The 288,358-nt window shown below is 43.3% G+C and overlaps 1 protein-coding gene and 1 long non-coding RNA gene across 5 annotated transcripts; one reads left to right on the forward strand and one right to left on the reverse strand.

The window, feature by feature from the left end:
• Positions 1-1,246: 1,246 nt before the first annotated feature.
• On the reverse strand, positions 1,247-163,736 carry ADAMTS9 (ADAM metallopeptidase with thrombospondin type 1 motif 9). 4 transcript variants are annotated; one of them, XM_047850812.1, is made up of 41 exons: positions 163,619-163,736; positions 162,596-163,008; positions 157,514-157,676; positions 135,785-136,074; positions 133,214-133,297; positions 133,000-133,112; positions 132,243-132,283; positions 132,006-132,111; positions 127,349-127,495; positions 126,100-126,110; positions 125,969-125,991; positions 124,420-124,524; positions 118,688-118,833; positions 109,538-109,719; positions 109,300-109,436; positions 107,634-107,751; positions 107,288-107,383; positions 98,605-98,771; positions 98,383-98,512; positions 97,604-97,730; positions 91,603-91,813; positions 90,940-91,104; positions 88,502-88,666; positions 85,346-85,465; positions 82,359-82,463; positions 82,054-82,221; positions 79,980-80,249; positions 74,557-74,718; positions 72,277-72,453; positions 46,359-46,526; positions 39,245-39,418; positions 27,325-27,498; positions 23,244-23,438; positions 22,049-22,181; positions 21,414-21,508; positions 21,204-21,298; positions 20,977-21,110; positions 19,119-19,210; positions 14,177-14,281; positions 4,614-4,708; positions 1,247-2,757 (listed from the first exon to the last, which is right to left on the reverse strand). In XM_047850812.1, the coding sequence occupies exons 1-40, from the start codon at positions 163,731-163,733 to the stop codon at positions 4,619-4,621; spliced, it is 5,712 nt and encodes a 1,903-aa protein (XP_047706768.1). In that variant the 5' UTR covers positions 163,734-163,736; the 3' UTR covers positions 1,247-2,757; positions 4,614-4,618. The 4 variants fall into 4 exon arrangements, with proteins under 4 accessions (XP_047706768.1, XP_047706766.1, XP_047706767.1 ...); XM_047850810.1 differs by having other exon boundaries at positions 125,969-126,110; XM_047850811.1 differs by lacking the exon at positions 133,214-133,297 and having other exon boundaries at positions 125,969-126,110.
• A 55,119-nt stretch (positions 163,737-218,855) lies between these two features.
• LOC125161161 (uncharacterized) lies at positions 218,856-229,138 on the forward strand. Its single transcript, XR_007150490.1, has 3 exons — positions 218,856-218,969; positions 224,226-224,313; positions 226,811-229,138. It is a non-coding gene; the product is annotated as an uncharacterized LOC125161161 (long non-coding RNA).
• Positions 229,139-288,358: the final 59,220 nt, after the last annotated feature.

Below are 288,358 nucleotides of genomic sequence, written 5' to 3' on the forward strand. Positions count from 1 at the left end.
GACAGAGCATGAACGGGGGAGGGTCAGAGAGAGAGGGAGACACAGAATCTGAAACAGGCTCCAGGCTCTGAGCTGTCAGCACAGAGCCTGACATGGGGCTCGAACTCATGCACTGCGAGATTATGACCTGAGCTGAAGTCGGACGCTTAACCGACAGAGCCACCCCGGCGCCCCTGAAATACACTCTGTAATGTTGTAAGCCATTGCTGTCAGGGCTCTGAAATTAGCAGCGGAACGCAGTTCCTAACTGAAACAGCTCGTGTCTCACTGTTGTAAATCAGTTTAAGCTTGCTGATGCAGAGTCTGAGGGCAGCTAGTTTGCCACCACTGATGCAGGGCTGACAGGGTCTTCAGAAAACCATCTCACAAGTAAGTGGTAGGACTAACAATAGCCTCATTGTACAAATGAAGAAACTAAGGCTCAGGATCAGACAGTTAATACATGTCAGAGAAAGGCCTAGAACCCAAGTCTTAGATGATGCTTAGGGATGATAAGGGGTGGGACTGTGGCTGGTATGAGCTATGGGATTTGAGTTTGCCCGTGCACGCAAATACACACACACACACACACACACACACACAGGGACTCTGGAGTGGATTCCTTTGGCTTTTGTCTGTCTTAATTCTACCTACCTTTTTCTGAAAACAAACCTTTCCCTACAGGAACCATCCTTTCCAGCTGAAGCTGTCAATCACCCGGCCCTAGGTGGTACAGGATGTCAGCTCCCTCAACAATATGACTGGTCCAGAAGTGGACGTGTAACCCCATCAGAGCCAAACAGGGTTCTTTTGGGGACGGCTACTTACTTGCTGTACGTGAACATCTACTTGGTGGTTGTGAGGATGAGCTCAACCAATTACGTAGAGGGGCTGGCGAGCTACTATTTGCTGTTTATTAGACTTCTTTGGAAAGCTCTCATATCCCTGGACACCATTAAGTCCATAGAGTAGAAACTACTGCTATATAAAACCAACAATCAAGCCCCTAAACCCACTGAAATCTCCTGTTTTGTTTGTTCATCTGTTCCCCATCACACAGACTCTTTCAGAAGAGACGAGTGATTTGAAGGGTGAAAACGCAGACCTGAGGGACAGACCCTGTCCCTTATCGACCTCTGGAAAGGCAACTGTAATGGATGGGATTAAGAAAATGTGCATTTCTTCTCAATCCGGCAACCTTAAAAAAAAAAAAACAGATATATTTTCATTCCTAGTTGAATCAAGAGTCCAGAAACGAACACAAATGTTTGGATGTGGTCATGTTATTTATTCATAGTATATTTTCACAATGTATTAATAAAGGAGAATAACACTTATTCATACACTGAGTATAACTTCTTATGGAGCACTCTGGAGTTTGGGGTTGGAGGATACTCCCAGGTTCTTTCTAATCTCTTTGGGTTTTGGGGGTTTTGGACGCGGGCAGGATTTCAAACACTGAAGGTCTGCCACGGGTCATTGGCAATGACTCCCCTTCAATCAGGTTGGAAGGGCTGAGAGACACTGACTTCAGGACTTCCATTTTGGACATAAGTAACAAAGAGTGGGTTAATGGAAGATTGGAAAGACTCAGGTGTCTTCCACTCCACGGTTTACGTCTTCTCACAAATGCTAATTACTGCAGCAGCCATGAACTGGCAGGGTCTCAGGCTCATGGCCTGAAGAAAAGTCAGGTCACCAGTCAATGCGTTTAGGCAGAAGGCAGTCCTGATGATGAGGGACTGGTTTTGAACTTCTCCGGGTGTGCTGGGGGTGCTGAAGGTCACCCCATCCTGAGCATCCTCTGTCTTGCAGCTGATAAACGGGGACACCATTTTAGAACGTCTCGGCAAAATGTCGAGTATCACTCTGTAATGCAGTGGCTTTGGGGTCTCCTCCATTTGACTTCAGAGAGATCTAGGCACCATGAACTGAAGCAAAGTATTAATAACAGTAACAAAAAGAACAGAGTCCAATCCTCTTCCAAAACAAGCGTGTCCAAAAATAAGAACAAGTGGTCTTGCTTTTCCAAGTGATTCTGTCCGTCGCATTCTGTCCTTCTATGCCTCCCTTTTATTAAACGTGTTTACATTTCTGAGTCTGGTGATCACTTAAATATATACATTATATAGCACCAAGGCAGCAATTTTTTTTTTTCCCAGAGATCACATGAAACTGAATAGTTAACATAACTAATGGCTGGTACAATCTGTGACATCGCTAAATTACTTGTTGGCGGATACTTTCCTAGAAATGCCAAAATACACTCACACGACTCTGTAGCACCTTGATGGCAGCTAGGTTGTTTTAAAAAGACAAATTACAATTTCATAAAGGTCACAATAAAATATTTACAGATAGGAAGTAAACAATAGTGTACCGTGATAATGAAGGATCACTTTTGTCATAGTACTACATATAATGTAGAGTACGTAAAATGCAGTGATTTGACTGCAGGGGACAACATAATGCAAAAAGCAGTCATAATAGAATCATTTTACGTACAAAAATATTACATCACAATAAATAATTTCAAACATAAATATTAAACTTTACATCATTAGGATATTCCACATATATATACACACACACACATATATACAGATATATATGTGTGTGTGTATATATATATGTATATATGTGCATATGTACACACACACACACACACACACACACACTCATACAAGTCCTCACACGCCCACACGCACACAAATTTAAGGTGGAGGTATTGCATTACTATCCTTCATCCATCCCATAATGGCTTCCTTTTCAGAGCACCTGGAAATAAACAAACCAAATAAGAAAAGTAAATCTCCTGTATCAACTGCGGTAAGTCAAGAGTAGATAAGCCAAAGATTTTTACGTACAGAATTTAAAAAATGACACTTGTTAACTTCTCTGGATTTTAAAAGTGATGTATGTCTGCTATAGGAACATGGACGTTTCAGGGGAGTATATAGAATAAAATAAACTCCTAGCCTGAAATCCCCCACGTGAGATAATGCTTTTCAAATACTGGCACCGTTCCTTCTAGTCTTTTTCCGAGACATACATGTAAATATTATAATATACACTCACTCAAATTTTACTACACATAAACACACACAATACTATTTTACTAGATATCAAATATGTAAAATACATTTAAAATGGGAATCTCTAGTGGCACCTGCTGACTTTGCCTGTCTCCATCCCATCTCATCTTTCCTGATAACAAACGCCTCTTTCCTCTTCTAAAGGAAGCTGTCAATCACCCAACTCCAGGTAGGTACATGAGTTCAGGACATTGTCTCCTGGACGTGGCGACTGGTTCAGAAGTGCCCATGTGGCAAACAAGAGCCTGAGTTCTTGTGCAGAATGAATGCTGGATGTGAGCGTTTTTGGGGGGGCAGCTCATGGTGTTGGGGAAATGGTCTGCCTGAGAATGAAGCAAGCCTTGTTGGCTGATGGGAGAACAAATGAGTCCTGATGACTCCGTTTGAGCCTCTGGATCCAGCTATGCCTGCAGCTAGCCCACTGCTTGGATTTCTCAGTTCTTTAAGATGATAAGTTCCTTTTTTTCCTGTTGCCTCTTGCAATAAAAACAATCCTAACTGAAGATCATAGTTTTGACTACGGATTTCAATTAAACTGAAACACTGATACACAAATGTCAAGTAGGTACTCCTGTGTCAGGATCTTGAAGAGCCCTCCAGGAGAGTGGACTGCTGAAAGCTTGAAATAAGTTGCAGAAGGGTCACATGAGTTGGCTGAACTCATACCTTGTAGCTGAAGGCGCGGGGACCAGAAAATGAGTGACCGATTCATTCCTCTGCCCAGCAGAGGGAGCACTTGCCAGCATAATGTAGTGAGACCAGGAATTCTCAAACCTTCACGCGCATGACTCTCTTGTGGATTTGTCAAAATACAGATTCTGGCTTTGTAAGTCCAGGGGAAGGCCTGAGATTTTGCATTCCAGCAAGTTCCCAGGTGATGCTGATCATGCCAGTCCTTGGATGACACGCTGAGTCACAAGCGTGTGGAACAGAGCATTAATTGAGAGCACTGGCTTTGGGGTAGGACACTGATGGGTTCCGCCGAAGGAATCTATTGTGATCGTAAGCAAGCTACTTAATTATGTGGGCCTGAGCTTCTATCTGTGTAATGAGGGTAAGTGGCCCCTCTCGTGGCTTTACTATGAGGTTCAATGAAATAATGCCAGCAAAGTGTTCAGCCTGGTGCCTGGCACAGTCACAGCTCAATGAATGTCACGAATATTATTAATGCAGTACTCTCGGGCAGTATCTCAAAAGTTAATCCGTAAGTCACTTGAATCAGAATTCCCTGTATCAAAAATACAGATTCTTAGATGCGCCAGAGACCTCAGGACCTCTAGAGATGGAGCCCGGCTAAGTTTTTAAAGAAAAACTGCAGAGGAATCTGACGCAGAAAGCCTAGGGACCTCCTATCCAAGGGCGGAGAACAGATGAACAGGGCAGATGAACAGGAAAGAAAAAGTTAGAACAGCCAGTCAATTTCAAGATGCTTAACAGTCACCTTTCCGGGGGCAAATGACTTGGCTACATTTGCTAATCGTGAGTTTACAAAATAAGAGAGAGAGAGAGAGAGAGAGAGAGAAACGGGGACCTACTTACCTTAACTATAAAATTCGAACCTCCAGGCCAGTGCCAGAGGACGGAGTACATTTCCCACAGTAGCCACCGCATTTTCCCATGACTCGGGTACCGTCCTGCAAGAAAACGCATGCTCTCAGACTCCCTGCCCGACTAGTGTTTCCAAGGCTTGCGCTGGCTTTTTGGACATCTTTCTTGCATGCACGGGAGGTAGGCCTTCTGAATAGAAGCAGACCCCAACGTCCCCACACGGTCTAAAGCGGAGGCTGACAAACTATGGTCTGTGGGTCCAATCCAGCTTGCCACCTGTTTCTGTGTGGCTCATCAATCATCGATCAAGAATAGCGCTGACATTTTTTCAATGGCGAGAAGAAGCAAACCAAGAACCGAATCTCCTGACATTTGAAAATTATACGAAATTCAAGGCTCCGTATCCATAATAAAGTTTTATTGGAACACAGCCATGTTCATTCATTCACTTAATGTCTGTGCCTGCTTCTGGGCTGTAAGAGCAGGATGGACGGTGGTGACAGTTCTCATTGCTTTGCACCGCGACTCAGCACACTGCAAACCACAGGGACACAGGGGTGACTTAACAGCGTTTGCAGTGCTGTGCGTGTTGCCATATCCTAACGTTGTATTTTGTTTCATTACCGGCGCATACCATCGTGTCAGAACAAGAAACGTAAAGGGACTGTGTATGTTGCTCTTTTAAGGCTCTGTTGTATGTGAGCTCTTCTGTTATCAAACTTAGATGGCAAAGCATTGTGTTTCTCGTGCAATGACACCACAGCTGTGCCAGGAGTATACAATATACACCATCGTCACCAACCTCAGCCTTAGCACACGTTTCCAACTCACAAGGAAAGCCATGGTCATAAATTTAGAAAATTCAAAACCGAAGATCTCACCGTAGCATTGTTTCTTCCCAACGATAAAAAAGTGAAACCGAGTAGGGGCACCTGGGTTAAGCAACTGACTTCAGCTCAGGTCACGATCTCACGGTTCGTGGGTTTGAGCCCCGCATTGGGCTCAGTGCTGACAGCTCAGAGCCTGGAGCCTGCTTTGGGCTCTGTGTCTCCCTCTCTCTGCCCTCCCCTGCTCATGGTCTGTCTCTCTCTGTCTCTCAAAAAATAAATAGACATTAAGAAATTCGAAAAAAATGAAACTGAGTAAAAATAATGACACCAAGTAAGTTTCCAAGTGGCTGATGTATTATTAGCTAAGCCGGGAAAACAGTTTGCCCCATGGTGAGTTAAAGACATCCTTGTTTCATTGTTAACAGCTGAACAAACGGGTCCAGAGAAAATAAATTGTTCAAGACTACAATCGTTTTCGGGAGGAAAACAGTTGCTTGAAAAATCGATGACACTGACAGTAACATCAACAATCAATTAAAACACGAGGCAAATAATTTGGGGGGGGGTGTTGTTTTTTGTTTTTGGCTCCTGATGAGCTGATAGGTAGGTATTATGGATATCATTCAGTTGTTTATTTGAGATGATGCTGAGCGTGAAGTGACTGCAGACTTGGCTTCCGGGAATAGTCTGTGGGAAATGAATTCAGGCAAGACAATTTCAAAGAGGCTGAGAAAACACTAGCACAGAACAGCTGAAGTGGAATCTACCAAGATGTGTTGGCAACTGACAGTGGTAAAAAAAAGTATGTGAACGCAGAGAAAGCTTTAGTTGGTCAAATTTACAAAGCTCATAAAAACGTAAGGTGCCTGAAGCCTATAATCACTTAACATATTATCCATCAGTAGGTGCCTGGTGGAAAATAGAAGAACCCATCAGGTGTTACAGAGCCAGGATGAACAGCTTTTGCTACCACGACCTTATCCATCATGAGTTTTATAGACTTTCCTTGTCAGAACTAGAAACGGAACACCCTGACCCATGTTGCCATCTAGCAGTTTGATAACTTAGCAGTCGACAGGTTGGACCGTGAACTTTCGAGCTCAGAGCTGGGATTAACATTTTTTTTCTGAACGAGAACCGCTCTCAGTCGCTGTAATTGGACACCCCCCTGGCTGTGCGCATTAGCTTTTGCTATGGATCTGACAATATTTCTTAGGGAATGGAACCTGAATTTCAAGGCAAAAGTACATTTACAGGCACAGCTTACCCTGGGGTAAAGTCATTTCAACGTCAATTAACATTGTTCCAATCGTAAGTAGAGTGAAGCCATTTACGTGCTCTCCATTCTGCTGAGAATGAAGACAAGAAGCCGTATCTCAGGCCACATACATTTTTGGTGAATGTACTTTCTGAGCTTGAGTGGCAGCACCCGCACCATGTTCTGGACTTTGGGCTAAGTGCCGAGCAAATTTCATATCTCAAAATCCATTTAACAAGGCATTTGAGAAGCTTCTATCTCGCCTTCAATGGCAAGGGCTTAATCTGTGATGTAATGACGTACGAAAGGGCGAATACCAAGAGAAAAATCGAATAGGATTCTAGAAATGCTTGCCAAGGTGTGAATATGCTCAACTGAAAGGACATGGTTGTGGACTATATCAGTGTTTGACAATACCTATTTGTGTAAAAGAAAGTTTATAAAGATGAAATGCAGAAAATCTCATCGCTGACCCGCATTAACAAATACTTATCATCAACTTTGATAACAGAGAATTAAGCAAAATATGCAGCTAATTTAAGCAAAATATGATCATTTCTGAATATTCCATGGTTCTCACTGCTAAGTATGTTTACAGAAAAATGTACTCAATTATTATTTTTAAAACTGAATCAATAAAAATGTTGTGCAAATTTGTTTTCACTCTTGTCAGATAAATACATATACGATAGCACTGATTTTTGCCCCCTGGCTGGCAAAGTCTAAAATATTTATAAGTAAGTATTCATGATTCAGTTTTTCACAGAAAAAGTTTGCTGGCCTGCGGTCGATCCCTTCCTGACTCTCCAGATGCTCTCATTTCCCTCCACCCCACCCCTGACCTCTGCCTTTCGTTGGGTTGTTCTTCTGACGTGCCCCTTATATAACTTTGCACATGCAACACCATGGCCTATGCCTGGAACTCTCTTCCGTGTCCCTTGCCCATCTGTGTACACTGGACCACCCCAGTTTTTGACTGTTAAATTCTTTAGAACCCAGCCTAGCAGCCACTTTCTCTTAAAAATCTTCCTTACCCAGTCACCTACCACATAGCATCCTATAAAACTGGGTAATACTTTCTTTACATCTGTCTTCCTGCTAGAATGTAAGCCCCACGATGGCAAGGTCAATGTCTTCTTTTGCTTTTAAAGTTTATTTATTTTAAGAGAAAGAGAGAGAGTGAGAGAGAAAGAGACAGCCAGTGAGCATCCTCATGGGAGGGGCAGAGAGAGAGGGAAAAAGAATCCCAAGCAGTCTCTGCACTGTCAGTGCAGAGCCCAATGTGGGGCTCAAACCCCAAGAATCATGAGATCATTACCTGAGCCGAAATCAAGAGTCGAACGCTTAACCGACTGAGCCACCCAGGTGCTCAAGGCCAATGTCTTTTTAAATTTCAAGGTCTCTAGAACCCAACAGTGTGTGGCTCAGGCTGGGACTAAATACAGATTTCTTGAATGAATGAATGAATGAATGAATGAGAGGCTGAAGCTGATACACACTCTTCTTTTTGACCCGCAATTCAGATCGCTTGCTGAATTAATTCCCCTAACACTTTACCATGCTGTGAAGAACTCCTTGTCTAATTGTGACATCATATCTCACTGTGTAAATTTCCCATGTTGTGTTAGCCACCCCCCACCCTTTCATTCCTGCACAATGTTTGGCATCTTGGATGGTTCACACTTTTCACTGTCGAGAGAAACACTGTGATGAACCATATTTGTGCCTGCATTTCAGGATATCTTTGGGCTACATTCCCAGAACTGGGTCAAGGTCATGAAGGTTTGGTTCATATTGCCAAACTGTGAAAGTCTCTTGCAAATAACGGATAATCTTGTTTAAAAACAAAGGGAAGAAAAGCTTTGTCAATTTAACAAAGAGAACAAAATAGTTCTTCTCCCTTTTAAAAATTTGTTTGCCTTTGATTATGAGTGATGTTGAGTTGGAAGAGTTATCTATTTCTAAAACTCAAATTGGTTCTGCCTTTTAAACTTTTTTTTTTTTAACATTTTTTAAATTTATTTTTTAATGTTTATTCATTTTTGAGGGGGGGAGGAGCCAAGAGAGAGGGAGACACAGAATCGGAAGCAGGCTCCAGGCTCTGAGCTGTCAGCACAGAGCCAGACGTGGGGCTTGAACCCACGAACTGTGAGATCACGACCTGAGCAGAAGTCGGAGGCTTAACTGACTGAGCCACCCAGGCGCCCCTGACTGGTCCTGCTTTTAGGGGCCCGTATTAATTCTGGAGCCAATCTGATACCATCAACTGGATGTGATGCCAGACCAGCCAGCCTTCCAACTAGGAACCTTCTCTGGAGGCTAAATCGCTGGCCTGTGGGTCTTCAGAATTGCTGATGTGCTGTGAATGTCTTCTGTCTCACACAAGCTCATGCTTTCTTCACACGCTCTCCGGACCCAGCAGTAGAGAGAACCACAGTCAGACTGCCTGGGGCTCGTATTGCATGTTTAAGCAACTCTCTAAGCCTCAGTTTCCTAGAACATCTGTAGAATGGGGATAATATTTGTCTGCCCTCAGAGATCTGCTATAAAAGCAAGAATGTATTCAAAGTGCTTAGCAGAGTTCTTGGCCTGATGTGCGTGCTCAAAAAATATTAGCTATTATTATCATAAAGGCAGTTTTTCATGTGTGGATCTCCATCATAGCCTTTTCTCACGAAGAAGAAGAAAAGTCTGGGCAATTATAAAGGTGCCGATAATGGCTTTGCAATGTTCACGCTATTTCACTAATCGGGACTCTGTTAATGTGATTTAGATCAAGTCTGAGCTAAAACTTACCATTTTTGCTACAGAACACAAAGAAAAAAACATACCAAGAGAATGATTAGCATAAATATGATTGTCATGGAAACAGTGCCTATTTCAGAGAGAAAGGTACGCTTTCCAGCATCTTAGAAGTACCTACTCACATACAATGAAACACTAATTATAAATCATTTTTATTTTCTTCATTAAAGCAAGTACTCTAAAAATCTCTTTTCAGTGAGTATTTTGTTAGCTTAGTTTGCGCTATTACATATAATTAAAACGAGAGATTCTCTGCTCAATTATGAATAGTTTGTATTTCATACTTTTCGTAAATTTTTCTGGTTTCCTCCATCAACATGAGGTAGGCTTTGTGATTTTACTTGTGATTTTCTTGAAGCGTATTGATTTACATTTCTTTCTTTCTTTCTTTCTTTTTTTTTTTTAGTTTACTTATTTATTTTGAGAGAGAGAGAGAACATATAAGCAGGGTAAGGGTAAGGACAGAGAAAGAGGGAGGGAAAGAATCCCAAGCAGGGTCCACACTCTCAGCGCAGAGCCTGACGCGGGGCTCGAACTCACAAACTGTGAGATCATGACCTGAGCCCAGATCAAGAGTCAGATGCTTAACTGACTGAGCCATCCAGGCGCCCCTGATGTACGTTTCTTTGGCGTGTGCTGGTGGTGAACTGCCCATAAAACATGGGAGGTATATGTATTTCCCAATATAACCCTACACAGTCACATATATGTGAATATACCCATTGTTTAATATTTAGAATATATTTAAATCTCTAACTTCTACAGGAACGTATGGAAGAAAAAGTACACATGTCTAAAATGTCATTTTTCTCTCCTGGCCTGCAGTATGATTTCTATGTTTGCGGACAGTTGGATTTTCACAAGTGAACTACGAGGTAGGAGGCAGTACATGGAAGATGAATGAGCATTCACTCCGGACCACATATACACTTGCACCCCGCCCCAACATGTTCATCTCGTGTTCCCTTAACTCCACTGGTTGTAAATGAGCTACAAGATATGGGAAGCAAAGACAATATAAAAACAGGGAGGGGGACACAACGGAAGAGACTCTTAAATATGGAGAACACACAGAGGGTTCGGGAGGGGTAGTTGGGGGGGGGGGGCGGATGGGCTAAATGGGTAAGGGGCCTGAAGGAACGTACTCCTGAAATCACAGTTGCACTACATGCTAACTAACTTGGATGTAAATGAAAAAAATAAATTGAAAACAGATATGAATTGAGGCCATCTCCTCTATGACAATGCAAAATTCATTAATTTTGGATTTCAAAGCAATTCTTCAATCTACAACCCTCCCTCAGCGTAAGGAATGTCTGTTAGGCCCCAGGGCCAGGCAGCCAGGCCTCAGAAACACAGGCCCCGCCCCTCGCCCCTTGCTGACCCCACAAATTCCCCAGGCCTGCAAAGAAGCAAGAAGACTGGTGGGCACCTCTCCCATGTGGCCTGAAGTGAACCTCCCTTCACTCTGCTCAGCTCTCAAGGCTGTTCCAGAACCTCCTCCTGGACGTTCAGATAGCAGCTCTGAGGATGGGCGTGGGGAGCCCCGGGAGACCTCTGGATGGGGCTGAGGGCCTTTTCGTATCCTGAGCACATCTGTGAGCTGAGGGGGGCACAGAATGTCACTGGCAGAGGAGCTCCGAATTCCAACATCTCCTTTCCGATCTCACATCCGGGCCATGCTCCCCTTTCTGTGGGTCTTCCCCTCACACACAAGCGGGGTAGAAACTCAAGTTCCTGTGCACAGCAGGTGCACCTAAAGCACCGCTGGGAAATAGGGTTGTCCCTCGCTCCCAGGTGGGGTGGGGACCCACCTGGTGCTCTGGGGTGCCAGCCACCAGAAGTGATTCTGCTGATTCAGTTTCACCCTGGACAACTGGCGTCTTCCTGTAGTTTTGCTGGGGAAAAACATTTTATTGCCAACCAGGTTTGGAGAATTGAGGTTTTCACCATGGCTTTTTCTTCGTAGCTCTCAGCAGAAGACGGTAGGAAAGTAAGGGAGGATGATCGGAGGCTGAATCAAAGCAGGGCCTCAGTCCCTCGGGGCAACCAGCGAGTATGTAATGGGGGGAGCAGGACATTGCAGGGTTTTGCAAAGTGTATTCTAAGGAACACCAGATTATTCGGGGGCAACCAAAAAGTGTAACTTTGAAAAGAAGGTTCTGGGGTTGGTCTAACTCAGGCCAACCGTTCTGGAAACGTGGGCTGAGACCAGGGCCATCAGCACCACCCAGGAAACTGCTAGAAATGTCCATTTGGGGCCCTTCCTGAGGCTGGCTGTGTTTTTAACTAGCACAGTAGGTGATGCACGCTCCAGTTTGAGAACCACTGATTTAGGGCAACACTGGCTTCGATAAAGTCACATAGGCTTCCTTCCTGTATAGTTCATTCCAACCTTTAGTAAGCTCAGGCTTATTGTGCCTCTTCAAGAAGCAAATAAAATATACAATTTTCTTCCAAATGTCATTGGCCAGGGAGGCCTGTGTTCGGGGCACGTAGTCGGGGGATGCTGCTCTGAGAGCCCCCCAAGCAGGTGAGGCACACAGGGCAGCACGTGGCACGGCAACCAGGCGCCACAGATGGCTCCGGCCGGGCTCCCAGGGATTCACAAGGAGTGCTCAGCAGACCCTGGAGATTAATTTTGAGCTCCGGCTCTCCGGGCTGTCACGGAACACCAAGAGTTTTTTGTTTTTTTTTTTTCTTTTTTTGCTTTTTCTTTTCTTTTCTTTTTTTTTTTTTTTTTTCCGGAACACCAAGATTTAAAAAAAGAAAAAAAAAAATGCTGGCAGGCAAATGTCAAACCAACCCCCTCCAGGAAAGGCGGAACTTCTCCCAAACGCTTGGGAAAGAGCCAACCCGTCTTTGCAGGGCAGTGATCATTCTCTCCAGAAGGTGGCGCTCTCCGCCGTAATTATTTTTAGGTTCTGGATGCAAACAACAATACTGATAAGGGCTGACGGGATTGAAACTTAGCTAACGGAGTCTACATAGACGGTTTCCTACGGAATCCTGCTTCGTGTCTGACCACATTTTGGGCAGTTAATGTTGTTGTCCCTCGGAGTGACTGAAACATAATATATGGCCCCTGGGGGGTAGTGGTGTGGAAGAACATAATCATTTGGTGGCATATTCTAAAGCAGGCGGGCCGTCTATCAGCTATCTTTATTCCTTTCAGTGCAAAGGAAAACGGTGAATGATTTACGAGCAATCAATGGGGACTGGCTTAGAGCAAGACAGGAGTCAGATTTTTCTTTTTTCTTTTTTTTTCCCCATAGACAAATTTAACCCTGGAAGCTGAAAATTGGGGCTCTAGAAACTCAGGGATTTCCCTGGGAAGTCACAATTGGATGTTTCGTCCCTTCCTGGGGGGGGGGGGGGGGGGGAGCAGCTTCAATTTCTTCTTTATATTCATTTTGATAAGTTTTAGCAGATAAAAATACAGGGCACTAAGATGTAAGTTTCAAATAAACAACAAGTAATCTTTTTAGAATAAGTATGTCTCACACAGTGTTTAAGACATGCATGTAGTAAAAAGAAAAAATGTTCCTTGCTTATTTGAAATTCAAATTTAACTGGGCATCCTCTACTTCATCCGGCAACCCTACTCTGGAATGATAACCCCTTTCCCTGTTCTCTTCCTCTTTGTCCTCCCCCAGCCACATTTCTGAGAAGACCCCGTGTGAGGGTCACGGCTGAAGCAGGACCTGGGACCACAGGCCATACTCTGGTAAATTTCCCCTTTGTCTTTGGGGTCAGGTTCCTGTCGCAGGTTCTCAGAACTGAGGGAAGGCTGGAACACGCAGCAGTTTCTGTCCTGGGTATATACAAGGGGAGTTAAAAATTCTACCCCTGCCTGGGAGGTTCCCATTCAGTCAGTCTGGCTGGGGTCTGGGCACATGCATTTGAAACTTTTCCAGGGGATTCTGAGAAACACTGCCGAGACCAGGGTTTCTCAAGCTGTGCCTTGCTTATGATCCACCTGGATCATAAGACCTTGTTCATGGAGACCTTGTTCTGCGGCAGATCCGGACTTAGAAGCCACGGGCCCCCAGAAACTGCATTTGCAACAAGCCTCAGGTGATGTTGATGCTCTATGTGGACCACACCTTGAGTGGCAGGATTTTTGAGCATGAAAACCTGGTAACTGTGAAACCCCTGAGTGTTTCTCGAACGCTCTGCGAACATCACCTGATAACATCCCTACCTTCCAGCCTCTGTTGTATTTCCATTTTTTCTTGGAAAACAGCAGCAACTGGAAAACTTGGAAAACAACAGCAACAAACAAACATCCTGTGCCCTACGTTCACAAAAGGAATCTAATGTTGGCTAATTGCAAGGTGTTGGAGCTGCACCCTCTCTCAGAGGCTTCTTAACTGCTTTCAGCTTCCCCGTTAGGCATCGTCCAATTACTCGGATGGTTCACAGGTTGAGGACTCAGGGAAGGATTCACCGGAAGCGAAGCAAGGCTCTTTCGGATAAACTCAACTTACACTTGCTTCACCTTCAATTTATGTCCTAAATTTCCTTCCTGACACTTTGCAAAATAGTTTCAGCAAGTGGGAAAGCGCGTTCGTCCCTTTAGCACCACCACAACAGACCCGGCAAGGAAGGAAGGAAAGAGAAAAAACCAAAACCCAACGGAAGCCACTAGGTCACCTTACCGGGGACTTCTTAATGTCGGAGACCGCGTAGTTCCCTTGTGATATCCATCTGGCTGAGTCAGTTAAAGACAGGCCGGTCCCGTAAAGGTTGATGCTAAAACGACCCTGGAATAAATAGCCAATGAAAAAGACTTTTAGTCCACGTGATGTCCTAAGCAAAGGCCACACAATGAAGGGCCCTTGGAAAGGAGAAGGACATTAATTAATTACGATAGCTACTAATTAATGAGGGTGGTTTTTTTTTTTTTTTGGAAGGTGGGGGGAAGTCTGGGCCAGGCACTTTACATGCATGCTCACAAGAGCTCTCTGAAGGCGTTCTCTTTACAGATGGGGAAACTAAGGCCCGGTGGAGGTGACTAGCTTCTGCAGGAGTCAGTGCGAGGCCAACTCACATTTTCCTGACTTCAAAGTCCTCGCTCTCAACCAGCGCCATTCTGCCTCCCTAACCCAGCAATCCTGATGTTGCTCACAATTATCAGATTCCTTCAGGAACAAAATGCCACAGTGTAATTTTTCTAACAAGATCTCGCTGCCAAAGCTTCCCGGGCCTCCGCTTCCCCGTCACGCTGAGCACTGCGCGTCCTAAGCACAGCAGGGCGGGACTTCAAAGGACAGGTGCGCTCTCCGGGATGGCCAGCAGAGGGCGCGCGCGGCCCGTTCTACACAGCCTGCAGCGGGACCGCCTCTTCCAGGCCGGGGATCCCGGATCCCAACTCGCTCCAGGATTCCTTTCAAAACCGGGCCTCGGTGTTTCCACGTTTATTTCTAAGGAGACGCCGCCGCAGAGCTGCTCTCCTGCGTTGCCCATCTGTCTCTGTTTCTCCCTCGCTTGCAAAAATGACTCCACAAAGGCACCTGAAATACTTTGCTGAGGCTTCCTCCCCCACAAGGAGCGGTTTCAGATCTGAAAATGTTCTGCACCAACACGCTCACGGTGAATGTTTCCTCTCGGAACCTGACACGGTCCCGTACTTTGTCAAAGCAGTCTTTAATAAGGCGAGGCGGACTCCGCGCCGGCCAGGCCTATGTAAAAATCGGGCTCTTTCAGGGAGGGAGAGGGGGGATGAAATCTCAGAACCTCAGTTTGTCCACCTGTAAAATGGAAGATAGTAACAGTATCTGCCTCAGCCTACTGTAGGGAGGGCTAAATGAAATTAGCCATGCAGCACACGGCTGGTACCTGACTTCAGAAATCCTGGTTATTGGTTGTTTTGTGTTGGGTGTCTCGCTCCAAGAGGAACAGTAGACTTAGGGGAGGGACTTGGCATTGCTTTATATCAATAATGGTCTGTAACACATAGGTGCTTGATAGATTGTTAATAAATATTCTATCTTGGCTTGTCCACTATGACCTGGCAGGACTAGGGGTACCCTGCAGGCTCCCTCTCTGTGTCAGTGCCATCACTATTTCCTAAGCAGAGCTTATCAACCCCTTTGGAGCCTTAGATTCCACATGTATGACATGGGGACAAAATAACATTCCAATTCTCGGAAGTGATGCGAGCATCGAAGTTAGTGGCTCTCCGTAGCGGACGATTTTGCCCCTGGGGGGAAATCTGGTAATTATCTAGAGATCTTTCTGGTTGTCATAACTGGCAGGTGTGTGTGTGTGTGTGTGTGTGTGTGTGTTACTAGCATCTGGGGGGTAGAGACCAGAGGTACTGCTAAATAGCCTGCGATGCACAGCACAGTCCCTACAACAGAGAGCGATCCAGTCCAAAACACTGATTTTGCTGACGGTGAGAAACTCTGGTTGTGACCGTTTGGATTTTTCCTAGAATCCAGATTCCTCTACTTTTCGTGTAGGCTTAACTTTCCTGAGTCCATCTGTAAAATGGGTTAGTAACGCCTACGATGCAAATAGGAGGGGGTGAGGTAGAAGGTAGAGTGCATGTAACTCATTACCTGGCACAGAGTAAGTGATATTTAAAAAGTATTTTTGGAAATTATGACAGTACCCTACAGGCGTTCGTGGTTGGTAGGCGAAGTGGCCTCAGTAAGTGTCCGTGATTGTGGCTGCCCTGAGGCACGAAGCCCAGTGTTGCCCGGCCTCCTCAGATACACACCTCTCCCAGCTCTGCTTTCTCACCTGCTATTTCCTTATTTCACTCTCCTGCCTGTCCTGAGGCCGTGTTCACACCGTTCATTATGGCCAGACCCCACTGCAGCCGAGGATCCCTCTCTTTCTCCCCTTCCCATCCTGCTTCCCATGCGGATGGTCTGTTCCCCCTGCACTGCAGGAGAAGGTAGCGCGATCTGCTTTGACCTCAAGGTTCCTGCAAGGTCCAGGCCCCTGACCTGCCTTCTGGCCCAAGAACTCCCCCCGCTGATCCGAGCGTCCGGTGTCTAAGCACCTTCCATACACACGTCTGGCTAGATCTGCCCTCTCGGAGCGGGTGACAGACCCGATGGAACGGGCGGTCTTCCTCCTCGTTCTCTTTCCACCTTTTCCAGCACAGGGGACCTACGTTTTCAGCGGATAATGACCACCTTAAGTTAAGGGTCCCGTGAGGCGTGAAGACTTACTGTCCTCTGAGCTCCAGGTGAGACATCTTTGCCCCTACAGCCCTCATCTTCGAGGGGTAGAGGGTGTGAATGTTATAGCTACTACCTCCTGTGGCTGATTTAAGAGGGTAAAAGTAATTCCGGGTTATGCATGCACTAGAGGATCCAGAGGGATTTGAGAAAGATGTGCCTGAGGCTAGGAGAGGTTTTGTTCTTTGTTCAGACAAAGGAGAAGGCTGCAAAGTCCTCTCTGCAAGTGGGGTCAGGCAGACCTGTCTGCCATCGTGGATTTGCACTCAGACACATTTGGGATCAAATCCCGCCTCTACTGAGCACCAGCTGTGTGGGTTTGGGCAACCCCCCCCCACCCATGTCTCTGTGACTCCATTTTCTCATCTGAAAAGGGGGGACATTCTCGCTGGTGGCTGCTGTGGGGTGACATGCCACACCGACCTAGGAATGCTGAGCCAAGTCTAAACTCTAGTAAACACTCAGTGAATGCTACCAATACCAGCATCAGTAACAGTAACGCCGCATCCCCTGTGGTCAGAAGAGGAAAACACATTCTGGCTACATTTCCCGTTGAGGGCCCTTGGGGGACCTGCTCTTACTGCTAAGTCGCCAAAGCCACAGTGTGAACGAGGAGGAAACAGCACATTCCCTTTGGCTTCTGTGCAATCAGCAGGTCACAGGAGGGGCCGACCTCTCCAAAGCTCCTCGCACAAGGGTGCTTGTGCGGACCTTTTCCTGGAAAACCCGTCCGCAAAACTCAGGGCTTTCATCAGTATACGGAGTTGGTGCTCAATAAATGTCTAAGGGATTGAGTTCTGAAAACCCCTGATATGGCTTGAAGAACAGGCTAGGAAAAAATACAAATTAGCTTCTCACGGGCTTTGGGTTTTCTCATTTAGCAATTGCTTCAGGGTCAGGATTTAGCAAATCAATAAGTTCATTTGTCTCTGAATTATTAAAAGAAATGAATGCAGATTACCTTTCATTTACCTAAACTTCCCCAAAGATGCGCAGAGAGAAACAAGAAAATCCTCAGACTTTTGAAAAAGGCAGGACAGGGCTAATCTATTAGCTGTTAAAATGCAACCCACACCAGTGGGGTGTTTGAAGTCATCTGCTGCTCTAAAGAAACAGCACTTCAAAAGTTTTCAATTCCTGGGTAATAGAGGAGAGGCCCCCTTTTACCATTATGTCCTTTGTTTATTTTCTTTCTCCCTGAGAGCTTCCTTTTCACTTCCCTAAAATGTTTAGCATTGCTTTCTGAAGCTGGGGGCTGAGAAAACACTTTGTTAAAAGAAAATTCAGATGTGTTTGTCTTCGGATGGTCTCTGATTGGGCCTAAACCCATCCTGGGGAGATGGTGTATTCCCAGTGCAGCTCCCCGTCCTAGGATTCCCAATGCAGCTCCCCGTCCTGGTCCCCAGACTTTTGAAGGCCCAGGGGCGGGGGGGGGGGGGGCGGAGTGGGAAACTCCTGGCCCAGAGTTTAGCAACGGCCTCGTGAGGACCCCTTTCGAACCAAAGCCAGAACTGGGGCCAAGTTCTCCTGGCCGGAATCACGGAATTCGTCACGCCTTCTCAGGGCCGCAGCTTCTTGCAAAGATGATGCCGATTTTGCAAAAGTGGCGCCAGGCAGATCCTTACGACAGCGCGTTTCAAAATATCCACACCTCCAGGGCGGCAAGGGCGTGTGGCAGTGTGGCTGGGCAATGAGATGGCCGCTGAGCGGCTCTGCTGAACAGCAAATCCAGCAGACGATGATAAACTTGCCCTTCGTCTGGACACTACACGTTTTATACATCTAAGGAGGGATAGCAGTTTTTCTGTCACACAACGTTTGCAATTTGTAACGGCTGACCGTGGTGGTGGGTTAAAGCGCGCTCGTCCTGGCTTGCGAGAGCCGATCGTGTGCATTTCTGCCGGACTCCCCATTTGGGGACATAACGCTGGTGGCTTGAAATCAGTTACGGCGCGTGGGGGTGGGGCGGAGCGAGAGTATTTACACCTGGGAGGCTGGCAAAAATGCTACAAAGCAGGACTTGTGATTTTCTTAAAGAGCCAGTCATGAAGCCTATACCGGCCTGTCACTGACTGTATAACATTCACTCTGAACCAGCACGGTTTGTTTAAGCAAAGCCCCTGCCCTCTGATGCCTAATCTGCTTCCAGATGTTTACCGTTATAGCAGGTGCACTTTGCTGCATGCAGAGGTTTGCCATGTAGCTCTGAGCGGTTCCTTAGGAAACACTCCTAGGAGTGGCGTGGCTAGATGAGTAGCTCGGAGCATCTCTGAGACTTCCTGCAGGGGGCCAAACTGCCCTCCAGAGCAGCTGTTCTAACTGTATTCCCGGGAGCAGAAGCAGCCAGGGGTCCCCTGCGGGCAGGGCGGAACGTGGGTCCTTGGTGGGGGGAGCCCTTAGCACATACCTGCGGGCACTTGGCAGCACTGTAGCAGTCCCCGGCTGTGGCAAAAGGGACAGGGTGTCCTTCGCTGGTCCGGGCAAACTGCAAGTCAGTGGCTGCGGGGTTTTGCAGAAAGGGAGAGGAGAGAAGTCCAAAAAGGTACAGAAGGGATAGGACAGTCACAGGGAGGCGGGAGGGAAGAAGGATAGTGAGAGAAAGAGTAAGAGGGAGAGCGGAGAGAAAAAAAATACCCGAAGTGTCATTAGTGAGCAAATGGATCCAGATGTGCAACAGATCCAGATGTGCACTGCTTTCCCCCTTGGATCTGTGGTTCAAGAGCCTCGCTCCCTGGGTTTTATCTGCACGGTCTCTCCATGGGAGGAAAGCCAAAAGGGAGGTTTAAGATGACTTTGGAATCGATTCTCACATAAATAAATAAATACGTGAATCGTGTCCATTAAAGGTAAGCGTCACTGGATGGCTGTCAGTCTCCTGCGTACAGCCTCCCAGCTGTAAGGATGGGAAGAAATCGGCTACAAAAGTATCTCCAGCTACTTAGGAGTTACTTCCTGGGGCTTTAGCTGCCCTCCCATGGCCAATGCACTATGCCTGCCAAAATGTGGCGCAGTTAGAACCCTCATCTTGAAAGTATTAATGGCAGTTTCTCAAGTTTGGGGCTACCTTGGAGTTTAAAAAAAAAAATCCAATGAAAACAATGCTTGTGTTTTTAACCTCTTCATAGCTCCGGAGAGCAGCTCTACACAGAGCAGGAGGAGTCGAAGCAAGGATCTCACAAAAGCCATCGCTGGTGGAAGGAGAGGCCGCTTTTACCTCTCCGCCTTGCCTTTCGGGAACAGCAAGAGCCCTTCATCTTTCTACAGTTAACCGAGCTCCAGTGGGAAGGAAGTCTGAGCTCCCTGTCCCGCAAAGAGAGGGGCCCTTGTGGCCACAGCACACCGAAGCCCCGAGTCTCAGCTGGAGTGTTTTTCTAAGCGGAAAAACTGCAGACTCTCTGCCTTTAGCCCCCATCAGGCTCGCGGAAGGCGATAAAAAGTAGCTTGGTACAAATCAAGTTTCATCCACCTCGAGGGGAAAGCGATGCAATATTACGGGAGCAACGGTAATGAGCAAAAATTAATTATTCATTATTTCTGTTTTTCCTCTATTCGAGGGAACACGTTTGGATCGTTCAGCTATCTACAACCACGCCTATGATTAACGTCCCTACGAAAAGGCAGTCTTGGCTGCAGGATGAAATCAGCTCGCGAGGAGGCTGGTTACAAGAGGCAAGCCCGTGGTCCGCTTCTCTTCTGTAAATCGACAACTGGATAAAATTAGCTGTGTCCCCCTGCATGTGTGTGCACTGTGCAGGGGGGAGGCGGTTGGGGGAATGGAAGGTTCCATGAGAATCTCTTTAAGGCATGCAGCTGCTCTGTCTTCTCCCTTCAAAGCTTCTGCTACTACCCTTCCTTTCCCCACGCCGATACCCTGTGCCTGGCTAACTGCTACTTGACCTTAAGATGTCAGGTTCAGTGTCATTTTTTGGGGGGATGCCGTCCTGACTCCCCCCCACTGCAGTGGTCCCCTTTTAGTGGCCCTCGCCTACTCCACGCGTTCGTTTCTCACAAATCTGACGGGAGCTCCGCCCTGGGCAAGGCATCTTCCAGGGACTGGCTGTAGAGCAGTAAAACGGAAAGGAGCCAACCCCGCCCTCACGCAGCGTGGACCCCAGTGGTCGTCGCTGGATGGCAAGGCAACCCATCTCGTTCCCCCGCAGCATCTCAGAGCCTTGCCCCCGGCCAGTGTGCGGAGTGCAGTGCGCTGGCTGAATGGGGAGAGGAATGAGCACGTCTCCTTCTCCGTGACATTCTACCGGACTTACTTATTATCTGCATCGTGGTCAGGTCTATTCTGATTTTCTGGAAGCTGGAAAACCCAGCTGCCGTGTAGTCCTTCCGACACTGGCAGTCATCCCGTCGGCTCCCGTTGTAGGGACATTCGGTTGGGTTGTGCAGCCTACGTCACAGAGAGAATGTTCTGGTGAGGACGGCAGCTACTTCCGGGGCATCCCCAAGCTGTCTGTGCCCTTCCGAGCCCAAACACTCCTACCTGTGCCCGTATACCTCGGAGAAGTTTTCTGAGTCACCGTGGACCAGGGTTATGAACTCTTTGGGGTGGTCAGACTGCATCCCTGCACAGAATATCTGAAAGAGAGGCCAGAGATAACCTAGGAAGAGCAGCTCAGAGGTGAGACCATGGGACCCAGGGCGACTCACTCTCCAATCATTCTAGAAATAATGACTGATATCCATCGTTCACCTTCAGGAGCTTTCCCGCGATGAGCAGAAAGTATTCACCGTCTTCAGTGGCACCTTTCAGTCTCTTTACCTCCTTGCAGTTCTGGGGTAACTCACCTAGAAACCACGAAACGTACAAAAGGAGTGTGATGCTCCTGGATCCCCCCGCTGTCTGCCTGAGGAATGAATGATACTGTTCACACTAATACTTTGCAGCTTGAAAAGGTGGGGGGGGGGGATAATTTCCTTAGAATAAATTCTTTCCCTTTTTGGGGGTAAATGTTTTTTTTTCTTTGAGTTTTATGGAGAGGTAACTGACCTATAGCACTGTATAGGTTTAAGGCACAGAGCATAGTGGCTTGACTTCTACAGATTGTGAATAGTTAGACACTAAGTTTAGTTAACATCCATCATTTCCTACAGATAGATGTATAAAAATGTTTTTTTTTTCTTTTTGATGAGAACTTTTAGGATCTACTCTCTTCGCGACTTCCAAACGTAGCATACGGCAGTGTTGACTATGGTTTTCACGCTGTGCATTTCATCCCCAGCACGTATTTATCTTATAAATTCTCTATTTCCAATGAGGGTGGGCAAACGAACAAGGAAACCCTGGTCTTCGTGCTCCGGAGGAAGGGCTTCAGCTGGCCCACTTACAGTTATAGATATTGTGACAAGTTTTCCTTTCTTCTGGCTTCAGGTCGGCAGGGCATAAGTGGCTGGGCTGGTCCTCGTTGGTTAAACACTGCACAGATCTGTGTGTCACTCCCACACCACAGGACACTGAGCACTGGAAGGCAGACCAGAGTCAGTGATGCAGCCCCGGAATCCGGGAGGACTTGGGGTCTAGTGATGCGGGGCTCACAGCTCCACATCTGAGGTGTCATTTCAGACCCTAGGCTGCTGAAAAAAAGTGCTGACGTATGTGCAACACTTACAGTGGAGCAGTCTCTGTGCTAAGCATTATACATCCATGTTCATATATGCGTGTATCTTACCTGTGTATTTATATTTACATGTATAACATATATACTTCTATATATGACATATATATACGATGTATAATTTTCTCATTTAAGCCTTACAAAAATTTTCTGAGATAGTACTCCCATTATTCTATTTTTACAGAGGCGATTGGGGCCCAAATGTCAAGAACTTGTTCAAGGTCATGGTAGAGCCAGGATTCAAACCCTAACCCCTTTCGACCGATCCTGTACTTTGTCTCGTCACCTGGCCACACTGAGAACCTAGTAGGCCGGAGCCAGGGGGTGGTGGCAATACTCCAAGGACAGTCGCAATTTTAAATGTTCTCGCTTACTGTACGCCTAATGCAGTGAAATACTCCCGTTGAAGAGGGACTAGAGTCTGCTGACTTCCTAACCGCGGAAGCAACAACGAACTCTTCTGTAACTCTTACTAGGTGACAGAGTTCCGGGAGCTGGTGTGGAAAAACATCGTGGTAAAAAAAGCATAACGTGAAGTGTGCTATTATGATCTATGAGCTGTTTACATATTAACTCGTCCCTTCTTCACCACCACCCATTTTGCAGATGAGGAAACAGAGACACAGAAGTGTTGCACCTCTCACTCAACTGGCAAGTAGGAGGGCCAGGATTCACAGGGCGGGCGTCTGGCGTCGGAGCCCGTGCTCTAAGCTCTGGGTTTGGCCACCCTGCCGAACGAGAAGAGAACCTTCTCTTCCCATCAGCCCACCTCGAGGTGCTAAACGCCAGTGTCTTCCCAGCATCCCTCCCGGAAGGAGGATCCCTTGGGACGGCCGAGGCAGGACATGTCTAAGGTGAAGTCTGGGATCCCAAAGCTTTCCCATTTGATCACCCAACAGTCTACTTACGCTGCCCCAGTTGCCGACTCTCCAGCTGGCCGACACAGGGCACTCCCTCAGGTAGCACGGATGGACGCTGGGGGGCTGAGTGCCCGGGCAGTTGACGGCCGTTTGGTAGCTGTACTCATAATTCTCCTTCCCGGTGTAAATCTCGCTACAGGAGACGAGCCTTTGTCTGTAGCCCTTTCCACAGGTCACTGAGCACTGGGAAAACAGGGGGTGGGAGGAGAGGCTGGAGCAGCGCCTGGGGGCAGCCCACAATAGGCCCCTGACCCCCACATCCAACGTTGACCCCGGACGACGCTGCAGAGAGCTCTCACTTTATTAGCTTGTTTGTGCATCGCAAGCGGCAGGCCCCAAGCGCACCGCGGACAGACAACCCTAAAAGTCGCCTTCGGGGATCTAGTGTGGCCCCCGCTGCGGGACAGGGCGCTCTGAGCCCTTGCTTTGGATTTCAAGGGGAGGAGGGGAGGAGGCTCCAGCTGTCCCTGGTTCCATTTAGACGCTCCCCATAGCCCCACTGCACATGCTTCTCCAAACTGGAGATGTGGCCACGGGGGACGGGAGGAGGGCGTGTCACAGCTCACCTGAGTTACAGGTGAAACCCAAGCACTTAGCCAAAAGGGGACTTGGGCACAGTTTTCCTTTCCTGCTCCGTTCGTTTTCCTTTCCCGTCTGCCCCGCACTCAATCTCCTTCTCTCTTTGCTCTCCCTGCCCATACGTCTGCACCGATAATGTCACCCTTCTGCTCTCCTATCTCTTTGCCTATCTAACCAGATCAGGCCGTCACTTTACCTGTTGACCATCATTACACGGCATTTACAAATATGCAAACAACACGCCAAAGGAGAGAGAGAGGACGTCTTACTAGTGTCCAAGATCCTTCCTGTGATGAGACACCTAATTGGATATTGACGCCATGCTGAAGTAGGTTCAACCTCCCACGCTAAGCACTTGATACAATATATTTAGAAAATAAAAGTGCATTGTAGTGAATTTAGTTTTGATGGTGTTTTTTAGACAATGTGGTCAGATAACCGGCCATCCCCTGGGAAGGTGTCACATAAAATTAAGCGAGAGGATCAGGATTCTCTAGACCAAAGGTTGCCGGAGGCGTCCTGGATGAACCCCCGACCCAGTCCGCAGCAAGTGGTGTGGTCTGCTTTCTCCAGGGGGCGCATCCATGAGGTCTCACTAGCTATTAAAAGCCACAGTGTCATTCTTTCCTAACATCTCCTGAGCTGGTGCTTTCAGCCACGTGGCTTTCGTCTCCTATAACTACCTGTTCCAGGGAGAAGATACCTCTTGAAGAGGTCCTGGAGGCAGGAGGGTGACAGGCCCAGCCAGAGGCACACGGAGCATCCCTGGTCCTTCCTTTTCAGATGGCTCGAGACCTGGAAATGTTGTGCATGTTTCTTCCTTCTTCGGCTGCCACTGTTCAAATGCTTGAAGAGCCAGCAGAGGCCAGGCCCGGGGAGGGCGAGGCTGGTCTGGGGTGTTTCGTGTGTGGGCAGATCGCCAGCCAATGCTGGGTCTGTCTAGGCTGGGAGGGAGGAGGGGAACTGGTGGGGAGGAAGGAGGCAGGGAAGCTCTTACTCTTGACTCTCCATGCCCTGGGGGGTCATGTGCTTGCTTCATTATGAGCATATATTACTTTTCTAATGTGAAAATAACAGCAAAGCAGGATGAAATGGTAAGAATGTGCACTCCTTGCATTAATGATGCACTTCAGGCTTAAGCTGAGAAATGCATGATGAGCCAGGGGTGATGGGGTGCTCTTTTCCCATCTGGCCCAGGCCTGCTCAAATTCAAGGAGAGCTCAGAGAAAAGCACTCAACTCTCCAGGGGACAGAGGTCCTGGAGAGAAGGCATGGCTTGCTGTGGCTCTTGAACTTTTCCAGAAGCTTTTCTAGAGGGATTTCTGGTCCAGTGGGCCTTGCATCCATGTGAGGTCCTATCTCCAACCCTTCTCCACTTTGCTATAAGTTTCCAGAGTTTTTAATCCATGATACACTTGAGAATTTGCATAAATACTTAAGACTTTTTTTTTTTTTTTTGGAGAAGATTTGGATCTTCTCCAAATCTCATCTGTTGGGGGTTAAGATTAAGGTTAAAATAAAGCTATAGGAGTCACATGACTCAGTCTTAGATCGCAATTCTTTTAGCGTAATAATAACAACACACAAAAGACTGGCTAAGATGAAAAGTGAAGAGGCCAATGTTTGCAGTGTGCTAAGTGTAGAAACTCCAGAGAGATGAACGACCAAGAAGTAAGCCAGAAACTAATAAGAGGAGCCATCCAGGAGGCAGAGAGGGACAGAGGCCTGAGGAGCGAGAGAGGCTTTTCCCTGCCTGGTGGGGAACCAGGCAGTTACGGACCTGAGAACCAGAAGTTATGGACCACGCCTGACGAGGACCGGGGAGAAGTGAGTTGAAGAGAAGACAGGAGCCCTCTCCAGACGCCTTCCCCCAGACCCTCCTTGGAATCTGGATGGGTTGGAACCTATGCCTCAAACCCAAAGTCAAGGACTATTTTGAGCAAGCATCTGGACTCCCAGGTTCCTGGCTAGCCAATGGTAAATGGACTTCCTAATGATTTGGACCACGTCTCCCTTCCACTCTTTAAGAGTTGGAGAACATGCAGAGTCGGGGCAAAGGAGGGTTTCTCAACTTCAGCACCATGGCCATCTGGGCCAGATAGCTCTCTGTTGTGTGTGGGGGGGGAGGAGGGGTGGCTGGGTGGGGGAGGGCTGTCCCACATACTCCAGGAGATTTAGCAGTATCCCTGACCTCTACCCACTAGATGCCGGTAGCATCCCACTTCCTCCACTTGTGACAACCCAAAATGTCTCCAGACATTGCCAGATGTCCCCTGGGTGAGGAAGGGGAGGCAAAAGTCAATGGAGCAAAGAGAAGAAGGATGGGGAGACATAGTTAGAAAGGACTCTAAGCCAGCTACAGTGAAGGAAGCATTCACCACCCAACACACATATCATCTGCATGCAAATATTCCTCCTATTGAAAATTGAGACCGCTGCCCTGTGAAACTTTGCTATGAGCCCAGGTAATTCCGAAACCTCTAACTCCTTTTGGGCAAATGACAACAGGTTTGGATGTTAGAGGTCTTTCAGTCTTTGAAAATATTATGAGGCAGAGAAGGAAGTAAACCATAAGAGACTCTTAAATACAGAGAACAAACTGAGGGGCTGCTGGAGGGGAGGTGGGTGGGGATGGGCTAGATGGGGGACGGGCATTAGGGAGGCCACTTGTTGGGATGAGCCCTGGGGGCCATATGTAAGGGATGAATCACAAATTCTACTCCTGAAATCAAGACTACACTGTACATCAACTAACTTGAATTTAAATAAATAAATTTAAGAAGTGTTACGAGGTTTGAAAACAATGTGATCGTGTTTGGTCTATTAATAATAAAAAGTTTCTAGATTAGGCACTGTGGGCAAAAGAAGAGAAGAAAAAAATTGATTCCTTGAATACTTTGGAAAATCATTTGGTTCCTCTGGATCAGAGGTTGTCAAAGAGGCAGTCCGTATCTGGCCCACGGAAGCGTTTGCTTCACCCCACATAACGTTTTCAAATAAAAAATTGGAGTCCACGTTTTAAAGTTAGGAGACCCCACATAAAAGTTCAGATTTTTGTCCTCCTTGAAAACTCAGGTCTGGTAGCACCGGGCCCACATTTCTGCATGGCCTCTGCTGGAGAGGGAGGGAGCCTGCTCCCATCACATGGGACGTGCTCGTTTGTCACAGTCTCTGCCATTCCCTGTTGTCTCCCCGACGCGAAGGGCATCTTCTTATGCTAACTCTCTTCAGACACCAACAGGCATCACATGAACTAGCAGGCCCTGTGATAATTCCTCCTTTATCACACCAACAGGACATCAAGGGGAATCACAGGACTGAGGGGCACCGAGAGATCATCTCAGGCATCCTCCTACCTTGCACATCCTCTAGCCCCAGCAGGTGGAACTGGCAGGTGGGTCCCAGTCTCCCCCGTTCCTACCCAGCGGTCACTCTGTTGCCTTCAGGCCGTCGCTGTCCTGAAGGCGGTTACAGAATCCCCGGGACGTACCTCTGACCATTCTCCTGTGATCCAGACATACTCGCAGGGCTGCAAACTACAGCTCTCTCGGTCCGCAGGCCGCTTGCTCGTGTCACAGCGTAGGCCGTGAACCTCAGTGCCTTTGTCCACATCCATACACACCACCTTGCGGTACCTGGAGCCCTCGCCACACGTCTTGGTGCACTGTTCGTGACAGACAGAACAGGTGTTGATAAGGAAAGCTAATAAATGGCTTATTATACGCTGTTTTTGTGGTGACTTATTTTCCTGTCTTGTCTACCCTTTAGGAATGTGAGGCCTCTGAGGGGAGGCATGATCAGAGGACTCATTGTCTCATCCCACTTATTCCCAACACTGTTCCTGGCACAGCGATAAGTGTTTGATAAGTGGCTATTGGAGGGAAGGAATGGAAGCATGAATGAACGAATGTCAGGTTGGGAAAGGACCTTACGGCTTGACGGCTTTACTCACGCAAACATGGACTCTCTTTAAAACTTACAGCTAAATGATTATCGAATGGTGTCTAAATACCTCGAGAGTCAGGGAAGTTGTTATGTGTCCAGGTGGCCCATTTTATCTTATGACTACACACACCAATTTGCAGACCGCAGCCTCGTGTCCTAGTTGTCGACTCCAGGGGAGCATGAAGGACAAATTTCATTTCTCCCAAATCGTCCCCCTTCCGGGACTTGAGAGGCTTTGCTTTACTGTGACACCTTCCCCACCACCCCCCCTCCCGCCCCCAACTGACTGCGTTTTCTCTTCCAGGATGAAGGGCTCTCATCCCTCATTCACTCGGGAAATATTCACCAAGTTCCTAGCATCAGGGCCCGTGATAGGTCCGGGGTCAACAAGAACGGACACGCGCCGCACAGCCCTCAGAGAGGAGCTTATATTTTAGCAGCAAAGACAGACATTGAGGACGGAGACGGCTAAGACTTAAAGATTACTGCAATTTCCATTTTTCAGATGGAGAAACTGGGACTGAGCCGAAATGCTTTGTCCCAGATCAAACAACTCTTTGTGAGGTAGATGGGACACATCTTTTTATTCCCACCCACCAAGTGAGGAAAACAGAGCAAGCAGTACGTGCTGTTCCAGGACCCTCTCTATGCTGTCTGCAAGCTCCCTATCTTTTTCGCTTTAACCAACAGCACACCCACCTTTGAAGTTTAACCTGGTTATCTGTGTGCTAAAGGTTTCCCAAAGCCCGTCCTATCTAGAGCATCTATTGTGTCCCAGCATTTCAAGACTGTAAACCACCTTGGAGATCCACGGTGAGCTAATCTGGGGACTCGTGTTTCCTTCACACCAGGGATTACGCGTCTTATAGCCCCTGGGCCTTAGCTAACTCATTAACAACAACCGAGAGTTGTGGGTAGCATGGTATCTTTTAAACTTTCTCTTCTCAAAAGTCTATTTAGGGGGCGCCGGGGTGGCTCTGTCGGTGAAGCACCCAACTTCGGCTCAGGTCATTGCCTCGTGGTTCGTGGGTTCAAGCCCCGCGTCGGGCTCTGTGCTGACAGCTCCGAGCCTGGAGCTGCTTCCGATTATGTGTCTCCCTCTCTCTCTGCCCCTCCCCCACTTGCTCTCTTGCACTCTCTCTCTCTCTCTCTCTTTCAAAAATAAACATAAAAATTTTTTTAAGTCTATTTAGGAAGACCCATGGACCCCCACCTATCTTTTTCTCCTCTCATACCTCTTTCCCTTTGATTACCTGCCTTGTCCCACGGGCATTTCAGTTTGGACTCCAGTCTGACTCTGAACAGTCTTTGCAGATATGTCTTGTGCCTTGCTTTTTTTGACAGTAAAATACACCTAACCTAACCTAACATTGATCACTTCAGTCATTTTAAAGTGTGCAATTCAGTGGCATTTAATCATCTGCAACGTCGTAAGGTAGCCATCCCTATGTGCTTCCAGAACATTTTCATCACCCGAAAAGGAAATGCTGTACCCATGAAACAGTCAGTCACTCCTTGCTTCCCCAACTGCCCGCCCAACCCCCCTCCCCCACCCCCAGCCCGTGCAACCACCAAGCTGCTCTCTGTCTATACGGGTTTGCCTGTTCTGGCTGTTTCATATGAATGGCATCATACAATACGCAGCCTTTTGTGACTGGCTTCTTCACTCAGCCTGCTGCTTTCAAGGTCAATCCGTGTTGTAGCATGTATCTGTACTTTCTTCCTTTCTGTGGCTGAATAACCATCTGTTGGGTGGCTATACCACATTGTGGTCATTCAAATGACAAGGGACATTGGGTTGTTTCCACCTCGTGGCCATTATGAATGGTGCTATGAACACTCACATCCAAGTTTGAACATGTGATTTCAATTCTTCGGGGTGTACCCCAGGAGTAGAAATGCTGGGTCATCTGGGATACCCCATGCCTTTTGTGAGCCACTTTGTTCTTTTAGGAAGTAAAAGGGATATGCGATGTGTCCTGCTAGCCCCTTATCATTTGCAAACTTAACTCACAGCTTCTGCTGTTTGGAAGCGAACCTCCACGTCTAGAATGTGGAGTCACTTGAATTTTTCTGGGGCACAAATATGAATTGAAAGTTCTCTGAGGTGATGAGTGCAGATGAGCAAATCACTTCAAAGGGTCTGGGAGGCTGGTTGAGCCCCATTCCATAGGTCAACCCTATCTTGGGGTTTTCTGTTCCTCTGGAGTGTCCTGGGTACTAGTGTAAAGTAATAACACTTTTGTTTATTCACACACACACACACACACACACACACACACACAAAATCCCAAATGAGTTACAGAGCCACTGAATGTTCAAAAGCAAAACAAAGCCGTGGTTAATCTGTGATGTGTATACAAATGCAGAAGAAACACTTAACTGCCTGGAGAAAAAGTAATTCCTTAGAAAATCAGGACTTAGGTGACTCAGATCCTGATTACTGAGCGGCCCAAACTGGACTAAACCTTCCAGTGTCTTCTTCATTAATCCCTCGGGCTCTAATCTGTGTCAATAAGTAACAGTTTCAATAGAAATGCAAGGACTTCTAGACACATATTTGCTTTTTAAGGGCTTCTGCCTTGGTGTCCAGGAAAGGTTAACTACCATGAAAACTCTTTTGCCGACAGTGGAGAAGGGAGTTAGTTGGGAGACCTTATGAACATTGCTTTTAGAAAAAGTAAGCTAGGTAAATAAGTGACTCATCCAGGGTGTTGGAATTAGTCAACAGCAGCTCTGAAAGTCAGCTGGCAAGGCTTTTCTCCTGGGGTCCTAACTAGAGCACGGGGGCTGGGGGCACAGAAAGCAAACAGCAAACCCACCCAAGCTCCTGAATTTTATCAGCTTTTGGGAATATCACTGCCCACCAAACCCAGAATTAAGGACTCTTTCTATGTTCTATGTTCTATGTTCTATGTTCTATGTTCTAAAAACAGCCAGAAAGTTCAACTAGCCTCATTTTCACTTCCAAAAGGTTTTCTTGACTCTCGTTACAGCTCTGAGAAACAACTATAATTCATCAAGCCACGGGTCACAGGGCTGCACTAAACTGGGTAGCTTGCTCATCGCCCCACAGGCTACATATGCCTTTAAATGTGCTGAGATTAACAGGAGGAAAATAGCTGTCGACATTTGAGAGTGAGGAAGAGCTACCGTAAACTTTTAAGGTACTATTTTGTTTAACCAGGTAGGTTGGCCACAGGGTAATGGTCTAAAGAGGGTCCTTTAACGCAGGGAGTAGAAACTGCCTTTCCTTAAACATGGTAATGAAGTTGCTTTGCACTTTTTCATGAGATGCCCTAACCATGGGTAGGAAAAAAAAAATCATTTCATATTTACACGCTCTACCTTTTAAGGCTGTCGATTTTGTTCACGGACAAAGTCGTTTCCAATGCAAGACTACCATTGTCAGACAGCGTGTGGACAGATGAGTGACACAACAAGTGGGGACCTTGATGGCACAGTGTTTTGTGTATACTCTGCAGAGTTTTATGTGATAAGGCACAATAATTACGAATCAATTTCTAACGATGCTTTAAATTAAAAAAGAAAAAAAGCAGTCTTCAAATTACTAATGGGTTCTTTCTCAAAGCTCATTTTAAAGTCAGGTGTGTGGAGTTGGGACATTCTTGCCCCCAAACAGTATATTTATAAGGGAAAAAGGCAGAAATAGGACTATGGAGATATTTGATAACTTCCAAGTTATTCACTCATTCAACCAATATTTGCAGGGGGACCGATTTCTGTGCTGGGCCCTGGGATACAGCCCTGACATCTTCCTACTCATGTTCCCTCTCTGTTATGACACCCAGGTGGCTGCTACTCCCAGCTTGCTGTCCATATGCCAGGACAGCCGGCTACCTGGTGACCATCGGCATTCAACACTTAGGGCTGCCTCGTATGGCCAGAGGAGCAGGTGCGGGTTTCATAACAGAGCAGGATGGCGAAAAGAAGCCACCAAGGTGTCCCACAACTGTGACAGCAAGAGAGGAGTAAGGGCGAGGGTCTAGAATTCCCATGGTGCCGAAAGGGGTGCCCAAGCAGTGGATGAAGAGATGGGTTAGCCAGGCAAGGAGGAGAAGGGGACATTCTCAGGACAGGGCTCAGCGTGCATGGAGGCTGGAGGCGAATGTCGTGGGGAAGCCGGGCTGGGGACCGACCACCGCAGTTTGGGGCTGAGACTCGGTTCGAATCGAGATGGGAATTTCCGAAGGCGGGCAGGGGCCAGGTCACGAAGGCGCTTGCTAGCCTCCTACACTGCTTGGGGGAGAACCCAAACCCTGGCCCTGGCCTACGAATCCTAATCGGGGTGCTCCCGCAGGTCCAGTCTTGTTTCAGCCTTCTGGTCCTTCACTTGCTCTGCTCCCGCCATACTGCACTTTTGTCTGGGCTGGACCCTGTCCTCTTCCTTCCACCTGGAATCATCTTCCCCTGCCCTTCACCTCCGACCACCCTAAAGCAGGTAGGACTGGCCTGTCATTCTTTGTCTGTATCTCAGTGCCTTGCTTCTTCCCGTCATAGCACGGTTCACACTCGGCAACTTCACAGAACATGTTTGTTTGCTCACTTTCCGTCTCTCCCACCGGTCAGTCAATCCCCCACAGCGATGTCGCTGTCCCTACTGCGTCCCCGATGCCCAGACCCCAGCGTTTGGTGGGTGCCGGGTAAAGATTTCTTGAGCAAAGTAACGAGGGAAGGAATCATACAGAGTTAATATCTGGCCCTTGTCCACACACCCAATTACAAACTTCGTAAAATCTTTGCAACAGGTTGACCAGAGGCCTGCCGTTTTCTAACTCTTCTGGGCTAAGGGGGTAAACTTGGGAATCATTCTGCAGTTGATCTCAATAAAAGCCCATGGAATCCTAATATGTATGAGAGCACACGGTCCAAGTCTCTGCACTGGGCCAAAGAGCCACGGGGTGGGAAGCTCTGTGAAGGCCAGACATGTCAGAGCATAGCGTGTCCGTGGCAGTGTGGCAAGAAAATAAACTATCTGTTCTTACAGGAAAAACACAGTCTGCTTGACTCTTTTAAATGACATTTTAGGGGGCGCCTGGGTGGCGCAGTGGGTTAAGCGTCTGACTTCAGCCAGGTCACGATCTCGCGGTCCGCGAGTTCGAGCCCCGCGTCGGGCTCTGGGCTGATGGCTCAGAGCCTGGAGCCTGTTTCCGATTCTGTGTCTCCCTCTCTCTCTGCCCCTCCCCCATTCGTGCTCTGTCTCTCTCTGTCCCCAAAAAAATAAATAAACGTTGAAAAAAAAATTTAAATGACATTTTAGAATGTCATGATTCTGAGGACTTAGGAAGGTATTAATATATAAATGTCTTCCCTCCCACCTCTCTCCCTCCTGCTCCCTCCCTCCTCCTTTCCTTCCTTCCTCCCTCCTTCCTTTCTTTCCTTCCTTCCAACTTTTTTTGGTCCCGCTGTCCATGTTTATTCAACAAGTGTGTTCAGTGCTCTGGGTACTATGCTAAACGCTGAGGAAAACTCTGGCGAACAAACTCTCTGACCTCAAACGGGTGATACTGTAGACAAGGATATCAGGCAACCACAATTCAGAGTGCTAACTGCTAAAACAGAGTATTTTCGGGGTGCCAGGAGAGCTGAGAGGAGGGTAGTCTCACGCAGTTATTGGTGGGGAGGTGTGATCAGTGAGGGCTTCTGAGAAGTAGCCTGAAGAGTGGGCAGAGGTGACAGAGGTGAGGGAAGGAGCAGGGCAGCCTCCTTGTGACGCAAAGTCACTAGGGATGAAGAGAATACTCTGGGTAGAGGTGAACAAAAGAATACTTGCAAGTCCTGGAAAATTTGTTCCTTAATGCTAAGAGATGCATAACCCACACCCAATTCAAACTCGAATGAGACCTCTGCAGCTATAAGGAAATTCATATGTCAGATTATAATACTAGTAAGTAAAATCATTAGGATGCTGTTAAGTAACATCATCGTGATAATTTTCAAAACAACGAAAAAGTCATCCCCCCCACCCCCGCCCTCCACAGCCTCATGGGCATTATAATTCTAAAGTGAGTAAAACCGAGCTTGGAAAGGTCCAATACCTGGCCCCAAGTTGGCAGGTGATATTAAAAACCTGGATTCGTGTCTGGATACAGCATTTGTCTCTTCTCCAATTGTCTCGCCTTATATCTAAAAGTCCAGGCTCTACTCTTAGGGTATCCTGAAGGCACATGGGTGCTTCTTCCCTGCTGTGTAGGCACCAGGCCTCCCAACAAAGGAGGCCCAGTGAGACGCTCTATCACCATCAAGACTGACCCCACTGGCTTAGGGGCGGACTGCCAACCCAGCAGACCAAGCATTCCATGTTCTGAAGGAGGTGGGGGGGGGGGTGCTCACCCAATAAAGGGAATTGGACTTTATGCCAACTCTGGCTTCCGTGAGAGGCTAGACAAGCCATTAAGAAGGAAATAAAATAATTTGCCTCAGATGAATGCTGGCACGGGAGGGAGGAGAATATAAAGATTCAGAGCGCGTGTTCCAGAAGTCAGGCTTCCAAGCTTCAAATCCCAGCCTTATTACTTACTGAATGCATGAACTTGGATGAATTAATCTATCTGAGCCTCAAGTTTCCTCATCTTTAAGTGAGGATAAAAACTTAATTACTTCGTTAGAGAGTTATGGAAAGGTTAAGTGAGGTCTTCCATAAAAAACACTCAATATAGTGCTTGGTCCCTAGCTTAATAAACAAAAAGATGTATTATTTTTATCATCAGTATCGACCACTGAACTGTGTAAGTCTGGGGGATGCCCCTCGTACTGTAACCTATGGGAATGGTACCCCCAGAGTTGTGCAGTGTGCAACCTGTATGACTGAGAAAAGCGTACCTGATGATCCTGCTGTTGTGGTTATGCAGAACTTGTGCTCCTCAAGGTGGACACCTGGATTATTTGTCAAAACGAGGGGGCTGCCGTTCCCTACGTGCCTAGCATGACACACATCTTGCCCCCAAACAAGTGGGCTTTGACAATCCACAAGGGGGGGAGGCAAGAGGGAAAAATGCACGCTCAGCAGGCAAACAAGAGCTCCGAGGTGGGTGCCAAGGACGGCTCTGAGGTGGGTGCCAAGGGTCTCGGCTGTGAGGCTGGACCTTGGCATCCTCACTGACATCAGGTCGAGGTGTCACTCGTGGATGGGAACCAAGTCAAAGCAGGTCTGAGGGAAGATGGTGGAAGAGGGAGTAGGTGGGAAGGGAAGTAGGCATGAGAGAGGGGTGAGGGCCGTGACTGAGGGGAGTCTGAAGGGTGCTGTGCTGTCCGATCTGCTGTTTAACAAGGATAACTTTGATCATGAAACTAGGGACAATGAATGATTACAGCAGAACTTTCCTAGGCACGCACAAGGACTGCGGGCACCCAATCAGGAAGGGAGATCTGGCCTATTAAGGTGGTTGCCCACTTGCTATGAACACTCACTCTAAGTGTTGGGGCCGTGAGGACATTCTAGGCCACCAGCATGCTGTGCGTAGGAGGAACAAAGGCTTTGGACGGGTCTTCTCTCTCCTCCAGCTGCCCCAAGCCTCGCTCTGCCAATTCAGTGTCACGTGAGGGCACCCCCCCTAGGCCTCTATCCTCTCTTACCACCCAGGTCCACCTTTCTCAAACTTTCCGCTTTGGGTTCAGACGGGTGAGCAAGCACGGTTGCAGGTGGGTAACTGTAAGTGCTTTTCCCACTGCTTAAAGATTCTGTTCTCTTTGTGAGAATGGTTAATCTCTAACTTTTAAATACGGCCACAGGTCAGGCTAGCTCCTTAGGTGTTCTGTTCTTACGTGGAGCCTGACAGCAATATTTAAAGCGGGATGTTAAAAGATCCGTCTGCAGAGCGCAGGCAAAGATGTACATTTCTAGGCATACTTTGTACGATCAGAGGCAGGACTTCCTCAGTGCATATTTGGCGAGGTTTCTATTCTTTGGAATTCAGAAGGAATTGTAAATGGAGCTTGCATTTCCCTGATTGGCTGGAGCATTTCTGAAAGTTGGCTAAAGCTTGAGCAGTCAGCTTAGATTCATTTCAGCACACTCTCTTACTTTCTGTTCCTTGGAACAGTTACACAGGGTCAAGTCTGGCGCGAGATGAAGAGGGAGAAGGAGAAAGCAGGCAGGGGTGGGTCTGAAACAAGACCAAAAGAGAATCAAGAGGTAACACTGAGGGGGCGAGAGGTCAGGAAGCCCTTTCTTCCTTCCATATCTGATAGTGTCAACCCCCAAACCACTCTATTATCTCTCATTTTCTCACAACTCTGTGTAGTCGTTATTATCCCCATTCTACAGGTGGCAAACCCAAGAATCAGAGAAATCAAGCATCCTTGCTCGAAGTCACATGGCTGAACAGTAGTAGTGTTGAGATATCAACTGGACTGCAGAATTCTGTAGTCTCTGGGGATCCCAATAACCTGTGTGGCTCCAGTGCAATTAACTTGAAATTTAACTGCTTTAGCCATTCCTCCCCACCATCCTCTGGTGAAAGAAAAAAAAAAATACGGAAGGAAAACAAGCAAAAAAACCTGAGTAGAGAGAGAGAATGAGAATCCTAAAGAAAAGGCACGATAGCAGACAATGGAAGCAGTCCATCAGGAGGGTGAGGGAGAGGGAAGGACCGGGAGGAAGGCTGATCTCCACATGGGTTAAACATGCAACTGTAAGAAAACAGTCCCATTCAAGACTGCATCAAAAAGAAAAAAAAAAAAAAACACCACTCAGGGAGAAATTAAACCATGGAGGTGTAAGACCTGTACATTGAAAGCTATAAGACACTGATAAAAGAAATCAAAAATGACACAAATAAATGAAAAGATCTTCTGTGCTCACCAGCTCTAAGTATTAGTACTCTGAAAATGTCCACACTATGCAAAGCAATCTAGAGATTGTAAGGCAATCCTTATCAAAATTCCAAAAGGTGGAAGAAACAATCCTAAACTGTGTATGGATCCACAAAAGACCCTGAAAAACTAAAGCCATCTTGAGAAAGGAGAACACAGCTCAAGCATCACCCTCTTTGATTTCAAACTATATTACAAAATTACAATAATTAAAGCAACATGGTGCTGGCATTAAAAGAAACATACAGATCAATGAAACACAATAGAGGGCCCAGAAGTAAAGTCACACATACACAGTCAATTAATTTACGACAAAGGAGCCAAGAGTATGCAATGGACAAAAGACCGTCTCTTCAACAAATGGTGTTGGGGAAACTGGACAGACACGTGCAAAACAATGAAACTGAACTCCTATCTTACAGCAGACCCAAAAGTTAGGGTAAAATGGATTAAAGACTTGACCCTGAAAGCCCTAAACACATAAAATTCCTGGAAGAAGACATAGGGGGTAAGATCCCTGACACTGGTCATGGCCATACTTGTTTTGAACATGACACCAAAAGCAAAGACGTCAAAAGCAAAAATAAACAGGTGGGACTGCATCAAACTAAAAATGGGCAAAGGACCCGAACAGACATTTCTCAAAAGAAAACGTGCAGATGGCCAACAGAGAGATGAAAAGGTGCTCAACATCGCTAATCATTGGGGAAATGCAAATCAAAACCACAAGGAGGTATGGCCTCACAATGGCTATTAGCAAAAAGACAAAACACAGCAGGTGTTGGTGAGGATCTGGAGGAGAGGGAACCCCTGGGCGTTGTTGGTGGGAAAGCAGATCAGTGCAGACTCTATGGAAAACAGTATGGGGGTTCCTCAAAAAAGTAAAAGGAGAACTACCCTATGATCCTGCAATTCCACTTCTGGGTATTCACCTGAAGGAAATAAAACCGCTAACTTGAAAACCTATCTGCTCCCCCCAGCAGCATTATTTACAACAGCCAAGGCATGGAAGCAACGGAGGTGTCCATCGATGGGTGAATGAATAAAAAAAAAAAATGTGTATACATACAAAGGAACATAATAGCCATAAAAAGGAAGGAAATCCTGCCATCTGACAATATGGGATGGACCTTGAGAGCATTATGCTGAGTGCTACAAGTCAGAAAGGGAAAGAGACATATCGTACGACCTCAGTTGTGTATGGAATCTTACAAAAACCAAACTTCTAGATACAGAGAACAGATGGATGGTGCCAGAGGTGATGGGAAAGGTGTAGGTGAGTGGGGATAAACTTCCGGCTACAAAATGAGTAAGTCCTGGGGATATAATACACACCATGGTGACTGAAGTTAACAATACTGTATCATATACTTGAAAGCTAAGAGAATAGATCTTGAAAGCTCTCAACACCAGAAAACATTTTGGAACCGTGTGAGCTGACGGATGTAAAGTATAACATAGTTACTGTTAATAACAACTTATAATACATACATACATCAAATCATCATGTCTTCACCTAAAACAAATACAATGTTATATGCCAATGATAGCTCAATACAACTGGAAAAAAATGTACATCAGCATTGCCATGAGTGCTTGTGTAAAATTATTTTTAAATGCAGCTGTAGTATCAGGTAATGTTTTCAGTTTAGAATCAGGTCTTGCTCCTTCTGGGCACGTGACACTTGGACAAATGACGTTGGCTCTCTGAGCCTCAGTTTTCTTGACTGCAAAATGGGACGATAATAGTGATGCCCACTGTGCCCAGTGCTTAAAAAGATTAAGCGAGGGGAAGAATATAAAGCACGTAGCACACACCAGGCACTGTTTCTCCCTGTTCTAAAAATCATTCCTGGTGGGAAATTCCTATCTTATCATTCATATCTCTGAACCCTTTACAGCATGTGCTTTTTATTTCGTTCCAAAGTCAATGGACACAGTTTTGCTTTCTTACATTCTTTCTCCCCTTTCTACAAAGTATTCTGTTCTGGAAACAGGAGATTATCTCCTGCCCAAGTGTTACCTTCCTTAGCCAGGCTCTTCTCCAGGGATGCATAGTGTTTTCTTTAACTAAACATTAACTTGGTGAGGGAGAAAACAAGTCTATTTCTGCATCAACTGAGCTGTTTTTCAGATTCCATCATTTTTTTTTTTAATGTTGGAAATGCTTCACTAATTAACTGGTGCTTCAAGTGACCACCTGTCTTCTCCTTGACAGCCCAAGTCACGGAAAGGAGACAAACACAGAGTAGGTCCTACCTGGAGTCTGCCCTGTGGCTGTCTGAGCTGACACAGAATGACCAAGTTTGGATATACATATTTAAAATATCTCTTCCACCTCCCCCTCCTTTTGTGAAAGATAGCTGTATGCATTTGGCCCAAGGCCTGTTACAGTTTTTCTGGAGGCAGCCAGACTTGGAACATTCAAGAACACAGACGTAGGAACTGCATAAAAAGGAGGAGCTCTCCCACCCTCGTCGGAGTGAACTGCTTGCCGTCTGACAGCAAACCTTTTGGGAAACAGCCAGCCTTGTCACCGTGCTTGAAGGCTTTTCAGGGTAACGGATGTGATGGTTGCAAGGGGGTTGAGCGAAATGCCTGGCAGGTGCCCACTTCATGGCTCTACTTACTTCTTGCCATTCCTCTGCCCTCCAGGCATAGAGAGGACACGGTGCGGCTTGGCAGGCGCGTTCCGACTCCGGTTTGGTGTAGGGGTTGCACTCAGTCTCTCTGGCTGTTTTGTGTGTTCCCGTCTGACAGCTCACACTTCTCCGCCGTGTGCCTTGGCCGCAGGACACAGAGCACTAAGAAGAAAGACTGTGTAAGTGGGAGCTTTGGGTCATTTGGTGGGGAGGGTATGTGTGTGTGTGTGTGTGTATGTGTGTGTGTGGCAGGAGTGGCGAGGGTCACAGTCATGGGGAATGTACTCCTAATCCAATGACTTTCCCTGCGATTACAAAGCTTCCTAATTTCCAACGAAGGGGACCCAAGATAATGTACTTAAATCTGCAAACTCACTGCCTGTCGATGCCGGTGAGCGAGCAAAGTATCTCTACCTTTCTTGGGGAATCTCTAAAGATACCAAAAGTCTTGGAGATGGGAGAGGTTGGGAGAGATCGTTATGAAACGATACGATCGAGAAATAAATAGTGCTGCCATGTGAAATGAAAATCCCCAATGATTACTACCCCGGAGGATTGCAGTTTCTTGAAAATTGGAGATAAGTGCTGTACAAGAAGAATTTCTTGGCAGATTAAAAGCATAACCCAACGAGAGTAAATTACTGAAGCTTTTAGGGCCTTATAAGCAGAATTATTTTCTCCAGTCTTTTTCTTTCCTTGCTCTTATTCCTGGAGATAGAGGAAAGAAGAATTTTTTTTAAACTACTGAATTCACTAAAGTGTTAGTGTCTATTTACAACCTCAAATGAATACACGAAGAATAAAAACTGACAAGGAAAAACCATTTCTTCAGGCGGGCGTCATGTTTCCAGCCCCTGAAAAATACTGTGAATCAGGCTGAAGCATTTTGTTGACCAAGTTGCAAAACGCCATATTAAATCTGCAATTAACTTTCCTTTAAATTAACTTTTTAATGGTTTCCTCATTGCTGGGTTTCATAATCTCACTTATGGGCAGGCCAAGAATTATTGTCTTTATTAAGGTTTTGACAGTTAAAAACCAAAGGCAACATTTGCTTGGAAAGAACAGCATATGACTGCGTTTATTTAAAATCGTTCCTGAGTTTTTGCGATAGCTCAGCCTCCGCTAATTTGTCTGGCATTGAGAAAACAAGTTTAGCATACATTAAAGCCGTATTTCTAAGAGGAAGTCTTAAAGAATAGAATCATGATCCTTTCAATTAGAAAGGTATTCGTGCCCAATCATTTCATATTTTAAGAAAATAGTTGGTGCTCTTCAGAGGGCAGCTCGGGAAATCATATCATTTCAGATGAGTCTATGCCAGGGAGGGGCTCAAATGTTCACATCAAAGCTAGCTAAAGAGAAGGAAATATTTTGAGGCAACACAGCTGCTATTGTTTGGGTTTAATTGTATTAATTGGATTGAATGAGTCTGTGACCCAGAAGGAACCAGACTTTTAAAGTCATTGTGTCCTGGGTGGAATAGGAGGGCCCCTGAAGACAAGTAATGCTCTTGTCTACAGAGAATGACCCTTTAAGGCTCACGGGAGCTACACGTATGTTTCCCATTGATTACCCTGGAAATGAAGGAACTGTAACTTGGGAGTGTCATCCCATGAATGACAGAAATGTTCCAACGGCGTCATCATTGACAACAAACAATGACGACTACAAACCCTGCCGCCATTTGAATTTGGGGTCTTAAATATAAAAGAGTACATTTCCAGAACAGTGTATCGAAATGGAAATACAGAGAAAGACTAAGAACCATTAGGTAAACAAATTTGAACATGGCATAGGGCTGATATATATTCAAAGTCTCCTAACGTTTTAATAACCTAAAGCAAAAGGAAAAAAAAAAAAACCATGAAAGACTTTCAGAGTGTCTCCTATTCAAGCTCTAAATAAATGAAACCTCTTTTTGATGCTATTGTTATTGAGTAAATTACTTATGGTTCAACGAAGGTAAGGTATTAAGAGCCATAAGTATCCAAAACTAAAAAAAATCACTTCCTCCAGTGTTGAATACTTTTTCAAAAGGCAAAGACACAGGAAAGTTCAATTATATAACATGCCGTCGTGGCTTCCGATGTTTATAATGTCAAAGCCAGGTGTGAAATAAAAAATAAAAGTTTTGACACGACTTAAAGGCATGTGAGGGATGAGCTCTGCCTTTCCGAATCCTGCATCTAGGGTCATCTTTATTCTGAATGTAATAGGCTGCATCCGAGTGAACTCTCTGGGTTGCACTTTTCTGCCCGCACTGTGTCTCAAGGGAGGCAATGAGTTGCATACACAGCCAGTCAGGCTTGCTCGGAGAATTCGGAGCGATGTGTATGGAAACCTCGTGAATAAAACAGCAACCGAAAGACCTCTGCGTGACCCTGGAGGTGGTGAGGGTTGTGCTGTGTGCACATGTGTGTGCTTAATGCTTCTGGTTCCATTTGGAACAGGCTTTCGTTAGTTTGTAAAAGAAAAAGGTCGGGCAGTCTCTGCTAATGTGCTCCCTCTACCATCATTCCGGCACAGGATGCGCAGGTCTGAAAGGAGGTGTTTTTCGTTCCGAACTACTGAGCCGGGAGCTATGTTTCATCTGTCTGCTCTCGGTACTGTGCATTGCTAGCTGGTGTGCAGGCCTCACCAACTTGACGGGGCGCCTTGACACTTATTTCCACGGATAAAAAGAATCTCTGTGCACCCTCTGGTGTGTGGGGAATCCTATGTACTTGAAAACTGGAAAGTGTTTACATCCTTTCTTCCAGAATTACTGCTGAAATTATGGTGGTGATGTTATTTAGAGGAGGGACTAGCTTGAAAAAGAACTCTCGGAACCAACTTTAATACACAAGAACAGTCCCAATGATAATAGCCACCTTTTACCAAGCACTTGCTATGTTCCTGACTCTGTACTAGGGTTTTTCAACCTAATAATTCTTTCTTGCTGGGAGCTGTTTCATCCACTGTAGGAAGTGTGACAGCATCTGTGGACTCTAACCATTAGATGTCAGGTGTATTCCCCACCCTCCACCAAGTTGTGACAACCAACGCTGTCTCTAGAAATTGCCTAATGTCCCAAAGGACAAAATCACCCCCTACTTGAGGGCTTAGCTCCATGCCGAGCACGGCACACGACATATCTTTGTACTTGCTAATAAACCTTTTAGGGAGATCGTGCACAAATACGGCAAGGAACAGAGATAATCACTCCAACTCCAGCAAAAACAAAACCCAAAAGCAGCCAAAGTGAATTCTGCCCTAGGCAATGTACCATGGTCACTGTGGATTAGAATTTGGCTTCCAGTTTTAAAATATGGTGCTAATATGATGCAGTCTTCCGTACTACGTCAGCAAGAGTGTGGGTGAGAAGCCTGTGTTCAAGCAAATCAACATCAGCGCTCACAGTTCAAATACAAACAAAACAATGGAGAGCTCGAAGCACGAAAGCAACCCTTTCTCATCACCGACTCAGTGCACATGGTTTCCTTGATTTCTCAAAGGACACGAGCTACACGTTTGCCATGTTTCTGCATTAAATACTTGCAAAATACTTCAGAATCAAACACCAAAACCAAGCTGCTCTCACTGGAATCACAAGGAAAGTCCTCACCAAAAATGGCTGGTGGATTCACAAGGCAACTTGCCAGTTTCCATTTTGGCATGAACGGTGGAGAGCTTTTAAAAATTAGTTATTTTCCCTTAACCTAAGGCACCGCTGATTGCAAGACAAAGCATAATGTTTTGTATCGCTACAAAAAAGGTCTATTTTAATTAAGTCATGGCATTCTGTCGGCTGTTAGGCCCATTCTGAGAACAGAGAGGTTAAGGTGTGAGAGACACATGCATCTCAGGACTGATGAATGACTCCACTGTGTGGATTCATGACTGATGAGTGACGATAAAGTGTTACTTTTACTCTAATCTGCTCATTTAATCTTTTTATTTCTGACCTTCATTTTTTTTGAAAGCCTTTCTAGAAGAATAGGATAGATTAAACGATTTTTACTCAGGAATGCTTCTATTTCGTGGGATTACCGAGCCTTCACATTTCTCAAACTGAATCAAGAATTCAAGGCTGATTTTTGTCTTAAAATTTCATGTGCATCCCTTACCTCTTGATCAAAAGCATCTACACAAATTGAACATGAGCTTCTAAAAATGCTTTACAGTTTTAGTGAGGATGTTTTCCTTTTTTTTTTAAATATATAATTTATTGTCCAGTTGGTCTCCGTTCAACACCCAGCGCCCATCCCAACAGGTGCCCTCCTCAGTGCCCATCACCCCCCCTCCCCTCCCCCCCATCCCCATCAGCCCTCAGTTTGTTCTTATTGGATGTCTTCCAGTAAAAGCTCTCTTTTTACTGGAAAAATTTCCTTGACAAATTCAAGATTTTCAAAAGACGGAGAAATGAAACATTCCCCTTTAAATCTCAAAGCACCAATTTTGAGGGCGAGACTATGAAGATTAACAGAGCATACCCGTTGCCGACCCCAACATTCTACACGTCTTGTCATCATCAGACATTTCAACATGATGAGAAGTTTCACTCATTCTTCTTCCTACCTTCAACAAGAGATGACTAGGATATAGCTACCGGCAGAAAACAGAAGAACCAGATATAAAATCTTCCAACCATTGTTGCAAATGGGTAATCATTACTCTTGCTTCAGTATCCCTGCCTTAGGGACATTTCTGTTTACCGTTGGATCATTAGTAAGCCAATAGTCTTTAACCACGCAGACCGTCTTTCTCCATCAACCACTGTGTCTGATTATTTTCAGCTATACTTCGAAACTGCACAAGTCAGATTTTACTCACGCAGCACCTTGTCCTGCCCGCTTTTATAATTCATTTCCACAGACCAAATCAGGGCATGTCAAAGCTGGCCACAGACCATTACATAACTGTGTTTACTTGCATTTTTCTACAAAGGTGACTAGACTTTTCTAAGCAATCATTTTGAACAGGTGCAGTCTTTTCTGGGGAGGCAGTCTGATAATCCTATTACATTATGTTCAAAAAACCCCACAGGGTTCAAACCTAATCATCCCAGCTTTGTAAGCAATTTTGGACTTCCCCAAAAGACCACAGAATGCTGGGCTAAAACTCACTCTGTGTTTACCAGTAGAGAGTGAAAGATTCTTTTAATTGTCTCTATGTCAAATACATAGCCCTATAAAATGAGCATCATCTCCATGCTCTAAACTTAATATTCAGGGCATGATGCAAATAGATAAGTAGAGGCCAAGCAACATAAAGAAAAGCAACAGAGCATGAAAGTCTACAAGAGGACAAGCTAATTAGTGCAATATCTTAAATAATGTTAGCTGCAGGCTTTTACATGAATTGAATAGCTCCCCAAATAAAAGGGCTGGAAGTTACAGAGGACAGCAGTCACTCAGACAAACCGTTAAGGAAGACCAATATGAAACGCTGCCTTGAAATCTGATCCTGTAGGGAAGCCAGAGGGGAAACTAGCTCTGGTTGGGCACCGAGGCTTGGATTGTTGAATTAAAACACAAACACAAACACAAACACATGCGATCATTCCAATAAAGGCCTCGAGAAGGATGAGGCTACTCTTCTAGGGAATGATGCAGGTCATGTTTTACATTTCGGTGAAGTGGCTATGGTGGGGGGAGGGCGTGCGTGTGGGGCAATGATGACAGCTCAGAGCCTTTAGGAAAAATTCACATTGCTAGAGGAACTTTCCGTTAGTCACATCGAAATGGAGGGTTCCCAACTCCTCCCCATGTTAACACAACTGTCCACAGCTTCTTTGAGGCTTTAGGGAATCAAGATCAAGGCTCTGAAAGAACCAAATCTAGAGGGTGCCAACCTGGAACCTACTTTTCTACTGATTCCTAGGGGCAGCTGTGTGATTCTCCACTGCACGGGAGAACCACAAAGTCAGTAAAACCTCACTGAGGCACACCAGTGGAGGGGAAGAGCAACATTATATACAGAATATATGAAACTGCACCTTATTACTTTTTTTAAGTTTATTTATTTATTTTGAGAGAGAGAGAGACAGAGACAGAGACAGACAGAGACAGCAACAGAGAGAAAGAATCCCAAGCAGGCTCCACACTGTCAGCGAGGAGCCCAACGTGGGGCTCGAACTCATGAACCGTGAGATCATGACCTGAGCTGAAGTCGGACATTTAACCGACTGAGCCACCCAGGCTCCCCTGCACCTTATTACTATTAGGTAAGTACCTTCAACCGAGCTGAGAAAATGTACAAGTACAGAGTAAAGAGATCAGCTTCAAGGATTACGTGTCAGAGACTTTAGCTCACACAACAATTATTTATAGATAAATAGAAGCTTCTGGAGTTCTTTGTTGAATCCAACAGGGAAACTCTCTCACCCAGCTCCTGGCTAGATTATCAAATGTTTAGAATTAGCGGAGTCTGACTGCAATCAGTTTCTTGGGTACTTACCCCTTCCCCATCTGATACACGCATCACATTCATCCACACAAAATACTACTCTTGAGAGCCTCTTAGATTTAAGACCTCTGAACTAAGTACTTGGCATTCATTATTGCATTAAATCCTCATAAGAGCTAAATGTAGTAGGCTCAGGAAGGTGAAAACAGATCACCCAAGGTCACATAGCTAGCAAATGCGAGAGAACTTCTGTCTCCCACTTCTGCTGTATCTAAGAGCATTCGCTATAATACCTCACCCTGACAGCCCTTTCTTTAAGAACCTCAAAGGTAAATTCAGACCCAGTCCCTGCGAGGTGACCAGAGTCAACCTTACTGCCATCTGAGTTCGTGTTTTTTTAAGTGGTGAGTGATGATAAAAATGCCATCAGCGAAGTATTAAAGGGCTACTCCGTGCTAGATGTCTGACATCAATATCTACTACTACTTAGAATTAATTCTCACAACCATCCTACTGTAGGTGTTACCCAAGGCCCCGAGGGTGGAAACCACTTGGCCAGGTAACAACTATCCTGACGGAAAGAGTCGTCCCTCCCCGTCCCCAGGCTCCCCTCCGAAAAACCAAACCTGTGCAGACAAACACAATCAACACGCCGGTGTCAGCCACGTGGCCCAAGGTAAGGAAGCAGTCGTAGAGGAGAAGCATTGCTCACCTGACTCCAGGCGCCAGCTTTCCATTTGGGGCATCTTCCTCCTCTGCACTTTCTGTGCCCACTTGGCTTAGCAAGGTGTTTACAGTAATCACTCTCTAAATGGTTTCCATCTTTTGCCATGCAGTAAACATTTCGTTGTTTATGCCCTCGACCACAAGAGACAGAACACTGAAATATAAAGCAATGGCAAGGTTGTTGTTGTGTGTTTTTTTTTTTTTAAATCACATGGAGTTTGATAAAAACCCGTGTCGTGAGATGTTAAGATCATACCTGACAAGAGTCACCATCTCCCCCCTTTTCCAACACCATTTAAGGTAATATCTCAACGCGCTACACGGCAAGAAGATAGCATTCGGGGAAAAAAAATGTCCGTAGTATTTCAGCAGCAATCCTGCCTAGTATTTTGGGTTCTTCAAGAGTGCGGGTAAGTCCTGACAATTTTGGCCAAAACATAAAGCCAATGAACCTGAAATTACCATGACATCCTGAGTTTCTAAAAAATCTTCCTATGAATTAGAAAGGATGCCTTTCGCACAACTCACTTGATGCAGGATCAGGATACTTCTTCAACCAAATGCCTTGCGATTCACTGATTTGGATAAACGTGCATTTCCAAAATACAACTGTGTCCAATTTCCTAATGAAATGATTTAAGGAAACTCTCCTACCATTTTTCAGAGGATAAACTCTCATTTTCCCAGTCCGTTGGGAAGGAGGTGAAAAAGCCACATTAGAAACCGAAAGGTAAGCTGGCAGGTAAGTCTGTGCCAATTCTGGGAGGGGGGCATTACCTTTCAACTTTGATCTGCAAGTTCACTGAACTGTTTTAAATGTGACCTTGTCTGACCACATCTAAGGAACTTGACTTTGATTTCAGATTAGGTTTCTCAGAAAGGTCTAGGAATCAAAGCGCCCATGGAGTCAGGACAAAAATTTGATATGACAGCTTCTTGTGGAACAGGCAAGAGGCTGGCCCCAATGAGTGCACTGAGATATTCAACGTCCATTGCCTCATTAGCGATTACAGAAGTCATTACCACTTGGATCATAAGCTTGCTGGCTCAGATTTTCAAGACACATTACTTCCCAATATAACGTTCTTGACTTTTAGAGGGAAATGAGTTTAAGAATGAAGAACAAAATGTGAAACTGCAATGGGAATAGATTTCGTGTCATCGCCCCCTATTCAATAGTTCTTATTGCCCTCACTAACTTTGTGATTTTGTTAACTTAAATTACCAAAGTGCCCTTTCATGCCTAATAGATAAATAGCATCACGTAAAACACGTAGCCTAGTATTAATTCAACCGCTGTTACCAAGCATGTCCAAAGTTACATCATTCATAAATGTGACAGACCTCTTTCTCTAGTAAACACAAATCACTGTAAAGATTTCAATAGTAGCGAATAGATTATTTTGAAATATGTATATTAATAGGTTTGGTCCTGACTTTTTACTTTAGGAAAGGGAACCATTGCTGGTTTCGTTTGGGCTTCATCTTATGACAGTATTATGATTTGGAGAGGTCATTCTGGAAATCTTAACAGAGCATACAGTGAGGAAGAAAGGAGCCCAATTTGAATATTCAGATCAAAACAAAAATACCCATCTTTCAACCTATGATGCTTTGACATAAGTAAAGACTTGGGACATAATTCTGGAAGGTTTTAAAAATGAAGCTCCTAGAAATATTCCTACAAAGCACCGGCCTAATGACATGCATACGGAATAATCTCTATTGTTAGTGACTAATTTTGGTCCTTAGAAACTTTCCTTGGACGAATAAATAACAGAGGGGCACAAGTGGAATTTGGGATGAGTTCCTCTGTGTTTATTCAACAAACATGTGAGCAACTACTAAGTTTCAAAAATTATGCGAAGGGCTGGAAATATAGTGATGAACGAAGTTGACTACTCCCCGCCCTCACGGAGCTTACAGGCCAGTGTTAATCAAAACACTGCAATGTTGACAAAAAACAAATGCATGCTTATTAACAGAAATGAGTGCTCTGAAGGACACAGGCTCCTGAGGCTTCCCCCAGGGCCAGACCGTGCAGAGCTCATAGGTCGTCATAATGTATTTGGATTTGGAAAAATCACAGAAGAGTTTTAAATCAGGGCAAAACACGGTCTGATTTTTGCTTCAGAAATTCTACCCTGGCTACTGAGAGGACAATGGGTGGGAATTCGGCATGAAGGGAAATAGTAAAACTGCTCAGGAAGAGTTAGTGCACTGGTCCAGGCAAGAGGTGATGGTGATACTAAATAGGGTGCAGAGGTATTGGGGTGGGGGAAGTTGGTGGACTTATGACCTATTTTTTTTAAGGTAGAAATGACAGTTTGTGGTGGATCAGCCATGGGGTGCAGGGCAGAAGGCAGACTCAGGAGGGACTCCTAGGTTTGCAGTATGGGCAACCGGACAGTGATGACGTTTACAGGGATGGGAAAACAGCCCCGGGCGTCAAGGATGTATTTATCTGTAGGAAAAAGACTGAACTTGAAAGATACAGATTCCTGGGGGGGGGGGGGGGGAAATGTGCTTAATGAAGAAAGAGGCATAATGGTGATGAACATGGATGAACTTAAAACAAATCCACCTATAGGGATAATCATTTCAACATACAAATCATTGATAGCAAGCTGTCCTTTACTATGAAGGGGTGGGGGGAAGAGAGTTGATGAAAATGCTAATTCAGTAATCTGCATGGCATCGGAGGGACAGTCTAAAAGTAGACAGCAACCTACAGAGGCAGAATGAGAAAAGGCACAGTATTCTGGCATTCAGTTATGTGCCACCCACTGCTCTAAGACCGTGCGTGCAACATCTCATTTAATCATCCTAACAACCATTGAGATAGGTACTGTTATTGGAGATAACTAGTGTTTCCAACCTGGTGTAAGTAACCACAAAGCTTTCTAGATACCTCTCCCCACATGATTCCAACACAGATAGACAGACGTCTGTTGAGGGCAATGCCAACACAAGGGAAACAGTTAAATTATCACGAACATCACTGATACTAATTCATCTGAGGGGCACTACTGGTGTGACCCATGCCTATTGCCCTTCAAATGAAAGGGAACAAAGGAGTTCCCAAATACGATGCCTTAAACATCCTGTTAACATCTAGATTAGCTACATCCCACCCATTCCTACGTGCGTTTTTCTTATCTGGGGATTTGAATGGAACCGACTTGGAAAAAAAGAATGCAATAGTTCAGCATGACTCACATATTATTTGCCTAAAATGAAGATCTAAAAGTGATAAGGACATTCTCGAGGTAACTAATCAGAAAAAAAAAAAAACACAACACTTTTCATCTCATGCTTTCTAACTTACCAGCGAAGAAAAGAAGCTGCTTATGGAAATTTTCATATCTAACAGGTTCATGAGTGGGTCTATTATGATTTCTCTAAAGAAGCTGTCATTTTGATAATCAAATAAACAAATGTTTCAGCTCTTCTACTCTGAGGGAAATTTCCATCTGATCATTTCCAGTCCTTTTCCAGATGCTGACTTTTGAGTCGATGTGCATCACTGAGATTTAAGAGTAAAGTTCAGCGCATCACCTACTATGGGCTATCTGTGGGCTACATGTCTCAGGGTTCTTGCTCTGGGGAATGTTTAAGTCCTTAAATGGGCAGTGGATATAGCCTCCTAAATTGCCAGTTGGAGTCCCACGTTTGCTCCTCTGGAGAAACAACCGAACATGTTTACGAGCATGCTTTCTCCCCAGCTTTGCACAACACTCCCAAACAATGGTATAGTCTCTCCTTGTGACTTAGAAACGTCAAGGTCAGGTGTGCCGGGGTGGCTCAGTCAATTGAGTGACTTCGGCTCAGGTCATGATCTCGCATTTCGTGAGTTCGAGACCCTTGTGGGGCTCTGTGCTGACAGCTTGGAGCCTGGAACCTACTTCAGATTTTGTGTCTCCCTCTCTCTCTGCCCCTCCCCTGCTCACACTCTGTCTCTCTTTCTCTCAAAAATAAATCAAAACATTTAAAAAATTAAAAAAAAAAAAAGAAAGAAACATCAAGGTCAGTATCCCAAATGCCTGGGCTTTCAGGCTTTTGTTTCTGTGAGGCCATTCAAAGGGGATGTTTAACGTGAAGCTTTGTTCAGCTCTTGCCTTAACACGGTCTACTCGCCTAACGTCTTAAGAGTCTGACCTCCTTGCATTTCAACTCATCTGGCTGGAGACAATGTACTCAAGGCATGGGCAGTCTGCTCATCATCTCTCCTCTGGGCTTGTCCTCTCTCAGTGGTAGCCCTGGTTATGGTGCCGGTTAGGGTCCGGCGTGCTACCGCTGGCATTCGCGATGCCCTGCTTCTGCCCTTTCACTTTTGTAGACGTGTGTGGTCTCTCAGACATCAAGGAGCCAGCAAACAACCCCAGTGTGTCTGCCAGGATGAGAAGGGCTGAGGACCTAGAGAGAGGGAGATTCCTGCGTTGCCAAGGCAGCCATGAACCTGAACATGTGTGCAAAGACAGAGGAGAGCGCGGAATTGGTAAGGCCACCGTAAGGAACTAAGAAGGAATAAGAAGTGGAGGCGGGAGGTCAGGGGTGCTCAGAGAATCTGGCCAGATGGAGGCTTCTCGATTGGGCTGGGAGATGCCGGGGCTTAGAGAAAGCACCAGCGGGGCCGAGGTATAGACCTGGACCGCCTGGTTATAGCAGGTGCTCACTACACAGGGGTTAATGGATGGTCTAGGAGAATAGCTGGCAGAATTCTGGCACTGCTCTGTATATCTAGGTGATTTCCACCTCCAAGGGATCTAGAAAACACAAGAAACATGTTTATTACTTTCTTCATAACACCTTTAGGACCCTGGGAAGAAAGACACTCATACTGCAAATACACAGTCACATAAACAGAAACATTCTGTTTATGTGTAATGTGTGATGGAGGATACTGATCAACTAGCCCATATTTCCAACCATGGGACTGGCTGCCAGCAGGTAAGGAAGAGCTCGGAGGCCGAGAGGAAGGACAGAGACCGCAAGCCATGACCAAGTGAAGTCACGATTCTCCTGATGGAAAAAGTTTTGCCAATCAGGGAGCGAACCATCCCTCTGAGACCGACGAACAGAGCTCAGTTTGGGGGCAGGACCCTGAACTAATCATGATGTGCCTTTCCCTTGTGCGTCCCTAAAATGTGAAAGTAACATCCAAATCCCTCCACTTAAAAAAATGTTCCTTTGTGTCTTTGACGGACAGCAGGCTCTTTCTGATTCTAGTCTCCTTTGGACTTGGTTGAACAAAACACAAAGTCAAGCCTCACCTGCAGAATGTACTGTCAGAAAAGACGTGAGGCTCACACCCGAGGTTCGCATCTGCCTTTGCCAGTCACAGGGAGGAACGAAGGGCATATACAGGAGCATGGCACCAGTGGGGAAGGCAAAACCAGCCTGCGCACGCCGTTTCCAGGGAAGCCAGGACGTGAGCACAAGGATCTGGACTTAGGGATCAAAGTTTCAAACACAGCTCAGTGTGGGGCCTGGAACACCACGTGGGCTTGCCACCAAGGAAAAAGAAAGCAGCCATCACTCACATGCGCTTATAGACTGCCTTCCACGCCGTAGGCAGCCAGCAAATAATTGCGGGAACGAACGGACACGTGAAATCTGTAGGCATCACAGAAGTGTGCTCTAAACGAAACGTCATGTTTGCCTAAATGTCACAAAGAAAGAACCACTCGGAATCTGACCCACAGTGTGAGGGCTGAACTGATTTGGCACAAGTTATTGAGATGCAAAAAGGCCACCCCAGGACCCCTCTTTCAGTCAGAGCAGAGCTATTGGAAATCACACCAGCTACCTTTTATTGAACTCTTAACTGTGAATGGAAAACTGGGCTGAAGGACACTGGCTTCTGTCATTAATCCCAACAGCGACCGTGTGACTCAGATACTATGAGGATTCCTTTTATTTTTTAATTTTTTTTTAACTTTTATTTATTTTTGAGACAGAGAGAGACAGAGCATGAACAGGGGGAGGGTCAGAGAGAGAGGGAGACACAGAATCCGAAACAGGCTCCAGGCCCTGAGCTGTCAGCACAGAGCCCGACGTGGGGCTCGAACTCACAGACCGTGAGATCATGACCTTAGCTGAAGTCGGACGCTCGACCGACTGAGCCACCCAGGTGCCCCTGAGGATTCCTTTTTTACAGATAAAGAGAAACAAGGAGGTGCTATCACTTAGCCAGGGACACAAAGCCAGGAAGCAACAGAGTTGGTCTTCAAACAGGTCCTCTCCAGAATCACCACTTTTTTCCTTAAGCTATACTGAAGAAAGGGACCAGAGAGGAAAACAAGATGCTCACCCCTGCTCACTCAAGTCTACAACAGAGAGCAAGGACCTCAATGGAATGTCTCTTGAGCCTATTTTTGAAGCCTCTGATTCCTCGAGTCTCTCAGGGAGACAGTACCTATACAGAGTTAGTATGTCTGACTTTATTCCTAACATCTTTAGGACCTTGGGAAGAAAGACACTTAGTGTGCAAATAAACAGCCACATACATAAAGGGCTAGATTTCCCTTGGGCTGAAGCCACACCCTGATTTTCTCTTGGCCATTTTTCAGGGTTTATTCACCCTTTGGGGCCCGCCTGATGTCACGGGGCGAATGATTATTTCCGTTCACTGATGAATGGCTCTTTGCACGGTCATGAATGGAAATGTGGGCCTGTCCATTCACCGAGGGCTAATCTCTCAACTGTCTGAGCTGTAAGGGCATCTCGAAGATTATCCAGTCTGTCTGTTTATCTCACACATGGAACACAAGAGGAAAGGAGACACGGCATGCTGACAGTGCACACCTAGGACTAGGAGTTCCCGTGCCCCGCAGAGAACGCCGTCGCCCCGGGGATTTGTAGCCAAGTACGGGCGTTCTTCGTGTTGTTCAGCAGCCACGGCTAACCAGCCATCCTGACTCTTTCTATTCCAAAGGGATAGTCCCAACAGGGACTAGCAAGGGAGGCACAGATTCTCCCGCCTCTGGCTTTGACGGACAGCAGACACGAGCATGAACAAGAGTGAGTATAACAAGCTCCTGTTTGGGGACACCAGCTAAGAACAAATTCCAACGGGTGGAGGCGCACGAGTGCCAGCACAGGAAACAAAAGCTCACTACTTGTCTTCACCTTGTTCTAAAATGCAGCATTTCAGGGCGCAGGGCATTTGGGCATCAGGCAGTGCTAGGCTGGCATGCCACCTGCCATTTCACCTCGGGGCCATCTGGGGCAAATTACCGGACCTCTCTCAGCTCTGTAAAACGGGGACAAGAGCACAGTCTACACTCAACAGAGTTACGTTACAATTAAGCGGAACAACTGTATACATGTACGACTATAGTGCATATAGACGGAGCTCCTGGGGCTTTGGCCAAGCGGTGTAGAAATCGATGCACGTTCACTCTCATCACTACCACTATTTCTACTCAGCAGAGTCTTTTAGAATACCCCCCAGCATGTGGTTAAAAAGGTATTTTTAAAAAAAAAATGTACGTCAACTAATGGAGTCTCAGATTAACGTTCTAACACAGGCACTGCTGAGTAAGGGAGGGACTTAGGCAACATCTCACCCAAGTAAAAGGGCGAAGACTTTTCCTTTCCAAAGGTCACAGAGCAATCCACAGAACAGACATAAATGTCGAAGATCCCTCTGCTTCTGCGGTGCCCTTTTCACTTTTATCGACTCTCTTTCACTTTTATCGGTCTCTCTGACCAGAGATGACAGGAAGACGAGGAAGACAAGGACCCCACATCTGAATGCCACATCTTTCTCCTACTCCACCATTTCCTGCTCATACTTATTATCTGAGGGACTACTTACGTTTCTCATTTGTTTCTTGTTATGTTATTTCTTTAATGTCTAGAGACACAGAATCCACACCAGGGATCGCCATTACTGCACGCCCATTCACTCACTTCCTGGCTCTGTTCGGCTCTGCCGTGGCAGTGGTCACAGTTATTTGTTAACTGGTGGGTGTGCATGCAGCTAGGGCTTCTCACAACCCATGAATGGCTCTGGTCGGGGGGCATTGGGGAAGCCGAGTGACTGAGGAGCGAGAAAAAGCTTTGCCAGGAAACAAGGGCTGTGACTTCAGGGCGTAAAGCCAATGTTGACAGGCCTGCCTGATGGCTGTTTATGTCCAGGACCACCATGGCACTTATTACCATGAAAAGGAGCCGAGAAAGCAGGAGATTGGCAGGGAACACCATGGAAGAAAGCAGATGCGCGAGTCCAGCCGGATGGGGCACGAGGCCATCCTTCCATCTCCGTTGCCCCCAACACCGGCAGTCTTTGCAGTACTCCAAAGGTCTAAGACCGTGGGAGAAAAGGAACTAAGGATCACATGTCAACCCTTGGGGCACACTCGAAGGCTGCTCTCAATACTACAGCCAAGTAGGTGGCCCCACAGATGGCTCACAAGGGGGATGGGAGGGCCAAGCCAATAAGGGGAGACAGTAAGAAGGGCTCATGCCCTCCACCTCCCGTTACCCCCAAGAATTAGGAGGCACAGGGCTCTCCAGCTGTCTCCTCCTAACCTCTTAATGTGACAACATCTTATGGGGGGGGGGAACAAATATTCACATTAAACAGAACAGCATATGAAATTAGCTACATGAGTCAGGAAACCCGAATTGAGGTTCTTGTTGTTCTGCCAGAATGTAAATATGACAGTTTTCCTCCCCACCAAGACAAAGAATAACAACCAACAAAATCTGCAAAAGCTGAATTTTCTCATGGCTACGTGCAGTGGTGCCCCCAGGAATCTGAGGCATAGTACATGCCCAGGCTCTGTTGTCCCTAACATGCCCTCCGACTCCCCATTTCTAAGCACACTGACTAATTTTACACAACTTCTTTTGCCTCTCGAGGTTATAGGTGATGATTATTTGTAATCTGACATCAGCAGAATAATCTTGCAGGAAAGAGGTGGAGATGACAGAAGGACGCATGCCCTGTGCTTACCCCGGGATTATTCATGAAGGCAGTCTGGAACATAGGGGGATAGGAGGTGAGATATTTGTGCCAGGTCTCAGCTGTTGCAAAGGTAAGTGAAGAAGTGTCTGAGTGATTTCTGGCAAAGCTACAGCTGAGGGAACAGTGACCAGAATTTCTTGGCACTCTGCAGGCAGACTGTGACTGGAGGTTACCTGGAGATGTCATTCTTCTAGAAGATGACAATGCTCAGGAACACCCACTCATGATACTACAGGGCAGTCAGGAACTTCTTCCTCCTCCAAAAGAACTAGTCTATCTGCCATTCAGTCATTTAAAAGACACCAGGACCAAGTTTATTCCATTGCCTCTTCCACAGTCTTGCTTTCTCTGTGTATCTGGACCTTCCTCCGTTGGCGTGGCACGAAAGGAACATTTTTGCATGCCAACATGTCCAACATCTTATACTGGAAAACTTACAACTTTTTTGGGTTTTTTTTTTTTTTTTTTTGGCAGGGGTGGGGGAGAAGTAGTTTATGTAATTAGTTTGCTTTCCAGTGGATACCAATGCCATCCCAAAACTGAAACGTGCATACATATTTGAGTCTGCATCCAGAGAAACATATCTCAGCAGGAAGGAAAAAAGATTATCTTAACCATTGTTGAATTAGACGCTCATCCTCCAACTTTGCTTTGCTCTATTGGGAGTTCAGATCAGACCAAGGTGCTGTTAACAGGCACTATTCATTCGTGTTTCTTTTCTTAATTTTTAACGTTATTAAAATTTTTTTATTTTTTGAGAGACAAAGACAGAGTGCTAGTTGGGGAGGGGCAGAGAGAGAGGGAGACACAGAATCCAAAGCAGGCTCCAGGCTCTGAGCTGTCAGCATAGAGCCCGACATGGGGCTCGAACCCACGAACTGTGAGATCATGACCTGAGTTGAAGTGGGACGCTTAACTGACTGAGCCACCCAGGCGCCTCTCGTCCATGTTTCTTTTCTTGCTTCTCCTCCTGCTTATCACTTGGTAAAGAAATGGCTCCAAAGCACCATTATGAAAGGATCAGACAAGAAGAAATAAAAACCAGCTAAAACATAAATGGCTATTACGTGAATGACGTGGCATTTGAAGTGGCTAACATTAGGTCAATGGTTCTATGTGAATTTAAATTATTCCTACACCACTCTGAGATGTACTCAAACGGACATCCAAGGGTTGAGTCAAAGAGGGTGGTAGGTATGACTTTGGTTTTGGAATCATTCAGACCTGGTTTGACCAGGGCTGTCTCTTCCTTTGTGATATTATGCAAGAGGCTTAACCACGGCAAGCATCTCTTTCCAGTTCTGCTCAACAGAGCCATGAAACGACGGTGAATAAGCAAGCATCTCAGTCTTAACATGTCCAAAGCATAAGCCCTGGTCCGCCTCCAAAAACCACTCCTTCCTGGAGTTCTCCCCATCTCAGTCAATGGAAATTCCATCCAACCTCTGCTTATTCTCTGCCCAATATTTGGGCTCATTCCACCACCTCTCTTTCTCTCATAGCCTATATCGAAACTCTCAGCTAATCCTTAGGTACTACTTTAAAAATACATCAGAATCCCACCAATTCTCACCGCTTCCACTGTGAACATCTGAGCCACTCACTGACGGGCTTCTCCCATATGATTTACTGCAATGGTTTCCTAATATTCTCCCTGCTTCCAGAACTCTGTTCCTCGAGGAGCATCCTCTAAATTCAGAAGCCAGCATCCGTCTTTGAAAACAAATTCACGTTCCCACTCAACTCCTCTCCCCACAATGGTTTCCTAATTCACAGAGTGTAAGCAAAAGTCATTCCAATAGCCTAACCCCTCGATCCCCATCCCATGCTTTACCTGTATGTTATACTGCCTCAATCGTATCTCTAATTTCACATCCTACCACCCACCACCTCTAATCCAGCCACGGTGGCCTCCTTACTATTGCTAAGATGTGCCTGAAATACACCTGTCTCTAGGTCTTAACCCAGAATACTCTTCTTGATATCCACACAGCTTATCTCTGTTTAAATCTCACCTTCTTAATGGATACCTGCCTGACTCCTTAAATGTACAGTTCTCATCCCGCCTTCCAAGCTATTTTCCTCTTCTCTAAGAATTTTTGTCCTTTTTGTTCACTGCTATATCCCCAGTAGCTAGAGAAGTGCCTGGCTCATAAAAAAAAATTCAAATACTTATGGAATATGCAAGTGAATGCGTGAATGAGTGAATGAATAGCATCTCAAAGAACCTAGGGCCACTTATGTCTCAAGAATTTTTAAGGATTAAGTCAGTATCCTGCACAATGCTCGGTTCATTGTAAGGACCAAATAAGTAACTATTGTGCTTTCCTATCTCCTGTGTCTACTCAGTCCAACACTGGGGTACCTCGGTGGCTCAGTCAGGTAAGCATCCGATTCTCAGTTTTGGCTCAGGTCATGATCTCATGGTTCATGAGATCGAGTCCCACATCTGTCAGCATGGAGCCTGCTTGGGATTCTTTCTCTCCTCCTCTCCCCCACTTGCTCTCTCTCTCTCTGTCTCTCTAAATAAATAAACTTTTTAAAAAAGAACTAAATACTGCACAGGGGACACCTAAGAGGAAGGTTATGTGAGAATATAACACAAGACCAACGGCAAATGGCAGAAGCTAGGAACTCAGAATATTACTCTGCCCCCGCAAGGGCAAGACTGTTGTTGAAAGTCAGCTCTAAGCCTTTGAGACCGTCTTGTACCCCAAGCGTCACATAATGTTGTTTCTCACCCCCAAAGATGTCACCTCAGAATGATACTTCTCCCATGTGGAAAAAGGTAAATATACAGACTGAAAGCAACCTATAAAGAAATGTATGAACACAAAGGGGTTCTATGTAGGTTGGGTATTTTCTATCTCCATGCTGGCTGGAAAGATGTAAAAGCAAAAAACAAACCAAAACCAAAAAACCTCCGAAAACTCACACTTGCTATTCCCAATAATTAATTATGTAATTAATTTTAGAGAGAGACGGCACGCACAAGCGGTGGGGGCTGAGAAAGAATCTTAAGCAGGCGCCACATTCAGAGCAGAGTCCGGCACAGGGCTCAGTCTCACAACCATGAGATCACGACCTGAGCCAAAATCAAGACTTGGATGCTTAACCAACTGAGCCACCCCGGTGCCCACGGACTTGTTTTTTGTTTTTTTTTAAGTTCCCTTCCGTTGAAGAAAAGGCCCTCAAAATATACGATATACAGGGCTGCCAAAGCAACACGGAGTCCTGAGATTTTGTAACCGTAGGGCGAATTTGATAGAAATCAATCACTGCCACCGTCCTCTACACCTTCCATAAACCAGCCACCACAGACCGATTAAGTGGTGTAACTGACCCAAATATTAGGATCAGGTTGTGTTCAGAAAGCCCTACTTCTCTTAGTCCAGCAGAAGTTTCCTTAAAAACGTATCAATTCCCATCATCCTAGGGAAAATGTTCCTAGCCGTAAATGTTCAGGGGGAAGCCAGGCCCTTTCGGAGCACTGGCTGGGGAATTCTGGGTGACCAAGCCTAATTCCGGAGTTTTTTTTTTTTTTTTTTTGAAAACCATTCAACACCAAGTGACCTGTCAAAATTTTTCTGTTTAAAAATGCAAATATTCAGCTCCCTCCCGCTTTCGATAAGTAAGGTAAACAAAACTAGGAACCTGGCTGAAAATCCTTGGGAAACATTCCAAGACTAAGGACGCAGCTTCAATGGATTTTTTTAAAAGCAGAGGAGAGCTACACTGGTTTCCATTTGTGCAGGAGCTAGTTTCTTGCGTGTGTCACAAATCGAAAATCACTAGTTCTAGAAATTTTGAAAGCCCTACCAGAGAGGAAACAGGAAAGCGTGGGGCCTGGGAGTCAGTCAGGTGGGGCTTCAAGAATTACTGATCATATGATGTTGGGAAAATTGCTTACCTCCGGAAGCTCAGTCTTCCCACCTGCAGAATGGACCTTATTACATCCATTATTACGTAATAAGGTCCATTCTGCAAGGATTTTATGATAATTAGTAATAACGCACAAAAAAGCACCAGGCCCAGGGCTTGGCTCACTGCAAATGCTCAGTAAATGGGGGTCATTGCTATTATGTCTCCACTTCCAGTTAAATTATATAAATATAATTAGGTTTATAATTCGGGTTATAATTAGGTAAAAGGCAAAAGTCAATTTCTAATTTTAAAGTCATTTTTACATAGTCCATTGGTAATTTAAGGTTCTAGATAATTCTGGGAGGTGGCACTCACTTGTCTTATGGAGAACTCTCTTCTACATCGGGCACCAGAGTCCAGATCTTCTAATAAAATTTTCTGTGGCATTCCATCAAAAATACACTAAACGTTGTGGGTCAAAAACAATTTCTCATTAGGACTTAGATCCTACCAGAAAACTTCCGAGGTTGATAACAGTATCTTGGGGCTTGTTGTGCTTGTCTTCTCCTCTACTGACAGATTTCTTCGGTCTAAAAGTTTTGGAGTCAAAATAGTGTTTTGTGTTCAGTGTTTATGTGGCCACTGTTTTGTGACCTTTTTGAAGGAGAAGTACTGAGATTGATTTTCATTCTAGGACCAGGAGAGGCATCATCTAAAATGTTCTCTGACCCACCATGCTCAGAGTTGAGCCTGCTCTTCGGAAGGTATATTCGTATGGGTAGTGTGGAGGTTGGAGACACGGCATTTGCTTTCTGCTAGAGCACAGAAGATTTGCAAAGTGGCAAAGGGAAGAGGAGAGGTAGAGCTTCAGAAACTTTCTTCCTCAGAGGTTCATGCGCTGAAAAGCCAACTTAATGCCACACATCTGGAAAAGCTGATCACCTACGTATGGCTTCCTCTTAAGGATTTAAAAAAAACTGGTGGGAAATAATTGAAGGCATTGATGGTGAAAACCTGCTGATCTCTACAACGTAACAATTTATCTTTCCAGAAAGGAGAAAGGAATTTTATAACTTTTTATTTTTAATTTTATAACTTTAAGGACTTCTCTGACTTAAAAAAAATAGGAATTTTGTATCAGACACATTTGGGAAATGCTGCAGTCTATATATAGCCCACCTAATGCCCATGAGAATATGGAAAGAAAAGTTTTACTGTCAGAAATCCATAGAAATGCAGGGAGGAGGCAATATCACCGCCCAGGGGATGTGGCAACGTTTGAAGACATTTTTGGCTATTACAACCAAGAGGATGGTTGGCATCCAGTGGGCAGAAACAAGGATGCTGTGTGACATCTTACAATGCACAGACCAGCTCCCCAACAACAAAACTACCTGGTCCCACACGTCAACAGTGCTGAGACGGGGGTATCCTGATTCACTCCTATTTACAACCCATACAATACTTTCTGCACCTCTGCCTTAGTCTCTAATCAGAAATACAATCTGCTACTCCTCTGATCAAATGCAAATGAGGAATGAATCCTACTTTTAAAAAGTATCCAAAAGAAAACCAAAATGTTCAACTCTGACACACCAATTCCTAGATACAGCCGGACTATTACATATGTGCAAATTCTATCCTGGATGAGGGAAATACTGATGCCGGAAACACGAAGTTAAAAGCAACTTATAAGTACGAACTATCAGTGCTACCAGAACAATCCAAAGGTGTGAACATGGCAGAGTAGCCCTTTTTAGAAATGCCCATCCTCGTGTGTGCCTTTGTCTCCAAAGTTGGTCACTCCCGCCAAAATTGCCATGCAGAATGTCTACGCATTACATTGGACACATTTGTAGACATTTATAACAATTCTCCCTCCTGACTTCAAAAAAAGGAGGGACTCTACTCATTGGTTTGCAAATTCAGTCTGGTAAGACAACGTTGAGGCCTCATATTTTCAGCTCATCCTTGAAAGTTTTTGACTGACCTTGATGGCTTCCCACAATCCCACATAATATATAATGGAAAATTCAACTCTCTGGAGAGAACTGTTTTCTGATAGCTAGCCAGTGACATTCCTTGGGGCTTGCATCTGTGACCTTGAGTTTGACTTTTGCTGAGGAGTCCTCCCTCTCCTCACCAGATGTCTCTTTAGGGTTTCACAACCTTGGTACTATGTCAACATCTTGGGTGAGATAATTCTTTGCTGTTGGGGGCTATGCTGTGCCTCGTAGGATGCTTATCAACATCCCTGGCTTCTATTTATTAGATACAAGTAGCACCCCCAACCCATTTGAGACAGTCCTCAGACATTGCCCAATGTCCCCAGGGGGTAAAAATCACCCCCAGTTGAAAACCACTGACTTATCCTAAGGTTTTCAGAAAGTCCTTCAACAAAATCTCAAAACAGAATTGATTGTAACTGATTTAATAGCCATGGTGGGGCACAGAGAGCTTTTTCATGGAAGGAAGTGGTAAAGGGCCTGCTGAACATCAATCCAAGATCAAGGTCTTAGGCTAAAAGAGCTGGGAAGTCCTGGTCTCCAGAGAACGTGACATGGACAACGTGAAACCAATTCCCACACACAGCAATGACTACAATGAACAAACACGCTCTTCGGGACAGCACTTCCTCCCTGACATCATGTCCCTGGCCTGCCACCGCTAAGAGTTCCCGGATATTTCACATAATGATTAAAAAGACAACCAATGAGAAGGAAATAATGATTTCAACAAGAAAGGGCACATTGTAATGCAGAAATAGGTGAGTTGGTTGGGTGAGGACTTTTTATTAAGTGCAAGGAAAATAAACACGCGTTTTTAGAGGAAAAAAAACAAACAAAAGAACCACAATCCTTAGTTTTCAATGGAATCTGGGCTTTACTGGGGAGTAGTAGATCAAAAAAAAAAAAAAAGGTGAATCTGCATACAACCAAGTATTTTACTGGAATTTACTGGTACGACTTGCTATGAAAGTCTGGGTTTCCCTGGGAAAAAGAGGAATAAAAACCACACCATTCCCAGGGGCCTTTCATTTTAGTTGCATAGGTACGAGGGGGCCAAGGGAAGAAGGGAGATAGAGACAAGGGGAAGAGAAAGTCATGGGACATAAACCAGTGAAAAACTGAGAAAGATTTTTACTGAGCCCTGGCTACAGAACTCACTTTTGTTATGATGTGCTAGTGGAAATCTGAGAATAAAAATAGCTTTCTAATATATGTCAGAATTCTTATAAGTCCTGGAATAAATCCAGAGACCTACCCATCACTTCCTTGTGAAGTGAAATACACACTCTGAACCTATTTATGTTTAGGTAATTTTAACAATAGCTTATTTTGAAATACATCAAACTTAAAGAAAGATTGCAAGACCATCATGAAGACCTCCATTATGCCCCTTATCTAGGTTTTCCAACTGCGAACTATTACAACAACCCCCTCTATTTAATAATGGCGTGTATATATATATATATATATATACACACACATACACATGTGTATATAGGTATGTATATATATGTATGTATATATGCGTATATATGTATGTATGTGTGTATATATATATACACACACATATATATGTGTATATATATATATATATATATACACACACATGTATATATTGCTTATACACATAATGTCCCATCAATGCAAGGATACTCTCCTACATAAATGCCATACAACTCCCCAAGTCAGGAAATCACTGTTGATACACCACCAACATCCAATCCTATGTGTTTCTTTTTAATTATTCCCTCATACAGATTAGCTCTTAATTTTCATATTTCTAGGCCAATGCCGTAAGGATTTCAGCTCCTGAGTAGCGGGCTCATTCATTCATTCATCCATTTGAAAATTGCTTATGGTATGCCCACTTGGAGTAAGGCAACAAGCTTCAATGGCAGGCCTGTTCAGCCCAAAGGAAATTAAGGTTCGGGGAAAGTAAATAAATGATTTGGTTAAAAGGTTTTTCACTTGAAATGTGGTGACTGTATCTGTTCCTTTGTCTTAGCTAAGAAGAAGCAAACGAGCCCACTGGTTTTTTTTTTTTTCTGCTACATCTTCCCTCTCTTCATCCCACACAGCTCCCAAACCATAACCAAGTCTTATCCAGCAGCCACGTGGACAGAGGAATACAGTGGTTGGGACGATGGGGGGTGAAGAAAGGAACAGAATGTAAGGCCAGAACTCAGAGTTGATGACTGTCCTACCAATGGGAATAGAGGAAACTCAGCGATGCTCAAGGAAGAGCTTAGATTTAGCCCAAGAACCAGCTGGGAAGGTATCTCAGTGCATTTGATGTGTTTTATTTCAACCAGAGAGCTGTTAGTGTGAAATCACTTTTTAATACATTTTAATTTCATCATTTTTCATAATTCCCTTGTAGGGAAGCAGCAGATTACATTCGACAACGAACCACATCACCACACGCATCTGCAAATCCCCCAACTGGCTTTAACAAAACCTGATCTATTGTCCTGTTACCTATACATCCACTGAACACAGAAAACACTTAGATTGACTACCCCAAGTTATTTCATTGCTTTTTGCGTATTAAAATGTCAGAAATATCACTCAATGCATGTTTAATAAATAAATGAGGATGCTTTTTTTCCTCAAAATCTTCTAAACACAAATTTTACTTTTTACTTGGTTTAATTTTAAGAGGAACAATTTTCTCATATTCCTCCCTTCAGAACTCTGAGCAAAATTTGTTAATGGCTCAGGAATTCCAGAATGTGTCAAATCGTTACAATTTGGGGGAACAGAAAATCTTAAACTTCCTCTTTCCACAGAGGTTGCATTTTGCCACTTCACCAACTAAAGAGGAAGATGAGGGAATTATATCTTGGTTAAAACCTGGGGCTTGAAAGGCAGAACGCCCCAGGGTCAAGTCCTGACTCAGCCCCTTCTCAACAGTGAGACCTAGACCCAACATGATGCTAACTTCATCAAGTACAGAGGATTAAATTAGACTATATGGGTGAATTGCTTTGTAGAACTCCTAGCAAAAAGTAAAGACTCCAAAATACAAGTGATTGTTATCATAAAAAAAAAATCAAAGCCCTTCCTATAATTATGGCAAGAAATACATGGCACAAAATTAAGTGAAGGGAGAAACAGCTCTTTTGTGGATACCTGAAGCTATCAGTTCATCCACTTTCTGAGATCCTGAGAATTATTTTACTTATTTCCCATGTATGCCGCCAAGCTGCGAGCATAAGTTAATAAGTGCCTCTTAAAAAGATTTCACCTGAGTGGTTTATAGTTTAATTCAGATGTCACTCTAAAGGAAAAAACAAACAAACAGCTATCTGGCCACTGGGAGAGAGAATTGATGACATCATCATTCAATCTGCAGCCAACGCTGTTGCACACATTTTAATTTCAAGGCGGGGGTGTGTGTCAATATAGTGTACGAATGTGAATGAATCCATAAGGGTTTTCTTATCACTGGGGAGGCTAAGTTTTGCCAAGTTAAATGATGAGAACCACAGTGGTGGAGAAGACATTGCCTCAGCTCTGATTCTTCAGAAGTATCTTTCAAACACAGCCCCTTAAAGCTAATCTGCTCAACCTTTACCTACAGGGCTCAGTGAATATGAAAAGCTGCCTTCCGGAGACTTCCTTCAAAGAGGGAATGATCTCTTGGAATTCAAGCTTCTACAAGGTGACTACCTGGTGTTTTCCATTTTTGTCTTCTCCTAAAAAGCATCAATCAAGCCTTGCCCTTTCGGCCCACTGAACACATAAACACTCTTTTTCCCTAACTGAACTTACTGCCACGATGAACTTGAACTCTAAGACGCACAAGAGGAGAGTTGTTTTAACAGCTGCTTTTACACTGAGGCTCTGGAGTTACTACCCTCAAGACAGCTGGTTCTGAGAAGCCTCTCTTCCCACTGTCCTGTTTTTTCTAATGCCCAGCTGTCAGGGAACACCCACTGAAGTGTTCCAAAACAAAGGCACAAAACAGAAGAAAGGCAAGAGAATGGTACTCATTTGGATGCAAGGGCATCCTACATAGGGACCCTTTACGAGCCGACACAGGGTTTTTCTCTCCAACTTGCTTTTGTGAGTTTACGGATTTCTCCGCTAGTTGCGGATTAATTGCTAAAGACGTTGCCTGAGGTTGCCCTGTCCAATACGGTAGCCACCAGCAACAGGTGGCTGTTTAGATTTAGAGTAATTAAAACGAAATACAATTTAAAGTGCAGTATCCCTGTCGCACATTTCAAGTGCTCCATATAAGCCACATGCAGCTAGCAGATTCCATGCTGGAAAGCAAAAAGAGAGAACATTTCCCTCACTGTAGAGAGTTAGTGGACCGCACTGGCCAAGACATACGCTCTTTCTAAGAGGGGAAAGGGGATGCAGATCTGGGAAGAATGATGGTTTTGTCCGTTGGGCCTGTATCAATTATCTTCCATACTACTTCCTGTACACTCTTTTCTTGGCTGCCAATGTTCCATTTTCTACATTTTTGGAAGGGGAGGTTGTGGTCTTTAAAACAATCCATGAAAAGGATCCCACTTCAGAGGAAACAAAACAACAGGAAGCAAAGGTGGTGGTGTGGCAATCCCCACGTTCTAGATGTTTTTATTGGTGATCATCAAATAACAAAGGGGAAAATGTACCTCGGCCAGGGCTTCCCACATTTGGGTGGAGGCTGAGGACCCTGACAGAGAGAGAGATGGAAAGCCAGGATCTCTGCCTATCCTGGCTCTCAGACCACGGACCTCATGCCTGGGTTATAATGTAGCGGTGAATAGAAGAACACTCTCTGATAAGAGGTTTTTAAAGGTTCCGTGTCATCAGCCAGGGAGCGTTTATCACTGAAAATGATTGTGTAATTGTACATTTAAAAGGAAAGGTAGGATGGATAATTTTTATTTAATGACCAAAGATCATTAGCAGCTGTGTGCTAATGTACAATTACACAATACACACAGACACACACACACAGTAAGAGCAGTCTGTATTTTTATATTGATGGTTGTAATGAGGCTGCCAGGAAAAAAAATTGTCAGTTCTTTAATTACACGTATAATTGGTTTGATTCGTTTAACAATACATTTTTCTTTCTCCGCTAGAATAGCTCCGACTTGTTCACTGGTGTATCCTTAGCACCTAGAACAGTGCCTGGCTCACAGCAGGCACATAAAAAAGTATTCGCTGAAAAATAAATGGTGACCCGCCTCCCCCTCCCCTTTTGAAAGGAATGACCTAGAACTGTTTACTCCCTCTTCGTAAAATCAATCTACCTCAACTGCCTTTACTAATCAGGATTCCCTCCTAAACAATTAGACGTGGACTCAATCTCTCGCTCCCACTGTACATTCCAAAGTTTTCATTCCTTTCTGTTCCAGAAGGACAACTCGCTGACGTGAGTCAGTAAAAGGACCTACACTCCTCCTCATGGTCTAATAACTCTCCTACCCCCATCTCCCCCATCTTCGGACTTTTTAAAACTGTAAAAATAGAAATTTGTCAAGCTATCAGGACATATCAGCTGTCAACAATGGGGGGAGAAAAAACTAGTTAAGTTTTATCTCCAACGAGCTAGATGCAGGCCAGTGTTTTGCTTGCTTTGAACACATCTGAGATGAGTGGGTTATTGAGTCTTAATCTACGCTGAATTCGGGTATTTTGTAATTTCATATGTTACAATGTTTTGTTTAAAAAAGCCTTATTTTTCACTACTTCGTATGGATAGAGCCAAATAATGTGTTTCTTACTTATTTTTTAAAAGGCACCAGCAGTGTATTGAAGATGTGTCCTCATTAGTGAAAAATCTTTTTCTTTATAAAAAATGCATACGCATTTAATGTGACATTCCTGATGACCAAAATCTTTATACTGTCCTCCTAATCTGGCTGATGTGATAACTTTAAAATGAAAGAGAGATGTTCTGCCATTCCTGAAACATAACCAGTTGAAGTGTTTACAAGTGCTGGTTATGGGAATTTACCAATAATCGTAATAAATGTGGATTATTCTGTTGCTGGAGTCAAATGGATGATGTTGCTATTAGCTAAATAACATGGAGGTTGATGGAGTCTGACTTTTAGGCATCTCTTTTATTGAATATAAGTGGGAGTTTAAAAAACTCATTCTGGGGGCGCCTGGGTGGCTCAGTTGGTTAAGCGGCCGACTTTGGCTCAGGCCATGATCTCGCGGTCCGTGGGTTCGAGCCCCGCGTTGGGCTCTGTGCTGAAGGCTCAGAGCCTGGAGCCTGTTTCAGATCCTCTGTCTCCCTCTCTCTCTGCCCCTTCCCCACTCTCCTGTGCTCTATCTCTCTCAAATAAACATTTGAAAAATAAATAAATAAACTGGGGCGCCTGGGTGGCTCAGTCGGTTAAGCGGTCGACTTTGGCTCAGGTCATGATCTCACAGTTCGTGGGTTCGAGCCCCGCATCGGGCTCTGTGCTGACAGCTCAGAGCCTGAAGCCTGTTTCAGATTCTGTGTCACCCTCTCTCTGACCCTCCCCCATTCATGCTCTGTCTCTCTCTGTCTCAAAAATAAATAAAAAAACGTTAAAAAAAAACTCATTCTGAATACGGGCTATTTCTGTCGGACTAGGCAGGATTAGTACAGTCAGTATACTGTTAGTGAAGTCTTAACACTATAGTAGATGATCAGGTACTCAAATGGATTCATAAAAACACCACCCTCCTGGGGTAACATGGGAGATAAATATGATGTATATTTGCTTAACTTGGCTTGGTACACAGAAAATACTCAGGAAAAGTTAGCTATCATCATCTGCTTTGGAGAAGTTATCTTATTTATTTGGCACCTTATAGAAACCCCAAACTCACATACATCTGATTTTGGTCCTTTTAACTCTCAGTTACCATACTAAATTACATGTAAAAAGGAGACTCAGGGGATGTGGAACCAATAGGTATCAGGGACCATCTTTATGATGCATAATTTTTTGAAAACCGCAGGCTCTCTTAAAACTTCCAAGATTATTTTGATCATATTTTCTTTATTTAATAAGAAAGAAATTCCTTCTGAAATGTATTGCAGGTGAACCAATAACAAAATTGACAAATGCTCAAGTCTTTTATAGTTATCTGAACACAAAGAATAAAGTGTGATCAAATGTATGCACATTAGGTTAGTGTTTTCCTGTACCTAGCTCTTTTTACATGTTCAGGACCATTTCTTTTAATCACTTGTTTTGTCTTCTGGCTATATTTTATCATTACCTACAAATTCAATAAATGGAACATTCATATATCATAGCTGCGACTCAATGAATCAGGACAACAGTATTAGAAAAGAAAAAAAAAACCCAAAATATTAAGCCTCATATATTTTTGTTTATATCACTAGGCATCATTTCCAATTCAGAATTCTTTTTTAAGTATCCTTTTAAAATACACATTTTAAACTATCCAATTACATAGAGTTTGCCAGTTGGCCGCTCAGATTGGGGAGAGGGATGGGACAGGTTGGAAGGGATTTACAAAGTTAGAATGTATCTTTTTAAAACCCAAAGAAACATACACATGAATTTCTAATTCACATAGCCTATTTGCCTTTACAATCTGCTGATAAACACTGATTTTTAAACATTGTATATAAAATTAAATAACATGGAAAAAATAAATATGCTTTATTATATAAACACATAGAAATCTGTACTGCTCAAAATATTCAGACAATACTAGGCTTGGCTGCATAAAACCGTATTCAGAAAGTTTGGTAGTGATATTTACAGTCTTTATTTTTGCTAGAGATAGATGCAGCGAGGTGATAAAATACTGATGTCAGACATTTTCTCTTCCTACCTAAGGAAGCTGCAAACTTTAATATGAAAATGAGGTAGACACAAATGCATAAGTTGGCCAGGCAGAAACAAAAGCACAGTTCCTTCATGAGCTCATAAATTCTCATTATTCGGGTCGACAAGCGTTGTTCCAGAGCACCTAAAGCAAGGCTCAGAGAACACTTTTAGGTTTGTCACGAAAAAACCCAAACAAGCAGATTCTCCTAAGGAGAAGCACGGGGTCCAAGATGATGAGCAAGCAGATACACGGGGCAACGCAGAAAGGAATGCGACAAGACCAGCTGCGAGAGCTGACATCACCTGCAACCTTTGTTACTTGAATTCTCTCCATGGATCTGCTGACTGGAGAATGCTGCGGATTTTTAAACTACCTTCTGCCGTGGTGTGACAGTATAGAGCTCTCTTGCTAATTTATCCGCTAGTCATGGGACGTGTGCGTTCAACCCCTCAGCCCACTCCCACAAGCGGCAGGAGCAGACTGGAAGGCATTAGCAGGGTGCGAACCTGATTTAGAAATCAGAACGTTACCAAGTAAGAGTGGAAGGACACATTTAAAAGAGGACAGAAAAGGCTGAGCTTTTGGAGGATGTTTTTCAAAATCACGATTCCGAATCTCCAATGACAGGAGCCAGAACTAAGGGTCTAAGTCGGGTACTTAAGCCTACGTTCACCGAAGCTTCATTTTAAGAGACACTGGCAGGCCATGCTAACATGATGTGGCTTTTCTTTCCTAAATATTGTTCCTTAGTAACAACTGTTGAATGAGGCTATCTCCATTTTGACCTTGGAAAAGGCCTACTCCACACAGCCGCAGCTGATTCTGGACACTATCACCAGTGTGTGAAAATCTGGGGAGAGAAAGCAATCCTACTGAAGGACTAATTGCTACTCTTGGTCTCTAATAAATGGAGTGCGCTTTCTCTTGAAAGCAACATGTTAGCACCTCAAATATACTTTTTGCTGTTGTTAATTTCACTGTCAGTTACAATGATGAAGCACCATGGGAGTGGTTTTATGGCTATTAACACGATTCTCTGAGGTATGCTTAAATTTAGAATTGCCTAGAAATTGTACCAAAGCATCCATGAAAATTGACATAAAAGTGAAATCAAAGTCCTACAGTAAGAATCTGAAAGACTGCCCTCACACACATGTATTTAAGTAATATAAACGTATCTATTTAAATAGAATGCTTTTGATTTCACTTTTTTTTTTAAATCACAGCTAGAAGCCTTACACAACTGGCCTTGCTCCTAGATTGTAGAGGCATTTAAATATATGCTTGAACAACGATCACTTTATAAAGGAAGCACTAAAATCATAGAGGCAGCAAAAATATTTTAAAAATCCATGTATTCTTTTCTGTGAATGACACAGCACCAGGAATCTCTCTTCTTTCTTTTTCTGTGTTTCAGAAAATCGTGTGCAGGCCTAAGAAGAGTAACTACAATAAAAATCTTAAAATTTTCAGCTAAAGTAGCAAATCATAGTTTAAAATTTAAGCATTGAACTCTTAAAATATCTGTGGGGGAGGGTGGTGATCTTGTGTAAAAAAAAATTTGAGGTGTATTTAGAAAGCATTCAAGGAGAACAGCAGTGGAAACCAATATAACATATATTATATATTGTATATAATGTGTATCCATACACGTATAGTATGTATACAGTATATAATATATTATTATATTACTATATATTATATATATTACATATTAAATATCTCCTGACCTCTGAAGGTCAGGAGATTTTTTTTTTTTTTTTTTTTTTTTTGGTGAAAAAGAACTTTTTTGGAGGGCTAGAGGTTTTGAGACACAACTCTGGGGTGGTGTTGCTGTTGGCTGAGCGAACAAGGTAAAAATATAATGGGCCCGAGAGGGGAAATTTCATGAAAAATAATACGTCAAAGGTGAGTTAGGGAAGTTGGGAGTGCCAGAGGAGGTTCCTGACATTCTATAGCCATTTCTGATCTTTTTCAAAATGTTCATTTTGGGAGGGTGCCAGTATTGCAGACAAAATGCTTCGGGTGAAGATACATCTGACTCAGAGTGGCATTTCTTAAGCTCTTGAAGGAAAGCCTTGCAGCCCAGCTAAATAGTACCAGTAGAGATGATACTCTAAAGTTTTCTGGCTTTCTACTTCATACTAAGTACAGTGCTTATGTAGCTAGGTTCTACCTGCAGACATGATCTCAGACCCTGAAACCCCTGATTCTAAGAGGCATCGACAGGTATTAGACATTTCACTTCTGTTAATCTGTTCTTCATCTGGTTTCAGGAATGGTTAAGACTTTCCCTCAGAACCCTATGCAGCCAAAAAGGCTTCTGGATATGACTTCATATAATACTAAATTCCGATTCAGTGCAATCAATGTATTTACAGAAACGTTTACTCTATTTACATGAAACAGCCCTAACGGCTCCAAAGATTATGACACAACTCAGCCAAAGAATTGTTTTGACATAGCCAGCCGACCTTCTGTTTGCCAAGAGCCGCCCCAGAAGTTTGCATAGTTTTTACAGTGGAAAACCTGTCTCACAATGTCAGCGAGCCCATAGCAAGGGAAGCCTCGGACTGATGCAAAAAAGCGCCTCAAACGGGCTTTGTGTCTTGGGGAGAGGGAGGGAACATTTCAGATGCCTTGAAAGGCACCAAGTCATGGAGTCCACTGTCGCTGGTCTTTTGCGTTGTCAGAATCATTTCAGTCTTTTTTTGTGGGCACAGGCTTTACGGTGATTGCGTCGAGAGTCGTACCCGAGTCATACAGAGGCAAATTACAGTCATTGAAGAAAAAAAATTGGTTTGGCCTCAATACGCAGGTATCTTCCCCATAAAGTCAAAACTCTCATAGCTTAGGAAAGGAAAGAATGTCTGCTATTGAGTTGTCTGTTTAAATCACTTTGGAGCTTAATAACTACATGAACGTATTTCATTTCTTAAAAAAAAAAAATCTATCTATCTATCTATCTATCTATCTATCTATCCAGTCTTGCTTTTCTCAAAAAGGAAGCTACTTCTTGACATTGGCCCCAGGCCAATATGAGGTACATGTATTCTGTAAAGTCACTTCGGCAATACCACAAAAAAATTAATTCTCCTGTTTGTCAGTATGAGGACAATCACAGACCACAGCACAGTCCCGGGGATGCCCTTGGGAGCAAGACCACTGGCTGTCGCAGAGGAGTGCGACCCAGAACACCTTGGAATCAGGCATGTTAGTCAAATAGTTTCGTTAACGAACATTAAGAGTTAGGGCCGTACCGAACTCCAAGGGCCGTGATTCCAGGCAGCGTCTTGCGGACAAGCGTGTGTGTTACACTGCTCGCGATCTGGAGGCTTATCAAGGATTTCACAGCTCAGATCTGGAAACCGCTCACCGCTGGGCCGCTGGCAGACCACCAGTCTCGTGCGCAAGCCCCCACCGCATAGCTTCGTGCACTGCAAGAGGGGAAAATGATGCTGTGGTCACTCGGTCTGAACAGCCAGCGACACATTTTCCTTTCTTTCCCTTAAGAACAATTTCTTAACCAAATTCTATCACGGCACTGGGCAAGGTAAGTCTCTAGGCAGGACCGAGCTGAGTTACCAAAATTATTATATACGATAGACTGGAGTTCCCTGACTTAACGGTAGGCATCGTCTCTTGAGTGCTTCCCTTCCCCTGTACTACGCGCTGGTGTGGGCATTGTCTCATCAGGAGGAGACTATAATTATTTGCCCCATTTTACAAATGGGACAACGGAGCTTACAAGAGGTTAATTAACTTGATCATAGCCAATTCGACAGTAAGTGACTAGGATAGGATTACAGCCTTTCTTTGAGGTATACAGAGGCAAAAATCAAACCAATAAAAATCCCGAAACCACCCACTACCAAATAAAGGAAATAATGACTGAGCCAGTTTTATTTTCTGGCAGCTTGTAAGAAGCTGTTACCAACTTGTGGCTATTATGTGACTCCAACTTCCCCAGACCTTTATGACGTTAAGACATTTTACGCTATCTCCGCATCTCAGGATAATGGTGATTTTCCCCAGGATGAATAAACAATGTGGTGGGGGAGACCCGAACTTCTGAGGCAGGAACGAGCTGTGTTTCTTGGACGGCACTGCTGTGCTCACATCCAGGAACACTGACATCTGGCTTTCCTGCTGTGTCGAGGCCAGATCTCCCACAGAATTTGGAATGATCTGGTCTGCGCTGACAGCAAGCATCCCAGTGAATGCGTGTACTCTCCTGGCTTTGGTCCAATTACAGAAGCTTAATCACAAGCCCCACAGGACAGAACTCTGTGAGGAGTTTTGGGAAACCCACAACGCATGAGTCTCAAAGCCTGACTCCCCCTTCCTGCCTTTCGGCAAAGCCCTCCAGAACGGCGCACCGTCAACGAAAGTTAACAGAACGCTCCATTATGACTGCCTATTACTACTGGGTTATGTGAAACCGGGGACACGTGATTTGGGTTTGCCAGAAGCGTGGACTAACACGCCCATCCCTCTCACTTGTCTTTCTCCCCCTCTTGGCACTGGGGTCTGCAAGACGTTAACCTTCACGTTTTATTTTATAAAGTTGACAGTCAAGACAGAGCAATTCCACAAGCTTTAAGTATGCGCTCTCTCCGAGGATTCAAGAGTAGAGGGATGCATTCTTGGTCAACGAAACACAAAACAATAAGCATGTAAGCCCTCCACAAAAGAGTGGCTCAAAACCCTACTTGATACTAGTAGTCATCCTAATGATAAAGGGTAGTCGTAGTGAGGATAATGATGATGATTGTAATAGCGAACTTTGGAGACTATATATGCTAGGTATTGGTCGTGCACTATCTCATGCAATAGGTCATGAGTTGGTGCCATGATTATTCCCACTTACAGACAAGGCTACAGACATTTGGTAAAGTTATATAATTTTCCCAGGCGACAAAGCTTGGAAGGGTCAGCACCGGGAATGGAATCCAGTTTTGTCTGGTCCAAATAGTCTATTGCCCCTCATTGGTCATTACTCTTAAAAGGTAACAGCTGAAGAATTTTATTACTTGAGATTATAGAGCTAATTATTCCCGTCCACCATTAGAACGCATCACCTCCGGTAGGAATAACAGCACCTATTCATTCTGGTTTCATCAAGGATTTGGAACACCAGAATGATTATGCCATGGGAACAAGCGTAAATTATAAACAGCCCCAAACTATGAAAAGGATGGTAACGTTTCCATGGACCAATTTAACACATGTGTCCAATTACCTTAAAAGTGTCCCATTTTTAATCAGCAGAGGTTAACAAACAATCTAGCCTAGCGTTTATCTGTATTCTTTCCTAATTTTCCTCTCCTATGTGTTTAAGCTGTTTCTCATTGGTAATGACTGTACTTTTAAGATGGTCTGGAATTAAGACAGGTCTCGTGGTTAATCCCAAATCAAGAAGCTCTCACCAGAATTCATTCTTCTCCCTTAAAATAGATCACGAACAACAGCACAGTTTGGTCAGCAAAATTACTCTGTGTTCTTTCCAAAGGAGGTACAAAAGGATGGCTCACTCTCACCTCTCCCCAGTTGCCGTAAGCCCATTGAGGACAAGGGCCAGATTCACAGGCTCTTTGCTCATCGGGTTTTATCCTCTCCACGCAGTCATTTGCAGTGTATCCATTTTCGTCCTGACATACCACAACACGTCGCTGGGACCCACCAGCACAGGTACTGGAACACTGAACACATCAGACATCAGTCAACAGGTTAATCCCTACCTCGATCGACATCTCAGTGACCCAAAAAGCAGCTGGTTGGAAAGTCAGAGACAAATGTGACAGAATCCGTTCTCAAGTTTCCCACCGTGGTCAAAAAGCCGTTATGAGAACTTCCACTCTGTGGGGTTGTTTAATGGGCATGCCTTATAACAACCTAGAGGGCAGAAAAAGGGCCTCTCCCTTGCACACTTTCGGCACTCACGAAGTGTTCAAAAGATGCCCCATGCGTGATAATGTCTTTCAAAGCAATTCCATTTACTGTCTTCTTTTAACCTCTCTGCAGCTCTGAGAAGCACAGAGGTGTTAACAGATACCATAGCCTATTGAGAAACTCTTTTCTTTTCAAAATCCAAATGCTCGTTTAGAACCAACATTTGACTTCAACACAGAGGTCAAAGTGCATGCTTAACGAGATACCACTGTTGAAAGTGAACTTCCGTATTAATTCATTCGGTTACCCAAAGCGTAGCGGAACGTCACTAAGACATCATTTCTTTGCAGGGAATGTTCCCATCTCTCTCTTCAGAACAGCCTTGACTTTAGTGGCTGATGGCAGCAAGATTTGCTTTGTAATTTATTTTTTACTTCCCCAAGGACCTTAATTGGATTCCACATTGACAAGCCTCTCTTCAGGGGCACTTTCTAACGCTCCCTCTCTTGGTTGTCGCAGAATTATGTTTGCAGTTCAGCTAATTTCCCACACAAGCTTCTCAGAGTTCTCTTATTTATCTACATCTTGAGTGGTTTTGTTCTTTCCATAATGTCCTTATCTTTTGAAAACCGATGTGTTTGCTAGTATCCTTCACTGTGACCCCTAAGTTGTAAAATCAGTTTGCCTATAAAATAACAACTTGTCCTCAAAGCAATGCAATTCCCATGAATTATTAAGCTTCCAACTGCACTGGATAACTTTTTTTTGTTAGTGCTGGGTTCTTTTAAAAATTTTTTTTTTAATTTTTATTTATTTTTGAGAGAGAGAGAGAGAGAGAGAGAGAGAGCGCGCACAAGCAAGCAGGGTAAGGGCAGAGAGAGACAGAAACACAGAATCCAAAGCAGGTTCTAGGCTCCAAGCTGGAGGCAAAGAGAGGCTTGGACTCACAAATGGTGAGATCGTGGTCTGAGCCGAAGTCAGATGCTTCACCAGCTGAGCTATCCCAGTGCCCCATTTGTTCTGGGTTCTGATGGCTGATCTGTGCTTTCTGTCGAATCCTAGCTCAAACCAGGGTTATTTCAAAATACTTGCAAACAATGCATCTTGCTGGTCAGCTTGTTCCAAATAAAGCTCTGAATATATTTTTTGGCTTATGGTTGGACCGAATTTCAATTTCTCTGCCCATCTCAGACAAATTATGGGTGACTTTAAAATACATCGGGTATAATTTTAAGATGTGGAGCAGGAAAACAGATTTATGACTTCTGCCTGAGAAAAAAATTAGGCAATTTTGGGGGTGCCTGGGTGGCTCAGTCGGTTGAGCCTCCAACTTCGGCTCAGGTCATGATCTCACAAGTTCGTGAGTTCGAGCCCGGCATCGGGCTCTGTGCTGACAGCTCAGAGCCTGGAGCCTGCTTCGGATTCTGTGTCTCCCTCTCTCTCTGACACTCGCCTGTTCATGCTCTGTCTGTGTCTCAAAAATAAATAAACGTTAAAAAAAATTTAGGCAATTTTTGATTGACTAAAATGCCATTTCTATTCTCGGAGGATTCTGGTATAATGACTCTAAACTTGAAAATACTTGTTTTCTATTTCTAATTTTTTTTAATGTTTATTTTATTTATTGTGAGAGAGAGCAAGCGAGCAGAGGAAGGGCAGAGAGAGAGGAAGAATCCCAAGCAGGCTCTATCCTGTCAGCACAGAGCCTAACGTGGGGCTCAAACTCATGAAACTGTGAGATCATGACCTAAGCCTAAATCAAGAGTTGGACACTCAACTGACTCAGCCACCTAACCACCCCTGTTTTCTATTTTTAAACAGCTTAGGACGTAACAGGAAACACAAAATCATTATTTTAATTGGCTTTGTTTGGGAACCAAACTATATAATGTGAGGAAGGGACTTCCATATTGTAAGTGCATTTGTAATATATATTTTGGCCCCTGAGTTCTTCCCTTGAAAATACAATCCTGTCTCATTCTTTTGTCACCTGTGAACATTATTGCCTCAATGAAGTGTGGTAAGCTCCTTGAGAGGGTTCAGGGTCATAACTTGTGTCCCTGTTAGCTCACATAGCACCAGTCACAGGATATTCAGCCTGGTTCAATTAAAGTTACTGGAAACAACAGCTCTATAAACCACATGCTACCCTGCCTCCAATATGCTTGAATGGAGCAAGGCTGGTCACCTGACCTATGGCCAACCACTCCAGTGGCTGTCCAGTGACCAATAAGATGTTTCCTACTGAAAATCTGACCAAAGAGATAGAGACAGTGTTCAGCTGGGGCCAAGGAACTACATAGCACAGTCTTGAACCATCTGAACCCAGGGCCTGTCTGGGGCTTTATAATCCCATAGACAAGTAAAGAGCTCTACATAATTTTTCTCCAGGTTCAATATGGCCATTTAAAAAATGTTTATTTGTATTAACAGGGATTCTTAGTTCTCTTCCATGTTGCAGCATTTCACTCTGGACTTCTTTTGGTAACAATCTTCCTGTCCTTTTAAGATGACATATTTTCTTAGGTAAACATTTCTTTGAAAAAACCCTGTACCTATCATCCACACTGGCCAAAATGAGAAGGAATGGTCTCTGCAGGGGTAGGAGGTGGCGGTCATCTGTCGTTCTTACTTGCCTAGCACACTTCCCCTTATATCTGGCAACCCAATTCTCCTTTAAGGAACCTTTCTTCCCCCAAGGGATGTCATCTTGGGGGAGAATATGTATTAAGATACTCTGCCCCTCCCTGATCATTGAGTGGGCAAGTGGAACAAGCAGGGCCAGTGAGACTTGCCTGAGAATTTAGATCCTAAGCAGGGTAGATGAGCGTTCAGAGGGCTCTATTAAGACAGAAACTCCCTACAAAAATTACCCTCTAATTACTGTTCCATCTAGATAGGGGCTGGCAAGACACAGCATGAGGGCCAAATGTGACCTGCTCCCTCTTTTATAAATAAAGTTTTATTGGAACATAGGCATGCCCACTCATTTATGTATTGTCTACACCTGCTTTTGTGCTACAACGACAGAGCTGATTAGTTGTGACAAAGACTAGATGGTCCGCCTCACACAAGATATTTACTATCTGGTCCTTTGCCGAAAAAGATTTGCCAACCCCTGAGCTAGATCCCTGAAGGTGCTCTGGTCTCTGCCTCTACCGGGGCCAAACGAAAAGGTTTGTTTGTTGGTCTTGTTTTCACTTGAAAGAGTCAGTTTCTTTTGTTCACAACCAGAGACCCCTAATTGGTAACAGGGGGCAAACCTCACACAGGGTCCAGGTTTATATAGGAATGTGCTAGAAATTGAGGTATTTACTCCAGAATCCACTGAAAACATTAGATTCCCATTCTCTAGTGGTGAAAATTCTTTGCTGCCTTTCCTGCCATGGAAAGCAGGAAGAATCCCATGGTTTGTGCACTGCACCAAGCAAACATGCACCTTCTGGAAGCAGGTCAGGCTAGAGCTGCAAAAAAATCACATTGTCCATTTTCAGCCTCACTTAACTTAGGGGGGAAAAAAAGTCCTCAAACAAAAACACGATGAGGAAAAGAATGGCATTGCCCATTGCTGCAAAAAGGTTACCTAATCCTCCCTAATTTGGAACACTGCCCAAGGGCAGAATCATTCAATTTTAAAAGAATGCATCATCTCCAAATGTAGTCGTAAGTAAGAATAGCTTTAAAATTTTGTTTTAAAGAGTTCTAGTGCTATCATTAGAACGCACATGAGTTTGGAAATCTTCCAATCCGAAAAATTGCGGGACACTCAGTGATTACCTCCTGTGATCACCTGTTAACTTCTCTGAACCCAAATCTCTTCTAACCCAGGCCCAGGAAGCCTGGAAGGGGTAAGCCAGCAAGGAGAATGAGATGGCAAAGGTCCTGGGAAATATGGCAGACGTTCTGCGGACAACCAATACTTGTACTGGGTGGAAATGGCTGACGGCTCATCAGTAGTCACAGGAAAAGAAAAACTCACTTACTGAAACATAACCACAGTGGGAAGCACGCAGCTTCCTTCTAATGCGTTTTAGTTCAGAAATAATTAAACACAATTAGTGGTACGCGAAGGAAACTGAGAGTAAACAATTAGAACGAAGACCCCGGGGTGATTACTAGACATCTTCCGACTTCCCACACCTATGCGGGGTCCCTTGCTCTCTTACCCCTCCTGCAGTCCCATTAGACATGCCCAGTATTGCACAATATAATTACTTTGCGAAAAATATTTAGTGAAAAACCTAAAATTCAATATTTTTCAAGATCTTCATCACGTGAAGGGCAATGCTAAGAATACTGAGAAAATTCTCACTCTGGGGCAGGCAGCGTGCAAAGCACTTTATTTCCATCGTCACATTTGTTCCTTACAACCACCCAGGAGAGCTGGAATTGTTGTTCACTTTGTTTTACAAAGGAGGAAACTGAGGCTCCTTGAGACTAGGGGGCATGCTAAATATCTCAAAATCTGAAAGTGTAGGTCGTTGGTTCACACAGAGGCACCTTCACGCGGAGCCTGTGCCGTTCGCCGTTAGATTCTGGTACTGCTCCCCTAAGCACAGAATTATCTGGACCAGTGATTCCCCTCAGTCCAGGACAACGATCTACTACTACAGACTATGCATGGACCATGCCACTTTGAGACTGCACTCGTCTAGAAAACAGCAAGAAGGAAAACCACTTTCATTAAGAGCTCCCTATCAGAAAACTTCCTCTGTCCTTTTGATTTCCTTACAGGTAAGAGCTGCCTGCCGCCTCCGCCTCCAGGATCAATCATCCTGGCCCTCACGGTACCTCCTAGGAAGCCACCCGATGCTGTTGTCCAGCTGTGATACGCACCCCCCCTCCACCCAGTTAAGGCAGCTTCTAGGTGGCCTGCAGGCACTATCGGGGGACAACTTTTCAGGGACTGTGATGAACCCGTTAGGGTTCACCCAAAACAAATGGGAATGTACAAGGCCAAGCCCTTGTGAGAAAAAAGGGCTTCAGAGGTGTTTCTAGTTTGTCTGCCCCCAAAGCTGCAAGGGCGAAGGAGAAGAAAGCAAAGCAGAGAAGGACTTCAGGGAATACTCACTGCTCCCCAGGGGCCAGTCCTCCACTGGTTTCCACCAAGCACATGGGTGCGGCTGGGGCCCGCGCTTCTGGGGCGGAAATCCTCGCTTTGGAAGGGGTGCTGAGCGAGACCGCTGTCTGGGGTCCGCTGAGGGCATGGTGAGGTGGAACAGTCCTGGTCGGTTTCTGGGATGTAGTCTGGATCGCACTCACTCCGATCAATCACGTGGTCACTGTAGTTGACACACACCACTTCCCGGGTCGCCCTGCCTTGCCCACATGTCACGGAGCACTACGTCGAACACCCAGAAAGAGAAAGGGTCGGTCATTGGCAGGCACAAACCCATCAGTGTGCGTTTTCTGTGAGTGGCTCAGCGCCCGCTCGGTTGCCCAGACCCCAAACTCTGGCATCGTCCGTGTCTGCTCCCTTGTCTTCCCACCCTGCAGCCATCTCACTGGGACACCCTGTCAGCTCAGTCGTCACAGATACCCCAATCCATCCATTCCCCACCGTCTCTGCTGTCACCTTCCCCTGCCAGGAGCACTGCAATGGCTTTTCAGCTGGGCTCCTGTTTACAACGTCGAACCCCTCCCTGCAGCCCTAGTCTGTGGTCCACGTATCAGCAACTATGACACTTACAAATAAAAGATCATGCCATTTCCTCCAGTGACTTCCCAACTCACTTTGAAAAATGTCCAAAGTCCGTACCTTGGCCTGGGAGGCCCTCTGTGATATGGCCACTGGCGACCTCCTTGACCCATCATCTCCTAGCACATATTGCACTCCAGCCAAACTGGTCTTATGGATGTTTCTTGACCATGCCAAGAACACTCTCTACTCAGGGTCTTTGTAACTGCTGCTATCTTTCCCCGAACAACATGGATGCCCACATGGCTCACTCTCTCACTTCATTCAAGTCTTGCTCAGCGTGCTATCGGGCCTTCTCTGACCACGCTGTCTAAAAGCATACTCCATTTTTCCCTATGCTATTATGCTGCTTGACTTGTTTCTAGTACTTGTCAGTGTCTGTTGCTAAATCTCTCTCTTTATTTGTTGACTGACTGGAACCTCCATCAGAATGATCTTCATGAAGGCTAAGACTTTCTTATTTGCTGTTCATTGCTTTTTCTACACTAAGCTTTTACAAATATCTGGTGCACAGACAGGTGTATTTAATGGATGGATGGATGGACGGACGGACGGATGGATGGACTGGAAGCTCAAGGCATCAGAGTGAGATTATCTATCATTTATTGAGCACCTACTTTGTCCTAAGCAGTTAACATAGGCAATCTCAAATAATACAACATCTTTGTAAGATAGGTACTCTTTTGGGTCTTTTAAAAAGAAGAAATTGAGGTTCAAAGGCTTTAACCAGACTGCTCAAGGTTATGCAGCCAGTATGTGTCAAGATCTGGATTTTTACACGGCTCTCTTTGAATCTATTGCTCAAATTTCGTACTTATGTTATGATACTTATGGAGATATTACTTCTCTATTTTCCTGATGGCCTCTCCTCACCTATCCTAAGCTTTATATTTCCCTATCGCTGGGATTTTTGCAAGGCAGAAGGCAGGTGCCGCCTGAAAATGCAGGTTTTTCTACTTTTACACAAGCCCACAGATGGTGCCTGGTGTGCACAGGAGGCCAAGCCCATAGCATTGGATGAGGATTCCCACTTCCCACTCTTGACAGAGAAGCCAAGAACCTCTGAACTTCAAGAGTCTGGGTTCTAGGAGGCACCCAGACTCAAGGTAAGAGGCTCTTTCCTGACTCCCCCTCTTCTCCCTGGCACTTTTGGTGCTCCACAAGCTTATTACATTCCGATGTGACCCAATCAACACCGGGTTTTCCAGTCAACCCAACAGGATGGGGCATCAGTCAACTGCACGTTGACTTACACATTTTAACAACATCCATTTCTTGCACATCCGGCCAAGATTCATACCAGCCGCACACATATGAGGCAAAATAATTTAAATCATAAACTAAGTCCAATTATAAAACAGTACCCATTGACATTTGTGACCTGTCGTTAGTCATCCTCTATGGTTCCCCCAGTCATTTCCCAATTCCCAAGAATCCACTCGCTTACAGGGCTCCAGTCCAAAGCTTTCCACTGCCCACAGGGAGTCACAGAACATTCTTCCTTTGCCACTGGTCTAGGCAGAGTCACACAGGCGCTCTCGTCAGCCACAGAGCCGTCTTCGTCCCGACAGCTGACATATCTCATCCGAGTACCTTTTCCACAAGTGGCTGAGCACTGGGTGTTGAAGTAAGATAATGCAGGGATGTTATTGGACACGATGGTTCATTGGACAGCAACCCACTTCCTACAGTCAAGTCAGAGAACCTCTTCCTCCCCTTCCACCCTCTCTATGTCTGCCATCTATTTCTTACTGGTGTCCAAGACCCAAACCGCCACTGGGTTCTTGGTGCACTCTGCGTGCTTCTTCTTCCTTCCGGGGCAGCTGGGGGAGGGTGACAAGATGGTAATTCACAGTCCTAGATGGGAGAGGGGGAAGAAAGCCAAAGTTACCTTGAAGTCAATGCACACCTTAAGGGTCCAGGTGAATAAAAATATAAGAGTGAAGAATTCTAAGACCTCAGAATTCTGGGAAAATCACATGGCATCTCTCGGCCCCAGTTTTTTTCAACTGTAAAATGGGGTATAATCTGAGTCACCTCATGAATGCACTGATATAGGGCAGGGATTTACTTGGTGATTGTTAATATCATATTTATTTGCCTGTTCATGTGGAAAGAAAAAAAGCGATTGCAAAATGGCACGTAAGTTAAGAAAGAAAAGGATATCCTTTCAAAATTATCAATTGTTGGGGCGCCTGGGTGGCTCAGTCTGTTGAGCGTCCAACTCTTGATTTTGGTTCAAGTCAGATCCCTGGGTCATGGGATCGAGCCCCACGTTGGGCTCCTCGCTGAGCATGGGGCCTGCTTAAATTCTTTTTCTCTCTCCCTCTGCCCCTCTCCCCGACTTGCTCTCTCTCTGTCTCTCTCTCTCAAAACAAAAAATATATATCAGTTGTTAATTTTTAAAAATTCCAAAGACCAAATTCTGTTTTCACATTTCAATTAATTTCCTAATCAGAATTTGCTAATCATGAACTGGCTTTCTAGGTTTACCCAAAGAGAACTCCCAAGGTTCTGATGGTCAAATCTAGATAAGAGGTCTATTCAATATGCCAATGCCTGGAATGTATATAAATAACACTCTTCAGTCACTCAGAGGAAATCCCTATAATGAATTGAGGTTATTTGTGTGTAGATAATACTTTCAGGTTTACAGATGGGAAAACAGAAGTACGTACTTGCTCACAATTTAGCAAACACTCTTTGATTAAAGACATACCCATTAAATTACTGAATGTGCCAGGCATGGTGCAAAGTGTGGTGAGCTCGGGACCGAGCCTGACATTAGGGAGCTTACAAACTGAATGGGGAAATTCCGTTACTTGGCTCCAGACCCTGCCTATTCTTCTGCCGGTGGTCCAAAGAAAACCACAGGAAACTTTTCCCACAGTGAAGAAATGGTCCATATGCTTCAACTGTGGGAGCCGCCCTGTACTCCACTGAATATTACAGAATAATGTAGAGAGAAACGAGTATTCTGAATCTCTAAGGGAGTTGCTAAATCCTCAGTTCATGACTATTCAGATGGAATAGCTAACATTTCGCAGGCATTTAGCCTGTGGTGGTTTAGAGCATTTCAATAAAGTAAAAAAAAAAATAATAATAATAAAGGGGACACAAGTCACAAGTGGTATTTTATCATCGATCAGTGACAACATGAACAACACTGCCATATTCCTGTACTTTTTGACACTTTTCATCCATTCACAATACATGTGGAAGTGCAGACAGAATGAGGGCCCTCAGAATGGAATCAGCGCATTGGCCAAAGGGGGCCTTAGAGCGTGAGCTCTGGGCACGGTCAGGGTTCAAATCCTGTCTTCGGCAATTAGCAAAACTGATGTAGAAACCCAAGTCTTCTCTTTACATAGTCTCTTCCCATAAATGATGCTAAAATCATGGCCCATAAAGAGGAAGTAGTGGCAGTAATGGTCAGCTGGCTCTCTTGAGAAAAAAGGAGTGCATGTGTATGTTTGTAGAAATGCATTTACATGTATACACACACATATTACATGCCCATACACACCTATATATGTATACATATGTTTGTTTGGTTATCACAAAGTTTACTGATACAAAGGCTGTATACTACACAATTTACATATAGTAATAAAATATACAATGCTTTCTTTTAAATTCCACGTAGCCAGTTGAGTCTCACAGAATCCTGTCGCTGATTTTTGTTGAATTCTTGAATCTGTTGCCAAACTATGGTTGTAACTGCTGAATGAGTGCGTTTCAAACATGAATGAGAGCTGCTATTTTGTTTATGTTGAAGAGTAAGGAGAAAGTGGAACAAACAAGATCGATGTCAGAACTTCATCTACCAATGACGTGAATGACTTCTACGCCGAATCAGACAATAATGTCCAAATACCAGAAGAATATTTCCTTGATATTTGTATGTGTTATTTCCAATGTAACAGCTGAAGACAGAAGACTCTTTTAAACATAATGTATATTGCGTATGAGTATCATTTTCTCCATCACTTTCTTAAGTCTAAAAACAATCAACCCTCAATTATGGCACTGGCTGATTCCTGTGGTGTAAATACTCTCACCACAGCCAATTTCAAACTACCAGCTTGATGTCGATGAACACAGACTTGGGAAGAGATGTGCAATAGCTTACCATTATGTAATATTCCCACCACATGGACACACCTGTAAATGTAAATAACCTCAAGGGCACAGATAATAGTAAAATGTAGTCAAGCAATGGAAAAATGTGAGTTTTGAGTATTTATCTGCTTCGTTGAAATATCATCTACTTAATTATAGGCTTATATTTTCAATTTTTACTAGTGTCTACATTTAGCAACTAGCTCGCAACATTCCTGAACATTCACCAATCCGCTCCTGTGAGATGGTACGAGCCAGCTCTAGCACGTTGCTGCCTGAACATACAACACTATTTGCTCAGCCCTACGTTAAAATCACTAAAAAAAAAACCTCTGAGCTCAAGAAAACAAGACCAAACAATCAACATTTGCTAGCCAATAAAAAATCAGAATCAGACCTACCTACACTTCAAATAACCAGAGAAGAATGAAACTTGTATGTCCAAATATTAGATTCAAAATGTAGCCAACAGGTAAATCTGGACCATTTACTTAATCATCTGGTTACTCTACCTACACACTTACCCATTAGAGCACTTCCATTCTGACTGAACCACTGGGAAATTCTGGCATCCTACTGCCCAAAGCCAATCACTGGGCTGGACAAAGGAGACTCACCTGGGTATCAGTTGGTCTAGTGGCTGCATTGCAGTCATTGTCATCGACCACTGACATGTAAGTCCCAATGATGCACTTCACTGCCCTCAGCTGGTATCCTTGTCCACAAGTGACACTGCACTGAGGGAAAGAAATACAACAAAAGGGATGCACACGTTAGCAACTTTTCTCTTTCCCTAACTTTCCTCATAACGTCCTATAAGAAAAAAAGTAGTTCCATCATAGTGGAGCAGAAGGCTAGCACCCAAAGAACCTAGGTTAATGTGGGCAGTCCTGCTCTGCACAAATTATATTCAACGATGATCACTTTGATGGTTGGAATTATTTCCATCTCCCGTTGAAATTCTATGTGTAGGGGTTCAACCCCTTGCCTGTGACTCAATATACCCCTATTTCAACACTCACTACAAAGCTACAGTGACCAAAACAGTGTGGTACTAACATAAGGATAGTTATATACACTCATGGAATAGAATTGAGTCCAGAGATAAACCTGGACATCTATGGCCAAGTGATTTTTAACCAAGATGCCAAGACCCTTCAGTAGGGGGAAAGAATAGTCTCTTTAACAAATACCTTGGGGGCAACTGGCTATCTATATGAAAAAGCATAAAGCTGGACTCCTACCTCATGCTATTTATAAAAATCAACCCTAAATAGATCAAAGACCTAAACCTAAGAGGTAAAACTATAAAACTCTTAGAATAAAAGGTAATAGAAAAGCTCCACGACACGGAACTTTCTTGGATAATGATTTCTTGGATATTCTACCACAAGCACAGGGAACAAAAGAAAAAACAAGACAAGTTGTATTTTATCACAGTCAAAAATTTCTGTACCACTGGGCACCACCAGCGGAGTGGAAAGGCAACCACCATGGGATTAGGGAAATTATTTGTAAATCATTTGTCTGATGAGGGGTTAAAATCCACACTGTAAGGAGCAACTACAATTCAACAACAAAAAGCCAACCTCATTAAAAAATGGGAAAAGAAGAACGATTAAACTGTACATTTAAAAATGGTTAAGATGGTAAATTTGATGTTATGTGGGTTTTTTTTTTAATTTTTTTTTTAACGTTTATTTATTTTTGAGACAGAGAGAGACAGAGCATGAACGGGGGAGGGTCAGAGAGAGAGGGAGACACAGAATCTGAAACAAGCTCCAGGCTCTGAGCAGTCAGCACAGAGCCCGACGCGGGGCTTGAACTCACGGACCACGAGATGGTGACCTGGGCCGAAGTCGGACGCTTAACCGACTGAGCCACCCAGGCGCCCCTGTTATGTGGTTTTTTTAACCATAATTACAAACTTTTAAAAAATGGGCAAAGGACGTGAATAGACATTTCTCCAAAGAAGATACACAAATGTCCAAAAAGCCCACGAAAAGACTCTCAATATCATTTGTTATTAGGGAAATGCCAAATCAAAATTATAACGAGATGCTACTTTACTCCCACCAAGAGCCATAATGTCAAAGGGGGAATATAATAAGCATAATTAAAAAGGGATGGAATACAGAAAATGGAACCCTTGTGTATTACTGGTAGGAATGTAATATGGTACGGGTTTTGTGCAAAACTGGCAGTTAAAGAGAGCAAAACAGGCTTCCCATACGATCCAGCAATACCACTCCTGGGATACACCCAAAAGAACCGAAATCAGGTACTAAAACAAATACTCGTACGTGAATATTCATCTCAGCACTATTCATAATAGCCAAAAGGTACAAACAACCCAAATGTCCAGCTTGGTATGAATGGATACACAAATACGGTACATCTGCATAATGGAAAATTAAGTAGCCACAGAAAGGAAAGAAGCACAGAAACGTGGCTTGGTGTGCTGATGGTTTGGTGTAGACATGGATAAAAAAGACGCCGATCAGTTGTAAAAGATGTTATACTCAAATCTTCTCAGTGACTCTGAGCTGGCTTCTCTTTCTCCCTCTCTCTTTCTCTCGTTCCCTAAGAGCTACGCAGATGTTGACAAAAAGGAGGCTGGATTTAGGAGTGTAAGAGACTCTCCTTGTTAGTGTAATCAGATATGATCAGCCATTCCGACTAGCGATGCTGTACCACAGGAGGGTTCAGAAGAACATCAGGTTCCTAAAAATTGTAAGGGGGTAGTAATAAAGCTGCTCTCATTTATTGCATGCATCTTGGAAATGAAGACATAAACGAGAAGACTGGTTGTGGCTGGGCAGGGGGGCGGGGAGGGAGAGTTCTTCTTCAGGAGATTGCATAAGTGACAGCAGACAGCTGTTTCGCTTCTCTCAGGAACTTGGAGTGCTACTTAAATAGTACCCAGAATGCTTTTGCTTCTATATTGGGAAGGACTTCATTTCAAGAGCAGTGGCTTCTCAGATGTGAGCCCAAGGGAGACTTCCACTCTCTCCTTTAAGAATAGCTCAGGTTCAGACTGTGGAACCGACACACTAGGGGATGGGAAAGATTCTTTCACAGTGAGATGATTCTGCAACTTTTGATCACGCTCATTCTGTATGAAGTGTCTGACTAGTTTATGAGAGGTGAGCTTTGGAACCGTGACACGGGAGCCAAAACATCCCTTCCAAATCCCGGTCCAGAACCCCCTGCCAAAGGCACTGGACCCCATTCCGTAGCAACCCACAGTCGCATGCCGGACGGTAGCATCAGGGGGCACCTGGGTGGCTCAGTCACCCACCCAGCTCTTGGTTTCGGCTCAGGTCATGACCTCACAGTTCGTGGGTTCCAGCCCCGCATCGGGCTCCGTGCCGACAGCACGGAGCCTGCTTGAGATTCTCTCTTTCCCTCTCTCTCTCTCTCTGCCCCTACGCTGCCGACACGTGCTCTCTCTCTCTCAAAAGTAAATAAATAAACATTAAAAAAAAAAAAAGATTAACATCAGCCAGACAGGAGATCTGGTGGGAATCTGTGCACGAAGACTTGCACGCGTATCTACAAAGGGAATAACCAGCTCCAGCCGGGAAAGCAGCAATCCCCAGACCTGGGGCAGAATGGCTGCAGTGCGTCTTGCGCTCGATCTGGCGCCATGGAGGTCCAGTGCAAGTCACGAGACACAGCAGTTAAATCCCCACCACCGGAATGCCCCTCTGCAAGCCCTCTCCAGATAAGAAGGAAAGAATGTAGTTAAGAACTTTTATCGTTCAAAATACCTGTCCCCAGGGACCCGCCTGCCAGGACGCACATTCTGGCTGCTGACAAGTCAGTATGGAGGCTGGCTTGGTCTCAGGGTCACAGCTTCTATCGTTTAATCGATCTTCCCCAAACTGACACCAGACCTGGCGGTGCTTATGTCCTTTTCCGCAGGTGACCAGGCACTGTAATAAAAAGCACAGACAATCGGGGGTGTTTCTGAACAATGTGTTGTGGTTCCCAGGGATTATTCACGGGTAATCAGGAGGAACAGATGCGCTCTCTCCCACAGCAATTTGTAAATACGGCACGGCTCATTCTTCTCTCGTTCATGCGTTCATTCATTCACTCATTCATTCACTCCTTCTGTATTGATAAAGGCTCTGGACGGTATCAAGCACAGAATAAACTCGGCACAGCACTACGCCACGAGATATAGAACTTCCCCAACCTACGATGGGCTTACATCCAGGTAAACCCATCATAAGTTGAAAATATCCTAAGTTGAAAATGCACTTAATACATCCAACCTACAGACCATCATAGCGTAGCCCAGCCTGCCTTAAACGTACTCAGAACACTTACATGAGCCTACGGTTCCGCAAAATCGTCTAACACAAAGCCTCTTTTATAATAACGTGTTGGCTATCTCACGTAATTTGCTGAATACTGTCCTGAAAGTGAAAATAAAGCTGTTGTGTGGGGACAGAATGGTTGTGGATATATCCACTGTTGACCCTCATATGGTTTTGATTGCACGGCTGCCCAGTTTCACCAGAGAGTATGGACCACAGCCAGCCAGCCCGGGGAGAGATCCACATTCAAAATTCAAAGGACAATTTTGACGAAATGTGTATTGCTTTCACACCATTGTAAAGTTAAAAAAAAAAAAATTGCGAAGTTGAACCATCGTAAGTCGGGGACCATCTGTACTGAAAAACAACATTCCTGGTTTCCTAGCACAGGAGTTAGGTGTGGGGCTCAGCCTGGGTTTTAATTCCAACACAAACAGCTATAGGTACCAATGCAAGTGATGTCTCCGTACCTCAGTTTTCTCATTTGCACAATGGGGATAACAGTAGTGTCCAATGCAAAGAATTGTGAAAACTAACCGAAAAAATCCAAATAAAGTGCTTACCATATGTTCATTTAATAAATGTTAAATATCATCCTTATCAAATGCTCATTGTAGAACATTTGAAAAATACAGAAAAACAGAAGAGAGAAAACTATAATGATTAAAAAAAAAAATCTCCCTACCCAGGGATAATCATTATTAACATTTTGCTGTTTTCTTCCCAGTTTTTTAAGCTAAGGAATGTTGCATCATCCTGAATATATAGTTAGCATCCCCCCACCTCCATTTTACCAAGTATTCTTTCAAAGGTTGGTTACTCGATTTGAAGTGGTCCTTTAGCTATCATTAGCTATCTAAGTAAAACTTTAACCCACTACCTTCTTTCATCTTTTTAAAACCAAACACCGGAGTTTAAGCTAAGGCAGCTTGTTAACAGAACAAAAACAGTGGGTTTGTTGTTAACTTGTGCAGGAATCAGACACTGTTAATCATATGCGTTCACTCTCAGCCATTTCAGGGGCATCTATAATATCCTTTTAAGATTCGTATTTTATTTGCTGTTGAAAGGAAACAGTTAATACCGTGCTTACATGGTTGAGATAAGGAAACCGGCACAGAAGTTGTTCAGGGAAACCTCTTTCCCCACATTCCTGACTTGGCCCCCGAGTAAGGGAACTTCTGCTCTCCTTTCCCCTTGCTCCCATAAAGGAAGACGGAGGCAGTCACCTGCTTGGTGAGACTCTCACTGGTCTGGGTTAATAGTGAATGTTAATACCGCACCATAAAAGCAAGAAAAAGGCTCTTCCTTCTTTCTCTTGCTGTCCTGGGGCCACCTGTGCTAAGCAATGAGGCTTTGCCTTTTGCTTCATCAGGTAAGGGATGAGACAGGCAAAAGTCTGGAACCCTCAACTAGTCCTTTCTTTTCTAAGTTTTCCACTAGCAACTGGATAGGTGAGTCCAATAGGTTACTTACTGGGGTCGAATGATCTTATTTCACAGACGAGAACGTAGAAAACCTCTTTTGTTTCTTTTTCTTTCTAACTTCAGTTCTAAGCCAGCACAGATTTCGGATTAACAAAGCCCTTGTTTTCTTTTACAATGATTTAGCAGGGGCTCAAAGAGGAGGAAAGGTAAGACGCAGGAACTTCAAAATCACCAACAGAAGCTACCACAGTGGGTGATCCGGCCAAACCCACCATGCCTCTGAGGTCACCAGTGGACCAGTCACATCCTGTAAGGCAGCCATGGGGCAGATGGGGAACCACAGTTGCTTCCTCCAGAGTAGGGGGCAGAAAGGTGCAGCAGGTTTAGGTTGCACTGAGCTGCAGAGACTCAAAGTACCACAGATGACCTGAGGAAATAAGAGTCCTCTTATCTTACCTCTGACCAGTCTGCTGACTTCCACTGTGGACAAGAGAACTCATTGCATCTCTGAATGGTGACTTTCTCTTGATGTGCGCATTTGCGATCGTCCAGTACATCATTGCGGGTGTTGACGCAAATCGCCCTTCTTCTCTGGCTGCCACCATCACAGCTTTTGGAGCACTGAAAGGAAAATGAGCGAAATAAAACCGCGGCTAAGTTTCCTATCCAGCATGGTCAAGATCCTGGCTCTGCCGTGTGTCTCCTCCGGCCTTTAAGAAACACCCACCCACCCAACCCAATTCTAGTGGTGATTTGGGGAGCATCTGTTCATGTTATCAATTTATTTACCAAGTTCATACTGAACTCAGTATTAGTAAACGGACACAGGGAAAGAAATTTGGAAATGGTTTGTGGGGTATGGAAAAGGGGATTGGATGAGTTGTTCCACTGCCCCCGGTTTTCCACATGCCATGGTCAATGTCATATAATCAAACATTACAAATTGATCATGGTACTCTTTTCTGCAGAATAAGGTCAGGCATTATAAATCAATGTAGATAGAAAGTCTAAATGGGGGTTTCTCAATGCAGCCCTCACTAATCCATCAGTTGATCAGCCATCATTAACTACTCAGACTTAGCATCCAAGAAGACGCTCATCGAGTGAGAACCGACTTACTTCAGTCCAGGCAGAATAGCGCCAGCCACCCGTGTTACATTCTCCTGAGCACTTTTCCCGGTTGCTTGGTTTGGGGTGACTGTTGCAAAAACTGTCATCAACCTTCTCGGTCTTCCCATCTAGCCTGCTATATTTGGCACAGTAGATGTCTAGTGTGCGGTAACCCAAGCCACACTGGGCGCTACATTCACTCCTGCTGGCAATGTGCCACCTATGCATAAATAATGGGGAGAAACCAACATTTCTGTTAAATATGTATGTCCCATTTATAGTCAGCCGGCGGAAAAATTGAGTTCTTTTTTCTTCCGTAACTCAAATACCGCGAAACCCAAAGCCACAGTCAGCTACTGAAATCCAATTTTAAACCAACATATCCATGTATTTTTCATGGCTGCCAATGTACATGGAAGTCAGAGTGGAAGTCAGAGGTGCCATCTTTGTGAAGATTCTCCCTTCAGTCAATCTGAAGTTCAAGCAACCAAAAAGAGGAAAACATTGGAATTCAGCAGAGCAAAAAAAAGCAATTTTGTATTTAAAAGGCTCATGCAACTCAGCATTTCATTTCTCAAGAAGGCTGCTTCTAATAGACAACCACTGTTGGAAACTCTCCCGAGAAAGCCTCCTTCATAGGGGCCAGGCTGAAAGTGTTTAGTGAATATCCTGTGACTTAATAAAGGCACGGATAGTTGGAGGGTAACTGTGAATTTCAAGTGTGCTGAACTCTGTATACGTTACTGTGAATAAAGACTAAGCTCCTTTTAGACATGGACCATAGTCTACATAGTTTAATTATACAATTTTTTTAAAAGACTTACTTTTTTAGAGCAGCTTTAAGGTCCACGGCAAAACAGAGAGGGAGGTACAGAGGTTTCCCATATGCACCAGCCCCCACACATGCATACCCTCCCCAGTATCAACATTCTACCCACAGAGGGTGCATGTGTTATAATCAATTACACTGACATATCAGCACCACCCCAAATCCATAGTTTACACGAGTGCTTACTCTTGGTGTTACATGTTCCATAGGTTTAGGCAAATGTAAAATCACATGTATCCATCACTATCATATCATAGAATATTTTCACAAAAAACCTAAAAATTCTGTTCTTCATCTATTCATCCCTCCTGGCCCCATGATTATATACTTTTAAATTTAGAATTGAATCGACAAATCTTTATCATCTTTGTATCCCTAATACCTCTAATGAGCCTTTCTTGGGACGCAAGATGTACTCTGTGTGTGCTGAGGAATTGAGTTATTCTTAAATGCCCCCCAAACACAGTCAGTGCTTAAGTTAAAAAAAAAAAATCCTAAACTGAATAGAAGAGCATGAATAAATAAGCTTAAAAGGTAGGTTGTTGGTTCAATTTAGTAATCAAAAAAGGATAATTTCTTTACATTCTTCATTTGAATTAACTCTTGTTAACTGTCTCCTCAGAAATTGGGTGGTTTGCCAAATACAGGGAGCCTGAAGAATTCTTCCATCCACACCTGTCCAGGGGCAGGGCTGGAAAACAGTGAGTACTGGCCACACGCTTATCTTGGAGTTTCTCACAAATGCTTAAAAGTAGGTCAGAGTTGACCGACTTTACGTTTGGCATATAAAGTGGGCTACTGAGATTTTCCGTTAGAGTGACACAGTATTTTGGGATTTTGTTCTCACCGGAACATGTTAAATGAGGGATTGTAAAACAAAGCTTTATCTCATCCTGTCAAAGTTTAATCTGGGCAAACTCTCACTTCCCTGAGGAAGTGAGGCAAAAATGTGGTCCAATTCAACAGAGGCATCTGGAACTTTCATCTGCTCTTTGATTCTTGGCTACCTTCTCTCTGCCTTCATCACCATTTTCTCGTAGAAAGCTTATCCCGGGTAAGGGAGGTAGGAGTCCTGCCCCTACCCCCCAGTCCCCCACAAAAAACAATACACCCGTAGGTCAAGTGTAGTAAGTCTCACTGATATTCACACAATCCCTGGAATTTGAACAGAGAAGCTGGAAGAGACTGCGGAAATGTTACAGCATGGCCTTAGGAAAGTTCTTTTCAAAATGCGGTCATCTGCTTCATATTCTCTCCCTGGAAGGTGGTCTCAGCTTGAGTGTTTTGAATTCATTTGGGTCATTTCATGTGACAAATCATTTTATGAGTATATTTCAGAGAGGCAAAGTGTTTATTATAAGTGGAAACAAAAAAATGTATATGCCTCCGTGGGTGTGCCGGCGGCTGTGAAGTAAATAAAACTAGGAATCAATTTGGGAACTACTGATTTAAGCAGGTTTCTGTATTTCAGGGCTTTCTCAGGGCCTTCCAAGTGTTAACTGACATGACGCATTTCCACACAGGAGGAGACAGTTGATAAGGCTCCTCACGCATACTGGTTCTCCACAAATCATCTCGTGGAACTCGTGTTCCACAAACATGCTTCGGGAAAAACTATTTAGAGTTTGATCCATCAGTAACAGTCCTCTCCCCAGTCTTTCAGTGTTTTCCACAGACATTCAGCAATAATTAGTATGAACCACGATGAAATGACAGTCAGGTTCACAGAGAGAAGAAAGACAAAACACCTTTGCTGGGGCTTGGTATATATTTTTGTACATTTTTCAGCGAACAACTTTATTTTTCCGACAGTCTATAACATTCAGGAAGGAATGAGTCTGAGTGCTGACAAGGAAGCACGATCTATTTAATTTCAGATGCGAGAATGCACCTGTATAGTGGCAAGGGTAGGCAGGACTGAAGTTCCTTCACTTTCTTTTCTTTGATCAGCCAGAGGTCCTATTATCACCCAAGCCTGTTCCCAGAGCTGCTATGCCTCCTCCTCTACTTCTGTAGAATTAAGTACTTTTTTTTTTTTTTAAGTATTAAAACAAGGTGGCTTACTCCAAATGGGGAATTTACAATAGCACCTTTGACACACCTACTTTATGAAATGAAGAGACTTTAAGCTCTGGTTTGACCTGGGTATTATGAAGTTACACCTGGGTGTGAACGTGAGCTCCAACACCCAGGTGTTTCCAACACCCAGACAGGTGACTCAACCTCACCAAGCTTCAGTTTCTTCATCTGCAAAATGGGGGGAAACTGGGTCCAATTTACAGGACTACTCGAAACGATAAATAAGCTACAACATGAATAGCATTTAATACACAAGCCAGGCCTTCAAGAAGAGTAGCTGTTATCATTATAACTACCACCCTTGTTATTTTATTCTGCAGCCAAGTTCTAAGTATCATGTAGCTCCGCAGAAGCCAATAACACAAAGTTTGAGGAGAAACCCAGTTGAGATCTTTGGTATCATTCTACATAAAAGTCTCATGGACTTGTGGCTACCTGTAATCGCATTCACTTTGTAAAATTTGCTTTAATTTTTGTTTTACATCTGAAAGCTTCCAATGCAGGAGAAACTCTGGAGAACAGTGATTCGCTAGCAACACCACAAACTAAATCGTGGCTTGCTTTAAATCTATTTGAAGTTAAGAATATTCATTTCTGGAAGTAATTGCTCAAACATCTCCACCCTCGCGTTGGTCCTTAGGTAGGCTTTCAGCAGGGTTCTTAAAGAATTGTTTATTTACTTAAGGTCACATTCTAGGACTTGAAATGCTTTGTACAAACTTGCCTTCCTTGCCACAGAAGAGCGTGCTTACAGCGCTGTGGGCAGGAGTCCCACAGCATGGGCTGTCATCATCTGAGACTCTACCAGTCCCAGTGTGATTCTGCTCGTGGAGAAGTGACAGCTGGTGCCTTACTTATCCAAGTCAGTCAGGGGACAGGGATGAGGCACAGAAGTCCTGGGAGCCGTTTCTATGCGCAAAGGTAGAAAAGCTTCACAGAACGGGATCAATGAGTAACCCTTATCATTGTGACTGAATTAAAATGGCTTTCTCCTAGGGTTTAAGAGTATAGAATCCAGGTTGTGAAAGACCACGTTTGACTCCTGGCACTTCAACTAATAGTTGTATGACCTCAGGCACTTTGTTTAACTTCTCTCAGCCCGTTTCCTTATTTGTAAAGTGGAGGCTAACTGTAATTCTTAGGTCATTATGTTGTTTGGGGGAATTAATAAAATATTAATTGCATAGGACATATATTAATGTCGGGCCTATATTAATTTAATAGGATAGTAATAGAGCCTTAATTATTTTAATAGGATATGATTATATGTAGCACATAAGAATATTAATTATATTCTATTAATAGGAAAATATATCTTAGTAAATGGTTGACAATTATGTTCAGAGTAGTTACCACCCCAAATAATATTAATATCAATTACTATTAATAATTATTAGTATTATTAGTCAGTAATCAACACTAATATTCTTAATTATATTAATTAATTATTAATACTAATAATGTTAATATTATTAATTAATAGTAATTCATAATAGCAATTGATATTAATATTATTTGGGGTGGTAACTACTCTGAACATAATAATCATCAACCATTTACTAAAAACTATTTTAACAGTTATATATTTTCCTATTAGAATCTAATTAATATTCTTATATGCTACATATAATATTATGCTACATAGAATATTCTTATATGCTACATATACTATTAATTAATATTAATTAATTATTAATTATAGAACATCATTATTTTCAGTGATAATTTGATATAGGACTAATCTGAAAATGTCACCTTTCTTAATTTATTGAAGCTCTACTTCAGGGAATCTACTTACTAATTCATAGTTTTTCCCCTATGGGAAAAACTGGTGATTCAGTTCAGCAAATAGCTAACTAATTATTTTTCTGAAAAGACCTTAACTCTAATTCAACTAAATCAACTCAACTGGCTGAAGCAATGGGTTTATAAGTACATTACCTATAACAAGAATTAATATCGCAGAGTGCCAATGTCTGCCTTTTAATGTCTTGGGTTTTCTCTTTCTATAATGGCTTGTCAATGCTTTGCAACAAGCTCATTGAACAAGCAGGTAACTGTTGCTGGGTAGACGTAAGTATAGCGGGGGTGGAGAGAGTCTGGGTTTTGAAGTCAAAGCCACCAGGTCAGGCCTGGCAAAGATGTGGCACTCACGCCGTGGCACCCCCACCTACTCTCGTGACAGACATTACTAATTGATCGCAGCACTCCTCTTTTCTCTCAGAGCCTCAAGAGGGCCTTATAGTCTTCACTCCAGCACTATAGGCTGCCAATATCATTTGATCAGATTTGGCACCATGGCAAAGAAGCTGCAAAATGCTTAGATATTCACTTTGCCACTTCCAAACGGTAAGATCCTAACAATTTCCCACACCACTCCACACTGATAATCTCTGTTCTGTAAAAGGAGAATTAAAGCATCAACTTCTGTTACCTGCATTTAACTGACATGCAGATTACACAACACAATACCCAGGCTATTTTAATATTTCAAACCTGACACAGTCAACCTAGCGGGTCAATGAGAAAGCTTTAGAATTCTGTACCCATTCACTATTTCTTGCCTCAGGTTTCCTATTTTCTTAAATACAATACAGAGTATTTGCAATATCTAGATATCTTCTAGCTATAGTTCCTTCTAGTTGCTTCCATGACGTTCTTGTTAGTGCCTTGCAACTTTCATATGCATACGATTTTTTCTACTGGGTGATACACACTCTGGGTGTATAGAGAACATCATACGGGTGCTCTGAGAAATGACATTTCCTCCTTTTCTGTTGACGTTCATACCAAACTTTTACGTAAGATGTGATTCGATCATAACAATACCTACGCACTGAGTTGTGAAAGTCAAATGAGAACTTCTTTTGGCAAGTGCCATACTCTATTAGCTATTTTTAATTCTTAGGAGAAGGACAGGAAATCTGCAGGCATATGTCTTGGATAATTGGTTTCAGAGGGATGGAAAATTGGCTGAAGCTTATTTCACAGAAACACAAGGAAGGGAAGAGGAACTAAACACCACTGTCTCTTCCTTCCGTTCCTTCCCCTACAAGACCCTCACTGCTCATAGTAAAGACCAAAAGCAAACACCAGCCTCACCTCAGGTCACAGTCTGTGCCGCAAGGTTCAGTAATGGGTCCTGGCTGGGGCAGCCGGTCACATCTTTGATCAGAAACCGTAAGCTGATCAGATTCCCGGGTGCAAACGGGTTTGCGCTTCCGCTCCCCTAGGCAAGGAAGAAAACAATCAGAGAAAAGCACCCATTCTATAAACTAGTTAGTCCAGGGACTGACAAACATTTTCTGTACTGGGTTAATTAGTTAATATTTTTGGTTTTGTGGGCCTTATGACCTCTGTGACAACTACTCCACTCTGCCATGATAGGACAAAAGCAACCATTCATAAACAATATGTACCCATAGGTGTGGCTGCATTCCAATAAAACTTTATTTATAAAAGCAGGTAGCAGGCTGGATTTGGCCCACTGGCTGTAATCTGCTAACCCCCAATTTAGGCAACAGGAAACAAGATGAATGACACGTAATATGACTACTAACTCCATGTCTCTGGAAAATCAAAGTGGCAGAACTGACTTTCTTGGCTTCACAATGTATATGAATCGCTTAAAAAGAGGAAAGCCAACAAATCCCGAATCGCTTAAAAAGAGGAAAGCCAACAAATCCCGAAACCCTTAAAAAGCTCAACTTGCCAGCTAAAAATAACCAGAAAGATGCAGGGAAAGGATTTGAGATTTGAGAATGCGTGCAGATAGAGTTTTATAGATCACATGTGTTTGGCTGCCTCCAAAAAAACAAACAATAAATAAAAAGAAACAAAAACCAGCTCAAATCCCCAAAACACAACCGAAAAGTAGATACCTTGGCAGGGTTTGCTGCAGGCTTGCCAGGGCCCATGACTGTTCCAGTAAAACTGCTGGGGTTTGTCTTCAATTGGAATATTGAACGAATAGCGCACATCAGGGTTGTATAACTTTCCCACCGACAACACCTGGGACAAGTGGACAAAATGGAGACGATGTTTGCAGGTCTGGTGATTCCAAGTGGAAGGAAAGGGTGGTGGGCTCATGGCCAAGTTTTTACCTGAAGCAAAAGTTCTTGTTCGATGCGGTCTGTGGAGTTAATTCTTTCCACGACATTGTCAGACCCGCTGTACTCTATCACAGCGTTCCCAATGCGGATTTCCCTTTTAGACATTGTGACCACGAAGTCTCCATTTAGCAAGAATTCACCTTTACTGCTTGATAAAGCTGTAGATGAAAAACGAGAATTCGCTGATTTTCTGCCAATGACTCACAGTGGTCTGAATTATGAAACAACACTCTGATAGGCAGAGAGTCAGACTGCAAAGAATATAGACTTTTCGGCCAGACAGGATGAACTCAAAACTTAGTTTTGCCATTTGCCAGCTCCATGGCCTTGGGAACTCACTTTCCCTCTCTCAGGATCCATTTCCTTATCTCTAAAATGGAGATTAAAACACCTGACCCTGTAATTATATTACTGAAATATAATATATGGGTCTTATTAGCATGGCGTTTGATATACAAGCCCTAAATTATAGGATTACTGGTAGAAGCAAAAATCTCATGATTTGAAAATATGTACTAATGAACTGAACATTACAAAATCAATTCCCATGCAAATATCCCTATTTTCTGTTAGGATTAGTTGAGCCTGTTGAATCTTTGTTAGTCTTCTTTCACAGATACTGGAATCTGAAAATTCATGGCCAACATGATGCTTAAATGTCACTTTTTTCACTGAGGTCTAGTAGAGTAGCCAGCCTCCAATATGGCTCCAATGATCCCCGCCTCCTGATATTCACACCCTGTGTCGTCCTCTCCCACATGGAATAACACTGACTGTGTAATCACTGCGATTATGAGGAAATGACAGACTGTGACTTCCAAGGCCAGGTCTTAGGCACTGGGGAACTCTTCCTTGATTCTCTGGCTTTGGAGAAGCTAGCTGAACCTCCATGTTGTCAAAATATCCAAGCAGCCCCACTGAGAGAGTTCCTATAAAGAACTAGAGCCTTCTCCGTCAAAAAGAGTGAAATCTTGTCATTTGCAACAACGTGGATGGAACTGGAGGGTAATATGCTAAGTGAAATTAGTCACTCAGAGAAAGACAAATATCACATGACTTCACTCATATGAGGACTTTAAGAGACAAAACAGATGAACATAAGGGAAGGGAAACAAAAATAATATAAAAACAGGGAGGGGAACAAAACATAAGAGACTCATAAATATGGAGAACAAACAGAGGGTTAAGGGGAGGGGTTGTGGGAGGAGGGATGGGCTAAGTGGGTAAGGGGCACTAAGGAATCTACTCCTGAGATCATTGTTGCACTATATGCTAACTAATTTGGATGTAAATTGAAAAAAAAGAAAAAAAAAACAAAAAACAAAAAACAACTAGAGCCTTCTATCAGCAGCATCTGAATGAGGCATTTTGGAATGGAGCCATCAGCCCCAGTCAAGCTTTTGGATGTGATCACAGCCCTAAATGAAGTCTTAACTGCCACCTCATGAGAGACCAAGCCAGAAACACCCAGCACTGCTGCTTTCAATTTCCTGACACACAGACATCGGAATATAGTAGACCGTTGCTTTCTAAGCCACAAAGTCTTGAGATAACTTGTTATGCAATAAAAGATAAGTAATATACCTTTCTGGATCATTCTTTTTAAAACTGCAACCCCCTCCCACTACCACACAGATTCCATACTTCCCATACCTTTCCCCTGCCCTTAATTTTCTTCCATAACACTTTATTCTCTCTCTCCCCAAACAAGAATGTAAGCCCCATGAGGGCAAGGACTCCTTTATGCACTGCTATATCTAGCTTCAAAAAGAGGACATGGTACCCCATCAATAAATACTTTGTTTTTGGAAAGAATGACTGGATCTACTGCACATCTTGAAAAAGATGAAAAAATCAGAAAAGCATGAAAAGTCATATTGTCCAAAATATTGGCCAACTGAGAGCCTGATGGAGTTAGACCACTTACAAACTTAGGGAAAGTAAATAAAGTGGACAGAGAAGATAAGATGACAGCTGCTTCAGAAGAAATCATTTACCTAAGTCCAAGTGCAAGACAGACTATTGAGAAAGTGAATAAAGCCCCAGAAAGCTTTAAAAATCTTTTTTAAATGTTCATGCATTTTGAGAGAGAGAGAGAGAGAGAGGGAGGGACAGAGAGAGAGGGAGATACAGAATCCAAAGCAGGCTCTAGGCTATCAGCTATCAGCGCAGAGCCCAAAGCGGGGCTCCAACTCACAAACCGTGAGATCATGACCTGAGCCGAAGTCAGATGTGTAACTGACTGAGCCACCTAGGTTCCCCAGTTCCAGAAAGCTTTTATAAAAATAACTCCTTTTCAGATTTTTCTGTGAAATTCAAACAAATTTAAGCAAAGAATGTACTACTCTGCTAGCACATAATTTAACTGGAAAACTTAGGTAGGAATATTTATCAATTGCTTTATCTTATCATCTAAAACCCTGGGCATGATTGACATGAAAATATAATTTTATTGAATGTAAGAAAAAACATATTTATCTTCATACTACTTGATTAATTTCTCAAGAGAAAATCCCAATCATATCTTTCCCCCCTAGTATTTATTATACAACTTTGGTTTTAAGTACCACTTAATTTTTTTTTCAGTTCTACTACTCCTGGAATAATGAACCCTTCTGAGTATTGGGCTTGACATGAAACAGGCACTCAATAAATCAGAGCTATTAAATATTTTGCCCCGAACAAAATATCAGAAAAAGGCCCTCTTACCTTTTATAAGTGGTGCACAATTAGTAAATCTCAGTAGGGAGAGAATCGAAATGCACAGGCTGTGTATTTAAGTGAATAAAAGGCATGTGGAAATTTAACTCGGGCAGCAGGTAGGTTTCATCCCGGATGCCAATGTCAACCAATTTATCCCAGCTGCTCCAGAAACTATGCAGCGCACGATTCATGAGGTCATGCCTCAGCATCACGTTAGTGACGTTGATCTTGGTTGTGGGATGGAGAGCCGAGCTGTCTTAGGCATTAGCCAGTTTCTAACCTCTCTTTCACCGATGCAGGTGATATCTTGTCTTTTACCAGGCAGGCCAGAAGCAGCGTGTATGTAGGAGAGGTGTAGAGGGTTTAGGGAAAGTTGGCCTTGTGGAGACGCCCGAGGGCTGAGATGAGGCTCTGAACATTCTTGGTGGCTCAGTGGCACCAGGGTCCTTGTTTTCTTGGACATGGAAACCCCACAGAGTTCAGTCATTTGGACACTACACTGATGCAAGAACTACTCTTTCTAGGGTCACTGATCAAGTGCATTGAATTCTGTCCCTAATCTAGCACTTTACTTACCCACTCATATAAGCCCTACCTTGGTCCTGAGGGAAGAACGAGATGCCTTCATATGAAATGGTTGGGAAGAATGTGGTGACAGGGAAAAAAGCTTTTACAAACACAAACCCTCCAAAATCTTGGCTTCTTCTTGACCCCAAATCCTTTGATAATCCTCCCTACCTATACAACGCAGTTCAAACTCAGCATAACCTGCTTGGGTCTTTGCCAATCTTATCTTAACCTATCTTTCCAGCCACACTATTCACTGTGAACAATAAACCTCAATTTCCATTCATATCCCTACATCAGCCATACGTTTTTCTACACTGAGGTAGGAAAATGAAGTGGGTTAAGGGTGTAGGGTCTGAAGTCAGACCAGTAACGATTCCAACTCTTTCCTCTTTCTGAAAAGTTTATGTGACCTTGGGTAAGTTACATAACCTCTCTAAGCCTCATCTTCTTCCTCTGTTTAATGGGTTTCTTACTGGATTGTTACAAACATTAAACAAGATAGTGCACACTGGCTGCAGCTGCTGTCCGATCAGGATGCCTTCATACGCGCTGTCCTCTTACCATATCTTTACGGATGCCTAATTTAGGGATGGGAAAAGCATGATGTAAATATTATTAAAATACTTTCCCAAGGGAAGGTGATTTCTAATCATGGGAAGTCTGTCTCCAGAGCCTGTGAACCACTAAAATTTTCTAATGACGAGGTCAATGAACGTCTGTTAAATGAGTGAATGAATTCATGCATGCTTTCTCTAACATACAAGTTGAAATCAAATATGGTGAGCCACAGATTTGAAAAAATTTAAGTCATTGTTTTTGCCAGTCAAGTGACCATGGAACAATGCACTTTTATAACCCCAGGAAAGGTCCTGGCCCATAGTAGGTGCTCAATCAGTGACGTTGAAAAGAAGGAGTGATGGATCGGACCTGACATTTATGGCAAGGAGAACAGAGTGCTTCCAGGCAAATGACCGTTTCCCTGTCAGTGTAAACCTCTGACAGCCTTGTCTCCCCTGCAGCTTCTGCAACGTGACATCCACCGGCCATGCAAGACGCAGGAGTTGCAATGGGTCACTGATTGGAGGCGAGGTTGTTTCCGTGGTCCCTCAGACATCCCGAGGCTGCCTCCTAATGTGGGTCATTTACACGGTGATGGCAGGACGTGCTGCCAGCAAAATCACCCAGTCCTTTCAAGGGAAGTCACCTGCTGGCTACCCAGTTGATGTTTCACCAGAACGGGGGAAATGAGATGTCACGAGGCCTGTTCTGTAAATTAAGCGATAATCCAGTTTTGGTCGTACTCAAAGAGCAACCGTCTACCGCAGGTCCATTCTGGGGCTCCTCCCCAAAGTCTCCTGCCTTCCTCTCTGGCTTGTGCCAACTCGGGCCATGTTCCCCTTCCCTGCGCGCTCCTTCTCCCAGTAGATGGTGAGGAGGGAAAGAGACAGGAGTCGTCAGGTGAATTGAACTTCGTGCTTTATCTCCAACTGAATTGATTCCTGTCTTCCCGTTGCTATAATTAATCAAGAGCTAAGTGAACTGGAGACAACACGTATCATGGCAATGGCCCCTTTTTCTCCTAAAGAAACTCGAACATGGTGGCACTGGGTGCAGCTTGGCTCCAACCCAACAGGAGGGAGCGGGCTGTGTGAAAGGATGACCTTTGACAGGGAGACTTTCTGCTTCGGTACCTTGTGAAACAAATAGCTTCCTGCAAACAACAGTCTCCTGCCCAACCTTCCACTAATGCGATTAGGGGAGCTAATTTCCTGGGTTGGTTTCCCCCCCATTTCACCCATCAGAGCTAGGTTGCTACAAAGGCCCTCTCCCCTGGAAACCGTTCCCTCACCAACGCATGCGGAAAGAGCGTGGCTTGACTGGCCTTTAAAAAAATGTGAGGGAGAAGGATGAAGATACCTCAGCGATGGAAACAGCTGTGGGTTTTAAAACCTTCTTGGAGCATTTGCTCTACCTTCCTTCGGGCCGAGCGTAAATTTGTACACACCTCAGATTGGACGACATCATGTGCTTCCTCACTTGTTAAGAAGCCACTGCAATGTTCAAAGGCCCTGAGGTCTTGACTTTCACACTCAGTGAACTGTGACTGGCCATCTACGCCTGCATACTTCTCATTTGCTTCCAGAAAGTTCTTTGGTCAACAGGTGACTTTACCACAATATTCCACTAAAGAGCCACGAATGCCTCAGCCTGCATGTCCCAGATGACATATCTTCGTGAATTTTGCTTTCATTCTTTACAAGGAGATTAAGAAACCTCCAATGAGGAATACAAGGTTATCAGGAAGGCCTCCCCAATTCAGGCGCCTGGCCTGGTTCATGAAGTTCAATTGAACTAAGGCTACTACTTGGAAGATCTTTCCAAGAAGGGAAAGAAGAGAGAAGAATTCTTCTCCTTTTCAAGGAAAAGAAAGAAGCAGGTCAACATGGCTTTTGGCTTTCAGGAAATGAATTAATAAAGGAGGTTGCACGCGATGCTGCAGGATTTAATTAGGAAGTACCAGGGCCATAGCAGCCACATGTTCAAGTTTATAACGCAGGGCACGAAAAACAAAAACAAAAACAAAAACAAAAACAAAAACGCTTGACCTATTTTGCTCGGTGCTGAAATGAGAAATGTGGATTCCCCCCAAAAGTAAATTGAAAAGCATCCCCAAGAACTTTGTTAATTGTTTTATAAAGTCACCATTCATTTGGATATCTAGGGTAGGAAAAAGTTGACGCAGTTACTGAGTGAATGATTCCAAGTGACACTCCGTGGTCTTTAAAAGAAGGGATGGGGGGCGCCTGGGTGGCGCAGTCGGTTAAGCGTCCGACTTCAGCCAGGTCACGATCTAGCGGTCCGTGAGTTCGAGCCCCGCGTCGGGCTCTGGGCTGATGGCTCAGAGCCTGGAGCCTGTTTCCGATTCTGTGTCTCCCTCTCTCTCTGCCCCTCCCCCGTTCATGCTCTGTCTCTCTCTGTCCCCCAAAAAATAAATAAAAACGTTGAAAAAAAAAATTAAAAGAAGGGATGGTTCTGTATATTTACATGATAATCTCATCCCCCCGTTAAGCACATAGGAAACACCCAGTAAAGACAGCATGAGTTGGGGCGCCTGGGTGGCTCAGTCGGTCGGGCGGCCAACTTCGGCTCAGGTCATGATCTCACAGCTTGTGAGTTTGAGCCCCGTGTCAGGTCAGGTCTGTGCTGACAGCTCCGAGCCTGGAGCCTGCTTCAGATTCTGTGTCTCCTTCTCTCTCTGCCCCTCCCCCGCTCACGTTCTGTCTCTGTCTCTGTCTCTCTCAAAAATAAATAAGCATTTAACAAAATTTTTTTAAAAAAGCATGAGCATTGACCGTCTAACAACTGAACAATCATTTACTTAGCATGTATATGTATCGTCTTTACATCAAGGACTAAAGATATAAAGACACAGCCTCTGACCTTAAGACCCTAGTGGTCATATGGATAAATAACAAACAAATTGTCTCATCTCAGTTCATGGCAACTCTGTCTTCTCAGCTGCTCAGGTAGAAATCCTGGCGTCACCCTGACTTCTTTTTCTCTCTCATATACCATATTCAATCTACCAACAAATCATGATGATTTTGCCTTCAAAAAATATCCAGATTTCAACCAGGTACTGTCACCTGCAGTGCTCCTAATGGGGACCAAACCACTAGCATCTCTCTCTTGGACTACTGCAATAATTCCCAACCAGTCTTCTTTGCATTTACTCTGTGCCCTTCTTCCAGCCTAAGTGCTCCTCTGAAAACACAAATGTGATTATATCAAGTTATTCCTCAGCTCCCAACCTTCACTAGCTCCCCATGTCTCCCAGAGTATCAGCAAGTCCTTTCAATGGTTATATGGCCCTATATTATCTAGTCCTGGTACATGGTTAGCCTCACCTAGAACTCTCCTCTGTGCTGCAGCTACAGCCCCACGGGCCTCCCTCTATTCTCGGAGCAATCTAGACATGCTCCCATTTCAAGGATTTTGCACTGGCTGTTCCCTCTGCCTGGAATGCTCTTCCCCCAATCAACCTGTTTTCTCCCGCTACAATGCAAACATGTCAGCTCCATTGTTCCCAACTCATCCTCAGTATCCCAATTTCCCTTCTGTTGTTCTATTTTCTAATAGCACTTCCCACCTTCTAACAGTATACAGTTTGCTTATCTGTTAAGTTATTGCTTATTGTCTCTCTTCTCTCACTAAAAAGCTCCAAGGAGACAGTGATTTTTACTTACTTATTCTTTTATTTTGGCTTATTGTACCCAGAAGAGTGCCTGGCACATTTTAAATAAGGGGATGAATGAATGAATGAATGAATGAATGAATATACACTGCAGAAAATACTATGATGAAGTTGTGTATACATATCATACTGGATTAGCATGCGTGGCCAAAGGATCATTGTCTACTTATGAAGGATTTCATGTAGATATTCCAAAATACAGATAGGGATTCTAATTTGATTCAACAAATACTCACTGACTAGCTCATGATGCCCAAATGTGTGGAGAAAGCCTCTACAGAGGCTGAATTCAGATAGATTAAATAGAGTTTCTGCCTAAACATTGTAAGAGAACAAGCACATTCATTTCTTTTAAAACGTGACTGCCCAGCCAGACTGCTGGGATTTCTTCTAGATCAGAGGGCAAGCCACGCTGCCTTCCGTGGCTCGGAGGAGTCTGGTTGTGCAAGGTGACCAGCTGAATCCCTTCAGTCATGACCTCACTCCCCTTGTCCTTCTCTTAATTAAAAGTGGTTGGGAAAATTTCATAATCACAGCGGTTTACAGAAGGACAAGTTGACGTGGGATTGGGCTGAGCAAACTGTTGAAATGAACACAGGGTTGTTGGCGCGTTGTGGTTTAAACAGAAGGCACAGACATGAATTAGTCATGTGCCTGGACATGAGAGAAGGATGAAGAATCTATAAAAGAACAAGGCGGGCCATTCTAGTCATGACATGAGAAAAATGTACCACTCTAGAACCTTTTGGAATAACAGGGCGTAAGGAAATGTCGAATAGGTCCACACCAGTGGTCTATAACTGGTTAGAGTTGACACCACAAAAATTAGGGGAAGTGGTACCTTTAATTTTTTACGCTGACTTACAAGGTAAGCGCTTTCAAAATCTGATTTAGGGCCTTCCCATTTGCTGCGATCCAGAATAAAGCTCTGATATTGACTAGGGTAACTACACGACTCTTCATTCCATACTTCGAGGGTATACACATGAGGGAGAAACAAAATAAGGAATTTCAAGATCAACTTCTTGTATGAAAACACACGACATCTGAAAGCTCTCTGTGCGCAGAAGGGGGAAGGAGGGAGCACCTGCCAAGGGCTCCAGAGAACCAGAATTCCCGCCCATGGCAGGGGACAGGCCATCTTACCCAAGTAGTTATCATCCTCTGATTTCCCTGAGAAACTGTGCTGCCGCACGTCGATATTGGTAGCACCGGCTGGAATTCGGACCACAGTATTGTAACCTGAAAAGAATTTAGCCAAAACTCAGTATTCCACAGCACAAGTCACTTTCTCTAGGTATGGAATAAAAGGTGGGCCACCCAGGGGTGTAATACAATTCTCACTCTTGAGTGTCTTCTAGCCGGACAGCTAAAGTACCCTAACAAGACTGACTTTACACCTGACATGAATACTTTCACATACTACATGTGGTTAACAATTTTTAAACTTTGACTATTTTCCCTCTCACGGTTCTTAGCGACAGGTTCTTACCATAATGCACTGTGTTAAATGTTCCTGCCACTGTTTTGCACGAAGAATTATCACCACCACAAACTCCACATTTATCTCTCCGGGCTTTTGAGTTTAAAACGTGGTCGCATCCAGCTTGCTTTTAAGAAGAAACGTTTGAAATGAATGGTTAAGTATTATAAAATTATACAAATCATAAAACATTATGAAACGGCAGGGAGCATGTTTGTTCGAATGACGCATTCCAAAAATGACAAGAACGTCCCTTTAAAGTTGCAATGGCTGAGAACTCAAATTGTATTTAGCCCTGGTGTGGAAAATGTGGTCCTTGGACCGGCAGCCATGGGCATCTCTGAGGCTGTTAGTAATATATTACCTTGGGCTCCACCCAGATCCACTGGGTGGAATTCTGACATGCTGGAAGACACTTAGGTGCTTCATCTACAGATTAAAGTTTGAGAAGTACAGGGGCACCTGGCTGGCTCAGTCGGTAGAGTACGTGACCCTTGACCTAAGGGTTGCAGGTACGAGCTCCACACTGGGTGGAGAGGTTAGTCAAAAATAAAACATTAAAAAAAATAATAAAGTTTGAGAAGTCTGTCTACAAATAAGTGGAATAAATGAGAAAAACCGCTCAAGAATGAAGACATAGGAATGCTGGAGGGGGTGACTGTATCCAATTAAAGATCTGCTATCTCAGGGCGCCTGGGTGGCTCAGTCAGTTAAAGCAAGTGGCTTCGGCTCTGGTCATGATCTCACGGTTCGGGAGTTCGAGCCCCACGTGAGGCTCTGTGCTGACAGCTCAGACCCTGGAGCCTGCTTCAGATTCTGTGTCTCCCTCTCTCTCTGCCCCTCCTCTGCTCAGGTCTCTCTCTCTTTCAACACTAAACATTAAAAAAAAAAAATGCCTCTGAGGAGAAGCTCAGTGTTTTACTACGAACGGACTGACAAGCAAACATGGACTGTGCAGTTCTGAGTTGGGAAATGGGTGAAGCTCTCAGGGGCTCGTTGCATCAGACCCGACTGACTAGAATCCCCATTTTCCTGGACCACACGCAAGGAACAAATAAATTATCTCAAAGCCTGGTGACGCTAAGAATGTTTTCTGATTGGTAAGAGCAGTGAAATGGTATCAAGCCCTCTAGGAATCACTGCACTCGGGCTTCACGATCTTCCAGAAGTTTCTCCGTGGCCCATCCAAGAGTAACGAACAGGTAGGTCTCAGGTAGAAGCTATGGTGTTTGAAATCAGAATGAGAAATCTGATGGGAGGCCTGGCTGAAGCCTGATTCCTTACGACGTCTTTCTGGAACAGAGCTATCCAGTCTAGAAAACTCGCTGTGTGGGAAGCATTTGGTTTAACCTTAACCAAATGGTTAAGGGTTAGCCCTGAGGTTACAGTAAAGGAAGGTGTGTGTGTACAAATTATTGTAATAAATTTTCGCGGGGAGGTTTCGCGCAGATCCTCACAGAGGTTGAGAGTGCCGGAAAAATGCAGGACGCCGGTTCTCGAACTTCGGCATCACAATCAAGCGATGCCACTGCTGATGCTGCCCTGGGAAACACGCTCGGAAAACCACTTCCCTGGAGACAGCGCACAGATATTCGCCGCTGGTCTCTCGAGGAAGCCACAAATCACGGCTTAGCAGCAAGACAACACGGTGAAGGAAACGCGATGTGGGACTCACCCGGCAGAGGCCTTGGACACAGATATCGCTGGTGTCTTGGCCACAGGGCGTCCCATCTATCACTCTGTCTCGCAGCTGGTAGTAGGCCGTGTTACCTGCCACCCTGCAGAACAACTTGCAACGGTCCTTCATCAAAACTAGAGAGGAAACACACGACGCAATGTGAGTTTCGGACCTGCACCCCCGGGCCGGCCTGCCGACCAACCACGGCAACCCCCCCCCCCCGGGTTGCACTTACTTCCACTGTACTTAGGGACCCAACGCACAGTGGGAAGCAGACCGTTGATGTTGAAATGCTTCCCGTCAAACTGAGCACACTGTTCATCTCGGAAGTCTCGCTTCTGCTTGAGACATGGCTCTGTGTTGCAGGACTTAAACTTCATCCTACGTCCTACACAGTACTTCCCACCATTTTTGGGCCTGGGGAAAGGGAAAGAACACACGCGCTGTATTGCCAGGGATTTCTCCCCACATCGCTCTCTCATCCGTGGTTTCCGGTCTCCCAGGGAAGCATGTCTAAAAGTGGCTGATGACAGAGGACAGGACTGAGGCTCTGAAATCTGCGTGTGCATTCTGCTTTCATTACCATGAAGTGTATGACCTTGGGCAAGTCACTTAACCTCCAGAAGCCCCAGCCCCTCCATCTATAAAAACGGGAAGGGGTTATTGAGTAAGGCAGTGCTGAAGATGAAACGTTAGAGCACGTAACTTCGAGTTTGAAATACAAACCCTGGGATCTGTTGGACAATAATCTGTCCTCTCTCTCCTGAAAATGCAGTCCTTTGGTTTTAAAAATGTGGAAGGTAAAAGGCCCAGAGGAGTCACTGGAATGCTCCCTGTCTACTTTTTGTAACATGACAGTCTCACAGGAGACCAGCCTAAAACCTGTGCTATTCTACTTACATTCATTCTCTCCCTCTCTCCCTCCTTCTCTCCACCCTCACAACCATTGTTTTTCTTTGTTTTGTCTTACAAGGGAGACGGAGTAAAAGGAACATCCCCATATTGTGACTAACTTAATAGGAAGAGCAGGAAGAGCAGACTGGTTTCATTAACTTTTGTGTGATGAGAGCACGGAGGGTGCCTTGCACAGCACCAGAGTGTAAATTTCATCTCGACATGCAACCCCGAATTAGATGAAATTCAAATGTACATGTATTTTCCAGATGTGACCCAATGACTAAATTATACAACGTTTCTCCTAGCAGTCCACAGCTTGCCAAGTTCATCATGGAAACGGGAAGATCAGAGAATCGTAGGAAGTTGGGCTCGCCCACCCAGGGCTGGAGCAGGTCGGATTTCACAGCTACTCTACGGACATCTCTGAAACGGAAAGAAAATTTTCCACTTTTCTTCTTTAAAATGAATCTTTCAGGGCAATTTGGACCATACAAAGGGGTTTTTGTTTTGTTTTGTTAAGCTGGGACCTGGGTGAAAGGGAAAGACATCCGTGCCCATTTATACAACAAGAGCCGGTCCAACAGAACAGGTAAGGCTCTGGAGCTAGAGCTGGGTTCCAGTCCCGACCCTACCCTCGGTGCATGACTTTAGATGAAGTTCTGAAGTTCTCAGCCCCGGAGTATCAGTTGCCCCCTTGTCTAAAATGAGCACAAATAGTAGATGCTGAAAACGTTAGCTACTGTGCTAATATGTCAGCACCCCCAACCTAATCTGATCCAACTGTGCACTTTGAGTACCGAATCTGCGCTAAGACATGGTGTGCAGCGTGAAGGCAGGACTCAGTGCTCCTGCAGAGCACCAAGCGTCAGGAAGGGCCACCCGCCATGATACTGTCGCAACGTGCTCCCTAGATCAAACATGCAGAGACTAAGGGAGGAGCATGGGCTTTGCAGCCACACACTGGACACCTTTGTGGGCGCTACCTGGCCTCTCTGAGCTCCATCCTGCATGTAGAACAGAGGTGATATTGTACACCTGCCATGAAAAGCTCAGAATCTGGGAAGCTTAGTAAGGAGGCGGATAAATATTCAGTTATTTATCACAAAGAAAACTGTATCTAGGGATACAACATGGCACCTAACCCAACAATAACTGTGTCTCATTGTTTCTCCATGAAACACAATTAAGCCCATATGCTTTCTAGCTCCACTGTGCACTTGACTCCCTAAAATACACTCCTATCTTGCCCAAGGGTAAGGCAGAGGCAGTATTTTTATATCGAGCAACACGAAGTTCAGAGAAGTCAAGTACTTTGTCATGATCACACAGATAAAAAAAGAGAAGAGATAGGACTAGAATTCTAAATTCCCTGGGTTCTTCTCTGTGCTCTTTCTGCTACATTATCCAGGAACTATGGTCAAGACTTTTTTTTTTTTTCCTTCCTTTTTTGGTGCCATTTAGAGATAGAGCCTTGGCTTCCTGAATTCCCAGCTCTTCTCTAAGTACCAAGACGCCCTAGTCCCATGCACACAATATCACAGATGATACATGAGTAACAGATCAGGCCCATATACCTGTTCAGGTGAAACGCATTTTAAATGTGCTACATGTAAGACCTCTTGCAATTTTTCCTCAGATTGAAATGATCTTTGCGGAATCTTCTTAAAAGGCCCACTAACTATGCAGGATTAATCGTTTATTTATCGCCTGACAGTAGCTCATTTTTCTTTTTGAAATCAAATTTTCAAAAGTTGGTTCTTTTCTTTTGGCTCTCTTATACAACAAGTCTTAATGCACCCCAGAAACGGCCCACATGTAGCAGTTTTTGGGGCTGTGAATAATAAATACTTACAGGTAGTTTCCCTTCAGAGGAAAGGGACGTTTGCTTTTGACTACTATCGAGTGGCAAACAGCATTCACTGACTTACTTTTATAAATGACATTTTGAAAAAACAACACACAGAAAACCCTCCATGGGAGAGGCAGTGTTGCTGAGGGTCATAGGTGGGGACTGTGCAAACAGAGGGTTTGAATCCCAGGCCTGCCTCTTAATAATGGTGCAGTCTTGGGCAAGTTGCTTAATCTTTTGAAGGATCAGTTTCCCTATCTGTAAAAGGGAGATGATCCTAGTATCTACTTCATCAGGGTAAGCGAGGGTCAGCTGGGTTAATACATTCAAAGCACTTGAACAAGGCCTGCCACACTGTAAATGTTTAGCTATTACAAGAGCCTGCCAACCACAGCCTGTGGACCAAATCCTGTCCACTTCCTGTCCTTCCCTGGCTGTGAGATAAGAATGGCTTTTCTATTTTAAAAAATTAAGGAAAAGGGTGCTTAGGTGGCTCAGTCGGTTAAGGTTCTGACTTCGGCTCAGGTCGTGATCTCACCGTTTGTGGGTTTGAGCCCCACACCAGGCTCTGTGCTGACAGCTCGGAGCCTGGAGCCTGTTTTGGATTCTGGGTCTTCCTGTCCCTGCCTCTCCCCTGCTCGCTCTCTCTCTCTCTCTCTCTCTCTCTCTCAAAAATAAACATGAAAAAATTTGATTAAATGAATAAAAAATAAAAATTTAAGAAAATATAAAACATATTTTGAGACACATAAGACTTAGATGAAATTCAAAGAGTAATATCTATAAATAAGGTTTAATTGGCGTGCAGCCACACTCAACCCTTCACATGTCGCAGGTGTCTGTCTCTCACTGTATCAGCAAGGTTGAATAGCTGGGTCACAGACGCTCTGATCCTCAAGTCTGAAACACTGACTGAGTGCTCTGTGGCAAACACGTTCCTTTACGGTAAAGGTCTGCCCACCCGTGAGCCACTCTTGCATGCAAGGCACCATGCCACTTTCTGTGACCGTGTCCAGCCGTGCTGTGAGGCAGGTAGTGGCAGCCTTGCTCCTGAAGGCTTGTTTGAAATTGCTTCAGAAGTGTTAGGTAACCTGGCAAGGTGACATGTCCATCAGGTGAGACCTGCTGGTCGACGGACCAACGCAGGTCTCCCAGATTCAAAGCTCATGATCTGGTGTCTTTCCTCGGCTTCCTCTCTTGAGACAGGCCTCTTTCCGTATCAAGACTCATTCTGTGATTCTGCCATTTTTTATGTAAAGACAGATTATATTTTATCAACAAACTTAAATTTGCTCTCTTAGAACATGTGCCTTTTCTCTTATCCCAGAGTACCTCTGCCTGATTTGCAATGCCTGCGTAACAGGGAAGGCTGTAGCCAACCTAACTTACCTTTCGGCATGGAAAAAATTCATGCTGTAATTTAATAATTTCGCTGGATGGGAGTATTTTTTTTTTCCATGTAGACAAATAATAAAAATTAGAGGAAATGCAGCTTTAAAAAATAGTATTAACCACGGGGCGCCTGGGTGGCTCGGTCGGTTGAGCCTCCAACTTCAGCTCAGGTCATGAGCTCACGGTTTGTGGGTTCGAGCCCCACGTCGGGCTCTGTGCTGACAGCTGAAGCTCAGAGCCTGGAGCCTGCTTCGGATTCTGTGTCTCCCCTTCTCTCTCTGCCCCTCCCCCAATCATGCTCTGTCTCTCTCTGTCTCTCAAAAATAAGTAAAAATGTTAAAAAAATTAATTAATTAAAAAAATAATATTAACCACATTTTCCTGCTATTAAGATCCTTTAAAACATTGCAGGTCAAATACAGATGGAAAGGACTTAATGAAACTGCTAGGTTAATTACTATGAAAGTAACTATATTCAGCACAGCTGAGCTGAATCTTTCAGGCACATAGTACACAACCATGCCTATTCATATACAAAGAAAATTCATGATACTGCATGGCCAAAGCTATGAAGGAATTTTTGCAAAGATCACCACACGTGCGTTCACCCTCCAGGAAAGCTAAATTTTGGTCGGCAAATGGGGTTGAACAGAAATCTCAGCTTCTGTGAACACTTAAAATGAATTGCAGCAGGCAGATTAGGGTTAGCACAGGGAAGGAATTTCTAACGATTCGACAGGCAGCCCCAGAAGGTAGTGTGTTTCCTATGCTGGGAGGGTTTGGGGAAGAGGTCTAATGGACAACTGCAGTGGACGCTGAAAGGCTATTCAGGGATTAGATGGGATGGGCCAGAGAGCTATACTTGCAATCATTAATGATCCTTCCGAATAGAGCAGTCTAAAGGCCTGGATATCTTTATGCATTCATTAGTTAATAGCTTTCCCACAGCAACTAATTCTTGAATTTTGAAATACGCTCACCCAACTCAGTGCCTGAAGAAAAAAAAAAAAAAAACGTTGCTGCAACTCTTTCCAGCCAAATGAGTGATTCGTTTCCTTAGATGAAATAGACATCTATTACCTTGCTCGTATGCCAGATTTCATAAGCAGTTACTATGGTGAAAGCCTAAATGGGAAAATATCTAGTTCACAATCTTTTCCTCACACCTATGAGTTTCTTAGTTTTTAATTTAACTTACCTCCTAACTTAAAAGCAAAACAGAAGCACCAGAAGAGGGAAGGGAAGCACCAGTTCTTTCCCAAAGAACTGGGACAATTTTTTTTGATGGACTGTAAAAACTGTATACATTATTTTTTCTAGCTACTAGGAAGCTCAGAGTCAATTCAGAGCACGAAATAACAAGTGTAGGGTCCAATGGCCTGATAAATGCGACTTCTAGTTCCAACGGTGGCCTTGTTTTGGTACCCTAAGTTATGCTTTTGGCAGTTATGATTTTAGGTTTTACTGTATTACATGTTTCTTACAGCTATGATTGGGTGATCATGTAGTTAATTGTTCAATTCAGGACACTTAGAGAATGTAAAGGGTAGCTATGAATAACTTCTCCTGGACAACAGACGTAAACTGGGACTGTGTTTACAAATCAGAACATAAGCTCTTATCTACAGGGCATGGGTCAAAGATGGGATTAAAAAATAAATAAAACATTTAAAGACAAAATATTAGGGCCCTATTCTCATGATGGCAAATCAGCAGGACCGCCTACCAGTTGAGACCAAACACCTTTCGACCAAAATCAGAAAGCATCTGGTTTCTACAGCTTGTTCACGAGTATGCCGTTATCCCATGTGTAGGACAAGGCTATTTCTCTTTTGTAACTTTTACGCTTTCAAGGGAAACAACCCTAAAAATGCAGCGCAAAGTATGGATGTTAAATACATTCTTGAATCGCATGAATACTGTGAAAAAAAAAATAAAAACAACTCAGGGTCTTAATAGAGACATACCTTGGACTAAAAATGGGGCTCTCCATTATATTCAAAGGGCTCCTCAACCCGGGAAGAGGCAGGTTGCCAGCTCCAGGGGCACCACTTCCCTCAAACGCCTTGAGAGTCAGCAGCAACTACTACTGATTCCTGCATAATGAACCATCTGCTCTGTGAGTTTCTCTGAACGAGCTTTCAAACTGAGATTTGGATCTGATTTTCCCTGTTCTGTGTCCCTTTCTCTCGTCAAACTGACTTCCTCAAAGTTTTCGGAGGCAGACTCCTTCCTCAATTCACAGGGACATCCCAAAGTGCAAATAACTTGGAAGCGCTTTCATGAAATGGTGTCAGGGCTGACAGTCAACTGGGGGGATTGTATTCTTTTAAAACCTCCCATAGCAAACAGCAAGGACAAGGACCTCTAATTGAAGTCTTTAATGATCAGCCCCTAACTTGTGAATGCACGGATCTTTGCTTCACTTGGAGGCTCGAGATCCTTTCCTGCTGAGATCTTTACGCTGGGTGATTTTCTTTGTCTGGCTCGTTCCAATTATGAAGTGATTTATCTCTCTCCACTTTCTACATTACCTCTAGAATTGCTCGAAGACTTAAAAAAAAAAAAAAAAAAAGACCAAACACTTCTTTTCAACGACGTATTCTTGAGTCACCATTTCAAAAATGCCTACTGTTGGCAACAGTCATATCCTCACGACAATAACAGCTCACTAAGATGGTAATAATGTGGCTCCACGTAGCTACTGCATAGTTCTTAATTTTTTTTAAAAAATGTGTCATATTTGCTATTAGCTTCAAATGCTTTATTCTAAAGCTTCAATAATACCAACAGCTAAGATTTGTAATTGACTTGAAAGAAGCAAGTAGTGGAACACTGTATATAACACGATCCTTATTTTATATCTACAGAATGCTTATTTCATATAATACATATTACATGACAAATCTTTGTTAAAAGTCCAAAGTGATGCACGTCAAATCATTTTTCCCCGGTGATTTCTTGCGGGGAGTAGGTGGGAGGGAGGAATGATGATGACAGATTTTTTTTATTTCATATCGTTCTGTGTCTGAATTTTTTGAAAGCATGTACTAGGTTTAAGCTATTACTTAAATAACTAACAGAAACTATAGACTCTATTGATCATCTACTGTTTACTCTTTATACCCATAGCTACAGACTACAGTCTGTGTCTTAGAGCTCTATAGTTGTCTTTACAGAGGCTAACATCACATGGACATGAAATAAAGGTTGGACTGTGGACAAAAATAAAGGGAAACAAATGGATTGTCATTTGTGATTTGCACGAATGAGTATTTATTAGGCCACGGCTGGCAACAATGGCCTAAAGGTACGTTCTTTACTGGTGAACACAATTCAGATTTTCCTTTTTAAAAAAAATTTTTTTTAATGTTTATTTATTTTGAGGGAGAGAGACAGAGAGACAGAGCATGAGCAGGGAAGGGGCAGAGAGGGACAGAGGGAGACACAGAATCGGAAGCAGGCTCCAGACTCCGAGCCGTCAGCACAGAGCCCGACGCGGGGCTCGAACTCACAGACTGCGAGATCATGACCTGAGCCGAAGCTGGATGCTCAACCGACTGAGCCACCCAGGCGCCCCGATTCAGATTTTTCTTATGAAAAAACTGGAAGCTTTGCCAACACGAGGCCCCTTTCCTACCTGTGAACAACCAGCTAAGTCTGAGGAGCACCTGTACGTGGTTTCTTTTTTTTTTTTTTAGATTATTTTTTTTCAACGTTTATTTATTTATTTTGGGACAGAGAGAGACAGAGCATGAACGGGGGAGGGGCAGAGAGAGAGGGAGACACAGAATCGGAAACAGGCTCCAGGCTCTGAGCCATCAGCCCAGAGCCTGACGCGGGGCTTGAACTCACAGACCGCGAGATCGTGACCTGGCTGAAGTCGGACGCTTAACCGACTGCGCCACCCAGGCGCCCCTGTACGTGGTTTCTACCACCTTCTTATACAACCCTATCATACCATCCCAGTATACACATACATTAATATACTCATCGTGCTACGCTACCCTAATATATGGCACCCACGTCACTGTTGTACCTGTGTGCTTCTGTCTACAATTCAGTTGGCTACCCCAACACAGTCTGTGAAAAAGAAATGAATACTACCGGATGAAATCACTTTACCTAATCCCAAGACAGCTGCTTCTTAAATATGGTTATCGGGGGGCGCCTGGGTGGCGCAATCGGTTAAGCGTCCGACTTCAGCCGGGTCATGATCTCGCGGTCCGTGAGTTCGAGCCCCGCGTCAGGCTCTGGGCTGATGGCTCGGAGCCTGGAGCCTGTTTCCGATTCTGTGTCTCCCTCTCTCTCTGCCCCTCCCCCGTTCATGCTCTGTCTCTCTCTGTCCCCAAAATAAATAAATGTTGAAAAAAAAATTAAAAAAAAAATATGGTTATCGGTGCATACATCTAAAAACTATTACTAGTCTACGAAGACTTCTTGGCCCCCTAGCCTATACAGGTTTGATGGCAATAACGTGATGTATTAGCTTCTAGTTGATGCATCTTGGAGTCACACAAAATTTGATGTCATTCCTTATCATCAAAATCTGATTTTTTAAAATCTACTTATAAATACGCACGCCTCCGGGGCTAGATGCCAGGGGAAAAAAAAATCAACTTCATTTGAACATGTGCTACAAGGCTAGGCTGGTCACATAAGGAGAATTATCCTGAAAGGCAGGATACTCCCAGGCTGTATACTGTCTAGTTGTAGGATGGGCCTTAGGTGTCTTCCCCGTAAAACAACTAACTTGATTCTAAAAGTAATTCCTCACTTGAGGTTCTCAGTCCCTTAGAGTCTGCTATCACGATGGGGCTCCTTGTGCCCTGTCCAACATCTCAGTAGCTAACAGGAAAGGGTACAAGTTACCTACAATCTAGATGGAAATGTCCAGTTTCTTCATTTCCTCAGGAAAACCTGTTTCCTTTCATTGGCCAGCTATACCAAGCTCTGGAGGCAGGGAGATATGCCTGACTGTCAAACTGTTAAACAGACCAACCAACACAAAAAGCATCTACTGGGGTAGACTGAAGTCTTAATGGAGGATGGTGGGAGAAACTAATGCTACAGAAGACAGTGCCCGGGAATAAACTGATTGGATACCACCAGTCTAAGCAGCCCTAGAAAGGCACTTACTCTCTACCAGGGAAAGAGTTTTCCATCTGCTTCCAGCCGAACGATTCCCTTCCGGAGGGCTCCCATCGGGCCATCCCAATAATGACAGCAAGGAGTTCTAGGACTTACTCTGGTCTGTTGCACTCACGAATGGCAGTTTTGATGCCCCCTCCACACGTTCTTGAGCAGGTTCCAAAGTGACTCCAACTTCCCCAGGATCCATCAGTCACAGGGACCTCCATTTCTTTGGGAACACAAAATCCAAACTTGCAGTGCTGTGTTTAATAAGGGGAACAGTGAGGGAGAGCTCGGTGCTGGAGACGTGATAGGACCACTGTCCTTTTGATTATATGGCATACTTCATCCCCCCCCACCCCACCTCTCCCGCCACATGCTAGTTTGAAATGCTGCCATTTCATCATCTACGTGAGTAATGAAAACTGTAGGGATTTTAATCTCGTCCTTATTGATTTTAGGCCATGTCTTCATTTACCACTTGCTTGAATAAAACTAACCAATGAGTGGTTGGTTCCAGGCTCTCAGGGTAACTCCAGTGGCCAGGCTCAAAGTGCTCAATTAGTCTATTTGGAAAAGTGAGGAGAGGAAGCGGGCAGACTGGCTGCAGACAGGGCCAAAGTGAGTTACTGGATTTGCAGAGCAAATGTCCATTAAGAAGGCTCAAAGATGCTGTGAGCCTGGTAAAATATGTTTTATTGCTCCCCGCAGATTCGAAAAGCCAATTTTAATTAAGTGGCAGAGAAAAAAAAAAGCACGTTAGAGGATTCCTATAAACTCCCTCCACCAAAGCACACAGGATGAGACTAGAGCAAAATGGACGTATTCCAGAGAGCCCTAAACTTTATTGCTTTTTTTGTTACTAATGGTTTCAGATTCTCCAGCCTGCAGCAGGAAGAAGGCCATGATGCTTAAAACAAAACCAAACAGAATAAAACTCCTCAGCAGGACAAGGGATTCGAGAAGCCCATTTCAACCCTCTGCCATTGTTGGGGTGTGAGGCCCTGACACAAAGCGAGGTCACGGAGCAGCGGACAAAGCGCTGGCTGCAGTGGCGGCAGGAGGGTGATGCCCCGCAGCTTGCTCAGATCTCTGAAGTGAAGCTGGTGGTGGCTGGCTGCCGTGATTTATCTGCAGGGAGGGCAGAGGCAGAGGCAGAGGCCCGCCGAGGCTGGGGCCGGGGGTGGGGTGGGGGGGGGGGGGGAGCGTGCTGGGAAAATGGACGACAAATAAGATGCAGGGGAAGGTCCCAGACTGAACGGGGCGGCCACACAGAAGGCTCAGCCAACAATGACTCAAAGGGTACACTTAGGCTTCCTCTACTTCGCAGCGCCTTCTCCCTCGTAATTATTCTGTTAGGGCATCTTAGGATGGCTCCCTTTCCCTGGGCTGTGTGGCAGAGGCTTAAAACGTTGCGCAGAGAACTCTGGGCAACCCTGGACCCGAGAAAGGCGGGCGGAGGAAGAGGGACAACGGCACTTCCCGAAATCATTTTGGATCTGTCTCCACAAGGCTCTTGAACGTTTATTGCAACGTACACACATACGAATAAAGGAGAGAGGTAGTAGCTTGGTCTAGAGCACCACCATCCAATGAGAATGTACCAGAAGCCACACACTTAAGAAAAGGTTTTTAATATCTAGAAGCCACCTTAAAGCAAGTAAAAAGAAAACTGAATTTTAATATGTTTTTACTTAGCTCCAAGTATCTGAATAGTATTACTTCTGTGTGCGACCAATGCACAATTTGGTTTTTTGCACTCTTTTTCTCATACTCGGTCTTCAACACCTGCTGTATGTTTTCTCTTAAGCACATCTCAGGTTAGGACTGACATGTGAAGGGCTCATTAGCCATGTGCGGCTACTGGCTGCCATGCCAGATGGTGCAGGTCTTAGAAAGACAAAGCTTGGAAGGCCAATGGTCTCGTGGTGAGCGGGGGCTCTGCCACAAACTCACCCTGCGACCCTAGGTGAGTCCCTGACTCTGTTTCCACACCTGAAAACGGACACCAACCTGCAAAGTTGTCGTGAGTATAACACTAGAGACAGTGTATCTAAAGCACCCAGTACACAGCTGTGTAAGTCAGGGGACCTGACTAAATAAAGTTAGTAAGATAATGACAAACATTTATACAACTCTTAACTGTGACACATATGCTGCCTTCCCAATGGCGAGAAAATGGAAATAATTTTTGACATTAAATAGAGAAAAAAAATTGTAAAAAGGCAAGATTAATGACATAGTTAAGTGAGGCCGAGACCCCAAGCTGCCTACCCAATATCCATTCTCTCCTATATCCTTGGTAAAAGAATCTGTATTTCCGCAGATTCTTGCACAGATCAGAGAAGTCAGCAGACTACATTGGGTGACATTCCTGGGAAGGTCTTTCTGCCCCTTTGTCCCCTGCCCCTTGGTTTCATTCTGCCTGGAACACATACTTGATGGCTGGAGTCTCTGCAGCCATTCTGTGATCTTGAGGAGGAAATTCATTTGCATATGAGAGCAGAACAGGAAGACATTAGGAACCTACGTCTCTGCCTGATGATTTGTGGAACTGCCACAACAGTTCTATAACCTGTCTAGTTCGGGACTAATTTTTTTGTATGTGTCAGAAAAAAGGGCTAATTTGCTTACATTACTATAATTGGATCTGACCTAAACAAAATCTTAATTAATATACAAATGGGGTCATAGCTGATGACTCTCAAATCCAGCCCTCAAGGCCAGCTGCTAAAAACAGGTTTTACAAATTCTACAAAATAACGAGAAATTCCTATACTTACAATTAAAAACTGATCTGCAAATCAAATATTCCTTACTGATGTGAACACTGATGTGCAGGAAGGGAAGGAGAAGAAGCAGCTTAGAATAACAGGAGAAGTGGGGCACCTGGCTGGCTCAATCCAAAGAGCATGTGACTCTTGATCTCAGGGTCGTGAGTTCAAATCCCACATTGGGTACAGAGCTTATTGAAAACAACAACAACAACAACAACAACAACAAGAATAGGAGAAGTGCCTGGAAATCAGAGCTGTTTGGCAGATATGTCCCAAGAGACTCTATTTCACCAGGCAAATTCGACAAATAATTACATAGTGGAAGAGCCATTACTTCATAACAAAGTGCTAAGCGGCTGGTGGAATCCAAGCCAAAATACAGTCAGCCTTTTTTAAAGGTATCCAGGACCACTTAAACGATAGTTTATATAAATGCGTCTTTTTTGAGAGGCTGGTCAATTTTGTCCTAAGGAGACTTAAAACCAGAGTTTCATACCTCAGACTCACAAAAAGGGTTAAAATGAAATGTTAATGGACTTAACAAGAGAATGGAGAAAATAAAGACAATTGGAGTCATTCATCAAAATAACATCGTGTCAGCAGCTCAAGACAGATCACTGCTGAGGGAGCAGGGCAGAAAGAAGAGAAAGAAACAAGAAATTAACCCCACCGCAAAGGGAGTCCGAATCGGCTGGAGAAAAGGCATATGGTTTTACTGCTAAATCTAAGAAAACAAAACAAAATGGAGGAAAAAAGAACACCAAGGATTTCTACGCCAACAATTCCACCATCTTGGGCATATGCAAAATGCATAAAGGCTCGTCAGGGAAATAAACACACACGTGCCCGCATCTTTAATAAAAGCTGCTAGACTTGGATACTTTTTCTAAAACAGAACCAACAGCTACCTATCGTGTTCTCCGCATAGTTGCTTCTCTGAGAGTGTTCTGAGCCTGCCCTCTGGAATGCCTTGAAGTCTTTTGCTCTTGCTAAACATAAGCATACAGAGAAAAAGACTTCTGAAAGATCTACCAAATTTCCCCATCCCTCAGGTCTAAGATTACCCTGCAACCCCTTATCTTCTGCTTCTGTTACGAAAACAGAAGATCAGAAAAAGATACGACAAATGTCCTCCCAACTTCTTTTGTGTTTCAGGGTTGACTGGGATGCCACAATGCTACGTTGACGTTGGTAGCCCATTCGCGGCACTATCACTAAATACAATCCACGTCATCCTATTACTAAAAATTCTTTGGTACGGTTTTTCCAGCGATAACGTGCACGAGAAATGGACATAGCAGGTGGGTACGTCAGATTGACTAAGGACCACCACGGGATAACACCAGTGATTTTTCTGGGATCAAACAGAATCAATTTAGGCAACCTAGTTAGCTGGCTCTAACTCAAGCCAACCAACCAAGGCGTCAGCTAGGTCCAATCTAGGAACCACTTGCATCAATGGTCTGTCTGGATCAATGGAAACCTGAGAACCATATTCTCACTCAAACCTGTGATCTTCCAGCCATCAACACGTTGAGATAAACGTCCTGCAAAAAGTGAAGAATTCTCTCTGGCCAAGGAGAGCAATGTCTTTTGAAGTTAACGAAAGGTGCGAAAGCTACTGTGCTCACGTCCATATATAGTTTTGGTTAGGTTGTTATTGGGGAAAGCTGTATTCTCAAGTGCTGAGGTCCTTAGCCATCACGAAGCGACAACATGAGCTGACGGAGTCACCAAGTAAGTCAGGTATAAAATCAGCTTCATTGTAATTTTTAATTTTTTGTACTGAACTGTGTAATTTTTCAAATAACTTTCATACTCGCCAGCTCGTGTAACTTTACAACCACCCTGACACACGAGTAAAGAAGCCACCGGTCTTCCTGCTTGACCACTGGGACCAAAGGAGCTCAGTGGGCCTGAGGTATGGCCACCACAGTAGACGCTTCAGACAAAGCAGAGGAGGAAAAGAGGGTGGGGAGGGGCTTGGGTGTATGGGGACACTGCCCTGATGAGCTAAGTGACCGTGGGCAAGTCACTTCTTTTTTAAATTCCCTATCTAGAAGACCAGGGAAGGGAGAGTTCAAGTCTGTCATTTCTGAGGACCTCTTCTATGGACATCCTGAGGGCTACTAATTCCACAAGGGAAACTAGAGGCAAATGAAATGAGCCAAGAACAGAATATTAAAAGTAAGGAAAGTGGAGAGTGGGAAGAAGACAGAAGACAGGAAAAATCTATGTAAGGATGACAAGAGACTCAGAAAATAGTCCCAGGACTGCATCACTGGTGCGCGCAAGGACACCATTTCCAAAGGGATAAAATCAGGTTTAGATCTAAAACTTCTTGTAGCCAACTTTTTTGTGATGATGATGATGATGGTATCACTGATGTACTAACTTTTTATTCTTGCAGTGGAAAGCAAGTGCAGGAGGTGGCATTGATCATATTCCTAGGGGTGTGGACGCATCGTTATTTCCGGGCTGTACGAGTAGCAGATTTTGTTTGGTCATTAACAGGTAAGTGGGAATAAGTGCAAATTCAGAATTTGCATTTGGATATATCCCAAGCGACCTCACAGCTCCTTTAAGGGACCAACACAGGCTGGGACAATCGTGGTATCCCACTAGTGAACAAAATAAGTTCACGGTATATCTGCGTTTCTTTGATTTTAAGACCCTCCATCAATTTAAAAACAGCCTTCCACTGCCCCCCCCGCCACCCGCCACCTCCTGCAAAAGAAAGAGAAGAGAAAGGAACACCATCTCGCATTAAATGTACCCATACACTGAAAAGCACATTGGGATTTGAGGGAGGCTAAAATGAGAGAAGGGGGTGGGTTTCAAATTGAGGCAAATAATGATGGCTCGGTGTCTTGCAGCATTATTGCACTGTAATGTAAGTCTTCCCAATTTTCAAATGTAAAGTCGAACCTCCTGGCCCCAAAAGGTATTACGCATGCTAAAACACACTGCATCAACTTCTATTCTAAACGACGGCGACCAAGCTGACAGCTACAGTTTTGCCCGTTTCTGCCGCCCCGAGACAAAAGAACGGATTGGGGTGCTACTTGCCTTTCCAGGCTCACACTCTGTCCCGTCTGCCCAGGGCGTGTGCTGAGTCCGGCAGCCTTTGTGCGCTCCGTCCACATTATGGCACCAGAGCCGTCTACACTGCATCTGCTCAATTGCGTTAAACAAAAATTCAGCGATTAGACGTTATGGGACCAGGCAAGGACTGCTTTCAACTAACGTTTGGCCGGCGAGAGAGCGTGGGTTGGAAAGGGATTGGTTTTTTTTCCTTGCTATGATGAATGATAAAATATTCCAAAGGCTTAGAGGGCAGCCCGTGAGACACATTTCGACGTCTGGTAGGACTTCAGATGGTGTAAAGGGGGAATCTTTGCCATCATGAGTAATGCAGAAAGGAATATAATCATGGACAAATTTTACTAAAAATGTTTACTATCTCCCTGGAATCCCTGTGTTTCCCAATTCACCATGCTATCTCGGAAGTCTCTCCCTCCAAAACAGCCAAACAGACTCCCACAGGAAGGAAAGGGGGTACCTTTTGGAAGCACACTTGCACCCTGATAACCAATGGATAGCATTGGTCCAAGTGCCCACAGCGCAGAGATTAAAATATCCCACACCCACCACTTGAGCTACTGCCAGAAATGATCTCAAGCCCCACATGGTCACGGGACACGGCCCTGACAAGCTGAAACCGGGGAACAGGTTTGCCTCATGAACCGCCTTCACCGAATCTAGAAGATTCTGTGTGGTAAAGGTCACCCCGACAAGTCAGGGGAGAGAGAGAAAAGGGCTGAGCTGTGCCATCACCAGCTCTGTGACCCCTGCCTCTCTGAGCTCACTTTCCCACGTGAAAAATGAAAAAGATAATGGGGATCTCTCTTTTGGGCTGCCACGACAGGGTAATGAGAATGTGTAGGTGAAGTACCACCCAGCGGCAAGCACTATTCCTACTTGATCACCAACATCACTATTACTATTGTCCTAAACAGCCAGTGGACCCTTCTCAAGTTTACCATGAGTGGCTGATGTTAGACCGAGAAGCCAGTGGGAAACTGTGAATTAAAAATGCCAGAATCAGGGCGCCTGGGTGGCTCAGTCGATCAGGCTGGATCCAACTCGTGGTTCCGGCTCAGGTCATGATCTCGTGGTTTCGCGAGTTCGAGCCCCTCATTGGGCTCTGCACTGGTGGCACAGGGCCTGCGTGAGATTCTCTCTGTCCCCTTCTCTCTGCACCTCCCCCACTCAGACTGTCTCTGCCCCTCTCAAAATAAGTAACTAAAATGTAAAAGTGTTAGGGGCGCCTGGGTGGCGCAGTCGGTTAAGCGTCCGACTTCAGCCAGGTCACGATCTCGCGGTCCGTGAGTTCGAGCCCCGCGTCAGGCTCTGGGCTGATGGCTCGGAGCCTGGAGCCTGTTTCCGATTCTGTGTCTCCCTCTCTCTCTGCCCCTCCCCCGTTCATGCTCTGTCTCTCTCTGTCCCAAAAATAAATAAAAACATTGAAAAAATAAATAAATAAAATAAAATGTAAAAGTGTTAGAAAACTGTCCAGAATCAAGGGATGAGGACAGAGATAGCCCCACACACTTACCATATACGGGCACACCTGAGAACCTGGTCCAAAAATCAATTCACATTGTTTATTCACGTTGTAAAGGAGGCCCGGCAGTTGGGGAGGCAGAGGGTAGCGTCTGGCTTCAGGTTCATTAAGCAAACACTCACCGTAACCAGTGCTGTGGAAAGCAGAAAAACACAGATGGTGAGAGCATTGGATGAGATGTGGCTGTCAAAGGCTCCAGATGAAAGTGAAGGCCATCCCGCCTTTTAAAGGTAGAGCGGATAGTTTATTTTTCAAATGTGCTTTACTCTGTATATCCCAGGCTAAACTCCAGGAGCTGAAGTTCTATTTTTGGCATATACTTGTTTGTGGATCTGCTGGCGATCCATACAATATAGTCAGTAGGAAATACGTAGTTTTCCTAGCATTTATCACATTTTGGGGCAATTACCTATTATTATTTGCTATCGTCTCCAATAGACTGCAAGCTTCTTAGGGGCAAAGATACTATCTTTTTCATGTGCGCATGGGGCTCTAAACATTATAGCAACAGGTCTTTAGTAATTGTTTGCTGAATAGATGAGTGAGTGAACCTACAACCATAGTAAGCAACCCTTCAGATCATCTGGTTAAAAAGAAAAAACAGCAACCCTCCGCTTCTTTGACTTTTCTGCAAACACCTCTTCTGGAAAATTCACACCTGGTGAGTTCTGATTAATAAGCCCCCTCTTCCCTGTGGCTGAAGAAATATACACCCAGTGACCTTGGACAATCACTTAACCTTTCGTACATCTGGGAGAGAACAGCAATAAATCTGTGACACAGGGATATTGTATAATGTAATTGGATCTCTGAACTGCCTGGCAGGAAGCTTAAAAAACAAAACAAGAAAAGAGAGGAAAGAAGGAGAGAGAGAGGGAGACAGAGACAGAGACAGAGACAGAGACAGAGACAGAATGTTCTCAATTCAACAACATGGAGGTCTGTGTAATTTTCATCCACCCACATTACCCTCTTTGGGGTCATCTCACCACCCTCCCCCTTTCCAAGCCAAAATTACTAAGTTGCAACCACATAAATATTTGTGGCCTTCCTTCATCGTGTAATCACAATCGTGGTCCCTCCCCGAAGACCTGAACAGATTTCATATCTTTACCAAGAATGAAGCAACATTTACATATTCTCTTTAAGATCCTGACCTTTTCTTTAGCTCAGTCTGTAATCTTCAAAACTCTGGCAAGGATAGAACTGCACAGATGTCACAGAGTATTTTTTTTACCTCCTCCCAGGAATGTCAACAAAAATAACAACTCAAAAGGAATGCTTGACTCTACATTTTCTTTCCCACAATGAGTTCACTACATGGAGGCCAGACACTAGAAGCGCGTGCTTGAAAGAAAGTTTAAGTCTTACTCTAAAAACTCAGTGATATATTTTCGACTACATTTTGACCACATCCAGGGGTTGGTGTAGAAGTTCAAGGTGGGAGCCATGACATGCTGGGGACTCTTCACTCCTTCCTCTTTGCACTTGTTGTTGTCATCGTGAGGCATGTTGAACCTAAGGCCAAAGAGACAAAGATGGGAACATCAACAAACACCAAAGGATTGAGCTCTCATCATTGCTACAAGAATGCATCTAAGAGCAAAAAGTTAACTGACGTCTTCATTGCGGCTAAGAACCTACATCCTGGTGATCACAAGAAAACCTACTGGATGGTTCCAGGCAGAGTGAAGCATAAAACAGAATTCTCCCCCAATTTAATACAAAGGGCCTTTAATGTATAAAAAAACAAAACGAAACAAAAAAAAAGGACAGTGGGCCATGATCTGGGTCAAGTGTACTTTTTGGAATTGCAGAGGCTGTGAACGTGCTATAGTTGGTGCTAGAAAACAGTAGTTGGAATTCCTAATAAGCTGTTAAAGGCCAATTTATAGAGTCAAGAATTTGGCCAAGTTATGATAGCATCGTGAATACAAAGAGTCAGTCAAGTGTCAAAACTTGAGGCCAAAAGCTTTCTAATAAGAGGCTCACTATGGGTCTTGGCATCTCTCCTTTTGGGTCCGGCTGACGAATGATATAACTGCATAGGTATATCATTATAAAGGAATGTGAAGTTCGTGCACAATAAAACCCATTAAGGAAAGCGGCAGGCGTGGAAGCCGGAGACATGCCAATTCAATTGGCTTAACGCAGACATGGCAAATAGTTTCATGCTTCCTGCCAACGCCAATTGATTGGTACTGGCTTCCTAAAAAGTTGGGCACAAAAAGATTCTAAAACTAATCCAGGTTCTACCCGAGAAAAGGCGATGATGGAGTGTCAATGTCCTCTGGGGCTTGGGAGGGAACTCAGCAGCAGCATTAACACATACTTGCCATTCTTGGCTTTGCCAGAGAAAATGGGGCCTGGGGGGGGGTGGTGTGGGGAGGGAAGGACAGGAAGCATTTCTCAATCTAGAAACATCAATTCTATGACCCACATGCCATTCACAGCTCAGGTAACAAACCCCCAGGGACTGTCCTCTCTGAATGATGCTGCAGTCACAAAATTGATGCATGTGATTAATTTTGCATTTGGGGAAGAATTTGCATCATGAGTTCATCCTGAAATAGGGAAAGCAGCGAGCTAGGCAGAAGTGTGTGGACTTGTTTCACATTCAAAGCCCAGATAAAAGCCTATAAAATGCATTTCATTCATTTGCCTTGGGTTTGGTTTTCTTCTACATTGGAAAAAAAAAAAACAAAACTTGGGCTCCTCAATAATTACTGCCTGATGGAGTAAATTCCGAATGGAAATTATGAGATAGAAAACCTTTATCTGTCTAAGTTCAAATGAATAGTTCTTCAGGCTTCCGAGTCCATTTTCTGCAAAGAATGACTGTCCCAGTTGCCAGTTCCCTGATGCAAAGTCACTGTCATTCTTATACCAACAAACCCAACACAAACAACACCCTCAAATCTTAGTTTTTTGTTTCCTTGTGGTGCAGAGGATCTGGTGTTTGTGGGTAAATTGCTTGATTAAGGCCCCACAGCTGATGGGGTGGGGGAGCTGGGATTGGAAAGCACTTCAGTCTGACTCTAAAACCTCTGTGTTTTGGAATATATACAAAGCATATTCTCTCCTGTTAGACAAATTGTACAAGATTTGTCAGAAATACTGCGTAAAGATCTCTGTATCTTTACAGAGTAGAGACTCAGTGACCTCCCAAATTCTTCCTACCTCAGAGCTGGTACAAGAATGTAGGAACTATTTTCGAAGCATCCAATGATGCTCGATGCACATAAGATCAATTGCTTTTTCCTCTCCAACAGGGTTTTATGTTGTCAGACAGTCATGACTGTAACAACTTAACATTTAATCTTTAAAAAGGTCATTAGAAAATTTGCTAAAAAGTACTGTAGCAAATTAAAATATATATATACATATGTATATATGTATGTATACATATATATGTATATATATTCATTATATATTATATTCATTATATAATATATATATCCATTATATTATATATATAATTATATTATATATATTCATTATATATTCAATATATATTCATTATATATTCATATATATTCATTATATATATATATATTCATTATAGTCATTTTCCTTAAAATATAAGCAAACCTAACTATATGAGACAAAGCACCAAAACAGAAAGAATTCACTAAAGGGCTAGAGCTCTACCTTTTGTTTCGCTAATACCTCACATCATTCACCAATTACTTCATTTTTTTTTTTTAAACTTCTTAACACTTCAGAGATGTGGTGCATATGTTTTAGCCCTATCTAATAGTTAGGGAAACAGCATACATTTTTCTCAAGTCAAAGAATTAGTCCAGAACTTGCGTATCTGGCTCCCAGCTCCCTAGTTCCAATGTCACAAGTTGGTACCTCAACATTAGCAACTAAACTTGAGGCAATTTAATATTGCCAAGGTCAAACACAGGGAAACAACACTATCCACCATGTGGGGATTATGAAGTTTAAGGGAGACCATGTCAAAAGCTCCTAGGCCAATGCCAACAACATGGTTTTTGTTGGGGGAGATGTGTGTTGACTACAGGTGACACAGCTGAGGCTCCTCTGTAGCTGAAAGTATTCAGGTTTTGCTGATCAAAATTCTTACTTTCCTTAAAATACAAACTTAGTAAACTGACTATCTAAAAGGAGTTTGTAAGCTCTTGTGAGGAAGGAATTAACAGGAAACTAATTATATTTCTTTAAATAGTATACGCCTCTTGACCATACATTGTGGGGAATTGTTAAGCTGTTAATCACAAAAACTCTTGCCTTTTTTTGAATGCATTCCTATCTCTATAATTTCCCCCATTGTGGTCTGCCTTGTTGAAACGCCACCCTACTCTTCATGGCCAAACCTATACCTCCTATTTAAAGGTCTAAAGCAATTACTAGACTTTATGCAAAAGAAACAAAATCCCCCAAAGATTCTATTAAAATAAGTTTGGGAAAAGAGAGTTAAACAAAACTAAGCAGTTTACTTTTAATACAGGACTTGTCAGAGCCTTGACTTTATGTCACTCAGCCTTGTGACTCCAAGCAGGGCTCTACCGGGAAGAAAAAAAATGTTTTAAATCACTTGAATATAAAAATCCTTCTCCCCTTCACAGAGCACTCTCCTGGAATTATTGTTGGAGCGCTTGTATTGGGAAATGTTGGTAGGACCAGTTTTTAAACTGAGTTCCAAGAAATCCTTGAGTTTCACAAAAATATCTCAGAAACCAAAAAGACAAAGAGGAAGCAGACTAAGAAGGACTCTGGCTCACCATATCTGCTTAAGTGAAAGCCATTTCTCTTTTGTGCTATAAATATTGAGCATCTGACAATATTTCCTTTGGAGAAAAGAAAACAGGCATGCTCTAAAAATATGCTTCAAAGTTTTAAAATATACCTATTATATGCTGAACTAAATTGGAGATGGCTTTACATATGCAACTTGCTTTCCTTCTAGAATATCACATTGTGCATACATGCCTTCAAAACTCATTTGTTGAGGGGCACCTGGGTGACTCAGTCAGTTGAATGTCCAACTTCGGCTCAGATCATGATCTCATAGTTTATGGGTTCAAGACCCGTGTCGGGCTCTGTGCTGACAGCTCAGAGCCTAGAGTCTGCTTTGGATTCTGTGTCTCCCTCTCTCTCTGCCCCTCCCCAACTCATGCTCTCTCTCTTTCTCAAAAATAATTTTTTTTTAATTAAAAAAGTTTTAAATTAAAAATTAAAAAAAATTGTTGAATGAAAAAGCTTGCTTGATAGATTATTTTTCCTCTAAACAAAGTTAACAATGACATGCAAACTGATACACAACTACATTAGTGACATCTTTTGAAAAAATTATTTTTAAAAGACATAGCATAAGTAACTCATCCTAGAAAGAAAACAATGCAGATCAAAAATCAGAAGAATTTCTCGTAAATGTACACTCTTTCACCCATGTTCTAACTATCCTTTGTCTCTAAAGAACAAAAAGGAAAGGCCAATTTCATAATAACCACTAAGTGACCATAGTTAGGAAATGTTTTCTTCTCTGTATCTTTAATCTCTTCCCTGAAAAAAGGGATGTCATTGTGCCTAGAGGCTAAATGTCTGAAAGACAGCCTTGTATATCTACGATCAGGAATGATCTGGATTTGCGAAAATCTCGTGAACCAGGGGAAGAGAGACCGACCCTTCCAGATAAAGATGTTACGTCACAAAAGTTTCCTAAGCTAATACACCCTCAGCTTCAGTGGATGGGCTGGAAAGGCCTCATTCCTCCAATTCCCAGTAGGAAAGGAGAATATCAGATGGTGCACAGAAAACATGCGCATTTGAACCCAGGATACACGTCAGCCATGGCTGAAGAGGGTTCACCGCATTACTCAACTTTCTAAAGTCTACGTTGTTTCTCCCAGTTAGGTCCAAGGCTCTTCAATCCTAAAATCTCTATTATGACTCTAAGAGTACGTTCCACTCTCTGAAGTCAAGTGAATACTCACTGATGCCAAGGAAGAAAAGGGTTAGGTCACTGTGAATTAAATGGAAACACGGAAAGGAAACGTACACATGGCCCAGCTCGTGGGCTATTGTGAAAGCCGTGCTCAGTCCACTGTCTTCACTAATAGAACAGCTTCGGTAGGGATCACAGATGGTACCCAGTTCAGCAAGACCTATTCAAAGGGGGGAAAAAAAAGAAGGAAAGAAAGACTGAGAATTGCTTTAAAAAGCAACTGCGGCTTGGAATAAAAACATGCGGTAGACTGTTGAAGCCACGGAGGATACATACACAGAGCACACTCACCTAAGGTGTCACATTTGTCATGAGCTCTGCAGATATCCTGTCTGAAAGCAAAGCAGACTTAGGGCCAGGATAATAGCAAAGAGTAAATGTCAACACAAGTAAAACACTTCCCAATCCCCTAGACATTCACAACAGCACCCACCTTGCGGGGCAGGAGGTTACAAAACGCCAACAAGGCCAAGGGTTTGCAACTCAAAAAAGCTTGGGAGCCAGTGACTTCCGGATTAAAAGCTACATCTAGCGGTCTTCTTCTGCCGCAGGGGTAGCCACAGAGCAAGTGAAAACCTCTCCAACTGGGACTTTTCCCTCCCACAGCGGTGTCAGTGCTTCTAGTTCCCTTGGGAGCATTCCTTTGGGAGAAGGCTCCGGATGCCTTTCGTTTCAGTTCTTGTAAGAGTAAGCGTTTGTGACTATATCCAAGGTGGCCAACAAGAAATACAGATAGGACAGCACCCCTCTTGGTTGCCCTGCATGGCGCTTCAAACATTTTTGAGTTAGTAGCTGCCATTTACAAATTGGAAGATTTAAGGGGCGCCTGGGTGGCGTGGTCGGTTAAGCGTCCGACTCTTGATCTCGGCTCAGGTCATGATCTCACAGTTTGTGAGTTTGAACCCTGCATCAGGCTCTGTGCTGATGGTGCGGGGAGCCTGCTTGGGATTCTGTCTCTCCTTCTCTCTGGCCCTCCCCTGCTTGTGCACTCTCTCTCTCTCTCTCTCTCTCTCAAAATAAATAAACTTAAAAAAAAAAATCCATATACCTCGTTACAAGAACAGCGGTGTCATGCTGGATTCCACCTGGATAGTTGGAGTGCTGCCACTGGCAAAAATTTCTTAATGTTGTCTGGGCGTTAAAAGATATGGAAGGTCCTTCCTAAATGCGGAAGAGAATTATGATTGGCCCATTGTGCCGACACCAATTAGATATGCCATTTCGGATACATATACAAGAAAGAAGAAAAAAAACTTTATTACCTGTTCATTATGAATCACAACTAAGTTCACAATAACAATATTAATTAAATTTCCAATACTTGGGTCTTTATAGATAGAGGCTACCTGCAACCGAGATAAATTTTTCAAGGTTAATTGTGAACTCTGTGTAAGCAATAAGCAATACACTTCTTACGCTGGGCTCCACCTCTTGCCACGTTTTCACGTAACATATGCATTTGGTAGTTCTGAATTTGCATTCATTCAACAAACATGTATTAAAACTCTCTTTGAAAAATTCACAGACAGCAGTTTCAGATGATAATGAGACCTAACAAGTCTAAATTTCAAAGTGTTTTCCTTGGAAACTGCATTGCTACGCAACTTGAAAGTTTTCTCTGCCAAAGCACTGGGTATTAATTTTCGATCACTCTTTCATCCCAGTTGAAGCCCCAGATTGCCCAATTATGGAATCTCACAGTGACCACGCGTTTGCTAATATTGCCATTCTTCATGTTTACCTCCCATTTGTGTTCCTCACAAGCTGGTAACCTGTTTTGTTTTGTTTTTTCCCCCAGTATTATCATTAATTATGAGAGCTAACATTCATTGAATGCCTGTTGTGTACCAGATCATTGCTGAAAACTGCACACACATTTGCATTTAGTCCCCACAGCAAAACTCTGAGCTGGGTATTATAATCTCTGTGCAACAAGTAAGGAAACTGAGGCTCAGAGAAATTAAGTAACTGTTCCAAGACTAGACAGCGGTGAGGAGCAGAGCCAGGCTCCATTTGACCCAGAGTCCGGGCTCAAAACTGAAATTCTTCTGAAAGGTCTGAACGTATAGGTTGGAAATGGACTTGACTCAGCACGAAGGCTGATTAGGTTCTCCTTTCCTTCCTCCAAGACAGGAGAGGGCTGGGGCACATGGGATTGAGTGTGGGGAGGGGGGGAGAGGGGAGAGGAGAGGGGAGGCTGGTTGAGGTGTGGGGGGGGGGGAGGACAATGGAGTGGTTCACAGCAGTGAGGGGAAAGACAAAGAGAACCAGAGGCGAGGGCGAGAGAGGAAGAAATCCTAAAGCATAGTTCCCAAACACGGCTGCTTTTCTTATTCTTTTGAGGAATTTATTAAAAGTACATTCTTGTTTACATAACTTAGGGTCAGTCCATTGGAAGAAAAGCTATGTTGAGTCTTAAAATGAATGAGGGGAGATTATATGGGCTGCTAAAGAACAATTCCCAGTATTTTTAAAAGAAAAGAATAATACGTATAACACCGTATATTAATACTCCATTCTGGTTTGAAAAAAAGATACATATGCATACATATTCATCTAAGAAATACCTAGAGTTGTGTTGTCCAATATGGTAGCCATTTGCTACATGTGACCACTAAATACTAGAAATGTGGCTCATCGAAAATGACATGTGGGGTGCCCGGGTGGCTCTGTCAGTTCAGGGTCCAACTCTTGATCTCAGCTCTGGTCATGATCTCATGGTTCCTGAGTTCGAGTCCTGCATCAGGCTCTGCGCTGACATTGCTGAGCCCGCTTGGGATTCTGTCTCCCTCCCCTCTCTACCCTTCCCTACTTGCAGGCACACACACACACTCTCTGTCTCAAAAAAAACAAACATAAAAAAATAAAATGATACGTGCTGTTGAGTGTAAAACACGTATTGAATTTTGAAGACAGTATGAAATAAAAGTAAAGTATTGCATTAGCAAGTTTTGAAACGATAATATTTTGATAGAAAATAAAATACATTATTAAAACTAATTTTACTTTTTTCTTTCCTCACAGAGTGGCTAGAAAATTTAAAAATACATGCGTGGCTTGCATTGTATTTCTACTGGGCAGTGCTGGTTAGAAACATATGCAAAAAAACCTTTTAATAGTTGTCGCCTCTGGGAAGGAACCAGAGTAGGGAAGGACACTTATTTTTCATTAATAGTCTTTGGTTCTGTTGGATTTTTTTTTTTTTTAATAATGCAAACCTATTGATTTCTTGATTCAAACCAAGAGTAGGAAAATAGAGAGGAGAGATTTGAGGGCCTCATCCCAGGGCTATTTCATTCGAATCTTGGGGAAGGGGACAGAGGCACATAGCTGCAGGTCAAAAAGCTCCAAGGTGATTCTGATTCACAAGAAGCACTCAAAAGTCTTACGAGAGACCCGAACCCGCTTGTGCAAGTTTATATGTCACACAAAGAGCACTGGGTTTGGGACGTGGACACTCTACAGGTCACATGCAGTCTCTAAGCCCCTGATCAGCTTTACTTGACCACGGGCAAGTGACCTAAGTCCTCTGAGGCTCAGTTTCTCTGCAAAATGGGGGTGATAAGCTTACCTAGGAGAGTTGCCAGGAGGATTAGAAATGCCACCTTGTCACAATGAAGCACACTGTCTAGCAGAATGAACATTCAGGACGGTAGCCCTTATTGTTCTGACAGAAAGGCAACCAATACATAATCTTAGGTTCTCTTCAGTCACTTGCCTGAATCGTTGAAATGCCAGCCCTGAGAAGGCTCTTCCACAGCACTGGGTGGAAACCCTTTTCCCAAAGGCACATTTAAGGACCTCACAAACCACCTTCTTTTGAATGTACTTACAATTGACATTAAAGTTAAAATATAGTGCTGAAGGTTTGCTCCGTGGTATAAAACCATTTTGTTGTCTGCCACCACCATCACTTCTACAAACCGTGGGTAGGATAAAAAACGTTTTGTTCTTCTGTGGGTCCTCTTTTCCCTCGTGCTGTCCGTCTTGTTACCAGAGGCAGGCAGAGCCTTTGTTGCTAAGCTGCTTTTTAATACCGCCACATCGTCAGCCAGGCTACGCTTCTCTCCCCATTTTCTTGTTCTCATTTTCCTCTTGTCTTCACTGTGACTGTTTTTGCGTTCTGTAACAAATCAGATGGCACATATTATGTCTCGAGCCACATCTATTTCATATTAAGAATGTAATTCGCCACGTCTTAAAATGATGCCTCTGTTGTCAAATTACATACAAAACCGGGTTCTACACCCTGTGGACTCCAGGGGAGAAACTCAATCCGCACTCTCATCTAAATGACGAAGGACCTGAAATGAGCCTCCCCGGAAGCTTCCATAAATGCTCACTTAAGGTATTAGAAAATCAGGCATGGGTTTAAGGGAAACAATTGCCTATGACTCTTTTCATTTAGTAACAAAGTCCTGCTGGGATTTAAGTGGTTTCCATTCGTTGTTCTTTGCCCAGAAGGTACTGAGCTTTAGAGAATGGAAATGGAGATGTCTCATATACACCACTTTTGATATTCAAGGAGCTACAAAATAAAGAGGCCTGAGAGGTGGCAAGGCTAACAGACAATACAAAGGAACTCTAGAAAACGCATGACAAGGTTATTTTTCTATTACTGTCTTAAATAACTGTAATACGTGAAAGGTAAGAATAGAATTACTGCTCTTTGTCGTCATTGAATTTTTAATTAATTTACTTCAGGGCTCAGCTAAGGAAGTGGATTAAATTCAGAGAGTATGAACGGGCCATTGGGGCCGTGATGGATAGTGCCAGAATAGCTCTACTCATTTCTGACTCTTGCCTAGGTACCCCGTCAGTTCTACACAGTCTTGCTGCTCAGAGTGTGGTCCATGGACCAGCACCATTGGCTGCTCCCACAAGCTTGTTAGAAATGTAGACTCTGGCCCCACTCTACACCTGATACATCAGAATCTCCATTTTAACAAGATCTCCAGGTGATTCATATTCATATGCATGTTTTGAGAAGCACGAGTCTGGAACATGGCTTGAAGCTTGTATTGCTGGTGGAAATAATTCAATTTTAAAGTCATCAACCACACAATAAACAGAATAAGCATAAATGTGCCTGCCCAAACAGGCTTGGAGTAAAAACGGAACTTAATCAGTGATGTTGCCTCTCATCTCATAAATATACTCCCAGGTTTTAATGCCACCATCTTGTAGCCTGAAACAGGCAACAGAATTGTACAATGGACAAGTATGCTTACCTAAGACACGAGTGCTAGAATTTATTACGCCAATAACAAAGATTAAACTATAAGTGGTTTCACATTTGAAGGGTTCACATATTTGACCATGAAAACCATTGCTAAAGCAACTGATGGAGGCCAAGATGTGTATTTTGCCCACGATGAGCGTTTTAGCAGTTGTTACAATAGTGAAATTAGTTCATACTGTCAAACAAGTTATATGCGATTCGACCATAGATCACATAACTAGCCCAAAGTCTGGTTCATAGTACGATTCAATATGACATCCTTTTGTTCGGGTCTCCTTCAAGTACATTCATATACGTTATACCCATGCCATATGGGTCATTGGGCTGTCCCTTTTTAAGTCATCAAATGACTACGGAATAGATATTAATCAAGCACCTACTATGGGCCAGGCATTGAACTAGGCTCTTTGGTGTATGTTACCTCACGCTTCCTTTTAGAATGAGAAAATTAACCTCTACTGAGGAAAATAAATCTCAACGAGATTGAGCAACTCGTCCAATGTTACACGCAGGAAGTGGCCATACAAGGTATGAGATGTGAGTTTGATCACTGCCCTGAAAACCGCTTTATCGGGGCAAGATTTCTCAAGACCTGGGGATTGAAATGGGCTCATGGTTTGGTTGCATCTCAACTGAAAAAAAGAGAGCACCTGGATATTTTCACAAAGACTAGCTCTTTACGGAGGCCATGTTGAAAATGGAATGCTTTTTAATATTAAGAAACTGTCATTTACTTTATGAGAAACAAATAATCCTGGTTAATGTCTTCTGTAAAAGCTTAAGACAATTATTGAAATCAGTAAAGTTTCAAAGGTTTTAGAGTCTCGTTTTTTTCTACTATTTCATGAATTTGTACTCTACTCTCTACTATTTTCTTCCATCTACATACAGTGGTTTTGTGTTCTTTTTCTTTTCCAGTGTCTTAAGGAGAAGGTACGATTACTGATCTGAGATATTCTTTTTGAATAGAGCCCTCGATGGTGCTAAAGTTCCCTCTAGCTCTGCTTTACCTGTAACCCAGACATTCTGATGTGTTCTATCTTCACTCTCGTTCACCTCCAAGTATTTTCCAACCTCCCTTTTGACCTATTGGTTATTTCAGCATGGGCCATTTACTTTCCACATTGCTTTGAGTTTCCCACTTTTTAAATGGTTTGGATTTCTACTTTTCATTCCACTGTAGTCAGAGAAGATGCTATGTATTACCTCTATCCTTTAAAATTTATTGAGTTTTTTTTATAGCCTAGCATATGATCTATTCTGGAGAATGTTCCTTGTGCACATGAGAAGAATTTGTGTTCTGCTGTTGCTGGGTAAAGTATCGTATGGGTATCTGTTGGGTGTAGTTGGTTTACACTGTTGTTCAAATTTTCTGTTTCCTGTTGATATTCTGCTTCCCTGGTGTAACCATTATAGAATACGGGGTACTGAAGTTCCAAGAGTTACTGGTGAATTGTCCATTTCCCCCTTTATTTCTGTCGGTTTTTGCTTCATGTATCTTGGTGCTTTGTTATGAAGTGCATCTATATTCATTATGGTTAAATCTTCATAGTGAATTGGCCCTTTGTTAAAATTATAAAACACTCTGACAAGCTTTACTGTATCAATAAAGTAATGTGAAAGCGGCCAGTCAGTATATGATTCCAGTCACGTGAAATGTGACAACAGGCAGAGCGAAAGAGACAGAAAGTAGATTAGTTGCTGGAGGTGGGGCAGGGGTGTGAGTGGTTGATGGCTAAAGGGTATGCTGTCTCTTTTTCAAGTGATAAAGATGTTCTAAAAGTGACTGTGATGATGGTTGCACATATCTGTGAATACGCCAGAAGCCATTAAATTGTATACTTTAAATGGATGGATGGGATGGTAGGTGAATTAGATCTCAATAAAGCCGTTTCAGAAAGAAAATATGTCAGTTTGTGAAAAATAAATAATATTTACTTCAGGTCTTCCTTAAGTATTTTGATTTATCAGGTTTAGTTAGAGAAAAGTATACCTGCAGTGAGAAAACCACTCAGGAAATGCTGTAAAGAATTCACTCTTTTTGACCACTGAGCGGGGAAAATACACTCTCAGAGAATCAACTATCAGGGGACTGGCACATGGAAAATCTGAGGAGGAACTGAGTCGGAGGAGGCACTAACTGGAAACAAAGTACACTTATTTAAATAACAAAGCTGAAGAAGTCAGGCATTTAGTCACAAAGAGACTACAGTGTAAAACAGAGAACAACACACGAAAATTCTAATATTCCTGGAAGACATTTCATTCACAAGTAGTCTGTACATCAAAGAAATAATTCAGTAGGCTTTATGTGGCATGAACAAGCAGGAATAAAATGACTTCTTCGGAATCAAAAATAACATCTTCTCATAGATAATACTTCCCAGCCTTTGACCCATCTGATCTTTTACCCTAATCAGTTAGAATCCTATTTGATGACCTAATTGGCTCGACTAATTCCAACCACATTACCCATTTTAACAGGCAAACTTTAATTTAACATTAAAAAATAGTATGAGCTTTAAAGAGTCAGGTATTCATAATGACTAAAATGCATGGACGTTGTTTTACTGAGAACTGAAAACACAGGAACTGTAACGTGCATACCTACAAATAGAATTTGTAATAACAGCCAAGGATTTCCGCCAAGGGACATACAGGATAAAAAGAAAGTTGCCCACATTTCTCTTTTATGACCTGGTCGCATCATAGAACTGAGGCTAGTGTTTCCAATTTGCAATGTTACTTTCCTACCAGTTTTATCAGAATGGGCTCCATAGTGAAATGTCACCCTGGTGGAAAGCACAGGACAAAAGGCACATTTTTGCTCTTCTGTCCCCTCCTCCCACCACTCCCCCCAAGAAGCTTTACATGTATTAGTACTTTATGTTGAGATATAATTTGTTTACCATAGAATCCACCCTTTCAAAGGGTATAATTCAGTGGTTTTCTTGAGCATATTCATAAAGTTGTGCAACCATCACCATTATCTGATTTCAGAACATTTTCACTGCCCCATAAAGAAGTTCTGTACCCGTTAGTGGGCACTCCCCACTGCCCTTCTCCCTCTAGCCCCTGGAAATCACTAACTTATGTATCTATGGATTTGCCTATTCTCTCATGTCATACGGACGGAGTCATACACGACGTGGCCTTTTGTGACTGGCTTCTTTCACATTTTATTTATTCGTTTATTAATTGGCGGCATTTGGGTCTAACAATCCAATTGGGTAATTCTACTAGGACCGTGAGCGTACAAGTTTTTGTGTGACCATGCTTACGTCTCTCTTCGGTATGTACCTAGAAGGAGAACTGTTGTGTTTACCATTTGGAAGAACTGCCAGCTTGTTTTCCAAAGTGGCTGTACCATTCTCTTGCCTCTTCTTAAAGTTCAAATATGACACTCAGAAATAGGAGATCATTTTTTCAAGATGGTTCTCCTTCGAGGATTCCTCAAAAACTCATCACATTCACTTAACGAAATAACTCAGGAGCGACCCGTACGCATTCAAATCTTAAAAGAGTGCGTTGAGCAGAAGAAGATATACCGTTGTCAAATAAGCACACGAAACTACGCTCAGCATCGTACATTATCAAGGAAATGCAAATTAAAACAACATTAAGATATCGCCACACGTCATTTACAACGGCCAAAATCTGGAACACGGACAACGCCAAATGCTGGCAAGGATGTTAACAACGGGAACTCTCATTCACTGATGGTGGGAATGTAAAATGGCACAGCCACTTTGGAAGACAGTTTGTCAGTTTCTTACAAAACGAACCATACCACATTATGTACCAATCAAGCTCCTGGGTATTTACCCAGAGGATTTGTTCACAGAAAAACCTGCACATGGAGGTCTATGGCTCCTATTCATAATTGCTAAACTTGGAAGCAACCGAGATGTCCTTCGGTAGCTGAATGGATAAATAAACTGTGACACAGCCAGACAATGGAACAGTATTTAGCGCTAAAAAGAAATGAGCTAGCAAGCCATGTAAAGACATGAAGGAACCTTGAATGCATACTGCTAAGTGAAAAAAGCCAATCTGAAAAGGTTATACGCTGTACTGATTCCAACTACGTGACATTGTGGAAAAGGAAAACTATGGCGAAAGTAAAATATCAGTGGTTGCCAGAGGCTGGGGCACGAAGGGATGGGTGGGCAAAGCACAGAGGATATTTAGAACAGTGAGAGTACTGTGTATGAAATCATAATGATGGATACACGTCATTTTATGCATTTGTCGAAATACAGAGAATACAAAACACCAAGAAGATATCATAATATAAATATGGACTTGACGTGATTAAGATATAATCATTATGGTATATCAATGTAAATTCATCAACTGTAAAAAATGTACCCTCTGGTGAGAGATGTTGATGGTAGGGGAGGCTATACAGGCCCGAGGGTAGGGGATGTATGGGAAATTTCTGTACCTTCCTCTCATTTTGCTATTAAAACTGCTCTATAAAATAGACTTAAGACAAAAACAAACAAAAAAAAACACGAAAAAGCATAAGGAAATGCACATTTGCATTCAGAGAAAAGTGCAATATTTTGCAGTCTGCACCCTTGCAAGCACACGGAAACAAATGAGGCAGTTAAACAGCTGGAGGGGGCAGGGGTGTGTTTCCTAAGGCCACATCATAAGCACTCAAGTTGTAACATTTTGTAACAAGAAGATGAGTTAATATTGGCTTTTCCAACTGCTTTGCATTGCTGACCACTAAGCGGAACCAGTGATGCTTACACCAGCACAGAGTTCCAAGATCTCATGCACTGAAGGGAGCACGCTTCAAGCCCTATTTGACTTTGGGCAAGTATCCCACCCTCCCGCCAATGCCCACCTTTCACTCTCCATTCTCTCACTTATAAAGCTCAGTAAGAACAGTACCCATTTCATAGACTTGTCTGAGGAATAGTTGGAGGTCATGCGTATAAAGTGCCTAGCACATAGGAAGCAACCAGTAAGTAGAGTTATTCTTTCTATTCTTTTTTACAAGTCATAAAGGACTTCAAGGAACCATTTAAGGGAGAGTGACTACATAAAAACAATTATCTGGGGTACAGTAACAATTCCACAGATATAAGCTGTTTGTACCCTTAAATGATCTTTTCTAAGTCACTTCTCTGGACCTCAGTTTCCTGACCTCTTAAATGGGCATGTCAGGGCATGCTCCTGTGTTAAGGTGGTCTTGAGAATTAAATAACAAAGTATATAGAACATTCCTTATATGTTACATGTGGAATTTTAAAAAATTACTTCTTGAACATCTAATCTGTGAAGGTATTGAGCTAGGTAAGTTGAAATAAACAGTATCAACAACAAAACAAAAATAAAACTTGGGGCCAATCCTTAAAAAAATTATATTATAAAAATTCAAGATGGCGGGACGCCTGGGTGTCTCAGTCAGTGAAGCATCTTGGTTTCGGCTTAGGTCATGATCTCATGGCTCATGGGTTCAAGCCCTGCTTGAGGTTCCGGGCTGACAGCAAGGGGCCTGCTTGGGATTCTTTCTCTCACCCTCCCCCTATGCCCCTCCCCTGCCTGTGCTCTCTCTCTCTCTCTCAAAATAAATAAATGAACTTAAAAAAAAAATTAAGATGCTTTCATTATTTAAAACCTCACAGTAAAAAAAAAAAACTGTAACATTTGGCTATTTTTGGTAAAAAATATTTTAAAGGCGCTTCATGTCACATTGCCATACAATAGAACGCATATGGCATTACAAAAAAACTGGAATCATTTTAGAAACTAACATTCAAGCCTTGTTATTCAGCAGTCACTCAATGAGAGTTTCATGTCCGCCGGGGTTGGGCTAAGGAGACTCAAACGTTAACTTGAACAGTTGGGAAGTTAATTATTGCTCTCTATTTTCAGAAGGTTTATCAAAATTTAACTGAACTTCCTTAAGGCACTGAGCCACCTTGTGACCTCATGGTCTAAGTGGGCAGAGAAATCATAGCACAGAACCAAAGGGAAGACTATGCCTCCCTTCTGCTCCACCCTGGCCTGGCAGCCAAAGGAAACCGGACAGGAATCTGTGGGTCCTGTTCCTGGCTTCTGGAGGCAGACCAGCCCCGGTTTGTGGCCCTGCCCGAGCACTCTTATAACTGCCCTTTGTGCCTCAAAGCCTCAGTTCCCTCATCTGAAAAATGAGGATAATAACAACAATTGTAATAGCAAGAACAGCACATTGAAGGGTAACTGTGAGGATAGAAAGAGAGGGTGTCCAAAACATCCTCAGTGCAAAGCACGGCATGCAGGAAAGATCCGTTAAGTATTTAAGGTGATAATAATGATGAATTGATGTCTTTACTAGTTGTTTGCAACAGATCTCCTCTTTAGGAATTCGCGTGCTGATACTAAGGTTTCTCAAGGAAAACAGTTCTATTTCAGAAAGACTCTTCTACAGGAAAGAAGGGAGGGTGGGGGAGGGGACCAAAGGGTGAAGGGCCGGTCCCTGCTCCAGTGGGACATCCGGTCCAGTGACAAGCACACGCGCACTGATAGGGGGAAGACAGTCTGAGATGTCACGGGATGGAAACAAAGGCCACAAACGCTTCCATCTCTCCACTGACTCCAAGAGCTGATAACATACCAGGAAGAAAAAGGAGAGGCCAGTGGCATTGCCCAGACTGTCTTTGTTCTCGTCAGATCTAAGATCTGCATTACTCCCGTCTGTTCAAAGGGTTCATGAAGCCTTCAGACAGAGATCCGGCTGGAGAGAAAAAAGTCTATTGGGACCAGAGGACGATGGATAAACAAGACCCGTGGGGGGGGGGGGGGGGGAGGTAAAACATAAAAAGAAAAACGGCCATAAAACCAATGAATGTTCTAATAATAAAGAACAATGAGTTTGCAGCAAGTGGGTATGGAAGGAGCTGGGGGGTGGAGGGAAGACTGTCCCGGATGAATGAAAACTCACCAATGTTTAATTTTTTTAAAGGTCCTCAACTTGCTGGCTTTAAAAGCAAGAGTGAATCCCCAGATACTCACTGGGATATGTCAAACCCATTTCTCTGTACAAACGGTGAGCTTTGGGGAAAACACAAATGGCGCGCACAGTGTCCCGTGATGCTCTGTGCTCAGTGCCGGCAGGGAAATACGTGCAAAGGGCAGTGGTGGAAGACAGTTTGCTAAAACTCCTTTTGGCTGGCCAGAACCTCTGTGAGCTATGTTCCCCTGAGAGTGGTTCATGGGACATTAGTCCCAGAACATATTTCCAGAACCGAATAATGTAGGTTTGCAAAACATTACATGCAGCATTTCCATCTGGGACTTTCTCCATGCTCCTTAGCATTTTAAGAACACCAAGTCTTGCAGGGAAGAACCCCGTTTACATTTGTTGAACCACATAAGAGGGAAACTTACGGGCTCTTGGCGAGGTTACAGGGCAGGTGAGGGGGACTGACCCAGTCCTGGAAAGATAATGGAAAGAAGTGTATTGAGGAACTTTCCTCTGGGCGGGGGCCGGTGGGGGGGAGGGCGGTGGCAGAGAAGGGGATGCCATTGGAAGAAAACACTTGAGAAGCTTTCTTGCAGAGTTCAAGGGGATCGGGTGGGTTGTGGGCTGTGGGTGGTGGGAGGCACGTCTGAGGGTCCTCACACTATCTTCCAGCGGGTGGGTGCCTCCAGCCAAATGGGGAGACTCGGGGCACTACACCCAAAGGCCCAGCTTCCACATTCAACAGCTGCCCCTTCCGCATTCAACAGCCTGCACCTCATTCAACAAAAGCAGTGACAAGGGGCTCCTGGCACAGTAACACTGGCTGACGTTTGTTGAGTGGGTTTCTCTGTGTCAGGGGCTCTTCTAAGCACTTCATATCGATTAACTAGATCATTCCTCCAAGCAACCAGATATGGGAGGGACTATTCTATCCATTTCAAAATGAGGAAACTGAGTCATACTTGAAATAACTTGAGAAAATATTTAAAGAATATCTATTTGACGTAGTATAACATGCTGAACATACCCAGGCCTGCATTTCACTAAGAGACTGTTTGGTTTTACTATTAATATCCTGCAAAAGACTCTTCTGGAAACGTTGGTTTTGACTCATTCCATTCTCTCCGCAGTAAGGGGAGCCTGGCCTTTCTGGCGGTGGGGTGCCAGCCGCCCACAGCCACCCTGTGCTATCTGCAGCCTCCTTTGGATGGCCGCCTCCCAGGCCCCTTTGTGACACAGCTTGGGACCTTCTAGGCCAGCACTTTCCAGAAGAAATAAAATGTGAGCCACACATGGAAGTTAAAATTTTCTAGTAGCACATTTTAAAAACACCAAAAGGAACAGATGAAATTAATTTTGATATTTTCTATTTAACCCCATATATCTAGAATATTATCATTTCAACATGTGGCACTAGGCCACATTTCAAAGGCTCAGGAGCCACATGGGGCTGCTGGCTGCCATTATAGAAAGGTCCTTTCAAGGTGCTCGCAGAGTGAATACCGGATCCGACATGCTGTGCCAGGGAAGTTTGGGCTTGGGACTCAGAAGGACCTGCGTTTAAATCTCAGTTTCTCCACATTCAAGCTGTGTGACTTTAGCCAAGTCATTTAAGGTCTTTGTGCCTCCGTCTTGTCATCTGTGAAATGGGGATAAGAAAGTTCCTCCCTAACAGGGCAGTGGGGAGGATTCAATGACTTCATACACACAGAGGAACGACAAGGGCCAGGCTGTGTAAAGGCTCTAAGGGCCTTGGTTCTGGGGTGCCTCGTGACTAAAGATGAGCAGCCCCGAAGGCTGCAGAAAAGAGGTGGCCCCAGGGCTTGCTGCTATCTGACCTTTCACTGCAGCGGCAGTGGCTCTCCAGCTGAATGTGGTGCCTGTGGGGGGTCGAGGTATCCCTCCCCTGTCAGAGATTAAAGAGCAGTTGGCCCTGCAACTCTTTAAAAAGGCTTCTAGGCAACTCCTCGGGGGCATATCTCCCACATTCCTTTGATACACATCTCCCAGTTTACACACGACTGAGGACTAGCTTCCACACCACAGCCCGGACTACACATCCTTTCTCCTCCTCATGTCCATGTCTCAGCCACCACGGAAATGAGTGGTCACAGGGACACAGGCTAATCTGATTACAAGTAGAACCACCTGGAACCCTCCGCAGTCACAAGCCACCCTCCTGCAAGCACCCTGGCCCAGCTCAGATGTTCTGTTGCTTTAAATTCAGCTGTTGCTTTAATCCCCTACATGAATTAAGAGCCTGCTATCTCTCCCTATAGCCTTGAGATAGCTTCCTAAAGGATCTCAGTAGTTTATTCCTCATTATCCTTACGCATCAAATAAATCCAGTGATATTCCCAAATCTCATTTGAGGTGCACTTTGGAACATCGCCTTTCCAAGCGCGGCTTCCACCAACGGCCTTCCCTTGACCTGCAGCTTGGAAAGTACACAGGACGCAGAAGTAAGAGGCCTGTGCTCAGGGCCCAGTTTTTCATTCACCCTACTTCCAAGATTACGAATCCCTTCAAAATGCTGAGCCTTGATCCTCTCTGATCCAGAAAAAGAAGGAATGGAAAAGAAATTCTCTCTAAAGTTCCTTCCAGTATTAAAAAATTGTGAGTTCTAATCTTTTATAAGATAAAAGCAAATAATGCTGAAAAATGAACTCCTAGGATTCAACACAGGCTAAACCCACCACAGTGTCCTCTCCTGGTCAACTGACACTTGGAAAGAGGGTGTCAAACAGACAGCCAAACAGGGGGCAGGGTGGGAGGGTGGAAGGAGCCAGAGTAAATCCAGAGCAGAGAGACACCCACAGAAAAGAAGTGGGTGGCACCTTATGTTCAAGGGAAGTGCAGTGTGTGTGTGTGTGTGTGTGTGCGCACGCGCGTGCGCATGTCTCCATTATTCACTGCACATTTTCTATTTGGCACCTGCTAAAACAGATAATAGTTGCTGAAAACCATTTCCATTCTCTCTAATCTAACTTGTTAGAGTGGAAAGGCATCAAATGTGAGAATTAGGAAATTGGCTTACAAGAAAAAAAAAAAAAAAACAGCACATCATCAGGAAACTTTGGAAAAGGCTTAAACTGTCCCCGGAGCAACTTGGGACTAATGGAGTCCTGTCTCTCATTCCACACACCACAGGCCAACTGCTATCTTCAACCCCCTGCTCTGATTCTAACGTCCCACGAGAGATGAAGAGTAATAAATCAGCAAGCATTGCACCAACATTTACCCCTTGCTTTTGCTCCTTCTCAGAGCCCACCACCTGCAGGTACACAAAGCATCGTATCTTGCATTTCCTTATGCTCCTTTTTGGGGTATTCAGAATGCTTCATATTTATTGATTCGCAACTGTACAGAATGCCCATGCAGAAGTCTGGCCCAGACAGGAGCCGACTTTGGCTACTCACAAATGGCTACAGTAACGATTCTGTAATGATCTGAGTATCAAAGAGAGCCTAACTTTGGCAGATACAAAGTTAAACCGTTTAAATCTCAACTGCATGATAAAATAGCCCTTCATTGAACAAGTGGGTTTATTCCCTCATATGAAGAGAACTAACAGGTTCTACAGCATCTTACTTCAAAAAGACGGCCCATTCAGGTCAGATGAAGAGTCTGAGCTCCGCCCCGATGAACCCCAAATACTTCTTCCCTCTGTTAGTCTGCACGCCTGACCAATTTCCCTCTGGCCCTGACCAAAGCCTTCTGAAGTTTCTTACATCTCTTCTTGAGAAGGAGGCGTGCATCTAAACTTGTTTCAGGGGCTTACCGGGAAGATAAACACATTGGCCAGGTATTCTACGACCCTTTTTTCCTCGACCGACAATGGGTTTCTGAAGCAAAGTGATAGGAACAACCAGGAATGATGACAGGTGACAAGGAAATCAATCTGGGGCTCAAAGTAAAGCAGGGAGCCCTCATGCTATCTCTGGTTCCAGAAGCTTACCAAAAGTGCCAAGACAGGAGGCAGGAAAGCAGGTCATACATCATGGGGTCCTAATTTCAGGCCCAAACCTAACGTGCCACTTGACAATTCCCAATTGCAAACTGACTCTCACAGGCTTCCAACACAGGTGAGTACAATCCTTGAATGGCAGACAAGGGAGTCTTAGTAAATACTGTAAATCGAGGATCTTTCTATTGGTAGGTTTAAAAAAAGAAGAAAGAGGGTTATCAAGGTACTCCAGATAAAGGGGCAAAAATCAACCCAACCAAGCTGCCTTTTGTGCTCAATGAAATTACTCTGATAAGTGGCTCATTCCTGGTAGCTTTGTTCTTGGTACCTGCTCTGGGTTTAGGGCTGACCCAGGTCTTTCAAATGGCTGCAAATGCAGACCGACCTTAGGACGACAAAGAGGAATCAGTGAATAAAAGAACTGGAAAGGGGGGAAAAGACCACGGGGAGCAAATCTAACCTAGAAGGAAAATAGTAATTTAGTAAGGATGACACTGGCAACGAAGTGAAAAGTTATTTAAGAGATAGAACAACCAACCGCGACAGGGGGAGCTGATTCAGATCACAGCCTAAATGAGGGGACTTGAAGGAGGCATTTCAGGGACAATTAGGAACATTTTATAAACAGGCACTGTTCAGGTTATATGGAGCGATTATTGTTGATTTTGCTCAGCACGGTATATTTACATTACAGTTACGGAAGAAAGTATCCTCGTTTTTCAGAGATGTCCATGGGAGTATTCAGAGAGGAAATGCCATGGTACCTGGGTTTCCTTTAAAATAGTCCAGCAGAGAGAAAAAATAAAAAGCATACACGGAAAAAATCTTTGCTATCATTACGGGTAGATGGGTTCATTTACAATTACCTCCACCTGTTTATGTGTGCTTATACGTTTCTTAATAACGTGCTTTTTAAAAGACACCAGGGAGGGTCGAGGGCCGGGGGGCATTTGGGTGGCTCAGTCAGTCAAGCGTCTGACTTCGGCTCAGGTCATGATCTCGCGGTTCATGAGTTCAAGCCCCGCGTCAGGCTCTGTGCTGACAGCTCAGAGCCTGGAGCCTGCTTCAGATTCTGCGTCTCCCTCTCTCTCTGACCCTCCCTCCCCTCTCTCTAAAATAAATAAATAAATAAATAAATAAATAAATAAATAAATAATAAAAAAGACATGATGGAAAATTTTGAAATGAAAGAAAAAAAAAACACTGCCTGTATTAGAAGTTTCTTTTTTATTATCCTTTCATTTTGTTGTATAGCACTATTAACACTGATGTTTTTATTTTTTTTTTTTAATTTTTTTTTTTTAACGTTTATTTATTTTTGGGACAGAGAGAGACAGAGCATGAATGGGGGAGGGGCAGAGAGAGAGGGAGACACAGAATCGGAAACAGGCTCCAGGCTCTGAGCCATCAGCCCAGAGCCTGACGCGGGGCTCGAACTCCCGGACCGCAAGATCGTGACCTGGCTGAAGTCGGACGCTTAACCGACTGCGCCACCCAGGCGCCCCAACACTGATGTTTTTAAAAAGCTGCCACAAAGAAGATAAAGCTGAGGGAGGAGGCTCAAGAATTCAGTTATTTAAAACAGTAATTTTCTAGTAATTTGCAAAGAGAGAGGCCATTGCTTATTGCCTAATGCATCGGACTATGCATTAGATATAGTCATTGAAGAATATATCAAAGAGAAAAAAAGGTATACAGACTGACGAGGAACAAAAAGGTGTAAGTGACAGGAAATTAAGCCAAAACAATAAATCCCAAATGGTGGAAACTATCTTTAAAGATTCAAACAGCCCTGTGTTTGAGGGCTGTTTCCCTTACACAGTGCACACAAGTTCACTGACCGCTTGGAGTTCAGCTTTCTTATTTGTAAAAGGGAGTAACTGAGGCATCTTCTTTGCAGGGAGCTGTTGTTGCAGGACTAACTGAAAGAACCCACGGCGTGCCCAGCACAAGGCTCCTTGACTGTTGCCCATTCTTACATTCACAGGCCGAACAGCCCAAAGAAAGGATGTGAAGATACAGAGAGTGTGTGGGAAGACGAAGGCAGGCCGGCTTCTCACAGAAGTAACTAATTAGCCAACAACCACTGACCTGCTTGAGCCCGGGCAGGAGCGTGAGGTCAGCCAACGCTTCTGTTGCATCCTGGAACCCTCAAGCTGTCCCAGAATTGTTTACCTAAAGCCCCCCTTGGAGGTCTGCCCTTAGCTCTGTCTCTCACTCCATTTGGGCCCAACTCTTCACGGCAGCTAATCTAATCAGCTAATCTATGCTAAATTATTAATGGGATCCCAGAGGTTAATGAGTAACAAGGATACTCTCCAACAGAGGCAAGCTGCAGACCAAGGCCTCAGCGAGTCATTAGAGTCTCGGTGGGAATTCCGGGCATCAGGCAGCCCTCCTCCAATCCTATCAAATTATAGGCAAGCGTGTTAAAAATCCTGCCAGCAAAAGTAATCCATATCCGAATGCAAACGAATCAACAAAGGACAGAGCAAAAAACCCTCCAAGTACACCAGCACAAAATGGTTGTAGGCATTGGTGTGTTTTCAAGTTTTGTGTCCTTGGGCGAGCCCACTGGATGCACTTCTCTGTGTCCCCATCGTGCCAGGTGCACCATGGAGGTCGAGGTAAGGATTAAATTACGCAATCCATGTAAAGCACTTGGAACAGTGCCTGCCACACAATACATGCTCAACAAATGTCAGCCGTTGCTGATATCATTTGGACTTGTATGTTCAATGGAGTTAGGCCCACAGTGCAGCACACTGGAATTAGATCTGGGTTCAAATGTCAGGCCCACTTCCCCCTAGCTGTGTGACTTTGCACAAGCGGTTCGGCCTCTCTGAGCTGTAATTTTCTCAAATGTAAAATAAGGATAATACCTACCCTATAGGGTTGATGACCAGATTTCAAGTGCTAACACATGGAATGTGGGTAGCACACATAAAGCCCTAACAAAGGATGTCTTGAACCATCATCTTGTGTTTTCCAGCGTTTTTGACTGCACCCTTGGGAGTCAAACCAACAGGTGACCAGACATTCTAGGGGACAGAGTCTCCAGTGCCTCATGGAGACTAAGCCATGGTAATCCCTGGGTATGTCCAACAGGCACAAGGCAGTTTAGCTGGGTTGAGATGGAGCCTCAGCTTTGATCGGTCCCGATGTCCCAAGGAAGTAGACACAAGGCAGGATTTTCATCTGTCTGGCTACTAAGACTGTCTCATTCAAAAAAAAAAAAAAATGCATGGGATCATGGCTTGGCTGTTGGTATCTGGTGACAAATGCCATGGGGCTACAAAATAATTACATGCCAGTATCCTCATTTCTCTTTTAACTGTATTTTCTGATTATAAAATTACTATAGAATTATGTCAGAAATATAGGCATTTAAAATAAAAAGACAGCCTATGTTCCTGTCAACCACAAACAATCCCTTTTTAATATTTCGGTGCATACCGGGGGCACCTGGGTGGCTCAGTCAGTTAAGCATCCCACTTCTGCTCAGGTCCTGATCTCATGGTGAGTTCGAGCCCCGCGTTGGGCTCTGTGCTGACAGCTCAGAGCCTGGAGCCTGCTTCGGATTCTGTGTCTCCCTCTCTCTGTCTCTTCCCCACTCACACACTGTCTCTCTCTCTCTCTCTCTCTCTCTCTCTCTCTCTCTCAAAGATAAGTAAACATTGGGGCGCCTGGGTGGCTCAGTCGGTTAAGCGTCCGACTTCAGCTCAGGTCACGATCTCGCGGTCCGTGGGTTCAAGCCCCGCGTCGGGCTCTGGGCTGATGGCTCACAGCCTGGAGCCTGCTTCCGATTCTGTGTCTCCCTCTCTCTCTGCCCCACCCCCGTTCATGCTCTGTCTCTCTCTGTCTCAAAAATAAATAAACGTTAAAAAAAAATTTTTTTTAAATAAAAAAGATAAGTAAACATTAAAAAAAATTTCTGTGCATACTGCTTCAGATTTTTCTCAATACACACATATACCACCACACTGTTGCCATTTCAAAAAAATGAGATCATACCATACCTACTAACTTATCATCTGCTTGTTCACTATATGTATATACATATATATATACATATATACATATATATACATACATATATATACATATATATATCATACATATATATACATATATAAACATACATATACATACATATATATACACATATATATCATACATATATATACATATATAAACATACATATACATACATATACATACATATATATACCTATACACATACATATATATGTGTGTGTGTGTGTGTGTGTATTTGTTAACATAAATCTGTATGCTTATTTTTGATGGCTGCATAGGAATCCATGAAATGTATACCTCATAAATATTTGATCTATCCTCCGACTGAGAGGCACTTAGGGTTTTCCATCCTGCTGCTATAATAAACAACACCATATTAAGTATTCTCCCACAAACATCCATACACAATTGTCCAATTGTTTCCTTAGAAGTGGCATCGATGGGTCAACGAGTATATAATTCTTAAATGCTTTAAATAAAACAAAACAAAAGCAGGCTTGCCGAGATGGGAGGGCGAGAGAGGTATTCTAGTAACGGAAAAACACTGCCGTTTAGGCCCAGTCAAACAAAACGGCCTTGTGTCGGCCTTCTCCCCTGCCTTTCTCTCTCTCTCATCTACCAGGAAGCACGTCGGTCTCACTGATAAGAGCAACTAAATCCTCTTGTGCAAAATTCAGAGTCAAACGCAGAGTGTCCGTGAGACAGAACTTGGGGTTTCATCTGGAAAAGCCACGTGAAGGATCAGCAGGAAGCGGCTTGTAAAAGGCAATAAGCTCCTGAATGGCTCCCCTGAGCTTGCCACTTGGTCCCCCTGGTGTGTGGGGGCACACAGGCCGTCAGCTGGATGAACCCTACTGAGGACCCGCTGCGTAGGGGACCGTGAAATGACAAGGGCATGCCACAGGAGGGAGAAGATGCCCACAGCCCATTCGGAAGCCTGAGCAACTTACAAACAGGAGGACAATCACAGATAAATGCAGACACACTCAACTGGCCCAAACGTATACACACAGACATAACCAATGATGCCAAAACAGAGACACTCTCGCGAGGGCAGCCACCGGGCCGAGAGGAACTTGCAAGAGATGAGTTTTTACAATGCTGCATTAGGTACAGAAAAAAAAGAAGCTGAGAGAAAGGGCTCTCGGCCCCACCACTTGCTGGCAGGGTGACCTTGGGCAAGTCCCATAAGCCCTTTATGACCTGGTTACCAAGAAGCTCTAAGCTTAATCACGGGAACCCGATTAGCTCTGGGTTTTGGTATTTTGAGTTTTCCTTTCCTTGCTGTGTTGTTTCAATTTCTGTTTTCATGATTCTTCTTTCTAGCCCACCATTCAGTGATTGCCTACCATCTGCTAAACACTGTCCTGGGAGCTTTCATTATTTCATACTCATTTAGTCCTAACTACACCCTTGAAAGGTATGTGTTATTCTTACTTTATGCTCTAAATATGCTGGAGGTCACACGGCTGACTGGAATAAAGATGGTTCCTGGTTTTATCCTCATGGCACAGAGGGGTTAGTAAATACGTTAAGGCTGAATGCACACATGAATGAATAAATTAAGTTGTTGACTCCCATCTGAACCCATGAAATTTTCACTACATAAGACTCCCTTCTGCACGTGTCTTTTCAACATAATTTATCTCAGAATCTGTTCCTTGAAAATCAGATATACATCAAGAATCAGAAATGAGCAGGACTCACAATCCATCTGTAAGGAGCAGTGTGACAGTCACAGTGCCTGGCCCTGGGCAGACTCCCAGCAGCCAGCAACTAAAGGGTTAACGCCCAGCTCAGCAGGGGACTTCCAGGAGCCTGCTCCAAGGCTAGGGCTATCTTAGATTCTGAGGGGCTGGTGTTGAATGTATAGAGTATCACTCCTAGAAATAAGTAACTTAACATCCCAGGACTACCGTTTACTCATCTGTACAGAATATTCGTTTGTTGGCCTAGGGCTAACAATTTAAATTTTCCTCCAGAAAATCTTCTGTCATCCCAAGAGAAGAACTAGAAAGCAGTGATGAAGAACACCAAGGGTGCCTGGGGGGCTCAGTTGGTTGAGCATCCGACTTCAGCTCAGGTCATGAGCTCAAGGTTCATGAGTTTGAGTCCCATGTCGGGCTCTCTGCTGTCACAGAGCCTGCTTCAGATCCTGTCTCTGTCTTTCTCTCTGCCCCTTCCTGGCTTGCACACACCTCTCCCCCACCGGCCTGAGCGCTCTCTCTCCCCTTCTCAAAAATAAACACTAAAGTGGGTCACCATGAAAACGAAACAGAACAAAAGAACCCCAAGTCCAAAAGCAAGTGGCAAGCAATGGATAGTGGTTATTGCCTTAAATCCCACGTTAGCACGAACTCTCACGTTTATCTGAACTTCTGGGTCCCATAGAGCACTCGGTAAATCCCAGGTTTCTTGCTCCTTCTCACCAGCCCGAGACAGAGGTTGGTTTTATTGTTGTTGCTGTTGTTTTAAAGAATCTGCGTTTGTTTGAGGTTCCCAGGATACTTCTAAAGTTTACTCTGGGCTACTAACCACTGCTCTGGGGAGAAATCCCTACAGGTGAATGGATTGATACTGGTAGAGGATATTTTCTGCTCTGACCAGAGAGGCTTCTCCCACCCCCCACCTACTTTCACTCCCTGTGCACAGGCTACCTGGTTTTGAAGGTTTCCAAGACCTGCCACTCTGTTCCTCTAATGGCTGCTGGTGAATTGTGCCATATTCCAAAGTTCTCTCCAACTGTTCTGAGCCTCATGCATCTGTATTCAAACAAGGGTTGCAGAAGCAGCTGGAAGAGAGAAACCAGAATGGCAGCAACCAGTCCAGCAGCAACATTTGGAAGAGCCGATCAAAGTGCTGGGCTCCTGATTCATCAGGAGTGAAGGAAAGGCAGCCATATTGGTCCCTGGCAAGGACAAACCAGAAGGAACACTAAGTTGGCACCAGTGATTTGGATGGTGGCACACTGAGGCCGCCAAACCAATAATGACTAGAACGCAAATAACTCCTGTGAAAACTTGAGGCATCTTCTCTTGTCCTCAATCTGCACCTTTCGAGAGTCCCCTGTTCTGTTTTCAACAGGACTTGACAATGACTCGTCCTCTAACCCAGGAAACCAAATGTCCGTTGACTCAGGTAATTAACTTTTAAAAAACAAACTCTGAGGGTTTTCTGAACGAGAGCGTCAAGTAAGACTTCTCTCTCTTTCTGTCACAGCCAACACGCGCACGCACGCGCGCACACACACACACACACACACACGTGCACAGACAAAATGGGTCACGGGATAAGACAGACATGGGCTGTCATGATGAAGTAGCTGTGAGACCTGACCCAAGTTGCTTCATCTCTGCTCCTCTGCCAGGTACAATGGGGTAAGGATGGCACCCGCCTCATAGGGTTGTGGTAAGGATTCAGGGAAGTCGTGAAGGGAAAGGGCTTTGCACAATGCCAGTGCAGAATAGGACCTTCACAGCCGGAAGGCTTTTGTTTGTTGGTTTGGTTTTGTTTTAAATCTTGGTTTGCTGTCCCTTTAGGGCAGAAGAATGTCACCAGGTGCCACTGTTCAATAAACTGATCAATGAACGTACCAGTTGGGTATCTTTCGAACATACATTAGTAAGATAAAAGGGGAGGAATCACATCTTTCCTCTCTATCACACGCTATGTATAGGTTTGTACACATATATAAGATGAACACTTGCTAATTCTGATATGGAAAGTCAAGAAGCAAAGGACACTGTTCTCACGAGCGTGGTCCAAACAACCGCTAAAGTTAATGGCAGCCAGGAAGGGCGCAAGTTGCTGGCACTATTGTTTCTGAGCACACCACTCTTTCCACCGGCTCTCCCTCGCCCTGGCTCTCCAGTGAGTCTAACTGACACGATATTTCACTTATATTCCATTTAGCCCTGGCAGTGGGAACACGGTGCGACATGAGCTACCACACCACACAACTTATGACATGACTACTCCAGGTCATAAGGAGCCAGTGTTATCTTTCACTGAAAGATTTCACTTTAGAAATCACAATTCCAGGACGCAATAGGATACCACCGTGTCACAGCAGAAGAACCTGATACAGATAATAGGATGAGATAAGGACTCACTTGGGAAGCATTTTGGGAACCCCCTGCCGGTTTTGAGCTCTATTTCGGAGATGCCAGAAAGACCCTGGGAAGTTATATGATTTGGAGAAGCAGCTTTTAAAAAATAAAGAAGAGGAAGAAGGATAAAGTTTCAGAAACATAAAGTCGGAAGAACAACAACAACAAAAAGAGTATTTTAACAAACATCCTAAAACAGGATCAAACTGAAGGACAATCTTTTTTTTTTTTAATTTTTTTTAACGTTTATTTATTTTTGAGACAGAGAGAGACAGAGCATGAACAGGGGAGGGTCAGAGAGAGGGAGACACAGAATCTGAAACAGGCTCCAGGCTGTGAGTGGTTAGCACAGAGCCCGACGCGGGGCTCGAACTCACGGACCGCGAGATCACGACCTGAGCCAAAGTCGGATGCTTAACTGACTGAGCCACCCAGGCGCCCCTGAAGGACGATCTTTAGTGATAAGCTGAGAAAGTGACCAGGCTTCAAAGCGGGTGAAGAGTTGCCTCATGGCTAGAGACTGAGCAACACACACAGCATAAGTTTTTCAAGGTGCCCAGAATGACACATGTCTGACAATGGCCAGGCACATTAGCGCAAAGCCTCAAGGAAACTGTCCAGCATGGGCAGGAGTCTAGGGGTGGGCATATACGCATTTGACACAAACCCAGAAATGCAATCTACACTTCCATTTGCTTATTTCCCAAAGTCACAGAGCAATGGCGAAAACCGAAGTTGATGGGAAAAATTCCTATAAACACACAGAGGTTTTTCGGAGTTCTACTTGTGAGACTTTTTCACTTTTTCATAACCCTACATGGTTTAAAAAAAAAAAACAAAACAAAACCAAATCCCCCCATGAACAGAAAACACCAGAACACCCGGGAAACACGAGCGATGGCTGATTGAGGATATGGCCACAAGAGCCTGAAGACGTTACTAACACTTGATCCTAAAAATCAGCAACTTCAATGAGAGGCAGCTTTGCCCACAGAGAGCTTGAAGCTAGTTGAGCTTGTACCCGAACTTGGTGAGTTCCCAGCCGTGCTACCTTGGACAAGTTACTAAACCTCTTTTCAGCTTCCACACCTGTGCCATGGGGCTATACATACCTCGCTTGAAGACTGAATCCAAGACAACGTACGTGGTAGCACTTTGCATCCTGTCAAAGAGCTACGTGTTTGTAGTGTGGCCACTAACCCATCTCGCAGAGCTGGGATCTCTGCTTAAGTGAGAAGGAAATACCTGAGGTGTCACACGCCTGCCTTCCTGTTGAGGGCTCTCTGTGCAGGATGCTGTGCCTATAGATAATGTGGGGTTTGTTTTGTTCCTCTTCGTCTTCTTGTTCATCAATGGACAGCAGTGGTTCAATAAAATAATCCCCATCATGGGACCGGAATGTGCCCAGCTGCAAATGAAGAGAGGGGAGAGGCTGATTTAATATAACTCAACCAGAAGGAGGGAAAGAAAAGGAACATTGTCAAGTAGACAAGGTGCCGTTTCACCCAATCCCTTCCCCATGAGGGCTGCTTGAATGGAACTTGCTGCCGACATATTTGGAGAAGCAGTTTATTTTCAATCCGCCAGGCCAGGTCCGTACCTTCTTCATTTGACTCTATTGCAACTGCTATCCAAATCTGTTTCTAAGAAATCCTTCCCTGGTGCTCAAATTCTCATCACACTCACTTTTAAAGGAAAGAGAGCATTCTTCTTTGTGTTAAGATAGCCCAGAAACTTAGGGAAAAGTGTGAGCTTCCCAGGGAAAAGCTGACCTGTGGAGGCCTTATCATTAATTCAAATTCAGAGAGCATATACTGATCACAGGCACTCCACGTGGTGCTGCCTGTGACATTGGCACATGAGCGTCTCTGCACCCCCTCCCTGTGCAATAGGGAGTGATGCCTGGAGTCAGGATGCCTTAGGTTCCCAATGCTGCCACTCACCCATCCACCCTGGGCAAGTTCCTTAATCGCTCTGAGTTTCAGCTTCCTTGTTCATCAATTGGTGATAAAAATACATACTGTAAAGCCTTACTGTGCAGAATAAATGGGATAATGCATGGAAAGTGCTTAGCAAAAGGACCCTTTGTAAGGAACTGTAACACCTTAGTGGCTTTTTGTGTTGCTGTGTTAGCCACCAGCCGCCAGGACAGAATGTGTGTGGGGCACCTGGGTGGCTCAGTCCCTTGAGCGTCTGACTCTTGGTTTCAGCTCAGGTCATGATCTCTCGGTTCAGGAGTTCGAGCCTTGTGTGGAGCTCTGTGCTAACAGCTCAGAGTCTCGAGCCGGCTTCGAATTCTGTGTCTCCCTCTATCTCTCTCCCTGTTCCCCACTCATTCTCTCTCTCTCTCTCTCTCTCTCTCTCTCTCTCTCTCTCTCTCAAAAATAAATAAATAAACATTAAAAATATATATAAACAACTCTTGTGTTCTCTGAGCACACAGCAGGAAGCTTACTATAACACGTGAAACCTACCAGAGACAGGTCATAAAGACTAGGAAAGAACTTGGGAGCTCATGTGATCTGACACCTTTGATTAGAAAAGAGGAGATGAAGGCCCAGAGGGAGGAAGTGACTTGTCTAAAGTCCCTCTTCAGTGATACAGAAGCAGCTGAATCGTGCTTCAGGTTGAATCTTAATAGTGTCCAATGCTGAATCTAGAACTCAGGAATTTGGATTTTAGTCCAGCACCTTTTTGGAAAGAACTTTGAGAGGCGTCTGGGTGGCTCAGTCAGTTAAGTGTCCGACTCTTGATTTTGGTCCAGGTCACAGTCTCACATGATTTTCTGAGATTGAGCCCTGCCTTGGACTTTGCGCTGACAGCACGGAGCCTGCTTGGGATTCTCTCTCTCTCTCTCTCTCTCTCTCTCTCTCTCTCTCTCTCCGTCTCTCTCTGCTCCTCACCCACTTGTACCTTGTCTCTCTTAAAATAAATAAACTTTAGTAAAAAAAAATTTTTTTTGAAAGTCTTTTTAGGAACAGAGATTCAGTCTCTGGCCCATGGTTAGGAGCATGGGTCAGAAAGATAAGGTGGGAACCCCAACTCTGTCACTTAGTAGGTAGGAGACCTCGGGCAAGCCTCCAACTCTCCAAGCCTCAGTGTCCTTCCTCATCTGTAAAATTGGTTGTTTTCAGAACTGGGCTGTTATGAGGATTTGGATGGGATGAGATGATGCATACAAAAAGTACTTATTACAGTGCAAGACACATAAGAGTCCAATAAATGTCATCCTTACGAGGTCAAATTAATTTTGTTGTTGATTCAGAGAAGAATGTTTGATCAAAGAGTAGTCCTTTCTTGGTTAAAGTGACCATTTATTCAAACATAGGTACTAAGTACCTACAATATACAAGGCTCCAACAGGGGAGAGAAAGGCACCAATGTTGTCCCTGCTGCGAAGGAGGAAGGGATAGATCATGTGCACCAAGAACCACAACACAAGAGACAGCATACTCAGCATCATAAGAGAGGTACAGATAAGTGTGTGTGCAGGTGAAGAGGGAAAGAGAACAGTGGCTGAAGGACAAGGTTTCCCGGGGAAGAAGCTATGTAAGTTACTTTAAAAGAAGGGTAGGATTTGAGCATGTGATGCTGGGGGACATGACCGAGTAAACCCAGAGACCCAAAGGCAATGACATAGGACTGGGGTGGGAGAGAAACTCTGAGAAAATCTGCAAAAGAAGATTGCCCAATACCCAGAATTTGTGGAGGAAAGCCTGAGAGATGAGCCTGGCGGGTAGATGTGCAAGGCATGAGGAGGGATGCCGTAAATGGTCTCAAGTGTCAGATGATGAAATCAGTAGTTGTTCACTAAGCAATGGGGAGCTATGTAGAGTGAGTGAACAGAGGAGTAATGTGATCTTATACCTAGTCACCCTTAATCTGTTAGCGGTGTTTGGCAGGGATTAGAGAGGGAAGACTGGAGGAGGACAGACCACATGGAAATATTTCTGAGACAACAGTCCTAAATGAGCGAGGGGCAGAGAAGTGAAGGAGGTCTAGAATTAGGGTAGGGCCTGTTCAGACCAGTGAGAGACACATCTGAGATGGAATTCAGGAAAACTGATAACCGACTGGTAGGGTGTGTGTGTGTGTGTGTGTGTGTGTGTGTGTGTGCACGCGCGTGTGTGTGTGTGTGTGTGTTCCGGGTTGAGGGGAGGGGGAATAGATTGGTGTGGTTCATTCTAAAGAGTGAAAGAATTCCCGGGTGGAAATATTTCCACTAGGAACGCCATGATACTTCCGGTGTAGAAACGGTAATGGGAAGTCTTGGGAGGAAAGATAAATTCGAGAAGGGAGACAGAGGGATGAGGTTTTTGGAGCTAGGTTAATCCCTGAAAGAAACAGCCAGTGCACCTATCCTTAAGATGTGTTCTGGACCTTTCCCTCCCCAGAGAGGCAGATTGCAAATTAAATGCAATATACATGGGTTTGTCACGGTCTATACAATCATTCTAAAGTCCCGGCCGGCCCTCAGTTCCCTAAGAGAGTTACCAGTTGCTGCGAGATATCACCTAAAATTGGCAACAGAAATTAAGGTCCTGCGCAGCAAAGTATTTATACAACTGCTGGGGCCACTCCGCGGGGTGTGGAGGCGGAGAGGGAGGAGGAGTGAAGGTTGTTTACAAACTTTACGTACATACTCAGCACCATTCCTAAAGTTCTGGAATTGGTGTTTACAACCTTCGGATCTAGGGGTGTTCTGATGACCTGGGTTCCAGTGCCTGGTTTATGCCCACCCCAGCCATAACCTTCGGCAGAATGGAAGGATTCCTGCGCTTTGGCCCTAGGTCTTGGGGCGGCGATGACTCACGGCAGCACCCCCTTACCCCCCCGCGCGTCAAACTGCCGTCTCCGCCCACCCCCAAACAATCTCAACAACGAGCCGAGCCGCAGCTCCTGGCGCTTTGCTGGGGGCTGGAGGGGCTCATCGCTGTGCTCGTATCCCAGCAGGCTAAAACCTTCCCAGTCCTACTCTTCAAGCTTGCCTCGTTCCCCCACCGGACCCTTCCGTTGAGCAGTGGAGACAGATGCGACATCCCAACCGGGGACGCAGGATCCACCAACGACAGCGCTCGGCAGGGGCAGCCAAGTGGCCCGGTAAGTTATCCGTGCTCCCCTTAGAAAAGGTGATGGGGAATGTGGGTCCTCAGGGGAAGAGTAAACGCATCATGGGGGGGAGCAGTGCGCACAACGCCGTGCGCTGGGAGAGCCTGACCCGGGAAAGTTTCTGCGTCACACGCGCGTGTTAGGAACGCACATCGTTTGGAAAAGTCAAGGATCACTTTCGCTGGGGTCAGAACTTTAGAGCATGTCTTCAAATGTGCTGGGGAAGAAAGCGAATGCCTTATCGGACCAACTGGAGAGCAAGTGGGGAGGGGAGGGGAGGTCAAAAGGGGGTCGAGGCACCCTTTCGGAAACCCTGCTAAATGCGTATTTTGCAGCGCAGGGAGGTGGCCGCCTCGCGCCTTCTCGTTCTCCTTCTGTAGGGGAAACGTGCGTTGTAGGCTCCGTCTCTCGACTCTCTGGAACCCGTATGGGTGGCAGAAAACCCAAAAGAACCTAACTCTCGTCCGGGCAGCCTCTGCGGGCTCTCTCCCACTATTTCTGTTTCTTAGGGGCTACCCCGCCAGCAGGGTGCAGAGTCGGACTGCGCCACACCCCCACTCCGAGTTTTACCCTAATTCAAAGCGTCCGGGGCAGGCTCCGCCCTCTTCCCCGCCTCCGGAGTCCTTGGCCCACCCTTCCGTTCCTAGGACGGACCTGTTCCCTGTCAATCCTGTTCAGCCTCAGGGTTCCTGGCGCGTGAAAAGAGGCCCAGAGAGATCGCGGGGACTCTAGATTACGCACCGCCCTCCACGACACACAGAAGGAACTCCCCATACCCGAGGCTGGGGATCCTCAGCCCACACCCCTGACTCGAGACGCGCCAATAAGGAGTCGGGTCCTGCCTGCGCTCAGCTGCTCCGCTCCTGGGCGGCTGTGTTTGCTACAAGGAAGGGCAGGCAACTCTGGAGTTTGGAAACCGACTTCCAAGCCGCCTGCTAGCGCTGGGCAAGGAGCAGCGGAGCTCGGTTCGGACTCTAGAAAGCCCCAAAACACACGGAACCCCTGGGAGCGGATGCGTGCGCTCCTCTCCAATGTAAGCGCACGCACTGGGCTAGTCATCCAAACCGCTGGATGCAAACTAGCTTCCAGCGGGCATTTAGAGCCAGACTGGAAACTCGGCGCAGTGAGGGTCTTAGAAGAGAGAGCAGTGAAGTCTTCCAGAAACTTGTGAAGAGGCGGGAGGGGGGGGGGGGGGGAGAGGAGCGGGCACCAACTCACCATTCCTGAGCAGAGGCTGATGACCGCCGTGTGCTGGGACTTGGTAGACTTGGTATTGACATGGCCTTTGTAGAAGCAGTGCTTGAGTTCCGCTTCCTCCTCAGAATAAAACTTTGTCTGGTTCTCCCCGGGCGTCCCGAGAAGGGTGACAGTGAACAGTGGAGCGATAAATCCGGAATGGGCGGAGAGATTAAATAGAAATTGCTGGCCGAAGGCAGAGAGGCGGTAATGCTCCTGGTCGGAGGTAGAGGAGGAGGAGGAAGAGGAGGCAGAGGCCGGCCAGGGGTCAGAGGCAGCGTTAATGCTCCGGCGCCTCCTTTTGAAGTGCACGTTCGTAGAAACGGGTTCTCCGAAAGCGTTCACTCGGATGGGAGACGCGATTTCGTATTCGCTCAGGGTCTCTAATAATTTCACTGCAGGGAGAAGCAGAGACACATGAAGCAATAATTCAATTTTCCGCAAACCAATTTCCCGCAAGTTTTAGTTTAAACATGAAGGGGCTTTGTCCCGGGTTATTTTCCAGCAGTTATTTTTTTTGCCCATTTGAGCCCACGCCTTCACCCTCAGCCAGTGCACAAATATTTGCTGAGCACCTACTATGTGCCAGGAATAGCCAGGAACTGTGCTCGACGCTGAGGCTACACCATTTGGAATCAGACCGTGAACAAGTCAAAATACATGAGATACATTTCGTATTCTGACAAATAATCTGAATAAAATAAAACAAGTCAGTATCTGCTACCCCCAGTTACTAAGTAACTATAGTTTGGGCCCTGGAGGTGGGGAAGGGGAAAGATCAAACTACCAGCAAAGCGGGGTGGGGGAGACCAAGTCTACTCTACAGTGGCTCTCTCTAGAAATTGGCTGGGAATGACCTAAAGAAGGGAGAGGCGGCAAAGCCGGAGATAATTCTTTCTAGGAAAAAGAGAGAGGCCCTCCGCTGCGGGGTGCCCGCTGTCGGGCGCAGACGCTGGGGAGGTGGCGACTGGGGCGGAGGGGTCGCGATGGCCGGAGTCTCATTACCTTGCCTCGGGTGCAGCCTGTCCTTGCGCACGGCCGCCGCGGCGTCTGGGCTCCCCATCTCGGCCAGGTCCCGCACCAGGAACGTTAGCAGTGTGGCCCAGGATACAAACTGCATGGTGCTTCCCACCCCTCCCCTGTTGCTCCCACCCCCCTCCCTCCTGCCCTCCCTGGCTGCGGCGGCGACGCGAGGCAGCGGCCGCGGTGAGCCCGCGGAGCCTGGCGCCCGCCGCCAACTTTTGACTTTAGGAGTCGCTGAGGTCTCGCCGCGAGGGTCCCGTCTGCGCTCGGCTGAGCAACGCCGCCGCCTGCCGAGAGCTGAGCCGCTCGGGCCGCAGGAGGAGCCGGAGGAGCAGCAAGAGGAGGAGGACTGGGGCTCGACTGCTCGGCCGCATAATGTCCAAGGAGCGGGCAGGAGAAGGCGCGGAACGTGCGCTCCGAGGCGCGCCGGGCGCCCTTTGCTGGCGGGGATAGCGGAGCTGCTTCTTGAATGGGGGGCTGGGGGGGCGGGGGCGGGGGGGCCGCGGGTCCTCCGCCGCTCAAGTACCCCGGGTGCCCGCCTCTAAGAGGAGAGGGGAGGGGAAAGCGCAGCGAGCGGGGACCGCCTCCTTCCAGACGGAGGAGTCCCCTCCTCGGCCGGCCCGTGCGAGTCTCGCGGCCGGCCTCGGGCTGCAGAAGGCGGAGGCCGGAGGCGCCGGGAGCTCGCGGCCAGCGGCTCGCGCTCCCTGCCGCCTCGCGGGCATCAGCTTTGCTGAGACCCCCAGCCCTGGGGCCGGAGAGCACAGAAAGTTCTCTCCCTTTCCAGGCGCTCTCGGTTTCTCGACCCCTCTCCTGTCTCTGCTCCATTTCTGCCTTCAGAAGCTCTGTTTTCTCTTCCTCGCCCTTGCCTCTCTGCCGCGCCGGCTCTGTGCCCGGTTCTCCCGCGGTGCCCCAGTTTCCCCTATTTCTCCCTTCCCTTGGCTCCCTTCTGCCTCCGTGTCTTTACAACAGCCGTCTCCCTCTTCTCTCGTCCCCTCCTTGGGACTTTCTGTCCCCCATCTAGCCCATTCTTTGGGTTTCTTACAAGTGAAAGTGGCCGCGAGCAGGAGCGCCCGGCCCTCCTACAGTCTCTCACTAGGGACTAAATGTGGCATCTGAGCTCCACTCTCGGTTTAATGGCCCTAAGTCAACAGTTTCAGAGATTCTTAAGATTCAGGGGTTCTTAATCTGGCAGTTGGGGGTGTGCTTCAGATCCCCGTCCTTTCGAAAGTTTTGCAAAGCTTTCAAGCCCTTTCCGCGCCCCCCGCCCCCAATCTCTGCCCCCATCCGGAGAGGGTCCACCGTGTTTTGTAGGTCCCCGGCCCAAAAAAGGTTAAGAATTGCTCTTGGCCGCGAGAGGGGGCGGGGACTTTGGTGCCCAGACTGCTCCTAGGTTTAGAGATACAGGGGAGAGGACAGTAGGGGGTGGAGTGCCCGGGGAGAGTCCTGGACCCGCGCGGGGGACGGGGCACGGGGCGGGGAGTGGGAAGCACCAGTCTGGGGAGGGATTTCTCAATCCTTTCTCCTTCACTTTGGCCAAAGACAAGGAGGAGATGCTTACCTTTGCCTTGGGAGGCAAATTTGGCGTTAGACAAGCCAGACCCCAGGGAGGGTGTGTGTGAGCATGTGAGCGCGTGAGGGGACAAGCCGGGTGGGGGGAGAGGCAGAGGGAATTGTTTAATCCTGGGTGGTTCAGAAGTACGTGTTTCTTCACCAGCCCTCAGGAAGAAGCTAGCTAGAGTGTGCTAATTTCAAGAGAAGGAAATGGCAATTTCAGTAAAAGATACAATAAATGTATATTTGCCCATGTCCCAGAAGTGGAGATTTCTGTTGCTTGCTGGGCTGGCACTCTGGATGGGAAATACAAAGGCTACCAATACCAGGGACCGAATAGCAAAATGCTACAAGTATCCACTACTCTTGAAATATTAATGCAAATATTTCTCTTGTAGAGGGAAAAATGACTTGGTAAGACTGGAATTTCCTAAAAAAGTTGTTGACCCGAATGGACCAATGGTGCCATTCTCCAACTGTATTACCGGAATTCATAAGAAGTATAAACAGTATAAAGATGGGAAAACAGAAACACCTGTAAAATGCTCAGTTTTAAAGGATGACATTTAGATCTTTTTCTTAAACCTTCAAAATAATTTACTAAAACATAAGTCTCCTAATACACAACCTTTCTTTTCATCATGTAAGAAAATTTCTCGCAATCCCAGTGTCTGGGAGTTGCTGTAAATTTAGCAAGGAATGGAAAAAAATACCACAAAATCAAATTATTAGCTCATTCCAATGGAAAATATTCTAGAACTTTTACTTTAAAATGACGCAAAAATATAGTACTTTTACAGATACATAAATGAAAAGAAATGAAACCCATGTTCATAGTCAATTCACTTAGGGCAAAGAGCCAAGAATATACAGTGGAGAAAGGATGATCTCTTCAATACGTGATATTGGGAAAACTGGACAGCCACACACAAAAGAATGAAGGTGAATCCTTATCTTGCATTACACACAAAAATCAACACAAAGGGATTAAAGGCTTGAGTATTAAGACCTGACATCATAAATGTCCTAGAAGAAACAGGGAGTAAGCTCCTTGATGTTGGTCTTGATGATGACTTTTTGGATTTGATACCAAAAGCAAAAGCAAGAAAAGCAAAAATAAGCAAGTAAGACTCCATCAAACTAAAAAGGTTCTGTAAGCAAAGGACACCATCAACGTGAACAGGCAACCTATGTAATGGGAGAAAGTATTTGCAAATCATATATATTTGATATGGGGTTAATATCCAACAAAATATAAAGAGCTCCTACAACTCAAAAGCAAAAATTAAAAAAAAATCAATGAAAAAATGGTCAGAGTGTCTGGGGTGCCTGGGTGGCTCAGTCAGTTAAGCATCTGGCTCTTGGTTTCTGCTCAGGTCGTGATCTCATCACGATCAGGTCACGATCTCAGAAAAGGTTTGTAAGTTCGAGCCCTGAATCAGGCCCTGCACTGACAGTGTGGGGCCTGCTTGGAATTCTCTCCAACTCTCTCTGCCCCTCCCCCACTCACATGCTCTATCTCTCTCTCTCTCTCTCAAAATAAATAAATAAGCGTAAAAAAATGGTTAGAGGATCTGAAAAAACACTTTTCCAAAGAGGATACACAGATGGCCAGCAGGTACATGAAAATGTGCTCAACATCACTAATCATCAGGGAAATGCAAATCAAAACCACAATGAGGTATCACCTTACACCTGTTAAAATGGCTTTTATTAAAAAGATAAATAACAAGTTTGGGGAGGATATGGAAAAATGGGAAGCTCTGTGCACTGTTACCATGGGAGTGTAAATTGGTGTAGCCATGAAGCACCATAGGAAAGTTTAAAAATTAAAAATTAGAAACAGGGGCTCCTGGGTGGCTCAGTCACTTAAGCCTCTGACTTCAGCTCAGGTCATGATCTCACAGTTCGTGAGTCTGAGGCCTGCATCGGGCTCTCCGCTCTCAGCACAGAGCCTACTTTGGATCCTCTGTTACCCACTGTCTCTGCCCCTCTCCTGCTCTCTCTCTCTCTCTCTGAAAAATAAACATTAAAAAGTAAATAAATAAAAATAGAAGTAGGGATCGAGCAATTCCACTTCTGGGTATTCATCTGAAGGACCTGAAAACACTAACCCAAAAAGTTACCTGCACCCCCATGCTCCTTGCAGTATTACCACTAATGGCCAAGATATGGAAGCAACCTGTGTCCATTGATAGATGAATGCCTAAAGAGGCCGTGGTACACATACAAGGGAATACTGTTCAGCCATAAAAAAGAAGGAAAGCTTGTGGCAATGTGAACAGACCTTGAGGGCATTTTGCGAAGCGAGGTAAGTCGGACAAAGGAAGACAAATCCCAGACGGTCTCACTTATGGGTGGAATCTAAAAAAAAAAAAAAAAGAAACCCACAGAACTGAACTCATAGATACAGAGAACAGACTGGTGGTTGCCAGAGGTGGGGGAGGGAGGTGGGCAAAATGAGTAAAGGTGGGCAAAAGATACAAAGCTCCAGTTGTAAGATAAGTAAGTCTTGGGATGTGATGTCGCATGGTGACTACAGTTAGTACATTTGTAACTTGCTGAGAGTAGGTGTTAAAGGTCATCGCAAGGGGGAACAATGTAACTCTGAGTGGGGATGGATGTTAACTAGGCTTACTGTGTTGATCATTTCATAATATATACATACAATAAAGCATTCTGTTGAATACCTGAAACTAATATATTATTATATGTAAATTATACATCAGTAAGAGGAATAAAGTTTACAAAGGATAAAAGAAAACAATGGCACTTTTCAAAATTTCCTAGTAAACAAATATTCTCCCTTTTAATTTGAACCTTTCTCATAAAGATAAGCTGACAGCGTAGAAATTATTTTATGTAGGGATACAAGTCTCCTCTGTGTCTTCTCCCTCCTTACCTTTCTTTCTAGGACTTGATTTTATTTTTTATTTTTATTTATTTTTAATTTTATTTAATGTTTCTTTATTTTTGAGAGACAGAGAGACAGCATGAGCGGGGGAGGGGCAGAGAGAAGGAGACAGAGAACACGAAGTAGGCCCTAGGCTCTGAGCTGTCAGGACAGAGCCCCACGCGGGGCTTGAACTCACAGACCGTGAGATCATGACCTGAGCTGAAGTCAGACGCTTAACCAGCTGAGCCACCCAGGCACCCCTAGGACTTGATTTTAAAAGATGAACTCTGTTTACTGTTCTTTACAATTGCTCCTGACACAAACAAGAGCTGATAAGGAAGGAAAATACAAAGTATCTCTTGGTGACCTTGCCACGTGGTCAGGAGCCTGGGTTTCTGAATTTCTTATCCTCAGCAAGTCTGCTCAACCTTTCTCAAGTGTATTGTCTTGCCTCTGAATTTATATCTATAAACAAGGCTTAAAAAATTTAGGAAGATGTTTGAAATCTTACCTTAGGACCATGAGCTATTTATCTAAATCATTCAGGTCCAAATCATCATCATCATTTATTGAGTACTTATCACGTGCCAGACCATGTACAATTATACAGTACTTAATTCTTACAACAGCTATATGAGGCTGTAATTTCATTTTACACATAAGGATATTGAGGAGTAAAAGGTTAAATAATTTGACAAAGGACAAAGGTCCCTCAACTAGTGAGAGATAGGATTGAGATTCTGTTCCAGTAATTTAGTCCAAGTTCATAATCACTATCGTATATAATGAATGAAGGGTTGATCAAAAGTGTGGCTGGGTTTTTGGGGGTTTGGTTTGAGAGACGTCAGCTAATACCACGTAGAGAGTTTCCTCAAACGTATCTTGATTGTATAATTTTTCTTTGCCTGTCTAACTTACTATTCTAATGCTGAGTATTTCATAATAATCATCTTAGCTGATTTTTTCATTTCACTGATATTTCACAACTTTTTTCTTGGGACGTAGAACAAATCTGGCACATAGTAGGTGCTCAAGAAGTATTTATTAAATGAGTGAATATATTCTTTATTTTATAACAGCACACACATGTGCAGTTTAGAGGATAGTTTTATAAATAGGAATACAGAATGACTTGAGCTCAGGGACAAAAGTGAATTCTTTGGTAAACTGGCCCATCGCAAAAGTTTGCTTGAAAAGAAGCAGAGTTTTGGGAGGTCACCTAGAGTTAATGGAGAAACAATTTTTAGTCCATTTTCTTCTCCCAGGCTTTACTGGAATTGAACGTTATTGTAGGTTAAGAGGCAGACCTCTTTGGCTGATTCTTCATGAAAATTGTATCCCAGGGGAGTGATGATTGACATTAATCACTAGGGAGAGAGAAGCTGGCCAACGGAAATACGAGACATGACATCACAAGTGACTGTGTTTGCAGAACATCACTGGAAACAGCAGGAAGGAGATATGAGGTACAGCCATCTATTTCCACAGAAAGGGAAAACCCACACCCGAATAATAGGGAGAGACCAGGAGCCAGAATTAAAGTGAATAGTTTCCTGACTGGTCAGCAGTGGTGGTTTCTGGAATAGATAAGCCAAGGTACTCAATTACACCGGACTCTCCCACAAAGCAGAGAACTGGTAGTGGCCCAGCTCTGTGACCTCGAGCAGTAACCTCTCTGATCCGGTCTCATGCTTGCTTAGTGGAGGTGGGGAGAAACGGTCCTCTTTTCTTGTCACATGGGTGAAGGACGCTACTGTATTGTTTGAAGTCTCCCAAATACTGACTTCAAGTAAACGATAGTGTAGAGAAAGTTATAATTGTATACCAATAGTATACCAAAAGTTAGAGGAGTTTAGCTGTTAGTAATAACAGCACAAGATTGTCTCGAGTCCCTACGTTGTGCTAATGAATCCTTATCGCCAGTCCTGCCAGCTGGGTTTGACTCTCCCCATTTTACATGTGATGAAAGTAAGAGTCAGGAAAGTGAAGTGACTCACCCAGCGTTAAAGAGCTAGAGTGAGCTGCACAGGGATTTGAACTGCGGTCACCTTACCTCCAAAGCCTGTGATCTCCATTAACCGGAGAAGTCTACGAATATGAAGATGTTTGCCTAATTGTTCTTGATCATTCAGCCTTTATACTTGGCCTGATGAATGTGATCTTTTAGAACTTTTCTCTTTAGTGTCTCTCTCTCTCTCTCCCTCCGTCTCTCTCTCTTTCTCTCTCTTTTATTTTGAAAGATGGAGAGCACACAGGGGAGGGGGAGAGAGAGGGAGAAACAGAATCCCAAGCAGGCTGCACAGTTGGACTACTGAGCCACCCAGGCATCCCCTAAATAACTTCTCTTAAGCCTACTTTTAAAGTCATAGTTCCAATTTTTAATGTGGCTCTAGATACAGCTAGCTCATGGCAATTCTACAAAGTTGTTCGCTCATCAAGTGTGCCTTGCTTACTTGTCATTCCAGAAGACCATACTTTTGCTACTGTTCAGGCTTTAGAGCCTGAAATGAATCCCACTGATACTCACTGGAGAGTCTGTGGACCTCAAATCCTTATTTCATTCCCTCTAACACCCTATAGAAGAAGCCATGATACTTGGGTTCAACTGATTGGGTTGGCCATCATAACCTGGCCATCATATCTGGGTTCAACTACAAATGATTCAGAAGTAACTGGACTTCTAGCTCAGATCCAAACCACTTTTAAACTGAAGTCCATTCAAAAAGCAATACAGTGGGTGCAAATACAAGGTCACCATCTTGTGAAAGAGCACATTCAACATAAACAGGTGTTATATATGTGCAAGCATGGAACCTGATAACTCTTACAGCATTCTGAGATGCACCAGGACGCTGTATGCCCCCAGAGCCTTGACATTCTCCTGTCCTACTTTGTTTCACACTTTCTTTCATTGTTGTTGCTTGGTATACTCCGTAGACTTTCAACTATCTGAGGGCAAGGAGCAGATCAGTCTCTCTTATCACGGTATCCCCTTGGTGGTATGCAACAGGCACTTAATAAATATTTCTTAAATGAATGAATTAACTATTTCTACAAAATTATTTCCAGCTTTCAGAGCCACTGTTTCTCTTAATTAACGAAAGTCATTCTTTCATACACAGTGCGCACGCGTGCGCACACACACACACACACACACACACACACACACACCTGGGAATGACTGACATAATCTCTGGTTTTTTATGGTATCATTACTCGTGAGAGGCAAGTCTTGCTTTAATGAGAATCTTATCGTGATTTCTTTTTTCCGGAGTAGAAATTTTCAGAGCTAGACTCTCCCCGATGGCAACTTCAGGATCATGAACGTGACAAGAGACCAATGCTGTGGCAATTTCCATATTCTTTTTGTATCCTAAAAACAGGGTCATTACAGTTACCTGCCTTGTAGGGATGGTGTGACAGTGAATTGACCAATGAAAGTCTTGGCTTATTGGCTGGCATAGAGTAAGTGATCTCTGTTCAAATCGGTGGCCTCACTGATTAACTGATAACCCTTCTGCTAGTTAGAAAGAGTGATTTCTGATTCAGTTAGACAGAAAACAGTCGTGGTAACCTAGCACGCCTTTCCCTGTTAACTGCCCTTCACCGGGTCATGAGCCTTTTTCCTCCTGGGAAAGAAAATCAGTCACATGTGTGCTATAATATTTCTTTGACTATGTATTTTTTTTTTCACACTTATCCTTGCTCTTAGCCCCTTTGCTCTTTTAAAATTATTTTCATTTTTGGGGTGCCTGGGTGGCTCATTCGGTTGAGCGTCTGACCTGGCCTCAGGTCATGATCTCACAGTTCGTGGGTTCAAGTCCCATGTCAGGCTCTGTGCTGATAGCTTGGAGCCTGGAGCCTCTTACAGATTCTGTGTCTCCCTCTCTCTCTCTGTCCTGTCCCCTGCTTGCACTCTGTCTCTCTATATCTGAAAAAAAATTTTTTTTAAGTTTAAAATTATTTTCATTTTTTAAAACAGCTTACTCTCTCTTTCTCATACTCTGCTTAAAATTAGCAGTTCTAGCGTGTAAGTCCGATTTAACATTTTTTTGAACCCTGGGCCTTGTGTTTTTCTGGCAGAATGTTGACATAATCAAAACACAATTTTCCCTCTAAACATTGAAAAAAAACCTGTTTTTCTGTGGCAAGCGATTTTTACACATGCAAAAAAGTAATTTCCTCTGCAGATAATGCTTAATGTCCTGTCTGTCCTAATGTTATTTATTATAATAAGGGTAAACCTTACCAATTGCTTTCTATGTCTAGGTATGGTAGGTAATACTGTATTCAGTTCTCCTGACAACCCAATGAAACGAGGGCCGTAAGGCCCCCTTTTCTGAGGAGGAAATGAAGGCACAGAGGGGATACGTAACTTACCCAAGGTTGCACAGCTAGTGAGTAGCTGAGTAGAGATTTAAAGCCAGGCTTTCTGATCTCAAGGCCTGAACTCTTATGTATGTATGTCATATGTATTTATGATCTATGTATAGATAGATATGTATATGTATGTCATATCATACATATGTCATATGTATTTATGATCTAGTAAGCTTAATGCAGGATACATTTTTATCCTTAGCAATACATACTGAAGGAGTGGAAATATTGATATTAGTAGAAATTCAGATATCAGGCCAATTAGGGAAGGAGGCCAATGGGGGTCTGGTTCAGGGAGTCAGAAGTGATGAAATTCTGAACATCAAGCCAAAGTGATATTGAGGAGAAGATCTTCCCAGTACCCTAAACCACTCATTCATCTAAATGTAAGACTGGCCCATGACAACTCTAGTCTTCTTCAATAGCCTTGCTGCTACAACCACTTTTGTAAACTCTGGTGACCCTCAGTGTAGCCCCGCATCTTAGTGTTCAGGCTACGCCCTGGTTCTTGCTATAAAAACATTGTACGGCCAAGCGTACCTTGGAATTTTACAAGTGGGATAGGATTTGAATTCCCCATGATGAGTTTCTGCGGGGGGCCAGTACAAAGGTTTTCCAAGAACTTTTCAAAATATCTCAGCGACTGTGACCACCAAAGACAATGGAGAGAGGCTGGGCGGGAGGGTGGGGGGGTGGGAAGCAGGGAGGAATACCTTCATTTTCCCAATTAATGTGCCAAAACCTAAACATGTCCCATGTCCCAGCCTGACCTGGCACGGAGATTATGTGACATCAGATCGATGCCAGTTGTAAGTGGCATATTCACCATGCACTGCCCTTGTATTCCTTGGCACCAATAACACAAAATAGGTTGCTTCCTGAAATGTAAGCCTAGCAATTAGTGCCTTGTCGCGTCCCTATCAGATGTTGGCAAAATGACTGCCTTTGCACTTTTCTTTTCCCCCCCTCAAAAACAGTACCTATCAGTGGCAGTCACGGCAAGCATAACTGGAATAAGCTTCAGCTACTGTTGGGCTCTGTGCAAGAGGTACGGTTACGAGAAGTGGGGGTGTGGAGGTAGAATTTTCTTTTGGGCAATCTTCTCACAGTGACACTGGTGCCTGAATTCTAGTTAGAGCAGGCCACACAAAATCACCTGCGTATCCTTTCTTTTCTTTTTTTTTAATGTTTGTTTATTTTTGAGAGATAGAGAGCACAAGTGGGGGAGGGGCAGAGAGAGAGGGAGACACAGAATCTGAAGCAGGTTCTAGGCTCTGAGCCGTCAGCACAGAGCCTGACGCGGGGCTCGAACTCACGGACTGAGAGATCATGACCGGGGTCGAAGTCGGATGCTTAAATGACTGAGCCACCCAGGGGTCCCTGCATGTACGTTTTAAATCAGCACTTCATACAGTAGATTATTCAGTTCATTAATTATGAAAGCAAATCTGTACCTCACAAAATTCATATTTGCTCTAAGGTACCTTTTCTGGCAAAACGGAGGTTGTAGTAGAGAAAGGACTCCCTGAGCAGTGACTTTGGTCTGTAGGTCCCGGTGTGGCAGAGGTCCTAGAAATAGAAAAAGGGACAATTCAAGACCATCCCCTCCCCACCTTACCAGTCAGGTGAGAAGGGAAAGGCACAGTCAAGAGACCACAAGTGTGAAGTATTAGACAATGATCGAAGTGAAGTATTAGACAATGATCGAAGAGGACGGAAGAACTGGGTGTTGTAGCACATAAACATGTCCAAGGTGTTTTATGAAGCAAGTTACAGAATTGTTTGTCTAATTGGGTCCTAGAACGGTAAAAAGAAAAAAATAACAAAATCTCAGCCAGTACTAAAACAGGGTATGCATAGAAAAAAAAAATCTAGAAAGGTGGCTATTACATCAAAGCATGGCCACAGGGCTGTGCTTTCTGGGACTGGGGATTATGGAAGTCTTTCATACTTTCTACATTTCTGATACCCATCTCCATATTTTTAATAATCTTTACAACAAGAATATACGTTTCTTGATGAGAAAAGTTGATTTTTTTTAAAGTAAAAAAGATAATATATAAAGAAAATATGGTTTCACCATCCTTAGAGAAATTTTTCTCATGAATTATGCATGACTTCAGCTTTTTCTCTACCATTCAGTATGTGTTTCATTATTTGAAAATAACCTCATATATATTGCGTATATATGAACAAGCACTAGGAAGAGATTTATGATAGGCAAGTCAGGCTTTAGAGAGGAGACTGTGACTTAGGAATATAAGCATTTCAGAGGCGCCTGGGTGGCTCAGTCAGTTAAGGGTCCGACTTGGGCTCAGGTCATGATCTCGTGCTCTGTGAGTTCAAGCTCCACGTTAGGCTCTGTGCTGACAGCTCAGAGCCTGGAGCCTGCTTTGGATTTTATGTCTCCCTCCCTCTCTGCCCCTCCCCTACTCACGCTCTGTCTCTGTCTCTCAAAAATAAGATAGGACATTAAAAAAAATTTAATACAAATAAAGAAAAGAAATACAAGCATCTGATACACAGTAACTGTGCATTTAAAATGTGAATGCAGAATAACAGCTGAGTAACAGGACAAAAGTAAAAGCGTTCTCAGCCCCTCACTGTACAAAGTGAGAAGCCATTTGTTCATTCATTCAGTACATATTCTTGACTGTCTACTATAGGCCATGTACTTTGCAGATAGCATTGGAGTTCACACTCTAGTGGGAAAGACAAACACAAAATGAGTGAAGAGATGAACAGGTATATAATTCAACACGGTTCTAAGTATTTCGGAGGAGATTAAAAGGGTGAACAGAGAAGGCCTCTTCGAGAAGTGGTAGGTAAACTGAGATCTGGTGAATAAGAAGGAGCCCGCCCCCTAAGGAATGGAAAGAAAAAATATTCGTGGCAGAGAGAACAACGGGGCAGGGTCTGGGATAGGAAATTGGTGGGAGTGTTTCTGAACCCAAAGGACGCCTTGTGGCTGGAGTTCTGTGAACAGAGATGGTTTCCAGGGGGTGGGGGGCAGGGAGGGAGCCGGGAGCCAGGTGATAGAGGGCCTTGGGGTGCATTTGCTTCTGGGTGCAAGGGAAGCCATGGAAATGGTTTAGGCAGGGGGATTACCAGATGCTCTTGTTGTTTTGAAAAGATCCCTCTGACTGCTTTGTTTAGGGTCGAGGAGGGGTATTGTGTTGTTCCTGAGGGGCATCATGGCTTGAACTGGGGTGGTGTTAGTGGAGGTGGCAGGATTTAGACACGTGCAGAGGGTATTTTGAAGGTTAGTTCAACATGACATGGTGAAGGATGTTACAGCAGGGATGAGACAGGAGGGACATCAAGAATGAGTCCCATAGTTATTATTTTTTTTCCTGTTGTTTTTTCAATTTTTCTTATTTTTTAAAATTTAATGTTTTTAATTTACATCAAGTCCCATAGTTCTGACTGCAGCCATTGCTATCTTTTATGTACACAAATAACAACCAGACAGAGAATATACAGGAATAGAAGCCACACATACAATAGCAACAAAATCACTGGGAAGAAATAACGAGAAATCTGTACTGCCTATGTGAACAATATTTTACAAACGCTAATGAAGTCCTCAGAGGAGATATGAGTATACGGAAAGACAGCCAATTCTCAGGATGCCTGACTATCACAGAGGTGCCCATCCGTTCTCCCTGAGACAGTTTACAAATGATTAGAACCCCAATACAAATACCACAATTTGTTTCTGTTATTTTTTGTTTTGTTTGAATGAGATAAATTGAGCCAAAGTATATTTGGGAAGATAAACACAAACGAGCAGCTCAGAAAACACTGGATCTCCACGTTGGTAGTATTAGTACTAGATGTTAATACATAATATAAAGTCTCAATAAGTAAATAGTGGGATATTGATCTGTGAATTAGGAGAACATCAAGGGAAGAGACTAGAAAACTCTAGAAACAGGGCTAACTGTGAGAACTTAGTTTCTGAAACAGACGACGTTAGAAACTTTCTGGGAAAACCTGGTTCACAGCACAATGAAAGAATGACGCGGTGGCCATGTGGTTTCAAAACAAACTGAAAATAGTTCAGTGGAATCTTATCTCACACTTTCAATACATGCTTGATCCATATTGAATAAATCAAGAGTTGAATATAAGAATTAAATCAAGACAGATTTAGAAGAAAATAGGAGGAAATACTTGGTATCTGTGGCATAAGGAAGGATTCCTAATCACGATTCAAAAATCTACAAGCCACATGAGAAAAAAAGTTGAGGCATTTAACTTCTTCACAAAACAAAAACAAATTCTGCGTGAGAAGAAACATCCTAATCCAAATCCAAAAGTCAAATAAATGACAGACTGAGAAATGATATTTTCAGCTCAAAACACAGAGAGAGATCTTTCCTTCAAGCCAAAAGAAAAATCTACAAAACCTATCAATTGATACCTTACGAGAAAAGAAATGCAAATGATGTGTACCTGTAAAAAGATACTCGGTTTTACACATAATAAAAAAATTCAAATTAAAACTATGCTAATACTAGTTTTTGTAGCTATCACGTAAAATCTTGATAAATACGGTGCTTTTTTGTGTGTGCCTGTGTGTGTATGTGAAAAACACTGGGGATCTATTCTTAGTCTGCTAAGGCTGCATTGGGTCCTCCAGAAAAGCTGATCCAGAAGGGGTGTGTGTGTGTGTGTGTGTGTGTGTGTACATGTTTGTGTTTATTATATACATATTAACACTATATACCTATTAGTATCTATATAAAGAGACTTCTTAAAGGGAATTTATTATATGGAATTGGCTTATGTGATTATGGAGGCTGTCAGGTCCCCAGACCTGCGGAGTGAGTTCAGTGCAAGCTAGGAGAGGTGATGGGTTACTTCTAGTCCAAGTCTAAAGGCCTGAGAACCAAGAGTCAATGGTTTAGTTCCACTGGAAGGCCAGCAGCCTCAAGCCCCAAGAGGAGCCTATGTTTCAGTTAGAGTCTGAAGGCACAAGTAGATGTCCCAGTTGGACGGCAGTTAGGCAGGAAGAATTCTCTCTTACTTGAGGAAGGGTCAGCCTTTTTGTTCCATTCAGGCCTTTGACGGATGGATGAGGCCCACTCTCATCCTGGAGGGCAAACTGCTTTACTCAGTGTACCAATTTAAACATTAATCTCATCCTAAAACACCCTCACAGAAACACCCAGAATAACTGTGCCTGATCAAATATCTCGCCACCCTGTGTGTGACGCATAAAATTAAACCTCACAGGCTGCGATAACAAAATACCACAGGCTTGGGGGGCTTAAGCAGCAGAAGTGTATTTCCTGACAGGTTTGGAGGCTGGAAGTGCAAGATTCAGGTGCTGGCAGGGTTATTTTCCGGTGAGACTTCCCTCCTTGGCTTGCAGATGGCCACCTTCTTGCTGTGTTCTCACCTGGCCTTTCCTGTGTGCTCATGCACTCCTGGTGTCTCTTCCTCCTCTTCTAAGGGAAAAGGACACCTCTCTTAATTGGATTTGGGCCCCACGTTTATCTCATTTAACTTTACCTCCTTAAAGGTGCTGTCTCTAAATATAGCCACATTGTGGGTCAGGACTTCATCAATATGAATTTGGGGTGGGGGCATATTCAGTCTATAATTGGAGATGAGGGCAGAAGGGAGACTTTCATTGTTTGCTTTTTGGTACCTTCTGGGTTTTAAGCTACCTGAGCATGTTACCTATTTTCAAAAAGTTAAAGAGTGGTTTCCACATTTCTGCCTCCAGCAACTTGGAGGATAAGGGTGTCATTTGCTAAGATGGAGAAGGCTTCAGGGAAGTGGGAGTGGGGTCAGGAGCACTGGGCATGCTGGTGAGGCACTCTAGTGGAACGTCCCCTAGGCAGGTGGTGTTCAGGAGTTTAGGTGGAAGATGAGAAAAAAGCAAGTCTTCTACATGTTTCCAAAATCAGGGAAATGCATGGGCTCACCCAGGGCAGTGGTTCTCAAAATTTGGTTAACATAATTTAGAATCATCTAGAGGGCTTGCTAAAACAGCTGCCTCCAGTTTCTGATTCTGTAGTTCTTCAGTCAGACCCAAGAACTTAAACTTCTTCTTTTTTTATTAGTAAATATTTACTTATTTTGGGGAGACTGCAAGCAGGGTCGGGGCAGAGAGAGGGGGACAGTGGATCCAAGATGGGCTCTGCGCTGACAGGTCGACAGCAGTGAGCCCAACATGGGGCTCAAAGTCACAAACGGCGAGATCACGACCTGAACTGCAGTCGAACGCTCAACCGACTGAGGCACCCAGGAACCCCTAGAACTTACACTTCTAACAAATCCAGGGGATGCTGGTACTACTGACTGGAGTCCCCACTTGGACAACCACTAGCCCAGGGCAGTGATTTTCCATTCTAACCTCATATTGGTATCAGATGGAAAGCCAGGAGAAAAAACACAATTACCTGGGACCCACTCCACTGCAGGCCAATTAAGTCAGAACCTCTGGAAAGTGGGCATGGACACTGGTAAATTTTAAAAGCTCCCCTTTCTGGGGCACCTGGGTGGTTCAGCTGGGTAAGCATGCGACTTCGGCTCAGGTCATGATCTCGAAGTCCATGAGTTCGAGCCCGGTGTTGGGCTCTGTGCTGACACCTGAGAGCCTAGAGCCTGCTTCGGAATCTGTGACTCCCTCTTTCTCTGGCCCTCCCTCACTCATGCCCTGTCTCTCTCTGTCTCTCAAAAAAAAAAAAAAAAGTTAAAAAAATTTAAAAGCTCCCCCTTTGATTCTGATGTGCAGCCAGGGAAGAGAGCTGCTGACCAGAGAAAGAGACTCTGGAGAAACCAGAGAAAGCCAAGAATAAGGACCTAGGATTCTACCTTTTAAATGGCTGGTAGGCAAAGAAGAGCCAACCAAAACATAGCGAAGTAAAGAGATGAAATGGCAGGACCTCCACTTGCGTTGTGGAAGGCAGTCACTAGCTAGCAGGCTCTGTGATGGGTTCTGGCGATACAGACACAGTTAAGCCCTACCCAGCCTTCAGGGAGCCTCCTTACCATTAAGGACCCAAAAAACACTGCCTTACAGAAGCAATGGCATGATCTATTCCCTTCCTGATGTGTTCCCTGGAGAAACACTTGCTCACTTACATAAGAATGCATGTCAAAGATGTTCATGACAGTGTTGCTTGTAATGGTGAGAAACGAGACCACGTGTCCTCAGAAGGATGGCCACATTATAGAAAATGGCATGTTCGTATGGCAGAATATTGACAAAGGAGTGAACCAGGAGACCTCCATTGGCAAGATCTAAAAAAACATCGTTGGAAGGACAAAGCAAGTTGCAGCATGATGTGCGTGTGCTTTAGGTGAAGAACAGCTCACATAGGTGTTTGTGCATAAAGATATAAAAAGAGGTCTAGAAAGATGCACTCTAAATTCGTACCTGTGGAACGGGGGAGGGGACACATTTGAGGATGGTGGGCAAAGGGATTTGATTTCTAATGCTCTTCATATTTTCAAAGCTTTTGATAAATGCATGTATTTAATTACTGCAATATTGTACTCATTAAATTGTGTTAAAGTCTTTTACAAATGTCAATAATCACCATCAAGTCTGAAGTTAATATATGCATGTTCTAGAATATCTGTCTTTCTGTGAGGTCTTGAAATAACAGTCTCCTGATTTGGGGGGTTAACTGAAAATCTCTCCTGACCACAAGAAGTATTTCTCCCAGCCCATTTCTTAAACTGAGAAAGGGGCAGAAACTATAACTTAATAGAAAAAAAAAACCCATTGTGTGGCCGTTACTCTATGAGTTTTTCTGCAAAACAAACATGTTTGAAATAGCGTTTCAAAGCTATAGACAGCTTCCTTCCCCAGAGTCTTGCCTGGCAGACATACTACAGTCACTCAGTCAAGGAGCTGTTCTGGAATGCAACTCTGAAAGCAACTGAGATTTTATTCTGTAAGCCTCTGTCTCTTAGGTAGTGAGTAAATGATACTAGGAGGTCCTATGGATGAACATGCAGGAATCCACTGGAACACGCTTTAGCCTGACCATCCCTATGACTTTCTAGATAAATCGATGCCTTTGAGGTACTGTGCCGTCTTCCTGAAAAGCAGTGACTTTTGAATCCTCAGATGCTCATTTTCAGAGGCAGAAGTTACGGAAGTTCTAGGAGACCAAGGTCTTGTCTGTATCATCGCCGTCACTTGCCCAGTACCTAGCATAGTGCCTAACTATGGTAGATGCTTACTAAATATTTGTGGACACACACAAAATTAAAAATAACATCATGGGGGCGCCTGGGTGGCGCAGTCGGTTAAGCGTCCGACTTCAGCCAGGTCACGATCTCGCGGTCCGTGAGTTCGAGCCCCGCGTCAGGCTCTGGGCTGACGGCTCGGAGCCTGGAGCCTGTTTCCGCTTCTGTGTCTCCCTCTCTCTCTGCCCCTCCCCCGTTCATGCTCTGTCTCTCTCTGTCCCAAAATAAATAAACGTTGAAAAAAAAAAATAAAAATAACATTATGGATGAATTCTATATAACATCGAGCAGAAGAAACCAGACGCAGAAAACTGAATCCTACATTTTCCATTTATAATGATGTTAAAAAATAGACAAAATTAATTGACGGCGATTGAAAATGGTCACTTTGGGGGGGACAGTGATTTTGAAGGACACAATGGGGGCTTCTGGGATGCTGGTCACATTCTTTTGCTTGATCTTGGTGGTGGTTACAGGGATGTGTTTACTCCGTGAAGCTTCATTAAGCTATATAATTATGATTTGCACACCGTGCTGTTTGCACGTTAATTTTTTAAGTTTACTTAAAATAAATGAAAAAGACTTTTTCAAACAAAACCTCACTGTTAAATAAAGGCACATTGACTGGGGTTTCAAAGTTTTAATCCTTTATGTTGTAGATGATCTCATCTCTGGAAAATTATTTTCCAATACAAAACGTATTTTCATTTTGTATTTCTGAAGAGATGTGTAACATCACCTCCAGGGCTTAAAGGCTTAGCCTTCCTTGTTCGAAGGCATTTGTTCCTCCTTATCGGAATTCAGCGGACGGTAAAACAGCCGCTGTATGATGAGAAGCAGCTCTGCTGTTGGGTTTTTAGCACCCATTCTTTATCCTGCCCCTACTCTTTTGAAATGTCTAACCCCTTTCACCGATGAGGGAGACTACTGAAAAAAAAAAACCCAGAAACTTCAGAGATGTGCAGTCTGGGAAAAATATGCGACATTCCCCACTATTTAATAAACACCAGACTCACTAAAGTTTCTAATTTTTTTCTTTTTTCTCCCACATTCCTTTTTCTTGTTTTTCTTCTTGACAATAGCAAAAACATTAAAAAACTCCTTGAACCCAGTAACCCAGAAGCTGAACTTGCACACACACACGTGTGCATGTACAAAGTGATAGATTTACAAGGTAATTTGCAGACACATGGTCTGTGGTAGCAAAAGCTGAAAAGCAACCTAAATGTCCAGCAAAAGGGGACTTTTAAGGGTGTTACATTCAACAGTAGAAAAGTATGTGACCATAAAAAAAGAATGAAGAGGCTGTGTTCAGAATATAGAGATAAGTGCAAAGTACAGTATATTTAGACTCCTACCATTTGCTAACACATGAGTTCCTTCTGGAAGGGATACACAAGAAACCGTTAACATGGTTAACGGTCAACCCCCCCAGAGGGGGATGGTGTACGTAGGCAGGACAGTGACTCTCCCTGTACACCCTTGGGTTCCTTTGATATTTAAACTGTATTATATGTTGTCTAATCAAAAATAAATTTTAAAAAACATGTAAAATAATACTGTTGGCAGTAGTTATTAGCGAGAACCCCGATTTTGCCAAGAATGTAGAACAGCAGCACAATCTTACGCCCATACTTGGAAGGGGAAACTGGGATCACCTAACATGAAGTTTGTCAAAACATATTAAAGACTTCCAGATTTTCCTTTGGACTAGATATACCCAGTTGCAGGAATTTGTTTTTTAAGAATATAACTGTAACTAGAAGACACTGATGAACGAAATTGAAGAAGACATAAATCAATGGAAAGATACTCCATGCCCATGGACTGGAGGAATTAGCATTGTTAAAGTGTCCACACTACCCAAAGCCATCTACAGATCCAACACAATGTCTATCAAAATTCCAATGGTGTTTTCACAGAAATTAAAAAAAAAATCCTAACATCTGTGTGGAATCACAAACAACCCCAAATAGCCAAAGCAATTGGGGGGGGGGCGGGGCGGGGAAGCAGAAGAACAAACCTGAAGGTATCGCACTTCCTGATTTCAAACTATACTATAAAGCTGTGGTAATCAAGATAGTATGATCCTGGCATAAAAACAGACACAGAGATCAATGGAACAGAATGGAAGGCCTGAAATAAACCCATGAATATATGGCCAATTAATTTACAATAAAGCAGCCAAGAATATACCATGGGGAAAGGATAGTCTCTTTAATAAACGGTGCTGGGAAAACTGAACAGCCATATGCAAAAGAATGAAACTGGACCCCTATTCTACACCCCCCCACACACAAACTCAAAATGGATGAAGAATAGAAGACTTGAAAGCATAAAATTCCTAGGCAGTAAGCTCCTTGACCTAGGTCTTGGCAATGATTTCTTTTGGATTGGACACCAAACGCAAAGTCAACAAAAGCAAACATAAACAAGTAAACCACATCAAACTAAAAAGCTTCTGCACAGCAGAGGATACTGTCAATAACGAACAGGCAACCTTTGCGATGGGAGAAAATATTTGCCAAACATATAATTAATTAGGGGTTAATATCCAAAATGTATAAAGAACCCATTCAACTCAATGGCGAAAGATAATCTGACTAAAAATGGTTAGAGGATCTAAAAACATATATATATATTTTTTTTTTTTACCAAAGAAGACATACAGATGGCCATCAGGTACTTGCAAAAGTGCTCAACATCACTAATCATCAGGGAAATGCAAATCAAAACCACAATGAAATGATCTCTCACACCTCTTAGAATATATTTTTTTTTAATCAAAAAGACAATAAATAGGAAATGTTGGCGAGGATATGGAGAAAAGACAAACTGTTGGTAGGAATGCAGACTGGTGCAGGTACTATGGAAAACAGTATGGGGATGCCTCAGAAAATGAAAAACAAAACTACCATCTGATCCAGTAATTCCGCTTGTGGGTATTTATCCAAAGGAAATGAAACACTAACTCAGAAAGCTACATGCATCCCCGTGTTCATTGCAGCTTTACGTATAATAGCTAAGACATGGAAGCAACTCACGGGTCCGGTGATGGCTGGATGGGTGAATAAAGAATTTGAGATTATCTAGGTCTATCTATCTATTATAGTGAATGTGTAAATACACACAATGGAATATTATTCATCCATATAAAAGAAGGAAATCTTTGCTATTTGCGACAACATGGATGGACCTTGAGGGCATTACACTAAGTGAAATAAAACAGAAAAAGAAATATAAATACAATATGATATCACTTATAAATGGAATCTGATGACAACACACAAGCAAACAAACAAAAATACTGAACTCTTAGATACAGAGAATAGACTGGTGGTGGCCAGAGGAGGGGAAAGGAGATTGGGCAAAATGAATAAATGTACAAACTTCCAGTTTTAAAAGACGTAAGTCCAGGGGATGTAATGTGCAGCGTGGTGACTATGGTTCATAACACTGTATTGTATATTTGAAAGTTGCTAAGAGAGTAGATCTTAAAAGTTCTCATCACCAGAACAAAAATTATAACTATGGGGGTGCTTGGGTGGCCTAGTCAGTTAAGCGTCCGGCTTCAGCTTGGGTCATGATCTTGAGGTTCATGAGTTCGAGCCCCATGTTGGGCACTGTGCTGACAGCTCAGAGCCTGGAGCCTGCTTCAGATTCTATGCCTCCCTCTCTCTCTCTCTGCCTGCCCACCTCGCGCTTGGTCTCTCAAAAATGAATAAATGTTAAAAAATTTTTTAAAAAATTATAACTATGTGTGGTGAAGGATTTCAACTAGATTTCACAATATACACAAATAAGGAATTATTATGTTGTACACCTGAAACTAACATAATGTTATATATCAATTATATCTCAACCAAAAAGGTTGTCTGGAGAAAACAATGATACACAAAAAGGCTTAAATACAAGGAATTCCATCCCACTGTTCTTTGTAGTGAAATTGGAAATATTTTAGTAAAAACTGGGAGCTACCTCCCACCACCAAAGAATGTATGTATGAAAGAAAGAATGGTTATAACAGAGCACAATGACAGGCGCCTGGGTGGCTCAGTCAGTTGAGTGTCCAACTTCAGCTCAGGTCATGATCTCACAGTTCGTGGGTTCGAGCCCCATGTCGGGCTCGCTGCTGTCAGCACAGAGCCCACTTCAAATCCTCTGTCCCCCTCTCTCTTTGCCCCTCCTCACCCCCCCCCCCCATAATAAACAGACATTAAAAAAATAATGGAGCACAATGAAAGACTAGATTGCAGAAATACTGGGGAAGAAACCTTATGCGTCTGAAAGAGATAATCAGTTTCATATGTTATGGTACAGCTATACATTAAAAATGCTATTTTAGAAGAATAATGACAGAGAAAATTGCTCATGATAGAAAGTGAAAAATAATACAGCATATACAGCATAATACTATTTAATTGTTGCCCAAAACGCACGTGTGTAACTGTATATACGTGTAGGTGTGTACACATACATGTAAAACCAAACCTTAATCCTTCCATTCTAGGCCATCGGATGATGGCTATTTTTATTTCCTATTTCCATTCTTATATGAGTGTTCAGAAGGAACTCTATTATGCTTATGTTTTATACTAGAAAATGTATAACAAAAGACTTCATGAGAACATTTTTCAAAGGTGCTACAGATAAAGCCTGCCAATACAATGTAAGTGTGGTCCAAGATATTCACCTACTAACGATGAAACACTGCATTAAACTGAGCTTAATTAAATGACAGGATGGACACTTCTGTGAAGGACAAGAGCCGGCTACCAAGCACTTGATATCCAAGGCAATATTGTTGAGGGATGTGTTATCATGGGGCGTTCTCTCCCCAGGAAGCATGCTGATCACGCAGACTCTATTACTTCTCCCATACTAACCTATTATAATTCGTTTAGGAGGCAAGTAATTGTTTACCCCAAAGCAAAAAGAATTTGCTGATAGGCATATGGCATGGTGATATATTTTTGAAAACCACTTCTCATCAAATGACTCCCACACTGTTATCTTTTATCTTTATTACCTTTTTAAAAATCAAGGTGAGATTCGCATTTTCACTGTCTTAAAGTGAACAGTTCAGTGGCGATGAGTGCACTTACAATATCACGCGACCACCAATTCTATCTGCTTGCAAAAGGAAGTCCCACACACATGCACACAGGAAACAGGTCCATTTCCCCTTTCCCCTTGTTGCCTGGCAACCACCAATCTACATTCTATCTCAATGGACTTACCTATTCTGGGCATTTCAGAGAAATGGAACCCTACAGCATGCGGCCTTTTGTGTCTGTCTTCTTTCAGAGAGCGTAATGTTTTCAAAGTCTGCACCATGGACCAATACTTCATCCCTTTTTATGGCCGAATGATATTCCAAAGTACGGATCTACCACCATCTGTTTATCTGTTCCTCTGTGATGGACATTTGGACTGTTTCCGCCTTTTACCTATTGTGAACAGAGCTACTGAGCGTACCTGTGCTTGACTCTCTGACTTCAGTTGTTTTATGTATATACCTACGAATGGAATTGCTCTGCATGGTAATTTTTTTATGGTAAGTTTAACTCTTCAAGGAACCACCAAACTATTTTCCACAGTGGCTGAACCATTTTAAATCCCCACCCAAAATATCCAAGGGTTTCACTTTCTTTTTTTATTTTTTTAATGTTTATTTATTTTTGAGAGAGAGACAGAGAGAGAATGAGCAGGGGTGGGGGAGGGGCACAGAGAGAGGGACACACACAACTCGAAGCGGGATCCAGGCTCTGTGCTGCTAGCACAGAGCCCGATGTGGGGCTCGAACTCACAAAACCATGAGATCATGAACTGAGCCAAAGTCAGGTCCTTAACCGACTGAGTCGCCCAGGCGCCCCCGAAGGGTTTCTGAATGTATTTGCCAACTCCTGTGATTTCCAGTTCTTGTTTGGTTTTGTGTTTTTTTTTTTGAAAATAGCAATCCTAATAGATGTGAAGTGTTATCTCATTGTGGTTTCAATATACATTTGCCTCATGGTTAATGACATTGAGCATCTCTGGCCATTTGTATATCTTCTTTGGAGAAAGGCCTATTCAAGTCCTTTCCCCAATTTTCAATTGTCTTTTTTTGTTGTTGAGCTGTTGAAAGTTCTTAAAAGATTCTAGATCCTAGGCCTTTATTAGATATATGATTTATAAATACTTTCTCTCATTCTGTAGGTTGTCTGTTCACTTTTTTGATAGTGTCATTGATTGCACTTACTAATGTTTACATAGAGAAATATTACTTCCTGTTTTGTTAGTTTCACCTAAAATTACATTTGGACACACTTTTGTGTTTGACATTATTTAAAACATTACATTATTATCATTTTGACAGCTGCATAATCCGTCATATTCATAATAATCTGAGGATTGCTGGCAAAGTATTTAACGTTTTCTTGGTATCAGAAAAAATGAAATCCAATGAACCATTGAACAACCAGGCACAGAGAAGGGAGGGGACCACGTGGTTTTGAGGATCACATGAGTTTGTGGACTTTGCCTCAAACACTGTAGTAATATTGCCTCCCCGTTTCTGGTTTCCTTGTCTCCCATTTCAAACTCTTAGACAACAGCATCTTACCAACTCAGCATGGGTCAGTGTTGACCCTTGTAGAGGACACTGATCGACACAGTCCAGATCCCCCCTTCAGGCCTGACATGCCCCTTCCCCCGAATGCTGGAAGCATTGGCTGCTTCACGCTCTCAGTTGAATCCCTCCTCAGGACTTGGCCTTGACTGAAGATTGCCTTTTCATCCAAATTCATGTCTCTTTCCCATTCCAGCTCCAGGCTCCTGGGTTTGGCTGACGCCTTGTTATGACTGCATCACAGTTCATTTTCCCTCTGCCCAGTGTCAATTTGCCTCACTTCCCCACAGGTACTGATCACAGGTATCGTTCCTGCACACCAATAACTAAGACTCATTTCCCAGGAATGTAGCCTGTTGAAATCATTAATCCAGGCACTAGAAGAACATCATCGTATCTAGGAAAATACCTGAGGGTTTCAAAACTGGTTTCAGAAATGGTATGGAGTACTGAAATAATTTCCAGTTGTGCTCTTTCAGGAATACTGGAATGAACAGCTTTTACTTTTGTATTGTTTCATTTGAATAGACCCCTAAGAGTTGGCTTGTCCTGACTCTGGTACATGTTTAGGCTGCTTTCAAAAAGGAGTTTGCTAATTTAACAGTTGTCAACAATGAGCAAAAACTATGCACAATTTTTAATACACCTGTGACCATAAAGGGGATGGAAAAAATAGTATCAGATGTATCAGAAAATCTGCCAGGTGGCTTAAGTAAATCCAATGTTGTTCCCTAGTATTTTCCCCTTTATCTATAATAATAATGATAATTTTTATTAGATACAGAGTCCTAGGACATTTTGAAATAAAAAAGGCTCACCCTCTTTTGAAGCTAAGAAAGCTTTAGAAATTTGGTGACCTTTGAAAGAACCCATAATTATGAGTAGGGTTTGTATAATGGAGACGTTTGGGTTTTTGGTTTTTAGTGACAGAAGCCCAACTCTACTTTAAGCTCAACTCTAGTTAAAGCAAAAATGGACTTAGCTAACTTAAAAAAATCTGGGGGTATCCTGCCTCAGGGGCATTTGGATCCAGGATATCCAAATGATGCTCTAAGAGAACAGTCTCTCCAACTCTTGACTGTTATACTTTGCACTGGCTTTGTTTTCAGACAGATTTCTTCCCTGTGGAGCTAAGAATAGACACCAGCTCTCTCATACACCCCCCCCTCCCCGCCCCCCACCATGTTAGCAGCTCTTATCACTCTAGCAAAAAGAAAATGCCTCTCTCTCCTGATAAATCCAGCAAAATATACCAGCAGCTCTGTTTGACCAGGTCTAGATCACGTGCCCAGTTCTAGAATCGAAAATAGGTTCAGCCCCAGGAACCCATGAACTGAGCCTGGGCAAGAGCGGTACTCCAAAATAATAAAGGGTGCTTCAAAACGGCAAAAGAGGAGAGAGGTATCCATTACAAGTTTCACAAGTGCAGATGAAGGATGGGGAAGCATCGGCCTGAATAAAGGCATGGAGGCAAGAGAGGAAGGTCCAAGTTGACAAGAAGATTGGAGAGCAGAGAAAAAGGTGACTGGAGATGTGTTGGAGAAAGCCTTGACTGCCAAGATAAGGTTTCGTGCCCAACTGTAAAGGCATTGTGGGGGTGGGTGGTGGCAAAGAGGTGTCCAAAAAAATCATCACATTTTACAAACATAATCCATCATCAGGCGTAATTGAAAACAGGTGAGCTTTCTGTGTTGTCTTCAAGACTCTGGTATGTAGTTGTAGGCTTCATTTCTAAGGAATTTGTTTTCAGTTAAACTGCATAAGCCTGCTTGACCTACCCCTGGAAAAAAGTTTTTAGTATGTTCGTTGAATGCATCTGTCTCTCCCACCTTATTCAATTTCTTCTTGCCTATCACTTTGAGATTTGGCTAAACTGAAAAATACATATTAGGAGGAGCAATCCCAGGTGGAAGACCAGGAACTCTTGGAGATAAATAGAAAGAAGGCAGCCAACCATGAATCCTCAGACCTGATGGGCAATTTACAACCTCACCACTTGAAGACACCTCATTTATTCCTCAGTTAAAGTTGCTCTCTCAACCTTAGCATAGACTTTGGAGATAGACATATTTTGTTACAATAATGATCAGAAAGTCCCTCTGGAGGAAATAACTTGCTGATGAAGATTAATTTCTCTCTCCCTTCCTCTTCTGCCTTCTGTGTGTCTTCTCCATAAACAGAAGTGAAAATAGTTCACTGGAGCCCAGAGTAACGGACCACAAAGTTCCCAATAGATGGTCAACCTGGGTTGACTATAACTTAGTTTTAATGGCATCCCTTCACTATAGAGTGAAACCAGAAAGGGCTTTGCAAATAGCCACATGCTACACTTGAATTCATTACCATCATTTCAATCACCACGTTAAGATCCAGGAGGTGGGGTTCCTAAAGTTCCCCTTTTTTGGATGTTAAGCAGTATAGATTCATGCTGACTAGTCCTCAGCCTCCGGAATATGACAGTCCTGATTTTTTTTTTTTTTTAATTTTTAAAACAATGTTTATTTTTGAGAGACAGAGACAGAGGCACAGAATCTGAAGCAGGCTCCAGGCTCTGAGCTGTCAGTACAGAGCCCAATGCAGGGCTTAAACCCACAAACCATGAGATCGTGGCCTCAGCCGAAGTCGGACACTTAACTGACTGAGCCACCCAGGCGCCCTGACAGTTCTGTTTTTGTTACTTAGCATGCCTGAGCCTTCATAGCCTCATCTGTGAAATGGAGTAATTAAAGTATCTACTGGTCTGATACAGCTTTGGTGGGGATTAAGGAGATCAAAATGAATAAAAAACAACTTGTTCATTGTCATAACATGACTCACTCCTCCTGGTGTTGCCAGAATTTCTTCGTTTTAGGACCAAAAGTTCCACATCCTGGGGACCTCGTCAGTCCCATGCAAACTGGGACTGTTGGTCATCCAAGGATGAGGAACTCAAACAACTTTCAGAAAGTATTAGCTATTTTTATTTCAGGGAAGAAAAGTGAGGATTAAAATTCTCAGCATGGTATAAGGAACACAGGCATTTTGTTTAAAAAATTAGGATTACAGAATTAAACCTCCTAGGATTCATACATAAGGCTTCCAAATGCAAATCCTGTACTTTTCCTGGGGTGCTTTGATTCCTTCTTTCATTCAATTCTTCATTCCTTTAATCAATGCTTGCCTTCATAGGACTTAGAGTAGAAGACACAGACAGTTAGAAAATAGAAACCTTACAAATGATTCACACTGCCACCCTGCTAAGTGTATTGGCAGGTAACTGCTCATCGTGGGTTTTCTAGGGATTTTCCTGAAGCCATCTGCTCTCCAGTGTTTCCTCTTGTGTCCAAATTTTCCTCCAAAGTGACCCTCGTAGGACTGCAGTCCAACCTTTGGCCACAGAGGAGCAGAAAGTTAATTAGCCTGAAGTGACCACATTTGGTTTACTCAGAGGTGTTCCTCTTCTTCCATTTTGATAGATAGCAGATGTAAGGAGTACAACATCATCCCCTGTATCACATGGAATAATCCATGGCTGATAGGTTCCTAACTGGAGGAGAGGCCTTCATTTATCTGTGCAGGTGATGTGGATCTACATTTGCCTGTTTAAGTTCACGAAACATGAAAAGACCCAAGAGTCTTACATTTCAACCCATAATCTCACCATCCATAGGAAAGGAAAAGTGGTCTGTCCAGATGTGTTCCCATTACAATATTGTGTGGTCTTTTATTTTCATTCCAGTAGAGCCAGGAAATTCAGAATCAGTCACCTAGTCCAAAATATAATAATCTTTCGGTATTGCATTTACAATAACATATCATAGGGAAAGTGGATATTTCATCTGGGAGCCAGGACAGCCACTGGGGGACTGACTTGCCTCAGCAGTACCGCGTTAATAAACTTGAGAAAGCCCTATGCTGGGTTAAAATGCAACTTTTCACCCCCCTGGCATGGCAAACTGAACAGGGAAGGAAACCTCTAGCAAAACAGGATTAGATTTCACAAAAAGATATGGAAGGGGATACAAAATCCCTCACCGTGTCTCCTGCAAAAATAAAAGAACAAAAGAGCCAGTGGCCATTTCTTCAAAGAAGAGCCTTCCCTGGACTGTTTGCATTTAAAGTCGACTTCTTTCTTGCATTTAAGTGTTAGGTGGCTGGTATTTAACAAAATCTTTACAAAATCGAGTTGTTGTTGTTTTTTTTTAATGTGTTATTTTTAAATTTAGGATCATTTCAGGGGGAGATGTTTAGGTGTTTGGATTTGGTAGGAAATTCTCTGATCGGGTTCTGAGAACAAAATAGGGTTTGTTTTTGGTTTGGGTCTCAGTTGGGACAAGCAGTTAGGGGACTGTGGAAGAAAAGTGCTTCTGTGGCGTCAAGGACCAGGAAGGTGGTCTCGAGGATATGTCAGCGACAGCAACTGTATTAACGTTTTTTTTTTCTTTTTTTCTTTTTTTTTCAAAATTGCAGCAAGTCTGGGGCTATTTCTTAAAGGAATTTAGTGCAAAAGTTGTGCCCCTTGCTATCCTGAGATCTTGCCCAAGATTTGAAAACATGCCCAATGCAAACATGATAGGAGACTTTGAATGAAGAAAATAAGCTCAAGAAAAATGTTTTAATTGGTGGTGGTGTAGGGTGGGGGGTGTTAGAGAGGAGTTACATCTGTTTTTCGTTTTTCTCCTCTCCTTTTCCTTTAAGAAGGAATATTCTTTGTTACTCAGATATCCTAGTAGGAAAGAAAAAAGGAGAGCCCTCACGGCTGCTCTTGCTTAGTGTTCTAGGCTGAGCTGAATTCTCCACCCATCCCCAAATTCACATGTTGAAGTCCTAATCCCCAGGAACTCAGAATATTTGGAGATAAGACCTTGAAAGAGGTAATTAACATAAAATGAAGTCATATGGCGGGGGGGGGGGGGGGGGGGGGGTGGTGGGCGGTGTTTGCCCAATGTGACTGATGTTCTTATAAGAAGAGGGAATCTGGACTGGGACATGTGCACATAGAGGAAAGGCCATGTGAAGACACAGTGAGACAGTATGCCAAGAGAGGCTTCGAAAGAAATCAGCCCCGCCAGCACCTTGATCTTAGACTTCTGGCCTCCAGAACTGTGAGAAAATAAATTTGTGTTGTTTAAGCCACCCACTCTGTGGGATTTTGTTATGGCGGCCCTAGGAAACGAATACATTCAGTCTAATGACTGTTTCCACCAAAGGGTGTTGCCAGTGGAAGATGATAACTCCTTGTAAGAAACAGTAGCTTGTTTTCCATATTCCTCTGCCATACATGTTTAGCTATGTTTTAAAAGTACATACAGAACTCAGGGCATTTGTGTTCCAGTAGAGTTATTTTTTGAGGCGAGGGAGGACATGAGAACCTATTTCAGTCACATTTATTAACTGGAATGCCTTTTAATATGCTTAATAAAATTCTGAATCATGCATGCCCTCTGAAATAATTTTAAAATAAAAGAATATTAATGTATTTTTAAGGTTCTGATTTCTTTGCATAGCTTAATTTAGATTTCTTCTTTTTGACTTAAAACGACAGTGTGAGGTGTTTTTTTTTTTTTACCTTTGTAAGTTGCTTTAAATGCCCATGCTCAACTTCACAGTGATTAAGGCAAATATGATACAGCCGTAAAGGGAATAAAATGCAGCTGTTTAAAAAAAAAGTGGAACCCCAGCATATCAAAAAGAAGTTTTAGTGTTAACTGAAAAACAATTTTAAATCATTGTGTATGTTATTACTGTGATTATGCATTGTTATATATAGATTATGTATATTATACATATTATATCATTACAGCTAGGTTTTCTTTTTTAAGCCAAATCTTATAAAAATTATTGTGGAGAAATACACTGAACAGTCATTACTTATGGGGAATGGGGTTATGACTGCTCCCTCCCCCCCCCCCAGCTAATTTTCACTTTGCCTACATTTCTTAAATAAGCATGTATTACTTTAATGATTAAAGATAATTATCCACCACCAGTGTAAAAATGCATATGAGTTCATTATCCATTAATAATTAAATGAGCTAACCACCAGGTATAAACACCTGGCATGGTGCCTGGTCCAGACTGTGAGCTCAGTCAAGGTTAGCTTTCATTCTCTACTCGATTCAAACTAGTTTCCCACCATACAATGGATTACAGGTGTCCTGGAGGCAGCTAATGATGTTCAGTCATGAGACCACAGGCCCAAAACCCAGAGTTGACACAATTTAAAAATCTGGGTAGGAGGTAAAAGGAGAGGGCATTTGGTAGAATTTCATCTTTTTAGTGAATTAGTGTTTTATATTCCTCAATGGTAAAACTGCATATTTTTTATTAAGAATTCAATTATGTATTTTGGGGGAATTGCAAATATCATTGGATGTCTCCTCCCCCCCCCCCCACTGTCCCCTCCCCCCACCCAAAAGGGATATTCTCTTCAGAAAGATGGATGGAAAAGTAAAAAAAAGGTTGCAAGTAGAAAAGCACCCTCCCTTGAAGTTTCCATCAAAAAACATTCCATTGGCTATACAGTCTTCATATATACTGTTTGGGGGACTACTGAGGATAAGAGCCATTTCTCGGATCAGGGTGCTCTTGTGGATTGACGCGAGATACTGAGGGGGAATTACCAGGTGGTATGAAATTGTTCAGCACATGTGGCTAATTTCAGTAGAGGGACCCACGTTAGGACCAGCACTCCCAGACTGTGCTTTTGGTTTTTTTTTTTAATTTTTTTTTTAATGTTTACTTATTTTTGAGACAGAGACACAGCATGAGCAGGGAGGGGGCAGAGAGAGAGGGACACACAGAATGTGAAGCAGGCTCCAGGCTCCGAGCTGTCAGCACAGAGCCCAACGCGAGGCTCGAACTCACGGACTGCGAGATCATGACCTGAGCCGAAGTCTGACGCTTAACCGACTGAGCCACCCAGGCGCCCCACCAGACTGTGCTTTTGTATCTTGCTACTCAGCTTCCAGACCCTCCTCTTTCCCCACGGGGAAAAAAAAAATCCCTAAGCTGCTTTTAGAACAGCTGAGGAAGTTGTGTAACGAGGGGCAGGAAATGGCGTGGACTGTAAAACAGGGATTTTTCAATAGGCCCTAGCCAGCCACAGAATTTAGAAATTCTAGATTTTTTTTTTCCTGTAGGTATCTAGAAACCCAGAACCCCGACAAAATAGAAAGCAGACTGCAGTATGCCATGTGAAACCTTATTTGTCCCCGTAGATGGATGGGTACCTTCAATAATGACAGGAAGGATGCAAGCTTACCAGCCCTTTTTTCTCACCTGATAGAAATCTGTCAGGTTCTGGGTGGAGGAGAGAGAGGTGGAGAAGAAACTGGAAAAAAATCTCTGCAAGACTGCCCCAAGACATATGAGAATCACGAATCCTTTGTATTCGTAGATTCTGAGCTGAGCAGTTCGTCTCACCTGAACAAAGTACTTTATTTTCTACTTTAATGTGAGTTGACCTGAAACTTTAGCCCTGGGGCAAATTACAAATATACCCTACCAGAAGTTGGCGTTGCTAACAAATTCCTAACTGGAGTCCCACTTTTAGTGAGGTCTGGCTGAACCTCAACACTGCGACCAGGCTCATTGTAACAATATGAGCTTTCATAGCCTTGCTATTTAAGATTCTTTCTCTCAGACTAAATAAGCAAAAGTGCTCCCAGACATCCATCCTGGGTATCACAGAGTGACTTACATATCATGTAACTTAGAATGGAGTGGTTCCATTCCTTCAGGCTTCCTGACTTGAGTTAGCTGCATCTGCTAATGTTGGAAATGTGTTTTGAAGACATTGTATCATTTGGCCAGGAAAATGGAGGGCCAGATGGCTTTGGAAGAATATTAAATGGCAGAAGGCTCTCCTGGAATGTTAAACTGCTTCTAGAGATCATGCTTCTATTTCCTAAGGGTAGTGTCCTTTTTGGGGTAAAATTTTGCTATTTTATCCGAATCAGAGGCAATAAAGAAGATAAATACTTGCAGGACATTTTCTAAAATAAAGATGATGAAAGCTTTTGGAGTAATGACAAATATAATTTTGGATATCTTTGATGGCACAGTGGTTAGGATGTTTTATCTTACTGACACATTCTGTTTTATTAGGGAAGGCATAATATTTACTGTTAGCTTTCAACAGTGTGTTTCCTATGCTGAAGGAAAATTTTTGAGGAGTAGGATGATATCCGTCGCTCATAATTTGGAAACTTAAGAATTTATCAAGAGGATTCAGAGAATGAATGTTGATCCTTACTGTCAGTAGGATTAATAAAATAACGTAAAAACAGTTTCTTAGAATGAAGCCTGATATGTTATAACTGCTCAGTAATTTAATTACTATAATGACGATGATTAAGTTGTAGACTCAGAAAGTCAACTTATTTCACATCTCCTCTTGGCTATCTCCCAGGCACCTCAAACATGACATATTCAAAGAGGAGTTATTTATTTCTTCCCTGTTGCAATCTGGCTCCTACCATGGGCCTTTCCATCTTCGTAAATGACAACCCACATTTGTTCAAGCCAGGGTTCTGGGAGTCTCACCTGATACGTCCCTCTCCCTCACCACTCTACATCCATCCATCACTTAGTCCCATACATTCCACAGTTTAAACATTTTAAAAATTTGTCTACTCCTATCTATCACTTTTGCTAAACCTCTACCCTAGGGTTTACGGCCTCTATGCTACTGACATTTGGGGCCAGAAAATTATTTGCTGTGGGAAGCTATCCTGGGCACCGTAGGTCTGTTGGTGGTTTCTCTGTTCTCTACACACAGGATGCCCGTGCGAACTCCCACTTTGGTACAGCTGAAAATGTCTCCAGGCGTTGCCAAATGTCTGCTGGGGGCAACGTCTCCCCCCTTTTGAGAATCCCTGATCCAACCCACATTACTGTCATCTCCTACATCAGCTCCCACAAAGCCTCCTTACTGCCCCTTACTCCCTCCCCAGTAAGGAGCATACCCTCTCGCATTCGCCTTGAGCGTCTTTCAGGTCACAGAGGTCTTCACAGCATATGGATCTCACCAGCTCCCAGCCACTCTGCACTTTTAACCGTTTCCTTCACACTTAGAACAAATACTCCCAACCACATCCATCTTCATCGAGTCCTTCCTGTTCCTCTCTCCCTCCCTCCCAATGCTCCAGCCACAGTGGGGTTCCCCCAAGCACCAAACCTCTGTGGCCCTCGGCACCTTCACGCATGCTCTCGCTGCCCAGAGAGCTCTGCAGCCCGACTTCATATTTATCCCTGAAGAGACCCCCTCTTACTTTCTATCACAGGACCCGACGTGTTTCCATCCACGCCTTCATCACAAGTTGCAACTGTGCAGTTTTCTTCTTCCTTTAGGTGTCTTAGATGAGACTATGAGTTTCTAGAAGGCAGGAGCAGGTCTGTCTTATCCTCTATTCAATACCGGCACCATCACGGTGTCTTGCTTACAACAAGGAAACCATACATATTCATGGAATGAAAGAATGACGAATGAATGAAATTAAAACCAGTTTTGACTGGGAATTGCTTTCCCCATTCTTCACACTAGGGGGTGCTAAATCAAATAATTTTTTAATTTATTTATTATTTTTTACGGTGTTTGGGAGGTTTGGATATTCCTTTCCCATGATGCCGTTTAAGTTAGTTGTTCAACAAGCTTTTTCTTTTCACTTCATTGCAGTTATCAAGTTCAAAGTGTTGTGTTCATTAAATGAGATATGCCTGTAAAGTGCTTATGAGCACAACACTGCCAGGCAATCAGAAGTACTCAGTAAGTGTGCTAATTGTCACTTTAACTCAGTAAATTATTTTAAAATTTGACTTTTATCAAATTTCCCACCAAAACAGTTCCAGGAAGTAGTTTAAAGCAGAGAACCATCACTAAGTTTCCCTCAAGCGAATCAATGTCCATGTCTCAGGGCTTTCATTATTTGCACTGAAACCTGTTATCTTCCAGCTCTTAACAAAAGGGGATCATGTTTAAAATACAAAATGGCTAAAATCTGAAGAATAACACGTTCAGTAAAAATACTCAGTTGACTTCATTGTAAGTCCATCCTCAGTGTTCTGATTCCTAAATAAAAATGTCGTATGATGAGATACTTATCTGACAATTCAGGTTTGGCTCTCATTTAAAATTTGTGAGGGTTTCAAAAGCCCCACAGCCAAGCAAGAGAGGATTTTACAACCTGTATCACTAGATTGGATTAGCTGCGGGTGAAAGGTCTTCATGGTGTCAAAGCTCATATGTTGCTTGGCTCTTCTCAGCATATTTTTTTAAGTTTGTTTGTTTGTTTGTTTATTTATTTATTTATTTATTTATTTATTTATGTCGAGAGTGTAAGCATGCATGAACAGGAGAGGGGCAGAGAGAGAGAGAGGGAGAGAGAATCCCAAGCAGGCTCTGCGCTGTCAGCACAGAGCCTTACCCGGGGTTCAGTCCCGTGAACCATGAGATCATGCCCTGAGCCGAAATCAAGAGTCTGACGCTCAACCGACTGAGCCACTCGGGCGCCCCCTTCCCAGCATATTTTAAGTCACACGCTATTCACAGCCTTCATTTTATCCAGGCTGCCAAAATTCTACTATCTAAGGGCATTAAAACCTCTTAGGTAGAAAGAGCATGTGAAAAAATAGTGTCTTTCAGATATCTCTGTCACATATAGAGTAATGGATATATATATATTTTTTTCACACGGCAGCGAAGATGTAGTTGCAACGTAAAGCTGTAATGTCCCTGTTTTCTGCTGTCCTTTTAGGCTTTCACAGCGTCCTGATTTATTCGTGTTTCCGTGACATGTAATTTTGTGCCTATTAGATCCTCACAATGAAACGGAGTGGTTGTTCTTATGTCTCAGGAAATGCAGGCCGGCTCCGTCCCAGGCCTTCTCCCAAGGAGTCACCATAATCTGGAGAAAATTATTCCAAAGGAAAATCTGCTGAGGATAGAAAAGGAGCCCGACAATAAAAATATTTTCTGCCGACAGTTCTGTTGTAGAGCCAAGGAAAAAACCTCAGGGACTGGTTTGGGATTTCATGCTTCCTTCATGTCAGACTAGTTAGCTCTGTTGGTTATGAGTACGGTGCTAGTAAGAGCGAGACATGATCCAAGGTGAATCCCCGCCTGGGCCTGTCAGCTCTGTGAAAGCAAACAACCATCTTACGAGCATAAGCTCCTGCTCACAGGAGGGCCTGGCCGGAGGACTCGGGAGGAATAATTTCAAGTTTGTCTGTAGAAGTAGGAACACAGTTCAAAGAATTTAGCCCTGTTATGCTACAGAGTTCTTTTTTTTTTTTTTTAATCTAGTATAGTGTATATCTAACCTTGGCCTTTAGAATAGCATCATGGGGAAGGTAAAAGTTAGGTTAGGTGGGAGAGGGAAAGAATCACGGAGCTCATCAATGTCATGGTTATCATCCCTCCCCCCCCCCCCCATCTTGGTTGTCTTCTGCTTCATCATCATCATCATCATCATCATCATCAATATAAACATCATCACTGCTATCATGTTCTTATTATAAGCCAGGCCCTGGGCTAAGCACTTTATCTACATTATTTAATCTTTGCAACCATTTCTGGAGGTAATCTTGGTTAAACCCATTCTAGAGTTAACAAAGCCACCCACCTAAGAGACTCCCCAGCTCATGCATGAATACCCAGTCAGTGCATTTCAGAGCCCAGATTCAAATCCAGGCCTCTGCGATTCCCATGTTCATGATCTTAGCATCTACACACATAGGCTAACCTCAGAGCAATGAGGCTGCCCGCTTTTGATCTATGCTAACCTTATGTTTAAAGGCTGGGTTCTCTTTTTCTAACAAAAATGTTATTGTGGGAAAGTTTAAAACTCTTTTGAGGAAAAGCTTTACAGTGACCCAATTTCTTGTGACCTAGATTTTCCCAGTTAGCTTACAGTCGATACCCTTTGAAAAATTACATTATAAAACATACTTGTGTCCAACTCCCCTAAAGAGTACAGCCTGCTCAGTATATGACCACATACAAATAAAATGAAAGCCTCGTAGACATCAGATGCCCAGGAATGCTGCGGAGATAAATTCTACTGTTCTACCACAAAGACACTGTAAAGAGGGGTGCCTGGGTGGCTTAGTCGGATAAACGTCCGACTTCGGCTCAGGTCATGATCGCATGGTATGTGGGTTTGAGCCCCGCGTCGGGCTCTGTGCTGACAGCTCAGAGCCTGGAGCCTGCTTCGGATTCTGTGTCTCCCACTCTCTCTGCCCCTCTCCTGCTTGTGCGTGCTCTCTCTCTCTCTCTAAATTAAAAAAAAAAAAAATGTTTAAAAATAATAACAGAGCTATCATTAGCGAGCATTTCTCCATTTTTATGTGGAATCCTAAGGACAAGAATGGGATTTTATCTTTGTAGCCACTACAGTCCTTTGTAATAGTAACATTACCAGATGACACTGGCTTATTACTACAGGAATTACTATAGGAATCGATTATAGGAGTATACTCTAGTTTCTAGTTTGTAAGCTCCACAATATCTTCCCTGATTATCGCCATATCTTCCCTGATTATCGCCATAGCACACAGCATAGTGCCAGGAACAGAGTAGGGACTCCTTATTTAGTTGATTAACACTGAATTAGTATTAAAGTTTACTTTGTAACCATTCACCCTATCCTACACTATATTGGACACCCAGCATGTACTCATATATATACTAGAAATTTCACAGTGGCTGTCGGTGGCAAGAGTGCAGGTTTGGGCGTTTGCTGCTTAGCCCCCTGGTAATGGATTTGCACCAATCCATCCACCCAGTTGCACTCTGTAACTTGAAATGGCGCTGCCTGTGGAATGGGGCCAATCACAGCAACAACATCTTGGAGCCTGAATAAAAGGAAATGACCCCTCGACGGATCCAAACCATGGCGTTCACCTCCTTAGTTATTGCTATAGTAATAGACAAAAGCAGTCACACGATCACAGAAGGATAAGTTTAGGAGCACGTGAATACCATCTGGTCAGAGACACTGTATTAAAACGCTGGATGCACCCTGAGCTTGCTTCCTATCACCCCATTAAATTGTGTTTCCTAAAGTGAGGTCTGAGCTGCCAGGTGGCATGTAGGGCCACTTTGTGAGGGAAGGTGCTTTTTATTGCTAAGAAGCTAGACTAGAAAATTCATGGGCTGAGCTAAAAAAAAAAAAAAAAACCCCGAAAACCCACCACCTTTTTATATGACTGCTGATGGAAGAAATTTCAGTTCAGTATAGAATGACTCTGAATAGCAAAGTAGATAATAAAAGGAGACGGAAAAGCAAGGCTTTTAGATTTAGGAAAGTCATTTCACAGCCTCATATAGCAGAAAGACTCAGAACTTTCTGTTAGAAGGCCTGACGTGAGTATCAGCTTTGCTGTTCATTTGTTGACCTTGAACAAGTGATAACTTTTCCGAGGGCTCACTCTCCCCATCTGTAAATTAGGGATGCATCTCTTAGCCTAGCACAGTGGGGTCACAAGGGCCAGATGACCAAGTCTCATGTTTGTGAAGAGTTTCAAATGTAGATGTTTAACACAATCACTAAACAAGGTTCCTGAGATACACTGACAAGATGGGAAGAAGTTAATTATATTGCTTTAAATGATGTTCCATTACCAGACCACACTACTTATGATGAATTATTTATTAATTTTTTTTGGTAAATTCTATAATTATCTTGCCTCAGTACAAGTACATAGCAATGCATTTTCCTTCTATTTTAAAACTGTTCATCTGTTTAATGTAAATATTTAAGAATGTAGCACAAGTTTTTGTGGACTGGGGAAGTCTTTCAGTGATTTAGAAGCAGTACATTAGGAAGGCTGAATTTTGGCCCTTTGAAGCCCCAAGTCCAAAAATGTGTGCCGGTTAGACATTTAAAAATGGCTAAGATGGTAAATGTTGTGTGTGTTTATGACAATATTTTTTTTTAAAAAATGGGACTATTATTTATCACTTTACTCAGTTAATTGCCCAAGGTAAGCCAGTTAATTAGAATACCTTAAAACCATGCTGCCTATTTGGAATATCAGATGAAAAAAAAATGAAACATTTTTTTTCCTTCTTCTCTCCATCCTTCCTCTCTACAAATATTTACTGAGCTCCCACTTATTTGCTGATACTCTTTGAAAAGTTGGAAAATAGGAAGATAACAAAGTTCCAGCACTCGTGGATCTTAATTCTAGCGAGGGCGGGAACAATAAATAGGAAAACAAATAATGTCAGATAGAGATAAATGCTATGAAAAAAAAAAATAGGAAAGATCATAGAGTGAAGGGATAGGCAGGTACTGCTTAGGGACCCAAGAAAGCCTTCTTGCAGAAGGGCCATTTCACTGGAGGCTTGAAAGAGAGGAGAGGGTGAACCCACAAAAATCTGAAGGAAGAGCTGTTTCTAGGCAAAGTGCACGTGCAAAGGCCCTGAGGCAGTAATGTGTTTGGCATGTCCAGGAGACATGTAGGCTGTCCTTGTGGCAGAGGATGAGTGAGGAAGGAAAAGAATGGCAAGAGCTATGGTTGGAGACAGAGCTAGGGGCCAGAATTAGGGTCTTGTAGGCCATTTTACAATGAAGCAATTGAAGTCTAAAGATCCTGCTTCTTCCACTCTGGAAGCTGCTTAAGATGGTAAACAGCCTCTCTGTCCACCCGCCCCCCCCCCCCCCCCCCCCCGCCAGGGAATTTCTCTTGACTGTGCAGAGTCATATTACAAACCTGATTCATTCCTTTTTTTGTCTCTTCCTGATAAAACCTGAAGTTCATGAATGATATTTGATGATCTCTCTCCCTAAATTGTGAAGGTATGTATACTTTGAAGGAAATGCAAAAAGGTGTGTAGAGATTGAAGGCCGTTCTCTTGTAATTCAAAGAACGTACGTCACAGTAGTCATTTCAGAATTGCTTTTAAGTGAAATCCAGCATGGTTTGATAAAGGTTGTAATGTGCATAATTAGGCAAGCTCAAATTCTCTATCTGTGCACATGTACAAGCTATGCATATTAGATGCGCGAAACTATACTTTCCATCAAGTGTTTCTTACTTTTGCAAAGCAGATCCCCAGCTAGCAGCCTTCTGTTTTCAGGTATGTTGGCGTGGGTCTTGGTGCTAGTTACTCATTCTTTGTTTTTGAAATCAATACTTCTTAGATTACTACCTAACACTAATTTCTACTTATGAGCATCAGCAGTTGGTTTTTTTTTTGGTTTTTTTTCCTTGTAGCATTTTAGACATGCTTCATTTTCTAGCCATGCATGTCAAATTCCGGCCTTAAATAGGGCACAGCTAGAATGCATTTGCTCTGACTGGGAGTTGTTCTGTGGTCCTGAAGTTACTTAGAGATACTTCCCCATCTGTGAATGGGGATAATTCTACTTGGCTCACCTCCTCGGATTGTTGTTTGGTGAACTGAAAGGCAGAGTTTTAGACGTAAAAGGGTCTGTGCACCTGCCAGGCATGGCTACATTCAGTAGAGAAGTCCCCTGTTTTAAAAAGCTCTTTGTCGCTGCCAGAAGCACTGAGACCATGGTCTTTAAACACTGGAGTAGAAGAGACTTCTTTCTCTTTGCCACAGCACTGCCACGCCAATCTTTTGAAAATCTTGATCCTGACACTTCTGTTTTAAAATTTCTTCATTGATGCTCCAGCGCATAGAGGACAAGAGCCAAGCTCTCCTTAGTATGTCTGAAATGGTTCTTGGTTATCTCTTGCCTGTTCCCACCAGGCACACCCCAGCCGTACCTAATGAATACACGCAGTGGCCTTTGCATAGCTCAGTTCTTTGTTGGGACCGCTCTTGTCCCCTTGGTGGGTACTTTGAAAAGGACTGGACCGACACGTAAAATGTCTTTCCCAGCTCCATATTCTGCCTCCAATTTAAATCATCCCCCTAGCACCACTGCCAACTCCAAACTATCTATGCTAGTGCAGAGAGTAATTGATGTTGAACAAATGCCTGTTTTGGCAAGTGAGTTTGGAATGTACAGATCTTCCTAGACTTCCAAGGGGGTTAGGTCCTGATAAAACCATCCTAAGTTAAAAATAACCTAAGTTAAAAATGTGCCCCTCCTCTCTCCAAATACATACATATATATGTGTATATATATATATATATATATATATATATATATGGAATATTACTCAGCCATCAGAAAGAAATGAAACCTTGCCATTTGTACTCATGTGGATGGAGCTAGAATGTGTTACGCTAAGAAAAATAAGTCAAAAAGAAAGGTGAATACCATATGATTTCACTCACATGTGGCATTTAAGAAACAACACAGATAAACACATGGGAAGGGGAGGGGAAAAAAGAGAGGGAAATGAACCACAAGAGACTCTTAACAATAGAGAACAAACTGAGGGTTGGTGGAGGGTGGTGGGTTGGAGATGGGCTAGATGGGTGATGAGTTAATTAAGGAGGGCAGGGGCGCCTGGGTGGCTCGGTCAGTTAAGCGTCTGACTTCGGCCCAGGTCATGATCTCACGGTCCGTGGGTTCAAGCCCCGCGTCGGGCTCTGTGCTGACTGCTCAGAGCCTGGAGCCTGTTTCAGATTCTGTGTCTCCCTCTCTCTCTGCCCCTCCCCTGCTCATGCTCTGTCTCTCTCTGTCTCAAAAATAAATAAACATTAAAAAAAATTAATTAAGGAGGGCACTTGTGATGAGCACTGGGTGTTGTATGTAAGTGATGAGTCACTGAATTCTACTCCTGAAACCAATATTGCACTGTTAAATAAATTGGAATTTTAAAAAATGCATCCCCAATACACCGAACCTATCCAACATCATAGCCTAGCCCAGCCTGCCTTAAATGTGTTCAGAACACTTATATTAGCCTATAACTTGGGCAAAGTAATCTAACACAAAGCCTAGTTTGTTGAATAACTCGTGTAACTCAGCGAATACTGTACTGAAAGTGACAAAACAGCACGGTTGTATGGGTACAGAATGGCTGTATGTGTTTCAGCTGTTGATTCTTGTGATCAGAGGGCTGCATGGTAGCTGAGGCTTGTTGCCCAGGTTGAATGATCATTCATAGTTAACTTCTGTACGTTAGGGTTTCCAAATCCTTTTCTGTCTTGCTGGTCCTTCCATAGCGTATGTCTCCAGTAATGTTTGTGTTCATTCTGCCTCTACAGGATAGTTTAAAAGGACCGATGACACGGCATGGGGAAAGCCCTTGGCAAAGTGAAAATACCTATGTACCTGGGAGGGTTTCCAGTTGCTGCATCATCACTGCGGGTACTTTTACCCTTCTGCTGGTTAAACTGTTTCCTAATTGTGATGGACCAAGGAAGTGACTTATTATTAATCTACTGACTGCTCAGCACTTCCCAGCTTCTTTACAATTCTCCTGGGACAGGAAGGAAATCCTTGCAAGAAGTCTGCTTTCCGCAAATCCTGTCTCCTTGCTCTATTATGCCCTGCCAGTCGGGGCATCCCTAAAGTGTGGGCTTCAACAGAGATCAAACTTGAGACTCCTATTTCTCACCGGGTTGGGTTCAAACCCCCCACACGTCACATACCAGAGGGTGATCATGAGAGTGGTACTTAACCTCATTGAGCTTTGAGCATCTCATCTGTAAATTGGAGCTAGTAAGAGTGCCCTCCCTCCTTGTATCCAACAAAGTAACACAGGGAAAGGTGATGAGAATCAAATAAAAAGCACGTGTTCAAATGTAGGTAATGCACATAGCATGAATAAGCAGTGAATGTTATCCACCATCGTATTATCATTATTTATCACTATCATTAACGCAAGGTTTTAGGCAATCTGAAGGGTAGCTAGCTGTAAGTTCACCTTAGTATCCTACTGAAAATGATTTAAGATCCAAGTAAATGAAAGCATGGTTGGTCTGGATAATTTCGTTTCCAGATCAATGTATTATTTTTAACAGAAGCCTTTATATACGTGGATAATGTAAATGAACTTTGTAACAAATTTCTGTTGTGAAGCTTCAGCCAGCTGACTGGGACCCATCAGAGTGTTATGACACTGAGTTCATACAGGTAAACTGATCTGATACTTTATACTGTCCTGCAGTGACCCTAACGGCTACCAAGAACCTGCTACATGATTTACAATCCACATTCCGAGGAATGAAACAACACTGGCTTCCAATAGCAATCGTTTACAAATAATTATGATACTAATGGGAGCAACTGTCCTCTACCGGTAACTACTACGTTCCAGATTTTTTGCTGCATTTCTACGAACTGTCTCATTTAATCCTGTGGAAGTCTACTGAGGGGAGTCCTTATACTGTAGTACAGCTAGGAAGAGTGAGGCAGGGAACAATGAAGTGAACTGTCCATGGTCGTACTTCAAGGAGATGGCAAAGCTAATATTTGGACCCGTGTTAATTCCAGAGCCAATGCTCACCCAATAGCCTGTGTTTGATTTCCCACTCTCTTTTTCTCTTTTTCTTACAAGTTGAAGAACCTCAAAAGATGCTTTAATGACAGGAACTCATCTTCCCTAAGCACGTATTTTTGTTGCTGTTGCACCTTTTGTCCTTTTACATTTCTAAAAGTCCTGGGAGGGAGAGAGGAAGCTCACAGATAAGGAAACAGAGGCTCTGAGAGGCTGCATGATCTAACGTCACACAGCCACAAAGAGATCTCTGGGGCCATACCCAAGCACATCCTATTTTCCAACGCAGTTATCCTCAAGCGTCTAATTATTACAAGACCTCGAATGAGATGCTGTGGGTTGTGCAAAGATACATCGCAAAGACTTTCCACTCTGTGACTAGAAAGTACATGGCCATGACCTATCCTAAACATGGTGACCCAACAACCACTAGAATGAAAATATTTTCTTCTGAAAGACGAAAGGATAGCATTTTCAGTCAAAGTCAAGGCTTAGAAGCCATGGTGCCTTTTTTAAACTCCTCCAAGGGGCTGCACAGATCCCTTGATGGTTTTCTGGTAGGAAATGTTCCCGACACTGACATCCTATGGCATGACAAGAAGACAACAGTAAAAGGGGCTTTCCCAAACGGGACTCCAAGATGCTGCTGAGATGTTTTCAGGTTCTAAAATAGTCACTTCCATCCAAAGTCCTACAAGGTAATTATAGCCTTGCCATTATTCCCAGCCTGGCGGTGATCCAGAACTCTGCTGTCACTACCGCTGCTGCCTAACTCGGGGGTGTGATGGAACCCTTCCATTATTGATCTCAGGACCGGCTGAGCATTCTGTTCTTGCTCTGCCTTCCAGTTGCCTCCTAAACATTCCTGAATGTCTTGGCTTTGGCAGGTCTTGAGGGAGGAGAATTAAGGAATCAGCAGTTGAAAGAGAGAACAGAGCAAAGGAACGTGTTTCCTAGCCTGCGAGGTGGGAAGGGTGCGCTTAATTTTTTCTCCAGGTTTGGGCATGTATTTATAGGCCGTTAGGAGGAGTGGAGGGTGTTAGGTAGACCGGCTTCTCTCTTAAGGCAGAAAAGAAAAACATCCTTCCCCACCCCGTTTCTTTTTAAGGCCACAGTTGAAGTCATGCTCACCTTCCACTGTGAGGCACGTTGATGTTTTTCTAATTGTCTGGAGTCAGGTCTGCCACACTTCCTTGACTACACTTCTCCTTCCTGTCGGGGACAGGTTCCTGGGGTCAGGCACGCAGCAGGCTCCAGCCCAGGGCGTCAACTCAGAATTCAGGAGCCACAGTGTCGTCCAAATATGGAGGCGCAGGGCCCAGACTTCGGAACTGGGACGTGACGGAAAGCCAGAATCAGCCCCCACACACTGTGACGAATTCGGGCAGGTTTTGCCTCTCTACACTGGGTATTTCAGAGCCCTTCAATAGTAGCTTAGATTATTAGAGGGTGCTGGCCAATCACCAGAGCTCTGTGCTTGGCCAGATTGGTGTTGGCCAATCACCAGAGCCCATGCGGAAAGGAGGTGGGGCTAGCTCAGGCGCCGCGTCCTATTACGAGCAGCGCCGGGTGCTTGAGCAACACGTTCTTAAAATAGTCCTCACGGCCGTCGCCCGTGATACAAATGCGCCTGTAATCCTCATTTTACAGACAAGGAAACAAAGATTCAGAGAGAGAAAGAAACAGCTGAGGTTACCCAGTGCCTTGTGGTTTGTATTCTGACTTGAAGCAGAACCTGTGACAACGAGTTGAGTGGAAATAGCTCGTTTGGGATGTTCAGGAGATACGCGGAGAGTCATGGGAAAAATGGACACAAAAAGGCTGGCTGCTAATAAGGAGCGTGATGCTAAGCCAGTGGGAGATTAGAGGGTTAGTCCGCAGGGAAACTCTGAAAAAAACACTGCAGAACATATACATCAGAGTTCTCGCTTCCAGAGGGTGAGGGAACTGCAGTGTGTTCCCACACCAGCTTCTGTGGATCATCGGTTGAGGGTGGGTGGGGTGCACATGGAGTGTTAATTTCGCAGCTGGATCGAGCCCTGGCCAGGACTTTGCAGAAAGCCCCTCAGCAGGGAGTTTCAGATACTGGTAGTTGGAAGTCACCCAGCCTGCGATGGAGGTGGTGAGACACCCGCGCCCCCCCCCCCCCCGCCCCCAAATAGGAGCTCGAAATTGCTACATACATGAAGTGGCACTTCCCTAAGTGCCATTCTCAATGATTTCTTGCTGCAGAACAGACCAGCCCAAAACTTAGTGGCTTAACACAACCACCATTATATTTGTTCACAAGTCTATGGATCTGCAATTTGGGCTGAGTTCAGCTGGACTGTTCTGCTGGTCTCACCTGCGGTTATTCATGTGGTTGCCCTCCTTTGGTCACTTAAGTGGGAGCCGCTTGTTCTAAGGAGACATCAGTTGGGACAGTTCCTCTCTGTTGTATGTACTCTCATCCTGTAGAGGCCAAAGGTACAGCAAACTTTTTCGACAGAAAGTCAGATGGTAAGAATTTTTGGTTTTGCGGGGCATCCAGTCACGGATGTATGCACTCAACTTTACTGGTGTAGTATAAACCGGTCATGGGCAATACGGAAACAAGTGGACACAGCTGTGTTCCAATAAAACTTAATTTACAAAAACGGTGGTGGGGTGGATTTGGCCCATGGGCCATACCTGGCCAATCCTTGTCTTCAACCAGACTTCATCACATGGGACTGCACCTTTCCAAACAGTTAAGGCAGAAGCTACAAGGCCTCTTGAGACCGAGGCTCAGAAGTCACAGGGTCTTTTCTGCTGCATCCTACTGCTCAAATCAAGTCACCAGGTGATACTCTACACGAGTGGTGGAGCTGTAGACGTGACCTCCTGAAGGAAAGCTCTGAAGCATCATATGCACTCAACTTTACTGGTGTAGTATAAACCGGTCATGGGCAATACGGAAACAAGTGGACACAGCTGTGTTCCAATAAAACTTAATTTACAAAAACGGTGGTGGGGTGGATTTGGCCCATGGGCCATACCTGGCCAATCCTTGTCTTCAACCAGACTTCATCACATGGGACTGCACCTTTCCAAACAGTTAAGGCAGAAGCTACAAGGCCTCTTGAGACCGAGGCTCAGAAGTCACAGGGTCTTTTCTGCTGCATCCTACTGCTCAAATCAAGTCACCAGGTGATACTCTACACGAGTGGTGGAGCTGTAGACGTGACCTCCTGAAGGAAAGCTCTGAAGCATCATAGCACAAAGGAAAATGCATTCAAGGATGGGAGGAAACGTTGGTGTCTGTCTCTGCCGACAATTTACCCTCCAACCCAGACCTGTTTCATTTCGGAGTCCTCTACACTGAGGTCCCACACTGTACTCCTCTCTTTATTTCCGTATGTAACTGGTTCAGGGATGAGGTCTGGAGGGTAGGTATTGGCAGCCTTGGGTCATCTTCAGCCCAGAACTGGAACAAGGTCTTAGTGGCCCTAGGTAATGAGATTTCGATGTGTTAGAGCTCACCTTAGAAATGGAGGTTTAGAGACCTAGAGAATCCTCTAGTCCACTCAGTTACTCAGTCCACTTAGTCCTTTCAGTTGGAAAGAATTCTTTCTCCAAACTACCCAACAAATGACCACTGAGCTTCTGCTTGATGAACCCTTGAGATAGGAAGGTCACTACTCCAGTCTTTCTTCCTTCAGTTATTTGTATGTTTCATCCATCCTTCCATTCGTTGAATCATTCAGCCACGTGTTCAGTGAACACCTCCTGTGTACCAGTTCCTGAGTTAAATCACATACAAATAGACCCAGGAGCTTCTTTCATTGAGCTTATGATCAGTTAATGTTCAGCCAGGTACCTGTTTTCAATTTCTTTTTGGTCATATACTTTCTTTTATCTTTATCGTCTTTGTTCTGAGATCTAGGGTAGTGTCTTTTTTATTTTTTTTTAAGTTTATTTATTTTGAGCAGGGGTGGGGGGAAGCAGACAGTGAGGGAGAGAGACAATCCCAAGCAGGCTCTGCTCTGTCAGCATGGAGCCCAGCACAGGGCTTGAACTCACGAACCGTGACATCATGACCTGAGCTGATATCAAGAGTTGGATGCTCAAGGGGAACCTGGGTGGCTCAGTCAGTTAAGCATGCAACTTTAGCTCAGGTCATGATCTCAACGGCTTGTGAGATTGAGCCCTGAGTCTGGCTCAGCATGTATTGGTAGCTCAGAGCCTGGAGCCTGCTTTGCATCCTGTGTCTCCCTCTTTCTCTGCCCCTCCCCCATTCTGTCTGTCTGTCTCTCTCTCTCAAAAATAAATAAACATTAAAAAAAATTTTTTTTAAGTGTTGGATGCTCGACCGAGCAACCCAGGCGCCCCTAGAGTAGTTTCTCTTAACTCTCTTGAGAATATTTAGAAATACTTCTCCCTCTGTACTGAAATGAATTCCGTTTCTTTCCTGAAATGAACTTCACAGATTCATAGCTATCTACACAAATGCAAAAGAATCTACCCAATGCATTAACTATAATGAATAGAACTTAAAGGGAGAGCAACATGATAAAATCACGCGTATTTCAACAGGTAAATATACCAGAAATCAACTAGATTAGGTACTGAATGTTATTCTAGACACAGAATCAGGTTTATACCTAGGATTGGCAAACATTTCTGTAAAAGGTCAGAAAGCAAATGTTTTAGGCTTTGGGAGCCATTCTCATCTCTGTTGTTGTGCTACAAAAGCAGCCACAGACAATATGTAAACAAAAGAGCATGACTGTGTTCCAACAAAACTTTATTTACAGAAACAGGCGGTGGCCTGGATTTGACTAGCTAACGGTAGTGTGCTGGCTCTTGGCATATTACAACATCTGTGAATGGAGACTGATAAGGATATGTTGTGTGTATAATGGTGTTCAAACATCACGAGCATGACTGTCAATGATTTTCCAAAATGGTCGTGAGTATACTTTTGGCAAAGTTCTGAGGAAAACAAAGTACAATCCTCCCATAATCTACTAAGCAGTTACTTTCCCAGAAAATTCAGTATATAATACTACCTGGCAAAAAAACCCAAAAACAAAAACAAAAAATAAACCCCACACATTTTCCTGCATTTTTATGTAGCTTTAGATTGTCATATGTAGGTATCGTCTCTATGTGAATGTCCTGTGGGACGTTTTAAAGGCATTTGGGATGCACAATATTTTGTATTGTGAGGACTGAGCTGGGCGCTGAAAAAGGTGTTCATTTTTCAAGTGTCACTGCCCATGAAACGGCTCTTGTGCTCCTTGGGCTTAGCAACCACCAAAATTACCCGCCCCACCCCTAATCTCTCGAATGCCCCGCATTATGCAGTGCCATTCACTGCTGAGGACCACATTTCTAGACATACTCTCTGTATTAGTCTGCTCAGGCTGTCAGAACAGAATACCACAGACCAGGTGACTTAAACAACAGCAATTTATTTCCCCACCGTTCTGGAGGCTGGAAGCCAAGATCAAGGTGTCGGCAGATCTGGTTTCTCCTGGGGCCTTGCAGATGGCCATCTTTTTTCTGTGCCACCACATGGCTTTTTTTTTTCCCCTGTGTTGTTCTGCTCCTGGTGTCTCCTGGTCTTCTGATACGGACACCAGCCTTCTTGAATCAGGGTCCTACTCTTATGACCCCATTTAACCTTAATTACCCCCTTAGAGGCCCCATCTCCAAATACACTATATTGGGGGTTAGGGTTTCAACCTACGAATTTTGAGGAGACACAATTCACTCCAAAACACAACTTCATGTCCGCCGCCTAAATCTTCTAATTCTACACTTTTTTTCAGGGCTCGTGGGAAGCTCACTCCTCAACATAGCCTTCCTGGTCCATGGCGATGATAATTATGACGCACACTGCTTTCATATCACCTTACATTTGGCAGTTTACTTTTATGTAAATGCCCAACGATTTTTTTTAACAGTCTCTTTCCTTTTTTTTTTGAATCCAACTTTTTAAAAAGTGGAAAGCATTTTAAATTTATCAAAAAAAATACAAAGGATTGTGTAGCAAATATCCACGGATCCCCCACTCAACTTTAACAAATGTTAAAGTTTTTTGATTTTTGGCAAAAAAGATTTTTTGCCATATTTGATTCAGATTAGTTATATGGAATAAAACACTACGGGGTCAGGTGAAGTGCTTTCTACACACCCCTTCTAATATCATCCCTTCCCCCCCCCCCCCCCCGCGTCTCTGAAGTCAGTGTGTTTCCTTCATATCCATGTTTTTTTTTGTTGTTGTTGTTTTTTAAAATTTTTTAACGTTTTATTTATTTTTGAGACAGGGAGAGACAGAGCATGAACAGGGGAGGGTCAGAGAGAGGGAGACACAGAATCCGAAACAGGCTCCAGGCTCTGAGCTGTCAGCACAGAGCCCGACACGGGGCTCGAACTCCCGGACCGCGAGATCATGACCTGAGCTGAAGTCGGCCGCTTAACCGACTGAGCCACCCAGGTGCCCCTATCCATGTTTTTTTTTTTTACTTCTAGTAGATGTGCATAGATCCATAAAATAGATAGAGTTGTCCTCTACTTTCAAAATACACTGAAGTGGTATTGTACTGAACACCCGCCATCCAGAAATTTCTCTTTTTCACACTACACTTTGGTTTCAAGAAGTGTCTGTGTTGATATGTGCAGATCGAGTTCACTCCTTTTTCACTGCTGTGTGGTGTCTCACAGGTTATTTATCCATTTCCCTTTTGATGGGCACTAAGCTTTGTAATTTTCCACATTACATACTTCTGTGTATGTCATCTTCTGCACATGTGTGAGTTTCTCGAGAAACCTATCAAAAGTAACCGAACTAACAGTGAATTAGTGGCACGGGAGGCCACTGTTCCTAACAGAACAGTAGGCATGCTAGGACAACCATGGCCATCGAATGATGCCAAGGGATCCAGGATTGTTCCATTTCTCTGCCCTGCCATCCTTAGAAGGTGCACTTGAATCCTCAGATTTGCTCTTTCACAGCCACAAAATAGAGCGACCTAGGCACTGTGTCAAGTTCCAGTCAGAGGGAAAGGAAAGGAGCGAAAGTCTAATAAAGCAGTCCAGCCAGTGTGTCCGTCCTGGTAAGCACGATTTCCTAGAGGCCCCCTCAGTAATTTTCACTTATACTCTTTTAGCAGAATAGGATCTTGTGGTTCATTCCTCAGCCAATTAGAGGAGCGTTTCTGGATGGTGTGGGGCTGTGGAAAAGGGTTGACTCATGTGACCAGTTGTATCTGGCATAATGCCCAGGGCATCATGGCTGGCCCCTAGAATATGCGCATCTTCAACACTCCTAGATGTTGCCAAACTGACCTCCAAGGTGGTTTAACCAATTCATAGTCTTGCTAACAAAGTACGCAAGCCCCTGCTTCCTCATGTCCCAAATCAAAGAATGATTACGAAGCTACTGTGTGCATAATGCTGGATCAGGTCATTTACAAAAAAACAAACTAACAAAACCTCAAAATCAGTGCATTGAGAACTTTGAGCAATGCGTCTAGAGCTGAGTGGAGACTGTCAAATAGGTCTGCTGGACTCCCCACCCTGCCACCTACTGGTGGGTGATTCCATATAAGTTTTTCTGAGCCTCAATTTCCTCATCTATATAATGGGGATACAAGTATCATTTATCTCATAAAGTTGTTTTCATGATTGAAAGACAAAATGCCAACGAATGACTACCACAGCACCAACTACAGAGGCAGGCTGTAATCAGTGTTTCATACTGATGTTAATATCATTATCTAAACATATGTCATACATAGATCGACCATGTGTCTGAACCCCAAATTAGGAAATAGACATGGCACTTACGAGTTCTACTCAGGGAAAAATGGACTCAAATATTTGAAATGGGACCACTCTGGAAAATGTGGAATGATTTCTAATGTCTTAATGTATTCACTTATACTCAACCGTGGATTTCACATCATCTGACTCTGGAACTTTGTATACAGTGGAGCATATTTCAAAATATGAACCTCAAAAAGATGGTACACTGAGATCAAATCACCATTCACTAAACCCATATCTTACTCCTCACCCCGTGGATATGTTTGTTGAGTTTTCCTTTTTTTGTCTTTAAGCTCTCAGAGAACAAAAGTAGGAATATGAACCTCCAACTTCCATTATGAGATTTAACAATAAGAGCTAGGATATGAGTGATATGGGGAGGTGGGATAGCAGTGGAAATTATTAGATTTTTTTTTTACAGGGATAAGGTTAGGAAGCTGAGGTTATTAAATCTAGAAAAGAGAAAGCTGAGGGGAAATGTCATAATCATCATTAAGCCCCTGAGCATTACCTTTGCAGGGAACCAAATGAAGGGAAGGAGTTTAAATGATGGCAGGGTCCCTTTAGGAAAGAATGTTCCAGCAGTAAGTACTATTAAACCTTCTCTGGGTTTCCAAATTATTGAGTGGCCTAAGAAAACAGACGGCTGATACTTTCCTGCAAATGTTTATATCCCTACTAGGTCACAAAAAGTCTGATCTTTAAGCATTTTATTACACAAGGATGAGGCTTAAAAGAACTAGCATGTTTTGGAGTTCTCAAAGGTACCATTCAGCGTGGTTACTAGGTGTGTAATTACATATCAGGCACGAGGCTAGCTGCTGAGGATCTAGAAGACGGCCTGCTGGAGCCTGCCCTCGTGGAGCTTATAGGCCACTTGCTGCAGAAGTCCCAGAGGGACCAGTGAATCCTGCTAGAGTGGGCTGGGCAAAGGGATCCAGGAAGGCCTTCTGGAGGAGGGGAGGTCTGAGCTGGAATCTGATGGAGAAGTAGGAATCAGGGTGCAACTCGAGTCCTGCAGGAGGTTGGTGATTAAAGCTGAGGAGGGGTAGGGAGAGGACAGCGGGCTCCCTTATGGGGACAGTGAGTCTGAGGGATGGGCTGAACTGGAGAAATGCAGGGACTGAGCCACCGTGTGTTGTCTGTTGTATGTAGCACTCTTGCTTTCCTAGTGCTCCTCTATTGTTTTTCCTTGTTGTCTCAACATCCGTGACATTATCATTGTATCTTAAAAATCATTGAGAGGCTCCACTTGAGAATGAGCCCTGGTGGAAAAAAACCACCTCGCCTCCCTTTTCTCCTTAGCTACACGTTGGCTGAAAAAAATCAAACGGTGGTGTAGGGGAAGGGAGAAAGAGTGGGCAAGCAGGGACTTGGAGGGCAAGTTAACTCATCTCTTCTGTTCCAGGAGTTCATGTAGTTCAGCCACTGGATTTGGGGCTGTGTAACCACTTCCCGTGTAGCGTCAAGGTTAAGAGACTGTGCTCTGGAGCTAAAGTGCCTGCTTCCAATGGAGAATGACTGGCTTGTGACCTTGGGCAAATGAGTGGACATCTCTGGACCTCAACATCCCCATCTGTAAAATGGGAATACAACAGTCACTCCCTACAGAAGTCAGAGGAAGCATTAAATGAGATAAGGTATGTGAGGTGCTTAGAACTAAATGGCTAGCGGTGATCGTCATCGAGCCTAAGGTAGGGACCAGTAACCATGATGGTTCTCACTGATTGAATATTCGTTCTTTAACAGCTACTGTGTGGCTTGCTTTGCCTTCATGATCTCTCTTAATATTCGCAATCAACCCTTTTTGTGGACAAAGGAGCTAAGGATCAGAGAGGGTAATGAACCTGTCCGAGAAGAGGGGTAGTTTGGTGATTCTACCAAACACAATCTGGTATGAATTTGCTGAGGAAGACTGGGATTCTGGCTCCTAGCCTTTCACTCAGAGTGCCTTGTTTTTTTTTTTGTTTTTTTTTTTACAGCTCTGTTGGTGGACTCTTTTTAGAACCATGTGGTCACTCTAGAGGTATGACTGGCTCTTTAAAAACCTCCTAGCTGTTATATTAATAAACATGGTTTAAATAAGTGCCAGAGAATTGGCCACCATAGCTCAAGAACAGCCAAAGGAAAGTTACCAACGTAATTTGTGTTCTATCAACAAATGTGTCTGGGGCACACGAGGAGCTTAACTTCCTCACCAGGGACATAGATGGTGACGGCATTCAGGACGAAAGTTTATTCTCAGTCTTCCATTGCTCAGCTGGGGTCCAGGAGCCCTATTTCAGAGACGCATAACTGACAGAGTCAAGTCACGTGAGGTCACGTGGTCCAAGAGCAAAGCGCAGAGAACTTGCCACACTCCAGGCTGTGACGCCGGCTCTCCTCACCTCTGGCTGGGTGAGCAAGGCTAACAATTTCAGTTCCCGGTTCCATGTCCCTGTGAGCTGAGGATATGAAGGTTCACATCTCAAACTCCTTGCAGGATTTTGTGAACGCCCATGGAGATAAAGAGCACAACACAAATAGTACAGCACACTACACAAGGTCTTGAGGCCTAGATATCAGCATGTAATTAATGTTTTGTTTTTGGAAAGAGTGCCTTGCTTCCCGAAAGGTTTTTGGAGAATGTGCCCTGATGCAAAAGAAAGGTGCAAGAAAGGAGAAGAAGTTCTAAGGGGGCAGAGGTGTTGTTCAGGGGGCTGATGCGGGAAGCAGCAGGCTGGGCTTGGGATGCAGCTTCTGGGAGCACTCCCTGGATCCTGTGGTATCTTGGTCCCTTTCCAAGCTTTAAAGCAACGTGAAAATCTGGGAGGGGAATCATAATACTGGGAAGTGAGAGAAGATGGCTTCTTGGATGCAGAATAGGGCGGTCCTGTCCCTCCTTTCAGTCATAGATTAACAATGATTTAATTCTAGAAATATTGTCAGCAAGTAAAATAAATAGACTAATCACTGTGGGCAAATTGTATGTTAATACCTCTAGGCATTGTTTCCAGGCTGACCCTTAAATATACGTTTAATCAATCTAGATGGATGAGTCATCCTGTTCTTAATTAATCTTTTTGGACATTTATAGAGAAAAGCCAGTCTTTCCAAAGACCTTATAAATGTGTTTAAGTTTAGCATGGATTTTATTTATGTGCATAGCACGAGCGGCCGTTACTTCTAAATGATGGCTTATTTTGAATGTTCTCAGACCTTCAAAATGTTTTATTTCCACCCTTGGGGAGAGAATCAGGGGTAGGTTGAAAGGAAACACATGATGGCCATTTTCCATGGCATGAGCTGCCTGACCTTTCTGGAGCGTACACGTTTGTTTGGATTTTCCAGCATTGTAAGCAGAGGATAAGAGAGAGAGAGAGAGAGAGAGAGACGGGCGCACTCATTCTTTTGGAGGCCTTTGTTGGGAAATGGTGTCACACGCAGAGATTTGTCTCCATCGGGCTGACCCTAGGCTTCGTCTCCTCTGCCACCCAAGTCATCACTATCACAAAGGCGTTTCCCTGGAGCCTAAAGCCTGACTCTTACAACCAACACTGAGGAACGTCCAACTGCACTTGTTGGCATGACTTTTGATGCTGTCTGCCACTGCTGTGACCCACCATCTGGCGGGACATTGGAAGTGTGGTTCTGGTGCTGTGTGCTGTAGGGACGTGACTTAAACTGGAGCCCGTTCTCCTAGGACACTAGGCTATGGGTGTGCGAGAACGGTGTCACTCAGTCCCCCAGCTTCTCTTATCTGCCAGAATTCTGTGCGCCCGGGTCAATTATTTTCGCTACTTTTGTGGTCCAGCTTTTAGCTGTTGGTGTTCGTATGTGTTGAGTGCGGTGAGGATATTATTTTGGTGTGCACTGTGAGAATACGGTGGTGCCTGTTGTAGGCTAAGTTCTGGCAGCTTATATTCTGCAGGTTTGGAATAAGTCGGAACCCCAGTTACAGACAAGTGTCATTTAAACAATGAAGAAAAGGTGCTGGGATAAGAATGGCATATTGGAGACGCAGAAAGAAGACCAGGGTGGCTGATGGAGAGTGGAAAAGGCAAGAAGAATGTTGAGCCTTGGCCAGCAATGGGAGCAGGGGCTAGAGTATGGTAGGTCTCAAAGACACACGAGGACTTGGGATTTTACTATAACTGCAGGGGGAAGCCACTGGAGGGTCTTAGGCAGGAGGCTGACACAATCTGATTTAGGTTTTAGAGATCTCTTTGGCAGTTGTGTAGAGTCTTTGTGCTTAAAGCGTGGTCTGTAGGTAGACCGGTCACATGAGCACCACCTGGAAACGAGCTAGCAAGCAGAACCTTGGGCCTCCTCACCCAGGTCTTCTGACGCACCATATGCACTTTTTTTTTTAAGTTTATTTGTTTATTTATCTATCTGTTTTTGAGAGAGAGAGCGCGCAAGCAGGGGAGGAGAAGAGAGAGGGGGGAGAGAGAATCCCAAGCAGGCTCCTCACTGTCAGTGCAGAGCCTGACGTGGGGCTCAAACTCACAAACCACAAGAGCATGACCTGAGCCAACATCAAGGGTCAGATGCTTAATCAGCTGGGCCACCTAGGTGCCCTGCAGCATGTGCACTTTTAATAAGATCCCCAGTGTGGAAAGTGCTTCCGCAGGGGCGCTTGGGTGGCTCAGTTGGTTGAGTGGCCGATTTCGGCTCAGGTCATGATCTTGCCTGACATGGGTTTGAGTCCCCCATGCGTTCTGTGCTGACAGCTCGGAGCCTGGAGCCTGCTGCGAATTCTGTGTCTCCCTCTCTCTCTGCCCGTCTGCTGCTTGCATTCTGTCTCTCTCAAAAATAAATAAATGTTAAAAAAAAATTAAAAAAAAAAAAAAAGAAGAAAAGTGTTCTTGCAGAGAATGAATGGGGCAAGAAGAGTCATTATACACGCCCTCCAATCTCGCTCTCTTCTCAGGTATAGATGAGCTGTTCTTTTTTTTTTTTTTTCTTTTTTTTTTTCTTTTTTTTTTCATTTTTTTTTTTCATTTTTTTTTCTTTTTTTTTTTTTTTTTATTTATTTTTGGGACAGAGAGAGACAGAGCATGAACGGGGGAGGGGCAGAGAGAGAGGGAGACACAGAATCGGAAACAGGCTCCAGGCTCCGAGCCATCAGCCCAGAGCCCGACTCGAGCGGGGCTCGAACTCACGGACCGCGAGATCGTGACCTGGCTGAAGTCGGACGCTTAACCGCGAGATCGTGACCTGGCTGAAGTCGGACGCTTAACCGACTGCGCCACCCAGGCGCCCCGGAGATGAGCTGTTCTAGACAGATGTCGAAAGGCCAACTCAAGCTTGCGTTCCCAGGCCAATTATGATTGAATCACTTAACATAAAGTTTTATTTGTTCACTGATTTCTCTAGTTTTTACGTAACTCTCTGTCTTGCCTTTTACCCAGCAGTTGCACTAGCTGTTGGATGTTTCACTCAACCTCCAACTCCTTACTCGCCAAGAACTGACCACCATTTCCAATATGATTCCTAGTGGTAGTTACATAAAATTCCCATCTCCTAATAGGCTAACCGGATCCTGTGACAAGGTTTGTATATTTATTGTCTAGCCATCGTTACTATCACGTTACTCTCAGGGTCTTAGGGAATGCTGTTGGCACGTACGTCAGGTCGGATTTGATTTGCCATAAATGAATAAACTTATAATGGTGTATAAATAGAAGTTTATTCTCTCTCATGTCAAGACCTGGAGGAAGACAGTGTGAGGTTATCATGAGGTTCTGTTCCATGAAGATCATGAGAGCCAGGCTTGTTCTGTCTTTATGACCTACTGTGTACGGCCTCTATTTTCAAGGTCACCTCATGCTCCAGTGTAGATACAAACACATTAAATTCTGACCACCAGGAAAGAAGGAATAAAGAAGATGGAGCTAAGGAAGCACAGCCACAGATTTTTCAGGAAGATTCTAAGGGCTGCCACACGATACTCCCACTGACAGAGTACTAGCCAGAATTTAGACACACAGCCCCAACTCTGATAAACTGGGTAGCCAGATACCTGGCTAAAAATCAGAAGTCTCTTTCTACAGACAAAGGGGGGAGTATCAGGGGAAGAACTAACAGTTCCTAACACAGCATGTTTCAGTGATTTGACATATCTAAATACACAATGGTACCTCCCCACGAATTTAATCTAGGCTGAATATTTTGCACCATCATCTCATTAGGGTGTCTTGTAATTCTTTCCACTTTCCTTTCCAGAGAAAAGGAGGTGTCTGATTTAGCAAGAATGCATTTCTGCATTCAAAGTTGAATTATGAAGATAAACCTCACCACCTGAAATAAGATAAAAGAAAATCCCCTGGATAGAAAAAAAATATGCAAACAGTTCTGTTACCATGTGTATCTTTTCCTGAACTAAGTCTTTATGCAACAAAGGAATTGGAGGTAAACCACTCCTTACCCTAGAGTATTTATTCCTGAGCCAGCAATTCCAGATGCCATCGTTAACTACCAAAGGATTGGAAAAGGGTGCAAGCACTAGAATTTCAGAAGACTCTGTTCCTTAATTTCAAAATTTAGGTCTGCAAAGGTCATGTTTAAAATGTTTCAGTGGACTGGCCAGGAGGACAGGCTATGGAGTCATGTAGGCCAGAGCCAAGAAATAGTGTTTCTTTTTATTTATTTTTTTTATTATTTAAAAAAAATTTTTTTTAACGTTTATTTATTTTTGAGATCGAGAGAGACAGAACATGAATGGGGGAGGGTCAGAGAAAGGGAGACACAGAATCCAAAACAGGCTCCAGGCTCTGAGCTGTCAGCACAGAGCCCGACACGGGGCTCGAACTCACGGACCGCAAGATCATGACCTGAGCCGAAGTCGGCCGCCCAACCGACTGAGCCACCCAGACACCCAGAAATGGTGTTTCTTTTTAGAAGCAAATAATTGCCAATCTCTCTCTCTCTCTATGCTAGTTAAGCGGAGAAAACATACTATCAACTGAGGGTTCATTTGAAAATTAAATGAAACACTGCATGTAAAAGCTCATAGCCCAGAGCCTGGCATTGTAAATACTTAAGAAATGACAAATTCAGCCCAAATTGCAAATTAAAAAGATTTTTCTCCCAAGGGAACCTTAGGGGTATCGTTGAATCATTTACATGATATTACTTATTTATTCAACGATTGGTTCATCCATTAATACAACAAATACTGACTCCTACTGTGGGCCAGGTCCTAGTAGCTGCTATTTGTTAGACAGGGCGGGAAATGTACTAAGATAAATAACATAGTTTCTGTCCTTAATGGAGCTCAATGCTTAGTGGAAGAGAAAACGACTAAAGGTGTAATCATGTTCCAGGGAGAAAAACACAAAGAATAAGGTGTTACTAACTTAAGAAGAGACCATTACAATCAAGAGCATCACATCTGTGACATTTCCTTGGTGTATCAAGACATCATAGTGCATCCTTTAACATCAGCTGTGTTACAGAGGCAGAGGGAAAAAAAAGAAAACATATTAAATGTATATAATGATTCTGAGACCTACCTTCGTCTCAGAAACGTGAATATGTCAAGAAACATGAACGCTTGTTTAACAATTGAGGAAGGTCATCATTACAAGTAGTAAATTACTTTGGTCTTGTTAGATGACATACCAGTGGGTTGGTAAGCTAGCCGCATGCCTGTGGACTAGAGTCTCAAGAGGAAATTCCAGGTGGAAAAGTGTTTTCCATCACATGGGGAACAGCTCACGCCCGCCCAGGGCAGGATCTGGGAGCGAAGGAGGACTAGCATCCTATCTTGGAGTGCCCAGTTGTGTTTTGGGGCTTCCCGCACCTTGGAGACTAAGTTTGTCTCCTACTTCCCTCAGCTGGCCTATAGAATCATTATTAACCATGGCAGGAACTCTTGGACTCTGCCAAGAGTATGGCATGTAATAAAGTCTTCACTCTTTCTCTAATAGGCAGTAATTGAAAAGTACGGATTTGACTCACCTCCCTGCAAAGTGTCATGATACCACACGCACCCTTTACTTATAGTTTCCCAGCACTCCTCAGATGGAGACCACAACTTGTATCATGGCCTGAAAGACCTGTGTCCTGTGTCTTCAACTACCACCCTTCAATCCATGATAGCAATTCTGCGAACAGTTTAATGTCTGTGAACCTTATACCATGTTTCTTTCTGATCTGTTTCAGTCACTCTGGCTTTTTTCTCCAGTCCATACACTCTGTGTGTTTCCACTTGCGTCGCAGTCTCTGCACGTATCTAGAAGAGTCTTTCCTTCTACTCTTTGTCTAGATTAGGTGGGACCCCCCTCAAGAGCTACATATCGTCCTGAAGCCTTACCTGCCTCTTCTCTTTCCGGGGGGATGGAGGAACTTACTTTGCACTTAACACATCAAGGTGTTTTATTTTGATGCTTTTCACTCCAAGGCCTATAGCTAGTCACTTCCTGCTTATTTTTCTTCTTGATTCTTTTCCTTGGAAACTCTTGAGTATTTCTCTATCTTTGGTCTCTGCTGCAAGTTATTTCTTCCTTCTAGGCTGCCCTGTTCAGAACTCCTTATTCTTTTCCAGAATTGGGCAGGGGAGGAGAGGAAGGATGATGCTGATGATGATGACAACTGACATTTATTATGGGTCAGCCTTGTCTGCGGGTGACTGTCCTGCATGGTGGCAAATGGCTCCCCACCGCATATACTGTTAACAAGGAGTTTCTGTAGCCTAACAAAAATCCCCCTGCTTTGACTTCACTGATCCCTCTTGCCAGAGAAATGCCTGTTCCAACTAGTCAGGCAGGGATACCTAGTCAATCTCTAGATAAGGGGGAGAGGATTATCCTGCATTTGGTTCAAATGTGGCCCATCCCTGGATCTAGGAGCGGAGCAAATCTGACTCTATGGCTGCTACTCCGTGGGAAATGGGTGGGATTGAAGTTAAGGACATAAGAACCATGTCTGTCACAGCTATGCTTCTTCTCGGGTATGCTGTCAATCATGACACTTTGCTCGTGACACGGGGTGCTTCTACGGGGTGCTTATCTCGGACTTTGAAAGTAAGCAGATTCACAGCTTGTACTGCAGGATCTTCTATTCTTGGCTACAGTGTTTGTGGGGACTAAACGCCTATACACTGCTAACTCCGAGCGCTAAGCTCTGATAGTGTAGGGACACCATAGGGTGAGCAAACATACTCTTGAGTTTGTTGAACTGCATTTAGCCCCCATATCTCAAAGCCCTTTCTCAATACGATGACCAGCTAGCTTTTTAGCTTATTTTAAGATCCAGTCACTTCTAGGATACAGACATATAAAACCTAGCTTACGTACACCTATGCTAAAGCTTCCTTCCAAGGATGGCTCAATCTCATCCCACCAACTATAGGATTATGAAAGTGGGGTGGTTTTGTATTTGCTTTGTTTGTACAGGTAAGGTTACCAGTGAAAAAGATCCATATGTGGAGAGGAGAAGGTAAGAGCTCTCTACCATGCATCCCAACCACCAGGACTTGTTACAACACAAATTCCCCATCATGTCTGATTTATCAGGTTAGGAACAGGGCCTAGGAATTTGCATTTCTGGCGTGATCCTGAGTGCTCCTGCTGCTGCTGGTCCCAGGCTTTGACAATCACCTAACTATCATGACCCCATTTGACCAGTTGGAAGTGGAGAACAGGATTTTGCCAAAGCTTATCATGTTCCCTTTGGGAAATCTGGCCCTAAATTTGTAAATACCACTACTGGTTCAACAGAGGAGAGCAATTCCATGATGATGTTTATGTCTAGGCACCCAACGGTTTTCTGAATCATGCCTGTATTGGAACCTAAAAATGGCCTCTCTTTCCTGGAACAGTTGGAAACTCTTCTCTGCCCTCCTCCTCACATCCTGTCATCCATGGCTGGATTGAGGAGCTCACAGTGGGAGCTGACCAAACTCCCCAAGGATCCTAATACGCATCCTGGCAGTGGTCTACGGTGGCTGGCACTTGGCTAATGTTCTTCCAGCATTATCGCTTTCAAATCTCACGCCACCCCTATGGATAGGTGTTAACATTACTCCTAACATCTGGTGAGGGAATGGAGAAGAGGTTAAGTGGTGTTCCTTCTTTGCCAAGCAAGAAGTGGGGTCAGCTCAGTCTGACCCAAAGCCCAAGCTCTCAACTGCCCAGTTGTACTATTAGCTGAACATGCAAAAGGAAAGTGAACTGGGGCGACTCTTTCCACCATAATCGGAAAAGCCCTCTTCTTGCTTCTCAGACTCCAACCCTGTGCATCAAGTTTCCCCCCTAATCTAAAGAAAACAGTAAAAGGGCTGTGAGTCTGGAATACCTATTAATCACAGAGAAGCCAAAAAACCCCTACCACAGCACGTTACTACTTATATCAGTGCCACTAGAGAGAAGTTACACCATCCATTATTTTGATGGTTACTGGAGGGAGGCTGAGGGTGAGATCAGCCCCAGACAGATCCAGAAGTTATTGGCAAATGCAGCTGCGGAGGATGTGCTTTTGTACGTTTTTCAACCTTTCACTGAGGATAAATAGCATAGGACCATGAGCAGCTATCTGTCTGAATATGCATCCCCAAATAAAAAGTCTTACAAAGGGAAAAATTAAGACAGTCAGAAACAAAGAAGATAAGAAAGGATGAGTACATGTCTCTCCTACTCAGAGCCATATTATGCCGTATTTCTAGTGCATTCAGTGACTCCCACTCAAATTATTTCTAAACTTCTAGGCAGTGAAAAAATGACCCTAGGTTGTTGGTCTGTGCACTGATGTCTATCAATGTCTATGCATTGGTAAGAGGTAATTTATTTTTTGGTTTTTATTTCCAGAAAACTGTAGACCTCGGCATGAGAGTGAGCTAAAACTGAACCTTGGCTGAAAGAGTGTTTATAAATAGTTGGGCTGGGATGGCAAGAGGTTGGTGGTTTTTCTCTACATTTGCTATTATAGAAGCTTGTGTGTTTAGATTTGCTCTGCAACCTGTCAGGCGGTTTTGTGTGGGTTTGGACTTGACTCTCATGTCTTTTTTATTTATTATTCTAGAATCAATGGCCCCCATAAGTCTTCCCATTCAACATGGGTTTCCAGTAAATGGCAAAGGCCCCTTAAATCTGTCTTCAGTTTTAGTGGAGGCTGATCCAAAGCCTTTACAATAATCATGGGTGGGCATTTGTTGAAGGGCTCACTGTCACGTTTATTTATTCAGTTCAAAGGTAGGAGGTTTGCCCGACAACTCCAGGAAGGAATGTAGATGCTAAGATGATCAATGGTTAAAAGCTAGTGCAACCTAAATGGTTGGGCTTGGAGGAAGCTGACTGGAACCATAACCCCCCAGCCTGGTCCAAGTGGAGAGCTATTATTATGGCATTAGCATTATCATCACCACGATTATTGCCCAAATGACCCTTTAATGGGGCCACTGTACCTTCAAGTCTGTGACTAAGGCACAGATCACTTATATCTTCTGTTCAGCAGCCATCAGAAATGTCCCAGGCAGATTTCAGCCCTACCAACTCTAATTCTAATCTTCATCTCCTCCAGTGGTTGTTCTGTTTATTTCTGTTATTCATGTTATTTAGTGTGTGCTTAGGATTTGCCTTTAAATTTTGACTCCTACATAGAGTGTAAAGCCGCAGTTGGTGTTCTTATGTATTCAGGGTACTTACAGCTTTCATATTCATGGATGGAGGTTTAAAAAAATATTTTTCAGAGTCATTTTGATACAGGTTGTCCCACTATGCTGAGCTGTAAAACTCAATGAAATTCCTCGTAATTCCACTGCTGAGGAGTTGGATTGTCTTCTCTCTTGTCTTTTGCTCTTGGATTTGGTTTTTCCCAAATTCTGCCTGGAATACTTTTGACTATCAGAGAAGGATGGAAGTAAAGTAGGTGATTTATAACCAGTGATCAATACATTTTAGTCCCCTTCCCACTTGTACAGTTTAGTGACATTTTCATTCTGATCTCAAAAGGCTTCGAATCCTTCCCAATTCATGAATTGAGTTTAAAGTATGAAGGAGAGCTAATATACATCCAGTTTCCACAATAAATAGGTTAACTTTCTCTTATTTGCCAATTTGAAATCTGACACCTAAAGTCCGTGAAACTAGCAGCTTCCTTGAAGTCAAGTGCTGTTCTGAACCCATTTCTAGGTTCTCATCACCTAGCAGAGTGTTTAGCTCCTGGGTGTGCATTAAATGACTGTCGAATTAAGTTGGTTTTCTTTTTTTTTTTTTTAATTTTTTTTTCAACGTTTATTTATTTTTGGGACAGAGAGAGACAGAGCATGAACGGGGGAGGGGCAGAGAGAGAGGGAGACACAGAATCGGAAACAGGCTCCAGGCTCTGAGCCATCAGCCCAGAGCCTGGCGCGGGGCTCGAACTCCCGGACCTCGAGATCGTGACCTGGCTGAAGTCGGACGCTTAACCGACTGCGCCACCCAGGCGCCCCTTAAGTTGGTTTTCTAAAAATGTTTATTTATGTTTGAGAGAGCACAAGTGGGAGAGGGGCAGAGAGAAAGGGACAGAAGATCCAAAGGGGGTTCTGTGCTTACAGCAGTGAGCCTGCTGTGGGGCTCGAACTCCCGAACCTCAAGGTCATGACCTGAGCTGAAGTCAGACACTCAACCGCCTGAGCCACCCAGGTGCCCCTCGAACTAAGTTGTTTTATTTCTGCATGGGTCTAAGTACCTTAGTAAGTGTAGGATGACAGAATAAGATAAAATATTATAAAAAAAAGTAATGATAAAAAGGAGGAAACAGGTATGGAGAGGTGATGTGACCTGTCCAAGGTCACAGAACCAGAACTATGGGGACTGGCTTCAGGGCACACCATCCCAATGAGTCTCTGCCTACCACAACCTTCATTGATACCTACAAATATTTTTAAGGATAGCACATTACCCTTAAAAGTCACATTACCTAAAATTCATATGTTGAAATTCTAACCCCAGTACCTTAGAATATGACCATATTTGGAGATAAGGACTTTTCAGAGGTACCCATGTTAAAATGAGATCATTAGGGTTGGCCCTCATCCATTTGACTTGTATTCTTAAAATTGGGGGAGGGAATTTGGACGCAGAGACATGCAAAGAGGGCAAATGATGTGACTAGACATAGGAAGAAGATGGCCATCTACAAACCAAGGAAGGAGACCTGGAACAGATTTTTCCTTCACAGCCCTCAGAAGGAACCAAGCCCACCAATACCTTGATCTTAGACTTGCAGTCTTTACGACTGTGAGGTAGTACATTTGTGTTCTGTGAGCCACACAGTCTGTGGTGCTTTGATAACTCAGTCCTAGCAAACTAAAACAGGTTTTGGTATTAGTTCCCTATGGCTGCCATTAAAAAATGCCACAGACTGTGTTTCAGTTATTTCTGCTATTCTGCTGTTCCTATTCTCTTACCAGGTGACACACAAACAAGAAAATAAGATGGAGGTGACCAGTGGTGGCATTCAGAACTATGGGTGGAACTGGTGGAAACTGGGTCGGCGGAAGCATGGTCTGAGAATTATTTGCAAGATCGAATCCAGTGACATCCAGCAGAACTTTCCACGATGAAAGGAATGTCCTAGACCTGTACTGCCCAGTATGGTAGCCAGGGGCCACATAGGACTATTGAGCACTTTCAATATGACTACGGTGATTGAAGAACTGAATTTTAATTATATTTAATTTTAAGCAAACATAGTTACCTATGGCCAGTGGCTCAGGGCAGAAAAACATACACTTATCTGAAGCTCTTCATTGCACCAATTGTTTGCAAACCTTTCCTGCTCTCCTACTCCTTAAGTTCTAAATGTATTTTATCCACTATCTGAGTTATTTCCATGTAAATTAATCTTCAGAGATTAGTTTTGATGGTAATGTAAACGTAACTGCCCGGCAAATAATTTTTAGAGGTGGAATCGCAAGGCAAAACAATATACTTGAAAACAAGCTAGAAGAGGTTATCAGCCAAAGGAGCATACCGGGGAGTGAAAAACAATTAGGTGGATCACGTTATTTTAATCCTGTGTCTGGGCGTTCTAAGCAAACTCATCTGCTATTTAAAGAAAGTTGCCAACATTTGCCCTCCTGTCCTTTGAGGAAACATGCCATATATGCTTTCATTTCCTCCTGTTTAGACAGTCGTTTTAATGCCCTTTTCCGATGTTATCCCTGAACACACAATTAACAGATTTCTACTCAGATGCCAGCTGCTGTGAGAATTGTCCGTCTGTCACTCGCATGTTGCCTCAGCCCTGGCTCACTTACACTGCTTGGCAATGAGATTCTATAATAACTTTAAGCTGCTCTGTCCGAACAATAAACTCTATGGAATTTCAGTCTAACCATTAATTTCTTTTTAGGGCAAGTTTACCTCCTCTGTTTTTAGACTCCTCCAAGCCTGCCATGCCACTCTTAATAGGCTATGAAAGTTTTATGGGTTTTTGACCATTTTGCCTCTCTCAGGGTATTCTGATGCCAAAGATAGCAGAGATATATCCCCATTTCCTTCAGCCAACGGCTTGTCTTTGCCGGCTGCTTTATTAAATGGGTGTGCAACGCTGGGAAGGAGCTCTGCGATTTTCTGGCACGATAAAATGGACTATACATTGAGGCTGTTGTTTCAGATTCCAGCCATGGGCTTCCCAGATTTGGCAACCTATTCAGAACATGTCCTGTAGGCACGGTACCGTAATAAGTCCAGCACGTGGCCCTTTCTTTCCCAAGGTCGAATGAACAAGAGCAGAGCTTAATGAAGATTTTTGAAAGAGCTGTTGACTCTCCAGCGCTATTTTAAAGTAACTTGCTTTACGAAAGTACTCGGGTAACATGCAACTTTACAAAATATTAAATGGAGGTACGTGCCATGAAGATAATAATGTATATATTCTTTGGCCTAGCAATTCTGGTTTTGGGTATCAGAAAAATATTTACAGATGTGCCCAACAAGGCACATTAAAGAACAATAATGCCAGCATTTGAGATTAGCAAGAGTCAGGACCATCTAAATGTTCATTTGTAGGGGGATTGATTAAATGAAGCTTGGGACATCCCTATAATGGAATAATTTGCAGTCATTTGAGAAGATGCAGAGATTTACGTGTAAGTGCTGATAGTGAATGATATTTAAGATGAATTAAGAAGGGAAATGCAAGGTGTAGTTCAGTGTTATTTAGTTTGCTTCTACTTGTGTTCTCAAAAGGCTTATTTATACTAAGAAAAACCCACACACCCACAGATGTGCTTGTGTAGGCAAAAAAAAAAAAAAAAATTTTTTTTGGAAGAATACCCAAAAGCTTGTCAACAAAGTGGTTATTTGAAGGAGATAGACATGTTTTATTTTGTATTCCATTTGCACTGTGATTTTTTTGGAATCGGGAGTGTGTTTTAATTTTCTCATAAAAAATTACTTAATACGAAGATGGTAAGATTCATCTATAAGCCCACTACTCAAGAAACGTTTTACTATTTTAGTATATATTCTGCCAGACTTTACTTTGGTCATATATGGCATATGTTAGATGATGTAGTCCATCCATTTTGTGATTCATTTTTTTTACCCAATAAAAATCTCTCGTGTTAACAAATAACACTTTTTTTTTGTTTTAATAAACTTTATTGACAACAAAATGCAAAGATAATAAAATGCACCTGTTTTAAGTGCGTATTGTTTCCACAAATACAGACGGGTTTGTACAGTGTTATTTTTAATGGCCGCATAGAACGGCTTCTTACTAAACAGAGATTTCTGTCTTCCTGATCAGAGCAACTAGTTCAGGGATAGGTCCATGAATCAAGTCAGCCCAAACTGAACCATTCCTGGAATTTCTGGTGGAAATACCATAATTTATTGCTAATTCCACACAGAATGGATGTTTACGATGTTTCACATTTTGAACTGTTATAAATAATGCCGGGATAAATGAACATTTTTGTAGCCAAGTCATTGCACATATCCTTAATTAGATTACTTTCTTCGCGTGAGTACCTAGACGCAGAAATTCTGGGTGGAAGGATATAAATGACATGTTGCTACATTTCTCTCTATGGAGAATATGATGGTTTATATTCCCTCATCCTTCACTCTTTTTGTTCACTCTACCTGATAGTTTTTATAACCTTGCTAAGTGCTGTCAGATAGATATTTGAGCATAGCTTCCTAGCTGACTGAGCAGAGAGAAGAGGGTGGGGTGCGTTGGATGAAACTGTGACTTTACAGAAGGAAGATCTGCTCCCCAGCTCCCACCTCCAGGCTCAATTATTTCTTCTGGCTGGAGTTCACTTCTCCCATTTGCAGGATTGGGTCTTTCTTCTCCCTTAGGTGGCTGGTGCTCAGCTATCACCTTCTCAGTCAGGTCTCCCTGCCTGGGCAGGTTACGTGTGGCCCCCTAGCACTCCTTCCAGGCTTCGGTTTTCTCTTCTTCCCTCTGACTTGCCAAATATTTTTCTGTGTTGTTTATTGTCTCCCTCTGCTGACATATAAGCTTCACGTGAGCATGGATTCACGTTGTGTTAACTATTACACGTGTACCGAGCACAGAGTAGGCTTCCAATAATTGGTTGAGGGAAGGAATCATACTGTACAGTAGACAAAGCACTGTTGCTCTAAGCACGTCCTCGCAGGCTCTCTCTTCAAGGAAATCGGCCTGTTCTTTCATCAGTGGAGAAGCAGCCCGGGTTACAGCAGTTGGGCCAGGGAGCCCACGGACTAAAGGGGTGAGGGCCGGGAGACCTGGATGCGAACGCAACTTCACTGAGCGTTCTCACGTTCCACGTTCTACCGTCCGCTCACCCTAAAGGGAGATATCCACCAATGAACTGATACACAGAGGCTGTCCAGCAGGGAGGCCAACCCTCCTGCCTTTAAATATATCACCCCTAAAACTGGCTCTAAAAAACGTCCCTCCCGGTTCAACAAAGTGGGCCATCACTCACACGTGTGCTTCTCCTCAGAGGAGATGTCGGGAGGAAGTACCGGCTAAACTGATGGCAGAAAATCCTTTTCCAGGAATGGGGAATCCCGGCCCTTTGTAAGTTGTAACACTCTGTCCTAGGGGCTTTGTCGGGGTGTGTAAACACTCCTTCCATTAGTCAGGATTCTTTTGGTCACGAGAGCTGGAAACCTGACTTTGATTTAAACAAAAATGGGAGTTCATTGGCTCACAAGGCTAAAAACTTCAGGCAGAAGGCAGATGTTAAGCTCAAGCAAAGTCATTAGAACTCTGTCTCTCAGCTCTGTGCTCCTCTCTGTTGACACACTGGATGCCTGACTTAAGTATTATCCTCTCAGATCACCTAATGCCTTCCCAGGGTCTCCATCAGAAGTGGTTCCAGTTGGCCTGACCTCAGGCAGAGGCCCATCCCTCAGAGACGGTCTCTACAGCTGGGGAGAGGGAACATACAGATGGGCAAAACCTGGATCAGGCATCCATCTCTAGGTCATAGCACATGGTCTTATCTCATCCAGACCCTATGGACTGAGAGCTAAAGGCATGAAAACAAAGGTACTAACCCTAGAAGTAAGGGTGGACCAGGCCGGAAGCGAGAACAAAAGTTCACTGTCTTTTTGCCAACCCCTCATCTCTTTCCCTCTCCCTCTCCAAACAGCTGCAGGACATGCATTTTGTTCTTGTGCTGATTGTTGTGGTTGTTGAAGAATTAGAGCATTTAAAAATCCATTTGGTTGTGAACTACTGGGGGAGGGAAGGGAATTCCCTCACTCCCCATAAGGTCCCTGGAGATACCCTGGGCTGGCCAAACCCCACAGTGAGTTGTCTCTGCTTTGGAGGAACGGCCAGAAATTCTTGCCTAGGAGCTGCCCTAGCGTGCCGGAAGTGTGGCAGGATGCAATCGACAGAGAAATGTGTCTCAGCACGAGATTCAAAGGGTCATACTGCTGATGGCCCTAGTGTGCAGGCTCAAGGAATGATGTTCAGCAGATCCTGCCAGCATTCTGGGAGTTTGGAAGGCTTACCAGTTATCATCCGGAATTTTTAGAAGAGCCAGATATTCAGGGCCTAAAGATTTGAAAGGAAGACATTTCCTGTGTCCTTGTTTCCCCTTCAGCGGACACAAAGAGACAAGCTTCTTCTTAAGTAATCCATTCTCCCCGGGCCCACCCCCAACATGGTCCAAAGCAACTTTAGTGTTTTAGAAAACATTTTAGAGAAAGGACTGATGGCAGAAGAGTGAAGTAGCCAAGAAGGTTGACTGGCTGAACCCTCTTCACTCCTCTGTCTACAGATGCATGTTCTCAACTGCCACTGCACAACATGTGTGCCTCAGGTTCTGTGTCACGCACTGGGAATGCAGAGATGAAAGACTGTCCTTGTCCCCAGGGTGCTCAGAATCTCCGATGAGGGTCTTGAGAGATGGAAGCTTGAGAAACTATGGGAATATGAATCAGGGGTGGCAAACTACCATAACCCCCGGGCCAAATCTAGCTCACCATCTGTTGTGGCCAATCAAGTTTTAGTGCAACGCGGACTTGCTCATTTGTGTAGGCTTTCATGCTCCAATGGTAGAAATGGGTAGCCCGGAATACTCACTGTCTGGATCTTTAGGGAAAAATTTCCAATCCCTGATGTAGGCCCTAGAGACAAGCGTAGTGGTGGGGTCTGGGAGGTAGCCCAGTAGAAGCAATACCCGAACTCGGACACAAGGGTTACGGAGGAGTTAACCAAATGAGGCTGAGAAGTCGGAGGAGGCCAAGGTAAAAAGACTCCTTTTGCCAAGAAAGGGAGATAAGAGAGAGCACAGTTAGTACTGGCACCGCTGGGGTGTGCAGAACTAACTGCAAAAATGGCCAGACCAGAGATGTCACCCACATCGCGAATATTCAGAAGTCAGGGGGAGCCTGGAAGGTTTTTAAGCAGGGGAGGGGCTGATCAGATGCGTTTTCTGAGAAGATCACCCTGCAGGCGTAGGGAATGGGTTGAAATAGAACTGCTTCTGTTGCCTTCCATTCTGTCTTCCTCTACCTCTTAAAATATTTAGCTTCTTGGCAACAAGCCAGCATAAATATCTGAAACCATCTATCTTTGCCCTGTATCCTTGGGATACCCATGTGACCTCATGGCCCCTCTGCTCTGTGGTGTCCTGGTCCTTTTCCACTCAGGGCTGCCTTTTTCTGCACTGTATCGTGGGAAGGAGTGGGGTAAGTGGGTGGCTTAAGGGGCCATTTCTCCCCTTGGCGTTTGCAGCCCCCTCAGCCTCCAGACAGAAATTTCAACGACAGTAATTGGATAAACAGTTTAATAGTAACAGAAGGACAGGCCCAGCATGAGGAATCTCAATGCCCTTTCCTCAAAGTGACTTTCCTTTCTATGCGTTAGGATGTAGCCAGGTCATCGGGGATGCAGAGAAATACAACGGATTGACTTCACCTGGCAATAAGGTCAGACAGTAAGAGGCAATTTTAATAGTCACGTTATGAAAGGTACATGAAAAACGATATGGATCAGCGTGAGGTGGGAGCAATCCGAGGGAGGCAGAAAGGGAAAAAAGTTGTCTTTCCTATTTATTTCTGAAAGTGAGATACACCTTTACAAAAGCATTAACAGCCATCTCCTATTTTCCAGTCGGAATGGATTAATTCTTTAATGTATTTCGGGCTTTACTTTCTCTTCTTTACTCAAAAGAAGAAAACATTCTTGCCAGAGGCATATTTTCAGTCCCTTCACTTACAAAGTTACAAAATTTAAATTTTGCTCAAAGATTTCCAGGCTGAAGTTCACAAAAATGTATTCTTTGAGACTTTCAGAATCCTCATTCCCCCGCCCAGACGCAGACCTCAGACACCTGAGCGGCTCATTCCGTGCACGCCTGGGCCGCAAAGTCTGGTGCAGGCAGACAGCACCTTCCAGTCTCTCCTCCTTTCCCCCTTAGTTCCAAGCCAGCCCTTCCATCCAGCTCTCTGGTTCTGATATAATCCGGTATCAGATATATCCGGTATCAGAATGCTCTGATATAATCGAGCATTCAGTGATAAGTTAGGTATTAGCTGATACGAACTGGAACCCTCTCCTGAAGACAGAAAATGGTCCCGGTTCCAAGAAACAGGCACGAAGCAGACACAGAATCCTAGCTGGCTGTATACCTGGCTGACACTGGAGGCCAACAGTTGTTACTCACCAAGTCTGCTTTCACATCACCGCGGGGAGTATGAGCGCCCTCTCTGAAGCGGAGACGTGGGAGGCGGTTCTCACTCATACGCTGACAGGTTGGCAAGCAGTGGCAGAAATAACGACCCACAGCCGATGAGCAAAAGTCCTTTAGAGATGACTCTTATCACACGTGCCCTAGCAGCTTGGGCCTCCCCATTTAGGCTTCGCTTAATAAACTGGCTTTTGCTGTTTTATCTACTAAGCAGCTGGAAGCGGAAGGAAGCAATGCAAGTAGGAAGGAGATGGTCCAGAGAAAATGTACGTCCACGTGAGCCACTTTCAGCCTTTAATTGAGACTCGCTCTCTGTTCCCCCCTTTCCCTCTACCTTCTTTCTTCGGCTCCTCTGTTCTCTGCACGACATGAGAATTGGGGGGTATCTCTACAGGCAGGTCCAGCCAGTTCTTCGTTGTCTGCTATGGGAGGAAATAGTGGTTCCCTTGTTGAACGGGAGGAAGAACCCAGGGTCTGAAGTGGGATGCGCAGAAGTGCAACTCAGAATCCCCTTGCGCATGATCTCGGCGAATGGAGGGCAAGGTGATTTCCCCTCTCTGAACCTTGTTTTCAGCACCTATAGCGTGCGAAGGTCGTGACTTCATCGTGTTGTTGAGAAGATTCAATCAGATGACATAGGGGTGGGGTTCAGCCCTGTGCCTGTGTTATAATCCTATTCTAAGAGTCAAATATCTGCATATAGCAATACTTGATGTAACAAGGTGGACATGTTTACGGAGTCACCAAGTTGCTCCCTCCATCCCTCCATCAAATGTTTGTGGACCACTTCTCATGTATAAGCCATGGTGAACGACAGCAGGTCCGAAGGCAAACATGGATAGGCTGTAGGGTGGGAATGGAAAGGAAAGGAAGGGAAGAGAAGTAGACTATGAACCAAAAGTTAATTCAGTCAGAATTCATGAACCTCGTACTATATTCCGGGCACAAGGGTAGTGTGCAAAAAGTCATGGAGGACACAAACACAAGAACAGAGCTCTTATATCAGGAAGGATGTAAGCGTGCAGGAGGGATATTCGAGTATGAAGAAAAATGCCAGAAAAAGGTAACAAAGAACAGGTAGAGACGCAAGCATATAAATTACATACAGTTAGACATCAGACCTTGGCTTAAAATTTTTTTTTAATTTTTATTTATTTTTGAGATAGAGAAAGAGCATAAATGGGGGAGGGTCAGAGAGAGGGAGACACAGAATCCGAAGCGGGGTCCAGACTCTGAGCTGTCAGCACAGAGCCCGACGCGGGGTCGAACTCACGGACTGTGAGATCATGACCTGAGCCGAAGTCAGATGCTTAACCGACTGAGCCACCCAGATGTCCCAGACCTTGCCTTTAAAAGGTCCTATTGATATGTTCTGTCATCTTTGCCTGGTGGAATACCAACCAACATCCACCTCCAATGGCACATCCACTGAGAAATCTTTGGCATCATGGAAGAGGGACCGAAGGGATGGAAAGGATGTCTCTCTTTCTCTCTTACTGTTAATACCACGTCTGTATAGGATTCTTGCGGCACGTACTATCAGCTGCTTTGATTATTTAGATCAGCTGTCTATGCTGATCAGATTTCACTTGCGGTTTGTCTGTGTGGACTCAGTGCTTCTTGAGTGATGGCAGCCGCATAATTGAACCAAAGAATCTCAAATGGCATTCGCTTACCCAAGCAACCATGTGCTTACAAACACAGCTGTATCTAAATGATGAAATCAAGAACTATTTACCTTTCCTTCCCAACACATTGCGGCTACAGGATTTTGATGGAGACCAAACAAGGGAACTTCAATAGGACACCAGGAGGTGCAGCTGTGTTTCTGAAGGCTGCACAGGGCTTGAATAATTCAGTTTACATTAAATACCTCTCAGTATTAACAAGGTGCAGAATAAACTGTTTACTGATGAAGCGTACGCCTTCAAATAGGATGTGCTCGTCTCAGTAGCTTACATTCTACTTTGGCAAAGCAAGCAGTCACAGCCAACACCCTTGGGGGCCTGGAGTCCGTTTATCTTTCTAAGAAACCAGGTACAACGAGGCATCTGAAACTGTTCAAATACAGTCCAGAAAGAGGCCAAGTGTTTGGCTTCTGCCAGAGGGACTAGAATCTCAGCTCTCAATATGCAAACACTAAGGTTATTTGTTTTCATCTTCTTTACCACGAGGATAAATGGCGTTTCGTTTTTCAAGAGGATCACTTGACGCCATTTATCTCCTTTGACTTCAAATAGAAGCTACGGAGAGGGACCAAAGGTGTTCAAAAACTGGATCCATTGTGTGAGTTAGCAGGCTCAAGGCCATGTGCGAATGTTGTGAGGCATTCATGGGAATTCCCTGGTTCTAATTTACGAGCCAAGCTGGGTCACCAGAGGCTAGCCACATCATGTTTGATGAGGAAAAATCATCTCAACAGATTTACTTCTGTGTCCAGAAAAGGGCACTTCGTTGTGATCTTCCTTGAACTTTACCCTCGTAGACTTGGGTGGACCATTAACTAATTTAGAGACGGCTAAAAAACCACATAGCCAGCGTAACTTTCACTTCTCCTGGGTCTTTATTTTGCTTTTGTTTTTGCTTTTCCTTTTGATTTAGAAAGATAAAGGCAAATGTTCTAGAATTTATGCCTGGCCTCTTAAGCTACCCTGGTGGTGTTTAGATATAAATGAAAATTGCTATATATCCTTAATCTTCTTGCTGGTGAATTGCTAGAAAATGCTGGAATACTTTATTTTGGCCGGGCCCCAGCTCCATTTAAAATGCCAGACACAGCAGGGCTGAATTTGTTCATGTGCATTTGAGGACAGGGAAGCGGAGGAAGTTGTGTAAGGGACTTGGAAATGGATGTGGTGAGAGTGTGGGACATGAGAGAAGGACACAACAAATCTCTAACAAAAGGAAATTTATTTGTTCTACCAAATATGCCTTTCAGGGAAAGGCCATTTCTAACCTGCAGCAAGTAATAACTGAGAGGGGACTGTAGACAGGGAATTGCTTTGTATTTCTAATTCACTGAATTTGGAGCATCTGTTCTTACTGTGCAGTTCAACAAGGGAAAAGAAACCCACTCATCCAATGTAAAGATTATTGAAGGGGAGAAAAGAGGATGAGTATGATATAGAAACTGTATTCAAGAGAGAGTGACATGATGCAGAAGAATGAAATTAGATCCTTACCTCACTCCATATACAAAAATCCACTCAAAATGGATTAGAAAATTAAACGTAAGGCCTGAAACCATAAAACCATTAGAAGAAAATATAGGCAGTAAGCTCCTTGACAATGCTCTGGGCAATGACTTTTTGGATATGCCCCCAAAAGCACAGGCAACAAAAGAAGTAATGGATGAATGGACTGCATCAAACTAAAAACCTTCTGCACAGAAAAGGATCCAATTAACAGAGTGAGGAGACAACCTATGGAATGGAGAACATAGGATAAGGGATTGATATCCAAAATATATAAGGGACTCAAAGAATTCAACAACAAGAAATCACTCAATTGAAACAATGGGCAGAGGGCCTAAATAGACATCTCTCAAAAGAAGGCACACAAATAAATGGTCAACAGATATATGAGAAGGTACTCAACATCACTAAGCATCAGGGAAATACAAATCAAAACCACAATGAGATACCACCACCTACCTGTTACAATGGCTATCATCAAAAAGATAAAAATAACAAACAATGGTAAGGATGTGGGGAAAAGGAAATGCTTGTGCACTGTTGGTGAATCTTAAAAAAAAAAACAAAAAATAAGAGAATGTAGGGGCACCTGGGTGGCTCAGTCAGTTGGGCGTCCAAATTCAGCTCAGGTCATGATCTCGCAGTCTGTGAGTTCGAGCTCCACATCAGGCTCTGTGCTGACAGCTCAGGTCCTGGAGCCTCCTTTGGATTCTGTGTCTCCCTTTCTCTCTGTCCCTCCCCCACTCATGCTCTGTCTCTTTCACTCTCAAAAATGAATAAATGTTAAAGTTTTTTTTTTTAAATAAGAGAAGGTAAAAATAAGGTGAGAATGTAAACTGGTGTAGCTGCTATAGAAAACTATGGAAATACCTTAAAAATTGAAAATAGGACTATCACATTGTCCAGCAATCTCATTTCTTGGTATCTATGAAATTAGTATGTCAAAGATTTATCTGCACTCCCACCTGCACTACAGCATTATTCAAAATAGCCAGGATCTGAAAAGAACCCAGGTGTCTACTGATGAATGAGTGGCTGAAGGAGATGTGGTATACGTATGTACAATGGAATATTATTCAACCACGAGAGAGAAGGATATCCTGCCATTTCTAACAATATGGGTGGATGTTGAGGGCACTATGCTAAGTAAGAGAAGCAAGGCAAAGACAAATATTGCATGATCTCTCTTACATGGAGAATCCTAAAAAAAATAAGGTAAAACACAGAAGCAGAGAGTAGAAGAGTGGTTATTAGGGGCTGGAAGGTGCAGAAGAAATGGGGAGATGTGGGCCAAAGGGTAGAGATTTGCAGTTCTGTAGGATGAGTACGTCTAGAGATCTAATGTATAGGCATGATGATTGCACTTAATACTGTATTGAACAATGGAGGTATGCTGAGAGAGCACATTCAGGTGCATTCATAACACAAAAAAATTGGACATAGTATCTTCACATGAGTAATAATTTCACTATGTATAAGTACATTAAACCTTCCTATTATATACCTTAAATATATATAATTTTTATTAAAAAAATTAAAAAGTGAGGGGTTCCTAGGTAGCTCAGTCAGTTGAGCATCCAGCTCTTGGTTTCGGCTTAGGTCACACTCTCACAGTTGGTGAGATCCAGCCACACGTCAGGCTCTGCACTGATAGCATGGAGCCCTTTTGGGATTCTCTCTTTCCCTATCTCTGCCCCTCACCCACTAATTCTCTCTCCCTCTCTTTCAAAATAAATAATTTAAAATAGAAAAGGGAGTGATATGGGATATAAAGAACCTTGAAGTGAAATTCATGCGTATATATGTATCTACCTACATACAGAAGTTTTATAATGGCCTAGGTTCCAATCTTTGATCTGCCACCTGTTCACCGTGTGACATTGAGTAGGTTATTTAACCTCTCTGGACTTCAGCTTTCTATCTCTAGTAGTGCCAACCTCACAGAGTGGTGAGATCACACTTATATACTATGTGCCCTCCTCCTGGTATATACCATGTGCCTGTCAACAAGTAGCTTTAAAAACTGTATTTGGCAGTTTAATATCATGGATGGTAAGTAGGTTCAATTTCTGGTGTCAAGTCTGGGTAATGAGTTATGACCACCTGGAGTGCTGTGTTTAGAAGTAATGAGAAAACTTCCAGACTCATTCTATGAAGCTGGCATTACTTTGATTCCCAAACCAGACAGAGACCCAGCAAAAAAAAAAAGAACTACAGGCCAATATCTCTGATGTAAATGGATGTAAAAATTCTCAAGAAGATACTAGTGAATCGAATTCAACAGCATATAAGAAGAATTATTCACCATGATCAAGCGGGATTCATTCCAGGGCTGCAGGGCTGGTTCAATATTTGCAAATGCATCAATGTGCTACATCACATTAAGCAACAAAAAGGTAAGAACCATATGGTCCTGTCAATAGATGCAGAAAAAGCATTTGACAAAATACAGCATCCTTTCTTGATGAAAACCCACAAGAAAGTCGGGACAGAAGGAACATACTTAAACATCAGAGAAGCCATTTATGAAAAGCCCACAGCTGATATCATCCTCAATAGGGAAAAACTGAGAGCTTTCCCCCTGAGATCAGGAACACGACAGGGATGTCCACTCTCAGCACTATTGTTTAACATAGGGTTGGAAGTCCTAGGAGGAATGAGAGACTGTGGCTAAACGTGGCACACAAGAGCAGGGTGACAGATTACTGATGTCTGCTCTTGGCACCAGCTGCAGAAGTATACATGCTATTCTGAGTCTAAGAAAAGATCACACAATGTCAGGAGATGTGGTCTCCTTGTCTCCAATTAGCTGTGTGACCAGGGACTATCTTTTATACCCCCCGGGGCCTCATTTTCCCCAATATAAAACGAATGGATGTTATGCTAAGGTTTGAGTATGAAAATTCTGCTCCTAATCTGGAAAATATTGTCACTGATTCACAGGATTGGAATGGTGACAGTTTCAAAAAATATTTGCACTCAGTGCATGTATATATGAGAAAATGTTCCATGGTCTCGTTTTGAAGAGTATCTACCATCACCTAAGTGAAAGGGTATGGAGGTCAGTAAGTGAAACTACGTCTAAGGCCTCCTTGTACCAGCTGTGTGCTCCTATTTCAGTGAAAACCTCTCTGGGCCTCAGGTTCATCACCTGCAGAATGGGAGAAAAATCATGTCTGTCTCTTCTGACCCTGAGATGTGGAGCAAATTAATGAGGTCACATTTTCTCAGTGCTTTGAACTTGTCAGATGGCAGATCTCATGTGACCCTAAGGGAAGAGGATTTATATACAAATGTGGCCCAGAAATTGCCCCCTTGATACGATGCACATTAATATCCATTTGATGTACTACAGCTTTATTACAGCAGAGTAATGCTTCCAGAAGGAAAACGAGATTGCTTAAAAAAAAAAAAAAAAAAAAAAACCCAGACATTATTCTTTTACTTTTAAGTTGAGCCTTCCTTTTCCTTGGTGTAAATCTCATAGTCTCCAAGGTTAAAAACATGATCAAATCTGAAAGAAGCTTGATATTGAAGCAGTTCATTTGGCAAACTTGGCCTTCATAGGAGTAAATGTACATTGGCTACTTAAAACATCCTTAAAACCTACTTGCTGTTGGACATATGCAAAAACGAGTCTACACAAAGTTGAAGTAGGTTGGCCCCGTAAATAGTATGACAATGGATCCTAGTGCTAACTTCTGTTCTCCTGGACAAAGTTAGAACCTGAAAGGTGTCACATTATTGCCCTAGAGCCCACATTCCGAAAATGACTGAATCGATAATGGGAAAAAACGTGCCCCAACTCTTACCTTGGACACACTTGTAGGGCAGAGAAGATAAGCTAAAGCAGGTAAATAGGATACATGTGCTTCTTCCTGATCACTTGAATCAACAACTTTAGCATGGAAATAGAAGAAAACAGAATTGGCCACCATTTACTCCATTCAACTGTATTTCTTTCTTCACCTCTCAACCAGAGACTCTAGGCAGTAATGATGACAATAACAGTAATGACTATTACAACAAGATTTTAAAACAGAACTCTTTCTGTCTCAGTTTCAGGTGACGTATCAATATGACAGATTCAAAATAACAAAGTGAATGAAACGAATCTGCATACACAGATTTTTAAAGAAAATGTCCAGTAAGCTCATTCAGCATTCTTGTGCCTTTTTAAAAAAATTGAGATAAAATGGACATATAACGTTATATTCATTTAGAGTGTACAACGTAATAATTTGTTATTTGGACATTACCACAGGATTGGATTGTTTCGGTTCTTTTTGGTTTGTTTTTTATTATTGAGTTGATTGAGTTCTTTTATATGCTTTGGATATCAACCCCTTATTGGGTATACAATTTGCAGATATCTTCTTCCATCCAGTAGGTTGCCTTTTCATTCTGTTGATGGTTTCCTCTGCTGTGCAGAAGCTTTTCAGTTTGATGTAGTCACACTTTAATTTTGCTTTTGTTGCCTTTGCTTTTGGCATCAGATTGAAAAATTTGACTCAAAGACTTTTGTCAAGGAGCTTAATGCCTATATTATTAGAAGTTTTAAAGCTTCAGGAATTACATTCAAGACTTTAACTCATTTTGCATTAATTTTGTATAATGTATAATATAATGGTCAAGTTTCATTCTTTTGCATGTGGCTCCCCATTTTCCCCATCACCATTTGTTGAAGAGACTGTTCTTTCTCCATTGTATATTCTTGACATCTTTGTCATAAAGTAACTGACCATATATCAGTGGACTTATTTCTGGCCTTCCTTATTCTGTTCCATTAATCTATGTGTCTGATTTTATGCCAACACCATAATGTTTTAACTACCAGAGATTTGTAGTATAGTTTGAAATTAGGAAGCATGAAACTGCCAGCTTTGTTCTTCTTTCTCAAAGTTGCTTTGGCTATTTGGGGTCTTTTGTGGTTCTATACAAATTTTAGAATGACTTCTAGTTAGGCGAAAAAAGCCATTGGAATTTTGGTAGAGACCGCAAAGAATTTGTGGATTATTTTGGGTTGTATGGATAATAATAGTGTTAATTCTTCTCATCCTTTATGAAATATCTATTTGTGTCTTGTTTAAATTTTCATCAATATCTTACAGTTTTCAGTGTATAAGGCTTTCACCTTCTTTCTTAAATTTATTCCTAGGTATTTTAGTCTTTTTGATGCAATTGTAGATGGGATTGTTTTCATAATTTCTCTTTCAGATATTTTGTTATTAGTGTATAGAGATGCAAGACATTTCTGCACATTGATTTAATATCCTGAAATTTAATTAATTCATTTTTACTAGTTCTAATAGTTTTTCTATGGAGTCTTTAAAGTTTTCTATATATAGTATGTCATCCGCAAATAGTGACAGTTTTACTTCTTTCTTTCCAATTTGGATGTTTTTTATTTATTTTTCTTGTCTTATTGGCATGGCTAAATCTTCTAACACTACATTGAGTAATAGTGGCCAAAAGTGGGCATTTTTGTCTTGTTCCTGATTTTAGGGGAAAAACTTTTAGCTTTTCACCTTGGTGATGTTTGCTGCAAGTTTGTCATACATGGCTTTTATTATGTTGACGTATGCTTCACCTATATGCACTTCATTGTGAATTTTTATCATAAGTGGAGGTTAAATTTTGTCAAATGCTTTTTCTGAATCTAGTCAGTTGATCATATGTTTTTTGTCATTTATGGTGTTAATGTGGTGTATCATATTGATAGATTTGTGGAAACTGAACAATCCTTGCATCCCTGGAATAAATCCACTTGATAATGGCGTATGAACCTCTTGATTGTTGAATTTGATCTGCTAATATTTTGTTGTTGATTTTTGCATCTATGGTCATCAGAGATATTGGTCTTTAATTTTCTTTGTGGTGTCCTTGTCTGGATTTGGTATTAGGGTAATTCTGGCCTTGTAAAATGATTTTGAAAGTGTTCTCTCCTTTTCATTTTATTGGAGGAGTTTGAAAAGGATAAGTATTAAATCTTATTTGAATGTTTGGTAGAATTCACCAGTGAAACCAGCTGATCTGGGACTTTGTTTATTGGGACGTTTTTGATTACTGCTTCAATCTCCTTACTCATAACTGGTCTATTCATATTTTCTATTTATTCATGATTCAGTCTCAGAAAATCATGTCTCTAGGAACTGAACAATTTCTTCTAGGTTGTCCAGTGTGTTGGCATATGAGCCACACCCCTTTACATATCATGTATGGCTACTTTGGCACTGAAAAAGGAGAGTTGACCAGCTGGGACAGAAACTGGCCTGCAAAGCCTGAAATATTTATCATTTTTGTCTTTACAGAAGAAGTTTTCTAATCCCTGATCGAACCACAAGCCTGGTTTAAAAAAACAAAAAGGTTTGGAGAGGTACTGGAAAAATCTGAAATGTGTCCCTTGTGTTTGGGACCTTTCACGACTACTGATTTCCGTATGAAAAGTCCTGATTAGGGGAACTATTGTCTAGGGATCTCTTCCAAGGAAACCAATGGCTGGAGAAGGGTTGACCAACTTCTCTGGTGCTAATTTTGGGAGAGTTTTGCTGTGGGGGCAAAGGCCTCAGTTTCCACATATTGAAGAACAGATGTGTGAGCATTTCTTAGAGATCAGATACAGGATGCATGAAAGAGGGCTGGTATAGACTCTTGGCTGCCTGGAGGGGATCTTAGTAGGAAGTAGATGGATGTGCCCTTCTGGAGGTCGAGGGCTTGAGGAAGGAGCCATAAGGTGACTATCTGGAATAGCCAACACTTTGTTTTTTTGACAGGCCAGAAATCGCGCAGCCAAGTATAAGCCTTTCTTGCCTGCTATAAGCCTACAGTTAACAAAGAGAAGATGAGGTGCGCCTGAGTGGATCAGTCAATTAAGCATACAACTTCAGCTCTGTCATGATCTTGCGGTCCGGGAATTTGAGCCCCACACTGGGCTCTGTGCTGACAGCTCAGAGCCTGGAGCCTGCTTCAGATTCTGTGTGTATCTCTCTCTCTCTCTCTCAAAATAAATAAAAATAAATAAATATTAAAAATATTTTTTTAAAAAAGAGAAGGTAGTAGGGAAGGTGAGAGGTGATGAAGGCGAGGCATGCCCTATCCATTCTCTCTAGCTTTTTCAAGATCACCCTCACTGATTAAAGTTTAAACAGAAAGTGAAAAAAAGAAAGAGAGTTGTGTTTTATTAACGCAGGAGCTATGCTTTTCTAACATACTAGTATTTATTGAGCAGTGCCAATAAATGAAAGCTTTATATCCACTTCTCAGCTAATTATTGTAACAAATCTCTGAGACTAGTATTAAAACACCCATTTTATGGGAGAGGAAACCAAAGTTCAGAGAACTTATATGATATACCTAAGGCCCCACACCAGTGAGAGGCAGAGCCAGGATTACCCATTGGATGCCCAAATGCATGTTGTTTTCATTGTATCCTGGGAAGAAGCTTTTATCTTGGGAATGAAATTTTGGGTCCTATATTGGTGTCCAGAGCCCAAACACCCCACGATGACAGTGTTCATCGAGTACTTTTGTGGTTAAGGAACAAGCACTGATTCAGGTTAACCTAAGAGATACGTGTTTACAACAAGGGCACACTTTGCCCTAGGTCACCTAGCAGTGGAATTCAAACTTTGGAAGTACTCAATCCCTGTGTGGAATTGCTTCCCAGTAATAAGTGTATGAAAGTGGGGCAGTTTGCAGTCATTCAGATGACTTCACACATTCCTTAACTGAATCTTTGCAACAGCATAGAGTAATAGGCAAGGAAATTATTGTCCTTATTTTTCAGATGAGTAAACACAATCTCAGATGCTCAAACTGTACCACTCAATGAATATTTGTCAAATGAATAAATGAATGAGTATACCCCATCCCTGATGTATGTGTATGTGGATAGCCAGGCATTGCTGATGATTACTTCATTTTTTTGACTACATTATAAGCCATGGAACCCCCATCTCCGTATCCCATATTAGAAGCATAAGACCTTGTACATAATGGAAGCCCTATTGGTGTTAGTGGAGAGCCTTCAATATCCTATAACAGGAGAGTGTTATTGTAAGCAAATATTATATATTAAGTAACATTTTGAAGGGACTCAGTGCAGTCGAGGGGTTTTCTTCAGGGGACAGGCTCTGGGGTGAAAGAGACCTGCATCTAAATCCTGTTGCTTTTTAACCTATTCAATTATTTTCACACGAAGGTAGCAAAGGTGGTTTTCAATCCTTCACTGCCATTTGCTGGCCTTTGCGCAAATTAGTGTCTTTTTACCTCTAAAACGGGCCTAAGTTTACTCAAACACGGCTTTACTTCGAGGGCTAAATGAAGAATACTACCTGGCGTAGAGTAGGTACTTGATCAAGGGTAATCATTTTTATTTAAAGTGGCCATCTGCTGGCTTGATTTTCTAAAGCTCATTCTTATCTCCAGATCACAAAGTACCAAATTGAGTTCATGGGTAAGGAACTAGATTCTGCTCTTCTGTTCAGGCCAAAGGAAGCATTCTGAAAGCATGGGAAGAAACTGTTCAGAGACTTCTTAGAACCATTTGGGGGCCATAGTGGAGAACAACAGTCTGCAAAACAGACCAAATCGACGAATGTCCTGGGAGCACAAAATAACTATGTTTTCAGTTCCTTTATCCAAACCTGGAATTGTAGCTTTATTTTACAATTTCCAATCTTGCCCTTTCAACTAGATCATTATTTAAAATGTAGGAGGCATATTAAAGTAAGAGGAAGACATTTCATTTTGCTGTTCTCGTTTGATACTGGTGATTGCTTGTGAAGGATGAAAGAACTAGGTGGTTAGAGAATAAGATTGGGGGATAGATTTTGAAAAAGGTTTTGTCTGTACAGATCTCCGAAATACACTGAGCTCACTAAATAAGTTAAATCTCACTAAAGCACGATTTTCCAATTCATCCACTAATTAATCATGGATATAACGACCGAGGCAAAATTATTTTCCTCCATAGATGTGAATTGCTATTTTGCAAGAGAAAAACACGATTTCTATTAAAACAAATGATTAACATCTCCCTTGAAAATGTCTCAAATATTTTTCTCTAAACAAAGGATTCCCCTTGAACCCAGAATTTCTTGGCGTCATCTGGTTCTTTGGTCTGAATTTGACATAAATTTGTACATTGGTCGTTTGTGTTTTATTTTCTCTTTCGTATTGGCCATCACTCTGGCAGGACTATGGTAACAGCATCATTGTTAGAGTATATAGGTCTCTTTTTGCAATCAGTTCCTTTCTCACTGGTTTACTGTGCAGACAGTGGGCTCCTTGAGGGGATCTCCTTCTCTTTAGCTTCATCCTATTCCTACCCCTTTACCTAGCACACAGGAGGCAAGCAAAAAATGCCCTTTGAAGTGGAATTGAAGGGCTTAGGCATTTCCTGCTTTTCAAGGCCAATCCTGCCAATTATTGGAGAGCAATAAACTGAGAAAGCGGGAAAGAGAAGTAAGCAGTGTCATCTCGCATGGGGTTAATCTGGGCATAGAGGAATGCATCTGGGAAATACACTTTCCACTACTTGGAGGTATTTGGTTTTCTCTAGCTAGGTAGCCCATCAGAATCCTCCATGCTAGTATTATTTGGTCATAGGCCCCCCTTATTTTCTTTAATGTCACATTCTGCTTTGAGTGTTCCGTGCCACAAAACACATGGTTAGGGAGCCTGCAACGAATCGAAAGTTCTCCAGACTTTGCTTCTTCAATTTGTTCCATCTTCTCACATTGTTTTCGTGGTCACACATCTCTGGCATGAAGTGAAGCATCCCCCGGTTACGAAACACTTACAGCCCACAGGCTGCTGGGCAAGCGTTTGCTTCAAGTCCAAACAAACAGAGATAGAACTTCTCTCTCTGGGCATTAGTCTTTACAACAACAGCAGCATGTTGCTCGCAGGGTAATCTCAATCTAAACAACCGATATTTAAAAAGACATAAACGCTTTCCACGGGAGCCTGGGAAATTTGCAGAAGGCCTCACACGGCCCTTCCCGAACCGCTCCATTTCTATACTTCCCTCTGTTTTGGGTCACAAATGCTGTTCCTTTTTCAGAGCTGGCTTGGAAAATGACTTGGATGTGATCCTGCTGGCCTGATACCACGTACTTGGCCGGCCAGAACTTCCTGGCTCTGCTGTTGATAGTATACAGCAGGAGCAGAAGAGTCTTGGCAAATCAGACACCCCGTGCTTGGGCAATTTGCAGGGTTCACTGGCAAGAGCCGTAGACATACCATATTTTATATATTATATAATCTATATACATGTATATTCGTGTCTATTTACGCGTCCAGCATTTCCTACTTATCACAGGTCCGGGGGTCGTCCCTCACAATGTAGTTTGATTCGTGGCCTGTGGAACTGTGTAGCTCACAGGCCCTAGGATTATACCCGGCAGCGTGATGGCCATCATTGAATGTTCACTGGGCACTTACTATATTCTAGGCACCGTGCCAAGCACTTTCCACAAATGATCCCAGGAATTTTCCCCACAACCTTATCAAGTTTCACTGTGTGTCTTTTACACATGCGCAAACTGAGGTTCAGAAATGAACTGGAAGTCAAAGATAACCTCTCCAGGAGAAAATAGAGTCTGCACTAAGTGAGAACGATTAGTGCGCGTGCCCTAGCTGTGGCCCTCGACTACAGGACGCTTCTTCCTAGGGGAGGCGTATCTGAACCTCCCCTCCACGGGCAGGATGATGAAGACGAAGGGCAAGTTATTAAAGGAGAGGTAATATTGTAGCTTAATAGTTGGAAATTAAAAAAAAAAACAACTTGCAATTTTTATAAAACAAGGGAGGGTAAGTAAAGCTTGGCAAAAGTTGCCATGTGGTCACGTACAGGAGATAGAGTCTGTGTTCTGGGTTTTAGTGCCCGTTCTTGGTGACAGGAAGGGAGGGGCAAGCCCTGTCCCCCAGCCAAGGGTGTGCTTCAAAAATTCTGGGGTTTTTTGGGGGGATATTTAGGATTATCAGAATGGGGCATGCATTGTAAAAGGTTAAGAAATTCCCATCTACACCGATCAAACGAAACTGATGTTCACCAAATTTCTACTCTTTTAAAGTTATCTTCACCCAGAAAAAGCTAGAAGTTGTATTTTTATTCCGGTTTTCATTTTACAGGTTCAATTCTCTGAGCAATGACTCACTGTTTCATTTTCCCTCCGTGAAGTTCTGGCTGGGTTAAGCGGGGCATTGCACAGAATGTACACATTCCCCGTGATCACTGTGAAAATCAGACCTTAAAACTAAAGGATTTATAGTCCTAGACGCAAAACCAGTACCGCAAGGCCAAACAAAGATTAGAAAGGAGGTATTTGGGCTGAAAACAGCCATAAAATGCTTCTCTTATTCTGTACGTGGCTACCTAGGAATGTTTTTCCAAAATTTAAGATTAGACCAAGAAAACCATAGCTACCTAGAGTTAGGCCTTTGGGAACTATTTGTGACAACTGCTGCTTTTATAGGTAGAAAATCAAGGCTCAGATTGGGCTTACCTGAGGATGGAGAGAGAGAGAGAGAGAGAGAGAGAGAGAGAGAGAGAGAGAGACAGGCTAAGTGGGACTCAGAACCTGACTTTCAGCCTGCCAAGAGACCAGAGCCCCTTCATTATACTAGTACTGACCAAAAGACTGAGTATCTCTCTCTTATGCTTATTGTATTGTGTTTTTTAAAAAAAAATTCTTTTCATGTTTATTTAGTTTTGAGAGAGAGACAGAGACAGAGACAGAGACAGAGTGTGAGCCAGGGAGGGGCAGAGAGAGTGGGAGACACAGAATCCGAAGCAGGTTCCAGGCTCGGAGCTGTCAGCACAGAACCCCACACGGGGCTTGAACCCACAAACCGTGAGATCATGACCTGAGCCGAAGCTGGACGCTTAACTGACTCAGCCACCCAGGTGCCCCTTGTATTGCATTTTTAATGGATGATGTTATTTTGCAGATGCCTTTTAAACTATAGCCTGAAACTTACATGAGATGGTAGGACGTTGTGCCTGTTTTAGATGCTCCCCACAGTCCCTCCTTTCTTTTGGGAAATGGTAGTATCCAATCATAGTGCTCTGACCCCTGTGCTGGAGCTGGTCATGTGACCTATGCTAATGCAATCAGAGACCTTCCCTGAGATTTATTTAAACTTGTCATCTTTTCCCGCCCTGATCAAACAACCAGTGGAGTATAAGAAAGAGCACTGGGGCTTCTAGTTAGCATAAGTGCACTTTGTGGAAAAGCACGCTGGTAAAAACCCGAATGAAGCCAATCCTCAATCCTTGAGTGTCTAAGTTCAAATGCTTTCTCTGCCCCTTTTGCATGACCCTAGGGCACTTACATCACTTCTAGGAGCCTTAGTTTCTTCATCTAAAAATAATTGCTGGGTGAAAATTCAGTTATATAATATATTAAAAGTATGATTTAGAGTGCCTGATACATCATAAATACTGAATAACAGCAACAAAAACAATAGAGGCTAATTAAGACTCCTGCTGTATTTATCTTTACATATTTTGAATACCTATGTTGCCGTCTTCCGGCTGGTTTTATTCATGTACTTCTTGGCAAAGCTAATCCCCAGCACTCATAGTGGCTTACATAAAAGCTCAGCCTTGCTGCACATACTGTTTTTTATAGTATGTACTTGGGTAAACACAGTAAATAAAGTTTACTTTTGTTGGGGCACACTGGATAGGGAGGCAGGGGACAGCAGGGGTCATGGTGAGCCATAGGCAGCCAAGCCGCTTGAACTTTATAGAAAAAGTAAGGATGATAGAGGACAGAGACTGTTGTTTGCCAGAGTCTGGGCCTGTCTTCTATATTTTGAAGAAATTGTGGCTGGTGCATTTCTACTATAGCTATATATGGGATCGGAAGTTACTTTTGGTCGCAAATCCAGATATACGTTTTCCAGCTACAGCTATAAAAGGCAACTTTGGGGCTGAAAAGACAGGTGCTGTTTCTCATGGAATCAGAGATTTTTTTTATTGAGCACCCACTGCATGCCAGATACTCTTAAAGTAGCTGGAGACAGGGTGCCTGGGTGGCTCAGTCGGTCAAGCGTCCGACTTTGGCTCAGGTTATGATCTTGCAATTTGTGGGTTCGAGCCCCGCATCGGGCTCTATGCTTACAGCTCAGGGCCTGGAGCCTGCTTCGGATTCTGTCTCTCTCTCTCTCTCTCTCTCTCTCTCTCTCTCTCTCTCTCTCCCCCTTCCCTGCTCCCACTCTCTCTCTCTCTCTCAAAAATAAACAAACATTAAAAAAAACAGATGGAGGCATAGCAGTGACAAAATAGATAATTATCGCTACCATTTTTTTTTAAGTTTCTCTTTTTTTGTATTGAGGTGTAAATCACATAACATAAAATTAACCTTGTAAAAGTGAAAAATTCATAGGCATTTAGTACATTTACAACCTTGTGCAACCATCACTTTTGTCAAGTTCCAAAATATTTTTATCACATGAAAGGAAAAGGTACCTGTTAAGCAATTGTTTCCCACCTTCCTGAATGACCCCTGCCCTCTGATAACCACCAATCTGTGCTCGGTCTCCATGGATATTTCACACAAATGGAAACATACAAGTGACCATTTGTGTCTGGCCCTTTTTCACTTAGCATAAAGTTTTCAAGGTCGTCTACATTGTAGCATCTTAGATATTTACTTTTTTTCTGAAGGTTCAATAACATTCCATTGTATGTACAGACTACAATTTGTTTATCCATTCACCCAGTAATGGACATTCAGGCTATTTCCACATTTTCTCTATTGTGGCTAGTGCTCCTATAGATATGCACATACGTGTAGTTGTGTGAGTACTTGTTTTCAATTTTGGGGGGTATATATCCAGGAGTAGAATTGCTCAATCATATGCTAATTCTATGTTTAACTCCTTGAGGAACTGTCAGACTGCTTTCTAAACTTGCTGAACCACTTTAAATTCTCACCAATAATGGATGAGGGTTTCAATTTCTCCACATCCTTGCCAATACTTGTTATTTTCCATGTTTTCATTATGGCCATTACAGTGGGTGCAAAGTGGTGCCTCACTGTGAATTTTGTTTGCGTTTCTCTCAGGACTAATGATGTGGAACATCTCCATTTCCCTAATGTTTATTTTTGAAAGAAAGAGAGAGCGAGAGGGAAGGAGGGGCAGAGAGAGAGACACATACACAGAATCCAAAGCAGGCTCCAGGCTTTGAGCTGTCAGCACATAGCCCGACGTGGGGCTCAAACCTGTAAACCACGAGCCCCTCAGGTAAATCATGACCTGAGCTGAAGTTGGAGGCTTAACCAACTGAGCCACCCAGGTACCCCAATGTGGAACATCTTTTTATGTACCTGTTGGCCATTTCTTCTTTGGTTATATCTTCCTTGGAGAGATGTCTGTTCAGATAATTTGTCTTTTTAAATTGGTTTGTTGATATTTTTTATTGTTAAACTGTAAAAGCTCTTTATATATGCTGGATACTATATCCTTATGAGATACATGATTCACAAGTATTTTACCCTATTCTCTAAGTTGTCTTTGTTTTTCTTGACAATGACTTTTGATACAGAAAGGTTTTTAATTTTAAAGAAGCCCAGTTTGTCTACTTTTTCTTTTGTCATATTAAAGGATACATTTCCAAATCCAAGGTCATGAAGGTTTGTCTCAAATGTTTTCCTCTAAGAATTTTACAGTTTTAGGGACACCTGCGTGGTTCAGCTTGTTAAACATCTGACTCTTGGTCTAGACTCAGGTGAACTCATGGTTCATGAGATTGAGCCCCATGTTGGGCTCTGTGCTGACAGTGTGGAGACTGCTTGGGTTTCTCTTCCTCTCTCTGCCCCTCCTCAGCTGGCATTGTCTCTCTTACTCTTTCTCAAAAAATAAATAAACTTAAAAAAAAGAATTTTCTGGTGTTAGCTGGTATATTCAGGTCACTAATGCATTTTCAGTTAATTTTTGGACATGGTGTGAGGTAGGGGTCCAATCTCACTCATTTGCATATTGTACTCATTTGCAATATGCCTATCATTTTGGAGAAAGGAAACATAGTACCATAAACATAGGAAAAAGTAAATTGACACTATCAGATCCAAGAGGAGCCCAAGAAGACATGACAATTAAATATAATAAGGTATTCTGGATGAGATCCTGGAACAGAAAATGGATACTAGATAAAAACTAAGGAAATATGAATAAAGTCTGATTTTTAGTAATAACACATCAATCTTGCTTCACTAACTGTGACAAATGTACTTTACTATAATAGGATGCTAATAACAGGGGAAATTGGGTGTGGGGTGTATAGAAACTCTGTTCTGGCTTCACATTTTTTTCTGTGCATCTAAAACTCATCTAAAATTAAAAAGTTATTTTAAAAAAGTAAACTGATAGCATTGAAAACAATTCCAATAGGAATAAACCTAATGAAAGATATTCAACAAAACTACACCAAAACTAGAAGACACTACTAAGAGAGATACTTCATGTTCACTGATTGCTACGCTTGGTATTGGTAAGATGTCAGTTCTGTCAAATTTGTTTATAGATTTATTGGCATCCTAGTCAAAATGCCAGCAAATGTTTTCCTAGAAATTGATAAGATGATTTGAGAATTTGTATAAAAACAAAAAAGATCTATACCAGCCAAAATAATTTGGAAAAGACACAAAGCTGGAAGAGTTACACTATATGATTTCCAAGCTTATTATAAAGCTCCAGTAATCACAATAATGTAGCAATGACAAAAGTATCGACATATAGAGCAGTGGGACAGAAGAGAGTCTAGAAATTGAGACCCACATGCCAATGGTCAATTGAATTTTGGAAAGGTTCCTAAGTAATTAAATGGGAAAGTAAAATTGTTTTTAATAAGTGATGTGGGAACTGGAAATTCGTATTAAAAATGAATTCTGATGTCTATTCGTGCCATAAACCAAAATTAATTCAAAATAGTCTTTAACTATAAATGTAAAAGCCAAACTATAATATTTCTAAAATAAAATGCAGGAGAGAAGCACCTGGGTGACTCAGTTGTTTGAGCATCTGACTCTTAGTTTCAGCTCAGGTCATGATCCATGAGTTCAAGTGCCGTGTGGGCTCTGTGCTGACATCACGGAGCCTGCTTGGGATTCTCCTTCTGTCTCTGCCCCTCCCCCCATCCCTCCCCCATTCACAATCTCTGTCTCTCTCAAAATAAATAGAGAAAAATTTTGCAACTTTGGGGTGAGCAAAGGTTTCTTAGACTAAAAATAAAGATATATCTGACTTTATAAAAATTGAAACTTCTTGCTCTTCAAAGGACACCAACTGGAATACCCTAAGGCAAGCCACAGACAGGGGGATAATAGTATCAATGCCTGACTCTGACAGAGCTTCTGAATGCAAAATACATAATCCAGAATGTATAAAGTGATCTTCAACTCAACAATTAAATGACAAACAATTCAACTAAAAAATTGGCTGAAGACTTAAAAAGACCATAAAAGAAGATACAGTAAAACCTTAGATTGTGGGTAACTTGTTCTGCGAGTGTTCCACAAGATGAGAAAACATTTCTAATAAATTTTAACTTGAAATGTCTTGCAAGACGAGTAATACCTGACACCGAACGTCACATGATCACAACTGAGCCAGTGGTTCTTCAGATTTGCTTTGATATGTAAGTGCTTCAGATTACAAACATGTTTACGGAACAAATTGTAGCCACAAACCAAGGTTTTACTGTATATAGCTAATACACACATGAAAAGATACTCAATATTATATTGGTCTTCAAGGGACTGCATGTTTAAAACACAGCAAGATACTACTTCATGGCAAGAGAACAGCTAAAATTCAAATGACTAATAATACCAAGTATTGGCAAGGATATGGAGTTTGCAAAAACTCTCATACATTGCAGAGAGTTGTGTAAAACGGTACAACTTTTGGGAAAACATTTTGGCCACTTTTTGTGAAGTTGAGCAAACACCGTATTACCCAGTAGTTTCACTCTGAGGCATTTATCCAAGAGAAATGGGAATATCTGCCCACAAAAAGGAATCAGATGCTAATGTCACAATAGCCTTATTCATAGTAGGCAATAATTGGAAACATCTCAAATGCCCATCAACAGATGAATGGATAAACACACTGTGGTGTATTTATAAACTATTATATTAAAAAGTTGTTTATTATAAAATATAAAAAGGTATATTTATAAAATGCAAATTTATAAAAGAGAACACTGAGCAATAAAGGGGAGTGAACTACTGATACACACAAAAATAGAGACTAATCTCAAAAGCAAATGAGTGAAAGAAGCCAAACACAAAAGAGAACGTACTGTGTGATTTTCTTTTCAAGTCCTAGAATAGGCAAAACTAAAGTATAGCAATAAGTTTCAGCTCAGTCTTTGCAGTGGTATAATCCCAACCGAGAGTGAATACTTTCTTCAATACCTTGCCCTAGGCACCTCAGTCACCTCACCCTATTTTCTGGCTCTGGTAATCATTTAAACTTGTCCTATGAAAGAAGTTCATCAAGAAGTCGGTTTGTGTCAGTCATGTGGTTTGAAGACCTCCTACTCTCCCCATCTACTTTAGTGTTCCTTGAGTCATCAAGGTTTTATAATATATAGAAATGAAAAAGTTGTGGTTGGGATTTTATCTTGAAAAATACAGCATAACTTGGGGAAGGAAAGTACCTCATAGGGAATAGAGTCAATAATATCGTAATAACGTTAAATAGTAATAGAGAGTAGCTACACTTATTGTAGCGAGCATCGCATATAGAACTGTCAAATCACTATGTCATATACCTGAAACTAATATAATGTATGCCACAAAAAGATAAGGTGTATCCCTTCTAAGCAAACAAAAATACAATATAACTTATGAAACAATCTGTGTTTAAGATAACTTAGGTCATAACTCCAAGCATGAGATAGTATTGGAACAATTAAAGCAGGAATCAAGTGCTGTTTCTTGTGCGTGTGTGTGTGTGTGTGTGTGTGTGTGTTTGTAAGTCTTTAAAAGTTGAGCTATATTTACATGCAAAAGAATTAAACACCACCACTTTCTTACACCACACACAAAAATAAACTCAAAGTGGTTCAAAGATCTAAATGTAAGACCAGAAATCATAAAACGTATCAAGGAGAACTTGGGCAGTAAACTCTTGGCCATCAGCCTTAGCAATATTTTTCTGGACCAGTCTCCTCAGGCAAGAGAATCAATAGCAAAAATAAATAATTGGAACTATATCAAACCAAAAAGCTTTTGCAGAGCAAAGAAAATCATCAACAAAATGGCAACTTACTGAGAAGATATTTGTAAATGATATATTTGATAAGAGGTAAATATCCAAGATATATAAAGAATCCATACAATGCAACATCATTAATAATAGTAATAATCTAATTTAAAAATGGGCAGAAGATCTAAATAGAAGAAGACATTCAGATGGCAATCAGACACATGAAAAGAAGTTCAGCATCATTAATCATCAGGAAAATGCCAATCAAAACCACAATGAGGTATTACCTCACAGTAGTCGGAATGGCCAGCATCAAAAAGGCAAGAAATAAGCAGCAATGATGACTATGTGGAGAAAAGGGATTCCTCATATATTGCTGGTTGGAAGGTCAGCTGGTGCATCCACTAGGGAAAATGATATGGTGGTTCCTCAGAAAGTTAAAAATAGAAATACCATTGATCCAGTAATTTTCGTTCTGGGTATTGACCCCCACACCAATCAATCAATCAATCAATCAATCAATAAAAACACTGATTCAAAAAGATACAAGCAACCTTATATTTATCACAGCATTATTTACAATGGCCAAGAAATGGAAGCAATCTAGTGTCTATCAGTAGATAAATGGATAAAGAAGATGTGGTATGTGTGTATATATATATGACATTGTATGGAAAGAGCCCAGATTTCTTTCTGCTATTGAATGGATAAAGAAGAAGTGGTAGGTAGGTATGTAGGGAGGGAGGGAGAGAGAGATAGATAGATAGATACACACAATGGAATATTACTCAGCCATAAAAAGAATAAATCTTGCCATTTAAAACAACTTGGATGGACCTAGAAGCTGGGTTTTGATGTCAAGCTTTGATGTTAAAGTCATTTTATTTTAAGGCATCTATAGCATTACCTCACTTGGTTATGTTCTGTTGTTTTATTGCTAATTCTGCATATTCCTATCTGTAATGGCAATTATGCTCATTTTACAAGATCCCACATCTTCTGCAAGATTTGTAATTTTACTTTACCATCCATTTTCACTGTTTTTGCACTGTATTTGGAGGATTTTAAAAACAGCTAACAACCTATGGGATACTGACTAGCAAATACTATTGACACAAGAGGAGAGAAGCTAAAATTTAGTCAAAGGGTTGTTTGAAGGGACACTAGATTTTATTTTATTTTATTTTATTTTATTTTATTTTATTTATTTATTTATTTTTAATTTTTTTTATTTTTGGGACAGAGAGAGACAGAGCATGAACGGGGGAGGGGCAGAGAGAGAGGGAGACACAGAATCGGAAACAGGCTCCAGGCTCCGAGCCATCAGCCCAGAGCCTGACGCGGGGCTCGAACTCATGGACCGCGAGATCATGACCTGGCTGAAGTCGGACGCTTAACCGACTGCGCCACCCAGGCGCCAAGAACACTAGATTTTAAAGAGATCATTTCTTTCAGAGACACAGATAACTAATACTAAGATAAGGGGGGCCTCCCATACTTGAAGCATAATTCCCTCAAACAAGTTGTTCTGAAATTAAGGTGCTTTTTATATAGGTCAGTTTCTTACCTCAATAAATGGTCCGGGGACAAACTCATATTTATATGAGAAAAGTAAAATTGAATCCCTACTTCACGCCACATACAACGTGAAGATTAAAGACAGAAGTTAAAAGAAAGTCTTCAATATGATATAGGAAAATATAGAGGAGAATATTTTTATGACATTCAGATGGGGAAGAAGTTCCTAAATAAGATAAAAAGCACAAAACAAAAGGGAAAAGATTGATGAATATGACCACATTAAAAAAATACATGAGTTCATCAAAATAAATAAAAATACAAATTAGAAATAATTTAAAATACATGGGATAAGAATAAAAATCTAGATGACATAAAGAATCTCTATAGATCATTAAGAAGAAACTAAGCATGAAATAGAGAAATTTGCATAAGTGCAAACACTAGTAACTAAGCTTCTAAAAATGTTCACTCATTTGAAATATGGAAAATGCAAATTAAAATTTAACAAGGTAGACAATGTTACTTCTGGGTAATAGCGTCCTGGTTTATTTTAGACAGTCTCTCCATCTGATAATAACTAGACAAGCTTGACTAAATGTCTTAAAATGTTTCTTTGAAAGCATTTATAAAAAATACTGATACAGTAAGAACTTGTAATTCTAGGATTGGAGGGAGGGTGGAACCCCAGAGAGGTGAACCCATAACTTGAATTGCTTGTTTCCCTAAGGAATTTGCTAATATTAAAGGATCAGATGAGAGCTTCAAATTATTTCCAGTTTTCAAAGTCAATGTTTAGCACTCACACAAAAATAATGAGACACACAAAAAGACAAGAAATGACTAATAACTAATATAAAATAATAAACACTAGAAATAGATCCATAAGTTATCCAGATATTTTTGTTATCAGACATAGATTTTAAAGTAAACAAGACGCGGGGCACCTGGGTGGCTTGGTCGGTTAAGTGTCTGACTTGGGCTCAGGTCATGATCTCACGGTCCGTGAGTTCAAGCCCCGCGTCGGGCTCTGTGCTGACAGCTCAGAGCCTGGAGCCTATTTCAGATTCTCTGTCTCCCTCTCTCCCTGCTCCTCCCCTGTTCATGCTCTGTCTCTCTCTGTCTCAAAAATAAATAAACTTTAAAAATTTTTTTTTAAATAAATTAAAAAATAAACAAGACTAATATGTTAAAATAGTAAATAATGAGGTGGAGAATTTTGGTGGAAAACCAGATTTTATACAAAGGGATCAAGTGAAACCTGGAAAATTTTAAACTATAATAACTTAATTGAATAACCCGATCAGTTGGGCTTAATAGAAGATTAGATACAGAAGGTTAGAAAAGAGAATTAGTAAAGGGGGAGATGGGCCAGAAGAAAATATACAGAATGGAGAGGTATCATTTTCCTAGGTACTTTGGAGGCCAGCATAATTTTAATACCAAAAAAATGACAAGGATATGATAAGAAAGTAAACCTAGAGGTCAATCTTTTCCATGAAACCAGATTTTTAAAATTACAATAAATGATTTTTAAACATCTATAATGTCACATTTAAGTGAAATGTTGAATTTTTACCTCTGAGATTGGGAATGAAACAGGTTTGGCTATTATTACCACTTACATTTAATATCAAGGGTCCTGTGTTTTATATGTTTAAAGTATTTGTGTATATGCTTTGTTCAAGTCAATGAGAAACAGAACAAGTGGGCAGAAGTGTTAAACCACTACTTGATAAAATATGATATTAAGCAACCCACAGGCGTTTATACAAGGGCTCATCTTCCCTCATCAACAGGTAAATGGAAATTAAAAGTACAGTATGATACACTGCCACCAAAATGGTTACTCTCATACACTGCTATAGGGACGTAAACTGTAGAACAACCTTGGATAATCATTTCGCAGGGTTGACTAAACTTCAGCATATACATATCTTACTATCCAGCAATACTTAACACAAATAAATCTAGCAATACGGAATTATAATAGGGTAGGTACATACAGTGGAAAACTATACAACAATGAACAGTAATGAAATATTGCTACACACAAGAGAAATGAATCTCACAAACAAAATATTGAGCAAAAGAATCCGGACAAAAAAACATGTGTTGTATGATACCATTTCTAAGTAGCTTTGTTTGCAATAGCAAAAATCTAAAGATAGTCCAAATATCCACAAACAGGAAAATGTGAAGAATACTCACATAATAAAAGTCCACAAACAGTAAAAATGAACAAACTAGCATTTCATGCATAAAAACATTAAATGAAAAAAATCCAGGCTTAAAAGATAGTAAACTAATATATTGTTCAGAGATTCACATAGACATAGTAAAACTATGAGGGAGGAAAAGGAAATGATGAACCCAAACTTCAGAATAAAATGTAAGCTCTGTGAATCAGGGCTTTTCATTGTTTTATTATTATTTTATTTTATTTTATTTTAATGTCTTTCAGTGACTAGAACAGTACTTGACACATAATAATCATGCAAAATATATTTATCAGGGCACCTGGTGGCTCAGTTGGTTAAGCATCTGATTTCGGCTCAGGTCACGATCTCACTATTCATGAGTTGAGCCCTGCATCCGGCTCTGTACTGACAGCTCAGAGCCTGGACCCTGCTTTGGATTCTGTGTCTCCATCTGTCTCTACCCCTCCTTCACTCATTCTCTTTGTCTCTCTCTCTCAAAAATAAATAAAACATTAAAAATGAAGAAAAAAATGAAAGAAAAAAATGAAGTATTTTTTTCAATAAATAAATAAATGAGGAGAGAGGCAAATGATATAGGGAGTTACAGTAGGATTCGTGAAGTTCTGTTACTCAGGCTGCATGATGGGTATTTAGGGGTATGTGTCTTGGTGCTCCTTATCCTACATATGTGTGAATATGTAGTTTCTGGATTATGAAATATATTATACAATACTTCAAAATTTTAAAATGCACTACTGAATTTTTATATTGAGAAACATTGCCAAGTAAGATATAAAACAGACCTCCTCAGTGCATCACTCAGATGCAAATCATCCCTGCGACTGCCTTGGCTCTCATGGGAGGTGGGCTGGGGTGCTGGGTATAGGGTTGATAGGAGTCACAGGAAGAGAATTGGAGAGGGTGGTTAACTCCATATTTTAGCAGATTAAAAATTAACATTTTACATTATGATTTTATATTAAAGTGGCCATGTTGATATGTCTTGCTTTGTGCCTATATAAGAGCAAGGAGTGAACAAGAAAAAGAGGTAGATCTGTCTGTGCAGGTGGGGAGATTTTAGGTCATAGAGGGCTTTTAAGGAGTAAGTAGCATTTAATTTTTATTTCTTTCCTTTCTTTAGCTCCAAAAGAATTTCCACAATATATGCAAAACTCTCTTTCTGATGAGTCAGTAAAAATTACCTATACCAAAAATACCAAGGCATCTCCAAAATATAGTCTTAGAAAAGGAGGATATGGGGCGCCTGGGTGGCGCAGTCGGTTAAGCGTCCGACTTCAGCCAGGTCACGATCTCGCGGTCCGTGAGTTCGAGCCCCGCGTCGGGCTCTGGGCTGATGGCTCAGAGCCTGGAGCCTGTTTCCGACTCTGTGTCTCCCTCTCTCTCTGCCCCTCCCCCGTTCATGCTCTGTCTCTCTCTGTCCCCCCCCCCCCAAAAAATAAATAAATAAACGTTGAAAAAAAAAAAAGAAAAGGAGGATATGGTTCATGTGACCATATGAGAAAGCCCACCAAAAACACCATTTCCCCACAACCATGAAGATCAACTGGAGATCAATCCCATTCTTTAGTTTCTTTTTGTTTGTTTGTTGTTTTTTGAAAAGGAAGCCATCTGTTTGAACAATTCAGAGGGTGTAGGTTCTTATTAATGTGCCTGTTGCCACAAAGTATTTCAGTTTATTCATGCAAGTGCTGGCTGAGTGCCTAGGCCCTTATGGAAATGTGGATAGCAGTAGGTTTTGGTTCCCAAACACCTCAAATACAGAGCGAAACCTCCACCACAAGGTATTTTATCAGTAAAGAAACTAGGTGATTTCATTCCCTGTCATGTATTCCACAAGTTTACCTTGATACTTTTGAACGTCACATGTATGGTATGTTATCACCCTTTGCTCATTAGGACCACTTAAAGATATTACAAAAATAAGTTACCAACTTTAAGAAACAAAACAGATGATCATATGGGAAGAGGTGGGGAAAAGAAAGGGAAACAAACCATAAGAGACTCTTGATGATAGAGAACAAACTGAGGGTTGATGGAGGGAAGTGGGTGGGGGAGGGGCTGAATGGGTGATGGGCATTAAGGAGGGCTCTTGTTGGGATGAGCACTGGGTGTTATAGGTAAGTGATGACTCACTAAATTCTACTCCTGAAACCAATATTACACTATATGTTAACTAACTAGAATTTAAGTAAACTTTTGAAAAAAAAAGTTACCAACTTCAATGATATTCTGCAACAAGCACACATAATCTACAAAGAATTGGTATCAAAATAAGTTAAAATGTCTATAAATTGCCTAAATAACACAAACAATCCAATAGAAAAATAGACAAAAAAACCAAGAATAAGCATTTCAGAGAAAAGACACAGGTGCAATAGATGCATGAAAAAATGTTCATTATTATTAATAATCAGGGAAATGCAAATCAAAATTATAGGAGATGCCATTCTACTGACATTAGAGTAACCAAAACGAAAAAGGCTGATGATAAGAAGTACTGGGAAGGATTTGGAACCCTAGGACTTCGCAAAAGGTGGTAGTGGTAGTGGTAAATTAGAGCCATCTCATTGAATTCTATTCTGGCATTATCTCCTAAAGATTCACATACTTTAGGGGTGCCTAGGTGGCTCAGTCAGTTAAGCATCTGACTTTGGCTCAGGTCATGATCTCACCATCTGTGAGTTCGAGCCCTGCAGCGGGCTGTGTGTTGACAACTCAGAGCCGGGATCCTGCTTCAGATTCTGTGTCTCCCTCTCTCTCTGTTCCTCCCCCGCTCACGCTCTGTCTCTCAAAAAAGAAAAAGAAAAAAGAAAAAAAAAAGACTCACCTACTCTATGGCCCAGAAGTCTACTCCAGTGAAGTGCTTGCAATGTCTGATAGGTGACACACACTCAAAGATTCAGAGCATGGCTGTGCACAATGGCAAAAACTGGGAAGCAATCCAAACCCATGTCAGTGGGCAAACAGATGCTTAAACTGGGGTATACTCATCAGAGGAATGTAATAAAGCAGTCAAACCAAACGAACTGCAGCAACATCCAACAATACAACAATAAATACAACTCTCAGCAACATGATATTAGGTGACAAAACGTCCCCAGCTATTGTGTACGCATGATATCCTTTCTATAAAGTTCAGAACAACCAACATAAGAAAAATAAATTTGGAAATAGGCAGTTAAACTATTCAAACAGAAAGCAAGAGAAGGGCGATGACAGGAGGCAGGGTCAGGTGGAAGGATGGAGAAGAGAACAAGTGTACTATTTGGGTAAATGTCAGCTGTTGTGATGTGAGGATCTTAGCTTTTGTTTTGCATTGTGAACTTGTAGATGCTTATTATGATACAAAGTAACAAAACATATCTAAGTGGGTCCATGCAAGGGCTGGTGATGACTGTGTCATAGAACAGGGATCACCGTTAATGCACTTCTGTACATCCAACATCCATAACAAAGAAAGCAAACACCATTTTTCACAAAGAGAAGATGAACACCAAAAACATACGATGACCTTCAAATTTCAGAATGTGGGAATACTCCTTCACATTGCCCTTTGTACCACCAGGGCCATCCATGGCATGGAAACCGTTGCCCTGCTATACGACAGTGAACAAGAAACTGTTTCTGCTCTTGAGGAATTCATGTTTGGTGAAACATGTAAGTAAGTGGGTAACTCCAGCATTAACTAAGTGATAGGATAATCATGGAATATGAGAACACAGGGCAGGGGGCAGGAAACTTGCCTGCACGTGGAAGCAGTCACCCTAAAAAGCTGTAGAATCTAACTTTGGACTTCAAAGGGCAGGATATTTTAGGCAGAGAAATCCCACGTGTGAGGGGCTCGAGGTGGGACATCGGAATTGTTAAAAGTGGTTCCATTTGACTGAAGCGGAGAAATGGGGGGGGGGGGGATGGGGGGGAAGAAGGGAGATGGGGCTGGGGAAGTTGACAGGGGACCTCATCATGCGGGCCTTGTAAGCTATACAACAAACTAGGGACCTCATCTCAAGAGCTACCGGAAGCAATTGAAGAGTTTAAGCCAGAGAGTGAAAAGATTAGATTTTGTGCCTCATCAACAGCAGGACTGAGGCAGAAAGGATCAGTGAGATTAAGCAGAGGCTGAGGCATGAGGCGGGGCATGGTGGTGATTGGAAGAAATGACAGGGAGAAGTAGCCCACTTGGGGATTTATTGAGGGGGTACAAGAAGGAAGACTCTAGGATGGCGTGCAGAAAGGGACCAAGTAAGAATCATTTGGGCAAGAATCGTTTTGACTTTGGGTAGCTGGGGAGATGGTCGCACAGATGCCGAGACCTGAGAAAATGTGAGGAAGCACGTGCACATCTTGCCCGGTGCATTGGTGCATAGCGTCTCGCAAGCCTTCTCAGATGAAACTTACTTTTCTCCAACAAAATATGGCTCTCAAGTTCTAGAAATTACAGAGATCCTCGCGTTCGCAAACCCCTGGACTGAGTTGTTAAAAGGTGCTGTCTCAAGGTACCATAGGAGGAATCTTTAAATGAAGGTTCCCCAAATCCATGACCTGACCTTATGAAAGTGGCTTCACTTTATTTTGTAAGTGATTCTTGGATTAGTTACTTGCGCGGCCTAAGGTTTAGGAGTATTGCTAAATGTTTGTGCCACTGACCTCCAGTTTATAAAATGAGGTCAGAGTGCCTTTGAGATTATTTTCCTTCTATTTAAAAGCAACATAATTACCTAAGCATGGCTATACTGGGCAGCGGCTAAATAATAAAATCTTTTGCTTCAGGCATAACATACAGCAACTGCACATATTGTTTCCTTTCATATGGTGAGCCATAAATATGTGAAGGAAGCGGCATTAATTTCCTATAGAGTGATTTGCCAAGGTGAAATGTTCTGATCAGTGGTAAAATACGCATGCTTGGACCTATGTCTTATAACAGTCCTGTGATATGGCCAGTTCTGTGGTCATTTTTATAGAAAATACCCCCAGAAACCTTTAAAGCAAGACAGCCATAGGAGTGATGCATTGCCAGACTGCAAGAAATATTGGCCTATTACGTCCAGATCAGTTCCTGAAGGGTTACTGTTAATATTTGGCTTTGGGGAGAGGAGTTAATAAAAATCCATGTTCATGGTACTTTATATACCCAAGTGCAGGCAGAGGGAAGGCTAAGGGAAGTAAAAATAGTTTACATAGCACATAATAGGGATCATTAATATTAGTTACCAGTTCTAACACTGCCAATGTGTGGGTTTATGTGGATGGTAATATAGCTAAGTAGTTAGCAGAATGGATGTGGGTGTCCAAGAGACTGAAGTCAAATCCTAGAGTTGTCAGTTAGGAAGCAATGTGACTGAACAAATAATTTAAATTCTAAATCTCAGTTTCTTCATTGATACGATGGGACAATATGCAGCTTCCGTGGCTTTGATGAATTAACACATGCAAAGAATCTAGATCAGTACTTGCTGTATCATAAGTATTCAACAAATGGAGATAATGTAACTAAAGCAACATAAATGTATACTAATGATCCAGGGCTGACTAGCATCTGAGATTAGACCTAGATGCCTAGAATAACCAGACCATTATAAAACACTTAAATTTGTGGATGATTGAGTTTTTAACATGGTCTACAGGAAACATAATATCATATTCCACTGACTCTAAGATGTGCATTTTTAAATATTTAAATGAGGGGCATTGGCTTTGCCTGCACATACGTATCAAAGTTTGGAAAAAAGAGGATAGTAGTTTGGTAGAAAAATCCAGACCCAATAATGGAGCATTCTTTTAAGAAATGCGACATCACCGGGGCGCTTAGGCAGCTCAGTTGGTTGAATGTTTGACTCTTGATTTTGGCTTAGGTCATGATCTCAGGGTTGTGGGATTGAGCCCAGCATTGGGCTCCATGGTGGGCATAGAGCCTAGTTGAGATTCTCATTCTCCCCCGCTGCCTGTTCTTCCCCTGCTTGTGTGTATGTGTGCATGCATTCTCTCTACCTTCTCTCTCAAAAAAAAAAAAAAAAAAAAGGAAAAGAAAAGAAATGCTACATCATCGATCCTCTCATTGACACGGAATATGACAATGTGGAGACATACAGATAGCGATGACCTTCATCTACAAAACAGTTCAGAAGAGCCAGACTCCAAATGAGAAACTCTAGGAAACGTCTCCTTCCATTTATTTGTTTTGGCTTTCTGTTTTATATTCGTATAACAGTAACATTAGGGAAATATGTATGCCTAACTGGGTCTGTTTATTACATAGAGTGTTTTCAAATCAATATAGAGCGAAAATTGTGGCATTAAAGCATTGAGTCATAGTTTAACTGTCAGTCTTTGTCATACAGGCACGCAAATAATGGAACACCTTACAACGGAGGACAGGTTGGCTTTGCTGAAATATGGTAAATAAGAAAGTATGATGAGTCCAAAGAATTTCGAATTCAAGTGAATTCTGAGTTGATAAAGGCCAACCTATCTAGATTCAAATCTTAGCTCCTGTATTTCTAGTTATGTTATCTTTGGACAAATGACCACCCCTCCAAACCTCTGTAAAAATGACAATTTTATCTAAACCATTAGGTAAATTCTACAGATTAAACAAAATAATATATATACGAAGCATTTAACACCGTACTGTGTAAGTACTTCAAGACGGCAATAAATGATTGATATAATTCTTATTATGATAATTAACAGTCTATCGTTCTATTTAAGAAGTCAAATTGCTTCTGGGTATTTTTCACAGCATGTAACAGAAAGCCATGTGTTATAGCTACCAATCGCTCACATTAAAAAATTATATATATATATATATATATATATATACACTGAAATATATTAACCTAAGCTGTGAATTAACCTCCTATATTTTAGCTTAAGCACAACATAAAAACAAGTGAATGAATGTTCACCAGATTTGAAAGTTACGTTTATAATGGTCTAGTTTGAAATATAATGTAAGTGCTCTACTCAAGGGTTTAAGTTGGGGTGGTCAAGAGCAGTGAAAAGACAGGTGGCCATCTTTTAGCTGAAACTCGTGAATAGGAGGAATACCTGATTGCTAATCAAAAAGCCAGGCCACGTATACTAAGAATACACAGACTGAAAACATCATTATCCTCAAGAGGGGTTTCAAATGCAAGGCTAGAACAACGGGAGACTTAAAGACAGATACCCTGAGACTAGCAATTGAACTGCTACATATATGGACAATTAAGGAAAATGCTCTAGGGTGAAGAGTAGTAGGTATTCCTTCATTTAACAGTTAATGAGATGACAGTGTGTTATAAGATGCATACGCCTTCCTGAAGACCCTCCCTCATGGATTCTCAAACTGAAGATTCCTTTTAAAGAAAAAGTAATTGCTGTTCTCTGGTGCTGGCTTAAGTATTTTATTATAATGTTACTTAAATGTCTACGTATACAACTAGATACAAGGAATTATAATGTTCAAGAGAATCCGAAAAAATAAAAAAAGCAAAACAAAGCCAGTAAGAATTAAAATTGACTGCATTTGTTAAATGCAGCTCAAGTTGTTTTGTTGAAGCCCACTAACTGCTTGCAATTTGAGTGTGGCATTGACGGAACAAAGATTCCTTTGAGTTCAGCCTGCCAGAAACACCAAGCTGGGTGCGATGAGCCATTTTCTTGTCACTGTTCTCCATTTGAACCGCTGCAAGACTTTACCCCTCACTTGACATGCATTTATTAAGTCTGCCTGTATTCTCTTCTCATTCTCCCCTAATAAATACATGGTTGCAATGCAATCATAAACTCAATTGCAAGCAAGAACAGAGTAGTAACCTATTGCTTTGTAACATACACCACAAAACTCGGTGACTTAAAACAGCAATGACCACGTACGTCCCCTGGTTTCTTTGGGCCAGAAACCCAGGGATGGTTCAGCTGGGTAGTTCTGGCTTGGGGACTTTCATGAGGTCATAGTCAGATGGTGGCTGAGGCTGGGGCCCTCTCAAAGTCTTTATCACATGCCTGCTAGCTGGGCCGGGAAGACTTGAATAGTTCGGGTTCTCCTAGCAGTCTCTATAAAGTCCCTCCATTTGGTTGGTAAAGCATGGCAGTGTCATGAAAGCCGGATTTCTTATACGACTCAGAGCTTCTTAGGCGAATGCCCGAAGACAGTGAGCCAAATGGAAGCCATATCACCTTTTCTAACCTCTGCTTGGAAGTCATGCAAGGTTGTCTTGCCTCACATCATTCGTTAGAAGCAAAGTCACTAAAGCCTGCCTGCATTCAAGGGAAGGAAAATTAGATCCCACCTACTGAAGGGAAGGGTGATAGAGGATTTGAAATATATTTTAAAACCTCCAGATATTGAAATCACATGACCACATTCAGTTTTTTTTTTAAATGTATTTATGTATTTTGAGAGAGAGAGAGAGAGAGAAAGTGCAAGCAGGTGAAAGGCAGAGAGAGAGGGAGAGAGTCCCAAGCAGGCTCCTCACTGTCAGTACAGAGCCTGACACGGGGCTCCAACTCACAAACCGTGAGATCATGACCTGAGCTAAATCAGGAGTCGGATGCTCAACACCCAGGCACCCCAGCCACATTCAGTTTTTCAATGTTTATCTACATGACTCAGCATATGCCTACAACTCTTTACAAATCTCATAGGGAATTCACAGAACCCCAAGAAAAGGTAAGCCGGCCCTCGTTGGTCCATGAACCTCAGACGGAGAAAAATTCAGTTATGTACCAGATACAATAGCATGTAATGGAAGTCTCCTTAAATCCCAGGGTAGCAGAGAATGCACTTAAATAAGTAGGAAGAGAAGATGAACTGAAATGTTTTCGGTGAGTTGGTGGAGCTAACGAACTTGACGTATTCATGGATGACTTTATGTCTTTTTAAGTGCCTTTCCCACGTAATCTAATGATGGTTAAATGGCACACTCCATAAATAGTTAGGGCTTCGTGTCAAGAGTGTGCAGTGTCCTTCCGTTATTTAGTGAATATGGTAACACACTCTTCTAAGTATTGGGGAAATGTTAGTAAGAGCAATGCATATTCATTCCTCATGGGTATTAGGGTCTAGTGGGGGAAGACAAGCACTGAGAAGATCATTATAAATGCACTAAATGCTACAAAAGGGAAATCATAAGGTGCTATGGGAATATGGGAGGTGGCTGGGGAATTTCCAGGCCTTTCCTATATTTGCTTTCAACCAGGGTGCATCTCCTTCTACCACTGAAATAGATTTCCGGTCCACAAAATAATGGTCTTGATGAATAGGCATATCAATTCATATTTAAGGATTATTTGGTGATCTATAGGCCCTAGGAAGGCATAACAGAAAAAAAGATATTCAAACAGCTGGAGTTTGTCCTCTGCAAACCATCTTCCCATTGAAGACCGGCCACTGTCTAGATGGTTTTCAGACTGGCTAGTAGCCCATGGTTGGTTGACTCAGGCTGGGCATGCTATGCATCAGGGCTTCCCTTCCACTAGCAACTGGCTTCTCCATCTCTGCAGCTGAGAAGAGTCAGAAAAAATGGCTTACCTCCCGTTGACTTCACAAGGAGCTGAGGCTGTTATCTCTGCAGCTGGCGAGCTTGGTTTTCCTTGTATTTCCACTTGTCGTGAGTAGGCCTCTCAGGACTTGAGGGATGGCTCTACCATTTTAAAAAGAATTAAGAAAGGTGAGAGAGGTGGGGCAGGACCCTTCTTGCCTCTGACAATTCAGATGCTCTGAACTTCCTCTCTGTGGGAGAGAACATTTGAACCCACACCTGGAAGGGGATGGCAAGACCTCCTCAGAGTCCTGAATGCTGGGGCAGAACTTTCTCCTCTTGTGCACTCCCTCCTCCCCCTGGGTCCCCACAACATGTACTATGTACAGCTGACTTGATTGGCTTCCATCTGTTTCTTACATATGGGATAATACTGTTATCCCAAATGACTGACATGTGGCCTGTAATCCACCCGTGAATCTCCCATTATCTGGAGGGAAAAGAGCATGCGTGCTGGCTTTTGTGTTAAGGAAGGGTTCATATTAAAAATATTTAACGAGGGGCGCCTGGGTGGCGCAGTCGGTTAAGCGTCCGACTTCAGCCAGGTCACGATCTCGCGGTCCGTGAGTTCGAGCCCCGCGTCGGGCTCTAGGCTGATGGCTCAGAGCCTGGAGCCTGTTTCCGATTCTGTGTCTCCCTCTCTCTCTGCCCCTCCCCCGCTCATGCTCTGTCTCTCTCTGTCCCAAAAATAAATAAACGTTGAAAAAAAAATTAAAAAAAAAAAAGGAAAAATATTTAACGAAGGAAGGGGCTTGACTAATCAGAATGGAAACTGGCCACAGGGACAGATAATAGCCCTTTCAGTTATCGATTGTGGGGAGGTCTAGGAGTCCTGAGGAAAGAGAGAGTTTCAGGATGGTTGTCATTTGCTAATCGGTGTGCATATATTTTAGAATTTTAGTAACTGGTGCATCTATCATGGTGATGTGTGTTGAATAACAAGATGTGCACTGCACAAGAACTGGGGCATCAAAGCTAGATGTCAGTGTCTGGTTCTTTATCTTGCTACATGGCTTTGGGGAAGTCACTTCTCTCCCTCAGTCGCAGGTTTTCCACCAGGCTAAATGATGTTAAAGCCTCCTTCCAGTCCTAACATTCATCTCCGCAGTTCTATCGCTGTGGGGATCCAGGCACTGCGTTTTTCTCTTAACGCGCAACCTTGTGCGATGATGGAGAGCCTGCCCGCTCCTTGGGTCTGAATCCTGCTCAGTGATCCAGGGCAGGTTCACTAAGTTTTCTAGGTCAAATTCCTTGAACTGTAAAATGAGGATTACAATGGGACCCACCACACAAGGTTGTGGTGAGGGTTCAAAGGGACGATGCAAGAGGAGTATTTAGTGCTGTATGTAGTACAGCTATACTCGATTAATGTTAGATCTTATTCTATTTAACAGCTAGAGACGGCTGAAGAGCTACAATGTGTTCTTTTTCATCCTTCAAATCCATCCATGAATTTCAAGGTTATATTTCAAGTCCAAGTTGCCCTAGCTCTTGAGCCCACTCCTAGTGTTAATGGCATACTGAACGTGAGGGGGGAGGTGGCATGGGGCCATGTCTTCAGAACGTGTGCCAGGCATGGCCAACGGCCCATTCTCTGATGTCTCAATCTGGTCGGCAGGACTCTGCCACGTGCCAACTTTTTCTAAGCCACGAAAAGATTTAGAGCCGGTGGTGAAGTGAGATGTTCAACAAAGGAGAATTCTTCCTTTTGTTGAAATTTGGAATAGGTGATTCAAGGTCTCCTCATTTCAGATGTTATCTTTGTCCATAGGAGGGGGTGAAGAGGCTGCAACATGTTGGGGAGGCTCTGGACAGAACAACACCTCCCAGTTAGAATTTTCCTATTAAATTTTGATACGAATGAGGTGAACATATGGGAGAACAGGAGTGCCTCAGAATTTCTCACGTAAGTGAAAAAATGAATAAAGTGGAGGCGCCCGGGTGGCTTAGTCAGTTGAGCATCCAACTTTAGCTCAGGTCGTGATCTCATGGTTCCTGAGTTCGAGCCCCACGTTGGGTTCTGTGCTGACAGCTCAGAGCCTGAAACCTGCTTCGGATTCTGTCTCCCTCTCTCTCTCTGCCTCTCCCCTGCTCACATGTATTTGGAAGGATATCTACACATCTCTATATATGTATATAAATATATATCTCTGTGTATCTGTGTGTGTGTGTGTGTGTGTGTGTGTATACAGTTGGTTATAAGGTGGTTGAAACCCTGAGAATTTAGTGGCCCATTTCCTTGAAGGATCCAGGAAATGGGTTGACTTTAGGCTTGGGTGGTTCAAGTTGGTCAAATATGTTTACCAGGACTGTTCTTTCTCCATCTCTCAGCTCAGTTTTCTTCTATTTTGGCTTTCTTTCCTTTTCTTTTTTTCTTTTTTTTAGTTTATTTATGTTGAGAGAGAGAGAGACATAGCATGAGTGGGGGAGGGGCAGAGAGAGAAAGGGAGAGAGAGAATCCCAAACAGGTTCCGTGCTGCCAGTGCAGAGACTCTCATGAAACTGTGAGATCATGACCTGAGCTGAAGCCAAGAGTCAGATGCTTAACCAACTGAGCCAACCAGGCACCCCTATTTTGACTTTATTTTCAAGGATATTTTTCCCAAGTAGGGGCTATGAAGTCTACTCGTAACCACAAGGCTTGCCTTTTACCCATTTCTCAACCCTAGCAAGAAAAGAACACTTCTTTCCAAATCAAGCAGCAAAATCTCAGGTGGGATTCTCATGGGCCCGGCTGGAGTTACACGTCTCTCACTGAATTCCTCTGAGGCCAAGGGGAAACAACACTATCTGGCTGTGCCCAGGCCGCAGACCATCCCTTCAAGCCAAAAGGAAGTATTAAAATCAAACTTCACACACCAACACTGAGGGGAGGGTTGGTTGCCCCAAAGAAAATTAGACTGTTTTCCCCCCCAAAGAAGGCAGTAAAACCAACAGATCCCATTACAAGCAAGAATTCAGAATGAAAAAAGTCATCCATGCCCACGTGCCCACAGACACGTTTATCTGGAAACTTTCGTCAAACAGCTGGAAAAACGAGCTGTCAATCTTGATGAATTATTTAGCTGTTCCCTTTTCTTTAGCAAAGTCCTGAAGGTTCATTCGTCCAGCAGTCCTCACCCTTTGGAGCCTTGACCCTCAGCCCAGGAGCTGAGGGCAGGGAAAGAGCAAGACCCCCCTCCCCCCAGAACTCAGGTCTGGCTGAGAGCCAGAATACGCCACCACTTTGTTACACTGCTCTCCTACACTGATTTCTGTATTCCATCATTCTTCTCAAATAAAGCTGGGACCTGCTTCTTTCCCTTCGAACGCTGAGGGCTCTGTCTCCCAAGTTCTGTCGCTGGAAGGCGTATTATGAAATGGGATGTACCGTCAGAGACAGAGGTAAGAAATCTGAACCGCATGGCCTCACATAAACCCACAAGGTCTCTGTTAGGGGCTCCTTCCCCTTTCAACAGGTGTAAGGACAAAGGGCCCATTGTCCTTAGGAGCCTATAGGATAAATAGAAAGAACATGTCCTTGCTGGTTAGTCCGCTGGCGATAAAGAGTATTGTTTTATCTCCTGCCATCTCCACGGTTCCATGGGATGAGTTCTATTGTGGCACAAAGTCCGCTTTGTCTTTCCAACCCAGTGAGATGTTTAAATTGACCTTTCATATATTCCTTGGTTGTCACAACCTGAGCACTGAGTTGGTATTATGTATTGAGAGGATTATCAATTTCTTTCTTCTCCAAGGGCACTGTCATCCACAGAGATGTTATGATGCTGGAAAACAGTGTGATTCTCTTCTGCTTAAGAAAAATAAATTCATAGACTTTTTTTTGGTTTCCAGAAGAACTGAACAGACTACCGAGTTCCCATCGACCCCCTCACGTTGCTTCCTCCCTCAGTCTCCCACATTACTGACATCTTGCATTACTGGGGTACATTTGCTGTCATTGGTGAGCCTATAGTGATACATTGTTATTAACTAAAATCCATAGTTTACATTACATTACTCTCTGTATCTTACAATCTTTGGGGTTTCACAAATATATAATGACATGTATCACATTATAGTATCACCAACAATAGCTTCCCTGCCCTAAATCTCCTCCTTGCTCTATTTAGTCTTCCCTCCCCACCAACCCAGGCAACCACTGATCTTTTTCCTGTCTCCACAGTTTTGCCTTCTCTAGAAAGTCATACAGTGGGAATCCTATAGTATGCATGCAGCCTTTCCAGTTGGCGTCTTTCACCTAGCAATACGCATTTAAGGCTCCCCCGTGTCATTTGGGGACTGGATAGCTCCTTTCTTTTCATTGGTGAATAACCTCTGCTTATTATTTAAAGCTTCTAGTGTTCGAGACGGGAATGGTTATCCACCCCCCTTCCCTCCCCCACCCGCCGCAACTGGCATTTGCACATTCATTAAGATTACTAGTCATCACCTAAGTTTTAAAAAGTTTTAAAAGTGTTATTTCAGGGAGTTAAATACTATTTCAGACCAGCTTCAAGTACCTTTTGTACAGCTGGAGAAAGAAAGCAAATGCTAATATCTCAATCACAGCCAAAGTAGCGGTGGTCTGTTTAGGCTGCAGGCAACAATGGACTTCTTGGCATTTGTACCCAGAAGAATTTATATCCATAAAATTAGTGTTTTCCCTAAAATAAATGATCTCCTGGTTTTTTGTTGTTGTTGTTGTTGTTTTTTTTTTTACTTCCAGCAACATCAGAGGCTCACTTACCTGATTCGTGATAACATTCATTTTTAAAACATAAATCCAGCATTTTTAAATTTATTTTTATTTTTTGCCTTAGACTTCCTAAATAGCACCCATCTAGTCCTTGCAGAGAGCAGTGGAGGAGGAGCTCCCATTCGCTTATTGCGTTTGAGACTCATAAAAGGTACAGGCTTTCAAATTCGAGGGAGTAAAGTTAGTTTCCTGGCTCTGTCCGTCACTAGCTGTGTGTCTTTTAACAAGCCATCCCACCTCTCCTAGCCCCATTTTTCTCCTCCGTAAACTGCAACTAATAATAGGCTCTCTCTTTTATGACTGTTATGGATATGGAAGGAAATAGTCCATGGAGAGCATACAACAGTTTCAAGCACCAAAAAACGTCCTTGAACATCATCCAGTCCACATCAGGCAACGGACCTGTGTGAAAAGAAAACGCTGAGTACCGTGTAGGTGCTCATTAAATTTTTCCTGACTGATCAAGGGGGCAAAGGGAGGGCAAATCCTTTCATGTGTGGACTCTCAGAAAGCACAGACATGTACGGAAGGAAGCTGACTTAACCGGGATCAAGCACGATGGAGGAGATAAGGTGCCCTGTGCAATCTTACATGATCGAGGACGCCACTTCTAGGACCTTTTGCCCCTGCTCCTGCTGAGACAGGGCCCCTACCTACCACTAACTCGCATTCTTCTCTTCGTCACCCTTGCAAAGCCCATTTCCCGAGCAAATGCATGCTTTGGTAAAGTGATTAGCAGACAGCCTGGCTCCTACATTTAATGAACACTTTGTTTAGGGTGAAACACTGGGTACTGAACCATTCTCGGTCTCCCCTTCTCCTCACCCTTCCCCCTACATCTCGCAGATGAAATGATTGGCCAGCTAACAGTTACTGAGATGCCATTGGTGCAAGAAATCCCAACCCCTCCAACCTAAGGGTTAACGACATACCCTGAGTGTCCTTTTTTTTTATCTTCTGCTTGCTTTTTACTCACTTTCATTCTGTGGATGAAGACTCTCTTGCCAAAGACGGGGTAAATAAACTCAGACGCATCCTGCCTCCCTTACATCTTTGTGGATCTGTAAACTGTCAGAGATACAGATGAAAATCCACTAGCGTATGCTCAGAGCAGTTACACAAAGGCCATGCGAGATCGGAGCATGAAAGCCTGATGTTAGGGGAAGCTATTACCTAAAATGCTACCAACTTGGCTCTGTGTGAAGACATGAATAAACATTGGAGATGCCAACAAATAGTGACCAATTGCCACGGTAAAGGATGGCCTCACCTGTGTAAAAAAGCAGTAACGAAAACGACAACAGTTAACAGCAAAGGGTCAAAGTAGCCACGGCAGTCAGTGAGAAAGTGAGAAAGTTTAGTGGCTAAGAGCCCGCATCTGGGAACGAGCTCGGACTCGAAACCTGGCTTGACCTTTCACCTTTTAACCAGGCAACCCATTTAACTGCTCCACACCTCAATTTCCCCATGTGCAAAATGGGCTCAATCAGCATCCACCTCTGAGGATTATTTTTTGAAGCCCTAAAGAGGTAAGATATATAAGGTGCTTGGCTCAGGCAGACTTTCAATGAGACTCAGCTCTTATTTTTGTTATGTTAATGAGGACTGCAGGCCAAGGGACACGGTAACATGCAGCAGTGTCCCAATTTTACCAGCATAAGCCTTTTATTCCAGGACATCTTTGGAGGTTAATGTTCTACAGAAAACAATTTGGGAAATGCTGCCTTAAATAAATAAAACCTGAGACTTTGGGGGTGGGCAGTATGGCTGTTTGTCTTAGATATCCTCACTAGCAAGTTAAAAGTTTCAAAATCATGTTTGTGGGTGTTTCTATCACATTTGGGGCATCAGGTTTTAGGTCAGGATCCTCAATGCTGTCTGCATTTCTGTGGAAAATCGGATTTCATTTACATCATTCCTACTTACAGCAACTTTTCTGGGACCCAAATAAAAACAAGGACTGCCTGCACAAATTGGCTATGAGATTTGCAAAGCAAAATCTGCCTTTTGACCTATATCCTGGAAGCAGCTCTCTGCCTACCCCATACTGCCCCGGGTCAGAAATCCCCCTTGTGTTCCATAAGCACAGAAGCCATCACCTGCCCCGTGGGGGGAGGTATGAGGAGCCTGGAAGAAGCATCTTCAGCCTCTCTGGAGAAAGATAAACTGCGTGCAAGGTTATGGGTATTTTATGATCTGTTATAGATGGATAATCCAAGGTACAGGCTTGCAGCTTGAATTTTTTTTTCCTTTAAAGCAAGGAAGCTTAGCAGTTAAACTCATTTTCCATAACTCCCAAAGTGGTTTTGCAATAAATCTGTGAATTTAATCAGCCTCCTCTGTTGAGGCAATCTTGCCTAATTGGGTTCTTGTGAAGAATAATAGACATGATGACAAAAATACTTCATCTCTGCAAGGGAAGCCAGAGTCTCATCAATAATACCGATAATAAAGCTCCCATTCCCCTAACAAAACGGAGCATAGGGCTCAGCTGTCTCAGGTACTGTGTGCTTTTTAGACCATCACTCTCTTTCTCCTCCTACCTGGCCAACAGCAAGAAAATAAAAATCCCAAAATGAAAGATGACCGTTGCTATGGGCTTTAGCCAGTAACTAGGTCGACTCCTAAGTAGGCTTCTAGAAATTTTCTAGAAAATTACAACAGAGAAGTGGGGAATTGCCTTTGAAATGAAACTAAACATGGAACACAGAATCCCAACAACGCGATTTTGTTTTGTTTCTCTGGTCGGCGATTCCTGCTCCTCTCTCCCAATCCTGGGAGTAATGGTGGGGTCTGGAAGGGCCCCTGCCAGGAGTGTAACACACACAGCTGTTGGCCATCAGCTGGCAAACCAACCTAGTGACAAAATCGGCCACTGGAGCTAGATGCCACATGTTTTCCGATGACCAGACAGACAGGACCTCCAGATCTGGCTGGGATCTGTCCTACACAGGTTGGGGGCTGAAAAGGGAAGATCCTAATATCGGAGGCAGGCCTGGCAGAGTTGCTCACCCCTGTGGAAGGGGGTGAGGAGCAACGGCAAACACAACCTAGGTTTTTCCATCCTGGAGCATGAGAGAAGCAAAGCGTGATAATTGAAATTAGAAATGGAGGAAAAGGCGTAATTTCACAAGGATGTCATCTGCCACGGCCTTCCCAATGAGCTCAGCATTCCAGCACCCTCCTCACTCTTTGCGTGGGAGAACATTCCCGACTTGTCCCCCAGTCCCTGCTCATGGCCCTCGGGGGTCAGTAGATCACGTAGGTGATAAACACAGGAACTCACCTGTGGTCAGCAGACACAGCGCCAAAACTGCGGGAAGAGAAGTAAAAAACGCCACCTTCCCCACGAACTGGACACAAATGCTTGCTCGCACAACAAAAGATGTTATGCACTTGGTCTCCTCTAGCTTCAGGCCTTCACTAACACATGAGTAAGGGCACTGAGGGGGCACAGATGCAATAAAATCCCAGGTTTCCTCGTTTGAGCCCTGAGTTGTGGTTTCTCTGCTTCCTCCCACTGGACGGCTTCAGTATGAATTGCTCCCAAAACCAACAGTAAAATTTAACCACCACTCCTTGCAGGAAAAGAAGAAATCCTCATCTCTTCAGAGAATTTACTTTTGGTGCAAGTCTTGCTGACTTTGGCTTGTGCCTCACACGCACGCAGGCGTGCCCACGCACGCGCACGCTCACACACACACACACACACACACACACACAGCTGTGGGGGTTTCCAGATGATCCTTCTAAGTAGACCAGGGCTCTAACAATGTGTTGTCCCTGGAACTCATTACATTATGTGCATTAGAACTCATTACAAATGCAAATTCATGGTCTCACACAGCCCCGCTGAATTGAAAGATCTGAGGATTGGGCCCAGCATTCTGTTTTTTTAACAAGCCTTTAAGTGATTCCAATGCACCCTTAATTTTGAGAACTCCTGCTATAGGCTGATCATTTGTCCAGAATTCCTTACGATTTTATGCCTGTATATTTGCTCCTTCTGTCTGCCCCAGTTGGCATGCTTCTTTCTCTTCTGCTTGGCAGGCTCCTATTCAGTCTTTAAAGCCCTTTAAGAAATACCCTCTTCTATTTATAAATATCCCCCCACCATTCTGTCTACCCAAGCAGAATTAATTGTCCCTGATTTGTTTTTTGACAATATATATCATATCATATCATATCATATCATATCATATCATATCATATCATATCATATTATATTATATATTACAATCATCATGTATCTGTTTTCCACACCAGGCCGAGAGGGCAAGAAAATGTCTAATTCAGCAAATGCCTTATACAAGATATCATGGGCCTATTATTATGTTAGCTCTGGTGATGCCAAAATAAAATAATAAAAATATTAATTAAAAAGTAGGTCACTGCCTCGTTTGCCTAATTCATTATTGCATGCCAAATAAGATTTCAAATCCCTGGCATATGCTAGCTGTGTAACTTTAGGCAAGGTACTTAACCTCTTTAAATCTCATTCATAGTAAGAAAAATGCCAAGAGTATATACCTTACTGTTTATGGGATGAATAAATTAGCAATATGTGGACAGGGCTTCGTACAGTACCTGGCCAGGGTAAGCACTGAGTGTATGTTATTGTTGCTGATGATAGTAATATTAATATCATTGTCGTCCTCAACATCAAAACACTAGCAACTTGCATACATGTGAACATTTTTAAAAGATCAGGGTCCTAGGCTTATCTACTTTGCTTGCTGGGTCACTTGACACTGAATGTAAAAAAATGCAACTTTCCCTAAAATGTTTCCTCAGGGGCGCCTGGGTGGCTCAGTCAGGTGAGCATCCGACTCTAGATTTCGGCTCAGATCATGATCTCACAGTTAGTGAGATCGAGCCCCGAGTGGGGTTCTGTGCTGACAGCATGGAGCCTGTTTGAGATTCTCTTTCTCCTCTCTCTCTCTAAAAATAAATAAACTTAAAAAATGTTTCCAAAGATAGGCAAGAAGGTGCACAGAACATTTATGTTGCCTCCCCGAGTTGCCCAGTGTAAGGACTGATGAATACAGAGAATCCTGCTGGAGACTAAGAGGCTGAATTGAAAGCCAAGGGCGGTTGGTCAGCCATGCACGTCATCCGTATGTTATTTCTGATGCTCGCTGACTTAGCATCACTTGGGTTGGTACCTCACTCAAAGCATTTCTGTAGACCCCACCCCCCGGTTGTTTTACTGCACACAATGCCCCCCTCCACTCACACCACTGTCTGGTTCTGAAACATGATTTCACGTGAGAATCACTTGGGAAGCTTCCAAAACAAAATCCTGGTGCCTGTGTCTAGCTCCCAAAGACTCAGATTGAACTGATATGAGATATGGCCTGGGCACTGAGACTCCCAGGTGATTCCCGCGGGCAGCCAGAGTTTCTCCCTGCTGTGTCCTCAAACTTACAAGGAAGGTAAATGGTGGCTCACGATGAGTGGTTAAGTAACTAGAAAGGTCTTACCATTTTTCATAGAATGGAAGTGTGATGAGCATACTGCTGGTGGGGGGAGGGTGAGGACAGAAAATCACAAAGCATCGACAGAAATGCTTTGACTCTTAAATTCCTCACCAGGGAAGGGAAACAAAAATAATATAAAAACAGGGAGGGGGACAAAGCAGAAGAGACTCATAAATATGGAGGACAAACAGAGGGTTACCGGAGGGGGTGTGGGAGGGGGGATGGGCTAAATGGGTCAGGGGCATGCAGAAATCTACTCCTGAAATCATTGTTGCACTAGATGCTAACTAATTTGGATGTGAATTTTAAAACATAAAAAATAAATTTAAAAAAATGCTTTGAGTGGGTTACCCTTCAGAGTGACGCTAAGTCAGCGAGCACGGGAATAGCAGCTTTCAGCTTAGCCCCTTGGCCTCCGCAGCTCACCCCTCGTGACTTCACCCTGGGCAACCCAACATCATCTGTCAACAGTCCCACCGGCCTGTAGGAGGATAACCGTCACATCAGCCTAGACTTTCAGCCAGTGAAACGCCCAACAGACACCTTGAGGCCGCTTTCTCTCTCCTACAATTTAGAGATTGTCTTATGTGCCAAGAGCTCTGTGGATTAAGACCCCTTTCCCTGACACTCCATCAATCTCCGAGTGTTTCCCTCTCCTCAACCTTGCTTCCTGGATAAAGTAGCCCAAGTATGATGACAAGGGGGTGGCTACTTGGGACAGGGTCCCAGTGCCACCAGAGCCAGGCTGAAAGCTCTGACTGAGAGCCATGTTAATCCTCTTCTCAAACTCCAGTTAGGACCAATAGGGAAGGGTCTACATGGCAGAAAGCGTTCGTTTTAAAAGTAATTGTGGAGGAGAGGCACTAATGGCTTTCAAAAGGTGAATAGGGGGTGCCTGGGTGGCTCCGTCGGTTAAGCAGCTGACTCTTTATTTTTATGTCATTTTTTTAAGTTGATTTACTTATTTTCAGAGACAGAGACTGTGAAAGTGGGGGAGGGGCAGAGAGAGGGAAACGGAAGACCCCAGGTGGGCTTTGCGCTCTCGGTGTGGAGCCCGGTGCGGGGCTTGAATTCATGAAACTGAAAGCGTGACCTGAGCCGAAAGCAAGAGTCAGACACTTAATGACTGAGCCACCCAGGCGCCCCACCTCTCTAACTCTTGATGTTGACGTCTACTTCATCATAAAATGCAAGCGTGATGAGCGTACTGCTGGCGGGGGGAGGGTGAGGACAGTAAACCACAAAGCATCTATAGAAATGCTTTGAGTGGGTTACCATCCAACTCTCGATGTTGGCTCAGGTCATGATCTCATGGTTCGTGGGTTTGAGCACCACGTTGGGCTCTGCACTGACAGTGAGGAGCCTGCTTGGGATTCTCTCTCTCTCTCTCTCTCTCTCTCTCTCTCTCTCTCCCTGCCCCTCTCCCTCTCCCACACACACACACACACACACACACACACACACACTCAAAATAAATAATCTTCAGAAAAATAAGCAAAAGGCAAATGATGTTAAAATAGCTAAAGGGAAAAAATGAAATAATAAACAAGCCCACCATATACTTTATGTTCAAAAGAGAATTCCTTGGACTCATGATTTGAACAACTTACAGCTGTTTGGAGAGCCACGTGTTCTTTAAGTCACACATGTAGATAAATACGAGCTCACAGTTTCTTCTCCCTTGCTCTTGCCCGCCCCCCCACCCCCACTTTCTGTTTCTTTTTTGTCTTTTCCTACCAGTATCGTGAGGGTCAAGGACACACATCGTGGTACATTCAGCATGGCCGTGGAACAGAGGGCCACTATAACATTACTTGAGAATCGCCCACATGCCAGGGTGTTATGGAACAATACCTTCTCTAATCTGCACAAAAGCCCACAAAGGGATATTATATGCCTGTATTTGAAAAGATGAAGAAGGTGAGGCTCAGATAATAAAATGCAATTTTCCCAAGGAGGCATAGCTAGCAAGTGTGAGAGTCAGGACTCAAGTTCTCAGCTATGCGTCCTTGAAGCCCATTCCTTTTTTTTTTTTTTTTTTATGGGTTGGGAAGAGTTCTCTTTTCTCTCTTTCTTATTAAGTTTATTTATCTTTGAGAGAGAGAGAGAGAAAGCACAAGTGGGGGGGGCAGTGAGAGAGAGAGAGGGAGAGAGAGAGAGAGAGAGAGAGAGTGAGAGAATCTCAAACAGGCTCCACACTATCAGCACAGAGCCTGATGTGGGGCTCAGACCCACAAACCATGAGATCATTACCTGAGCCAAAGTTGGATGCTTAACTGACCAAGCCATCCAGGTGCCCCATGAGCCTCATTTCTTACATTACCCTGGGCTGGGCTCAGCTGGCAACTGTCCTCCTCCAAGCCATCAATGACGCTGTGTTTGCTCTGCCTACAGATGGGGGAAAGACCCCCTTTGGGCCCCTTGGCTCATAGCTATCATTTCAGTTTGGATCTCTGTCTGTGTTCTCACTCCAGTTGTCCTAATATCCCCTTAACATAAGTCCATGCCTGTCACCCCGGCAGAAGCCACATGAAGAGTTAGGGGAAGGGACTCCATGACCACAGGGACAGATCTACTCTAGGCATTAATTCTACTCATTTGGCGGCTTCTTTATTTCCCAAGGTAGCGTTCCTCATGCGCGTAGGAGACGGAAGGGAGAGAGTCAGAGAGAGGAGAGTCCCAGGCAAGGAAGAAGCTCCAGGAGAACATGCAGCAGCAAATTCAAATACCATTTGATAACTATCAGCTCACAGATTCAGATCTTGCCAGGTCAGAACACCGGCGGAGGCAGGCCCCAACCGAGGGAGATGTGCGTTGTTTCTGGCCAGGCCCGTTTCTTCTCTTCGGAGCAGAGAGCACTGCAACAAAGGGAATTTGGAAATCCTGTCCCACAAAATGTGTAAGATTGAACACGGGCAAATGAATCATTCGCGGAATCTCTTGGAGTTCTTGCCTATCACTATCCGATGATGAACGTGCCTCCCCATTCAAAAATGGGAATACAGTCTAAGAATAATAACCTCTTCATTAAAAAAGCTAGGCTGTAATTTTTCCAAAGGTCACCTGGGTTCCATGCATACTTTTATAATCTCTTTGGGCTGTTGGAGCGGGGCTGGTTTGGTGCTATTTCGGGAGAAGGGATTCTGCTGTGTGTTTTCCCCTCCTCTCTGAGGTTGTGGTAGACAGGCAGGCATTCACATTTTGCACCCCTGTCATGAAAATGACACCCCTGCTTCATGGTTTGGGGCTGTTTTTCCAGAAGTGGGCACAGATGGTGTTTCTGTCTCCTCCAGAGAATATTTTAGGATATAAAGTCTCTGAAATAAATTATTCGGCTGAGGCCAAAATAGTCTTCTGGAAAAAATCATATGTGAATAGGAAATAAGAGCAGCCGGGCCAAGGCTGAAAAAAATTTTAATGCAGCTGGTTTTTAGACATGGTCATATTTGTAATAATGTTTGTATTGGGAATGTAATGAGACCTGGGATTGTGGAAGAGAGTGCTATTTTACCCAGGAAATTGAACGATTGTCTTGTCTTCCCTCCCCTTTCCTCTCCTTCCCTGCCCTGCCCTCCCCTCTCCTCTCCGTCCTTCCCCTTCGCTTTTCCTTCCCTCTCTTCTCTCTCCCCCCCCAACCCCCTCTCCCATTGGGACTGCTGAAGAATAGGCAAAGGTCCATACTTGTAAAACTTTGATAAGAATATGAATTACCTGGGGATTTTTTTTAAACTGCACGTGTAGATTCCGTAGGTCTGGAGTGAGACCTGAGATTGCATTTCCCACAAGCTTCCCTGGTTAGGCTGCTGTTCCTGGTCTGTAGATCATTCTTCGAGTAACAAGTGCTAGAGGAAGTTCAGATAAATTATGTAATGGGCTATAACTATGCTTTGCCAAGCTACTAAATAATTTCATTCATTCCTTCACTAAGTATTTACTGAAACCTGCTTAGGACTGGGCACAGTGCCAGGTGTTGGGATCAAGCGATGAGTGTAACAGACCCTGTCCCTGTCTTTACGGAGCTTAGAGCCTGGTGTGCATGATAAATGGCAATCAAATGATCACATCTTGAAATGTAACATTGCAACTATATTAAATCCAATGGAGGAGAGGTATGGGAGCAATGTGAGTATCAAATAGGGTGCTTTCACGAGAGGGTCAGGAAAGGTTTCTCTGAGGATGTGACGGTGAGCTTAGCTAGGAAGATAACAACAATAGCCAAGACTGTTATAATAGCAGGCAGCTAACCCTCACGGAACATTTACATTGGACAGGTACCCTACTATTCCTGTGCATTGGCTTACATCAGAGTAACTGTGTACGGGAGATGCTATTATCCAATTTTACAGAAGAGAGACCCAAGGCTTAGAAACTTGCACAAGGTCACACAGTTAGTACACAGCCAATTCGCGACCCAAATGTGGGTCACACGTATCCTTAATGACTCCACCTAACTGCTTCCGCTTACGAGCTAGGACGTTAACTAGGAAGACCATTAAATCAATGGAATCAACCCAATTGGCTTCTTTGCTCCTTGTGGTAACAATGACCATAGAAAAAATCCTGCTCCTGCTGATAGGAGGGCAGCAAGGAAAACCTCAGGCAGGAATCAAAAGTAGGAGTTTGGGCTGTAGCTTTGCCAATAACTTGCTGTGGGTTTGGGCCAAGGTCATGACAGCTACCACTTTTCAAGCACCTACTGTGTGCCAGATACTTGCCCAAGAGCTTTACATGTGATCATGTCAAATTTTCAAGTTAATTGTGTAAGACCAGAGTTACGTATTAATAGCTGCATGTGACAGGTGCAGACACTGAAGAGACTCAGAGAGGCTAGAGTGGTACAGTTTGTAAGAGGGACGGTCTGGATGTGAGAGGCTGGTCAGCATAGTGTAACAGTTCTCCCAGTGTGCTCTGTGGGTCCCCTCAACTTGCCAAAGGTCTTTGTTTAAATGTTTATTTATTTTTGAGAGAGCGAGAGAGAGGAGAGACAGAGAGAGAGGAAGAGAGAGAATTCCAAGCAGGCTCCACGCTCGAACTCGCGAACCAGGAGATCATGACCCAAGCTGAAATCAAGAGTCACATACTTAACCCTCTAAGCCACCAAGGTGCCCCTGCCAAAGGTCTTTTAAGAAGGCTGTGTGGTCAAAACTATCAGCATAATAAGGCCAAGACATTGTTTACCTTTTTTTATTATGTTAATCTATGCACTGATGCCTCCAAAGCCACTGCTGGGTAGAGCTGTTGGTGCCTTAGCAAAATATTTTTTCCACCATGATGTTAATTATATAAATTGAAGTAACTTTTCTCCTAGAGATATTACGTGAGGATCTCTGATAAGCACACTCACATAAATCAACGAAATTTCAGAAGATACAAACATAACTGGAAGCTAATGTCTAGAAATATATGCTAAAGCAATGACCAGAAGGGCAACGGGGACAGTAACCTGATATTCCTTGCTGCCAGCAATACAGTTTGGACTTTTCAAGCGAAAATCAGAGTTTTGGAAAACACGTTTCTGTCACCATTAGCTTGTCAGGTTTCTATTTCATAAAGCCTTTTTAAAATGAGAATGGGCGACATTAATGAACCTGTTAAAAAAATTTTTTTTTCTGAAATATCTGCAAAACTCACTGAACTGGAATCTTCCAAATGTCCAATGCATAGTGTTAAAAAAAATCACGTGTGGGCAAAAGAGCTATCGAAAATACGAAGTGACTCATGGATCCTACTGTAACAAGGTAGGAAAAATTTCTTGATACGATTCTGGATTCCACACCACAACTAACCTTTATGACAACAGCACTTACCATACTATCAAAAATAGCACTTTTGCATACAAAGAAAAACACCTAAGATTACCCGAAAGAGCTAGTAAACTATTCTTTTCCAATTGGGTATCTGTGTGAAGTTGGATTTTCTTCATATACGACAATCAAAACAACGTGTAATAGCAGATTGAAAGCAGAAGCAGATGTGATCATCAAACTGTCTTCTATTAGGACAGGCATTAAATGTAAAACGATGCTATTCTTTTTGCCAAATGTTTTTTGTTTGGGGAAATATATTTATCTTATGTTACTTATTGTAACATATAATTAGTGTATTATTGTTATTTTTAAATGCATTAGTGAGGAAATATTTTTTATTTATTTTTTTTAATGTTTGTTTATTTTTGAGACTGAAAGACAGAGCGTGAGTTGGGGGGGGGGGTGCAGATCTCACAGAATTCCAAATGGACTCCAGACTCCGAGCTGTCAGCACAGAGCCCTTAGGCAGGGCTCGAACTCGGCAATGGGGAGCTCATGACCCCAGCCGAAGCCCGGACGCTTAGCCGACTGAGCCTCCCAGGCGCCCCTGAGGAAAATTTTTTTAAATGCCTTAGTTTTCATTTTGAATACAATAACTATTGATAGGTATGATGCACCTAAACAAAGCTCTGTTGGGTCCTCAGTACTTTTAAGGAGTGTTAGGGGGTCCTAAGATTAAAAAAAAATAAAGGACTTTGGGTATAACCCCATGAGAACATGGACTCGGGGGGCCTGGGTTCAAATTCAAAACACCATCTCCCAAGAGATGTCTAGGCTTGGGCAAATTATTGCATTTTCTCTGCCTTGTATTTCCCATGATATAATGGGAATAAAAACAATGATTCCTCCCTCTTGGGGTTGTAGTGAATGCTGAGCAAGTTAATACAGGTAAGTTCTGAGAACACTGCCTGACAGGGTTAACTCTTGTCTGACTTTGGAGTCAGTATTCTTTCCACTAGATTCCATTTTGTGAGCATCCCTTTCCTTATTTCTGAGGTGTTTTTTTTTAAGTCTCTGTAGCTTAGCTATTGCATGCTTCTGATAATATATTCCCTACTGTTTAAAAATACAACACTACAGCCTTCTAGCCAGACGTGGCGCTGGCTTAGAAAACAATGCCATTTAGCCTCTGAACAGAGGATATATGCGCTGTGTAGACCGAGAAAGCTACTTTAAAAGCTTACCCAGCTCTGCTACAGATTTATAAGTGCTCTTTGGATGTGAACTTAGATATTTTCTTTTAGAATTTACTGACTCTGATCAAGTATTTTGATTATGAAAGTTAGCACCATTAAAACGCCAACAGGCATCAAGTTGCATTCTGTTTTCCAGCAAATATTTACGGAGCCCCTAATGTGTGATAGGCACTGTTCTGCATGTAGGAATAAAACAAAAAGCAAACAAGGCAGGAATGTATATTCTGGGTGTGTCTATCAGGGAAGAGACAAATAATAAACAAGAAAAAGATGAAGTATGGTCACAGATAATAGGTACAGGGAGAAAGACAAAGCAGGTAGAGGGGGAAGGACATGTGATGTGAACTTGGGTTGCAATTTCCATCAGGGTAGTTGGGAAAGGCCTCAAGGCAGAGATGATTCTGGAATAAAGATCTGAGGGAGTGAAGCATGTGGATGTCCAGGCAAAAGAATTCCTGGCACAGGAAATCCAGGCTCATAGAAAAGACAGGAATCTTCCTGGCATGTTACAGGGATGGAATGGAGGCCCATGTGGCTGGAGTTGAGTGGGTGAGGCAGGAATAGAAGATGTGGTCAGAGCGGTAAGGGGTGGCAGATCACACAGGGCCTTGTCGACCTTCACGCATTGATTTGGGAAACCACTGGAGACTTCTGAGAAGGCAAGAGACATGATCTGACCTTCACGTTAACGGAAGCAGAGAGTCCGACTAGGATATTTATTCCAACAAACGTGGCGAGAGATCCTGGCGGTGTGAGATCCGTGGCTGCAATGGAGGTGGTGACACATGGGCAGATTCCAGATCTATTTTGAAGTTCGAGCCAACGGGATTTGCTAATGGATGGAACTTGTGGTTTGAGAGAAAGAATGGAGTCCAGGATCGCTCTGAAGTCCAACTAACTGGAAAAGCGGAATGCCAAGAACCGAGGCAAGAAACACTGGGGAAAGGGGCAGTTTTGGTGGGAGCAGGGGGAGAACAGAGTTTGGGTTCGAGTCTGTGAATTTGGGGATGCCTCCTAGGCATCCACATTTCTTTCAGATACAACCAAGGATGATCCCAGCCAGTAAAAGTGACTGACATATTGTCAGGAATTACTAAAAAACAAAAAACAAAAACCAAAAACAAACAAACAAACAAAAACAACGAAATGAAGGTGGCCGAAATTTCTTTCTTGGGAAAAAAACAGAAAATCCTGGAAAACTCACATGTAAGGTTTTCTTTCTTTAATGGCATTCTAGTGCAGTTCCAGAACTTAACACTCTGTGCCAGGTGCGGTCTTATTAAAGTTTTGGAAGAAAAGATGATCTGTTTTGAGAAACAATGCCTCTACTTATGGAACCAGAACTAACTCAGCTCTCACTCCCCTGTGTACAGGGGTCTCTAATTGGCCATCCATGCATGTCCTCGTTGGCTTGGCAAGTGAATTTCCAAGGCTCACCTGCTCACCACTCCCATGGCATCTGGGGTTTAGCTTCATTTTAATTTTTCATAGCTCCTTTTGCCTGTCTCACAAATGTTAACTTTCTCTACTGCACCCTTCCCTTCTCACCAAGGCTGTTGTTGAGTCCGGCTGCCTGATTAATTAATCAGTCATTAATTAATGAATACTGTCACTAACAATGAAAACAGCATCTCCCAATTTAGTATCATCTGCAGATTGCATTAATGTGCTGTTTGTATTTTTGTCCAGATACTTCCAAAGGATGTCCCATAATGTGGATAATCCTCTTACAAGGATAGTAAGGGAAAGGTTAACTTTTGGGTTTTTCTGAGGATAAAAAGGGACATGCTTTCTGTTGCTATTTTCAATAGCTTGTGTGCTTTGAAAACAGATAAGAAAAAAAGCAGGAATAGATTCTTTTTTTTTTTTAATGAGGATGCCAATCCATTTGTGGACTGGGGAGAATTAGCCAGAAGCTCAAGTAGGGTGTTCCTCATCCATAATATGCTGCATGTATTTTCAAAACAAATATGAGCAAGAAATGCAGATTTCATAACCTAAAATCTCTTTCGCTTCATCAGACACCAATAAGTGAATGCGATGGCAGAATAAAATACACTCTTGTGTTTTGACACAATTATCATGCCTGTTCCTCCTTAATGAGCCAAACTGGGGGTTTCCAGCCATACAGAGCCAGGGCAATGCTGTCCAATGGCCAGATGTGCCCCATTCTTGTAAGGAGCATTTACTTAACGGACCATCTGAATACTTGTCTACATGTCAACAATGATGCAAACATAACATCTCTCGGCTTGAGAGTTGCTCTAGCTCTTGTGTGCAGACCAATTTACAAAGTCATAGGATAGGGCTTGGAAAGGAATTTTTAACTGGGAATACATTTCATGGCTCAGCTGGCGGCTGAAGACTGCAGGAAAGAATTCACTTTCGGCAGCTATGTGAATCCATGGAGTACGTCCATTCTATTTCCGTCCTGCACAGCTGGCTGACTGAAGCTTTCTCTTTCTCTTCTCAGAGCCGAGAGACATGTCTCTAATGATTTTGGAATGACAATTGCCAGCTCTCTTGATGATTTTGTCTTGTTTCTCTCAATTTGGATATTTCTTCTTATGTAGGTAATTCCTCACCTTAAGATTCTTTTTTTTTTTTTTGGCTAATGTATGAGTTCTTTTTTTTTCTTTTTCTTTTTCTTTCCATGGTGGCTGGGAACATGCATTCAGTTGGGTAAACTTCATCAAAAAATGAGGATTTAGTATAAGGATGCAGAGGTGTTGCAATGGAATGGTGAGCAGGAATATAGTGAGGGCTCAGAAAAGTCTAGAACAGTGAACTGGAAGGATGGCGGGAACCAGGGAGTACACACTCTCTTCCATCTCTGCTGTATCTGCACAACTGCTTCCTTTTTTTTCTTTTTTTTTTTTTTTTTTTTGTCCCAGGAGACA

The sequence above is a fragment of the Prionailurus viverrinus genome, chromosome A2 (assembly GCF_022837055.1).
Source record: "Prionailurus viverrinus isolate Anna chromosome A2, UM_Priviv_1.0, whole genome shotgun sequence".
NCBI lineage: Eukaryota > Metazoa > Chordata > Mammalia > Carnivora > Felidae > Prionailurus > Prionailurus viverrinus.

Excerpts from the sequence above, each read along its gene's own strand:
- ADAMTS9 (XM_047850810.1), bottom strand. The coding sequence starts at position 163,733 with ATGCAGTTTGTATCCTGGGCCACACTGCTAACGTTCCTGGTGCGGGAC. Across the intron at positions 85,466-88,501 it reads AGGCGGGTCCCTGGGGACAG|TGCAGTGTCACTTGTGGACA; the intron begins GTATTTTGAACG and ends TCTTTCCCTCAG. Across the intron at positions 74,719-79,979 it reads GGACTGGCCCCTGGGGAGCA|TGTTCCAGTACCTGTGCTGG; the intron begins GTGAGTATTCCC and ends TGATGTGTTCAG.